Raw genomic sequence first — 264,234 nt, forward strand, 5'->3', positions numbered from 1 at the left:
TATGGGTGCAAGTCCCAAACAGTTTAATTTTCCCATGAAATCAGAAGAACTGAGGGAGAGAGGGTGGGACTTGTCTGTGCAGTTCGATGAGATATCTGTATCTTACAGTGGGAGAATTCACCCAGGTTAGCCCTGATTCCAGGACTTCAGGAGGAATGGACTCTGGTCTGATTTGATTTTTCCCCAATGACAGAGATCTAAGGAAGAAATCAGTCAGAGAGCTGAATTTGAAATGTCTCATGTATTTACCTTAAGATGGATGGATGGATGTTTGCCTGTTATGCCCTCCGGCATGTATTGGCAGCGACATCCTGTTGCTGTTTCCGTAACATTATGAGACAGGGTGGTCAGCCTTGTGCCCAACCTCCAACATGGAGGACCTGGCGCACGTGTGGGACACGACCCCACTACCCCAAGATTATGTTACCTTAAGATACTAATTTTTAAAAGTAGTATTAGAAATTTGATAAATAATGCAAACAAATATTTTTTCAGTAAGGACTGCAAACTACAAACCTAGTAAAGGTTAAAAGAATCTATTACAGTACAGTATAATTACTGTATGTACCCAGTGAACACCTGTATCTACAGTACTTGGTTTTCTGCTTGTGATGTATTTTAAAATCTGCCTTTAATTTTTAAAAAGTCAAAAGGAATTTATGATTGGATGAACCTGCACAAAATTATGACTTTCAAAACTGCACGCATCCCAGGTTGTTGCCTTAAATGTAACTAATTGGATCTAATGGAGAAGGAAAATGAGCTATTAAGGACTGTTCAGACAGAATTCATGAAGGAAGACGTTTTTTGTGTTGTTTGTAGAGGGGTCAGCTTCATGGAACCGGAGAGATTGCATATACTAAGAAGAACTCAGTGCAGGCCAGAGAAAGAAAGTCTAAAAGAGCAAGCCTATCAGCTAAAGATATTAATTAAGAACTAGCACACATTCAGGACTGGAATGGGAGGTTGTGATGTAATCAAAATCACTCTCCTCTAAATGAGATTTATAAACCACATTCCATTTTAAACTTTCAGGAATATGTTTCTAACAACCAAACATTCACAATGTGTCAAATGGCCTTCTCTGGCTTCTAACCTTATGTTTTTAGATGACCACCCCCAGTGTAAAAAGTTTTTTAAAAATGTTCAGTATTAATCAGGCATTGTCATAAAAAGGTTTTAAAATGATACTTTGTAGAACATATGGGCCATTTTTATAATCTCCTTAGACTTAGATCACTGGGATTCCCTGTTGAGAGTACTTTCTGTTTGTTTTTAGACAGGCAGGATGCAATTATAATGATGGGACCAAACAGCAAAGTTGCTGGAGCCCTATTGTTATTGTTTGGTATATTTTGTTTTCTTCTGCCATTATTTTCACTGCCCAAGAAATTCCAATTACAGTCTTAACATAACCATTTTGTACCCCACCACACTGTCGTTCTCATTTTTTTAAACAATAAAATAAAAATAAGTAACTAAGAAGTACAGATGGTCAGAAGAGTCCGATCCTATAGTTAAGAGCCCCTCTCTGAAATGTGCTTTTAGGGGACAGTTTGTACCCCTTGTTCATTCACTGTGCTTAGCCTTTGCTTTGCTGTACTTGCCATATTAAACACCTAATACTGATCCAAACTTTAACCTTAATCCTAAAGTTGCAAAATTATAATAAAACAAAAAACTACTAAACTGTTTTTAAAATAGAATACTAATATACATATTTATAGCTGTATTGCATGCTGTATTCAGATAAACACATTTTACAATACTGTTTCTAGATCTATTAATTTTGCATTACTCTAAACCTTATCCTCATCATTACTCTGAATCTAGATCCACTTACAACCTTAACCCCAACCCAGCCTTCACCTACTGTAGCATTGCTAAAGCTGGGTCATCTTTCTTCTGTTTCTACACGACTGGTTTCGCCTCCATCCTCAGTCTAATATCCTGACTTTCCTTTTGCACTTTATGACCACCAGTTTAATGCTCAGTCAGCTCCAGCTTCATTTGCTCTTTATGTACACAAAGAACAGTCTGGAACATTCACATCTAAAAATGGATCTTATGTTTTTATCTCTTGAGCACGGTAAATTCCTGATGGCAGAGCATAACTGGGTAAACAGAAATGTTTTAATTGCATTACTGATGCTGCAGTTATTAATCCCATTTTGTTACTCTTGGGGGAGTTTTCAGGCATGTTAGAGAACTTTTTAGTCTGAGCTGAACCATTCACAATGTTTACTCATTCAATGTTTAACTTTTGGAAACCAATAAAAGCTACAATAAACAACACTGTGGCTAACCTATTATAAGACATGAGTAGAAAACATAGTAAATGTTAGTATTAAAATGCTTTTATGTGTACTTGCCCAATTATGCATTGGCTCATATGTAATTTGGCTCAGTCAAAACCAGATGCGCTAGATGTACAGTCGATGTAAAGTGGAAACATGACAGGATAGAAAATATTGCTGGTGACAGACGCATGAGGATATATTCTTCCGTCATTCTTCTTAAGCTTGAACTTTATTTAAAAATAAAATGGTTTAAACCATTTATCTAATTCAATATCTTAAAAAATCTCTTTTTTAAAAACTACAGTTATCAATAAGGTCAAATAGAATGTCTTAAAACATGACTTGTCTTGTGTTCTCATGAATGATATTTTAATTTGTGAGTGCTGATATTAAACTAGGCAAAGAAATTGTGAATGTAATATAATAAATTCTATTTCTATATCAGTTGTTTCAGCTGAGCAATGTTGACGTATTTTCAGACTGTAATAAATGAATGTTAAAATAACTTGTCAAATCAACCAGTTGAAAGAGGATGTAACACAACTGAAATCTGTAATAGTGAAAATGCAGCAAAGGAATTACAAAGATTTCAGGCTGTTGCACATTCAAAGCAGGGCTGCAAAGACATAGTAATCAAATATTGGAGATATTTCTGGAGAGCTGCATAAAGACCTACATGGAAACACACAGAGGATCAACAGTAACACTCAAAAACAATTATGAATATAATGCTTATAGTATAGCATTTAAATAAATGGTACATAGGTACACATGTAAACCTGTTCTTCATAGTTCAATATGTAATGTATATATAACAAACAGTAAGTGTAATACATTGTGTAATATATATAGAACAGCAAAAACATTTGGCACAAATTCATGTAAGCACAAAGGATGCATAAGGCAGGAAAGTGTGAAAAGAAAGCATGACTTTTTCAGGGCAAATAGTTGTATAAAAAGAACTAATACAATTAAATTTAAAAAATCTAGATGAAGGCTAATGGGCAAGAGACAAATCAACTAGAATTCATATTAAGGTTATCCTTAGTAAGCTTCGTTGAGAGCTGTAAACAAAAGTTAAAAAATAAAACCAATTTGGAATTATTAATGAATACAAATACATCCACACATCAAATACAAAATTAAATCTGTTGAAACAAAAACTATTATTAATTATTGAATAATTATTAGTCAGAAGTAAACAAATCAGGCAAAATGGGCATTAAATGATTTTGCTTTGTCTGCTGAACTGAAACTATTTCTACGGGAGGTTTTTCAGAGCACATAGTGTGACCCAGTGGCCAGATATTGTCATTGCAGTTTCTTTAACACGTTTTGACTACTTTATTCTTATTAAATTCCTGGATTCACTTTCCCGGCCCACTTTTCGTAAAATTTGATTCTCTTCTGTTTTATAAGTTACAATGGCAAAAGGACTCTAGTACATCATGAGATTCAGGTAAAGTTCTAACAGTTATATCTGAGCACCACGGTTGGAAGCTTGTGGTTCCTTTCTTATGAAGGTTGTACAGTATAAATATACAGCACATACACCATCGCCTAGTATAAGCATAGCACACAACGTATCTGTTGATGAAGTAACTTGACACACATCAGCCTGACCTGCAGGGTTTCCTTTTATTTGATATGATAATGAAAAAAATATACAGAGAGGAACAACAGGATTAACATGCACTGACACAACTAACAATGTGTTCCTTACATGGACTTCAAATGAAAAAACAGCCAGAGGCTTCCAGCAATTAGGCTTCTAACGTCTGTGAAGGGTTTGATTTCAGCACCATCAACAACTTCCTAAAGCTGGTGGTAAGAGCCTGTCAAGGTAACCTCAATCTTCTCTTAGTTTAGGTTAAGAACGTTCTACTGCATCTGTATCTCAGTATCAGACAGGTATATTGAATGGTTCTGAAAATATACCTGCCATTAAGAGAGCATTGAGACTGACCTGCTTAATAGCAAAGGTCCCAGTATGGAACCCTGTGGCACACCCTGAGTAAGTATAACAATATCAGATTTAAATCAGCCAAGATTGATAAATCAGCTGCTGGCAAAGAAATAGAAGCTAAACCAACAAAGGGAAGTACAAGTAATCACTGGGTAATTATCTACGCACTCCATTAGGATGCTGTAATAATATCTCTGAGTTACCACAGTCGTTACTAGGAATAAGCTGCTTTCTGATAAAGACAGATATTAAATTAAATGCAAGCACATATACTGTAAAATAATGTCTTTGTTGAAAGAATCATTTGAAAATGTAATGCCTCTCAAACAAGGAAATTTTAGGGGAAGCAATTAAAAGGCAAACAAAATGTGAATATATGGTATAGTTACAAGTGTGTAATTAAAATCAAGGAATCTTATGATACGTTTATACAAAGTATGAGTAAGACCTCAATCAGAATATTATACACAATTTTGATTACATTACAAAAAATATATTTCTCATCTGAATTCAGTTGAGAAAAGTGCAACCAAATACATTCCCTGGTTTAAATAAATCTATTTAAATTCTACACTATTCTAAGTATCTATCCAGAATATGTTTGCATTTCTGTTGCTTCCTTATATTGTGCAAAAAATGAAAATTATGTCAGCCTAAATGTTTTCACAAATAGCTTCATCAAGCTCAGCATCTACAGTGAATGTTATTTGGCAGTCATTTGCCCAAGCCAGAATTTCATCTACATATTTTGGGATTTACATTGCAGATCATTGGTAACAATTAAGGGAGAGTAGTCATAATGTAGACCCATATGCTATATTTCTGTTTGTACCACTCTGATTTGAGCATTCACCATTTATATGTAATCTCCTACTAGTTTTACCTATCCATTTACCACTTCTCCAGCCATATACATGCATTACTTTGAATGCCTTCAGTCTGCAATTCAGAAACTAATCTTTCAGTCCGAATTTCATCCTTTTGTGACTGTCTAAATATTCTCTATTACCATTTCATATGTTCCATTTGTATTTGTTGCTTTCTTGTATAAATCTTACTGGCTGAACAAGAAATGTCTTTCATTAAGCCTTGTTGCATATCCTGTAGTACCATATCTCTGGGGATTCTTTTTAGAATAGTCTTCTGCTCTTGTCCATAGCAATAGCAATATACTGATTTCATTATGTGTTTTTTAATTAGATTAATTCTCAGGGAGAAAGGTTCACCATATTAATATCCACCACACTGTAAGATGTATGCAGAATACAAAATGATACTAATGAGGAAAATGTCTTGACAATTTTTTTTATTTCTTGGCTAATGACTTATCCTGTTATGGGCCTGATATTTTGACTTAAGCACCTTGCGAAAGGGAGCAACAGCATCGGTCTGCCTGGGAGTTGATCCTGTCTGCCTGGGAGTTGACAGTCTTGGTTGCAGTGCAAATACAAGCTCAGAGCATTAACCTCTCCTCCAAACGTCTTGAGAGCAAGACAAGTGTTGCTAAAAATGACTTCAAGCAAGTCCCAGTGCATTTTCATGCAATAAAATTTGTAATAACAAAAAATCTAATCTTTTATAAAAAAATAAATATATAAATATAGATGTTTTTCTTGCAATTATATATTGTGTTCAGACCAACACATTCACAATTATAAATATGTAATGTGCTGTGTCTTTAAAAGTCTTAACGATCTGCCTGTGAATCTGATACTTGTTCTACTTGTTCTAGCAAGAATACAAGTTCTCAATTTAAATTAAGTGTAGGACAATTTGAGCAAATGTTCAATATTTTGAAAACAAATGTTATGCAGAACAGCTAAAGTTTAAAAAATAATAAAAAGAAAACAAGAGTAACAATAGCTAGACAGTGTCCGTTCATCATCATAACCATGCTTAGGAACAAGTAATAGGTTTATTCCATGCTGAAAACAGAAGAGAGAACGTTTCGCACAACGTTTCGGCTGTGAAGCCTTTTTCAGGTGTGAGAAAGACAGGGCAAACAGCAAAGATTAAATAGCATAGTAGAACAAAAGTTGGGAGAGGGGAGAGACAGAGAGGCCACTCAGGAAGTGTGTCACGTTCGTAAACCCCTCCTCTTAAGGACACTCCAGCCCTTCCTTGTTTTCCACTCATCTCCCTCACCTGCTCCCTGTTCCAACCCCCTTTTCAGTTCTCCTTAAAAGCCAGGCGCTCACTCTATTCTGGGCTCTGGTCTGGTTTCCGCACCAGGCGAGTCCGGGACCTGGAAGCGCCTGGTCCCGTTAAGGTTTTATTTCCTGTTCCTGTTCCTGTTCCTGTTCCTGTTCCTGTTCCTGTTCCTGTTCCTGTTCCTGTTCCCCACTGGTTCCAATCCGGTTCCCGTTTTTAAATCTTGTTTGTCTTGGATGGACCGCCCGGTTTTGGACTTTTGCCTTCGTTTGGATTCCCCCTTGGATTTTCTCCTGGATTGTTTGCCTCGGCCACACCTCCCCCGAACACCAGCGCACCAAGGACACGTCCCCTGTTTCATCCCCGTTTCCTGCATGACTTTTCCCCCGTGATTCTTCACTTTTCCCTGGATCGTGTCATCCACATAGGGTCCGGAAAGAACTGTTCGTTACAAATGCAAAGTGGAGAGGGGTGAAGAGATGTGTGAAGTCAAAACCTGCATGAGAATAGAGAAGATTACACAAAAATAAGTCAGTCATTAAGAGAAGGGTTTAGTTTCTGTTGTCTTTCTGCTGTGAGAGTTGAGAACCCCTTCTTTGAGAACAGAGACAGAGAGATCAGTGTGATCATGGCCGTCTGAGGTGAAATGAGAAACTATGGGCTTGGAGAAATCTTTAATCTTCACAGTCCTAGCATGTTCTCTGGTCTCCTAGTCTCCTTCCAGTTTACCCAACGTGGATAGCTGGGCATTTTTTGCAAGAGATGCAGTAAATGAGGTTTCTGGAGATACAGGATGTCATCTGGGTGATCCGGAATTGACCTGAGGGGCCCTGAATGAGTGTGTTGTTAGCTATGTATTTGCAGGTGATGCAGCGAGGTCTGTTAAAGGGGAAGGTGCCTGGTGGGGATGATTGCTGAGTGCAGAAAAAAGGGAACTGATGGAGGGATCGTCCTGTAAAATGGAGTAGTTGTTAATAATGGTTCTGGGGGTAGAAAGTGTGTTAGAGTGGTAGGGAAGCACCAAAGGAATGCGGTTGTGAGACCTAGGGTTCCTAATCGAGTTCCTGATCGATGATCTGGGGGCTGTTTTTGGCCTGAGTGAGAGCCCTACCGATAACATGGGTGGGGTATCCTCTGTTGATGGAAAAATTAATACATTTTGAGTGCTTGATTCTGGAAATCCATGTCGTCACTGCATTTGATGCAGCCTGGAGAACTGTGAAAAGGGGAGAGAGTTTTTGGTGTGAGTGGGGTGAAAAAAAATATTTTTCAGAACCTTTCTTATCCTTACGAGGGTCACAGCAAGATGGGAGTCTGTCCTGGAAGCCCAGGACAGCACTCAGAGCACACAGGGAAAACCGGGCAACCTCCAGCGACAGAGGAGAGTAGCCCATCAAACTCAGACACCATGTCTCTGGGACATACAGTAGGTGGGAGGAGCACCTAGTGAAAATGGTGCAAACTCACAGAAAGACTGTCACAATTGCGAACCCCTCCTCTTAAGGGCGCACCAGTCCATCCTTGTTTTCTCCCATTGTCTGCACCTGTTCCCTATTCCCACTCCCCCTTAAAAACCAGACACAGACTTCACTTCGCGTACCTCATTTGAGTGTCTGGCTCCATTATAGTTTTAACCTTCTGTTCCTGATTCCCTGCCCTGCCGGTCCCGACCCATGGATGGATCTCCTGGCCAGACTCTACTCTTCCGTTTGGATTCTCCATTTGGACTTTGGCTTTGTTTGTTCGCCCGGACTCACTTCCCCAGGACACCTGCTCACCTCGGACATGCCCCCCTGTATCCTGCATGACTTTCTCCCTAGTGTATCTTCACAATTCCGGATTGCGTTGTCTGCATAGGGCCCGGAAAGAGCTGCTTCATGACAAAGACACCCAGGCATGATATTCAAACCACAATCCTGCAGTGCCAACCAGCACACCACCATGCTGCTCAAGGAGGGCCCATATAAACCCTAAAGCTTTGCAATACCTCATGAAGGACACAAGATTCCCAGAAAGTCATTACTGTGTTGGTCTAGGACCCATGTCATACCTGTAAAATTCCAGCAGAATAAAAATCTAAATGGAAAATACAGGTGATGCAGTTTGCATTGTTAGGAATCGCGTTATATTGTGGCACAAGAACAAAGAATATAAGGAAGGGTACAAATGAGAGGAGCCATTTGACCCACCTGGCCCATTTGGTAGTTAGTAGTTAATTGATCCAAGGATCTCATCCAGATGTTTTTTTTTAAAGAATCCAGGGTATCAGCTTCAACAACATGGCTGGGTTGTCTGTTGCATTCTCCCATTACCCCTTTACCCCTTAGGTAAAAAAGTTCCTCTTCTTCTCAGTTTTAGAAACACTTCCATGTAATTTCCCCTTGTGCCTCCTGGTTCCTGTTTCCCTGTTCATTCTGAAGAAGTAAGCTGGCTTGACCTTGTCATTGCATTTGAGAGTTTCGAATATAATACTTACATCAGCTCCTGTCGTAGTCTTCTCTGTTCAAACATCTTCCATTTTCCAAAATCAAATAATAAGCTATTTTATTGTTTAATGCACAAAGAGGATGAAAGGCAGACAGATGAGTAAATCGTTCATTCAAAAATAATAACACAAGGAATTCTGGAGCCATAACAATGTCCCTTTTGATATGTTTGAGTGATGTCACAACACAAAAAACTTAAACTAATCACTGATTCTAGACTCTGAAGGAGCAGGTGAGGATAGCAGAGAAGAAACAAAAACGATGGTGTTATTGAGGAATGCATTTGTAAAGGAGCATAAATGTGGTGTGAAGCACTCTGTCTGTCCCTGCCAGCTGCAGTTGTCTTAGGCACAAAAGCAGCAATGAAGGCCTTGTTGAATGCTGACATATGCATGAAGGTCAAGGCTTACAACTCTAAAAACTATTTTAAAGAATAACTCTGAAGTATTATTTTCCAGTAATGTTCTCTCTTACATTGTTTGAAAGGCCCATTGACTCACACTCTCATGGACTGAAAAGCTTCCATCCAGTGCTGTTGACACAGCATATTGATGGGGACGCAGTCATGGCTGCCAGAGGCTTTTGTGCGACTCCGGTGCTTGCAGAGAAAGGATTTGTGATGAACATAACGTGTGGAGACATGCCTGCTTTACACAGCCTGCCCTTATGCCAGTGTACACAGGTATCCCAATTTTACTTTGCATTCAATCTATAAAACAATTCCCCATTGTAGTTTGGATGTGCATTGTCTCGCTTAATCAACCAGTCAATCAGCACAAAAATGCTTAAACTATTTTAAGTATTATATTTCAACTATAAGATATTTATTTTTAGCAAGAGAGTAAAAAGTATGAGCTGTGGGTAGAGAGCAGAAAAAATGAGTCTACATACAGTAGGAAAACCTTCATGCTCTTACTGTGCTGAGGCTGGAGTCAGCACTTTTCCCAGTGCCTGAGTCTCTGCTGGAGTGATGTGCAGCAACATGCCTGGCTAGGGCTGGAAGGCTGTCAGTTCATTATCTGTTTATCTTTCACCAGTGACAGCTTTTCTTTTTAACAAAGAACAATTTTAAATAAACAAAGGCATTCCAGAAGCAGAATGACAATGGAGCAGAGAAAATCTGTGCAGTTTTTGAATTTAGGTTGTAGTTTCAAAAAACAATAGATGCAAGATAGGTAGCAGACAGATAATAAGTGAAGTAGGCACTGACGTGCCAAGCCATGTAGAACCTTATAAGTGAGCACAAAGTCGACTTGAAAATTGATAGGAAGAAAGTGCAAGGACTCCAGGACAGAAGTAATGTGATCGCTTGCATGTGACCTGGTCAGGACTCCGGCTGCTGAATTCTGGACATGCCTAAGTTTGTTCAGTGTGGATTTCGATACCCCCGCAAGAAGGGTGTTGTGGTAATAAATTCTAGAGAAGACAAATGTGTTGACCAGCTTTTCAACAACAGTCAGAGCCAACATAGGATGTAGTCTGGCAATTTTTCTGAGATGGAAGAATGATGTTTTTACAGTGTTCTGCTCATGAGGGTCAAAAGTGATGCCAGGATCAAATATCACCTCTAAAGTATTTATTTTGATTGACATTCAAGTACAGTGCCGTCCACAGACAGCATTCCTGCATTGGTGTTATGTAGGTGATGAGAGATGCCATGCTGTGAAGCATGACCTTATCCTTGTTGCAGTTTAAATGAAGGAAGTTTTGAGTCATCTAGGTTTTTATATCAGAGATACAATTAGAAAGTGCAGAAAAATCTATTTCAGGTTTCAGGTGTCAGGTTTAGTATGGACATAGATTTGAGTATCATTAGCATAGAAATGATCATTCAGATCAAGTAATTTTTCTGACGAAGTGGGAACATGTAGATGCTGAAAGGCAGGGAACCCAGTATCGAGCCCTGAGGAACACCAGATTCAATGAGGCCAAAACCCCAAAAGAAACAAAGTGTCGGTGATCAGTAAAATAAGAGTTGAACCATTTAAAATCAACTTGAGAAACGCCAAACTCATTCTCAAGATGGGACAGTGTGTCTTTATCGATCCTACACTGTACTCACTTCTGAACTTGCCTTACTTCAAATGATATTAAATGAATAAGTAATTAATTACTACTTGCACTTTCGCAGCTGCTTTCAAGCAGACATATATTAGTTTGGCAAAAATACAAACATTGTATTATTTACATTATACCCATATTTTATTGACAGAATACATCTTATATCTGCCTGACACCCTTAGTTTTGCTTTATTACCACTTTCACCATTTCTCTTTTTTACTCAATTCACTGGAGAGTGAGGGGTGTCAGTGCCTGGTTATGTTCCACTCTGGGCCTTTGCAGTCTGGCTGACACAAGGGTTCCCCTGGTTTGAGCTGGTAAGGTACCTTTTCACCTGCTGTGTGGGGGCTCCAGTGGTGAGAGTGGATACTGTGGGGCTTCAGAGGTGAATCCTATCCCATGTGTAAAGTTAAAGTGATAAACACAGTGAATTGCTGTGTTAATGATCTTAACAGGAGCTCTCCTTCTCCTGCTCTGTGTACCGAGGAGCTAATAGAGTAGTGTGAAACAGGTTTGCTGAAATACCCCAGTGTCACTGGTCTTTGAAGGAGAGCCCCTGGATCACACAGGAGCACTGTGGACCAACTGGCAGAGAGGTCTGGGTATGAATTAATACGACATGAGCAGAAGCTTCTACTCTTCTGCACAGATCGCTGTTCAACATGTATGTTTCATGCATTTCTAAATATATGATTATGTTTTTTTTTAGCATTTTCTAATTGCTTGGGCGTGTTTATTTTAACTACTGTAAAACAGACTTAAAAAAGTTAACTTGCTTTGTTTTTCAATTTTTAATTTTAAATAAATGTAACATCATGATGACTCAGATGTTTGGTTATGATGCTTGCCTCCTTGAAATGAGTGCCTGATTCATGCATTTACAGTATCATGGCTTCAGTTCTTCAACTCTTTACTCTGTGGGCTCCCTAACTCTCTTATCAAACAAGTTGTAAAATTTTCAAAACTCTGCTGCAAGACTACTTACTCACACCAGACACTGGCAGCATATCACTCCTATAGTTACGTCTCTACAATGGTTGCCTATAAAGTCACATATTCAATATAAGATCTTGATACTGACTTTCAAGCCTCTAAACAATCTGGCTCCATCATACATGGCTGAACTCCTCCGTGTTTACACTCCGACCATAGGCTCTGGTAAGCTGGGGCCGGTCCTCTGCTCACAGTCCCCAGGACTAAACCACGGACTCTGGGTGACCGAGCCCTCTCCGCCACTGCTCCAGTGTTGTGGAATGAGCTTCCTCAGACTTTACGAGAGACAACTTTTTAAACTCTCTTTAAATCTAAACTTAAAATATGTTTCTACAAAGGTCTATTCTGACTGCCTACAGTCAATCTGTAAAAACCTGTATGCTCTGTTTCTTCTTCACTTAATTTTATTGTAATTTATTGTTAAAGTTTTTAACTTTATTGTTGATTATTTATGAAGTTAAAAATTATTATTCTTACTACTGCAGTACTTGGACATAATATATTGCATACGCCATGGACACATAGCAGCTCTATTCATATTGAGTTGTATTCAATTTCTATTACATTACTATCTATTATCATGTAACCTTATTTTTGTAACCTTAATTTTGTGATTTTTGTGATCTTTGTGAGCTCACAGAAAAGACATTTCATTGGCAGCAACTACTGCTGCACGCTGTACTGTTATGCATTTGATAAATAAACTTTGATTTGATATTATTATTATTATTATTATTATTATTATTATTATTATTATTATTATTATTAACACAATCCAGTGGTAGCTCGGGTTTAGCGGGTGTTACAGTCTTATACCAGGAAGGAAGTATCGAGTATAGACGATGCATGTAGATATGTATTGTTTACACACGTGTTGGAAGTACTTTGTGACTATGATTTGAAAAGATAACGTGTTTGTAGAACCGGCGGCACTTGCAGTTGTAGACGTCCAAGAGCGGTTTATTTCTTTCATACTGAATTTTGTTTCTGGCGAACACTTAGAAGCCGCTACGGGGTGAAACAGACCAGGATGTGGCAGTGCCGAGAGGAAGACGGCCCTTTAACGGAACAGAGCAGTGCCCGAGTGAGGAGGGGGGAGAGGGGGGCAGTGTTGTGGGGGCGCTGCAACAGGTAAGCATGACGTCACCCGCCGCCCTGCTGCTGTGGTCCCTCCCCCGCCAGCCGCCGCCTCCTCTTCCCCGCCCGCCGCCGCTCCAGCTGCCGCCGCCGCTGCCTGGCTGCCGGTGCCTGCCCCTTCCCCGCCGCCCGGGCTGAGCCGCACTCCATGTAACACCATGACAGGCATCGCCGCCGCCTCCTTCTTCTCCAACACCTGCAGGTTCGGGGGCTGCGGACTCCACTTCTCCACCCTGGCCGAGCTCATCGAGCACATCGAGGACAACCACATCGGTAAGCGGCGCCCAGGCGCGTTTCCGAGGCGCCTCAGCCGCCGCTGCTGTCGGGGCAATGGCAGCCATGCTCTTCCTGCGTCCTGTCAGCGCGGTTGCTAGGTGTGGTGGTGATGGGGGCACCGGGCTTCCCCACTTTTATATTTTCAAGCCGCCGCGTTCGAGTTTGGGGGGATTTCGCGTTTGCACTGTCGAGAAGAGCCCCGGGCGGGTGTCGGGCTGCCGGCGATGCAATGCATGTCGGCGCTTTGCAGGGGGAGACGTCCTGCGAGCCCGAGTGATTGTCATGTGCAGTGTTTACAGTTAGGCCCAGCTGCGGCGCCGGGCTCTCGCGGAGCGGGGTGCAGCTAGCAGGCGCAATGGCAGGGGCAGAAAGCGACACGACGCGCATAACGTGTTGTCCGTGTGCGCAAGGAAAGGCGTCAGGGAAAGACGTTTTACCGAGTGGAGCTACGCATTTCTGCAGCGCCCGTGCTCAGTTAACGCGGAACAGCTGGATTTGGGCTGCAAAGGCACTGCCCTGCGCAGAGTAACGGGAGTCGGTCTGCACGATTCCCCCGAGTTACAGCGGCTCTCGGGCTGAGCTAGATGCATTAATGCGAGTCCTTCACTGCTGTACGTCATCGTGCTTGGCTCGTTTTGTTACGTGGGTGTCGCCAGCTGTGCTTGCATGTGTTTTAACCATTGAGCCGATTCCGTTGTATACTCGCACCGGAAGCCGGTAGTCACGGACAGTGTTGCAGCAGCTTCTGAGTTCTCAGTTCAAGGGTTTGTGCTCTTGTGCTGAGCTTTGTCATCGCCCAGGACAGGTCCACATACCCGTGAGCCGCCGCCTGCAAGCAGGCCGAGATGCAGATGTCCTCCGCCTGTAGCCTGTATTCGTGTAGAGACCTTTCGCATTGCTCGAATATGACTGTTTCTTGAAAATATATGTATATATTTACATTTACAACATACGTTCGTGCGATACAATAAAAAAGACAATCTCGTATTTACGTGTTCGGAGATTGCTTAAGGTTATCATCGTTTGAACAGTTTGTGAATTTTAAGCCCTGTTTGGCATAGACTCTAATATTAAATATCAGGCTTTCATAGAAAGGTGAACTTACTTTGAAAGTAACTGAGGGTGCATGCTTCACATGTTTTTAGTGCGTACCGGCTAACGTGTGACCCCGGTGCTTGAGAACTCTTACATGAGTGTTTTTAGATGCTGTTCCTCTCCTCAGCTCAACAGAGGTAGTGGGACTCCTGTGTCAACAGCCCTTTGAACACTTCTTACCGCGATGGTGGTCTTGTACTTAAGGTCAGGGTTGTCTTGTACTTAAGGTTGACAGCAGCAAATCGGAGGAGCAGACTTGTCACTCTGTGATTTAGTGCTTCCTGTTTGTCTTTTTATAAGCTTTTTCTAAGCTTTCAGTTATTATTTGCATGAAGGCCGGCGATGCATCAGACCAGACTTAATAATCGCTACTAAAAACAAGATTGTCTGTTAAAAGTCACTTTTCTGACTGCCGGCATTGATATATTTATATATTGGTTGATAAGAGAGAGTAAGATTTGTATTAGTGGAACATGCTTTTAACTGTCAGGAAGTAATTAGGCTAGACATTGCCTGAGCAATACGTGTGAAACAGTGTTTTCTAGTTCTAATCAGTTTGTGGTATGTTCCACACCTTCAGTGTATTGTGAAGGAAGTGTAACACACAGTACCGTGTGGCCCTTGGTGTGTTTCTTCTGTCCCAGGTCTGAGCCTCCTGTTCTGTCCCCCGCTGGTCTGATAAAGAAATCTGTATGGTACAGACCCAGACTTGCAAGCAGAGCCCTTTGTTATCCTGGAGTTTGTTGCTGGAAGTCCTTTTGTAAAAGGCTCAATTGAATGAAGACTTGTATGGTCTTACTGTGTGTAAATAACATTTATTTTGTCTCTTAGGCACTAGGCTGTACAGCGTGGGTGTCTGCTCATTGTTTCAGGTTGCAAAGCCTATACAAATACTTCACTTTAGCTTTTTGTTATGTTTTTGTCTGGTGTTGTAGACACCTGTTTATTTTGGCTTGTTTTAGATGCTTTGCACTGCCTCAGAGCAGAATGGGGTTTTATGGGCACGCTTAAAAAGGTCTTCCCCAGAGGCAGAGTGCTCTTTTAACATAACCCTTCCTTAACCAGTGGTGCTGTGTATTTACAGGCCATGGCCATTAAAGTGGCCCAGCTCTGCAGACTGTGTAAAAGATATCTTGTCATTCACAAGTGCAGCTCAGTATGCTCAACTGTCGAGACTTCTGGTTAACAAGCCAAGACTACCCAAGATAAAAGAAAGTCTCTTCCCCCGTTTTGTCAAACATTCTATTTCAAGTAATCTTAATAAAATTAATGCTTTAAATTCAATGTGTATATGATATGGGGAATATGAGTATTTTAAAGTGGTAAAAATAGGTCGGCATTCCTTTAATGACGACTTTGTGTTAGACTGAGTTTTAGATTGGACTAGTCTGTGCCTTTATTTATGACATTGTGTGGTTGATGCTCCCACAACTGTCAAAATTATTATTAAAATAATAATAATAATAATAATTGCGTACACTTATATAGCGCTTTTCTGGACACTCCACTCAAAGCGCTTTACAGGTAATGGGGATCCCCTCCACCACCACCAATGTGCAGCATCCACCAAAATTGTCTCCAGGTTTGTTAATGTTAAAGTAACACAGATACTCAGATAATCACCGGTGAACAAAACTGAGCCTGTGGCTCAGGTCTGGTCTGTGCTTCACTAAACTGAGGAATCGGGACTTAAAAATCATGTTAGCTACCGTATCTATTAAGGCAAGGTGTCTGCAGTCAGTTGAGAATATTGCAAATCTATTGACTCCTTACACACTGCACCACAGTGATTGTTGAAGTCTAGGGGGGCTACAGGGATAAACAGAACCTAAATATAGTTTACACACATACTGTATAGTTTACAGTGCCTATAGAAAGTCTACACACACTTTCCAAAGTAACACGTTTTGTGGTCTAACAGCCTGAAATCAACACACAATAAATCACATTGTAACACACAACGTCCAGGTGAAAAACAAATGTTCAAATATTCTGAAAAGAAATTACAAATGAAAACCTAGAGAAATGGGTTGGATAATTGCATAAGTGCACACACCCTTTGTAATAGCAATTGTAAATTAGCTCCGTTGTAACCAATTGCCTTCCAAATCATATGACAAGACAATTAGTTTCCACCTGTGATCAATTTAGTGATTCCTGTATTTGCTCTCTATTGGGTAGCACATCTCAAAGTAAAGAGTGTACTCTGGGCAAAAACAAGCTATGAGATGACCTCTGAGATAAAGCTTTGGAAAGGCACAGAGCAGGTGACGGATATGAAAGGATTTCAAAGGCTTTTCCTATCCACTGGAACACGGAAGGACACCATTAAGAAGTGGAAGGTGAACGGCACCACCTAGTCCTTGCCTGGATCAGGTCATCCCTCGAAAATGGATGACCAAGCTTGAAGAAGGCTGACCGGAGAGGGTACCAAGAGCACAAAGGCAACTTGGAGAGAGCTACAGTCTTTTATTGACAAGTGTGGGCTATATGGGAGGGTTGCAAGAAGAAAGCCACAACTCAGAAAAGCCTCTGACATTGAGACATTGAGTCTCACCTGAGGCATTCAGAACTACAGAGGAGATTCTGAAGCCATGTGGGGGGAAATGTGGGGTCTGATGAATCCAGGATAGAACATTTTGGTGTAAATGCAAAAAGTTATGTTTGGCAAAAACCCATTACAGCACATCACTCACAGAACACCATCTCTACTGTAAAGCATGGTGGAGGCAGCATTCGGTTATGGGGGTGTTTCTCTGCAGCAGGGACAGGGGCACTGTTCAGAATTGATAAAGACAGGTTGTTGAAGAAAACCTGCTGCCCTCTGCCAGGAAACTGAAATTGTGAAGGAAGTTTACCTTTCAATGTGACAATGACCCTAGGCACACACTCACAGCAACAGTGGAGCTGCTAAAGAACAGAAAGGTAAATGTCCTTGAGTGGCCCAGTCAGAGCCCTGACCGCAATCCACCTGGAAATCTGTGGAGGGACTTGAAGGCTGCAGTCCGTCTACAGACTCCTTGTAATCTGACTGTTTGAACAGATCTATTAGGCGGGATGGGCAAATATTGCCCCATCTCGGTGTGCTGCATTGGTATATACCCATCATACCTATCCAGACCGAGTCATGCCTGTAATTCCAGCAAAAGGTGCTTCTACCAGGTAACACCACTGGGGAGTGTTGTTCATTTATCCAAACCTTTTTTCTAGACTTTCATTGCTAATCCCTTTTCAGGATGTCTCAGAATTTGTTTTCACTTGGAGGTTTGTGTGTTACAATATTTAAAGAACAGTAACAGCTTCCTTGTGTTCTTGTGTCAAGCGGGTGGAAGGTATTGTCCCAGCTGAAGTGTAGGGTTGACTTCTGATGTCTTTCTGCTGTAACACTTCTGGATTCTGTGTGAGTTTGCGAGTGTGAACGTGGCTGGGAGAGATGACCGTATTGTCAGTGCAGATGGCAGGGCACTTCCTGCAAGATCTGTAGTATGGTAGAGAGCTGGACAAACACGATGGCCTTCCTTTTTCTTTCCTGCACACCTGAAAGATGGTATTATTCTTACAGCCTGGCATTATTCTCTGCTTGGAATGCTGGGTCTGCCCCCCACTCCTCTAAGCCACTCACTTAGGATAGATCTTGTATTGGAATGGTGATGAAAACACCATTGTTTTGTGTACACACAAAACGCACAGTATTGTGATTTCATCACCATTCCAATACAAGATCTGTGGCCTTAGAAAGAGTTCAAAGAAGAATAACAAAACCGGTTCCTGGTCTCAGGGTGCAGTCATATACAGACAGATTAAGGGAACTAAATCTTTTCAGTCTGGAACAAACGAGATTGAGAGGAGACTTGATTTGAGCATGTAAAACTCTAAAGGGTATTGATAGGATTAAACCAGGGGCTTATTTCACACTCTGTTGTGAAACAAGGTCATGGGGCACAGTTGCAAAACTAAAAGGTTATCCATTTAGGATAGAGGCAAGGAGATACTTCTTCCCCAAAGACTTGTGGGAATCTGGAACATTCTCCACTGCCAGGTGCTTGGGTCTCCAACATCTGACCTTTTAGAAAAGGCAGTAATTTTTTCTTTATTTACCTGGTAAACTACCAAATGGAAATAAGGTTGGCCTCGTTTTCATCTGCAGGCTTTTTAGGTTCATGTTGACATTGGATTAAGTATTCAAGACATGTACCTTGAAGATTTATGACATTTCTCTGTAGACCAGCAGTCGAGCTGTTTGCACTCTTTGGTATTGCGTCTTGTTGCCTCAGGTCCAGGCCATTTTATACCCGTTCCTTGTTGTGTTGTGAATGAAATGTTTTAAATGTGGGACTTGCATGTGCTGTATATGTTATTGAACAAGTAAAGGTTTGTTCCATGCTGAAAAGAGGAAGAAAAGGAAAGCAACGTTTTCGGCTGCGGAGCCTTTTTCAGGTGAATGTTATATGTTATACCACACTTGAAAACTAACACAGTGGGTTTCATAAGCTAGAACAATCTGAACTGATCTACAGTATAAGGACAGAACCTCATGTATTACTGGGAACGTTTAGATAGATGAGTAACTCGTTTTCGTTACTGAAATTTTGGAGTTGTTTGACCTCAGACTCCCTATTTGCTGTGTTGTGTGCATGGGGAAAATCCCAAATTAATACCCTATAAAATAATTACAGATACCTGAATGAGAAGAAATATAGATGGCACTGGGATGGAGGGCTGTGACTGCATTTGGGCCGCGAAGGAAGATTAATTTCGACTTTTGCATTTCGTCATGGAATTGCCCTCTATTTATTCTGCATGCTAGCTGTGGCTGAAGGTGAAGGCCCAAGCTGATCACGTACCTAAAAGAATTGTTGACAGTGTGCAGGCACACACTTCGCCACAGTCGTCATACACCCAGACATGGCCAGCATGCCACCTTAGTGTTGTGTGTTTCAAACTCTTCCACGTTGTTCCTCTATCAGGGGAGACTGACCAATCTCTTTCTGTACTCTGGAGCCTTTCTTCCTAACTGGTCCTAATTATCCCGGAGGAGTGGCTAACTCCACAACCGAGTCTATCTTGACAACTGCTTTCCCCCACGTGAAGTCTCACTCCCTCCGAATGTCAAAGACTGATTCAGACCAGCTGTGCTTCAGCCTGCAGCTTTCCTTAAGTTCTATGTGCCATCTTGGCTCAAGGCCACACCAATGGTTCTGTATTTGGAGCCAAGATGGCCCCCTCTAACTACATCACACAGTGCTTAAAAGTCTGTTGTATATTTAACAATATCTGGATAGTAATGTCAATACCTACCAAAATAAAAACATCATAAAATATAAGTTTAGTTATATCTAGACCTTTACTTTCCCCATAATCAGAGAACATGGAGAAAATCTTTAAAATGCAATGCAAGGAATGCTTGAATGTGTGTGGTGTGCTCTATAATAATATTTAGCCTAAGATTCAGATTTTTAAGCAGTTGTTTATCCATGTGTACACTTTGCCTTGGATACTTTTGATGCTGGTTAAAAATGGGTTGAGAAAAGCCCAGAAGGAGCTGCTTCGTCGTGCTTTGACAGGAACTCTAGTGCAGAAGTCTTCTACAGGGTGCCCAGTGCTGCAGCTTTCAGCATCAGTGTCATCCAGATAAGTGTGATGATGGGTGAATCATTCAGATTAATTCAACAGTTTGAGATGCATTGCAGTGGTCGTGGAAGGTGCTTCAGTTTCCTTTTACTGTCCTCAAACTGTTCATTTAACAAATTGTTACAGTACACGGGTGCATTGCATGAAATGATGCTAAAGTAAATGAAGGATATTACCATATTTTTCCAGAGTGACACAGCGTCTCAAAGTGAAGAGTGTAGTATAAATTGATTTAATTAAAAGGCCAGGCAGTTTGTATAATTTAGCAAGGCTACTTTTTGCTTTTCTGTTGCTATTCTGTAAAAATGAGAATAAGTCATGGAAAAGACAGTTTTTTAGGCAGTTTTTACATTTTCAGCTCTGTGAATTCTGAAGAGAAAGAAACTCTTTTTCTGCCTTTCCATTTGTCTTCCCCAGTTAAGATATAACATCTGTAAGATCTGTAGTCTGATTGTATGTGGGTTGACTGGACGCGTTCTTATGCAGAGCTGTATAATGTACTTGATTGTTTTTTTAGCTTGTTACATAAAGACTAATTTTCCATCACGCCCAGTGACTAAATGGATGTATAGTACAGTAATTTATTATGTAACTTAGTTATTCAGAGTTTTTTTTCACATTATAATCTGAAGCAAATGGAACATTTAGAGTTTTTTCTGGTATATATCTAGTACATAAATGGTGAGAAACAACTGAGATTCTGATGCAAAAACTATTACAGATCATTTATATGATTGGTCTTTGTGTGAGAAGGCGATATCTGGAGAAAAATGTATTTTTAAACACTGAAGATATTTTCAGTCTCGTTTAAAATGTTTTGAAACTATGGATTTTCATTCTTCACTCCTTTTTAAATTTGAGTAAATGAACTCTGCTCTTGTCAGGATTAGGGGCTGATTTACACAGATTTGATTTGAGTCCATTTTCCAGCATCCCAAGCTTGTTGGTGGATTGGGTTTCACTCACTTATGTACTTAAGAGCAGCAAAGAATTCTTTAGCAGCTGTAACTTGAACTTAAATGCTGAATGCAAAGCATAACCTCTTTGGTGTTTGAAGCGGTTTTCACAGTGCACTGATGTAGATCTGTCTTCCTTGGCTGTCTTTTACCATTTGCTGTTCCCCATACTTCAGTTATAATGTACTATATAAAGTTTGCCAAGTTACTGACTTTTTAATGAGGCACCCACAGTTCTGTAAATAGAAGAACAGTCTGCTTTGTAGCCTGGAAGACTATATTTCTGAACTGATTTTTGCATGTCTCATGTTCAGCCGCAGTGTTAATTATGTTGTTAAAGGCATTGATCTTCTGTTGTTACTTTCATTTGATTCAGAATTCTTCAGGAGGGTTTCTTCTAGCCTATATGCTGTTCTTCTTTTATATACATAGTACCTTGCAGTACCGAGAAATGAGTGACAATATTGTCATTTTAATAGGGAATGAACTATTTTGCTAAGGATAACTATTTTATTCAACATAATTATCTGAGGAAGCTAGTTCGTTTTTTAAACCCAGGTTTTTACTGCAATAGCTATACGTTGTAAAGAGTTTTCCTGAATGCGCATTGCTCTGCACTGAACATTTCTCTGTGTAATATTTTGTGTGCTTTATTCTTCTTGTGGATGTCAGAAAATGGCAGCATATGGCAGCTGTGAAGTGAGATACTACTTAATTGGAGGGTCTTCTTCAACAGTTTTTAGATTTTCCAATAAAGGTGCTCTCATGTTCTGCATAACCACAAAAAGCTTCTTGGCTGCAACCCAATCTGCCACTCTGCCCCAGAACGAAGTAAAACCCATCAGAGTATTCTTTGCAAACGTCCCAGGCATGCATAGACATACCTGCACTGATAATCTGCTCCCTATTCTGGTTTACAGATGGTCTGAGCTCATTTTTAATTATTCCAGTCATCTCCGCTGAAATCACATAGACCTAGGATAATGATATCCAGCCATGTGTGTACTGTGGATATGTCATTGCGGTGATTGTGTAGCAGAGCTGGTTGCAGCGCAGTGACGTCACCAGCCTCCCTGCGTATAACGGGGACCTCAGCCACCTGGGCTGGGGGAGGTCTCCTTTAGCTCAGCCGGCGGGTTTTCTGTTGCGTGACGCCGGAGACCCGGGTTCTCCAGGTGGGGCGGCAAGGGCACGAGCCCGCGCAGAACCGCGACGGTCACGGTTGCTGTAGATTTGAACTATCCAGAGACGTTTTTAGAAAATCATTTGTTAGTATTCAGTATATAGTTTCCAACAATTTCAGATACGTTCATTGTACCTGAACTGTCCCTCCTGGTTGCCTTACTGTGTGGGCACTTCCAATGGCTTCACAGTATGTTTATATTTTTAGCTTTCAGGTTTACATACACTTAGAATAAAAGCACATGGGACGATATCATAACTTTTAAGTCATGGAATAAAAGTAGGGCTGCAGCACAGCCGGTAGTGAGTGTGAGCTGTCACGGTCTCCACACCGGCACTTCTCGGTCTTTTCAGAGAACACTAACTTGATTGATACTTTATGTAGGAGGACCAGAAGCGTGTTGAGCTTCAAATTTTAAAACTACCTACTTTTTATGGCAGATTGTATTTCATTCTTCAAGGTCCAGATGGCTTTCTAGTTCTGATTCCACCACAGGTCCTGGTTATTTATGTCAAATAGTTTTTCACTGAGTCGAAGTCAGTTCCCTGGTCTAAATTCAGTGATGATTTATAGGGACCTCTTACGCTTGGCTGAGCCCACGAGTGGATGTGCAGAAAGCTGTTACAGATGAAATTCAGTGTTGCAGGCCAGGGCGGAAAATGGTTGGTGTCAGCGATGTGTTGTCATGGCAGTGCACATAGCTGATATGCAAAATGTGTGAATTACTGTGCAAAGCCAGATATACCATCTCTTCCAACAATTCATTTTTTTACTTGATAGTGTTGGTTTATTGTTGGGTTTTTTCCTCATGGAGAGCACATAAGTTTAGAAATTGAATGAGTATATAATACATTATTCATCAGTATTAGGAACATGAAATTACAGTTTCCAGCTGCCTTGGAAATCTGCTTTAATAACCTTTCACGTCTGGATTACCTGTGCAGCACATTTGACAAAAACTGGAAATTTAGCTAAAAATTTCAGAACTGTGGCAAGATAAAATCATTTTATAATGGGCTCTGTCACCTTTTAAATTGTATTCCTCTGACGTAGCACCGACTTGCAGTTATTACAGAAAATAAAAACTTGCATCACTAAATGGCTAACATGGAGAGGTCAGTTTTCTTCTATTGCAAAGTCTTGCTTCACCTATCAGAATCCAGTTCTATTTCACTAGCGACTGTGGAAGCCTCTGTCTGAAGGCCTTTTTACATTTAACTCAGAACAGTAACTGACTTAGCCTGAGTCTGCTCTCCATCCAAGCAGTGAGCTCACTGGCATATTGTATAACTGGTGCAAGAGAGAAGGAGAATTGAAACCTTAGATGAAAATGGATTAGATTGTGGGTTCAGCCTTTGCGATTGCCTACTCTTCACTGCGGATCACTTTTGCTAGGCCAGTTAGCTACAATTTTTTTGTTAAGAAAATGAACAAACTCAGCTCATTTTTGGCTTGACGGTGAAGCATAATGTAAGCTTGTGCGATAAATTATGTCCAGCTGCAGGCCTGGTAATAATCTGAGTTCACCCAGATTTAATGCTTACAAATTGTCCGAGGCTTAAATGATAGGTTTGTATTAAGTCAATATTGGGCATGTGCCCCTCACCATTGACAGTCTTGCCTTCCTATTGGAAGAAAGCTGCGCTCATATTTGGTTAGAGTTATGATTCAGTTTCGTCCGCCAGCTCTTTTTGGGGAGAAGAGCTCCATGCACTGTTGGCACTATATCTACTGTGGAGTTTCTGGGATGTGTGTTCTGAAGTTGCTTTTATTGCAGTTAGAATTTTGTTGACCACTTCAATGTGCTTTCTTTCAAGACTGCAAAGGATAATGAGTTCTTTGTATCTTGAGCAAAAAGTGAATCCTGAGAGTCTGGTCTCTGCTCTCTTTGTTACGTTTTCCTCAGTGCTTTAGTAAAGAGCTGTATCCATTTTAAATTTCCCGCACAGCGATGGTTGCCCACGTGTGGACTGCTCTGGGCGGATAAGGCACTGCCGTTCTGCAGAGAAAGAGCACGTTGAAGCTGGGTGCAGCTGATGAAGTGCCGATAAAGGACTCTGGAGGCAGTGCTTAGCACCTTTACGACCAGACGCATGCAGAAGCATCAGCACGTCGGTGTTAGATCCTCAACAGAAAGCTCTGTCAGTTGACTGAGGATGCCACAGCAGTTGCGGTAAATTGCCGAACTGCTTTCTGGTCCAGAAAAGTGCACTGATGGCGATTACAAAATGTGTTCTCACAAGCACTGGGTTCCCCTGTTGGGTGAGGGAAACTATACAGAGGCCACCCGATGCGCACGCTGGCAGGCAGGAGAGGGAATGAAAGTCACTCCAGAACACAAGTATGTATCAGAAAGGCCTGTGTGTGTCCCAGCTGCATCTCTACCAGCAGAGGGCTTGTCTTCAGGTGCAGGATCTGTAGTTGACAGATGCACAATTACTGCTAACATGTCGGCATCCTGATGTTTTTAAATAAGGAGTTATGAACAGTGTGTATATTGACAAGACTTTTACATCAACAGCCTCTTGTTCTCCTCCGGGGTAGTATTCTGCGTAGTGGTCAGCACTGCTGTCTCGCAGCCCTTCTGCACTGGGTTCAAATCTGGATTGGGGAGCCTTCTGCGTGGACTTTGTGATGTTATCCTCTTATTTCCTTTGGCCTCCCAAAGACATGCAGGCTTGGCAGCCCAGCGTGTATGCCAGCCCAGTGATTGGCTGTTTTTTTTTAAGGAATACATGAATACCTAATTATTTGAAGTTACCAACCCATCCTGATCTGGTGGAAATCTAGAAACCTTTTAAGATTTTGAACACTTGAATAAAGTCCTTTTGTGATCTTCTCATGTTTGTGACTAAAGAGATTTAGTCCGTTTAGTCTCACTGTGTGTGACAGTTCTTTCAGACCAGATATTTAAACAACATTTGCCAGAAGACACAAGAGGAAACTACGAGGAAGTGCAAATGGGAGTGTGGGACAAGCAACCTATCTGGGCTGTTGAAACTCATAACCCGATGTCCTTCAAGAATCAGATCCATGGTTCAGTTAGCTGCTTACAGTCCACGGGGCTAGACCAGATGAATGGCCTCCCTTTGTTTGTAATTATGTTATGTTCTTAATCAGGGCCCTGTTCTCTGAGAATGGTTGGGAAACAGCAGCAAGAAACAGAATAAGTTTTTTTCTGAAATGCACTTTTGTGACTTTGATTAGACGCAGAAAATTCTGAAGTGTTTCATTTCCCCCATGTAGATTTAACTAATGTTTACGGTGTGTAACTGGGCAAAAATCAATGTATTGCAGTAGCTAGTGTTGATGGTATAATTTGCTTAAGCAACAGTGACCTCTAGTGGTTCACTGCAACAGGAGGTACAGGACAGCAGGGGTTCCCAGTCCTGGAGGACAACCTACCTGCAGGTTTGTGTTCCAGCCAGGCTCACAGTAGAACTAACTGGCTTAATGAAAGAATTGATTTGAACTTCTTCTCAGCTTTCAGCTCTTAAACGTGCTGGAGGTTGCCTTTTTATCTATTGCATTTCATAAGTGAAATAAGAGCACAAACATTTGATTAGAAAACAAGTTGAAAATAATCCAATCAAGCCGCATGTGAGTTCAGCTAAGTGTCCGTTTAGGCTCTTCAGCTCAGAAGGTGGGGGGGCAGGACATACTGGGAATCCAACCTCTGAGCCAGTATTCCCAGTTTGGTTATGGGGTCATCTGTCCTGTAATGTTTCCAGGTCTGATTAACAAGCGGAGGGGGGTAAACTGGTCTGCTTGTGGATTAAAGACCAATAGACACAGAGCTGGGAATCTTGGCTGTACAGTCTGCGGTCTCCCTCTTCTGGTTTTCTGCCTGCGTTTGTACTCCAGGCTCTGTACTTAGACCAGTGTCAGGTCTTTCTTAATGAAGATAGTCCAGTGGCAGATTGCTGACTTGTATAACAGAACAGAACAGCAGTCCTGGCCCTGTCGTTACTCAGTGAAGCACTTCTCTGCTTTCACTGTAGAGCCAGCCTCGTTATTTCTAATACAGATATGGATACTTTTGTTTTCCGAGCAACACACACGGAGTGCACAGGAAACGTGCTGTGATGTGACAACCAGCCTTTCATTTCAATTTTGCACTCAGAGCCAAACACGGGGTTTGGTCAAAATACGCTGTCTTGCCAGCGTAACATCACGGGGTGGAGGGTTATAAGAAAGTACGATTGTAACAAGCATGAAATGAGACTTAACAGTTTTCAAAAGAAGTCAATTATAGCCTTTAATGATTTGGGTTTACCACTGTAAGCCTGCCAGCTTTTCACATTGCACGCGTCTTGTTTTGGTGAACTTGCCACTTTCTGAAGTGACACAGCATCTTCTAAGTTTCCATTTGAGCCAGTGGCTGTACATGCAGATGTGTTGTATGTACATATGGGCTCTTAATAAACAATAAAAGCTGAGTTCATGAAGCATGTCCACAGCAGAGATTAATTTTATTCTGTGAATTAAATCAAATCCATTCCTTTTTGCACAGTACATTTTGCTCATTTATGAGATGTTTTTGCTCAGATTGTCACAGGTAGTATTTTTTAGTTCCAAAGCTTCCATTTCTGACTAAAAGAGTGAACAAACTCTGCAGGAGCCCTTTATTCCTGTGTCACACAGGAATAAAGGGCATGCTATATGATGCCCTGAGTGAAAGACATGAGTGTGAGAATGTGAGTGCTTTGGTGCAGTTGTTTCCCTAACAGAATCCATGATAATCCACCTGCGGGCCCGACATCCTGCAGCTTTCTCACACTCGCCCTCTGTGAGTTTCTTTCAGGTTACTGCTGTGAAGCCACTGTGTTGTTGGCTACAGCGCTGAGACTACTTTCCCTGCTCCTTCTTCATTAGTTACTAAAATCATTGACTAGTTATTGAAATCTGTTCTTGTACCTTCTACCAGTTTAAATTCTAATGCTATCCCACCTGTATTAAAAAACACAGGTAAGCCTAAACTGTAACTTCTTTCCTGTTTCCATTCTTGCAAAAACATCTAGAAAAGGTGCATCTCGTGATCTATGTGCACATTTCCAGTGTGAGGGGGTGGGGATTAGGCAAATACACCACACTGAAAAAGACTGTAAGGTAGTTGATTAGGGATTCTGACTCACTGATTCACTTAATATTCTTCAGTTTCTCGACTTTAATGCAACTTTCAGTGCTGTCACCTCTAACATTTTGCCAGATTGTATAGAAAATTATTTAGGGATCACTTCCTTTCATAGTCTGGGCTCCTGTTTGGCTGGCAGGAGCCAGTTCGTTAATCCTGGCTGTTGGAAGCCGGGACATGTGGAGATACCCAGGGTGTGCCTCAGGGTTCTGCGCGGGGAGTTTGCCCAATATGACTTCAGTTCTGTTTCATAATCAGCTGTCAGAATGTCAGAATGGCCACCGTTATGTCCTCTTGTACTTGGAAGGCAAGGTGTGAGGCCCAGTGAGGCTACTTCACTTACGTGCTTCTGGTTTGACCCAAAAGTCATTCTGGACTTTATTCATAGTTTTCCACACATTTTGTAAAAGGAAAATCATAATATTCTCTAGAACAAGTTGATTTCATAAACATTTTTTTAAATTCTGGGAGTAAACAAGAATCTCTCTAATGATGCCTACTGTACCTTTTTTTCTTGTTTAGAACAGTTGAACTGAGGGTTTGGTTTTCCATGTGTCAGGAATGGACATTTAGTCTAACCGCTTCTTCCAGTTCAGCGTTGTGGGGAAGCCGGAGCCAATCCCAGCAAGCATCGGGAGCGAGGTGGGATACACCCTGGACAGGACATCAGTCCATCACCATGCACACATGCTCACACCAAGACCAGTTTTTCCACAAGCCACTTAGCCTACCAGTATGATTTAGACTTTGGGAGAAAACCTGGGCACCCAGAAGAAAGATTCTGCAACACAGAAATGTATCTCCCGCCAAGTGACTGTGTTTGTCAGATGGTGCTGCATTTGTGTCTTTTACAGGACAGACTAATTCAGCTACACTCAATATGCACTTCATTAAAATAGTAGTGTTATCCAAGATACATGTTAGAATTTTACCATATATTTATATTTAATACAGATTTTAAAAAGATTTGTGTTGCTGCTAAAATGCCCTCTAACTTAAGAAATGTCCTAAACTTTTGACAGCATCCAGAAATCTTTCTTCATATGCAAATGCTCAATGACCAGAAGTGCTTGATTCAGAGAAAAGTTCTTCTCACTGCACATAAATCTATTTAAAGGATACATTACCGTGACAGTGTAGTAATGAGGAGTTGAGCTGCATTTCTTGTGCTTGCCAGCAGAGGGCAGAGCAGCTTTCAATTCACCAAGTCTCTAAAAAAACACGTGTATTTGTGATCATTGTAATTATGTGTAATGCATGGAAGGCTAAAAAAAATAGATTTTACATTATGCTTTCAAAAAAGCCTTCTTCAATGTAAGTAATTTTTTAACTTTATATTTTTTTCTCAAATGATTTGGGGATTATTTAACTAATCAACTTAATCACAAGTAAATTGTTTTTGAAATATTTAGAAATTGATTATAAACCTGCATATTTGGGGCTCTCTAGGAGTAGGGCTGGAGCTCTTAACAGTTTTAGATGACATTTCTTTAATTTAAAATTGTGCCATCTTTGTGTTGCAGTTGTCGGTTAATCCACTGAGAAATGATAATTAGAGATCAAGGTTTGTAATGCTGAACTTCCACAGCTGAGTGTGTGGGATACCTGCAGATTAGGAATCATACAGTGATACTGAATATTGTATTGATACACCGACTCTCCTCTTGGAGGTTGATGATGTATCTGAGAAATGATCTTCAACAAGAACCATCTGTAAGTGTTCTGCAACTGCCTGGCCAGTCACTGGTCACACAGTATGTATAGAAATTGCTGCAGGCTAGATTCTCTCACTGTAACTATAACCTTACCCCCTGGAAACAAAGTATATACACACAACTGGTTTCTGTGCCAGTTTTTGGCTGAATACCTCTTGTATGAGTTAACTTATGGCTCTGTATGTGTGTATGTATGTTGTGGATATGTGGGTGTATATCTGAATGTATGTTCACACACAAATTGGTTATGATCTTCCAATCCTCATTCAGACTTCTTGAAATTCACATGGCGCACAATTGAGGTGTTGGGCAGTGCATGTGATAAATCACTGCTGCGAGAGAGTTGATGGATTTGTTCTTCTCAGTGGTGATTCCAAGATATTAGAGTCATCCTGCTTATATATATTATTGTACATTATATGCAGTCCCATCCACTTATTCCACTTTTTTCAGATTTTGCCTATGCATAAAATGAATGTTTGAAATAACTTATTGGAGGTAATGAGAAGTCTTGTATTGTGAACAGGGAAAATATATATACAGTGCCTTGCGAAAGTATTCGGCCCCCTTGAACTTTTCAACCTTTTGCCACATTTCAGGCTTCAAACATAAAGATATAATTTTTTTATTTTATGTGAAGAATCACCAACAAGTGGGACACAATTGTGAAGTGGAACGAAATCTATTGGATTTTTGAAACTTTTTTAACTAATAAAAAAATGAAAAGTGGGGCGTGCAAAATTATTCGGCCCCCTTGCGTTAATACTTTGTAGAGCCACCTTTTGCTGCGATTACAGCTGCAAGTCGCTTGGGGTATGTCTCTATCAGTTTTGCACATCGAGAGACTGAAATTCTTGCCCATTCTTCCTTGCAAAAGAGCTCGAGCTCAGTGAGGTTGGATGGAGAGCGTTTGTGAACAGCAGTTTTCAGCTCTTTCCACAGATTCTCGATTGGATTCAGGTCTGGACTTTGACTTGGCCATTCAAACACCTGGATACGTTTATTTGTGAACCATTCCTTTGTAGATTTTGCTGTATGTTTGGGATCATTGTCTTGTTGGAAGATAAATCTCCGTCCCAGTTTCAGGTCTTTTGCAGACTCCAACAGGTTTTCATCCAGAATGGTCCTGTATTTGGCTGCATCCATCTTCCCCTCAATTTTAACCATCTTCCCTGTCCCTGCTGAAGAAAAGCAGGCCCAAACCATGATGCTGCCACCACCATGTTTGACAGTGGGGATGGTGTGTTGAGGGTGATGAGCTGTGTTGCTTTTACGCCAAACATATCGTTTTGCATTGTGGGCAAAAAGTTCGATTTTGGTTTCATCTGACCAGAGCACCTTCTTCCACATGTTTGGGGTGTCTCCCAGGTGGCTTGTGGCAAACTTTAGACGAGACTTTTTATGGATATCTTTGAGAAATGGCTTTCTTCTTGCCACTCTTCCATAAAGGCCAGATTTGTGCAGTGTAAGACTGATTGTTGTCCTATGGACAGACTCTCCCACCTCAGCTGTAGTTCTCTGCAGTTCATCCAGAGTGATCATGGGCCTCTTGGCTGCATCTCTGATCAGTCTTCTCCTTGTCTGAGCTGAAAGTTTAGAGGGACGGCCAGGTCTTGGTAGATTTGCAGTGGTCTGATACTCCTTCCATTTCAAGATGATCGCTTGCACAGTGCTCCTTGGGATGTTTGAAGCTTGGGAAATCTTTTTGTATCCAAATCCGGCTTTAAACTTCTCCACAACAGTATTACGGACCTGCCTGGTGTGTTCCTTGGTCTTCATGATGCTCTCTGCGCTTTCAACAGAACCTTGAGACTATCACAGAGCAGGTGCATTTATACAGAGACTTGATTACACACAGGTGGATTCTATTTATCACCATCAGTCATTTAGGACAACATTGGATCATTCAGAGATCCTCGCTGAACTTCTGGAGTGAGTTTGCTGCACTGAAAGTAAAGGGGCCGAATAATTTTGCACGCCCCACTTTTCATTTTTTTATTAGTTAAAAAAGTTTCAAAAATCCAATAGATTTCGTTCCACTTCACAATTGTGTCCCACTTGTTGGTGATTCTTCACATAAAATAAAAAATTTATACCTTTATGTTTGAAGCCTGAAATGTGGCAAAAGGTTGAAAAGTTCAAGGGGGCCGAATACTTTCGCAAGGCACTGTATATTTGATTCAAAGCTCTGACCCTCAAATGTGAGAAATCTATCACTTACTGGAATAAGAATTGTAATTAGAATAAGTGTTGCTTGGTTTGAGTTTTTCCCTCAAGAGGTGGCTTGCTGGTAAAAACAGATTTTACAGTTTAATTAGAAAGTGGAACACAAGGCATACATTCTTTGAGTTGTGCTGTTTTCATTGCTGTGGGTCATTCTGGCCAGCAGGGGCTGCTGGTGGACTTCAGTAAACTTACATGTTGAAGTTGATACCAAAGTCTAAGGGCTTTGATTTTAAGGGAGCACTCATCTGTCCCTTCATGGGTTAGTTAATTTGAAACATATTGAAAAAGAAATCTGCTATTAATGTGCGTTATGACAGTGTGGGGAGCAAGTAGCAAAAAAACGTTTAAAAAATGATGGTATTTAACTTGTCAGAGGTTCTGAGACTTGAGCAAAATCATTTTAATTTTGCAGGTGTGCTGTGATTCCTGCGCTGAAATGCAAATACCTATAGTAATTAGCAATGAAGAAACAGACTTTCCTAGTGCATAGAATATATTATGTATATTATGTTATATATGTATATTTTCTATTGACTGTTCAGTTCTGAGCAGTAACTTTGTGCCCAGGAAGGACAGTTCAGATGTTCTCTGCAGTATATGTGCAGCAGTATTAATAAGATTAATAAGATTAATAAGAATGACAGAGGGTAAGCATAGCATTAGCCATGATCAAAATGCTAGAAATTGAGTTGAAAATGTCACTCGGCAGCAGTTTCGAGATGAAAGATTTTGATCTTCTGTTGTCATCTGATGGAAAAGCTGCCCTCTCTTGCGGTTGGCGGCATGTTTTTCTAGGAGCCGTGAGGTCCTGGTGAGACATGTGAAGGAAAGAGAATGTTGGGCTTAATGGCAGAACAGTCATTTCTGCGTGGCAGCTGAAAACATGGAAGCAATTTCCTCTCTAATTTGGGACGATTGGTATGTGCCCCCAAATCAGAGCGGAAATAATAAAATTTAGGAACATTTATTAGCACCCAGCCCAAGCGCACCTGGCTGGCCTAATTGCACTCACTCTGGCCACTACTCAAACGGGCGAGGTCCAGCCACCAGCAACACTTATTAATGTATAATAAGATTGGGCTCGTAAAACAGGCCTGTGTAGATTGTGCCTTATCATAAAGTGTTAGGTGTTGACATTTTGGATTGCGTAGTATTGGGGTTTCTATCTGATTTAATGGCTGTATATTCTGTGGCCAGTCAATCAATATAGTGACCACTAGTTGTGTAGGAGTGTAGCCTTCACTCCCTGTCCTGTTTGTCATCCGGCTGCTCCACACTGGAGCAGACAGCAGTGCAGAGGAGTTCAGGCGGTGGTGAATATGAATTACATTTGCTACATTAAGTCCGGTAACACACTTAGACATTATGCGAATATACTGTATAGTACAAGATGTAAAGGTTCTGAAAAATAGCAATCAAAACTTTTTTTGCCAATTACTGTCCAGTGGTAATCATTGCAAAGGCATTTATTTTAAACACTATCTTAAATGCTTTAGTATTTTTAGTACTTTGTTTTAGATTTAGTCCAGATCAGTTAATTAAAGTGATCTGTATTTTTTCCAGAGAAGTGATTTTCTCGGCGTTTGGCTTCTGTGCTCTGCGAGCTCTCTCAGGACCCAGATGTCTGTTGGAGACGCTCAGTGAGCCGGATAGAAATACACACCTCTTGTCTTTTCAGTGACAATCAGACTTCTTGTGGGTTGATCAGGAGTTAAAAATACTAGTCTGACAAATAGAAACAATGTTATGTATGTACTGCATCAGTGCTCTCTTTCTTGAGAAGGCAAAATAAAAGTGATTTTATTTTCCAAATGGCCATAAAGTGTTTGAGCAGCCATGTGATAAGCAGCCCTTGTTTGCTCAGAGAGTGCTATAAAACCTGCTGTTCAGAGCCGGGTTTGCTGCCTTCTCAGTGGGCCTGTGCAGAAACAGCCTTTGACTTTGTGTGCACACCCTAAAGGCAGCAGTAACAGGCAATAAAATGGCCCCTCTGCAATGCGCTGGATTTAAGCTGTTGGCTCTGCGGGTGTCCCTCCCCCTCCTCCTCTTTCCTGTAATGTAGTTAAATTCCCAAACAAACATTTATAGCAAACTTGCTGGCATGTCCAGCTTTTGCAAGTTGAAATGTGTCATACAGTGTGCAGTGATTCAAAATCAGCTTAAGGCATGTATTATTCCTTATTACTGTTTTCATTCCACGTTTTTTCTGTGCTTTTCTGCTTTTTACCAGCAGAATGTGAGATTCGAAGTGACTGCTTAGTGCGTACCTCTCCAGGGCGTCTCAGGAGCTGTCCAGCTAGGTGTTTTGTGGTCCTGGCTGTTCGGTGAGATGCAAGAGATACATTCTTCAGATAAAAGCTTTTTTCTTCTCCCATGCTTTACAGAAGTGGATCTCGGGGGGGTAATTTTTTAAGGCAAAGAATTCCCCCCCAAAAATGACAAAACTCTTGGAATTTATTACGGCTTTGGCAATAGAGACCGCTTTTTGGGTGGCTCAGTAAAAGGTTTGATGTTCACGTATCACCTTTTAAATGCATTCATTCCTCTTTCATATGTGTGCAACTGTTTAGATACATCATAAAAATGTCACCATTGAGGTTCCCCATTAGGCATCTACCCGTTTTCCTCCAGGCCATGGAGATAAATTTGGACCAGGTGATCCCCTCCTAGAAGAGCCCTTGATGTCTTCTGGTAATGAGTTGAAAGCGGAAGCTGTCAGCCTTCAGCAGGCATGAAGATGCAATTAGAGCTGCGTTCAAAGTGCCCAGGCAGTCTCATCAGGAGCACTAGCCTTGGTGTAAGCTGCTAATTCACAGATCAGTTATGTAAGGGTACAGCAAAGAGGCAAGACACTCGATTTTTGAATGACACAGCAAAGTCGGTGCTTTCTCCGAGTTTGATAAACTAGCCCAATTTTTATTGTTTTCTGTAAACTATTTTGCTTCCTAAAAATGAAGTTCATTTTTTTTATCAAGCATTCTGTTCATGAGGAACTATTAGAAATTAATCAGTGTCAATAAATGTGACTGATTAAAATGTTGGCAGAACAGACTTAATTTTGCTTTTCAAGAGAAAGAAAAACAGCTTTCTGAAAATAATAGTGCATTATTTAAGGATGATTCTTCTATTTTATGATGTTCAAATTGTTGCACTCTCTTGTCCGCAGTGTTAAACATGTCTTTTCCTCTCCCTGGGTGTTAACTTGATTGATTCCCTCGTAGGAGGAATGTGGACCTGAGCATGCTGTACAAGGAGCCCTGGAATATTTAAATATCTGTCCTCAAACCTAATATTTCTGTTTTACTTTGGGGTCGTTTTTCACTGTTGTATTAAACTGACAGTTTTGCTCTGTTTGAGAATATATATATTTTCAATGTGTTTGTTGTATCTGTTTTTCATCTTGAGGTAATTTTTTACAATACTGTTGGCAGTATTACGTCTCTTGTTTTGTGACCAGTTCAGGTGTGGAGAGTGCTTATAAACCCTGGACACAATTCTCTCCATTTCTGAATGTGGAGCTGACAGGTACAGCTCTTGGCTTTTATTCTGTGTACTTCCACTTCAGTTTAACAGGAGCTCATTTGGGGTCTTTTTGTCCTCCATGAATCATCCTGAGCTGTTTGTCCTCTGTTATGAAGAATATAGGTGGAGTGACCTTTTTAAATGGAATTGGTTAGCACACGGGAGGCACACATTTTCATTCTGTGCGGGGGCTGACTTTGTTTATTGATTTTTGCTTTAGTGCATTTTTGGCTTATTTTAGTGATTTTGACTTGGTATGTTGGCTAGATCTTTTAAGAGATTTAATGTAGGTCCTAATGCACAAATGTAATCTACAGGGTTTTGTTAAATTGCAACCTTATACTACCACAATGTCTGAAATACTTTATTGTATTTAAACAAAAGATATCTGAATTGCTTATTATCTTTAAACCTATAGCATGTTTCTTACAAATGCGATCACAATCAGAATGCTTGGGAACCTCCTGTAAATCAGGCTGCTGAAACTCAGTCACAAGAGCATTGCTGTTCTTGATGTTTTGAGATATAGCTCATAAAGTTTTTAATCCAATTTTTATGCACTGAAGTCAGATTGGAAGTTTGCTGGCATACAGCCCAATATTCAGAGAACCGAAAACAAGGATACTGAAGGACAGCAATAGGTGAAAATTCTGTTGAGGGACCGTCTAGGGATTTTTTTTGTCAAAAGAGAAGCTGAATCTTGCAGTTTAGCTGTAGTGGAAGCCTCTGCAGTTTCGAGCTGGCACCGTCCCCACAGAATCCAGTCAGTGAGATTAAAGGGCTCTGATGCAGCACATGGTGGCTCTCGAACTTCCCTTTCAGCCACGGTTGTGTTTACAACCCTCTTCCTCCCACGTCTGGCTCAGACAGATGGTCTGTGTGACCCCATCACTGCTCTATGCATCACTCATCTAGGGCTTTTATTGCCTTGTGCTTAAAACACTGCAGGAAAAGGTGAGCTCTGACCAACTCCGGCTTTGCTGACTTTTTAGAATGTGCTTTATCTCATTCAAGTACTCCAGCGAACATTTTTGTTGAGCACATTTTGTTGAGGGACTGGAAAAAAAATGAGTATATTAAAAGAAATTTATTATGTGGGGCCTTTCTGAATGATACTCTAGAAGGCTAAATAGATGTGATGCTAGTCAGACACAGAACAGAAAATTAAAGTTGAGTGCACTAATTAATGAAGGTAATATAAATCTGTACAGAAATGTACAAATGTGCTTCAGACTTCAAAGACCTGTTGTCCTCCTTTTGAACCCATTTGTCTTGGAACCAGCACTGTGTCTTAAAAAAAAGTCAGAGCATTATTTTTTTAGCAGATTGGTAACCTACACCAGACTGCACTGTCTGTTGTTAAATACCAAAATGTTTTGATGTGTGTCTACATCACTGAAAAAAAATTGCCATGTTCTGCATGCCATTTACTGTTCTTTTAATGGGGAGGATTTAATTACTTACAATATAAACGTCCCTGGAGCAAGGAAAGAATTATTTGTTGGCATCTTTCTTCGTCGGGGTGGTCAGCTTCACCTTCCTCCATTGTGCTAGTGGCTGTACATGCTGTGGCACCTCTGGAATTCCTGACATTAATACACATGCGTACAGTAGGGTCAGAAATGCTTTGCAAGCTCTGTAAGCTTTAGGTTTAAGTTTGATTAGTCAGTAAGCAGCTCAGGAAATCCAGGTGAGTAATTTTATTGAATCTTATGTGTCACTCAGTTTTTATGGTTGGTTTTATCTGTTTTCAGATCTGCAACTAAGCAAACGACATAAGTGGAAATGTTTCCCATATTTTTATACCTAGTCTTCTTACACATTTTAAAACCGGAGATTTGTAGATATTAGTTCATGAATGGGGGTTGCCTTTGATTCTGCTCTGTTTGTATGACCTGGGACTTGCAGGGCTCCCTCTTCACATTTTCTCGTCTCGTTCTGGCTGAGTGCTGTGGCCACATGGAGCCTATCCTGGAGGCGCAGGGCAGGACAGGGTCCTGAATGGGACGCCAGAGCCTTTGCATGCAGCCTGCCGAATTAATCTCACCCTGCTCCCTGCTGGTGGAGCTGTCAAACTGCGTTGTGCATAAAATATCTGGAAGCCTGCATTGGTAATTTACTGAATAAAATGCAATAAAATCCAAATTAAGGACCACCGCAGTGGAGGGCCCACCTGTCCACACTGTGACAACCTTTCTTAGCGCCAGACATTTGGACTTTAATGTGAAACAGCCAGAAATCCAGAGGCCACATGTTGGAGTGGACCACTTGTTCCCACTCTCCGGGGTGGCCTTGCGGGCCCTGTCCTTCCCCTGGGAAGTCTTAACACGGAGTGCGCTGATTTACAGGGTGCCAGACCATATTGATCAATATGTAATTGACCAGGCAATAAAAAAATTCTGTGCTTTCCTGTGCCTTTTGTTGGCCTCTGTTTTTTTATATGTCTGCTCTTTTTGCTTCATGCCTGACAGCCATAATACCTTTAAACATGATAATTGTATCATCTTAATTGCATCTTAACTTCTTTTTATCCTTTGGGAAATGGTTCTAAAACATGCTTAATTGCCTTCATGTGACCGTAAAATCAGTGTAGCATTTCTAGATTTGTGTGCGCAGGCTGCAGTCTCCTTAAAGAGGGAGTATATACAAACATGTCATATTATTGTAAGACATATTTTATAGCACCTTCAAGCATGGCTGTACTGTAGCTGAGAAGTGGTTGTGTAGAGTGTTTTACATAGCAATAATGTGAAGAAAAAAAATAGTCAAAACTTTTTTTTTAAGTGAGGGTCTTTCCTGTTTGGTTGCAAATTAAGGCCAGAAGCAGTCTGAATTCTTTCCTAATTATAAGGTGTTAAAGTTTTAATTTACAGCACAAAGCTGGCCAAAGAGAAACTGCAAATACACAAGTCTAGTGATGTGTGGTTTTAATATAAGTTAATATGGTTCAAGTTAAACTGCGCTAAAAAATTTGTTTACTTACAGAATACACATAAAGTTAAGCATCTAAACTTGCAGCGATGAAGACTCATTAAATGTGAGATGGCAGCGCAAAGTGCTTCTTTGTGCTGTTTTTAATGATTTAAATAATACCCTAAGAATACTGCATCTGCAAGCCATTACACAGGCAGACTTTAATTATGTGCACAGAACAAACCGCGGATGACGCGAGGAGCAGCTCTTAATGACACCATCATGCTTCCCCACTGCTGAGCTAAAATAATACTTTCTAATATATTCTTCAAGGCGCTTTGATTGGGTTTAACGGGTAGAGGTCTGTGGAAAAACCCAGGCCCTCCTTTTCGGGATTCAGCTTTTGTAACGTTTTCATCAATAACGATGGGCATTAAAAAAACGTGATGTCTGTATGGTGAGGTGTTTTAAAATCTCTCCATTCACTTGTAGCGCGCTTGGTATGAGCATTATAAAGTAAGATGTCACCGGTCTGCGGAAGCTTTGTTAGGTATTGTTTGCAATGTAAAAAGTAGATGCAATATACACGTATAGTTTATTCCATACTGTATCATTGCAGCAGCAAAACTAGAAAGCCTGGAAGATTCTGTTGATTATTGATGTTTTGATAATTATATTTTCTCCGATTGCCAATTTCCTTTTCAGTCTTCCAAACACGGAGCAGACTCTGTTTTTTAAATCGTGAGGATAATAAGAGACGTGAGAGGAGTCATTCTCGATGACATCACAGATCTTTCCTTTAGAACCTCCAGACCGATGGCAGCAGTGTTTTTTTAAGTGCTGCATGATAGAAATATATTATCTCACAATTGTGCTTTTGTAACAGTAGAGTATGGACCTTTCCTTTGCTTTTCAGAAATAATTGTGTGAGCTCTGTATCTTTGCTTCCTTACAAAAACTGCAGATGTGTCCAATAAGTGAGTTTAAACATCACATTTCCATTGACTTTACAGTATGGCTTGTTTAAGTATCTTGCTGGGCATTCAAATGTGAAATTTGCAGAGTTTACCACAAGGGGGCAGTATTGCAGCATTGCTCATTAGCAGCCCGAGGCAACAGTCACAGGCCCTGTTTTATGGTTAATTCTGTTTCGCTCACACATGAATGTCAGTGGGCAGATTTTTTTGAAGTTGAAGTGGTTCACCTCAGGGTGTGGAAGCTGCCTATTGTAGCATTACAAAGCAGAATGTCTGGGAAAAGACAGACCTATGTATAATGTGGTCTAATCCATATGGGAGAAATTGGAAACAATAATATATGTGAAAACTGTAAATGAGTGAGTGAAAATTAAAGGGGGATCGACTACAGCATATAACCTTCATTTCTATATGACTTAATAACAAAATACTGCTTGCTGGTTGTTTTAAGGCTAATGAAACTGACATTTAGCCATTAATATAAATTATTTTTTTTTTTCTCGGGGGGGAAAAAGTTATAATAAGCTTCTTGTACTTGAATATATTCTATTTCTATAAAGATTACTTTACATTTAAATACCCCATTCAGGAACACAGAGATCAGAGATATAAAAAGTTCTTCCTTTGTGACTAAAAAGCTGTCCTTTAGTGCAACGTTTGAAAATCCCATTTCACTATAGATAGAAGGGGAATGTTCTAAGGGCTCTGGGCTCATATCTGTAAGGGATCACTGTTTGGGCTGAACAAGGTGCTTTACTCAGACTGTTCTAGTAAAATACCCAGCTTAACAAATGTGAGACTTTGAGATAAAAGCTTCAGCCAAATCAAGCCAAATTAATATTTACTGTTTTTAGTAAATATTCATCTTTATGGCTTTAAAGTATTCAGGTACAGTATGTTAATCTTTCAGGAGAACATATAGCAAGTCTTTTAACTGGCAGCCCAAATATAGGCATTTTAAAGAGACTTTTAGTAATAAAACCTATATTCCAGTGGTACAGTAATTATACTGCTGGACCTGGTGGAACATGAAGTAGAAAAGTGCTTTTCCTATGAAACCTGGGTGATATGCAGCAGACATTGATCATCAGTATCCCCACTCCACAGCCGGGGAAGTGAGAAATCACTTCAGTTACTGTACAGGAAGGCCAGATAGTAAGGTAGTTATAACCCAGAGTGGGGATCTAGCCAGGATCCCAGCTTTAACAATGCTACCCTTGCAAGCAATGCCATGGGATCTTCTGGACCTTGGTTTAGCATCTGATATGAAGGACAGGAACTCCTATTTCAAACAGTCCTCAGTCGCATAACTGGAGCATTGGTTTAGAAATCCTTGACCAGAGTGGAAAGTGGCCCCTACCGATCCACCAGCTGCACTTGTAGCAGGAGCCTGGTTATTATTTGGTTGCGTCTCATCACAGTACTGACCAGGTATTGCTGGCTTAGCTTCTAAGATCTAACAAGATCAAGCTAGAACGCAGTGATGCCCTCTGGTCATTCAGTTACCGACAAAAACTTTGTCTTATAAAAACAGGTTGAATTCTCATGTTTACAGGTGGGGAAAAATGCTATTTATGGAAGTATCTAGCGAAACAAAAGATCCCCAGTAGTCCTGAAGACTTTCTAGGGTCTCATTTTAACATTCTAGCTCTAACACAGTGCACTTATGAGATTGTTACACGTATGAAATGATTTGAGCTGCCCTGTCAGAGGTACCAATGACAAAGTGAACCTATTAGCAATATTTCTCAATGCGTGGGTGCTTATTATTTTATATTTCAAGATGTTTCAGTTAGGGAGGATTTCTTTTTTGTGATTGCTGTCATTAAGAATAATTGAGGTTTTCGTCTAAGCACTGCTAGTGTCTCAAGGCTGGGATAGGCTAAATTTCACTGCCCACTAATATTATGCTGTATGTACTTAGATACATCATCTTTCTTAGTAAACAGCTTGTACTTTCAACATCAAATGTGTCGCCTGTGCATGTTGGGATACACCTGTTCATTCACATTTCCTGGGTTTCAGTTTATCTCGAAATATTGTCTGATTCTTTTCACCTAACTAAAATGTGAGGTTTGGGGGCATCCTTTTTTTTTCCCCTGTAGGTACAAAAATGACATTTCATAAACCATTCCTTGGTGAATTCCATACAAAAATAAAATCCCATCTGGCTTTTTTTTATTGTTTCCCGAGGCTGCTCTGGTTGTGAAGATGCTTCTTCTCCCATGTTGCAGACATGCCGGTGCAGGAGTGCAGGGCCCGGACTTCCTAAACCGTCCCAACCAGACGAGCTGTTGTGCCATTGGCTCCACTAGGCATATTACAATTATAAACAGCCATTTGTTTCAGTGAACTGAAAATCCCCTCCAGTTTTTTTTTCTGGGTATTAATCTGTATGAGTTACTCCATTCAGATATTCTAGTGGGGTGCTGAGTAGCAGCTGACTCATTATCTTTTCATTTACTGCAAACGGTTGACATTTCTGCCTCACATGCTTGGCGTGAGTTGTTCTGTTGGTACTTCACGCTAACCAACACTGTAAATCTTGTTCTCACAGAATGTTTTTCATGTATAGTATTTTGTTGCAACTCAGGCCGTCCGGGCTGCATTTTCCTTGTCGGATCATTGCTCTATAAATAATTTGTGTACGTCATTATGACTACAATTTAGTCTCAAGTGTAGTTGATTTTCTAAACAGTCAATCCTTAGATAGTACTTTCAGAAATTTCAATGAAGTAGGGAGAGAACCGTATAAACGTTTGTTACCTTTAGTGCTACCAAGCTTGGAGCCATTAAGAGTGGATTGATGCATCACCACTGTATACCTGTCTTCAGACTCTGTACATTATTATTTAACTATATGTCCTTCAGTAGCTCAGTAACTAAATCAGATTTAAGTCAAACAAACTGAAATACTACCTATTTCAAAATGCTCAGTAATTAATACCACATTCTCTGGTAACGGTTACACAGAAATTCTGAGCCATGACTTGAAAGTTGCTGTCCATCAATGATCCCCATTAAGTTGTCAGAGCTTGAGCCAGGTTGCAAACAAGAATGGGCCAAAATCTCACTTTCCCAGTGTGCAAAGTTGGTAGTGATTTGGCCAAAATGTCTTGCAGCTATAATAGCTGTCTAAGCTACTTACAGTAAATATTGACTCCAGGGGGTGAATACAAGCAACAGGGTTATTGCTGACATCCAACATCGTTCACCCAATATGGATTCAGTTTGAACTTTCAATTTTTTATTCAAAATATTTGTGTAAAAATGTGTATGGGTCATTCGCAATTAATCAAAGGCGAAATCAGCAGAAGGAGTCCAGTAATATCCCAATTTGATGATTTGTTCTTTTGAAATTTTTACTTTTTTATTTTCGTGATACTTTTGAGAGACACTGTGTATGTAAATATTCATATGCACAGTACTTATCATGCTGCAGACCCTGAATAGTGTGCACTGTTGGGTGAGCTAGTTTACAAAAAAGTAATCCTCTGCCTGGTCTGCTGTGTAGGTGGGCTGCTGGTCATCACCCAGGTGGGGCAGCTCCAAGCTGGGGCAAGACGTTTGCCCCTTCCTGTAAGAAAAATGCTTTGGGATCCTTTGGAATGAAATAGAGCAAGCCTAGATGGGACTGGTCACTGGTGTATTTTATGCTTGAGTTTTTGCTGCTTTGGAGATCACTTTTGTCTATCTCTGCTGTAAAAAAAGTATGTATTTCTGCTTTCTCTTGTGTCGATTGTGCTTTTCATGAAGTCATCTGGCTCTTCGGCATGGTACTGATCTTGGTTTGGTACAGACCTGTGGTTCACTACTGCTGCTCCAGAATCTCCCTCTGGGCAGTGGAGTCCTGGCCAAGAGGGCCTCCACAGCAGCAGAACCACATCAGTAGAACAGAATTTAATGATGCTCCTCCTTTAAGACAGCTGAGATTTACAAGCTCTGTGGCTTCCCCTCGGCCAGCAAGATCACCACATACACAGAGATGTGGACCTCTGTGCCATAGCGGTGCAGTTCGTGCGAGTCCAAATGCAGACAAGCTTGTGTTCCTTTATCATCTTCTTCAGGCCACCGACCTGCTTACGTGCGCCCTGACAGCGGTCATCCTGGGCAGCTCTGGTCTAAAGATTTCAGACTGATCTGTTCGGTTGTGCTGCTGTACATTACAGTCGTTTAGGTCTATAGGGAAGACCCCAATTTAGCAGCAGTTTCCTCTGGATTAAAATGACATCAATTACTGCTCTTTTCACATCCCTCCTGTTGTAGTGTTTACATAGAACAAGGAGTGATGGGAAAAATGTTTTCTTACCTGTCATACAGCTCCAATTACTACAGCAGTTGGAGTGGTTGGGTTTCTTTTTTACCTAGAAAGTACACAAATTATAGGTATCCAGGGAGCCGCCTGCCCGTCCTGCTTCAGGCCTGGTTAGTGTTAAGGCTGTTACAGGTCTGCAGTGATGAACAGTCTGAAGGCTGGACAGGCTCTTCTCTACATCTGTTGTGCTTTAATGGAAAGTCTCTTCAGAACATGTCCAGGAATTAAATTTGGTTCCTTGATTCACGCATAGGAGACAACATTTATATTTTGTATATTTTTTCAAAATACTGAACAATGAAATCATTATGGTGTATTAAAAATACCAAAATAGGGCTTTTGAGCTCTAATAGCTGGAGCTTTTGAAGACTTGATCATAGGTTTGTGCTGAAAACATGAACCATTTCACTGTTTTACTTTTGTTTCACCTGTAGTTTTAACTTCAGCTTCTTTTTTTTATCCACAGTAACCACTGTCCAAATCAAGTAAAATCAGTGGTAGATGGGAAACTTATGAAATTACACTTTGTGAATGATAATTTGTGTGTGAAATGATCTGTACCTATATTACTTGTTCCTTTGCAGACTACACATTCTGACGCAGCTACCCACCAGAACTACTCTAAATATGAGGCTTACTGAGGTCTTAAGATGTTATATTTGTCTTAATCATGTATGTTGTGTAACACAAATAGTGACAAGAAAATGAACAAGTGGTCATCTGTTTCAAGTTCTTTAGACAAGCTCCGTTTTTGCAACTTATCTGTTGAATTTATATCAGTTCAGTTTATCTGTCTTATGCAATGAAAGTGCAATGAAATGCATATTTGCAAGTATGCTCCAATACAAAGACATTAAACACAGAACAGCAGCAGCAACAACAACAAAGTTACATAACAAATGTCTGCACAAACTGTGTGCAAAAAATATGGTTTTGCCCTAACAGAGAAAACTCTTATTATTTATCTGAGTCATTTGTTTTCATAGTATGGCATCTTTAATTCTGAAAACTCTTTATGTTCCTTATTTCCTTTACATGAGCTGCACTATAATCTTACATGTAGGGAGACCAATTAAAAAAGCCTCATTGTAACCTTAATAAAACCGCAATTAAAACGATACTTCATGTATTATACCATCCTTCCATTTTCTTTATTTACTATACATATAATAAATAAAAATAATACATATCATCCATCCATTTTCTAGCCACTTCTTCCAATTCAGGGTCATAGAGAAGACAGAGTCTATCCCAGCAAGCACTGGGCACAAGGCAGTGTACACCCTGGATGGGACGCCAGTCCATCACAGTCCATCACACACAGACGCAAACACATTCACACCAGGGGCAATTTTCCCAGAAGTCAATTAACCTACCAGTGTGGACTGTGGGAGGGAACCCATGCGGACCCAGGGAGAACATGCAGACTCCACACAGACGGCACCCAGGGCCCCACTGCTGTGAAATAGCAATGCTCACCACTGCACCACCTTGCCTCCTCTCAACACACGAGTGTTGTATCAAATACTTTTTGCACAATACGATTGTGACAGCAAGACCATGATTTTTTATTGGTTTTGAATAGGGATACTCTTTTTAATGAAAACCGTCAACTTGTAAAAGATATTTTTTCAGCCTTATCATTCTTAGAAAATATTGATTTACTGTATGCATAGTCTGAATTGTGCCATCAAACACACGTTCATTTTTTTTGGTTAAAGTAAAGAGCTTATTTGGTTTACTTACTGTACTTAGAGAACAGTAAGATCTTTGCGTTGTGCAGTTATTTAACAATTCTCAAACTGTGTTTGAATGACAGCAATTTACTGTTTCAAGAAAGAAAATGTTCTGAAAATGCTTCAGCTGTATGTTTGTTATTCATTCTGACTTTAATTTGTTTCCCTTTTTTAGATACTGATCCTCGAGTATTAGAAAAACAGGAGTTGCAGCAGCCAACATATATCGCCCTTAGTTACATTAACAGGTGAGCAGTTTTCATTATTCTAATGTCCTGCTTTGTTCCTTCATCACACACTGGCAAGAGCGCTGTAGAATTAACATTTCCAGGTTTGTTTCTGTTGTCATAACACATAGCCATTCAAGTCTCCTGGTGTTAAACATTCAGACAGTTTAACACACTGTGAAGAAACGTGTGTATAATTTACCATCACACTCAGATCTGCTTTCCTGGAGTGTTTCAGTCTTGGAAATGGCAATAATAACTGAATGTGAATCTGTTTGTATTTTAAGAGGCATACATTTACATGTAGCATTTTGTCTAGATAGCAGTTTCCACAATATTAAAGCAAAAACAATTTTCAGAGACTATTTGCTGGTTAAGATTTTCCTCTTTACAACGAACCATCGATTTATTCAGCATTCAGCACAAGAATGTCCCTGTTTAGGAGATAATCAAAACGCTGAGAGAAAATCGAAAAAACCTTTTTCTTCTTCTGGGTCGGTTTTGCTGTGCGGATGGATTTGCGTTCGCTATGAAGAAGTCAGCAGGCCCTGAGGCCTTTGTCCGCTGTTTCCACACAGTGATGGTGTTTGGGGGTGGAGCACATGTGCAGACCACACTCGCACACAGTCCGCCTCGCATTGTGTGTGTGTTTGTAACCAGATGCTGGGCTGAAGCCATGGAGACCTAGCAGCACTGTGTGGTACGATAACACTGTCATTTTTAAAAGGTGATTGGTAACTGTTATTTGTGTAGTTTAAATGAAACTTAAAGGTGTAAAGGAAAACTTCACCACTCTGAATTATATGGGCTTCTACACTGCGGTGAAAGGCATTATGTTCCTAAGCACCTGGAGCCCAAGAACACCATAAAACATCTGCATGGAGCTGCCACAGGTTCACAGGGAAGCCTTTTAACGCAAACCTCTAATTATAACTTTTACTGTATGGGATAATTTTTACAGCATGTTATTAATGCGTGGCTTGATTTTAAAAGTAACATCTAAGGGTCTTTTACAGGACGGGTAAGGTGTTATTGTTCTTTGCTGTTGATGTTGGGGGACGGGAGCAAGCGTATCAGCGTTAACGTCAAACACGAGGCAGTTTTCTACGTTGATCCTGTTGACGTGTTTTGTCATTCCTTTCCCCACAACTGAGCCCTTCCAGACCACTTCCAGGGCTGCAGATATTTTAAGAGTGTCATTAAGTGAAATGTAACATGAAAAATTATACATCTTTCTATTTGGTCTAGGGCCGATTTCAGTATGAAACCGTTAGCCATAGGAAGCTTTTTGTATGAAAATGTTTTACTTTGGCAAAGCAAGAGTGTTTGTAGTATGGCACAAACTACATTTTTCTGCCTTGAAGCAATAATGTTTGAGCTCCTTTAAAAAGATATGTGCCAAAACATTACCAAAAGATGCCAAGTATTAGATTTCATGAAAAAATAATTGGAGGTTCTCACTGAAGTTTGAGAATGAAGGCTAACTGCAGACGAGTGTAGATCCGGGAAGTGAACCCTCTTCCCCAGGACTCCACCCTAGTCTCCCCAAGGGTGGTCTGTCTTCACACAAGAGATGTTTATGGTTGAATTTGCCTCCTTGGCTCTTTCCACCCACTGGTGGGGGGTTTATAGCCTTTACAGCCAGGCTGTCGCTGGAAAGCCAAGACATTCTCTCAAAGTGCTCACCTGCTGAGCTGCTCTAAGATTAGTGCACAGTTAGTGCATTGAAATGCTCACTGTACTGAGGCAAAGCTCGGGCTGACCAGGATGTCCTTCCCTCTGTAGTGACTGCAGCAGAGGAGCCAAGGAGCTCAAGCCAGAGCCTGCATGAAGTAGGGGTGCGGTGTTAGTTGGAGGCTACCAAGAATGGGGTCTGACAGTGCACTCATGTTAGTTTGAACTGCTAGAAGAAAATAAAGCTTTGAGTGAATAGTTTTTTTTCCCCCCTGTGTTTGATGTTGTTCTGTCGTGGTTGTGACCAGTAGAGTTAATTGTTTTATTCACGTCATTCACACTTTGACATCTGAGCTCGCATGGAAATGTGTGTTTCTGGGTTACTGAGAGGGGTAATTTAGGAGAGTAGCACACTTACAGTACTTGTAAAACTTACAATATGTTTGTAATTTTAAGGGGGTTTATGGAATATATAAAATTTGAAGCGTTTAATTCCCTGCTCTTGCTTGTCAGTAGAAGTAGTTTTGAGAAAGTGTTCCGATTAAAACAACTACTTTTAGAGTTGTTGTACTGTATTAATGGGGAAGCAGATGTTCAGCACTTATGTTTGAAACTAGAAGGCTGTGTAGCTGTGGCTTTTTTTACCACACACAAGTTACATGTGCAGCATTCGGTTACTGAGCCAGGGGCTGCAGAAGAGCATGTAAGGACACTTTTTAGAATGGAAATAGACTTGCAAGCCAGCCCTTAATGAGCTGTTTCTGCTGTGCACACCTTGAAGTGTGGCAAGTGAGGAGGTGCAGAATTCAGTTTGGTGTAAATCTGTCCCTCTTCCTGATCGAAAATAAGACCCTAAAACATTTTCAGATTTCAGAATTGCCTTCATTTAGGGGCACAGGTATAACGTATTCTCACTGGGTAATAAAAGACAGCCACATTGGATTTGTTTATACCTGATGAAGATGAGTCTGGAAACTGTTAATTCAATAAATTGTGAATTTAGGGAGTAAAGGGTATGCTATAGTATGTGCCCTGTTTTTTTTATGTCATGCAATACTGTAATTTTTTGTTATTATGTTTTTTCAGAATATTCATTATTCAGTAGTATTGCTACTGTTGAAAACTGAGCCCTACTTATGATATCTGTGACACACAGATTGACTTGGCATGTATATCAAAACCTTGTCAGCAAACTGGCCATGTCTTTCAGGCCAGATGGGCCATTGTGTTGTTTAAATACCACTCAGATGAGTCTTAACTTCAGCAGAAGTGACGCAGGACAGAAGGCTTGGAAGAGGACAACATACCTGTACTCACAGGAAAAATAAAAGTCGGAATTAACTATCAATAAGGTGTTCTGCATTTTGAATGAAAAGGCTATCACTGAAATAAAATGTGTCTTGCAGTTATTTAATTATATTTACACTTAAATCACATTTCAGTGAAGGCGTCGGGTATTCCTCCGGCAATCAGAGAGGGTGCATTACTTATTTATGAGTAATGTCATGTTGACTTATGTGCCTACCCTTTTAAAAATGTCTTGGGCTGTCAGGCCTGCTTGAGATTAGCATTCCTCCAGCGTATGGGCTGTATGTGCAGTAAAATCTGAAACCATCACTGGTGGCTATGAAACACAAGTGCACAAGCTGTATAACACACATGATTTTTTCAATTTGAATGTTAATCCATTTAAAAAAAATATTTTGTGTTCATTTTCTTGTAATACTCTGACAAAGCTGCCCGTTGACTCTAATATCCAGTGATAGTTCTGCTCCCTTTTAATTGCTTTAAATATCCTGGAATATGTAACACTTTGAATAACAATTCAGGAGCCTTTGTGGTTTTTTTAAAATGCTTTAGGGGGAGCCTGTGCTTGTATCCACTTCTCTAAAACAAAATCTACAATTTTAAATGAAAGAAAGAAGAATCCTGAGGTCCTTTGTGTCTTTGTGTCCTTTGACAAGGGCAGAAGCACTTGTCCAGAGCTATTGGTAAAATCATTACACTTGTGTACCTTCTTCTATCAATTTACAGGATGTCATGTGTCCATAGATGGTAGTATCCCACACTGATTAAAGCTGTTATAGCTTATAGCTATGCACTAAATTCAAAAAACATTTAAGGTTACAGATTAGAGCAGGCCTCATGTGGCCCTTATGCTCAGTAGATTGGTAGTAGCTTGCAGATGTGGCTCTCTGGTTTGTAAAAAAATATTTCAGTCTTCCATTCTGAATCAGCCAAATCAGACACTTCTGTAAAGAGCCAGAATGGTGCCAGATGCAGATTGGCAGGACCTTTTTAATTAGATCAGATGTCACCGTGCTACAAACAGGCTACTTCCAGAGGAACGGCTGAGCCTTTCTGTATTATATACCTGTTAACGCACAGTTTTATGTGACAGTACATCTGTAGCACACAGGCCACAGCCCCTCCTCCACCCCGGACAGCCTGGGTCTCTTCACAAACGGCACGGCCTGCCGGTTTCCATTGAATTTTTATTTGCTTTTTCCCAATGGACAAAGGAAGACTAAGATGAGACTGGTGGGTGCGCAGGTGTGAAGTGTTTGCCTCACCATTGGCCCAATTTCTTGGACATTCGTGTAAGATGTCTTCAAGAAATCTGTTTGCATTTGTTGCTTATATTTTGTTCCCTGACCAGTATTAGGACTATTTTTAAGGGGTCAAATTTAGACCCGGACTAGTTCTTGGGGACTGTGATTTAAGTCCGTTGAAGTACCACGGTAGCCGTTTCATCGGGTAGGCTCTCCTCTCTCATCATCAAGGGTGTCCTTCCTGCAGAGCAGGACAGCCTGGTGACCCGTCAGTGGGCTTAATGTCAAACGATGGTGCCGCAGTTGCAAAAACAAGCATGTAGGCGTGCGATCAGTGGTTTTTGAGCTTTCTAAAACCCTTTTTCAAGGAACAGGATTCAGACATATTTCAGGAATTAAGAGCTGTACACCAACAGCTCTTTCTAAATATATAGAAAGATCACTGTGACAAAGTGAATGAGAATGTGCTGCCACATGTAATACTCTCACATACATTGGTTTTACTGTCTTAAAGTTTAAATCTTTTAATGCTTGATGTGGAGAGCTCTGAATTTTCGCTGGGCATGATTTTTCTGGCTTAAGATATAATAATTTAGATAACGTGTAACTAAGAGTGAAGGAGGAGCCCTAAATCAAAAGAGTGCTGTAGTTTTCAATAAGAGCTACTGTGAAAGAGTGTGTCTTAGAAGGTTTCTTGAGCTTTGAGAGCTCCTCTGTCAAAACCCCAACACGGCGGAGCGGTGGCTCTGTGGCTAAGGATCTGCGCCTGTGACTGGAAGGTTCAAATCCCGCGGCCGGCAGAGGAATCCTACTCTGTTGGGCCCCTGAGCAAGGCCCTTAACCCTAACTGCTCCAGGGGTGCCGTACAATGGCAGACCCTGCGCTCTGATCCCACGCTTCTCTCCCTGTCTGTGTGTCTGTGTCTCCATGGAGAAAAGCTGGGGTATGTGAAAAGACAAATTCCTAATGCAAGAAATTGTACAGGGCTAATAAAGAAACATTATAACATTATATTATACATTACAATAACTCAAGGCTTTTCTGCATGTGAGAAGGCACGTGGTTTGCTCAGCTATGGGCTGCCATGTTGCGGAAAGTGATTAGCTGTAGATTTGCAGGCAGATTAGCTGTGTTCAGTGTGGTGTCATTGTGCCAGAGGTGCTGCCTTAGAAGAGCAGAGGGAAGTGAGTGTGAGGAATGATGTGGAATGATAGATGGTGCTGTAAATCCAGGGTTTATGAGGTGCAACAGAAAGGTCATGGAAAATAAATATTTCTGATTGCTGGCAGTAATTGTAAGGGGAAAAGGGGGAACCTTTCAGGAATGAACCAACAACCAGCTTTTCAAGGAACAGATATGCAGAGGTGCAGAATTCTGGAAATTGTTACTGTGATACAGACAGCTTCTTGTATTATGAATTGATTTACACTCTAGGGGAGAATAGGCAAACCTGGAATACAGGTCACATGCCGAAAGTTGTTAGTTCGCACACTTGAGAGCAGAATGTGAAGATGTTTTTTCTCTTTCGATGGTAACATAATTACAGCAGAAATTCATTTATGACACCCCTAATTTTATTGTATTTTTATTACTTCCTTTGTTTAGTATTTTGGTTTCGGAGCTACAGGCATTACTCCCTGGGGGTTGATCAGATGCTTTGTAATTGTTTTGGTTTTAGTAAGTGGTGTTAGAGCACAGAGCATTGTGACTGAGCTGCTCTGTTGGTGCTTTGAGCTGCTTGAGCAGAGAGCATTTTCTCAGCCTGTCTTCTGTTGGCAGGAATCTCTTTTTATATTTTGTAAGCATATAGCAAAGAACGAATAAAGACAACAAAGTATATTTTTGTGGGATTCATTCAATGTTTATCCTTATGGGGAAATACAGTTTACATGTTTGTTTAATTTTTATGGTTTTGTTAGTCTTTGAAGGAGGAAAGTGTATTGCACGGCACTAAAACATGGGTTTCTTCTGCAAGTTTATTACATGCATTCTACAAAATGTAGCCATATCAGTTTTAAAATTCACCACTGAGTGGTACTTGTGTTTTCCCCTCAGCATAATCATTAAATGGCATTTTCAGCCATTTCTTTACTTGCCTGTGTGCTTGTGATCAGCAAGCCTGGTGTCTGGGAGAAGACAAGTTCAATCGCACGCAGAATTAGAGAGTCAGACATGATGTGGCGATAATAAAAAAAAACTTTTATTTAAAGAAGAAACTAATTATCAATGCACAGGCTTGGTTATCAATAATTTATAAGTCAGTATATTTCCCCAGGCCTGTTTAATCAAAACTTCCATTTAGAGATAGATTGTTCATTAACATATTGTTGTAAGTCTTCCCTGACTTTGCCTTTTAGCTAACAAATAACAGGATCTAAATTCAAGAGCCGAAACAATGGATTAGTTGGATCATTAATGATTGACAATTGGATATTAATGGATCAAATATTTATTTTTGCGGGGAAAACACAACAAAAACACAAAATGAGCAATGCCTTTGTTTCCTTGTTCCTCATCCCTGAAACCTTCTACAGCAGATAATAATAATAATAATAATAATAATAATAATAATAATAATAATAATAATTGCTTACACTTATATAGCGCTTTTCTGGACACTCCACTCAAAGCGCTTTACAGGTAATGGGGATCCCCTCCACCACCACCAATGTGCAGCATCCACCAGGTAACCCCGACTTTGTGTAGAATATGTGGTAGACACACATGCATACAACCAGTGTATCATATTATATAGACTGCATATTGCAGTATCTGACCCTGCTTTGAATTTAGGAGTCATTTCAAGTGACAGATGAATAGAATGGCTTTAAGGTGGAAAAGGGCAGCTGCACTGAGGCATTGTCCTGTGTGCATTTTGCAATGCCTCAGGAACAGGAGCCTGAAAGTCTGCATGTGTGAAAATCTCAGCAGGAGGTACAGCTCCACCCAGACCAGGTGTGTTAAGACACTGTGAGCTCAAGTGAGTCTCTTTACACTCCCTCGCTTCAAGTGGGAGAGAGCAGGCGTGTTGAATAGCCATCTTGCGCTGTCTCGTGTATGTGGCAAATTAAGCAACCATATCTAACATTGAGTGGCAGAAGGCTGGATTTGTCTCATTTAAGAAAGGCTGCAAATGATGGGGAAAAAAAATAAAATCCCCTTGTATTTGCATAACCCCGGACTTTCAGAAGTTACATAAACTCTATTACATCTCTACTATACTTTTCATTTAATAAGTAAAGCAAGCTATTTGATAGCAGAAAGTGCCATATATTTAATAATAAGAGAACTGGTACACAGTGTCTGCTTTTTCTTATTAAAGAAACATAATAGATCAAGTGCAAAATAACTGATCTGACTTTCTTAAATCTGATTTAAAATGTGGCATTTAATTATATTGCCATATTTAAGTGTCATCTGTTTTGGATTTGTGATAACAGGACAGTAAGTAGTAAGTGCAGGTGGAGTCCTGTGACATTTTATTGCTAAAAATATTAGAGCAAAAAATGACTTTTTTTACTTGCCAGTAAACAGTGTGTCACCATTGATGTATTTTAATAGTACCTATGTTCTAAATTATATTGCCGATTTTTAAAAATAAAAATTTAAATCCTGCTAAATGTTGAAATATTTATTTTTGTTTTGCTGTTGTCTCTGAGATTAGATTTAAAATTTCATCTTGCATCACACCTGTAGGTTTTTCTGAGTTTTCTGTTATTGAAAGGTATTAAGAGTTTTATATCATTTACTGTATAGCTGATAAAGGTGCACTGTAGTGTGTAGTTTTAGCTTATTTGTGTAGCGAGTATGGCAAAGTTTCCTTAATTTTATTGTTTTATTTTATTAATTGTTGCTCGTGTACAATTAATATCTATTTGATAAGTTAATAGCAGAAATAATTTAAATATATCAATAATAATATTTAAAAATAATTTAAATAATACTGAAGGAGAAAGTATCAAGTAGAAACCTCTGGTGATTGGGAAATGTTTGTAAAAAGTAATTATTCTTTGTCACAGCTTTTTTATAATGAGTTGTTTTATTTGAACATTCACTGAAAACAAGACTAAAGTGGCTGAAAGATCTTTTTCTCTTTCCTGTAATAAAAAGGGGAGAAACACTTTCTGCCAGTGAAATTGTCATTTTGGAATCAGCTGCTCCCTGTTGAATAGTTCCACTCTTGAGTCTTCTGAGCAGGAAGTGTTCAGCCTCCCCCAGACGGGAGAGCCGATCATTTGAAAGGAATTCCCCTCAAGACATCTGATGCATAGATGATGTAATATGTGTGTCCTACTGTTTCCTAGGACTTTCTTCAAATTAACTAAATTGTGCATTTTGTTATGCACCCCCTTTGTTTGAAAAACCTCTCTTAGGAAGGACTCTGTGCCTGAGCAGGTATTGAGGTATTGGTCTCCCTGCCCTCTGAAAGCCACCCACATGCCGTCTGGTCTCTGGCTCCTTGCGAAGGCTCCTTGGCAGGCCATTCTGCTGACACAGCTCGGCCACATGCGGACTCAGAATGCCGGGAAATTGTTTCCAAAAAACAAACCAAAATAATGCATCTTACTGCATGCATGTGACAATTTGGGTCTCTTTAAAAGATTTAAGTATTTTCTCATTAAATGGGAAATGTGCCTTAAGAATCATTCTATGCTCCAGTGAAATGCGTTAGACTTTACTTAAAGTAAGTGACACTCAGTGTTTTGTTTTGTAAAAGAAAATCAAAACTTCAGTGAAAATAATACAGAATGTCAAAAGGTAGTTATCAGAGTTATAGAACTTAGACTGTTCCATAAGCACTAAATCACCTAATTATTGAGATGGGTAGCTGCGTCAGCATGCGTAGGCTGCAAAGGAACGAGTAATAGGTTTATTCCATGCTGAAAAAAAGAAGAAAGAGAACACAACGTTTCAGCCGTGGAGCCTTGACACCTGAAGAAGGCTCCACGGCCGAAACGTTGTGTTCTCTTTCTTCTTTTTTTCAGCATGGAATAAACCTATTACTTGTTCCTAATTATTGAGATGATTGGGCACAGCGATGAGTGACGCTGTGATTGAACCTGTTGATAGACACACTTATCCAGGTAGCAGTGCTTCTGTACCATTGGTACAGTATGTTGCAGATAGAACAAGTCAGTGCGCTGTCACTCGCAGTGAAGCCCAATCCAAACCTGCTGACGAATCAAGGCTGCGTCTGCAGCTTCCTGGTGGCTGGTGGAATGATATACCAGTTGCAGTGCAGAACAGAACAAGTGTGATGGCCTGGCCAGCGGTGTCTAGGCTCTGTAGAGCTCCACTTGTAGTGACTGATGAATACCTCTACATTAAGCCCTGTACCTCACTTGTGGCCTTTCTTGTAGGATCTGTCTGACTTGACAAGATTCTGTCATACTGCTTTTGTAACAGACGGTTTTGGTGTGGATGGTCAGCTCACTAGACGTGAGCCGCGCTGATCATGGGTGGCATCTTGGGCTTAGAGACCAGTGAATAAGCACTCGCTTGTCCATGCTCAGCAACAGGAAGGGTGAAGGATCCCACACGACAGTGTCTATATCCTGGTGCAAAGCATGCGTCTCAGGTGTGCAGTTAGCATTGCTTCCAACACTGGCTGCACACTGGACTGTGGCTTTCATAATGCAACCCCAGTCAGTGACGCATGTTCCTCAGCCTGGTGAATTCACTTAGGTCATTAGAAGTCTAAGAGCAGTGCTTGTGTACATCCTGAAGTGCCGAAGGTACGAGGTACGAAAATCGGAGCAAAGCACTTTCAGACCATTGATGTCGACAATATATTACAGTTATCTACCACCCCAAAATGGGAAGGAAAGAAGAAAACATGCAGACAGCTCAGATGCTAGTTAGCAAACCAAATGCCTTGTTTACCAGCCAAAAAATTCACATGTTGTTGGCATGTTTTCTTTTTTTTTATCTTCCCCTTCTCCTAAGTGCAGAAAAAGACAAGTGCATCGGACGGCTTTTGACCCAAAGATTATCCAGACACTGGATGAGATTTCAGAACGTCTCCAATGAGCAGTAGCAGAGGAACAGGCTGTGTTTGTGTAGAAGACACAAGGGAAGCTGTCAGGTGTTTTGCTGCAGGTTAAAGAAATTGTCTGTTTCCCCTGTAAAACACATTGTTTTTCTCTGCTACAGTTGGGTTTGAAGCCATGACCTCCAGCAAGTACAGGTTTTGTTTCAGTTTGAGGGAAATGTGATGCAATGTGGTCGATGGTTGGGATTGTTTTATGTGATGCACTTCATAAAATGACTCCGTTAATAAATACTTTGTAAGTATTATTTGTATTTTCACAACCTTTAACATGACTTTTACAGTATGTGTTGCTGCTTTAACCTCTCTTTAACGAGTCTAATGCAGTAATGAGAACAGGATGTGCTGTTTTGCTGTTTCATAGTTGCTGGTGCAAAAAATAAATCAATGCAGTTTATGCCATTGTATGAAAAAAAGAATAAAAGCCCATAAATATTTTTATTTTATTTTATTAAACACTTTTTATTTATTCTTTTCTTCCATGGTTAAAACAGTCGTTAGTGATTATACAGTGATCATTGTTAAATTCCTCAGAGAACAGTTAAAAATATCTGATGGCAAAGGATTGGGTTTAAACTAGATGAAAACGTGCACTTACAGTTTGCAGTTTTACTGTGAAAGAAATATATGTTGTTCAGTGTGGGAGATATGTTAAAAGGTTTAACGCATCTGTTTAAAGTTTTGCTTTTTTTAGCAAACATAAGAAGGGTCACAGATTAGATCAGCCCATCTAACCCGTCTGGATAGACGATCTCATCCAGTCGTGTCCTGACAGAAGTCAGGGTATCGGCTTCAGCAGCATGGCTGGACAGCTTGTTCTGCGCTCCCACAACCTTTTGTGCAATACTATCCAAGCCTTAAGAATTTAAATTTAAAATGTTTCAAAATGCACTTCAAAGCATACCATATTCAGATCGCAGTCCCCTAATGGCTTTCTCACAGATTCCTACTTCTTAAACTCGCTGTCCTGCGACTCCACAGGGGGGCATCTTTACATGAGGGGAACAGGAAGCTGCAGCGGCCAGAAGCAGCTCCTTCTGTGCTTAATAGCCTGTGCTGTTCTTCATCCTCATTCAGGTCTGATAATGGCCAGTTTTGCAAATGTAAAGAATCTCATTAAGAACAGTCTGCAGAGTTTAAGCAGTTTGGTTTCATGTACAGATTAGTTCTGCTTTTGTCACTTTCTATCAGCTGTTCTAGAGTATTTAGTATGTAAAAGCTGATTCAAGGTTGAGTTCTGTTTTTTATCCATCACAATCTAATTTTACCACCCATAATCTTTTCTTGCATCTTTGTTCCATTTGCCGGTAGTGTTGTAACAGCGCTAACAAGCTGGAATCTTGCCATTATGTATTTGGGACCCACACAGTAAGTATTAAATGTGCATTACCTTTTGCATGTTCGGAAAGATTGTATACAGGTTGATAATAGACAGAGAATATTGTCCCTTCTTGATCTCTAGACTAATGTCTTTCCATGGCGGAACATGTATGTTGTGCTGCTTTTGTAGTATACTATAAATATTGAGCTCTAAGTTTGATTGCCTCCCTGTACATTCTAATTTTCAATAACTGGTAGATATATACGTTGTCAACATGTATATAAACACCAAGTGAAATTTAAAAATCTTCACTTAGAAGAGTTACTTTCCAACTGACCACCTTGCATTAAAAATCAAAGTGAAACAGTCCTTGCATTTTCAGCTGTAAGAAAATGATTCCTTCAAAGAGGTCAATAGTGCATCATAAAATCTGACAGGCTCGTTTACATGAGCTTGAACTGTTCTATTAACTGAATCGCTTTAGTATAGACTTGTGTGTGTTTTCATTGCAATACTTGCACGCAGCTGTTGTCAGAGCTGTTGCTCAGTCCAAAAGAGCCCATCACAGTGTGACTGGAGTACGTCAAACAGGGATGAGCTGTCCTGGTCCTAGCCCTCTTATGTGTCTTGAGGTTTTCATTCTAACCCGGCTCTCAATGGACTGAATCTGCTCATTGCGGGCTTGGTGACAGATGAGACAAATTTAACAGCGTGTCCCTGGCTTTGAAGAGAGGAAGGAAACCTGCTGACTCGCTGGCCTTCCAGGACCAAGATTGTCCATCTCTGGTCTAAAGGGCTTGTGAGTATGGTCATGTAAGGAGAAACCACTCGCTGTACTGTACTTAGTTTTTATTAAGGTCCTCCTGCACCGCCAAAGTTATTATTTAAAAAAAAAAAGGAAAATGTGTCCCACGACCATGCTGTTCAGGTGACATTACAGGGGTTATTATCACCGATTGTCAATTAGAAATGTTCCACTAATAGCTGTGTCTTGTTGATCTCCTACTGGCACAAGCTGCACAGCTTGTTTGTCTGGTGGTGGGAGTTTTGCTGTGGCTAGCTTTATCATTCTGTCAGCTTGCTAATAAAAGGTCACTGCAGGTGCAGGCATACTGGAATTTACATATGGTGTGTAAGAGAGCATTCTGGGAAGCCGTCCTCAAAGGTGGGTTTGAGTATTTGTTACAAATGACACCCATGCTGCGACGCCATAATTGACAAGAATCTGCTTTATTAAGTTGGTCTGTTGAGATAATTAGCTCTCAAGGTTGCACTTTTTAATCGGACTTGAGTCAGATAATTTATCACAGTGGTGCAGGTTGGCAGGGTCATGGAATAAATACTCATTAATGATGAATAGAGATGAAGCACAGATGTAAATCGGAATTCAGACCATGCAGTGCTTATTAAAAGGTCTGATTTGAATGTTTATGGTGCTAATTTAGGATGATTTAGCCATATAAATGAAGTGACTTTGCTTAGACCTCTGAAGAAAATCAAGTTGCTAAATACGATTTTAAATTATTGTGGTTTGAGGACATTGAAGCTGGAGATCTGTGGCAGTTTTTCACCTATATAAAGGCATATACTGTATACATATAACCAGCAGCATTATTTTCTTGTAGCCTAATTCTGTGAAATCTCAGAAACCCAGCAAGAGTGGAGCTGATCTCTCATGGGACAGACATGGTCTTTAAGGAAAACCAGGCAGCTGCTGGAAGTGGTGTTGGTGGACCAGTAGGTGGTGCTCTTCTACAAGTGTATGGAGGTTAACCCAGCATTGGGCGGAGCTAGAACTATCTGGCCTCCCTACATTTTGCCCTAAATTCTGTTCCCGAAGCAATTTCTCAGTTCTTCTCCTGATCCTTTGTATAGGGTGATCATATAGAGGCGGAGTGGTGGCTCTGTGGCTGGAAGGTTGTCGTTTCGAATCCCGTGGCCAGCAGAGGAATCCTACTCCATTGGGCCCCTGAGCAAGGCCCTTAACCCCAGCTGCTCCAGGGGCGCCGTATAAATGGCTGACCCTGCTCTCTGACCCCAAGCATCTCTCTCCCCGTCTGTGTGCCTGAGTGTCTCATGGAGAGCAAGCTGGAGTATGCGAAAAAACAAATTCTTAATGCAAGAAATTGTATATGGCTAATAAAGTGATCTTAGGTGGGCTGCTGACTTGGAATGAATGCCTAGGTGGGGCTGCACTGAAAAGTGCTTTGCAATCCTTTGGGGCTTCAGTAGATGAAGCCGAAATGGTAGATATTGCTGTAGCTGTAGAGTTGTTCAGGGAACCTACTAGAAGGAATGTCTGTATTGATCTAGTCTTCCCAAATAAATAAAATGCAATGAGAAATGTGTCCATAGAAGATATGTTAGAAGAAGTGCAGAGTTACAATTCTGGGGAAATGCATTATGAATAAATGAGACAGTACTTAGAAAGAAATAAAATGGGATAAAATGGAAAAGGAATCAGTAGAGAATACATTACAGCATTTTAAAGGTATTGTTTGAATCACAGAACATAATGAAAAAGCAAGAAAATTAAACTTTGGAATCTGACAACTGATTTAGAGAGCTGTTGTCAAAGAGCAACAGCAATAATTGTAGAAGTACATTTATTGCTATTTTTATATTGCTGATGTCTAGCAAATAAAATGCTTCACAATTTCTGTGTTTTATTTTTTTTGTCACACAGTGACTCTTTAACCTTGCCTTTTGCCAATTCGGTTTCCCAGATAAAAACAAAACTGCTAACAAAACAAGATGAGCTGCTTTCCAGATCACAACCACTGAGTGTTAGTCTTTTTAGCTTGTGTAGGTCACTCTTCAGTGCTGCAGTTTACCAACATTAGGCATACCCATCCCTTGGTTCGTGATGGAAATTAGTTGCTTAAAACTGTAATGAATGTAATATATTTAGCATAATGAAAATTTAAATACCATTTTACATGAAAGAGGCTTATGACACTTTTACTAGGTGTAGAAAATCACCCAGTATTGCTCACTGTAACTTGATAATATGGAATTGTCAAAATGAGAACACTTTTTTAAAATTTCCCCATTTAACATAGTACAGTAGTTAACAAGATAAGATTAGCTTGAACATATAGGCACAAATAGGCTGGGCGATCTAAATGTCATTTGACTCACCTTTTTCAGTTGTTTCTTTCACTTCAGATCTTACAGCCAGAGAAAGAAAGCAAGTTCCTTGTTGTTTTTGCAACAGCTGAAGCACTGCTTAGCAATAACCATCACTAAGTCAGCAAGATCAGAAGGGAAACACCTTCACTGGAGTGACATTGGCTTCATGTATTAAAATATACACTTCACTGTAGCAAATATGAATAAATTTAATATTTTGTACATTCAGATGTGGATCAAGATAGATGTACTTTTATTTTCACTGGTTATTCAATTAGATGTCTTGACAACTTTTTATGAATATGAAAAGAATGCAGTAATCACAAATGTGATGTTTTAAATAACTATAGCTAATTATAATAAAAATATCCCATTCATTGTTATCAGGGATGATTCAATGACTGCTGATTGCATTTTAAAGGGAGGTATGAAGTTAAACACCACAAGTTAGAAATACTACAGATAATGCTATGTAATGATGTGCTTAGTATCTTATCATTTATGGTACTGTATGCATTGGCTGCTTGAAGCCTTTTAACATATTATGCTAAGATTGTGCAATGCACTAGTAAGAGTACATTTAGAATATTTGTGACTTCACAATCAACAGTGAATCAGTGTAAACTATAGAGAAGTGCTCTATAGGGAAACTGAAAACAGGAGGAACTGCCTCTTTATGTAAAGGATTGTGGGAGTCTGGAACAAGCTGCCCAACTATATTGAGATCAGTTAGCTACTAGCAGCCACATGGGCTTGATGTGCCACATGGTCTTGTATTAGATGGGTGAAATCTCAGTGTAACTGGAGAAAGCCTGTTCCATTGTTAGCACCAAAGCTGTGAGCAGCTTGAGTAACCATTATAGCTTGGAAGCCCAGATTTTAGACAGTGGGGACACTATCAGAAAGCCTATTTCTTTAAGAAAACCATTATAAGGTACTTGGGTACCTTCTTATACCTCTTATGTTCTTTGTCTAAAGTTTGGCATGACATGTCTGTTGATTATCAGATCAGTTACTGTGCTGAAAGTCTTAAAATGATCTTTAGCAATGTAGTTCTTTTGAAGTCTGAAGGTTTCTCCATTAACAGTCTTAAGAAGGCTGAAGAAGGCTCCACAGCCGAAACGTTTCTTTTCTTCCCTTTTCAGCATGGAATAAACCTTGACTTGTTCCTTTTCAAAAAGACTTTCATGTTAGCCTGTAAAACAGCAGACATACCTGAGATATGAAACCAGTGAATGTTAAATCAGGAGTGATGTAACTTGGTTATGTGGGCATTCTGCCTTAAGAAAAGTGTACTTGAGGCACAGGGTGGTTTGGAGCGGGTGGGACTCTTCCAGTGGTCTTGCAGGTCACACGAGGACAGGGCTCCCTCTTATGCAGGCTGTGGTCTCGCCTAATACAGGAGGGGCTGGGAAGTGTGAAGGAGCACAGCTCCAGCTTGAGTTTATTTTCAGCCAGGGTCACAGCGGGAAGATGCTCTGTTAGGCTCACGTGTTGAACATATGAATTTTAATCTAGTAGAAAAATTGATATACAGGGATCTCTGTGAAAATATTAGTTTTATATAATATTATAATATTGATAATATATTATTTTTCTAAAAGTTATTTAGCAATAAAGGTTTTTTTATCCGACGCAATGGTTGAAGGCAGATGTAACCAAAAATAATAGAAATGGTCAAGTTTCTGGTTTATGGCTTTCTATTGTCTTAGCAATCACCTCAAAATTAAATGGGCCAGCCTAAATATATTAATCATGCTCACACACCGAGAGACATGGCAGTGGAGACAAAGAAAAAGTCCAAATTAAACCGTACATGTGGAATTAATGACAATGTTAGCACACCATGCTTTAAACTGCCATATGGCTAATTAAATGGAATAAAACTTTTAAGTGGTTGAAATGGAAGGGGGAAAAAAGCAAATGTCATATTGGCAGCTCTTGCAATTGCCTCCCCAGATACGAGACTCGCAAATCTTGCATCCAATTTCCTGGCCTTATCTTCCGAGTGCCAGCTCACTGTGGGGGGTATTTTGGAATGGTTTGCGTTCAACTTCTGTTGTTAAAAAAAGGAGAAAAAAATGTCTCCACTCCAGACACTACCCATTATGGAGCAGAGACTGCCTGCATTGCCAGAGCTCAGCAGGTATCCTGAACGGTGCGTATATCTCTGTGAGAGCCCTCTCCTGATGGGGACAAGATGTGGGATGTGAACCAAACTCCGGTGCAGGAATGTGCGAGCCGTCCTCGGGCACAGCATTGTGGCGGATTCGCAGAGACCACCTGTGTCAAGAGCAGATTGTTGTGCTTCCTCACAGCTGTTGAAAACTGCATGCTGTCACACTCAGAAGTGTTCCAGGAGAGAAGGCACTTAAGTTAATATTGTGTGTGTGTGTGTTACATTTTCAGGATCAAGAGCAAATTTTACTCTTGCGGCATTGGTGCAGTGAACATTCACAAAGTGAGAATTTTATATTGCATTTTGTTCATGGTGTGAAGGTCACTTTGGTGTATATGTTTAGCTTGAAGCACCGAACGTTGGCACCTGTCATTTGAAGTATTTTATGACAAATAACAAGTGGTCGGTTCAAGGTACAGCATGGTCTCGACATTTACCAGGGTTCGGTGTAGAGAACAATCATGAGTGTTTTTCCCAAGTCCACCCCATACCATTGCGTAATGCACTTATATATTTAAGTGTTAATGGACATAAGTAGCCCTCCCTTATTCGGTCATTTCAATACTAATGCATTGGATTTAAGAAATCAAAATAATATTAATCAAAACAACCATAATCAAAAACTAGTAATTAGCTCAAACAAAAAAACATGAATCCCTCCTCTGTTCAGCGGATGCCTGCACTTTCTCTCTCTGCCTGTGATTCACACACAGCCCTGTAGTCAAAATATAAAGTCGTCTCCAGTCTGTCATTCTCCACACTGCCAGCACAGAACAGGGAGTGTTCGATACAATATAAAAACAGGACCATGCCGAGATGTGCGTGCTGGGTAGTGGGTACTTGGGCAGAAGGCAGAGGCTCACTTACTCACAGTAACTCGTCTCGCAAGCCTAGTGGGCTCGGTTTCATCCCGCTCTGCTCTTCTTCCATTTAAGACGTCATGGGCCAGACCGAATTGCAAATAAATGAATTTACAAATGTTAAACCCTAACCCCACTGTATTGTAATTGAGAAACATTCTGACCACTGTAGCCAGCCAAAAATTCGATTGGATAACGTGCCTGAGGAGGGCGCTGTCTTCGGTAATTATTAACAAAATTCTAGGAACCATCAGCTCAGGCTTACATCATTACATTGTTTGCCTGTCAAGCTGTTATAACATTTCAAATTTCATGACTTAGTAAACAAAGACTTGTTTATGCAGAAAAAAATACCCCCAAAATAGCCAAACAATTTTTAGGATTGATTACTAACAGCATTCCTTTTAAACTAATTTATTTCTCTATAGAGGAATGCATTTTATATGATTTATACTGCTCTAAACATATCTGGATGGACTATAACATTACTCTGAATCTCACAGTTTCAGTGGGGTCTCAGCAGTAAAACATGGCAAAACATAAACCTGAGTGACCCAACACCTGGACAGCAGGTGAGGACGCCCATCCCTGTGTATCCCTGCGCCTCAGCTGCGGACTGCGACCCTGGGGGAGAGACAGCTCCCTGCACATGGTCAAGACCCCATCAGCCGGGCGGGTTTGTCCTGTCTCTCCTCTGGGTGCTGCTGCGTGGTGCTGCTTGCCCACAGAGTCCTGCAGCGGCCATGCCCCCCTGCACCTGTCTGCAGGCCTGGAGCCGTCTTCAGGCCTCCATAGCTGTTGCCATTATGTGCATTTAGTGTCTTTACCATATCTCTGCAACACGTTACTCTTGAATCTGTTTGTGTGCATGAAAGATGGGCAAACACGTGGCTTAGTGAAAGAGACAGGGAATGTGTCTTGGGAATTGATCCTGACAGGACTGCAGAAACATGAAGCCTGCAGGACATAGTGGCAGTGCTATGTCAGGGGCAGGGGACTGAAACACCTCCAGCCTGTGCACGGGGCCCGGACACAAAGGGGTGGTTTTTCTGGCTGAATCCCATTATTGCTTCCCATGGCAGAGACCCTGCTTATAGGAGAAACAGTGAAAAGTTTGCTGAGGTTTGTAGGTAACATGATGGAGTTTAGTACGATTAATGTCAGACTCAGAAGTTTGTTGTTCTCAGCAGTAGTGTTCCACGTTATTATAGAAAAGTTAGTATCCTCATTGGACCTTTACAAACACCAACATCCGACATTGCCAAATAACATACTGTAATAGATGCAATTGGCAGTTGCTATCCAGGGAGAATAATGGAGGCCATTCAGTGCATCTCTGCCGGTCTGTGCTCAGAATCAGTTGTGCATGTGCACTTGAGCTGAAGGTGAATACAGCTTGAATAACATGATTAAAGGTATCTGGCCTCAGACCATCATTTAATTTCTGTTGACTATGCCCCTGTGTGATGGCACTGCAGTTATGAGCTGTGCCATTATTTGAAGAAAACAGCGGAGAGAATGCAGACAGCTGACACTGCAGCGGTGCAGCCAGCTGCCTGCTGACACAACCCTGCGTTCTCATACTCTGACTGACAGAGCTCTGAAAGCTGCTCACACCAGGGGTGCTGAAGGGGACACAGTTAATGAACTGCAGCCAGGAGGAGGATGGAAGAGCTGTAGGCCAATTAATAATGAGAACATACTGCGTGCATGAGTATTGATGTGGAGGACTACACTTAAACTCATCCTGTTGTGAGGAATTCTTTGGCATTTACAAGAATGACCTTATGTTTTTGAACAGTGACTAGAAAAAATTCAGATTATTCTAGTCAGATGTTTTTTTACCTTTTCCTCCTGAAGTCGGTGGGTAAAGAGTGTGCAGTGCGTCCAACAGGCCTGCAGAGGGCAGTGTTGCACCATGTTTTGTAATTGGTGAGGCAGAGAGGCTGGCCTGTGCGTGGGGGAAGGGAAGCTGTTATTGTTCCCTGCAGTGCTGTCTTACATAAACCTGCAAAGGCTGGGCAGCTGTATTTTTCAGGGCATTGCATCATTCAGGGACTACTGGAATCATTGCATGCTTACTTATCATAATATCTACCCATTGGGAGATGCACCATCCCTCCGCAGGATGAATAGTTTTCATCCAAGCAAAGCAGTAAATGTTTTTTAGCCACAGTGGTCTTCCTGTGGTTTAACAGTGATTTCTTATCAGTGATTTTTCAATTTAAAATATACATAAATGTTTAAAGGGCTTCATATGTGTTAACACACAAAAAAATTGGTAACTACACTGAATGAAAAGAAACTTTTTGTTACATTCATTTCTGACATTGATCTACACATTATTCAGCTCAGCCATGTGCTTTCGGTTCTTAATGAAAAACTGTGCTGTAACAGCACTAAAACGGATCAAACACTGAGAAAGGAACTTCCTGCTGCACTCTGCCTTGCAGGCAATGTACTCTACTTCTTGCAGATGCCAATCTGTTTTCATCATAGCAGGGTTTCACTTTATGTTCAACAGGACAATTGCCTTACTGTACACTGACTAATTGGTGGGCCCTGCTTTCCTGCGGTGTCCTTAATGAGAGTATCACTTAGCTGTTGAGTATAAATGTAATCAATGATGTTACATGATGGGTATGTTGACCATGTACTACAGAGAAGTTGAGCTGGTTGATTTCATACCCAAGGATAGATGTTTAATAGACATTCAAGTTTTAAACTGTAGTACTTATGTGGTTATAGTATAGCAAATCTTGCTTTTAAGAAAGTGCCACAAGTAAGAAGCTTGTTTTATTTGACTGCAGCAAACCTCCTGTTGTTTTTCGGATTTTTGTAAGCTTTTTAAAAAAACAACTACAGCACTTGTGACCGTAAAATTTTATTGTAGTCCAGCATACAAAAGGGCTGTGCTAGTGTTCCCTGAACAACCCTGAGGACAGCACACTTTCTGTGCTCCTTCCAATCTTAGTGTTATTTAATGCTAAAGAAAATAAAAGCTCAAGTGTCTAATTTCTGTCTGTAAGTGTAGATTCTTTGAGTCCGATGTTGATATGAATGAGCTGATAATTGCTGATAATTAGGCGTGGGATGTTTTAATCCACACAAGCGGTGATTATGTAGAATTCAGTTGGCCCATCCGGCCCGTTTGGTAGTTTGTAGCTAACAGGTCGATTCAAGTATCATCCAGCCAGGGTAGCAGCTTCAGTAACATGGCTGAGGAGCTTGTTCCACACTCTCACCATCCTTGAGGTAAATGTTTTTGAAGCTGATATCCTGACTTCTTTCATGAAATGGCTGCGTGATCCCTGGATCAGTTAGCTACTAATTCCCACGGGACTAGAGGGGCTGGAAGGCTTCTCTCGGTTGGAAGCTTTTAGGGTTTAAAAGCACTTCCTCACGGTTCACACTTGGGTCCGCCGGTTCATGCTTCACTGTTCATTCTGAGGAAAGCCTTCTGTGTTGACTAAAACTGGACACAATATTGTAAATGAGACCTTAGTAATGCTTAGTAATGCATTACAAATATAATGTAACATCTCTTTATTTACATTCTGTGTTTTTAACTGTTATTTGCCTTTATAGTTTGATCCACATATTGTCCATTTTGTATTTATAGTTTATCTTTGTGTTTCCTGCATGCAAAATTCTGTACTTTTATATATATATGTTTTCCCAGTCTAATTTTTATCTTAATCTTTTTCTGTTTCATTTTTTGCATCTAAAGTGGTTTCTAATTCTCCTATTCTAGTCTGAGCCCTTATTGTACAGCTTATCTGTACTTTCTGTTTTCTACCTAATAACCAAATCTCAATCTAAACATCAGCTTTCTCTGAAGGCCTATAATTTGACACTTTAATCTTTTATGAAGCCTTCTAAAATCTAAATACACCATATTCTGTGTTTTGTGAGTATCCATAACTATTGTTGCTTGTTAGAATGTTGTTAAAAGATGATCCGTCTGTCTTTGTAACACAGTATCATGTAATGCATGTCTAAAGAATTGCATTATCTCATCTTGTTTGAGTGTGGCAACTGGCGACTGTGTTTCATCATAGCTGAATATACAGTAACATTTTAATTCACAAAAGAGTACTGTAATGTGTACTGTATGATCTTTTTTTCTTTAGAGACTTCTGATTAGAGATTATTATCTGGTCATCATTCTAGGGTCAATATCTCTTTACAATGTGAAATACTTGAAAGGTGTTTATTCTCCTACCAGTAAAGTTGTTCCTCATCACTTGAGGATCTATCCTTTTGTGCCACAGTGCTTATAAGCAGTATTTATCTTAAAGTCTACATTAAGAGACATAACTTCTCCAAGGAGAGCAGCCATTATAGAAATATTTCCTTGTAAGTAGCCAGGACAACCATGAATCAGGGAGCTGTTCTATTTTGATCTGTATTGCATCTGACACCGAGCACTTTGTACAGTGCTGACCGCTGTTTTAAAGGGTGTAGTCTGATTTGTATGTATTGTTGTGGGCACACAGCGTGAGGCACTGTACTACATTTCTTTGCCACATTGACATTTAAATGGGATCTTCTGAACAACCAAAAAGGAAACAGCAGCCCAAAATTGTTATTAGATTGTCTGTTTCCAAAGAAAACTGTTAATTATGTCATGTCTTGTCTAATGCTTTATTCCAACATCTGTCTCTTTTCAATTCTCTGTGGTAAGCCAGACTTCAAACATTCCAGATGACAGTATAGGCAGTGCTTCGCCATACTATGAAATGAATGTTAGATTTTATAGAAACCAATGAATAGATTGACCTAATGTGTGTAAATCAGCCCAGCACTAATACACTCAGGGTCTGTACTTCTTTCATGGGATGTTCCAGATGTATAGAAGGAAGTTTTTGGGGGTCTTGCTATTTGTTGCATTGCTATCGAAGACCCAGTGCAAGGCTGAGTCCACAGAACAGAAGCAGGTCTCTTAAGTTGCTAGAGGGCAGAAATATTACATACAGTTCAGTGTAATCTTAGGCTCTCCATTGTTTATTGTTAAACACTTAGTGCAGGTACTTAGGGGAAAGGTATAAATCTGTTTAATCTTAAGTAGGATAGATTAATCCAATAAATGTAGGCAGGTAATTCAGATTTGCAACATTTTTGTTGGCTCATATGAACATAGGTTTCAAACATGATTAGGCCGTTTGTCCCATCTAACCTGTCTGGATTTTAGGAGCTAATTGACTGGAGGGTCTCATCCAGCTGTTGCAGATGTGCCTCCTGTTCGCAGTTTTAAAATTACTGTATGTCTGCGTATTTTTCACTTGTGTCCTCTAGGTCATGTTTTGCTGTTGATTCTGATGAGTTGATTTAGTTAATTTGACTTGACTTTTTGAATTTGAAGGGTTTTTTTTATTAAAACTTTTGAGAAGCGATGAGTTTTTTTTGTCTGTAGATATGTCTTAAACATGTCTATATTGTTCCATCACTAGTGTAGTTGTGGAAATTGTTTGGACAGCTGACATAATAACCCCAGTTGCGTGATGGGTTCAGGAAGGGCCAGAGCAGAGGAAAGGGAGTTCTAGATCTACGGCCCATTTTCATCTTCATCACTGGGTTATTCTTTGTTGACCCTATCAGGTGTTGGGACTTCAGACGGTTCTAAAGGGAAAAACACTGGTATGTATTTCACTTGCTGAAAAGAGAAGACACCTGAAGAAGGCTCCACGGCCAAAATGTTGTGTTTTCTTTCTTCTCTTTCAGCAGGGAATAAACCCATTACTTGTTCCTTTGCAGCCTACGCCTGCTGACGCAGCTCCCCACCTGAACTAGGCAGAGCTTGTCCCTCTTGTTTATTTGGATGCAGTTTTGTTAGGATCGAAGTTTGTTTTTTTCTTCACATTAGTTTAGAGGGAAGTTCACCGGTGGAGAATTAGCTATTTTCTGAAATCTAAAAGAGGTTTCCGTCCAGGTACTTTGGGATATTATTTGGGAAGGCAGGATATAATGTACTGGACTCTAAAACGGAACAGTAAATAGGCTCTCAGTTTTAATTTAGCATATTTCAGTTTATAATTGAGAAGCAATACGGAAAACAGAAGATTGGCCTGTAATCATGAAATCTTTTTTCAAAACTGTTTTGCATAAAGAAAATATAATATAGCATCTTCGTACAACTGCACAAATAGTGCAGTTTTTTGTAAGGAAATTAATTTGGCAGATTTGGCCTTTGAAAGAAAACTTCAGGAAGTGAAGAAATGAAGCGAGTAGTGTCCATGGCTTGAGGATCTCGGTGTTTGTTGTCCTGCAGGTTCATGACCGATGCTGCACGCCGGGAGCAGGAATCCCTCAAGAAGAAGATTCAGCCCAAGCTGGCTCTGACTCTCTCCAGTGGCGTGTCCCGTGGAAGCGTGTCCACTCCCCCTCGGCACAGCAGCGGCAGCCTGACCCCTCCCGTCACGCCCCCCATCACCCCCTCCTCCTCCTTCCGCAGCAGCACCCCCACAGGTGAGCCGGGCCGGGCCGGGCCGAGCCGAGGGCAGCAGCAGCGCACCGGACCCATTGATTCGGCGCTGTTCCCCTTGCGGTTCTCCCGCCAGGAAGGGAGCAGATTTAGGGCAGCTCTCTGCTTGTCTAAGAGAATGGTCAACAGCCTGGGGAAATTCCAGCCATGGTTTACTCCTGGACTCTCATTTACACTTTGTTTCTCATTTTCTTTCCCTTGTCTTTAAGACTTTTTAACCTGTTGTAATAGTTTTCTCATAACTCCAGCAGTTTGGTTCATCCGCAGACGCAAGTGTTGGTGTAAAAAAAAGTCCAGGGTACAGAGCCTTGCAAAAGTATGACGTTTCATTTAATTGAATTACAAATGATGGATACAGGTCCTTAAAGGGGATATTTTTAATAAAGCTTAAACTCTCAAACTAAACAGTTTTACGGGGAAAGATGTTAAATGTCAGCAAAGAAAACTCCAAACCTAAAATTTGATGGGTGCATAAGTATTCAGTACTTGTAAATATTGGCTGAAGCTCTGTCTAGTTGGTTTGGGGTCATTGCTGGACAGCAGTTTTCAAATCCTGCCAAAGATTTTCTGTTGGATTCGAGTCTGTGCCACTTCTTATTAAGACACTCCAGTGTAGTTTTGGCACTGTGCCTTCTGACAGTGTCCTTCTGAAATTAAAATGTTTATTCCAGTTTTTGAAGCTGAACCAGGTCTTCTATAAGTTAGTTAGTTGTTTGTCGTTTGATCCATCCATTTTTCCCTCAGCCTCCCAGGACCCGCAGTGAAACCCAGCCCCATAACATAGTGATGCCACCACTGTGCCTGACAGTATGGATTGTATTGTGTCAGACAGCGCTTTACACAAGTTCCAATTTTATCTAGTCTGACCACAAAATCCCTTTCCACAAGTTTGTAGTATCCCTTATATGTGGGATTTCTGATTATTTTCAGTAATGGCATTCTTCTCACCACCCTGCCATACTGGCTAGCTTTATGGTGTTACTGGGATATTGTCGGCTCCTAAACTCTCCCATCGCAGTTACTGAAGTCCGTAGCTCTTTCAATGACATTGTTGGCTTCATGATGGCATTCCGAGCCAGTCTCCTGTTTCCCCCAATGCTCATCTTTGAGGGACAGCCTGATCTAGGCAGCATCTTTGCGATACAAACGGCCCTCCACCTCTTGATGCTTGCCTTCTCTGTACTCCAGGGATATTCAAGTCTATGAGATTAATTCTACACATACCCAGATCTGTGCTTTTCTACAATTTTATCATTTAATTGTTTTGAAAGCTGCTTGGTCATCATGGTGAAATTCTCTCCGAGAGTGAGGGATCTTATAGAGACAATTGTACTGTGTATATTCTTAAATCATATAAACTGTTATTATAACATTATTGTACACAGACAGAGGCCTCTCAAATCGTGTTCACCTGAATTAATTAAGGTTTCCCATAGTAAAAGGTCTGAATACTTATGCAATCCTCCTATTTTAAGTTTGTTGTGATAAAAAATAACAGGTTAGAACAATGTGTGTACATCACAGTAATTTAACATAATTATTGGGGCATCACAGGGGCCTTGTACATGTGGTGAAGGCCCTGTATACAGTATGTGGGAGCAGCAGTGCTATTGTCTGACACAGTCCTACACCTTATCACCTCTCTTCAGAATGTGAGCGATCATAAGAGGGCTCTGTGTGCAAACTGCTGCTGCTAGATTTTGTGCTCACTTCCAGTAACATGTAACACTGTTGCCACAACCGTAACTCCCTCAGGTCATAGATTTGAGCTGGTGATTTATACTCAGCCTCACTGTGAGTGAGTGTGTGAGAAAGATACGGATTCATCCTGTGAGGGCTCTGCATTTTCCTGAGATCCGCTCATGAAAGGCCTGAATATGCAATGTAAGATGCATATTCACCTCTGGCCTTTCCACTGCTATGGAAACTTCAGCTCCACTAACTACTGAGTCCTGCTGGCTATTTTTATAATACAGTTCAGCTCCATATATGTGAGTGCTCTGTCTTGTGCGGAGTAGGATAACTCACTGCCTGCTTCTCTAGCCACGGGAGAGAAATATATGTATTTTATTTTTTAATCCATGATTTTATTTTAATTTATTTTTTTCTACCCTAGAGCTAAGATGAAGTCATTCATAAATCACACACCTTGGAAGTGACATACCCCGTGATATAACCTGCCTGCAAGGAGTTCAGAAAAAAGACAAGCGTTTGACTCTGATGTGCAGCTGCTGAACTGCTGGCAGGCTAGAATTTCACAGGAATTCATTGTTGTGGTCTGTGCTTTGTATATAATTATGTAGATATAAAACAAAGTTAGATATGTGACCTCAAAGCTAGTGTGGAACAATAAAACATAATCAAAGTATTTATGCAGGATAAAAATCAAATGCTGTATTGTTAGGATCTATTCCTACATCCATTATCAGAAAGTGCTGCTGTGGCGGGGGCCACAGAAACGTCCCAGGAGGGGACACACCCTGGCCCAGACCCCTGTCTGTCTCGGGGCGCCCGCACCCCACTCACTCACACACACACGCCTGCAGGGACAGTTAACCTCACCAGTGAGGAGGGAGCTGAAGCGCTTGGGAAGACTCCCTACAAACAGGGTGAACGTGCAAGTTCCACACAGAAGGCATCCCAGGCTGCCACAGTGCTTCCCAGTTTTACCGCGGTGTGTTTTTCCTTCCTATCCGTGTGGGACATGCAATAGGATGTTGCTATGAGCTATAGCTATAGCTATGTTGCTATAAAAAGCCCAGAGTTTCTTACCCAGTAGGCTGCACTATTCTCGGACTTCTGCTCCTGAGAAACTGGAGCAGATTGTTTTCTACTTGTTAATTTAATGTCTCTTGCAAATACAATTATTTCGCTAATTGCTGTGGCAGGAGACTAAAAAGCTTATTGCTGGTGAGTTTAATGTTACACTTTAAAGTGTTACTTAACTGGAAGTACAAGGGAGTTTTATAGCTATAAAGAATAAGCAAAGGGGGCCATAAATTGTGCCTGTGTGATATTAAATTGAATGCACCTTTCTCCCCAATTTACTTGGCTTGTAAACCCGGTTATTTCAACCACTGAACAATCATAAGAATGAATGAATTTTCCATTGGGGAAGGAACAAGCAATTGTATATCACTCTCCACTTTTTATGTTTTGCTTCTTGCACTCCACTAAACATTGAGCATGTTTTATGCCTTTATCATCAAACAGATTATTGGGTATTTTATTGGTAGAATCAAGCCGTGCAGGGCACTGTTAAAAGCTATATATAGAGTGCGCAGAGGCTGTATCAGACACTGTTTTTAATTGGAAACAATTGAAGCCCATTATGTAAGAATGGCTGATATTAACATAAATTGATGCGACAAACATCAGCATAAATTGAAGATAGAACTGCAAGCTGAAAATTAGAATTAATAGATAGTTAATAGATATGTATTCTGTGACCTTTTAGTTTTTATTGTGGGTTCTTTTGATGCCCTGGCAGGAGGTTAAGCGATGAGGGGCGAGTGGAGGTCTGAGCTCAGGAAAGAAGCTGGAGCTGGCTAGGCAGGTTTGAACAGGAATCGTATGTTAGTTAGTCAGCCTGTGGGCCCAAAGGTAGCAATCACTGGGAGGTCCCAATTACAATCCTGACAATTTTATGTAAAATGTATTAAATAAAGAATAGGCCAGATCACATAAGACTTCATACATATTTCTTAATCCTGTTGAGGAGAGTTTGTAATTTTGTGAGTCATAAATGTGTCACTAGGGGCCCTGTAAAAAGTACCCACATGAAGAGATCCCCACACTTTGCAGTTAAAGCAGTTAAAAAAATCAATTAGTTCAAGAAATGGGGGAGAGTTGAGACTTCCATTGGTGCCGGATCTCAAAAATGTTTTCTGGGACCGTTTGGCTGCCAAATGTTTTAAGAAGCTGGTTTCCCAAATCAAGCAAAAGAAAATCCAAACTTGAATTCTTGAAGGCTATCACAGCCTTGTGTTCCGTTTGGTTAATTTGTGTGAATCTGTTTTCTAAAGATTGCCATATTTAGCCTGCCTGTGAGATTTGTTGTTCTTTCTCTCCAAATTAGTGTTTCTGGTGTATTTCTTGTGGTTATTAACTCAGGGGTGGATATTAACCTCAGGACCTCTTCCTGAAGTGAATTCTTTCCCACATAGTTCTATTCCTAAGCTTCACTTCCTAACAGCTCTGGTATTTTGCAACTATAAAGGCAACAACAGGACATGGGAACTGTCCTAAAATCTCAGCTCTTCAGTTTGGTGTCAGCTGTGATCACATGTTGAACAGCATACAGTACTTAACATACCTGTGTAGTTCTGGTGGATCTCATTGGTCAGTCTTTCAGGCAGCTCTGAAATGGTAAGTCAGTCTGACCATTGAATAGGTTCCATTCACTTTTCCTTAGACGTTTGCATGCCTCCCAGAAAATCCAGTTTCCTTGGACAACCATGTAATGTGACGCTTGTGCGTCAGGGCTTTGTGAAGACTTGTTCTTTGGCTTTGGGTCTTCCTCTAAAAGGAAGAAGCAAAGACATAACAAGCAAAAAATGAAAGAAAAGACCTTCTGGTAGTCTAATGCACTTTTCCAGACTGACCTTGAAATGTAATTACATTCTGTCCCAAAACATTGCTGGGGCTGGAAAAAATGTTGTCTTGTCATGTTGAGGTTCAACAAAATGATAGAATCAGCCAAGGTTGAAACATTCATGAAACAATGTGCACTCCTCTGTCTCCCACGTTCTACATGTTGGTCCCCACAGCTTCACTTGGTCTTGTAAGAGGACATGAAACATCACACGTGACCGACATTAGCACTGCAAGGAGCCTGTGTCTCCTAGAAGCTGGTCCAGCTGTTGTCACCAGCGCCCACATTAATTAACCAATCGTCATTCCACACGCTCTTCCCTACTTACACCCTCTCACTCCACTCAGTCCCCACTCACTAGTGGGAATTACCCTTCAGCTATCTCTGGTGCACGCTTCAACACCCACCTGACGTTCAGCTACACAACCTTGTTTCCTCCTGCTTTGACTTCGTCTCGCTTCCCGTCTTGGAGTTAGATTCACTCGACCTGACTCTTTTGGCTTCGTGACCTCATTCTCTTTTTCGACTCCGACTTTGGCCTTTTGCTTTTGGGATTTGGATGCTAATTGGTTGCAATCGCCTTCAGTCTTGGCGCCGCATAGGGTCCAACCTGGTGCTCCTCACGCCCTCGCTGACAGCTGCCTTCTGAAGGCGATTGCGAAGCCACTGATCCTTCAGCCAGTACCCTTGGGCTTCCTGGACGTGCCCTGCCATTGACATGCTGACTAAACCTGCAAACCACCACAGAAATATACTCTATGGAGTGGTTTGCCATCAGCTTCCTGGTTCAAACCTTCCTCAGCTTCCTGGTTGATCATAGTCCTAACTGGATAATCATGGCTGTATGTACATTTTGGACAGATTTCTTAGGAAGGGATGGTAAACCAGTTAAAAATAATGGATTCTGGGCCTAGACTTTGCATGTGCACTATGAATGCTTTCCTTAACAGTGAAAAGTGTTTGGTTTCAGCACATACAGTACAATGTGTGAATCATAAAACAAAAAAATATATAACATGCTTATATAGTAGCTGTACTTTTATTATACAGAGTTTCTTTTCAGGGTGTTACTTTCTGTTTAAGAAATTTGACTGGAGTAAAGCATGTCTGTTTTTTTGTCCGTGTTAAATGGTATAAAGGCCTTTCTCAGGGATTCGATGCAGAACTTCACATCGAAAGTATGTTCAGAACTGTTCTCATGTTCATGCTAATTACAGTCAGCTTCTTTATACGCACTCATCCATTAGCCCTAAGCTGCTTATCCTGGCAAGCCCAGGGTGTAAGGAGGGCCTGGGAGCACAGAGCTGCTCAAGTCCTTGAGATTTCCAGGTTTTTAAGTGCACAGCAGATGTTCATTTTTTGCAGCACAAATGTTTTTAATTCTTGCTTGAACTTTGTTAAAATGGGCTTTAAACATGTGCCAGGGTTCAATTAGTATCCTGTGACTTAAGGTGGAAAATTTCCTGCTTTGCAGGGGAGTAGGAATTGCAAACCCCCTCCTCTCTCAAATATGTGCTGAGCCCACTTAAAGATTTAAGTGTTTTAAAGCACATTGTGTTTTGTAGCAATTACGACTGCTGTAGGTTCTTCGGGTGTAACTAGAGTGTTTGCCTAAGAAGGAGCAGTGAGCCAGTGTGTCCACAAGGGGCAGGTGTGTCTTGCGTGGTCAGAACACAGCAGTGCCGGCAGCAGGCATCACTCCCCACACATACGCACAGGACCCTTGAGTCCAGATCTCAAGGGACTGACAGCTTTACCCAAAGCTTCAATAACATAGCCCTGTTCCATACTCCCACATCCCATTGTGTAAAGAAGTCACTCTTGTTCTCAGTTTTAAACTCCCATGTAGTTTCTACGTGTGTCCCCTGATTTCGATTCCATCGTTGATTCTGACAAAATCCAGACTATGTTAATGTCCTGAGGATTTTGATTCCTTGTATTAGGTGTCCTCGTTGTCTTCGCTGTTAAAGACAATAAAGGTCCCGTTCCTTCTGCCTGCCTATGCAGGAAGCTCCTTTAAACCACACATTGGTCTTATCTAAACTGATTTCTATAACTATTTCTATTGTGGTGACCAAAATTGTACCAAACATTCTGAGACCTTACTAGTGCATTATACAATTTTAATGTAACTTTTTGTAATTGAAATTCTGCACTTTTAACTATATACTCTAGCATTTTGTTTGCCTTTTTAATTGCTTTCCCACTTTGTTAAGAAGTGAATGATGTGTCAACATAAATGCCTCAGTCTTTTTCATAAGTACTGTAGCTCCTTCAAGGTCAGTGTTTTCAATTTTGTATTTAGATTAATCATTTGACTACCAGCATGCAAAACCCTAAGATTGCTTGCATATAGATTTTTTCTGTATCTTTTTGAATTACCCTTGCTTCTCATACAATGTTTGCTAATTTCTCCTAAAAATTGGCAAATTGATATTGATAATTGATTATGAAAAGCGGTGGTCCTCGTACAGATTCTTGTAGTACTCCACTAATTACATCACCCCAAACTGAGCACTCACACCTTAACTGTAACCCCTCTGTTTCTATTTATTAACCACATCTCAATCGAAATTAACTCTCTTCACAGCCTTTAATTTGATAATTGCACTTTTATGAGGAACTCTATCAAAAGTCTCCTGAATATCTAAATACACCCTTTTGTATGATCTTTTGTGACAGTTATTGCTGCTGTTTTTTCAAAGAACTCAAGTTAGTTAAGCAAGACTTGCAGTACTTTTTCAATATCAATGACTGTTTTCTAGGTAATCATTTTCATATATGTGATATATGTATAGTTTGCTACTTATAATGATTTCTATAACCTTGCATAACTTTCCATAACATATTGGTCTCTTATTTATTGGTTGGGTCATGTCATCTTTTTTATTGATGGGGGCTACATCAGTCTTGGTGTGCCAACAGATGTTTAAGCCAGTGCTGCATGGTTTGGCCTGTTGCTGTTATCCTTTCCAAGGCTGAAGACCCACTCTCTGGGTTTTTGCTCGCTGTTCTTTGTGTGCTGCTATGTGTCTCAATCTGGCTCAAGGGGGATATTTAACTACTTCCTGACATCCCCTGCAGGGGGACATGAGCTGCCCCTGTCGAGCTCTGCCATGGAGTTGAAAGGTTGCAGCTCTTTGCTGTCATTGCCTTGTTGCTGTGCTCCTGCAAAACCTTTAACTGGAAGGCGTTCATTGGGTCCCAGGATCAATCCTGTCGTTGATGAAGATGGAAGGGGAAGAGAGGTCCGACTGACGCAGGGGTGAGAGATGTTCACTCGTCAGAAGCAGAGGGAGCTATCCAGCCTGACACTGACTAACCGCAGTGTAGCGGTTCAGCTGTCCTAGGTGCCACCCAGCCTTCCCTTCACCCTGGAAGTGCCTTGATGCATGCTGGCCTCAGAAGCCAGAGTCAATCAAGTCACACTGCCTTCAGCCAGGGAACTGCAGTCTGCTTGCAGAGCGGACCTGCTGATCTGCTCGAGACACCCCTGCCCACAGGAGGGCAGCTGTGGTGTCACGGAGCAGAGGGGAGAGCCGTGCTCTGGAAGTGGCCCGTCTGTCCACAGAGCCAGCATTGCGATCACTGGGGTTGCTCTCTTGCTGGAGTTTCCAGTCACTGCTGAGGAAGCGCGGTAGGTTGAGGCATCTCTCTCATCTCTCTTTGCGTCTGTCTGCAGAAAGACGTTCTTGAGAGACTGTTGATGGCTCTTGGTGGCCAAATAAACTGTTTTTTTCTGCCCTTACACTGGTTACCAAGTGTGGTCTTACATTTATCAATGAATTAACTTGAAAAACTGCTTCAGTTCTGTGTATTTAGTATGAATAAATCTAGTTGGAAATAAATTTAATAAGAAATAAAGTTATTTTTAAGATGGTTGTATTTTTATATCTAATAGAAGAACCTTTCCCATTTCAGCAGATTTTTTTAAATCATTCTTTTGAGTGTTTCAAAAATATACATTAGGAAGTCATAAAAAATATGGGGGTAATGTATTTGCCCTTCATTAATGTACAAAAGGCTTTTTTCACATTCTGACACCTCTGTCTCTCTCACACACACACTGTCAGCAGTGCTTTAGCAGGCCAGTGTAAATCACTAGGGCCTATTCCAGCTACAGCAGGGCTTTGTGCAGTGAACTCCTTCTGGGCCTCCACACCTCAGCAGGAGGGGGACAAACTGCATACCTGCAGTATTAATTGGTTCTGCTTGTCTTGCTTAATGGATTATTCTCCGCTTTTTTTAAAATAAAACTATTAAAAGGAAATACCCATTCAGAGCAACAGGGTTACTATATCTGCTAACATAGATCTCAGCAATTTATTACTTTACTGTGGTCATGTTTAATTTCACATTAAAAAAGCAATTTCCTGGCAGTGACTCCTTCTGTTCTTCTGTATGGGCAATTCCTCACCAGCACTCTTGTGTTTTCTGTGGCAGGCCGCGTTGACAGCCCAGTCTGTCTTTATTCCTTAGAGGCTGATTGAGTGCGGCTCACGGTGCCTCATCAAGGAAGACGCTCTCTTTTCAAGGAGCAATAATTTAACATTTAAAGGAAATGCATAAATGTTAAATACTTTCACTGTTTTTTCTGCCCTTGCACTGGTTACCAAGTGTGGTCTTACATTTATCAATGAATTACCTCTTATTTTTCTATCCTGAAATTGAAAAACTGACTTTGTTCTGTGTATTTAATATGAATAAATCTAGCAACATAAGTTTTGGAACCAACAACATTTATTGCCATTGTTGTGCCTCTTGGTATATACATTTGAAAATTACATGTCCTTTAATTACAGCAACAATGAAATCAAATTCTGAATGAGGATACTGGAATGCAGCTTTGAAGATGTGTGTACAAGCCCAGGGACCTTTAAAGAAAGTTGTCATAATACTCCCAATTGGACCTAAACATCAGTAGTAATCTATACTGATCAAAACCTCCACCCATTCACAGTTTCAGGAATCAGGGCCTGATCCTCTACTTTCCAGGATCCAGGGCTCGGAAAGCACTGCCTTCGCTACCTGCCTGTGGTCTCTGTAAACGAACAAGTCACTGCTGCAAAAATATCTTTGAAAATATGTGATTCATCAGCTATTGAAACCTAGGTAGCCATCCAGGTGTCCCTAATGCAGTTATTGAAATACGGCTTTTAAATTAAAGGAATGTATTAGTAAGCTGGTGAGTAGCTGGGATCTGGATTTCCTTGGTTGAGCTTCACATCCAGCCAGTTGAGGTTCCTTACAAGGTTGAGGTCCAGCATTTCATTTTGATTACAGATATTGAAAGTCAAGGAGCCTCAGGTAAAATGCTTAATTGAGGTATTGCAATGCCACAGTTGTTGGAGGAGGAGCGAAATTAATTTGCTTGATTCAAGTCGCTTTGTGGTAAGGAGGGCTCCAACTGAGGTGGTACTGAGGGCCCCCTGTTCCAAGATCTGTCCTGGCAGCTGAGCATTGAAATCCGAGTCACGACAGCAGTGGCTCAAATAGTCAAACAAATCACACGAGTCAGTCAAGAAGATCATAAGGAGAGGAAACTACTCCAGCCAATATCCAATGAAATAGTGTATAATGAAAAGCAAGCATATGTTATGAAGTATATTTTAAAGATCAAGAAAGGAAGAGAAAAGAATGTTGCAGTGGAGGCTGTAAGAAACAATCAAACTTCTTAAGCATAACGGTAGCAAACACTAAAGGATGAAAGAAAATGTCCAGGAAATAAAGAGGAAAACCTGTAAATGATGACATGGAACAGGCCGATATATTGAATTCATATTTCACTCAGGTATTCACCAAGGAAGGAACAAACAACATTCCTCATAAAAAAGGCAAAGTTTCATAGTAAGTTTTCATAGAAGAAGCAGAACTGGTATGTATAATAGAAGCACCTAAGATAAACACATTTCCAGAGCCTGAAGCTGTTAATTATACTTAAGGAAACGGGAGATGCAATTCATTGGCTCTCAAGATGACAAAACCAAACACAGTAATTACAGACCAATAAGTCTATTTGACGGAAGGCTAAGGAAAGAATAATTAGAACTAATCTGTTCAGCACTAGCTCTCTAATGAATGGTGAGCATGGTTTCTCTTAACTTCTTGGAGTGTTTTGAACAAGCTACAGCAGTGAGAATACCCACAGCATGCGAAACTGTTTAGATTTTCAGAAGACGTTTGATAAAGTACCTCATGAAAGATTAATTGTTTAAAACTGCTGGCAGCAGGTCTTCAAGGTAATGCATGGACTTGGTTTATGAACTTGTTAATGGACAGGAAGCACTGGTACAGGTAAGGACTAAATGCTCAGATTTCTGGGGGAGGTGTAATTAGTGGAGTACCTCAGGGTTCAGTGTTAGGACTACTGTCTTTCTTAATCTGTATCAATTTCTGTGTCGGTTCTTGCATAGTTAACGTAGTGAAGCAGATCATTTTCATCATCCAGGCAATGTGGAAAAGTATAAAATGTGAGGGGTAATTGTACAGTGCATTTTGAAAACTATACAATTTGCTCATCGTGATACTGTAATTCCAGAGAAGAGTAGAGCTAAACATTTTAGTGTTGATCAGAGAAGACTATAGGGGATCCGATTAAAGTGTTTAATATTCCCAAAGACCCTGACATACTCAGCCCTGCGGATTTCTCCAGAATGAACAATGAAGCACGAAGAAGTGGAAAATCCATGGAATATTCCACATGCCAAAGAACGCTCCCAGGACGTTGCAGGACCAGTGCCAGGATAGTTCAAAGACTCCCACACGTGGGGCAGCTCTCCCAGGAATATTGGCCTGGCGACTCATTCGTGCACGATCGTGGATAGTTCCAGCTAAGAGCTGTTAGAACACTTTTTCTCAGAAACGCAAACCTCAGCGTCACAGAATCCTTGCCTGTGGTCTCCCTGGATTTAAATCCCATCAAGCAGCTCTATGTCATGACTAGGTTGTGAGGTCTGAAGAGTCTCCAGACCCCTGTGGGATGTGTGCGGGGTCCGAGACCTCGCCGTGCCACTCCCCAGCTCAGTGAGCTGGAGGAGGTGCCAGGGCAAAGCTGTCTTTGCTGTGTGAACTGATCGTACGCAGTGCCTCCATTTATTCACCAGATCTCAGCCAGGAAAGAGAGATAACGCAAGCAGCAGTGGCAATGAGTTTGTAACAAAGTGTGAAGGAAACTGCTGGTAAATGTTTAAATATTTGGGTTGTTGTAAAATCTTAATATCTATCCAAACCTTATAGCTTTCCTAGTGGCGGCTGATGTTTTTGTTTTTTCTCTGCATCTCTCAGTGGGGCTATAGTCTCTTGGCCTTCTCTCTGGCTCAGCCCTTGTGGTTTCTGTCGTTGTCCCTGAGGAATGGGATAATTCCACTTTGATGTGCTCACTGCTAGGGATGTTCCCGTCTTTACTGGTTTCTTTCTTTTAATTTGCCGGAAGTCACTGTCTTTGTAAGCTACATAAGATTGCTAGGCTGAGCTAAAGCATCGTCCTACAGCACCAATGAGATGATTAGATATTTTTAAGTGAGAATCGTTTCATTTTGCTGTGCTGACTTTTGAATTTTGATAAAAAACCAAACCATTTTAATAAGCCTGTTCTGTACATATTTAAATGAAAAGCATAATAAAAATTAATTCAGAGGCCCATTCTAAAATAGAATTTTAGAATAAATGCTTTTAATGCATGCAGAAATGAAATTCTGATAAATGGTGCTCTTTAAAAATGGAAACGTAATAATCTGTGCCAGAGTACCACAGGGATCCACACTCGGTTCACAGCTCTTTCTCATTTAGATAACTGATCTGATTCTGGAGTAGCTGGCAAATTACTCAAGTTTGCAGTAGATACCAAATTAGGAAGATTAGGGAACACTGCAGAATGAGCAAAATAAATTAAAAAGATTTTGATAAAATTCACAACTGAGCAAACAGGTGACATTTAATGCTGACAGATGCCAGATTTTTCATGCACTTACTAAAAATGTAAACTATAAATCACTTAACTTCTAACTACTTAAACACCCTAGAGGCTGGAATGGCCTCCTCTCATAAGTAACCTTTCTTATGTTTTTATGTCTGCAGTCTTTAATGTTTTTATTCTCTATACTGCTAATGTAGAGGAGTTTCATGCACAGATTTTGAAAACATGGTTTAGCTTCTGTTTGTTCCAACATTAACCAAGGAGCACAGTCCAGGTTCATTTATACAGACTAACTCCACTACATGGTATAAAGTGCACTTACCTTTTCTGGATCATAATATTGATTAACCTTTTATTTCGTAGCAGATATTTATAAATAAAATGTATAATACCCAGCCCAGTGATACCGATTGTGGCACTGTAAATATGTCATGAATTGTCTTGAATGTCAGAGCATGGCTGTTGTTAACAGATTGGAACACATGAATTATACGAACAATCCATGTTATTTTGAGATGTTAAATTCTTAAATGGCATTGACAGTTCCTCCACAAGCACCCAAAAGCTGTAGGCAATGTAAAACGTTTTTCTGCTTTTTAAATATTTTTCTCCTCAAGTTACTGGCAAAACAGAAACAGCAAAAGCTTTGCATTGTTTTCAGACTGAGGAAGGCCTGGGTTTATACCAGTAGCACCAACATTTCGATTTAATGGGCTTGGCTTGTACTCTGAATAAAAGACCCCTGGTCTTGGGAGACACCAAGTGAATGACAAAACACGGGCAACGTGAGCAAACGCCTTTATTCTTTTCTCAGGATGACCACCTTGTCATAGACCTGTGTCCAGTAAAAATGTGGCCAGTGTTTGTTTTTTTGGGGGAGGGGCACTTATCTCTCCACAAGCCTCAACTCTGATGTGTCTGTCCTGGTTTCATAGGCAGTGAATACGACGAAGAAGAGGTAGACTATGAAGAATCGGACAGTGACGAGTCCTGGACCACAGAAAGTGCAATTAGTTCGGAGTCCATCCTGAGCTCCATGTGTATGAATGGAGGAGATGAAAAGCCTTTTGCCTGCCCTGTCCCTGGATGTAAAAAGAGATACAAGGTGAGTTTAGTCTTTTGCTTTGTGTGATCGCCGTGTTCTTGCCACGGAAAGCAGTAGATGTTTTGGGCCAGCACGCCTGAGCACACTGAAACCACACATACAGTGTGGCCCTGGTTACAGAGCTATCTGATCCATGAGCTTTCATTATAATGGTCTTTATCTGGTCCTAATTTATTTTTCATCTTTGTCTTCACAGTAGTTACAATACACTAAACAGCTGGGAACGTTGAACAGTTTTGTGTTGCTCAAGCAAATTTTCCCTTTCCTTAGAAAATAGTTTCTTTGCACTGTTGGAGAAGCACTGTTTGCAAGATGGAGAAGTTTCTTTTGATAATTAAAGATACGTTTCTTTTTTTTAGAAATAAGTATATTTGAGGAAAACGTGGAATGTGGAATCCATAGTGTTGTGTAGAGGATATATAATTCCATAATTCATATTAATATGTGGGCTGCATGGTGTTGTTCGCGGTTGTTCGCATTGCTGCCTCACAGCACTGGGGCCCTGGGTTCAGTTCCACACATGCTGTCTGTGTGGGGTTTGTGTGTTCTCCCTGAGTTTGCTTGGGGTTCCCCTGGGTGCTCAAATTTTCTTCCACAGACTAAAGACATACAAGTAGATGAATTGGCTTTTGGAAAGACTGGTGCTGGTGTTAGTGTGTGTTGTGTCTGTCTGTGTGTGCCCTTCGATGGGCTAGAATCCCAACCAGGGTGTGCCCTGCTTTGCACCCACTGCTTCCTTGGATATGCTCCAGGCAGCTGTGAGCCTGAATTGGATAAGCTGTTAGTGATGATGTGAGAATAGTGTAAACCATGTCATATATAATTTTTTATTTCCACAAACATGTGGTTTGCAGTCTGTCCTGCTTAAGTACTTTAAAAGGCAGGTGTAAGTTTCAATAATTTACTCCAGTAGAAAAAAAAACAGCAAATGTTCGCTCATAACAGACCCAATGAAAATCTCAGGGTTTCCAGACAGGTGCTTCATTTGTTTAAGGAACGTCTTTCAATAAATATTACGGTGAAAAAGTGATTTATAGTTACTTGAAGAGATCTAGAGACGTGATCAATTTAAGATATTCTAGGAGAATAAAACCCATCGTGTTTTTCCCTTTAGAATTAAACATGATAAAGAGAAGAATAATACTGAAATTATGCATCATATGAGTTTCTCTCATTTTTCAAGTTTCAGATGTTGTGGGTGTTGGTACACTGCATTAGTTGGTCAGACCTCTCTGAGTTTGCCTGGGCGTTTCTCACAAGCTTTGCTGGAGTGCTTCAGCAGTATTGGGTCGGGGGGGAGGGGGATAGTATTGGGTGGGGGGAGATGGGAGGTAAAACTGCATGTGTCTCAGGGCACCCAGCCATTTCAATGAGAATCTCAGGGTAAAAAGGATGGAAGATTCGCTCTGTAATTTGTCACATCCTGACTGTACTCTGCTTGACTCCAGGGCTTATTCTTTATTTCCTGCGTTCCTCCCAGCTCTGTCTACCTAGCTGCTATATTCTTAAATGCATGAGGGTTCTCCTGCACGTCTTACATGCTTCAGCAGTCAGACAGGACAGCCTAACGATCCATGCAACACAGGGCCGTACAGCCAGCACAGAGATGGCAGTAAGTGCCAGCAGTACGAGGGCATAGAGCCCTAGCGAGCAGCGCGACAGTGACTGTCTCCTTGAGACTGCTGAGGGGAATCAGGGCAGGGTGGCAGACAAACAGTTAGCATAAAAATGGGACAACATCTATGAGGCATTTGGCCATTCATTTAGGGTGTTAATAGCCCAATTATCTGATGGTCTTATCCAGCTGTTTCTTAAACATCCAGGGTATCAGCTTCATAAAAATGGCTGGGTAGCCTGTTCCATGCTACCACGATCCACATGTAGAGTAAAGAAGTGCCTCTCATACTTAGTTTTAAATGCACTTTCACATAGTTTACACTTTCTCTGGTTTGTGTCTCGCTGTGGATTCAAGTTTGTTTTATCTGTTGATGAGGTTGACTATGTGTCTCCACATACCGACTTCTTACGGGGTCAAAATAGAAACACATATCAGGTTTAGACTGCATAGAACTGCTTGTAAAACTCAAAACGTTTTTACACAACGTGCTGTAAGAGTCTGGAAAAGCTTTTTTCAAGAAGTGGCTGGATGAGATCATTCTACCAGATAATGTTGATGTGCGTAAAGGCCTCCTCCTGTTTGTTAAGGCCTGTTATGTTCTTGTGATGTTATATATCGTATTCAAAGGAACAAGTAATAGTTTTAGTCCATGCTGAAAAAAAGAAGAAAGAAAACACAACGTTTCGGCCCTGGAGCCTTCTTCAGATGTGAGCTCCTTTATATATATCGTATTGTTCTGTTTCCCTTTCATATTGCTTTCCCGCATTGTGTACGTGTAGTGTAAATGATGTATAAAGCAAAAAACCTATGTTATTTTCATAAATACCAAAAGTATCATCTTTTTGTAGAGTTATAGCTTGTTTTTTACCTACATGAGAAAACTCTGCACTTCTCTAAATTAAAAGGTGTTTGCCTTGTCTTTTTATTAAGTCTTTTCCTTCCTATCTAAATTTTCTTTGCATCTTTTACATTGTTTGCTAATCTTTTTATTTTGGGATCATCTGTATCAGAATCTACATCATCAGTATAAATTAGGAAGGGCAGTGGTCCTCAAACGGGCCCCTGAGGCACTCAACTAATTGTGTTAACCCCTGATAAGGCTGTTTTCTATTAACTAATTATAAATACAAAAGCATGCCAGTTCTTCAGCACCTACTGCCTGCTGTTTGACAGTTAATCTCTGAGGACAAGCATTCTGAAAAACCTTAATATATAAACTTTTAACCTTATTCTCCCATTTATACTACTTTTAGCTTAACACATAATGTATTGTATGTTCCCGTTTCCATTATATATAACTGCATTGTAATTGATATTTAAATGTAGTGGTCTATAGGATTGCTCCTAATACAAGACCTTTTGAATGCTTGTTGATGCATCACATTCGTACAAAATTTGAGACCCTTGTTTCTGTCAGCTCATGAGCCTCCCCCTGAATGCTCTTCATTGTACAGCATCTGTTATCTTTCTGTGATTCACCATCATCGCCTACTAAGGCAGTACCTTCGCACACTTTTTTTTCTCACATACATTGCTGTTAAATGCATTTTCTTACAATATGTTCCCAAGACTCTGGCATTTAAGTAAATGGGCTTATTACCTGGTTCTTTGATGTTTATTTTTCCCTTCTCTTTTTGACTCAGTCCACTTTGTACCTACTTTGCAGATTTTCTTTAGATTCTTCTCTGTTCTGTTCCAATTTAGTGTTTTTAAATTTCTCTGTAAACTCCCTGGTCAACTGGTGCTTGCCGTCTCCGGATTATTCCTCCATGTATAAGCTGCTTTCCCAATTGTAGCCAATTGTATGGATTATAGCCACCTCAGCTCCAAGGAGTCAATAGTGTCCACCTTTTCTCTTTCTCTAGTAGTCTTAATGTCACTGGAACTGGTTAAAAGAGTGCGACTGCTATCTGGATTTGATGGTAGCATCCCATCAAGTCTTTGCTCTTGCTCTTGTTATTGGCCCTGGATGGGTGATGGTGATGTGAACTTGTGTGTACAGGCCTCAGTTTTACATTCTTTGACAAACTGCGCCCTTCTCTCTCACCCTCTCTGTTTCGGCACTGAGTGACAATTTTGGGTGCCTTCATCCTTGAATTTGGGATTTGCCTGTTGGTCCTTGTCATCGGGCTCTGACAGTTCCTGCATCTCCTTCTGCAGAGTACTCATTCTTTCCAGAATGAGCTGCATTTGTTTGTCAGTTTTCATTTGCTTACTTGAGTCTTCCAGGATGCACCACATGTTGAACACATTATAAATCACAGGTCTGAGGACCACATGACAGGAGTCTCTTTAAATTGTGAGGGAGGTAAATATTTGCAAGCCTGCACTATAAATAGTACTTAGTTCAATTTTCACAAGTTAATATGAACAGAAAGCATAAAATGAACAAGTTTCCTAAAGCCATACATATTTTAAATCACACAAACAGTGGCAGTAGCAATATCACTTTTTTTAAAAAAAGTTTTCAATAGATATGTAAGGGCTGTGTTGTGTTGAAATAATGATTACCAAATTGGTTGCAGGTTACTCTTAGATTTAGATGTTCTTAAATGCACATATCCAGTCCACATCAGAAGGCTTGTAAATTTTACAAGATTTTCCACTCATATATGGTATGTATGGCAAAGATAAATCTCAGTCACTGCCTGACATAATTATACAGCCGATCAATCTAAAAATTATAAAACCCACTTATCATTACAGGATCTGTCAAACACAAATTGAGCCCAGATGTTTGTCTTGTGGGGCTTTCTGATGGGCCTCTTGCGATATCGTGACAGTCATGAGCAGAAACAGGACTGACCCAGCTGGCAGATCCAGTTACAGTGATCAGGCCGGCCGGCAGGCAATGATAATTGCTTGCTGGTTGGGTGTATGTGGAAGACCAGGACAGAGTTTAGCTTTTCTGGAAGAAATCAATCACTCAATAAATTTCCTGCTAGGGCATCTTTGAAGGAGCGCTGCGCGTTTAAACATTTCAGCCGTGTCGCAGCCTGACTTGGACTTGGCACGGTCTAATGAGCCTCCGCAGCCGGCGAGGGGTCTCCCTGTCCGGGCTGCGTGCTCAGGCTCTGCGCCAGGCCGGCACACTGATGTGGGAAACTCTGCAGCCATGACTGCCAGGAGTCTGCTCCCCTTCGAGCTGCAATCTGCATTAGAACTGCCGCAGCTAAACAAGCTGAAGAAGAGAAAAAAAATGGTTATTTTGTTTTTCTGAGACAGGTTTGGATTTAATTAAAACTTCTCCTCGCCCGCCAATCACAAATTATAAAAAGCCCTTTCCTGATGGCAGCTTTCTATTTGGCTGAGGCCTCTTGCTTCTTCTCAGTGAGAAACAGCTATCAAGCACAGGGTTTATAAAGTACGATTAGCAGGTGGGTCAAGGTTCATATTTAATCCAGGCTTTGAAGTGTCTAGTTGTCTTCCTGTGTATTGGAAGTTCGCTGGGTTAGATGGAATTCATGATGTCCTATCTGCTCTGGAGGAGCACTTTATTAATTGTGACCAGGCAGTTTAGATAGACTTCCACTTAAAATGTACATTATTTACCTGCTCATCAAAGACACTGGCAGCTGAGAAAGAGTTTAAAGAACAGTCTGCGAACTGCTAATGTGCAACAGGTGTGGAGTGTCTGAAATTGTGTCTTGAACTAGTTTGTGTGGCCCAGGCTAAGGCCTGCGAGCCTAGAGCTCAGCCTTTTTATTTTAATTCTCAAAAAGGAAAAAGGAGGAATCATATTCTGGGTGGTATAATGGATCAAGGGGACTAAAGTGAAACATGTATGTTTCGTTTAATTTAAATACCACGATGCAAACACATTCTCAGTCCATTTCCTTGGCTATTTAAATCCACACAATCCATTGACCTGAGAGGGCAAAGGAGAAAAGCCCGATGAGTATAGCCAGTGAAATCAGGGAACGAATCGTCTTTCCCAGTAAACCTCTGGAGCATAAAGGTCATTAATAATGACCAAACTAAATTAATTTCATATTTTCGTATTAAAGCTGAGCAAGCTCGATAAGTGCATGAATCGTGATTCATGCAGTAGCAGCACTGACCCACCCTGCTCTGAGTGCAGCGAGCATCTTAGTTTTAGTAATGTCAAGTGTGGCAAATTGTGGTCACATACAGGTACATACATTCTCCTCCTGCTTTCTGACAGGGTGGCTACTACACAAGTAGCCTCAAACTTCTCAGTAAAGCACACTGCAGTTCTAAGTGTTCTTGTGTGCATGCCCCTAACTTGTCAAGTCCAAGATGCCGGCAGTCATATCACCTGCAAGCTCAACAGGTGTGAGCCTGGTCAGTACCTGGATGGGAGATCTCCTGAGAAACCTGAGACTGCTGCTGGAAGAGGTGTTAGTGGGGGCAGTAGGGGGCGCTCACCCTCCGGTCTGTGTGGGTCCTAATGCCCCAGTATAGTGACAGGGACACTACACTGTAAACAGGCGCTGTCCTTCGGATTAAACGTAAAACCGAGGTCCTGACTCTCTGTGGTCATTACAAAAAACCCAAGGCATTTCTCGAAAAGAGTAGGGGTGTAACCCCGGCATCCTGGCTAAATTTCCCATCGGCCCTTACCAATCATGGCCTCCTAATAATCCCCACTGTCTTCATCACACTGTTCTCCTCCCCACTGAGAGCTGGTGTGTGGGGAGTGTACTGGTGAACTCAGGCTACTGTCATGTCATCCAAGTGGGCCTACACATTGGTGGTGGTGGAGGGGAGTCCTCATTACCTGTAAAGAGCTTTGAGGGGTGTCCAGAAAAGCGCTGTATAAGTTTAAGGAATTATTATTAAGTTTTTCTCCCTGAAGTCTGTCTGTTCATACTGAGTGTGTAGCACGTTTCCTCCTTATAAAACTCCAGTACATAGGGACACCTTCAAGAAGTTGTTGAGATTTCTATGGTGCTTCGAAAGAGCAGAACATTAGTGTAGGTTTGTTTTTGTCAATTCAAATAAATCCATTTAAATTAAGTGATTTCAGAAGCTTTGAAGTGTTGTAAGGCGTGGATCTGGTGACTACAGTCACAAAGACACAGCTAGACTAAGCTCTCGGCCTTGAACAGGATATACGCCCATCTCGAGCTGTCATTGGGAACTAAGGCAAGAATGTTAGACCCATTTCACATATGATAAAAACTGTGATTCAGTCATTCGAGTTTCAGTGATCTGGAGAGCACTGGTAATGTGTTAGGAAAAAATGATTTTAATTAGGTGGATATTCAGTGTCATGTTTCTTGTTTCACAGAATGTGAATGGCATCAAGTACCATGCCAAGAATGGTCACAGAACGCAGATTCGTGTCCGCAAGCCGTTCAAGTGCCGCTGTGGAAAGAGCTACAAGGCTGCTCAGGGTCTGCGGCACCACACCATCAACTTCCACCCGCCGGTGTCTGCCGAGATCATCAGGAAGATGCAGCAGTGAAGACGCTGGTCCCAGCTGTGCCAAGAACCTTCACCAGCAGTTGCTGATGTTCCTTTTATTTGTTTTAGATCAGCCACCTTTTTGGACAGGAAATTGTTTTCAGCCCTTTAAAAGTACACTAAAGTTTTATTGCATGCTTTGATATTTTTTCTTCTGTATTTTGGAATGATATATCTTTGTAGAGTTCGTTTTTGTACATTTGCACATTCAGCTATCATACCTATTTTTCATTACTTTTGACACACGGTGCTAAATATTAAAAGAAGAAAAAGTGACAAATCGTCTGGGACAGTTTTGACAACAGCTTGTTGGGAGTAACCGGGCAGAGAAAGGCAGAGCAAAGGAGAGCTGGTGGAGGGAGTGAAGGGGCTTCTGTGTAGTTTAGGAGAAACAAAGGATGTTTGATCTTGTGTGAACAAACATCCTTAGAACTGACACTCATTCCAACAAAGTGCATTGAGTGCCGAGATGAACAATGCAGTTTTAGTAAAAAAAAATGGAAAAAAAATATTGAATGTTTGTAATATAACATGGCTTATTACCTGGTATATTATATATATACTTCTATAACCTGACAAAGTTAGATTTATCCAAAATCCAAGTTGTATTTTATACCGTATTCATGTGTAAAATTCCTCTATATGTTTCAAAGATTTTTCAAACAAGGCTGTTTGAATCTTTCATTATCATGGCCCCTGAAAAGCTGTAGTAATTTCTGTATACGCCACAACCAGATCTCAAGTCAGGATCAGCTGGGTTTCGAGAGCCACAGTACTGCCCAAGGAACCACACAGTATTTAGCATTACCTGTACCCACCAAAATGGCTCATAGAACTGACATTCTTCCTCTTGTCACAAATTCCAATGCCGTCTTACAGGAAACGCACCATCTTCATCAGGAAAGGTGAAGTTTTTTTAAGCACTTTGTAGTTAAATCAATTGCCAATAGCGTTTCAATGTTTTATGTTGCCAAAACATGTAACTGCTGGACAAGCCTGTACCTGTGGTTGCAAAGCTAAAAATTAAAACAAAAAAGGAGGCAGTATTTTTTTGTCAGGGGAATTCGTTTTTCCACCAAGCCTCCTGTGTTTTTTTTTGTAGTTTATATGCACACAATTGTAATGGTCTTCTAATGGCCTTGTATTCTAGTTCACAGCATTCCAGTCTTATTGGTCTGTGGAGATTTACAGTGAAACTGTACTGGAGAGTATAGTTTGAGCCTTATCATTCATTACTGTTACAGTGTTGTGTAGTGCAAGGAGTCATTTCAGGTCATACCGCTGACCCCTGTCTGCTCCATCCCTGCAGAATACCTGCAGCACAAAGGCATCGTGTTTTACAGTAATTCTGAGATCTTCACAGGACATACAGAAAGTATTAAGATTTCTTCTTCGTTTGCACAGACTCCACAGGTATTGATAATTCACTGCAGGACAGCCATTTCAGAAACCAGTCCACTACAGTAATTGTAAGGGGGTGGGGGGGTGGGGTTAGAGATTGTGGCAATGTGGACACGTGGCAGCCGGCTAAGATGTAAAGAAACATTGTACTTCCTGTGAATTTGGCTTTATTTGGTCATTTCCATCCCATTGCAGTTTGGCCCAAGCTCAAAAAGGAAAGTAACACATACAGTCCCGTCTCTGGGTTATATAAGAGAATGAAAACAGAGTGCTGGGCGGGTCTGCTAAACAGTCATAAAAATGTCACCACTGCATGTAAATGAATATTGTAATGGAATTACAGTTTATATTTAGTTTAACATTGTGACAGTATTATAAAACAGGTAAGGAGGGGACTATTTTGATATACTGTGTATAGTGAATGTATTGTACTGTGTCTGTGTAAGTGCTTTAAATTATATTTTCGTATGTTTTGTGGAGAACAAATGTTCCTTTGTGTATGAAGGCAACAGAGGTTATGTTTTGGAACCGAAGGTGATTTACTAAGTCAAACTTTCTTTAAAAAGCTGCTTTATAAATGTAAATCTGATTACATTTAAGAATTAAAAAAAAAACCTCTAACAGAAGTGTCATTTGAGACTTTTTGTTTCACTTTTCATGCATTGACATTCTGGGAGTTAAACTGCAACTTGTTTCCTCTTGTTGCACTTTGTTTTGCATTCTTTAAAAAGGATTGATTTACTATCCATATAATACTGGGAACACAATTATAGTAACAACTGCACATGTCAGTTCTTACCATTAATGCTGGCACATGTGATTTGAAAAAGAGAAGGTAGAGGATTGGGAAACAGAATTAAAAGTGACTAGGGAAACACAGCTACTCAAAAATGCTCAAATACATTAAATTGTTTACATGCCCAAAATATCCTACAATATTCTTCTATGTGAATGCAATGCATTGTTGGTATTTAAATAATCAAGAGCTTTTGAGAATAAGCATATGTTTCTTATTCTTCCAGAACTCCTGTGAGGCTCACTCTTCCTGACACACAGTGACACGCGTTATCACAAGCAGAAACACTCCCATGAAGCCAAATATATTTTATTTGGAAATAGCAGTTACAGAGGGAACAAAATCCAGGACTCCCAATAATAACAATAACCAATAGTTGAAATCTCACTACACACAAACATTTGAATAACTAAAGAAAAAAAATTCAAAGGACAAGTAGAACATATAAATCAAAGTTCATACATGCTTGTAAACCACATAAAACTACATGCCCAAGAATGCAGATGTTCCTATATTAGGGCTAGTGCCAGAAATAACTTAAGTGAGCAGAAACAAACAATACTAAAAGATCAAAAGCAGCTTATTGTATTCGTATTTTTTAAGTACTGATCTGGATTTCTCAAATTATTTTCCTCTAAAATATTGATTTAATGGCCATCGGTAGCCAGTTTACTTATTGAAGTGAACATTACTATGACATTTTTCAGAAACCACAGAGTAACCCTAAAGTAAATTTCTATGAGAAGCGACTGTATTCCTTACATAGAGCAATCTACCTAGGAGAATGCAGAAAACAGGAAATAAAAAGACTTTGTCCTTCACAGTGTTCAGTCTGGTTCAGTGCAGACTTCAGTAAAGAAATTTCTCTCTTCAAATATGCCAAAGTCATAGAAGGGTAAACCACATCAAGTACTTTTATATTTAACACAGGCTGTGGGCCAGTCACATTTGAGCTAGACAAATGAGAATTGTATGATTGGTAAGGTTCAGCAATCACTAAGGAAAGCCAAGACTACATCTCCGTCAAAGTCATATAGTTCGCTATATCAAGCACACTGATAAAGACATTGAGACATTCTTGTTCTGACCTCAGTACTGCCTTAGAACTGAACAGATCCTAAATATGGGATATCCTGCATTTATAGAAAATAATCTCATGTTCCTAAAAATGTGAACCTAACATCTTGCATGCAGTTGTGAGTTATATTTTCACTGTAATGACAACACAAGCTTGATAGAGTATGCAATTTACCTCTTTTTGTGATTATTTATTTTAGAGTGTCAATGTGTATTGCTAGTACTCACAGTAAATCTGTAAAACAATATGTCATATGAACTAAAAACAACCGAACAATTACTGTAAGTTCACGTTTCCATCAAAGTGAGTCATCACATGCCTCTCAAACACCTGCTGGTTACAATCCAGGGGGAACTGTTCATTGCACATAGGACACACTTTCCAATGGCTCTCAACGTGCTCCTCAAACTTGCTCTGGTCATAATTTGGAGGAAATATGACTTCGCACAGGGGGCATCTCTTTTGGACATCAATGCTACAGAATAAAAGGAAAAGTAATGGAGAACCCATTAAATTTTACTGCTAAAACGCCACATTTACAAGCAAAAGTGAACCTATTTTAGAATCTGACTCGTCCAGCTCAATTGACTGCCAAATGCAGTAAGGACCAGTCGCTCTGTACTGGGAATCTGAGTGCTCTTAGACCTGGAGGGTAATAGTCTCTTACTTAGATATTTGGTGGCAAGGAAATTAGTTCCTGGTACGTGTGTGAAGTATGCTCTCTCTATGAACTCTCTCAGCTTAACCAGGCCTTAAATTATGAAAATAACAATGAACCTATTAAAAAAGGAACTGACCCATACAGTAAAATTCAAACATAGTGGGTATCTGCTTAACTTAAATGTCAATAGCCTTGGCAACAGATACATGTGAATCTTGATTATTTTCCTCCAAACACAGCTTTAGCACTGGAGCACAGTTTCCCAGTAGTGTACATCCTTAGAGGTTTATTAGCAGTTGGGGCTGCTGACAGCTAGAAGAGAACACATCTGCACTCTAAATCAGCCAAGCTGTCAAATATGGTCAGAAGTAACATAACACACGAAGAAGAGCATCAAGTGGAAAAGACTCAGTTACCTGGAATCGAAACAGAAGCGAGCCCTGCTGTCGCGGAGCAGGGAGCTGTGAGAGTCGTGGGGAGTCGACTGCATGTTCTCTGCAACATCCTCGCTCTGCGGAACAACACACACGAAGTCTCAGGAACACGACAGGGCTGCAAAATGCTAAGCTCATCACTGATTACCACACAAACAGCCCCAATAACAGCAGATCGGACCATTTTTACAGCCAATCTTCATCTCACAGGAGTGGCTGACTCTAGGTTTCATCCTGACCAAAATCAGCACCACAACTGCGATGTGTATGGGCAGGACACAAGTGTATGCTTCAATGCAAAGGGCACTTGATTCAGACAGCACCTTGAAACCAGGATGTGTGTACTCTAGTACTGACAACTACAGTGCCTTGCGAAAGTATTCGGCCCCCTTGAACTTTTCAACCTTTTGCCACATTTCAGGCTTCAAACATAAAGATATAAATTTTTTATTTTATGTGAAGAATCACCAACAAGTGGGACACAATTGTGAAGTGGAACGAAATCTATTGGATTTTTGAAACTTTTTTAACTAATAAAAAAATGAAAAGTGGGGCGTGCAAAATTATTCGGCCCCCTTGCGTTAATACTTTGTAGAGCCACCTTTTGCTACGATTACAGCTGCAAGTCGCTTGGGGTATGTCTCTATCAGTTTTGCACATCGAGAGACTGAAATTCTTGCCCATTCTTCCTTGCAAAACAGCTCGAGCTCAGTGAGGTTGGATGGAGAGCGTTTGTGAACAGCAGTTTTCAGCTCTTTCCACAGATTCTCGATTGGATTCAGGTCTGGACTTTGACTTGGCCATTCAAACACCTGGATACGTTTATTTGTGAACCATTCCTTTGTAGATTTTGCTGTATGTTTGGGATCATTGTCTTGTTGGAAGATAAATCTCCGTCCCAGTTTCAGGTCTTTTGCAGACTCCAACAGGTTTTCATCCAGAATGGTCCTGTATTTGGCTGCATCCATCTTCCCCTCAATTTTAACCATCTTCCCTGTCCCTGCTGAAGAAAAGCAGGCCCAAACCATGATGCTGCCACCACCATGTTTGACAGTGGGGATGGTGTGTTGAGGGTGATGAGCTGTGTTGCTTTTACGCCAAACATATCGTTTTGCATTGTGGCCAAAAAGTTCGATTTTGGTTTCATCTGACCAGAGCACCTTCTTCCACATGTTTGGGGTGTCTCCCAGGTGGCTTGTGGCAAACTTTAGACGAGACTTTTTATGGATATCTTTGAGAAATGGCTTTCTTCTTGCCACTCTTCCATAAAGGCCAGATTTGTGCAGTGTAAGACTGATTGTTGTCCTATGGACAGACTCTCCCACCTCAGCTGTAGTTCTCTGCAGTTCATCCAGAGTGATCATGGGCCTCTTGGCTGCATCTCTGATCAGTCTTCTCCTTGTCTGAGCTGAAAGTTTAGAGGGACGGCCAGGTCTTGGTAGATTTGCAGTGGTCTGATACTCCTTCCATTTCAAGATGATCGCTTGCACAGTGCTCCTTGGGATGTTTGAAGCTTGGGAAATCTTTTTGTATCCAAATCCGGCTTTAAACTTCTCCACAACAGTATTACGGACCTGCCTGGTGTGTTCCTTGGTCTTCATGATGCTCTCTGCGCTTTCAACAGAACCTTGAGACTATCACAGAGCAGGTGCATTTATACAGAGACTTGATTACACACAGGTGGATTCTATTTATCACCATCAGTCATTTAGGACAACATTGGATCATTCAGAGATCCTCGCTGAACTTCTGGAGTGAGTTTGCTGCACTGAAAGTAAAGGGGCCGAATAATTTTGCACGCCCCACTTTTCATTTTTTTATTAGTTAAAAAAGTTTCAAAAATCCAATAGATTTCGTTCCACTTCACAATTGTGTCCCACTTGTTGGTGATTCTTCACATAAAATAAAAAAAATATATCTTTATGTTTGAAGCCTGAAATGTGGCAAAAGGTTGAAAAGTTCAAGGGGGCCGAATACTTTCGCAAGGCACTGTATAAGCACGGTCCTTTCAGAAGCACAAATTAGCAATCAGGTCTCTCACTTTGCCAAAAGGAAAAGAAAATCGTACAAGAAATATTTGCTGAGGAAAGAACACTACTTAATTCAAACGCTTTCTGCATAGTTCAGATAAAGAACATTATGTTATAGTTGTATAATTTCTAATTATCTTATTGAAGTCCTATGTCTGAATTATAGTATAGATTAAGCAACCGACAAGTTGCAGAGCACAGTTTCACTATGACATTTCATTTAAGTACAAAGCACCAATAAAATAACTAGGAAACTCCTATACTGTAGATCTCTTCATAATCTTCAATATGAGGCTCCCACCTTGCAGATTCTGGATCTGTCCTATTCTAACGTTCAACAAAATTAAAGTCTAGTTAAGAGTCTGTTCTTTCCTCAAGCAGAATAAATAAATCAAAGTCTGAAAAGCAGGGGACAAACGGTAAAATTGATCAGCCAAGATTAAAAAAATAACGATAAAAAACAGAACAGCATCCAGTTTAAGGAAATGAGCACAATTAAATTAGAGAGGTCAAGAGACATAAAAGAATATTGCAATGGAAGCTAATATAGTAATTTTTTCAAGTTTTTCAGCACTGGTGAACTGATGCTGCTGATTTAGTTTATACCTCTTGTTCCTAAATCAAAGGACATCATGTAAAAATTGCATAATACACTGGTAAGACCTCATACAGAACATTGTGTACAATTTCTATCACTATGATAATATATCGACCAGGTCTGAACTTAAATAACTGATTGACACAGAAATACACAACTGAAGGCAAAGAATAACAAATCTTTTATCTTGTGGAGATTATGTTATTATGTTTATTGTTTCTGTTCTTGTGGTTCATCCAATTAATTTAATTAAATTAAAACTGTTAAGAAAAAGGAAGACTACTCTTTTTAAAAACAGAAAAAATGTATAATTTAAGAGTCTACCCACCGCATAAGATGGGGAACAGATGCAGTGTCAGACCTATGTGAATGGCACTAATTAAAATTCTCTAAATGAAAGTTTGATGTGTTAATTAAAAATCACTTCTAAAATAACGGAGACTGAAATTGAATTTGCTTATTAAAACGTACACAACAGTGAATTACAGAAATAAAAAATAATTTATTTGTTTAATTTTAGAGGAAAGTGAATTTGACTATTTCAAAAATTAATGAAAATGTTCTGTTGCATGACACACATGGGACGCAGGGCCTTCAGTACAGTTGTTGAAACATTACTGTTGTATACTGTGCTGCTTTAATCATAAAACAAAAATGACAGGCTTTTAGATAGATTAACAAAAAGAAAAAATAAATAAAACTGCAGTAATGAAAGCAAAACTATAATCTGAACTTTTGATATGTTTTAACATGGTTTCTCTATTTATGGTAAACAAACCTGTCCTACATAACATAATTGTCCTCATCAAAATATTCTTTCTCCAGCTACAACAGCCTTGTCTGGGAGACCACTGAGCCTTCTAAAAGCTATTGTAACATCATCATTTAAAAAAAAAATATATACAACTTAACATGCATTCCCCTGCAATTTTATATAAAAATTTAATAAGATTAGCCAGAAATGTTACGCTGCCAAACCTTAACTGGTTAAAAAGTGATTTGTGATACCATGCATGGTACAATACTTTCATAACCTTTCCACAGCAGAATCTTCAATGGGTGTTCTTGGGTTATTTATCAATTCCTTTTTTAGAGGAAAGGCACTGATCCAGTCCTGCAAGCCTGCTTTCGAGTGGGCAGTCCTGAGTGATCTATAGATGCAGTTATCACCAGCCAAGCATGTCACACCTGTCAACCTGCACTCAGGCACGTCAGCTAAATTGCCAACTCAGACTGCTTCCTCTCATAAGCACTGTCAGCTGTGCTCTCGTTTCATGAACACAGACTGCACGCAAACAGTTGCAGAGGGCCCTGATGAGGATCATCAGAGAAATCAGCTTTACCTTCAACCTTCTGGCACGATGCAAGCGCATAACTCCTACTCGTCTCTTTAGCAGTGATGAATATAAAACATGTCTATGTGGTCATTTTAAAAGAGTCAATAATTTGATATCTGGTTCAACAAATTATAGTCATCCCAAGAGAAAATAAAGTTAAGATGATCCACTACAATTCAGAGCTATTCGACACTACTGTCTTCTCTCCACTGATGTGCTCTTAGTGCTCATCGCGGGTCAGTCACTTCCAACAGCTGGCCATGCCGATCCAGCTCACTACACTGTTGTCTCTTGAATTACAAATTGCAAATCTTCCTGATTTAAATAGTTCTCAGCCCCATTATAATCTGCTTCCAAACAATAAATGGCTACTGCAACCTCAACCATCTTGCTCTTCCACAGAGCAGCTTGAGGCGCTTACTCTCCAGAACGCCAGATATATTTAGGCTCATCTGACAAGTACACATCCAAATCCAGTGGGAGGAAAAGAGTGGTACTGATGGTCAGCCAGTACTGGATCTGAAGTCCTAAATCTCATTATCTTATGCCTTTGATTTTGTACACTTCACTAAAAGAAAAATATTAGCAACAAGAAAACCACTCAAGGTTCAAAGAGGAGATGTCTACAGTTTCTCTGCATTACCTTCTTAACGTGTGTAAAATACTTTAAAAGACATTTTAAAAAGCTAGTAGTAGCTAGTAGGGAAAAAACACAGAGGATGATCCAAATAACCTGACAGAAACAACAACTCGTGTTCACAGACTGTCTTACATGTTTAAACAAACATGCAATTAGTTCACACCACAGCAAAACTAAATAATACTGTAAGAAAGCAATATATAATTAAGATAACCACAAAAAATACTAATTAGTCACACACTACAGGCACAATTATAAACTAAGACATCTAGCTGGGATTAAGTTTGAAATATTTTAATTTAACAGTATTGTTTTACTAAAACAACATTTTTAAAGTCACGGCAAAAAAATAATGCTAATTTAACTGCATAATACTTGTACTTTGGCATGTTCGATTTTCACATTGTTCCTCCTATTGTCTTTGTGGTTTCCATGTCTGCATGTGTTGTTTAGCAGTCTGCAAATAAGCACACAGTTCTCCAAGTGCACAAGATGACAAAGCAAGTCAGAAGCACACAGATCAGGATGAATACGCTGCTAATTAAACTGCAACAAATGACTTCAATAAGAAGAGCTTGTCATGTGTAATGTGCATATGAGAAATGGTCAAACTCTACATGCACAATGAGCTGCAAGGTGCTGAACACTGCTAAGCACACATCATGGATTTCAAACAAGCTTTGCAACTTCTGACAGTTCTCCTAATTACTCTGCTGAGTTGACAGCCAAAGTCGGAAGTCAGGAAGGCGAGATTCATTTCTCATTGTTAGGGATCTCAGGCAGTGAGGCTAAAACCACGCCTGTCTGAACACTGATGGGCTTCAGCAAAGGTTAATAACAATTAAATGCAGCAAACTAGACTAAATGAGAAACAGGTCATGATACTACTGTACTAGCAAAGAGCAGAGGACTGTAATGATAAGCTTTCCAAGAGCTGATCTTCTAACTTCTCAGAGCAATTAGCCTCTGTTTTAGTAGTGTAATAGATAGTAACAGTATCCCAATTATTTCTATTCTTGTCAACTAATGAGCTCTCAGAAATCCATTTTAATTAAACCTTTATGTAAATTCTTTTCACTAGCCATGTCTGTGTTGCTCACCCTAAGCCTGCAGCCTGTGCCTGAATGCTGAAACTGACAGGTGCTCCCGTTTTTCACAAAGCAGAAAAATGAATTCCATGTGGGAACTGAGAGGTTTATGTATTTACATTGCTAAGCTCCTCTGGGTCTTCTAGTCCATCAGGCCTGCTCAGGTTGCGTGCGGGCTGGATGCAAACCACGTTGCTGTCCCAGGAGGGAGGTCCTAGTGGGGGTCTGTGGATCTTGTCAGGAGAAAATTCACCATCTGCTCCATCTATGCATGAAAGACACAATGTCAGAAGGAGCAGATAACAGTAATGAACCGCGCCCTGGCCAAGAATCGACTGATTTCTCTAACTGTACACCTGCTTTTTGAAATAATTACACAGAAAACACAGCGGACTGGGCCTGAACGATTACACACAGCTCAATGTGAAACGGATATTAACAGTCACCACAGAGACATGTACTAGCAGGGTCTAGTTTACCGTATGACTTATTCCAAACCTCTCTTTAATTTAGAGGCCCCTGCATGTTCACTAGTGTTATAAGGAATGTTAGTCATCAAGGCAGGCCAGGAAAAGTTCCAGTCATTTACATGTGACAAATCAGTCATTTATGACAAAAACATTACATTCTTACCTCAAACTATTTTGACACATGTATAAATCGGTCTATCACACTGGAACTTCTAAATCACAATACCAAAACCCTCTTAATGGTAGTTAAAATCAAAACTGTGACATTAATTTCATTCAGCGTCATAACTAAGAAATTTATTAGAACTTGTTTTTAATGACTAAAGTATACCTCACATGGAAAGATTGTTTTTTCTTAAAACATTTTTACACGTACACGTTACTGTTATCCTACGTAGTCAGCTCGTCTGTATTTCATTAATAGCGTTTTTGGCTCTGGCTGGAAACAGACGAGAACCAATTCACAGGACTCAAACACCTGAGCTTTCAGCCTTTCCTGTATCTCCGAGTGCACTTCAGACAAGGGCTAGGGAGGCCATTTCCAGGACGAGCTCACACACAGCAAACAGCAGCAGCATGCTCCCTCGCTCTACTGGGCCCGTACCGGCGCTTCAGTAATGAGAAACATCACCACTCCCCATTTTACTGTTTATACAGTAACAGCCAAAAACACATTTTCAATGGAAACACAAGTATGAGGCTCTGTAATAGGGCCACACACACGCTCATTACCCGGCTTCACTCCACGGCCCCCCTGCTGTGTAACTCACCTCGGGGCGCCTGCGCGGCGTAAGGGTTTCCATACTGCAGCTCGGGGGGCCGGACGGGCACAAGTGGGGCTGGGCCGGGCTCCTGCGGGTAGGGGATGGGGTACTGCAGGAACACCTGCTGCTCCTCGCCGGGCTGCGCCGGCTCCGAGCTCGGGCTCCCAGTGGCTGCGTCTGCCCGGCACTCCTGCCTCTTCTGGAGCTCCTTCATAAAGCAGCAGGGAGGCCGCACGTCAGCACAACACAAGAAGAGACAATCTGCTAGGATGGGCTCTTTAAACACAGTGGACTAAGAGCTGTGCCTGCACCATGCACACAAACACACGTGCTGACTAGAATAATCGGCGCTTTCAGCACTGTTTGGGTCCGCTGATGGATGAAGGCCACCCCAGGGTTCATTCATATAAGTGTCATATAGCGGTGTTGTAAGTCATTCGTTTTTGTCTCTGCCAATACAATAGAATGGCAAAAAAATAAACCGTGCATCAAGCACTGACAACAATCTTAAATGTGGAAAGTGCAAGAAAAACCCGCATGAAGGAATTTTAGCCTGGAAAAGAAATTAACAGGAAATCTATACATTGAAAATTAATATCCCGAATATCTAAAAAGCTGTACAACAACAGAAACACTCAGATTATGGTCTGTACTGTCCATAGAATCATTACAATATTCAGACTACAGCTAGAGTAGCTTGCAGTGCATTTCAATTCAAATGGAATAGTTGAATAGTTAACAATTCTTAAAATCTAACCAATGTCAAATCTACCAAATTGTTGTTACTACAGCGACACCCGACATGAAAGCTGCATCCTTGATAACATTATCTAAAGATCTCGTATAATTTATCCAAACAAATCTCAACATTATTCACCACAACATGATGTGTATTGACACTTGACACAAGATTTATAGAACTGTTGAATATGCAGAAAAGAAACAGTGAAAAACCTACTTAAATCATGAAGAGAGCTTTCACACACACAGTTTTAATTAGCTTCTTCATTAAGAACTTGTCTTGTTTTCAAAGGAAATCTCAGTCACGCTTTTTATTGATGTTTTTAACAGGCGCCAATATCATTTATTGAGTCTGAACCTCAAATTGTACCATTTTTTCCTATACCCAACTATTACATTACCTTTCAATTCCATTCAAGACAGCTTTAACAGCAATAACTCTGTGTTGTAAGCAGTGGTTAAGAATATTTAATGGAAAATAAGTTATTTACTTTCATACTCTAATTATACAGTGTGAAGGAACCCAAGTAAAACATTCAGCCAAAATAAAAACATGCTAAACTATAAACAGCATTTGTTTTAAATTCCAGATTCTTTCAAAGAATAATTTGTACCTATTGTCAAGATTTCTTATCAAGTGTAATAGTTTCTCAGTCTCCTAGGTAATGTAAAAATCATAAACTACATATAAGGCAAAGGATCTAAGACATTCAAATTCACTTTCCATAATCTGCGCATCTGTTCGCAATATTCAGGAACACAAATCACTTGGACTAGATAGAACACTTAAGACTAACAGATCTTTCTTTTAGCAGTACATTTTCTTATTTGTTTTTCCATTCTGTAATGCCAAGTTCATACAATCGCTGGTACAGCCCTGTAGGAGGGAGACGACAAGCCCCTAGCTAGCAGTGTTTTATGAGTTTCTTGAGTCTACACTGTGGAAACCCCGCCATGGAACTCTGGCTGCACGAGTGTTTACTTAATCGGGGTCTTTATCTACAAGTGTCAGGCACATACCTCCACGAGCTTCATCTTCTCGGAGAGAGCCAGGGCCAGACTGTCCTTCAGCTCCTTCAGCTCGCGCCTCTTTTCAGCCACTTGGCTCTACGAAGAAGAGCTGAATCAAAGCTGCTGTCCCATATGACAGTCCACGTATGGATGTTAGACAATATCAAAGTTTAACTGCTTAAACTCAATTAGTGGTAAAATAACTTTTTTTAAAGAACTGTTTTAAACATATGCTTTAACAAGACAATTTGAATTACATAAGCTTTCATACTACAGCAGCACATAAATGTCATCTCCATCCGGTAACAACTAACAACACTTGGTTTCAGATTAAACATCTCGCCAGCCAGCGATTGCATTAAGAAGTCAGATGTCAGAGCTCTTTTAATGCCTGAGCATCACAGGCTGATGTCTTGAAATGAACAAAGATAAATTACAATGTGAAAGAACTTTGTGAACTACAACGTTAAAGTATTTATTTTTATCCAAAGACGGCATAAAATGCTAAGTCATTTTAACTACTTTAATATGCAGATATTGAAAAAAAACACATTACAAACGGCCTTCTAGCTGACAAATACAAATGATTAAACCACAGCATTTGGGTTTCAGTAAAGCAGCAACAAACGCGGCCAACCTGGTAACGATCTTCTTCTGCTGCCAGCTGCAGTCTCAAGGTTTCGTTAAGCTTCAGCTGCTCCTTTAGCTTCATCTCCACTTTAGCCAGTTCATCAGCATACATACTGCTTCTGTCCTTCTCCTCCTGCACAACACATTGATGGCCATGTCACGGCTAGCTGACCTATTTTATCACATTATTATACATATACATATTCATATTTCTCTTGAAGAATATGCCTTGTAGAAAATATTTTCTAAGGAAACATCCCTGTTCAGGGGGATTTAATAATTCAAGTGAAATTGACAGTAGCTAATTTACAGTCATGCACATACAAGAAGCTAAAAAACAAGGCTAGCACAGGAAAGCTGATAGATCACAGGTGCTCTCTGAGCAGGTAAAACTTGAACAGGCTCTGGAAGTGGAAGAACAGACAGAGGTGAGTAAGAAGAGGAATGGAGAGAGCAGAAGAAGGTGTGAAGCATAGAGACCAAGGTAGTAATAAAGAAGGAATTCATAAGTCCGCATGTGGCAAAAGAGAGCCAGTGGAGGACAGAATAGCATGAGAAAAATAACAGAAAACACAAGACAAGCAGCAGAACTATAGATGCCTTGGAGTGTACAGATATGGGAGGGAGACGGGCCAAGAGGGAGCCACATGAGTTTGGCCTGCACAGTAGCAGGGCTTGTGGAATAATAGTGAAACCTGCAGCATCAGGAGCACGCCATGTCACCCTGCAACTCACAACTGGCAACCCACTGAAGCTAAGCAGGTGTGAGCCTGGTCAGTACCTGGATGGGACACCTCCTGGGAAAAACTAAGGTTGCTGCTGGCAGAGGTGTTAGTGGGGCCAGCAGGGGGCGCTCACCCTGTGGTCCACGTGGGTCCTAATGCCCCAGTATAGTGATGGGGACACTATACTGTAAACAGGTGCCGTCCTTCGGATGAGACGTAAAACCGAGGTCCTGACTCTCTGTGGTCATTAAAAATCCCAGGGCGTTTCTCGAAAAGAGTAGGGGTGTAACCCCGGTGTCCTGGCCAAATTTCCCATTGGCCTTAACCAATCATGGCCTCCTAATAATCCCCATCTATGAATTGGCTTCATTACTCTCTGCTCTCCTCCCCACTAATAGCTGATGTGTGGTGAGAGTTCTGGCGCACTATGGCTGCCGTCGCATCATCCAGGTGGGGCTGCACATTGGTGGTGGTGGAGGGGAGACCCCATTACCTGTAAAGCGCTTTGAGTGGAGTGTCCAGAAAAGCGCTATATAAGTGTAAGCAATTATTATTATTATTATGAAAGAAATGAGCTCAGAACAGGAGACGGAGAGGACAGGAGTGAGAGGTCTTTGGCAGAGAAAGAGGAGGAAAGTGTGGTAGATTCAAGAGAAAAAGAGACAGAGAACTACAATTATAAGGAGAGAAGTAAAGAAGGCCAGACTATCAGAGACTGACTTCGAGATGGTAGAAGAGCGCCTAGTAATTGATGGCTGTGAGACAGGTGGAACAGATTTGGAAGAAGATTTGAGCATCCAAGAGGGGAAAGGACAGGAAAATCTTAATATCATATATATCTTTATATCATCAGCATAAAGGAGATGATGGAGGTATGGGGAGGAAACTAGAGGATCAAGGACAGACCCCTGGGGGACACCCACCCAAAGCAGCAAAGATATCAAGAAGGATCAAAACTGAGGAGAGGGAGGCAGCTTGAGCCGAGTGCAGAGAACCAGTAACAGAGAGAACAGTCCCAGTCCCAGAATGGACAGTGACAAGCAGCAAGTCCTGCAATAGCAACAGAGGGTGAACTGGCACAGTACCAGCTCCAGAAGGATTTTAGTGAGCATTGGAAGAAGTTCTGTCAAGAGCTTTTTTTTTTTTAAGACGTAATGGAGGCCTGCTTAAAACAGAAGGAAAACAGCGTAAGAACCGAGACGTTTTGAACGTGATATGCAGGTAAGGAGATGAGGGGCAGCAGTCTAGAAGAGATGAGGCGCCACAGTTAAAGAGGGAAGCAAGAAAAAACAGTGGGGTGGCAGCAGGAAGGGAAAGGCAGCTTTTAGAATTTTAGTCCAACTTTCATGATTTTTCTTTTTGGTATGCTTAGGATGACACAATACATACAGTACATCTAGTACATTGTGCCCGGTCCAATGCACAACTCCACTACACAACTAACAGTGGAAGCCTTTTGCAAACATTACCAAAGGGCAGGGAGCAAGCACACTGAAAGCAGAGTTTACATTGTTCCTGCAGCCACCACTGTGTGATCACAGTTTTACACCAGCATACTTCCGTGCTATGTAATTCTGCTTTTAGTTATACTTCGACAGTATTATAACTTTTGATTTTTTTCTTACTTTTGCACATAATACAGGTGTAATATCTAAATATTTTTACTTCTTACACCTACATACTTACAGTCAGCATCTGTTTGCATTTTTTGTATTTGTCGCTTTTTTCACTTATTTCTTTATTCATTCCTTTGAGCTTCTCTTGAACCATCACGTCAAGAGCAACTTCAGATGACGCTGGACTGGCTGAAATTAAAAATGAGATTTTCAAAGTGTTATTCACTGCAGTAGTACAAGACTTTGATTGCCTAAACAAACGTTTTCAGACAGGAAAGTTCGATAATGCCATTGCAGGAACTGGAGCCCAGCAGCATCAGAGCAGGTAACACAAGAATTGTGAAATATACCTGGAGGTGTGTTTTCTGCAGCAGCTGCTTCCATTTGCTGTGTGCCAAACACCACTGTAGGCTTCTTTGACTCCTTAAGCATGAAACAATAAAATGGAAAAAATCATAAAGCACGCAAGATTTTATTCACACTACACATAACAAATAGAGATATGTATCCAAAATTGCAGGAAAGAAACTAAGGGAAAGCTGCAGCATTTCTGAAACTCAGCTCATGACTTGAAAGCAAATTAAAATTATGGCTCTCTAGAAAAATCACAATCTTAAGAAAGAAGCCATAAACAAGATGCAGCACTTGAAGTAGGTCCTGGCCTACCTAAAACTGAAACTTGGTTTAAACACAGATACACCAGATACAGTATCCCCTATCCATCCACCCTCTGTCCCTTACAGGGAAATGTCCTTCACTACTACAGGCTACTGCAGAACAGTCCTAGCCAATGTAAACAGATTGATTAGCTTCCTTAGATTGGTTCAAATGACTATGGAGGAGATGCTAAGGAGGTTTAATAAATGGGGGCGGCGAGCTCTCGAGTCATGGCGTTGCCACTGCCTGAAACAGATGATCTTGGACAGACTCACCCCTTGCTCAGTGAGTCTTGCCACTTGCTTCTGGAGCTTCTGGCACTCCTTGTACTTCTCTTTATAATGCTCTGCAGCCATCTGGAGCCTCAGCTTCAGATCCTCTACCTCCCTGAGCAGCTCCTGCTCAGCCACGCTGCTGACCTTTGCACCTCCCTATAAAAAGAAGGGCAAATGTTAACCACAGCACAGCTTATAATAATATTAATAAAAGCTTAATAACTCTTTAATAATATTAATAATAACAATAAAGAGTTTGTACTAAGAATTACACACAATCTTCTGTCTTATGCTGTTTTCATGACTCAGTGTATTGTATGCTCCCGTTTGTTTACATGCACAGAGCATGGCAGCAATAGTCTATTACATCCTCCTGAAAATGCTCTTCTCAGAACTCCAAACCCAGGACACGTTCCGAAAGCACGGGCAAGGCCGCCAGAGCACTAAAGGCTGGAGGGTCAGAATGAGCCATTCACCTGCTCCGGCTGCCCAGCAGCAGAGGGGGCCCTGAGCCTCTGCAGCTGCTCCTCCTTCAGCTGGCGCTCCGCCTCGGCGCCTGCCAAGCTCTTCTTCAGAGAGTCCATCTCCAGCCGGGCCCTGTACAGCTCAGACATGGTTTTATCCCGAACACTCGACACGTCCCTCAGCTCGGCCGCCAGCATAGACGCCTCCTGCTTGGTTGCCTGAAGCTGCTCCTCGGTCCTGCGGAGCTGCTCCCGCAGCGACACCGCCTCCTCCTGAGAGGGACAGGGGAAATGACACGAAGCTTGTGAGCCCAGGGGGACGCGGCTGTATTTTACCACTGCAACACCAGATTTAAGTGATACCAGACGTGTATAACAATGGTGAAATTGTTAGGTGAGGAGGAACTACTGTTACTGCTCAATTATAAAATTGATCAAGATTTTACACCTAATATCTTAGCTACAGTCCCAAATACCTGTAACCTGTAAATCATACTTCCTCTCTAAGTACAGACAAATCTTGCCTTGTAATCACATATACTCTAATAATAAAATCTATATATTTAGAAAAGAAGGCTAAACAGATAAACCAATATGTTAATCATGTAAATGACAAAATGTAAATATTCACAATTATATAATTTTAAACAAGATTCTAATTAAAAGATCTTTTGCACCTTGGGTGATGTGTTTGTGAGAATTTCTCTCTGCAACTTTTCTTTCTCTGTGAAGCAAATCTTCAGCTGACCGAGCTCCTCCTTTAGCTGAGTGAGCATGTTCTCCTTGTTCACATCCACAGACTTTAGTGTTTGCAGTTCTGCGCTGAGCTTTGTGTTTTCTAGCTCAGTATTCTTCAAGTGGACCTACAAAATCCCCAGAGAACAGTGGCAGGCATGAGCCCATTTCTTTTTCATTCAATCTCCTAACAATGGTTACATGGGCGATCCATGCAAACTCATCACTTAGGCAATCATGGATTTTGATTAAAATACTTCAAAGTAGTAGTTGTCATGGGCCAAAAATATTTCTTATTCCAATTTTCTTAAACAAAGGTAAGACAAAAAACTTGAAATCACTAATAAATCAAGAGTGTTTACATGGCTAAACAAAATCAAGTGGGAAATGAATAGACAGCACTACTGGTTAAAAATGAAAAGTACTGCAATATATCAATACATAGCATAGAAATGGTTTCCTAGCTAAAATTAAGTAAAAGCAATTAAATAAATTCTTAATCAGGGGATTATCTATTAATTGGGCTTTACACTGTTAAATTCCAGTAGATTGTATCAGCAGGTGTGAAGAGCACTGAATTCTGATTTAGTAATGCAACATTAATATAAGAGGCAGGTCCTGTAATATGAACTGTAATTATAATCACAGTCTATTGTGGGAGATTTCGACTGGCAATTCACAAACACTCTGCGTAAACAAAAATGGATAAGATCGTGCCATTATCGTTAACTGTTAAACTACACAAACTACCCATTATGTGAATAGCAGACGGACAATACCTTGTACAATTCTTTCTCATCCTTTTCGTTTTTCAGCTGTGACTCCAAATTTTCTTTCTCTAGTGTTAACTTTTTAACTCTGTCCCGAATACTGAAATTGAATGCAAGTCAGAACAAAACATAACATTTTTAAATGATTTCATGCATTTTTCCTGATTATACTTTTTAAATCCCCCCCCACTACTTTCTAATAAGCAATGGTACATGAATTCCTTGAAGAAAAAGATAAGTGGACAAGCAGACAAAACCAAAAGGGGCCCCTAGCTACGCGTACACACCTGTCTAGTTCAGTCACTTTTTCAATCCCTCTCTGAGTCACACCGATGAGGTCTTCTTCCAGCTGGATAATTCTGGATGTGGCTTCCTCATACTTCTTCTTCATTTCCTCCTTCTCATCTCTAAGTGTTTGCGAGGTAAGATGTAGCTCCTAAAACAAAGCAAGAGACCACCAATAAAACCGAGGGTTTGCATTCTCTGTGCATCAGTCTGAATAAAGAGTCTTTCACATTGCTTCATTTTAAAGAGAAAATCAAATGAGGAATAAAAATCTAATTTAACTGTACCAAACTGCTGTGCATAACATATTATATCACTGCATGATAATTTTAGGTTCCAAAATATCTCTGTAATGCCACACTACCAAACTCAAAAATCCATCTTTAGCCCTATGTCATTCCCTACCCAGAGTGGTTTCAAACAGATAATTTAGTGTGTCTACAGCACTGCAGTAGCTGTGATGCATCAGACGGCCTCAGTACATGGTCCCCAGCTTTTGTTGAAAAGGAAGGCATCATCTGTGGTTCGGCAGGCTACACCGAATCGACTCATGGTTGACACTCAAGTGGCAGTATACAAAGGCTTTGGAGCACATACACAATATCAATGCAATGACATTATATGATCTCGACTGCAATTTGATAGAAATTGATTTTTCCGACTTGACTTCCCCTTTAAAATTAACAACTTAAAACACCGAAGATCCATTTTTAAGTACCTCTACGAGGTCTTGCCTGTCCTCTGTCCATATTAAAGGAAAACAAAGGATATTAATGTAAAATGGCAATAGCTTGAAAAATAAACATCCACAAACAGAATGATCAAAAATTTATATATTTTTGATCATTAAACCATTAAAGCATTAAACCTAAAAATATATACAGGCACACAGAAAGCCGTTAGAATCACAACATAAATCAACAGGATTTTTTTTCTTATACTCTTCGTCTTACACCTTTCTTTTACAAGTATGCCAATTAGTAGCAGCAAACAGGCACAGCCAGGAGAATCACAGAGCCACCACTTAGAAAGGTGTCACGTCAGTGGAAGCAGACAGCCCCTTGCTCTGTTCTTTACATGTTGGGAATACTGGCGTGGAGACAAATTGGGTGTTTTCAATACTTCCCATTTTTTGCTGCTAAAAAACAGTGGATTTAGAAAAAATCATTTTAGAGTTTGACAAACTATATTTCAAAATGAAAGAATTGGACTATATAATGTTACTATTATTTTATTAGTGGTCCAAAATTAATCTACAGTAGAACAAACAGAAGTAGGGAAAAGCAGCCAAAACTCACAACGGGAAAAGGCTGCATGAAGAAATACTAAATCCACCCCAAAAATATTTGTTAAAGATTCATGATGGTCCCCCTCGTGGTACTGGTGCAGCCAAAGAAGGAGGTCTCAGCAAACAGCACATGTCAGCTAAAATGTCTTACTTTTCTTTTGCATGGTCATTAAAAAAAAACAGCCAAATTATTCACTTCATCGCAATAAACAGGAAGAAAATCAGGATCTGTGTGCCGGACCGTGTTTTTTTTTTTTTTACACCAGAGTGGCGAAAACTGACAACTCCGCTGGTTACCAAGATGAAATGTACACTGCTGTTACATGACAGCTCGGTTACCTAATGGGGAAATCCAATGTGAAACTTCAGCAAGCTGCTCCGAATCATGAGTCAAAATAGCTCTGCACTGCCACACTGCTACTCTCAAAAATATCAGTCCTCTCAGTGCAGCCTCCTCTGGTGCAAACAGGAGAGGGACGTGTACTGATGAACTCCCAGGCATCACACTCATCACAGAGAGCGCAGACGCAAACAATCCGGGCACCACAGGGTAAAGCAGGTGACGTTACATCAGTAGACATCAATAGTCCAAACTCAGGCCCTCTGTCCTCACTGGTACTGTTTATAGCCATCTTTAACGAGGGGGTAGATACAGTTTACTTGATTTAAAATACACAATGAACAGTTTCTAATGGTGTGCAAGTGACAGCTACAAACATTGTTACTTTAATTTTTTTTGTTTGCTTTGTAAATGCAGGCTCAATGTAGCCTTGAGATACATAGTTTTTAATTTCTTGCACAGCATTTAAAATCTGAAATCTCATCCCTTGACTATGGCACAGCAGCAAATTACTAGGAGTGAAGGACAATTTACTTTCAAAAGTCCTTGAAGGACTCACTCTGTCACCGAAGAGAAGGTGTTAAAGACTGGCACAGAGATGGGTTGTCTCAGGATATCTCTACATGCTCTGAAGCTGCTCTAGCCAAGAGTGGTGTATGCCAGCAGCTCTGTAAAAGAAGCCTTGAGGAAAAAGTCTACCCCAGTGACACAAAGATCCCTTCATGGTAAATAGATTAAATACTAATATAAAAATAGTAAAGGATTTTTTTTTCAGACATCTGGAGTGTTTCCTGAAAGCTTCTTGGTTTCAGCAGAAATGGAGAAATAAGATGAGCTATGTTATCAAGCCTTCTCATCACATTTTGTCAAACACTGCTCTTTAACATTATTTCATGAGCCGTAAAGAACACCCCCTTTAATTTTTCCTAGACATAAAACACACGATTTTACATAATTTATATAGATAATTTCTTATTCAAATAATCTTTACAAAAGGCAGCCCTATTCTGTGCTTTAAAACCAACAGCCACAGATGCCAAGAATCCATGTAGGACATATTTTACCTTGTTGGAACTTGTTAACGTTTTTTTCCTAAATTAATCATACAGAAAATCTAAGAAATTGGCAAGGTCTGCTGCCCCACTGAGGGTGAAACATACTTGGCAGCAGAACATATACCTACAATGAGAAAAAGCAGCACAACTGAGGGTCAGGAAATCTCAAGGCGCTTCAAATAAAAAGTTTGGAGCTTTCAAATCAAAAGACTAAAACACAGGACTAAAGATCAGCATCATAACTTCATAAATTATATGTAAATAAATGTATAACTGTATAATACACTTGGATCAATCAGCTACAAAAAAACAAAAGCTGTTAAACGGCCTCCTCTCATCTGTGAGCTGTTTTATTTGCGTCTTCATCACTACTAAGAAAACTAAATTCAGGCTCTGAGTATCATTATGTCTGCAACACCACACATTCATAATGGAGTGAATTTACCTCCATTCCTTGCTATTGCTCAGTAAGTTAAATCAGTGCTCAATGTGTTAACTAAACCTCCATTAAATGTAGTAGTGAACAAAACGTCTTCAAAAAGAAAAAAGAAGGTGCCAATATCCTCACCTGTCTCCCTTTCATATACTGTACACTCCAGCAAACTGAGGTAAATTATAAAGGCAGTGTGTAATTACCTTCGAGCACTGAAACATATTTACAATGCAGCCTTATTAAGCTAGACAGTTTTTTAAATGTACAGTTCCATTTAAGGCCTAAGTAAGCTATAAGATATTAGACGCATTCATATTAAAATCATTTTAAGACATCAGCAGAAGTGCTTTCTCTAAATAGATACTTTTATTTACTTAACTGGTTCCATTCTTTATCCCTCTGTTCCTACTATACTTGGTACCACCACCCACAGTCTCCCCTGTGTACTGTAATTGTGTTTTATCTTGTGTTTTCTTCTCATTTATTGTTGTTGTCATTCTGTAAAGCGCTTTGAGAAGCCACCTTTAAAGGCGCTATATAAAATAAAGTTTATATATATTTTATATGAGACCTGTATTTTTATTATCAAATATTTGAAGTGTTTTCAAAATAAAAACCTTTTTTCTGTTCAATTTAGCATTTAGAAAAGGTTCACTCATATATACATTTTGAGTTATCAACAGAATGAGCCATGCAACCATTTTCATAATATGCAAAATCAGCCTTGAACTTTCAGGTCACAAAATGAAATGAAAACGGATCATCCACTAGGGGGGGCTAAAGGACTACTTAGCACTGAGCAATCACACAAGCTCCGCACGCATTTCCAACAAAAATAGAAAAAAACTACTGTGAATACATACACTTAAAAATAAATTAAGTATATTACATAGATGAATATTATAAAACAAAAAAGTATTGTATGCACTACTTACTAGTAAATAATCTGAAGTAGTTTGTTCCAGAAAGCAGACTAAGAAAATAACAACACCCACAAAGTCTCAAAATGTTGCCTAGCAAGTTTTCAAAACTTCAAAAATTATTTTGATAATATTTATAGGTATACTGTCTGCTGTGTGAATTGTATGCCAATTAAACCACAAATTAAGATCATGGTGAATATATCTGAATCCTTCATCTAACAGCACAATAATCCTAAAAACATAAAAAGTAAAGGCAATGAATACTTGCCAGGTATCTAAAAATGCTTAGTCATGGACATGGTCTTGCATAGCTTTTCCAGTGTTCAACAACAATGATGTCAGCCATTAACTACTTGGGTCATATAGTTCCCAGAAATGAGCAACCGAGTTCTCATCAATTGTGAGCAAACCCAAAGCAGACTCTTTGGTGGAGGTCTGTCAGTAATCCAGACTTGTTAATATGTCTGTTTCAGGCTCTATTTGTTTTTCACGTACTTGATGTCGGGGCTGTTTTGTGGAACCTATTGCTTATTTCCTTTCTTGACTGGTCATGCGAGTTTTGAAACTGCATTTATTGCACTGTGCAGTGCACGCTGAAAGGGCATGACTGCTGCACTGTGGGAGTGTGGGATCTTAATGCTCTGCACAGAGCTATAACTGCTAATTGCACCAAGCCATTCACATGACTCACAGAACCCTCTGGACAGTTTAAAAACAGCTACTGGTAGGTATTCACAGTATTTACAGCCAAACTGGTTTTGAAGTTTTGAGATTTGTGAGTTACCAGTTGAACGAGCACGCTGACAGACTATGAGCACACTCTGGCTCATAGAATTACCGGAAGGCAACAAAGACTGACGGACAGGACTCAGGGGCCAATAAAACGTTAAGTGCCCCACACAGCCCAGCACTTTGTCATTAAATGACATCACCTATTACAGCTGGCCAGTAAGTTAAATGCTTTTGTATTCGGTTGTGTACTGGAAAAGTAGCAAAGAACATCGGGAATAAAATGTAGGCCTAAAAAGCGACAATTCATCAGTCAAAAACAATTCACATACTGATTTTGAAAATGTCACTTTGTAACATCTGAAAAATATATTCCGAGATATTATTTCAATTACACTATAATCCCTAGAGCAGGAAAGGGTTCAAATGAGAGAGTCCCATTTCAACCATCTAGCTTGTCCTGTTTGGAAGTTAGTAGTTAATTGATCCAAGAATCTCACCCAGCTTTTTCCTGAGGGTATCTGCTTCAACAACAGGTCTGGGAGGCTTGTTGTTTATTTCCACAATCCTTTGCATAAAGAACTGACACCTGTGCTAAGATTTAAATGCATTTTCATGGAGCTTCAGGTTGTGCCCTCTTAAATGTTATCAAAATAAAATGGACTTAAATTACAGCATAAAACACCCCATGGCCAAAGAGACTATAAATTAAAAAGGGCTTCAGCTTTCCCTCCCCACTTATATCTATGAAAAAGGCTATGTATTCAGATATGATGGATTATACCAGAGTGAGATGGGATGCTATCATCCTGGGGAAAGGAACTTCAGAAGAAATGAAAAATATTTAAACTGGAAAACTAGAATGAAGGGGGGAAGGATCCAAAAAAAAATCTAAGGCAGAAAATCAGGGAGCTCTTATAAAAGAGAACACCAGGGAGAAACAAAATATCAAAGGACCAGTAATTAAGTGCTTATATTTAAATGCCAAGGGTATTTGGGAACAAAATTCAAAAACACAAGAGCTAGAAGCTACTAAATTAGTATGCAATTAAGAGATAATTAGAATCAAAGAAAGACGGCTAACAGAAAGCGATAGTGAAGAGTATGACATGGTTGTCTGGAACAAGCTATCCAACCATCATGCTGAAGCCGATACCCAGTCTCTATTCAACAAATGATTGAAGGAAATCCTCCAAGCAATTTTCTGCCCTGTAAGCTTTCTTATGTTCTTATGAAATGACCCACATTTAAGGTTAAAGAGGCAAACCAACAAACTTTAAATATCAAGTCAGCAAGACAAAATAAAGCTCAGATATTTGCAGTATATTTACATAAGAAAAGATGACCAGTTAGGTCAGCTATGTACTGTAGCACCACTGGCTCTTAGTGCTGCACATTACTGGATTTATACGAATGCTACTATAAATCATGGAGGTCTTTCTATAATAAATCCATTAGTCTGGTTTACACTAGAGTCGATATCAAACATAGCTCTGAACTGACTAAATCATCTTTCTGAGAATGAAAACCCATATCAAAAAACCTCCGCTATTTCCTCCGTTAGTTTGTTTGGCCAGCAGCTCTCTGCCACGCAGGTTCCCGTGTGAAATCTGCCCCTCTTACCTGGCACTCCTTGCTCAGCTGGGCGAAGGACTCCCGCGCCTGGTCACACAGCCTCTCCAGCTGCTCCGCCTGCTCCTGAAGTTGCTCTTTCTCTTTCCGAGTCACAGACAGCACCTTCAGCAGCTCCTCTTTCTCTTTCGTTGCTTCTTCAATTTTTTGCTGCACGCACATTAAATCACAAAAGTAAACCAGGAGGATTCCCAGTCTAGTGTAAAAAAGGCCAAGCAACCTCTGACGACTGTGGATGTCAAGAGTTTTGTAGTCAAGTCTCGAGTTCTCACCTATGCCCACCACGCCATATTGCCCACTACAGCATCACCCTAAAGGTTAAAATCCACTTCAGGAGAATTAATGCAAGAAGAAAACCTATTGTTCTACTCAGCTGACTTTACCATGTCACCCTCCCAGAAGAGCTGCTTCAGCAGGGTGCTAGGCAGCCCAGCCTGTGGCACTTGCCACAGAACACAGAACACAGGCAGCATCTAAACATAGCCTGAAGCCTCAGGACAGCGGATTAACAAAAAAAAAAACTACATGAAAAGAACATCAGGTCAAAAAAGGATTATTTAAAACACCACACCAGTAAAGTAATATGCAACTGCACAAGAACGTTTACATCTTACTTTGCATCTTATTACTGTTCTTGTTTCCTGTATGTACTGCACCAGAAAGAGCACATAACAACAAACCTACAGGAGGGTTTGAAGTGCATACGGCACCTAGTACACAACAAACACTAGTTAACAGTTTCGTAGATGGTATTTACCTAATTTAAAATGTTCCAGACAGAATTTAATTAACTGGAAATCATGATGACATTTTAAATAAGCAAAATATTTGATTAAGTAATTAATGCTAAGAATTTTGCATGAACATGAAAAAGGCAAGAGTGTTTTCCATTGGCAAGAGTCCAATTTAAATTGATAAAAATCAAGTGTCAATTCTACATTACATCATCCAAGGATGCCACCTGCTTACTGTACCCAGTTTCCCTAGAGTCACCTGGGTCGAAAGCTCAGAGTTGCATTTAAAAAAAAAACATAATTCAGAAGAGCACACCTCTAGGAAGCCCGCCTTTGTGGTGACTACCAGTATGTCAGAATTGTTCTCATCTTCCACGGTCAGCAGGTCATCAGTAGGGGAACTGGCTCTGAACTGGAATGGGGTGCTAGCACCTCGAATTTCACCCTTATGAGTGACATAGCAGAACTGGTAAAACTCTCCGTCATCATTGGGAACGTAGTACCCTGCAAATAAAAACAACAGATTTTTGTTGCGATACTCCATCCAGAACTATTTTAGTCTAACACCCTTAACTAGCATTACAGTCACTGTCTCCTGTACGATTTATTTATTGTTTTCAATATAATCCTTAAAAGGAATATAGGTTTTCAAAGTTGTATAAGGGCTTGCTTGTAGAGGAGACTTGAAATGATATAATTACAACTTACCTTGAAATACCACCACACGGTTAACCGAGGTTCCTTCTACATAGTTTTCAGGAAGAGGTGACCACAAGAAAGTATAGTAATCTCGAGCTGTACTCCAGCCAACCTAGAGAAAAGAAAACAACACCATTACCGGCCTTAATTACACAGGCGCTGATCTCCTTGTGTCAGCTATAAAAAACTTAGAGGCACATGTTCACATCTTTCAGAAAAAAGGACATATTCAATGCAAAAATAAATCTGTACAGCAATAGATTTATCATAATAAAATGTATACAGTTCAAACCCAAAGGGAACCATAAAAACACAATACAGGTTTGTAACAAATATGTCTCAACATCAAATCAGATCAGTTAAGTGACAATGGTACCATAGGTAGTATTATTTTTTGTAAATATAAAAAATATATAGATTATTTATATAATAATCACAATAACATCTATCTTACAGTTTTTTAAAACTTTGAAAAGAGATATTTACTTCATAAAGTGGAAAACAACCTAGGTGCAATCATAAAAATACAAAAATAATTAATGTCTCTGTAAGAGAAAGTGTATATGTTCCCAAAATGTGTTCCAGTGAGGTTTGGGGCTGGTTTCTTGAAGCAGAGTTAAAAGAGGAGGAAAAAAATAGGTGAAAATTTTACATGTACTTCAAAACAGAAACAAAGATGTAATTATATAAATTTTATGTGTTGTTAACTGATGCCTGATGAGGGGAAGCACAAAAAATACATCCATAATTTAAACCCTCAATCATAAAGCTGTCAGCTTCACTTAAAGGCATAAGGGCACAGATTTATAATGATCTTCACACCCAAGTAAAAACTGGACTTTTTTGGCTTAAGCAAAGTCTAATAGCATTTTCAAACTTAGCAAAATCTACTGAAAAGACTTAATACACCCAGCATTTCTATACTGCAAAATAACCTCACAAAGCAGAGAGATTTTTTTAACAGGAAGCTAAAAAGAACACACAGTAAGGCAAGCAGACAAGGGAAAAATATTAATTTGTTCCAGATACAGACCGATATTGAATTGGAATTGGAGAAATAATACTGAAGGAAATGTATTTTTGGTAACACTGCTGTGTGGTATAATAAATTACAAATGCATACTAACAATATTCACCTAACTAGTGTAGCATTGTTTAATTTTATGATGTTTCACTTTCAGGCAGCTTGAAAACAATAAAACAGATATAAGCAAAGTTATTTTAGGTTTTTCACAACTCCACATTCTTACTAATTCTTCAAAACATTAGAACATGTCTGAAAGAGTACCACACCTACACAAGCTATTTGTGAATCTTAACTAACTTCACACCTGAATAAGGCTCCACAGCTGAAACGCTGTGTTTCCTTTCTTCTCTTTTCAGCACAGAATAAACCTTTACTTGTTCCTTTGTAGCCTACGCATGCTAAAGCAGCTCCCTAGTTTAATAATTTCAGTGGCTACTTATTAACTTAAAAATACTTAAGGGTATTTAAGAGTAATAATAAGACTATGATATGTTAGAGGTAACATCAATACAGTAACTCATTGTAAGTGTTATTCAACTTTAAAATTTTACCTGAAAATATTTTAATTATTAAATGTTGCATATGAAAATCATAGCAACTGTTCAAATGCAAAGAAATGTTAAAATATGACTAATACACAATGATTTTTTAACTATAGTAATGGTATAATTTAAAGAATAATTGATTAAGCATAATGTTTAATAACCCATACTCATTTATATACTGTATGACATCATTCTGTCATTAATTTAACACATTTATCCTATTCCAGGAGAATTACACGAGTTCAGATGGGGCTCCAATACTTCCTTTGCAGCTTCATAGGGTGTTATCGCATTGTATCAAAAATATTTCCTTTGTATATAATTATAAATTCAAAGAAAGATATTATTAACATGCAATAGTCCTTGAGCAACATGTATTTACAAGATATAAGGAAAAAAACTCTCAACTCCACATGAGTCATTCTGTACTGAGTGGTTCTGCAGCACTGTGACAGCTTAATTATAAATTACATGTTTGCTTTCTCCAGCCCTCCCAGGCAACACTCCCAGCTCTCCTTCAGAACTCTCATGATGTCGCTTTTAACTTTTCCTATTGCACGACATCAAAGAGCTAACTGATGTAGCTTCTGCACGTTCAGACGGGAACAGGCCAGACACAGTATATCCAGACACACAGAAAGGAGGGAAAAATCAGTCTCTGAATACTTTTTGGAATCCTACACACACTTCTAACTTAGTTGGTAAAAGAGGTCCTGTATGGTAGCAGAGATCTAAATAGAAACGTATTTTATGTACAGACATTTTACAACATAACATCAACGTATTGGTACAGAAGTACACCGCTCAAGGTGAAAAGAAACCTTCTGGTAGTCAAGAAGGTTAACTTTAGAAAAACAAATTTTGAATACTAAGTCACAAAAAAATATTGAAAAAGCTTTAAAAAAAAAAACTGGCAAAGAGGTTGCACAAAGCTGACCAAACGACATGAATCTTCCTTTACAGTGTAACTATTAGAGGGGGAAAAAATTTAACCAAAGTTTAAAATAATCATTTTTCTCCCGTGCCAGCACCAGAAAAACACACTGGGGTCCATGGACACTAGAACAGTCTGAAAAATACTCCAATTCCAACTGGAACATTCAGTCCTGAATACCACAGTAGGGTCCGCGTCACCCTAGAGCATCTTTAGTCACTAGGGGGCAGTGTGAACTTACAAACTACAAGCACTGCAGCTTTCTTTGGCAAAACCTCCCTTCAGGCCAGTGACTCACAGCACAGGTATCCTTGATAACTGTGATACAACTGCATTGCATACAGCACACATCTTTCAGCATGTTCTCTTCCGAGATTTATTGTTATAAGTGCAGGCTCTCCGAACATTACTGAACTGTATACTTATTTTATCAGTTGGCAGCACATACTCTGGCTGTTCTCCCATTTCTCTGCTAGAAACAGAAGAGCCTCCTCAAACAGAGGAGCTTTGTTTGGAGGGTGAGTTTTATTTTAATAAAGAGAGTCGGCAAACTATTTCCTAACCTTGACAACTCTCAAATGCCAACTTAATGTTAAAAATAAAAGACAGCATTTTATTTTTAAAGAAAGAAGATTGTGCTAGCTGATTTTGTATGCAATATTCCTTATACACATTACCACCCATCATGGTACCTGATGCAAGTATCTAACCTCCTGCCTTCAGCTATTCTAACAAATACACTACACTCCTCCAGTGTGACAAGCCTCTTGAATCTACAGAATGACCTTCTCATAGCATGTTTGCTCTTCTTACACACTTCCTGGCACTGAGCTTTGAAACTTCTGAAATTATTCCATTTTCAAACCTCTTCATCCAGTACAGGGCTTGGGGAAGGGGGAGGGGGGGGCGGGAGCCTATCCAGGCAGGATACACCCTGGGATGCCAGTTCTTCACAGGGGACACACACACACAAGCTCACTCACACCAGGGCCAACTCTTCCAGACGCCAACTCACCTTCCGGTATGTCCTTGGACTGTGGGAGGAAACCGGAGCACCCTGAGGAAGCCCACGTGAACACAGAGAGAACATACACACTCCACACAGACAGCACCCTACAAACTTTACCCAAGGTCCCAGTTCTGTGATCCTCCCACTGCGCCACCCTGTTTTATAATTATTATTATCTGCTATAACCACGCAACGTTCTCTGCCACTGTAAGAGGAAGTGTAACCAATATTAAGTACACTATACTCTCATCTTTTATCATCAAAGCAAATTTCTTGTATAATTAAACAGAAATATTTCCTGGATGCGTGTGTGACATTAGACCAGAGAATACATAATTTCTTTAATTTAGTCTTCTAGAACTGATGCAGGTTATTTCATCAATTATTGCACTCATAACAGTCTGTAAAACTTCAAACAGGAAAGTAAGGCCAAAACCGTCAACCTCTTTGCCAACCTTCATATTTTATATTAAAATATTTACCAATGAGTCTAGTGCACCAGAAATAGGTCATATGTTATCATTTATTAATGTAATGATGCTGGATGCACATTCATCATAACTAGCACCTAATCTAGAATTCAGCAGTTTTCTGGCTATTTCAAAGGAGACGTTTTCCATGATGATCATGATTAATTTTCTTGACTTTCTGACTTTCCACAACTATTACTTTATCTCTGTGCTCCCACTTCATTCAGACATATGAAAACACACAGACAACAACCATTATTTTGAAAATGATAAACTCTACAGTTACTTAACGTTCAAAAGACTTTAAAAAAGCAATTCGAATTTACAACGCAGAACCCCTTCGCTATGCTGTGCAACCTGAGGAGGAAGCAGTAATTGTTGTTTTGGACGGTAACGCAGTGGCTGGTAGACTGGACATGGAATGAGGTGTAAAACTACTGTAAGTCTTGCTCCATCTCTACTGAGTAGAGCTTTCTCAACGCAATTCTATTGAGCATTATACAGGGGAACTGATCTGACCAATCAGAAAGCTCTGGGATGTTTTTAAGTTATTTCTAAAGCACTCCCAAAATATTTGTAGCAGATGTTAACCTATTAGCACTAAAATTGACCACAGTCTCACGTTAAATTAAATACACATTAGTATTTATAGATTTATATCTATGTGTGAAAAATGTCCTTATTAAGATAGCAACCCCTAAAAAAAAATGGTGGAGATATCTCTGGAATACAAACAACTTTTTTTATCGTTCAGGTGACACATCCTATTTTAAAGTGCCAAAAGTATTTGTTCTAGGTCCTGTTTCTCCCAGATGAAGCATGATTTCAGTGGAACACAGAAGAGTACATCAATATGACAAGCATCCACAAATACAGAAACGCAGGTGTGTATAGAAACAACCACCGTGCCAGATTTGAAGACTGGACTGCTGGAAAAAGTAGTCTTTTCATGTTTTTCTTCTGCAAACAGTAATTTACTCGTGCACGTGAGCGCATGTTAGTACCAGCATAATTGCAAAGACCAAGGCTGAGGAACAAAAGGCATTGTGGGGTCTGGTGGGAACGTCCTCAAAGGGAGGTTTATCCCTTTTCAATCATCCAAACAATGTTTTGAATGTAAAAGTGCCAAAAACTGTCCGCTGCTGGTCTGTTTTTCTCCCTGAGCACCGTCATCTTGGTGGAGTACAGAAAACGGGAGGAAAGACGTAAATCTGTGGCCCTGTCTGAATCTGTGCGCTGTGGAGGGGCAGCACAGCAGCCATGAGCTGGAAGGACAGTCCTGGGCTCTGAAAGCCAGGGATGCTTTATGCATCAGTTCCTCCGAGGGTGTGGAGCCATCAGATACCACAGACAGGGGAGGAAGTAACCGCCCTCATATCTACAGTAATAAGAGTCCCTATTCCACAGCTCTGGGGGAAAATATATGGGACTTCGCGGAGGGGTCAGGGAGTTGAGCTGGCTGCACTTTGAGGGGTGTGCTCAAGCTTTCTCGTGCTTGAGCCGCCCCCTGCGGTGAAATAACGAGCGAAGCCATGTTTCCTTTATCCTCTTTCGGAAGTCCAACAGAGCCTGAACACCGCTGTAGCCCTGTTTGAAGCAGCTGGCAGGTCTGTGGAGAGGCAAGGCACAACGAGGCACTGCGGCAGGAGCTTCAGGGAGGCAGAACGGTGGACATGCACAGCAAAGATGTCTGCTGCTCCCACGGCAGGTCAGAACTCCTGTCATACATTGTCAAAGAACATCACTACACCTAGTCACCATTCCACTGCCTACAGGCTGCCAGGCTTTCAGTCTAGACTACTGTAGATTACAGAGAAGGAAAGGGCATCTTTTTCCTTTCACTGTCTTTAAAAAAGGCAGTGCTCTAAATAAGCATTTTCAAATGCATCTTTTAGCAAAGTTCAGAGGGAGCAAGACCAGAGCCCAGAGAGCTTATCACTCATGTCATAAAACTCTGAGTAAAACAAGCTTTTAATGCTTCACTCTATCCTATGACAACTTAAACATACATTTAAACCTACATACATTTTTGGCATGAACTTACAAATGAGGCAAGCGGACGAATAACGCTTCGCTGGCACAAGTGACGTGATCAAACACGCAGCAGCATGTGTTATAAACAGACATAGCCATGCATACTGAGATCGAGAGCAAGACAAAGCAAAAGCATCCTTACCTTAAAGATGCCAACCCAGTCCTTCTGGTGAGGCTTAATGTACTGGGTGAGAGTATAATGGCACTCGAGAGCAGCGTGGGGTAGGTAGCCCTTCGCCACGGTTTGGAAGATCACATGGGCAAAGTTGGACGTTTCCATAGCGCTACTGGATGACGGACTTTCAAGGAAATGTGCCATTCCGAAACGTAATATTTCTGTTTAAAAAATAATAAAGGAACAATATTATTCACTGGGAATTTATTTTACTTTTGCAACAACTGTCTGTTGAAATAAAAATCGTTCTTGATCCAGGGAATCAAATGATACTTTGTGAATTACCTGTGAGATAAATCTGCTCAGAATTAAAGTGGCTCAGAATGGTTTGCATACACGACCCAGACTGGCCAAAAAGCCTCCGATTCCTTCTTAAATAAAACAAATCTTCACAGGCTGCAGCTCATCCCAGTTGCCACAGTGGGGAGCCAGCTGGTGGGACTGGAGGCCTGTCCATTGTAGCACTAGCCCCAGCAAAGCCGGGTCCAATTCAGAGAACTGGGGGGACTAGAGCAACTGGGCTAAAGCACCTTGCTCAAAGCTACAACAGCTGCTTACTGTGGGAATTCGAACCCCCAACTGTCCAGCTATGAGGCATAACGACTATTTTACACTGCCCCATTATGACACAGTATGAACAAATACAACCTTCACAATTAAACAGAACCCCACAGAGATAAGAGGCTAATTTTTGTATTCAAAAACATCTTTAAGCCACCTGCTTAATTTATTAGATTACTAACAATAACGCTTTCCATGTTGCCATCATGTTGTAACCCTACCCGGCCAGTCAGTTGCATTTTCTATAAACAATTTTAACAATAAAGCCACAAACTATAAAGGAACCTGTGAACAAGAAAACTCCAAATTGATTATGAATCAAATTAGATGTTTTATAAAATATAACTAATCATGTGTAACTAAACATAACTAACTGATCAACACAAGAAAAAATAAATCCCACAGACTGGTAACTTTTTTAATAACTCAGTAATTCAGCAGTGGTTCAGCTCCAGTCTGGAGAACGTTTTGCATCAGTTTGTCTCCTTGCTTAGATCTTCACCATGTGGTGCCAGTCTGCCTCTGGTCACCTGCAGTTTCACTTTCAAATTGTATGCAAAACGGCAACATCAGGATCACAATAAAATACCAGCAAACTGTGGTATCTTCAGGATTAGAGGGAATTTTATGCATGTATTACCACACGTATGTGCAATCATTGCTGGTTATGCTCTAGTATATGGGCAAAACAACTGGTTAAACATTGGGGATTTCAATAACATGCCTTATGATGCAAAAACTCACTTCTGTTATTAACAACTCTTTCAAAAAAAGCTGTCATTAGTAACACATTGTTAAACAGAATCTGTACCCTCAAAAGTGTACAGTAAGTCAATAAGCATTTGTAAATTGAGTGAATTCAAGCTTTGAAGAGAAGACGTTTTATACTATTCAGACCACTTCCCAGAAGGGATGCTTTAAATTCCTATTCCTGTGATGGATTTCTACCTAAAGGCCTCTATCTCTACTCCTTCAGACACACGCAGGTTCAATTAGAAAGCATTCAGGCCCAAGGCTGCTCCCTCTGTTCCTAGAGTTGCCCTAAGGAAAAGTTATGATTCTCTCAGGTAACATGCTGAACCTTTATACATAAATAGATAATGTTGTTAGCTGGTGATTACATTGTGAAACATGTTGGAAGAGGCACAACATTTGTGGTTAAATGTTACACAGGGGCTCTAGTTAATGATATTACATGTCAAATAAACAAGCTAAATCAGCAGCATGAAAATTCTCCATAGTGGATGTGCATGCTGGTACACATGATATATAGCTGGCACAATCAAAAATCCAAACAGAAGATTTAAAAATACTTCAAAATAAGCTAAAAACAAAAAACAAAGAAATTACCATCTCAGGGCCCATTCCTGTATTGGGTAGAGCCTGTGAGGCTTTTAGTAGATTGTATTCCAGACTAAGAAATTGGTTCAAAGTTCTGAATTTATTATTTATTCCCAACTTTATGCCTTATTTAGTATGGTAAGCCCCCCTCCAATGCAGGGATTATCTCATAAGATCCCTAGGCCTCAGATCTCTAGTCATCATCTGTAGTTGTCATTAAAGTTTCTGATCATTTCTGTACTTTAATTGTTATTCAAGATTTTTATGTGCTACCTTAAGTAACTGGTGGGAGATGTGACAATTTGATAAACGGGGATGTCTACAGTCCTGTATCTCTTTGAACTGTGTAAATGCGTCAAACCTATGCTAATACCCTTGCTTCCTTCAAGAAACAGCTGGATGAGATCCTTGGATCAATAAGGTATACCAAACAGGCTAGATGGGCTGACTGGCCTCCTCCTGTTTATAATCATTTTACTGTTCTCATGTCTGCCGTGGACACTGTGCTTTTTGCGTTTCACACAAATTATTCATGTTGTCATTTGCAGAAAAAAAAAATTAATCACCACCTCTTACACAGCAAGACTAAGCTATATTCTTCATCATGTCAGTGAAATAAAAAATAAAAATGTGTTTCAAGCCAAGTCATAAAGAGTCCAGGACATCAGCATCATATTTCATAAAGCAGAAGAAACCACACCTCAAACTGTTAACAACATGGAAACCTGCATGCTTGCTACTGCCATCCGCACATTGTTCACAAGAAGCCGATAATTCCTTTCTGGAGTTTATTCTATGCTGAAAGGAAAAGAAATGAAACAACGTTTTGGCTGTGAAGACTTCAATTGACACCTGCAGAAGGCTCCACAGCTGAAACATTTTGTCTCTTTTCTTTTCCTTTCAGCATGGAAGAAACTTTACATGTTCCTTTGCAGCCTATGCATGCTGACCCAGCTCCCTACCTGAACTGCTTTCAGGAGTTTGTCTTACTGTAACAGATCGGATACTTACAGAACAGAATGTGTGTCTTCTCTTATGCAAAGCCCTTTAAAAAACTGATTAATACTGCATTATCAAATCAAGTAAACTGACATGGAATAATGGCTAAAGGAGAAGAGCAAAACGCATCAACATGTGTGACTGTATGACATCACCTAAATCAACCTGAACCTGCACTGCACTGAGTTTATTTTTACTTCTTTTCAATGTTCCTTTTTGACCAGAAGAGATCATCTTGGTTTTAAAAAAATGCTCATGTGTGTTTATTAACTTACCCTGCGTAATTCCCCTACAAACAAATATTCAGTTCAAGCCACCTTTCATCCTCACTTGGTTTTTAATTTAATTGGATGTCCTAAAATAAAATAAAATGGCAAACAAACATGGTTTTAGAATACCAGAAAAGAGCATTTGGAAATGTTACCACAAGAGTTCTAAAAGGAAGAAAAAAGCTTAGAAAAAAAGCAACAATAAATGTGTGATCCACATCACAGAGAGGTGCCGGTAAAGTGTAAGACTCAGGCTCTGCTCGGGTGACAGCACTGCCTTGACGCCAAGTCAGGCTTGTCTTATACCCCACTAAGGGTCAATAATTCAACCGGAAAAAACACAGGTAACTCCAAATAAGTCCGAAAAAATATATTACAAGTTTATAAACAAGGTCAAAAGTTTTTTAAATATTTAGAAATTATAGTACCAACTTATAAATCAGGGCAGTTTGCCTGAAAGACCAGGATATATGTTTGTTGTTCTCATGTCTGATGTAGCCTGCTTCATCTTGTAATCATTGGAATTGCTTATGGTGCAGCTCGTGATTTACAATCATAGCTATTTTGTTGTTTCTATTAAGCTAAGTACTGCAGTTCTAAGCCTGAATTAATAGGACACACAAGACTGCCAAGAGCACAGTAAACGTCAGCAATTACAGTAAGATCTGAAGTGATGAAGCAGTATATCATGGCTAAGGGGGGTATTGTGTAGGAATTCCCTCGTGCTTCATTACTTGAAGTTCGAGTTCCAGTCCAGCTTAAGTTATACTAGTTTCCCATCTAGTAAAAAGTTCTGTTCCAACTCCAGGATGAGTCTTAAAACCTGTCGGCTGCTGTGTCGAACCCACGAGGAAGGGCTCCTGGGTTCGGCTCTCATCCTTCAGATGCTGTTAACGCACACAGGAGGGGTGTGGACACACAGCACGTCCAGCAAATGGAAAGCAGTGGAAATTACTTCACCATCTCTGCTACTAGTTACTAGTATTCTTTCACCTGTTACCATTGTACTCAAGGCTCTGAATATTCACAACCTCCATTTAATTCTTACCAAAAAAAATAACGACAGTTTATATTTTTTCAGATACCTCAGATACTAATGGTATGAGAAACAGATGGCAAGTACAATACAGCCCTGCAGATCTCTGCTAATTAGCTGTACAGTTCAGTGACATAAAGGAACTGTTCCATGTCAAAAGGAAAGACTGGATATGCAGGAAGAGCCTTTTTATTCCCAGACTTTCTTTCTTTAGATGAGAGTTAAAAGAGCTCCTTACATAGTAAGCGAAATCAGTTTCATGATCACACCTAATTCAGTCAGAATCAATTTGATGGAATCAAGTCCTGCCACCACTGTTAAATGTCCATGTGAATAGTCATTCATGAGAGATTTCATGAGCAAAGAACTTTTTTTTAATTTTGCTTTTTTAAAGGGCTGACTAGATTTTCAAAGGAAGAGATCTGTGTGACCTCGATCCTGAAGGTTATGTGTGTTCTGATCTATTGCAATTTGATGACAGTTTATCTTTGTCATCAAAGCAGAGTCCTGCATGCAGTTATGTTGTCTAGTTACAAAGCAGCTCAGAACAGAAATCTGATTCTCTCCTGATGTTCTTCATTGGTTAGTACTTATCTTTAGAGGCCAGTCGCATGAGTTTCATTTTTGTAAACTAGGTGTACTTTACCCATGTAGAACTACAGAACTCATTTCCCAAAGAATCTACTTTGTCATCTCCAAGCAATTAACAGTTTAGCATTCCATGAAAAACATCCCCATCTAACACATAGCTTTCATGATCTTTTTTGTAAAAAGAGCTCACAGATATTAGATATCAGAGCAGAACCCTTCACTGTCTAATTGTACCCTAAAATTAATAACAGAATTAATATACAAACTCATAAAAGGTAAGCCTTGCATTGTACCAAATGAGAATCATGTCATTTAAGAAATTTACTCATTCTGCAACCTGCAGTCACATTCATCCAGCAAGGTCTCACTTCCTCAATTAGGATAAAGCACAGAGCTGTCCTCAATGTTTAATCACGTGACAACTCATCAGACTATCATATCACACAACTGCAGATCGCACACCAGTATCATTCCACAGACTGTACTTCGCAAAACAGAGTGATTAGAAACTGAATTCAAAGAACCCATAAAGAGAAGTGGTGGTTTTGAAGACTCCCCTATCTGCTACTCTGCAACTCAGATTTCCAACACAGACCATGACACAACACATTGTGGTGTGCTTGGAGATGAGATCGTTCAGAGTCGACAGGCTCCTAGCTGGGACTGGCAACAACTCGGTTGTCATTGGCCACGTTGGCACAAGTAGGGCCCGATTAAACAGCACAATTTCCATCCAGGATCAATTTAAAACAACTCAGCCAGAAACCGTACAGGACTAGATCAGCTTTTTTCCCAGGAATCCTACCAGCACCGGGCAAAGGTGAACAATCACAAATATGAATCCGTCTGACAAGTCAATAAGTGCCGAGACGTCAGTGCTGGGAACATCAGAAACCAATTACAAAAAATAAAACTGCCTACATAAAACATCTTTGCCTACGTAAAACTCAAGACTTTTAGTAACTACTAAAAATAACCGTTTGGTTTTTTTTATGTGCATGAAAGGCTTTAACGCTTAAGGTGTGATTCAAAACGAAAGATCAGTTGAAAAGCATCATCGTTCACAACGTCCACTATTAAACCACGTTCATTTTACAGTACAATGGCACGCAGACAGAAACGAGTGATTGGGGGGGTGAGGTGGGTTTCAAAGGTTTTGTGTAACCTTCGCCGACAGAGCTGCCGAAATTCCCCAGTCGTGCAGATCATGACAGCTCATCACCAACAGAATTTCCCAGACGCTCATGAGCAACACCAGCCTGACTCGCTCAGACTCGACGGACCCGCCCCCCGGACCCCCCTATTGGTCCGGGGCCACTGTTGACATTCCCGTTAGGTAAACACCACTGAAGGCCCTGGCCTGCGATTGGCCAGTGCAGCCGCCAACACAGTGTCGTCACGACCCGCAGACGCTCACGAGTTAATAATAATAATAATTATTCGTAATTCGAGTTGTTGGGGTTTCGTACTTTTCGTTTCTACCGAACATCAACAACAGCAGGGGCCCACGGCGACCGAGGCTGTTAAAGCAACGCATCCTGAAGAGATATTAAACATCTCACTAATTTAGGAGTCCAGTCTCCTCCTGAAAAAAGCTTGTTAACTGACAAGCCAGCATGCTCGGATCGCTTATCGATGGATGTAAACAAAACAAAATTAAACTCAAAGGTCAAAACAAATATCGAAACCAAACGGTCCAAGGACAAACAACAACCGACTTTAGTTTCTTTTTCAATACAAATGGTGGGCAGAAATAAAAAGTTTATTTCATGTTACTAAGGGCCTTACGGCCGAATCCATAGTCCATAGTCCGATAGTTGAAACATTAATACTGACTTTCAACATCAAAATCCCTTCACAACCCAAGCAGATTTACAATCAAAGTTTGAGCTCCAAAACGTTTATCTTCAATTTCTTCCCCTTCTGCTTGTTATTTAAACACGGCTAAGCCTGTGGTTCGTCACTGCTGGACTGGGAATGATAACGTAACCCCAATCCCACACAATTTTTACATTGCCACGTAAAAGGACTAACACTAATAATCGTTACAGAACACAACTACATTAACGAATAACCACACAACAACCGTTCGCCATGTGAAATCGAAGTAAAACCCCAGTTACCTTGGTAAACCGTCACTGACGCAGCTCCACGGTCGCCGCTGCCCTTCTTCCTGGAACAGGGGCGATGCGTCACTTCCGGGATCGGTGCCCTTGCCCACTGCGCAGGCGCAAAGTTATTGACTGTGCATCTGTGCCTTTATTTCAAAAGCACATAATAATAATAATAATTGCTTACACTTATATAGCGCTTTTCTGGACACTCCACTCAAAGCGCTTTACAGGTAATGGGGACTCCCCTTCACCACCACCAATGTGTAGCATCCACCTGGATGATGCGACGGCAGCCATAGTGCGCCAGAACACTCACCACACATCAGCTATCAGTGGGGAGGAGAGCAGAGTAATGTAGCCAATTCATAGAGGGGGAGTATTAGGAGGCCATGATTGGTAAGGGCCAATTGGAAATTTGGCCAGGACACCGGGGTTACACCCCTACTCTTTTCGAGAAGCGCCCTGGGATTTTTAATGACCACAGAGAGTCAGGACCTCGGTTTTACATCTCATCCGAAGGATGGCGCCTGTTTACAGTATAGTGTCCCCATCACTATACTGGGGCATTAGGACCCACATGGACCACAGGGTGAGCGCCCCCTGCTGGCCCCACTAACACCTCTTCCAGCAGCAACCTTAGTTTTTCCCAGGAGGTCTCCCATCCAGGTACTGACCAGGCTCACACCTGCTTAGCTTCAAGGGGTTGCCAGTTGTGAGTTGCAGGGTGATATGGCTGCTGGTATAAGAGCTGGTATAAAAATATGGCTGCTGGTACATAAGAGAGGTGACAAACGAGAGGAGGCCATTCACCCTCCAACCCCCTTATTTGCAAGAACTTGTTTGATCCAAAGACTTCGCCTGGCACCGTCTTCAGTGTGGAACATGGGTAGCATGTTCCACACTCCCACCACTCTAAAAACGTAAAAGAAATTTAAAGCTAAGGATTTATTCTGTTCTGCTGTGAGAAACAGATCCTGGGTTTCTCTCATCATCCTGAATCCCAGATAATGAATCCTTCAATTTACCTCTATATTTCCTCAAATCCTCCAAAATATCCACGTAAAAACAAAGGTTTTGACAATCCTACCCAAACTACAGAGAAAGAATATCTCTGCAGTACAGCAAATGTCAAATCACAATCTTAAAAAAACTCCTATAAAAACAATTTCATGCCATCATCACATCACTCAATAACTGTGGTGGCATGGAGACTTACAGAAACATTTTAATAAAGCTGTTTTACAAAAACTGTTTTCATTGCACATAGACAAAACCATTCATTTGCTCTTTATTAGTTAACAACAAAAGGCACTGTCCACATGTCCTGTGCTAAATCTGGACTCATACTTAAGTATAAAGCACTACTGGTCTAATGTCACCTTGACCTTCAGAGGATGATGAATAAGGAATAAAGGCAGCGTCAGGCGTCATACCCACACTTGGGTATGGCCATGGCCATGAGTGACAGGTGAGTGAAGAAGAGTACCTGGTCTAACCAGTTTAGCTTTGGAGCAATGTGCAATAAACTGAATTAGACCAGTTCTGCAACATACTGGAAATGGTATCCGGGATGGTATGGATGAGATGTACTGAGATGATATTTCATTTATCTGAGATGATATTATAATAATAATAATTGCTTATATAGCGCTTTTTCTGGACACTCCACTCAAAGCACTTTACAGGTAATGGGGACTCCCCTCCACCACCACCAATGTGCAGTATCCACCTGGATGATGCAACAGCAGCCATAGTGCGCCAGAACGCTCACCACACACCAGCTATCAGTGGGGAGGAGAGCAGAGTAATGAAGCCAGTTCATAGATGGGGATTATTAGGGCCAATGGGAAATTTGGCCAGGACGCCAAGGTTACACCCCTACTCTTTTTGAGAAACGCCCGAGGATTTTTAATGACCACAGAGAGTCAGGACCTCAGTTTTAAGTCTCATCCGAAGGATGGCACCTGTTTACAGTACAGTGTCCCCGTCACTATACTGGGGCATTAGGACCAACATGGACCTAGCAGGGTGAGCATTCCCTGCTGGCCCCACTAACACCTCTTCCAGCAGTAACCTTAGTTTTTCCCAGGAGGTCTCCCATCCAGGTACTGACCAGGCTCACACCTGCTTAGCTTCAGTGGGTTGCTAGTTGTGAGCTGCAGGGTGATATGGCTGCTGGCTATTGTACTTGTAACCTGCAAGTCCCTGATAATAATATCCTGTTGCTGGCTTTCTTCAATCCCATGCAACCCCAATAACACCAGAACTCCGTATTCTGCCTGCAAAAAAAAACAGATATAAAAAAAATTGGTGTAAATTGCTGTACCAGCCAGAGACAGGACACAACAACTTTACAGTCCAAGTAAGACCTCTCCGAAAGGTGACCTCGAAAATTAATTTAATATTGGTGATATTTTTGTATTATTTATTAAACCGCTTCTCTTTGAATCCATCTAATTGTCTTTTCTAAATTGGCTTTGAACCTGAATGTGTAAACTCTACAGACATGCAGCTCCCGCAAAGACGCACAGCTCCAAAGAGAAGCTATAGGATATCCCGCCCCTCCCGGGTTCTGGTTGGCTATAGTGGGCAACCCTGCCTCTGATTGGGCAGAAGGCGGTGTCACTCTCGTCCACCCCCGTGGTCACTTCCTGACTCGAGCGTTGACACCGCGACGCTGAGGTCAAGGGGAAGGAAACATGGCCGCTTTGGTTCTAGGGTCTCGGAACTTGTTGCGAAGCTTTGGTCAGCATGTGGGCCTGGCACTGGGTAACGTATTGTTTGCGTTTGCATATATTCAATTTTCGCCCTAGTATTGCTCTTGAGGGGGAAAAAACGCTTATCCGAGGCTATTGTGGGTCGGGGGAGGGGTGGGATCTGTAGCTTATGCATTGCAGCACCTTTAAGCTAAATGATATAGATAGTAACATCTGTTTCTGTCCGGTATCGCTTAGCAATCGCTGATGCGGATGTCAGTAGTAGTATCGATAAGCGGGATCGATGTTGGCATGCTATTCAGAGCCAAATACTCTCGCAAGGCAAGCATACAGCAAAAATACTTTTGCCTTGGTCCTTTAGTCCTTAACTAAAGGTCCTTGGTCCTTTAGTTAAGATGCTTTCACAGGCTTGAGGTAAATTTAAATTAAAACATTTTAAGTGTATTTTTTTATAGTTTTGGAAAGCACCTGTTAAGAGCAGAATGTTACAGGATGTTTTTTTTTCCCCCACTACCAGTTTGCTCTGTCTCGGAAGATATGGGATTTTCTGTAGATTTTAGAATCGTGTTTTTACAAAACTCCCTGTCACTAGGAAAACGTTTTACTCTAAAGACAAGCTTACAACTTCACAAGCCTAAGTTAACACCTAAAGAAAAAGTTGGAATCAAAGTGTTCGATTCATTGTTTAAAATATCCTGTTTTAGTGTTATATTTGCTGTAATTGCACATGTAACTGAGATAAATATTATTCTCAGCTCTGTAATTTGTATCACTAGGATGATTCTGTTAATTAGAGTTAATTAGTGTGCAAACAAACATGTTAGTGCTGTATATAAATCACTTCCTACAGTACATTTTAAGATTAGAGATCTTATTTGAAAAAGTATTTGCATCAAGAATAGTTTTAGATTGAGATAAATTTAGACTGCTTTATGAATGTGGAAGGAATAAAGCATGTATACATGCACAGTACGTTAGGGAAAAGCATGAATACTTTGCCACGGTGCTCAGCAAAAGGACATTCCTTTACATACCAAGCCTATGCTGATGTCATGGCTATGTGCCATCTGCATTTCTGCTGGGGTTTCTAGAAAAAAGGCAGCAAGTGATGTTGGGACGTGTTATAAGTACAAGGAGTGTCAGCAGCTGGCTTGCGTATCAGATGTTCAAGGTTAGGTCAATATGCACAACAGGCTGCAAATACAAGACAGCCCTTCTTGCCAGTTCAGAGAGTCTAGAATTTGTTCACTTGCTTCTTGAAGGAGAGCAGGGTTTCTGAATCACCTGAGCAGAAAGTCTGTTCTGTCCTCCCCTCCCCCGTTCGTGTGAAGAAACATTTCCTTTTCTAATTCCATCAACACAATTCATGTTTAAAAAGGAGTGAGTCCCACTAATATGCTTTTATGTAGAATACATTCAAGTCTTTATGCAAGCTCCTGTGTGCTTCAAATGGTTTAAAAATAGCATGAGGGCCAGGGGTATTTCTCCCTGAGTAAGCAGTTGATGGTGACATTAGAAATGCTCTTTTGATTTGGAGAATGGCCGAGTATGAGCCTTAGACTGAGCCAGAAAGGTGAAAGATGTTTATTTCAGACAGGTCCTAAAGAGTCTTGGGGGGTATCAGCTCTACATTCTCTGCAGGCCTATAGTTTAAGTGTAATTTGAAGTCAAAAGGCATATCATTTTGTCTTTATTTCAGTGCTTTTTAATAATGCTATAAGGTACTGTGGAATTAATTATGTTGGTATCAAATAAGTTGTTCATTGTGCACTAGTCTTCCACTCAGAACTGTAAAGGAGAGCCAGTGGGATTTTGTGCGATTATATTATTCATCGACATAATATTAAAATGCAACTCCAGACAGATTTTAGTTATACAAGTTTTGAGTGAGACAAATTGAAGCTTTTCAAGTCTTTGTACATAAGCTGGTTTGTAGACCATTATTTTCTGTTAAGTACAGTGTAACGTCCCAGCTGACGCAGAGTGCTGGAACTCTCCCAGGCAGGGTAACTGGACTGCCTCTCCACATGACTACACTATATTTATAATGACATTTGGCTCGGACTTCTCTGTAATTTCATACTCTTACAGTATGTCTGTCCTGAATACTATGAGCAGAACACTATATTGCATTAAGCAGTGGATTATATTATATATATATAGTTATGAGGTAAGAACATGAGAGAAGTCACAAACTGGGGGAAAGGCTGTTCAGCTGAACATCATCCAGCGTTTCTGGAAAGAAACCAAGGTATCAACTCCAGACTCCACCAGCTCCTAGTTTCATTTTGAGAGGATCCTTCCCTGAAGGGCCAAGCCAGTGTCAGAGCTCTGATCTACCTTCCATCCCTCAGAAGAGTCACCTTCTGCTTTTGTCTGTCTGTTTTAGTGTCATCGAGGGCCCTGGCCTCTAAAACCCCAGTTGGTTTCATTGGGCTGGGGAACATGGGGGATCCCATGGCAAAAAACCTTCTTAAACACGGCTATCCGGTCATCGCTTCTGACATTTTCCCAGAGTCCTGCAAAGAAATACAGGACATGGGGGCACAGGTGAGACAAGCGGTTTTGTTGAATGCATCACAAAATTTTAAAATCTGAAGCCTGGATTTAACATGTGTTGCCTTTTTGTCCCCCTTCAGATCCTCGATTCTCCAGCTGAAGTAGCTGACAAAGCAGACAGAATAATCACAATGCTGCCCTCCAGCCCCAATGTGATAGAAGTATATACAGGGCCAAATGGCATTTTAAAGTAGGTACCTTCAGAATTAATCTCTCTATCATTAGGTGCCATGATAAGTAAAAATTCTCAGATATTTAGCAGTTTTGTGTTTAGTAAAAATCAAAGCATTGCTATTTTATTAAGAATTGATGGAGACCCTTGTTTAAGATAATAAGAAAGCTCAGAGGAAAGATCAGCCCTTTAGTCCATCAAGCCCCTTTGCTTTGGTCGGTTGTGGGTAACTGATCCTATGGCTTCAAGCGTATTCCATACTCCTCAAAATAATTGCCCTGTGCATAGGGTGTACGTCAGGGGCATAAACATTTAAAAAGGAACTTCTTTCACCAAACAAAATTGAAAATTCAGAATGGGGCTCTTTATGGGAATTTTAAGACCTGAATATTTTGGATGTACAGTGAGAAAATCATCCCTGTTGGTGAGAGAGCTGCTAAGCTCAGGCTGGTTCTCTTGAGTTCAGTGACCCCTGACCCAGGATGTTCCAGTCAGGGAATAAAGTTGCTTGCTGAAAGAAGCAGGGGAAGTTGTTTGAGTTGGTCACGTTTAGAATAGAAATTTAATTGCAGTAATTTGTCTTGTGAAATTTGGTTATCAGACATATAAGTAAAAACAGCTTCCGCATAATGCTCAGCTCTGTGTTTCTGTTTGTCTTTCTTTACTGAATACCGTTGATATTTGCACTCTGATGAAAGCAGTAGGGTTTTGATAATGGTGCAAATGAAGTGGAAGGGTTTCAGGTTGTATAAGTTGCCTTGATAATTAATCGACTTGGTATTTTTTTTATCAGCTAAGACGTACTCTATTTTTTGAATATATGTTATCTGCCAGAAGGAGCTAATTTTTCATCAGTGCTGACCACTGGATATAACCTTTGACTCAGTTAAGTCACAGAACCAGTTGGCCTTTAGTGATGCAGTGAAATCAGATTCAAGCAGGGCAGGTTTGCTCTGTCCTTTTTCTTCCTCGTGGCACCTGGGCACCTGCTTCCTGCTACACCCAACGCGAAGCCCCAGGTTTGCAGCAGGTGTCTGGCCTGGCTGGTCACTCTTCCATTGCTTCTTCACAGAGCTTAATGCAGCTCTTCTGTCTGCGTGCGTGTACATACTGAAACCTACTTGCGTTACTTGACAGTTACACAGTTCACCTGCAGGTGCTAGTGTCCTTTACTGTGTGTGGCAGGCTGAACAGATTTCTGTACTTGTGATCTTCAGCAACATAGCTGCAGGCCTTGTTCTGCTTGTCTGGAGCCCCTGCTGCAACTGTAGGTCTGGGTGATGCATCACCTTGCTCTGGATTGAAAGGCAATCCTTTCCCCGTGCCAGGGTTATGAAGCTCAGGGTACTTTGCCTTGAAGCACTGAAGTAAAGGTAGCTGCGTGAGTGAGAGTGACTAACAGGCCTTTCACAGGGAGGTGCAGCCCCAGATCAGACTTGCACTGAGCCCCCCCACCCAGCTCTGCTCACCGTGTCCTCGCTATACCAGATACAGGGCAACATGCGTCCGGCCATCCTGGATTAAATCAGTGTGTACACGCATATCCAAGTGTATGCATGTTCATCCTCTCCATGGACGTGTTGGTGTCTGACTGTTGGGTTTGTTTTGCAAACGAAGGCTGGATTAGTACGGTCTGCCATCTCGGCCACTTCTCTAATGGAGAAGGGTGAAAAGCGCCCGTTGCAAAGCTGTCGTTTGCTGAATGTTCAGCTGGGGGCGAAATGAACCCTGTTCCAATGCAATCCCAGTTTCCTAACTGAGGTGCATGTTGTACCCCATGTTGAAAATTTACAGCCCTGTAATTTTGCAGGGTGCAGGGGTGAGTGTTACCTGGGTTGAGAGCCTCTCTCACGCTACAGATGCAATGCAGCGTGCACATGGTTTCCCTTTTGACCTTGGGGCGACCCCGAGTCTGAAAGCACATAACATTTGCTAACAAGAGGAGGCCATTCATCTTATCTAGCTCGTGTGTTTTTTAGTAGCTGATTGATCTGAGGATATCATCCTACTGTCAAGATATGTGTGAAAAGACCTTAAGAGGATATACCAAGTCAGTGACTGAAATCACTTGAAATTGTTTGCATTCTTCATGGAAAACAACAAACAAACTTGGACAACAGAGGAGAACGCTTTACTTCAAGACCTGCAAGAGTCCCATTTTACTGTATGAAGAGCCTCCAGCAGGACGCTGGGTTATATTTGTGAATATTTATCTCTCCTACAGAAAGCGTATTCATATCAGAGCCTCTGAATGGAGAATAATGTCTATGCAGATGCCATTCCGCAGACCGAGGCAATTTGATCTGAGCATCTACTCCCCCCCACCCCCCTGCACCGTAGTCGCTCAGCCATATGTATTGTAGAGCCTGAGAAACTTCTAAATAAACCTGTTCATAACGCGTCATGACTTGGGCATAACTCTCTTGCAGGAAAGTGAAAAAGGGCTCGCTGCTAATAGACTCCAGCACTATTGATCCTGCAGTTTCCAAGGAAATGGCCCTAGCAGCTGAAAAAATGGGAGCCGTGTTTATGGATGCCCCCGTGTCTGGAGGTAAGAAGCCATGAAGGGTTCTAAAATGATGCTTTCGATTAGCGCAGTTATCACTCACCTTTCGTCCTCCTCGCCCACAATTCACATAAACTAGATGTGTGGCCTCGCGCGAAAAGTGGTGGTAGATAATTAAAGAAGTAATATCTGTCTGGGCAGCACTGGAGTTTTAAAGCCAATACCAGGTTTCTATAGCATAGTATGGTAACAATTTTGTTTTTAAATTAAAATTAAAAGGCGTTGAAGGAATGTGAAGAATTATTAGAAAATTAAATAAAGGGGATTCATGTTTAGAAAAACACTAAATGTTCTTGTAAACCTCTTTTAGTCCCTTTTAACATTGATACTTTGTAAACTTTGTGAAGAGACCCACATACCTTTGATGAGCAAATATCACATCAAACTAAACGGCATCAAAATAATTAGAATCCCCAGCTTTTTGTGGGGGGTGCAGTATTCTTTTAATATATAAATCAAACACAATAAATGAATTATTCTCCTCTCCTCACTTCTTTGAGAGAATCACTGAATAAATTGGTGTTAATTACTGTTTACCAAAGCAAAATGAGGTATTTGAAAGGCTTCAAGAAGTTGTCCAAACAGTCAACCTACTGCGAACGAATGCCTTGTAGTTAATTTAATTTGACATACTACAGCTCTGTTTACTTTAACTGTAAGACATATCTAAAAAAGCAGACGTATTAACTCATAAAAATGAAAGATGAAAAGATCACCCAGACTTTATATCTATTCTCTGTATGATAACCTTTAGAAAAAGGTCAGAGAGATCCTGGTATCAGAATATCTGGAGCAATCAGTGTGTTTAGCAGATTTGGTTTCTTATTGGTCAAGATTTTGCCATTTCAAAAAAGTCATTTTAGTCTGGTATAAACAAATGCATAAGCTTAAATAATTTATTGTTGATTTTGTAGAAACTGGACACACTGTTTAAATGAGCATGTTGTGTTTTTACTGCTATGTGTATGTTAAGTGTGGTGCCATCCTAGTTTTTTTTCCTTTCTTAGTCAAACCATATCAGCATTACTTTTAGTCCAGTTGTAATGTATGTCTCTGAAGTGGTTGAATCTTGTCATGGAGTACACAGCCTCAGACTGCAAGTGACCATGAGTAGATTAATTCATGATTCACTGCTGTAGACCTAAGTTTTCCATCTGTCTGCATCTGTCGTCTGTCCCCCTATTACCATAGTACAAACAAACACTGTAGCCAGTGTGTCTTAAAACCTTTTTTTATAATAAAGACTTTGAGACCAAACTAAAATTATGTACTTACTCTGTGCAGTTCAGAGTGAGCATTAAGATTCTCCTGCACACGTGTATTGAACTGGGTGGTCTAGCCCTAGATAATGTTAAAGATCTTATTTGATGAATACGGTCTGGGTCTGGCATTATCTGAAATCCGCTGATTCTGGCTGTCTTGCCCTTCTGAAGACCAGACCCAGCCTGTGAAGGAGCCTTTACACGTGTAACCCTACACCTGTGGAAGGTACTGCCCATATCCAGCTGAGAATCTATTCTAACCGCAGACATGTGTAAATCTCTCCTGAAGAACAATGTTTTCACTCAATGATACAGTTGTTTAAAAAATTATGGTTAACGTTAGGCACCCCTGGTCAAATTGTATGTAACGCCACCCAACGTGCACACACTCGCACACAGCGCATGGCACGCCACTCCACACACACACTCGCACACAGTGCACAGCATGTTACTTCACACACACACTCGGACACAGAGCACGGCACGCCACTCCACACACACATGTACGCACACAGCACACCACTTCATGCATACACACTCGCACACAGTGTGCAGAACGCCAGTCCACGCACACACACTCGCAGATGGCACAACACTCCACACAAACACACTCTACAGAATGCCAGTCCATGCACAGTCGCACACTCTCGCACCGCACACAGAACACCAGTCCGCGCACACACACTAGCACAGCGCACACAGAACACCAATCCACGCACACACTAGCACAGTGCACACAGAACACCAGTCCGCGCACACACACTAGCACAGCGCACACAGAACACCAATCCACGCACACACTAGCACAGCGCACACAGAACACCAATCCACGCACACACTAGCACAGTGCACACAGAACACCAGTCCGTGCACACACACTAGCACAGCGCACACAGAACACCAATCCACGCACACACTAGCACAGCGCACACAGAACACCAATCCACGCACACACTAGCACAGTGCACACAGAACACCAGTCCGTGCACACACACTAGCACAGTGCACACGGGACGCCAGTCCACACACGCGCTCGTGATTTTTTTTTCTCACTTAATCTGCATCTATAGTAGCATAACATGGTTTTCAATGTCGGAGTTCAATGACTGTTTGATCCATGTGTGTTGCATAAAGTACTTTTTCTGTTAAGTAGTTTTGGTCAGTTCCTGGATCTCCATTTGTGTGAGGAAGTTTTTTTATTCTTTTCCACCTACTGTGGTTATCTCTCCCTGACCAACATGACAAATCTCCCCCATGAAACTATAATGACATGTGTAGACAGGGTTCTCATTTGTATTTCTCCTGCTTGCTGAGTAATATCCTATCTCAAAGCCTGGTTCTTGAAAGTTCTTCAGTGTTGAACATATTGGAAATATAACTTGGCAGGGTCAGCATCCTTTGCTCTTTTCCAGCATGTTGGTCAAAAGGGAAAATTAATTGTATAGAGGTATTTACTGTATATGTTTCTGAAACAATGAAGCATCTTCTGTGGAATTATAATGGTCTACTTTGGGTCCACCTTCATCGTGGTGCTTGACTATTTTGAAGTGTAGTTCATTGACAACAACTCCTGATTAACAGGGAAGACTTGAGGCTTGGAGTTCTTAATCTTTGTGCAAGTGGTTTAAGTCAAAATGTGGTGTTCAAGGAACCAGTGGATGAGTATTCAGCATCGTTGCCTTTTATGCTGATAAAGGGCCATAAAGTTTGAATTGGAGGGAATACCTTTGTAACTTTACTGTTCTGAAATTGACATTGAATCTAGGAGTGACTTGAGATAATGACGACTGGGCCTGTGAGAAAGAAACCAGGGCAATAAAGTACTCTCGCCAAAGCCATTAAGAGAAGGATATGGGGATTCTCGAGCCCTTGACATATATTGTTTGTTTATTAGTTGGCGCCTAGTCTGGAGTCAGGAACCAGTTGATTTCTATCTTGGCGTAGTCTTTGAAATGTCTGCAGGATACTTTCATTCAAAGCTAAAGTAAGCCAATTTTATTGCCTAGCTTTAAAGATTAATAATGATTTACTCGTTTCCTAACCATTTAACAGAGTGGACCTTCTCTGGGGCTCGGGTCTTTATCTGCACAGGAGACGGTGTCTGTGGTGGGATTAAAGGGAGCCCACCGGCACTGTGAACCCGGGGAGCAGGGGTCACGAGAGTGCGCCTCTAAGGGCCGCCCGATGGCCAAACACATTAAACTCTGTTCGCTGGGTCATGCCAGGAGAAGGATGGAAATGCTTGACAGGGGATGGAGAAAAGTGCTGCTTGCTTTTCTGCTCAGCCCTCGTTTGTTTCCTGTGGCCAGTGTTCTGGACGGCCGTGGATTTCACTTCACTGGACTGGAAGGGTTAAGATCAAGCATGCACTTATGCTCTTCTATGTTTTTTTTTATCGGCAATATGAATTTATTTAGAATTAAACGCTTAAACCAAAGACGAAACTGGTCACTACTTACAAGTAAAAATGCACGTACTGACAAAGAAGCTCAGTGCAATCTTGTTCCCTTTTTGTTTTTTCCCTTCAGGTTATATATATTTAAGTAAATTGTAAGTAAATTATGTAAGTACATTCACATTTAATGTTTTGTGGCAGGCATTTAGATGAATATAAATAATCTGGAAAGTATTGAAAGTCCATTGAAAAATCATTTGAAATGATTTTGTCAGACAGGGAGTGACCTCAGTGTAGTATCAGCTTAAGGGCGTTTTTAAACCAGCAGGTGGCGCTGCAGCCAAGCGTGCCCTTCATAGGGTCTTCAGCAGTAGCCAAGTCGGTCTAACATCGCTGTTCTGTTGCATCTCACTGACCTGGTCATGTAACATATAACTACACATACTGCACTACAACTGACATTCTTAATCAGTTTTGTATTATTAATGTTACATGACTGTTCTGGTAAATATATCAGAAGTCCCACTATGTAAAGGGAAACACCTGCTGTCTGTGGCTGCCTGTTCCCAGTCTCCCCACCGGTTGTTAAACACGGCAGACAGGAACGAGGCCTGCTGAGGCTGCTGTCCGCTTGGAGCTCTGCAACCTGAGAGGAAAGGCTGTAAAACAGGCCGGGTGCAGTTTAATGAGGAAGAGCACCTTTCAAGCAAGATGCATTATGAAAGGAACCTTTTATTGTCATCTGCTTCATTGTTTTTGTAGTCTGCCGCTGGCCTAGATGGCGGCAAGAAAGCAGGTGAGGCAGCCCTGCTTTTAATCTGGTCCGTTTACAGTGCTTTCATTCCCCCTGTTGTGGGCGGTTACTGTTTGCAGTGTAGTTTTCAATTTATGAGTTGTTTGTTCTTAAACCCTTTCAATCAGGTGATTCTTCAAACAGAAACTTACTGCAAAAAGCTTTCTTAAACTGAAGTTTTTTTTTTTGCACAGTGAGGGATGGTTTGATAGTGATCCCAGTATGTCTTCATATTACATTTAATACTTTATGCTTTCTTGACCTGGGTTTCATAGCAACTAAACTGTCCTAGAGGAGATTGTTAAGGAAACTTCTGCTGGATCTGATTATTCAAAATTGCCCATTACAATGTTTGTAAAACACCTCCAGCTCATCAGTAGACTTGGTAGAATATTCAGTTGCTGTTAACTAGAACGAATGAATAGATCTTCTTAATTTTCACTTAGCTGCAATATCTGAAAGTTAAAATGCGTTAATGTCTCTTGAAGATATCTCCTTTGAGTATTGAAAATTTATCGTAAAGTAAATCTGCTTGATTTCAGAATACATTTCTTAGATTTAGTCTGTTGAGTATGCAAATCACTGGTTTGACACAATGGATACCCAGATCACTTGTGCCTGAGTAAAGGATGGAGCAAGGAGAGTTTACAGGAGAATTATGTTACAGTATCTGTTTCCATAAGCAATGGATAACATACATACTAGGATACTGAACCAGTATTGCTGACTAAACACTTTCTCATGTCTGAGTACTGAGTGTATATGGATTGCCTTCCCTTTACTTGTTTAAAAGGCACTAAAAGTAAAATAGCATTTTTTAATCCTGTTTCAGGAAACATAACCTAGAGAAGGAGTAGAAATGCTATGTTAAATTGTTATAAAATTATATTCTTTTTCCCATGGCAATGTAAATAAAAATACAATTAACCGCAAACTGTGTAATGTTAAAATCTTCAAACTGTTCAGTGTTTTGTTGGGATTTCAATTTCAATGGTGTCAATATCATTATGATGGCTATCAAAAATAACATTGTCACATTAAGATGGTGATGCATTTAAGAGGACATTTAGAAATGCCTTGTGAACTTTGAACTTTCTGTAAACTGTACAGAAATTGTATTTCTAACAATTGTACTGTAATTTCTAAAGTGTTACAAAGGAAAGTCATTATTTTGAGTAAAATATTTTGGATTATTAGTGTGAAAGTGGAAACTCAATATCTCTTAAAGCATAACTAATAAGCATACTATCAATGAAATAGCCAGGCTAGGAGAAAACTGAGTGAGGCCACAGTGAGGCCGGTGGCGACTCTTTAAGTGTTACAGGTTTCAGTGGCTGGGATAGGCAGAAATATCCAGTGGATAACCGTATCGCTGCACAAAGGAGGCTTTTATGTAACTGAAAAAAAACATCTCAATTCCTGCAAGGGACTGACCAAAAAGCACCGGAGTGATACTGCAAACACGTGGCTGAAGGCTTTGAGGTCAGTCAAACTGGAATGTTTTATTCTAAATCATGAGCGCTGTATCTGATATAGTGCTTCGCTCAAACAACACCATCCCCACTGTCAAGCATGGTGGTGGCAGCAGCAGTCCAGCAGAGTTGCAGTTCTGCTTTTAAGCAGGGACTGGGAGGCTTGTCAGGACTGATGGGAAGATAGATGGAGTAAAGCACTTGCAAATCTTACAGGAAAACCTGTAGGTGGACCAAAAACTTGCCTTTCAGCAAGACAGCGATCCAAAAAGTGAGGCCAGAGCTACACGGAAGTGGCTTAAGAATTAAAATCGTTAATATCCATAATGTAATTGAATCAAAATCCTGATTTGAATACTGCTGAGAATCTGTGCAAAACTGTCCATAAAGCAATTCCCAAGCCACCTGAAACTTTTGAGCAAATCTGCCAGGAAAAATGGCCAAAAAACTGCACAGCGAGTTTAGAATCCCAGAAAGACTTGTGACTGTAAGTTCTTCTCATTATTCAGTTCACAGATTTTTCAGGTTTTATATTTCAGGTATTTCTTTCAGGTTTTTGCTGAAATTTGCTGTAATTCATCTTGCCATGGGATGTCTACAGTTCGAGCACTCATGTTTTGAATAATATATGAAAGTTTAAAAAATGTGTATACATCACTATGTAATTTTAGAAATTGAGACACCATAACAAGAAAGTTTTTTATTATTTTAAGAACCTTTGAAAGACAGTTTTTTTTTATTTTAAGAACACTTCACAATTATAAACAAACCTTTTACCAGTTTAACTGCAAGATTACATCTGCTACAGTTTGTACTTGGTTAAAATGTGATTTTCAGTGGATGTTTGGGAAAAATCAGAAATGGTAAATATTTCAGTCAGGTTTTTTTAAGGAAAAATCTAGTTTAATTTACCTTAGGATAAATGCTGAAGTCTCTTTGTTGTCTTTGTAATCATTAAAAATGTAGAGTGGACGTAATTGATATATATTTAGCTGATTTCAATTTGTCAGAAGCTGTATGTGAATTACATTTCAGCTCATTATTTTTTATCACACGTTTTCTTTGGACTGTTTCCAAGTATGTCATATTCTTCTTGGCACTTTATCAGCTGCTTTCTTAGGTTTATCAATCAGTTTTCTGAAAAGCAAGATGTTATCATTTTGTCTCGCTTCTTATAGTCTTCTGATGGAAGATTAGATTATTCTTCTAAAATCCTGTCATTTTAGTATTTTCGGAACTTTTTAATAAAAATGGGGCTACTGGATTATTTAGCATAATGAGAAACAAGATCTCACAAGCAATGTAAATAAACCATCTACATTCCCTTTATGCTGTAAGGGTTAATGTGCCATATCTACAGTAAAATTAAGTTGCATTTAATTAGATTAATTGTAGTCCTGTGGGTAATACAGCTCAGCATGTTACCTAACTGCTGCATAATTTATGTTCTCAGATATGAGAACCAAACATTGCTGCTGTCTGCTTCACGCTGAATGGCATTAACATCATTTATTCTGAATGGCTGTAGAGGTAATCACATCCTCGGTGCTAATATATACAGTAAATTGGATGTTGCCTGTTCACTCCCGTCCTTCTGACTTAAAAGTTCTTGCACACATTTCTGTTTTTATTCGTAGAAAATCTGAAATGTGTGATTTTTTTATTTTTTGTATTTATTGGTGAAATTTCCACGCTATATTTTGGAGAATACAATTATATTATATTCTGACATTATCTGTGTGGCAAATTCAGTTCGCTCAAATTTTTTGCCAGCTTTAATCTAGCTTTTGAGAAGCGCTGGTGTGTTATAATCTTTTTTTTATTATTATTCTTCTGTGAAAATAAGTGAAATCCAGTTAAAACTGACCAGCAATCTGGGAGAATGACTTATGTTATGCATTATTCATAAAATTCCTCCGTCTGCATCATTAAAACTGTCCACATGCAAACTGTGCCACAATAAAACACTGCTGACGTCATACTCCTGGGCGTTGGCTTGTCTGTTTAAGAACAGAACAAAAATAAACTGGTGTCCGCGTCATGAGCAACGATTACACTACATTCCAGATGTACCAGGATCATCTGTGCACTGCTTTGCTTGAAATAGATGGGGTTTTTTCATTGTTTTATTGGAAATTACACCTTTTATGTTTTATTATTTGAACTGGCCACAAACTTGAGTTGTTGCACTTAAAACTGTGAATAAGAATAATGAGTTGCTTTCTTATTGCTACATGTATCTCATCTCTAGGATTATACTGTGTACTATGAGATGTCCCTACATCTTATCCATAAGATGTCTACGCTGTCCAGAGTTTCTGAATTTAAAACAATCGTCATATGTTAGTGGAATTCAAAACCAGAACACGAACAGAAACGGAACATAAAAGTGTTTATAACAGGGCTGCATCACTTCATTCGTTATACTAGAGCAAATTCACATGTATTTCGTTATGTAGAAGAGGCCTGAATCCCTGCAGGCCAACAGGTAGATCAGATAGCTGTGAGAAGTGATGTGTAGAAGAAAATATTGCCAAACAGAGAAGATGTCAGAGTTTTATTGGCTTCTACTGGAATCAGAATCTGCAACTTTTGGAGATGTCTTTGACACGCGTCATGTGTACTATATGTACCCTTCTTTATGTACCCTGAGGCACATTGAAAATGCAGCATTCTGAGCTTCACATTAGTGCCTCACTGGGTACATAAATATTTACTTTTTAAATAGTGAGCAGGTAGGTTTGTTGAATTAAGTCCAAATCAACCTATAACAATGAAACATTTCACTCTAGTCATGCGATTTCATAAAGCAGTAGGTGCTCGGTGTCGGATATCTGAAGTTTAAAATTGCCGTAAAGCTTGCATTAAGAGGTTGCATAACTAGCAATTAAAAAACGTTTTTTTAATTTACGTTTAATTTTTAATTAACACAAGAGCAGGAAAAATAGCCTAGCTGCCAATACTGTCCCGAGTAATGATGTTAACTTTTTTAGCTATCAGCATGACTGTTAGTGGCCAGTCTGTGAGAGCTGAAGCCCAGAGATTAAGATGTTTCATTTCAACAGTCAGCAGACTGGTCCAGAGAAACCAGGAAACCAGCTCTTTTAGTCATTGGCCTTGTCCTGTTATTAGTAATAATATATTTGGCTAATGCTTTTCATCCAAAGTGACTTAGCATTTGTTCCCATGTACACAGGTGGGCACAAATACTGTAAGTGCTTTTCTGAAGGCGACAACAGCAGAGCCACAGCTAGGATCTGAGCCTACCGCTCTCAAGTTACTTAAACATAAAGCTTGCTGACGAGAAGAGCCCATGTAGTTTGTTTGGTTGCTAGTAGCTAGTTGATTTGGGGATGTCTTCTAATCGGTTCATGAGAACTCTGGTTTTAAATGCACTGGGATCAGCACACCCACCTGAGGCAGTTTCCTGCAGTAACTGTTTACAGCCTGCAGTAGCTACAGCACGTGAGGTTCCAGGAAGAAGTAACCTGGGCATCGGCAGAATGACCGTAGCGTAGAAAATGTCCATGTCCAGAGGCTGTGCAGGGGCCCTGTGTACAGCAGAGAGACAGGCTCGCTGGCGTCAGCGGTCGCCGCAGGGCGGTGAGGTGTGGCGTTTGCTCAGGAGTGGGAGTGAGCTGCTGTGGAGAGCAGCCTCCTTTAACACAAGAACACCGCTGTGCAGAAGGAGGGTAACCTTACTGCTCAAACATACATGGATGAAATCCTTAAGCCAGCAGTTTTTACCCTCCTACTAGCCTATGTGGAAGTGTTTATCTTCTAGTACAACAATGCAAGACCACACAGTGCAAGATTACAATGGCATGACTTCAGGAAAACACTGTCTAGGTTTACCTTCTGACCTTGAGACCAACAGAAAAGCTGTGGCATCAGCTCAACAGGACAGGACCATGACCAGCCAGCCAGCTGGGAGAGAGGTGGAACAGCCCAAAGCTCTGTCCAGTGGCTGATAGGTCATACCCTTTACTATCATTGTGCTGTTGTAATTTTGACTGTCTCTAAATTATAGTTCGCATCTTGTTTTGATGTCTTTTTAAAATATTTAATAAAATCCGTTAGAGCTTAGTGTTGAATATATATTGTGTGAGTACATTACTGTTTGGGTTTCCGTGTACCGTGTATGTACAAAAGTGCATTTGTGCTCACAAATTCAAGGTGCAATATGTAGGAAATACTGCATTTAACTTTGCAAATTAACAGCTGAAAGATAATTTCTGACCAGTTTACCAAATGAACGTCCCAGGATAGTACAAATGTGGTGATACTTTTTAACTAAATGACAAGAAGGTTAAAGGTACTTTGATGAGTAAAAATGGTGAGCTGCCTGTCAGGACAAAGATGGGTTTGAGGAGCAGTTAGCCAGCAGTGAAAGGGCACACTTGAGTAATTGAATTTGCATAACAAGCCTGGTGGAAGAGAGCTGACAGGCGTAGAGATTTGTCTGGCTGGAGATCTCCAGATGGACACGACCACACAGCAGCTGGGCGGCTCTATGCACAGCATGGTCAGTAACGCCCAGAGTGTCAGCTGGTCTGTGGGGCTGCACAGGTCTGGCTGTCCAGCTGGTGACTCCTGACTGGCAGCATCTCTGCCTTCTTCTGTCTGTCAAACTGCAGGGACAGCCCCGATTGGTCTGAGGAGTCATTACATGAGCTCCTTAGAGGGCTTTTAGTTGTGCTTACTGAAGGATTTGAGAGGTAATCCCAAAGATTATTCTGTCTTTACTCACAAGTCAAGGTGAGGCTTCAGTCAGTTACTACAGGTTTTGCTTATTGACCAAATAAACAACATTCATGTTATGTTTAACAGCATAGTGTTGTTAGTGTAATATCTACTTTTCTATATGTTAGAAACAACATTAATCCTTACGTATTATGTATGTATTATGTATTATCAGCATTTAAAAATCTTATTGCACAGTGAGCCATCAAAATCTCTGATCTTGATTTGTCCTCATTTTAATATCAGTCCTCAATTAATTTGACCTTTTTAAAATACAGATAAACATAACTTTTATAAACCTCTGTTCTCCTTATATCAATCCAAACATGACTAATTAGCTTTTTTTCTGTGCAGTTGATGAATTTAGTAAATTCAGTGAATCTAAAGGTGTTCAGTACTTAGATACTGCCTACATTTATTTTTATCCACCCTTTGAAACTAAGAGAAGTACAGACTTGATCATTTTGTGTGTGCTGTTCTCTTATAATCCAAGTACTGCAGCGCCTTTGGTCTTTTTTTGTGTTAAGATGTGCTTTTTAATCTCTTTGTGCTCTGCCTACCTATGTTTTGTTTGTTGGGCTGATTAAAAGATGTTGTAACTGAACTGAGCCTTAATCTGTTGGAGTCCTTGGGGCTTCCTACTGGCAGCCTTGTCCCTCCTCTGAGGTCAGAGCTGATCGGATTGATCACAATGACATTTCATGCTGCTTGGGTCATGAACTGCTGATAATAGCATTAAATGGTGATTCACTTTCTGCGGGAGGCACAACTTGTTATCCAGTAGCCAGTGAATCATTGTAGTGAATAGCAAATTTTTACAGCTTACTAGCAGGAGAGTTCTGATTATCTTCTTTAAACATGGTAATAATTGATTTGTGGATCTTTTTTTTTCTTTTCTCCTCTAGAATTATACTTCAAAGTTAAATAGCACTTTCCATTACTGGGATTTTAAACAATGCATCATTCAGGACTGTACAAGTAACCAGCTGTATTACTAGGATGGTAGGCACCTGAAAATGGATTTTGAAACATTGAATTGTTTACATTTTCATGCATAAGTGCTCAGGCGTCATTTTTACATGGATGGAAGTTCCTAAGAGCCTTCTTAAACTGTTTAAAATATTAGACATTATTCTGTGCTGTGTCAGTTTTAGTATATTTCAGAATATTGTGACCACAATCTTAAAGTTCAGTATTGTATGTGTCTCCTTACTCCAAGGTTTATAGTGCAGGGCTGAAATTAGATTCTGCAGTGAGAATATCAGGACTGTGTTAACACTACTTAATTTGTTTACATAGCAGACTGGTCTTGGACTCTTAATTTGAAAAATAATAACTAATTGTTTGTCAAATAAACATCAGATTTTTCAACAGTACTGTCACTTTTATTTAACCGTACTTATCAATGATCTTTTTAACCCCAGTTGAAGGGTAGTACAGAATCCAATTGAAATTCACAAAGGGTATGCTATGTAAGGTAATGTCTGCTCTTGTCAGACATCTGTGGTGAATCATTAAGATGAATGAAATACAGTTTAGATCTCTTAATGATGCATTAAAATGTATTTTTTATAATTATGGGCACCAATTAGAACTGTACTTTGTATTTTATGTTTTCTTTTTAGTGAGAAATAATAGTAAATAGATAAGTAGTGTTAGTATTTTTTTACATGCCAAGTAAAATCCAACAAGAGTTTTGACTAAAGTGTACTTCTATAAGAGCAATTTACATGAATCAACTAAATCAGATGTTAGAAAGTTGTGTGTGTTTAGGTACTGCAAAGCCCTACTCTCTGGGGTATCTAAATCCACACTGAAGGAACTCCAATATAGTCAAAATGTAGCAGCCAGCATTCTGACCAGGTCAATACACAAGCAATTACATTACTCCTGTCCTGGAGTCCTTGCAAGTCCTCATGCTCACCTATAAGGCTTTATCTGTTTGTCTAACCCTTGTTTGTCTGACTCTGGTCTCCTGTTTGTCCCTCAAACTCATTTACATTCTGTGGGTGACAGGGGATCCTTATGCTGCACCCCTAAACTTATTTTATTATTCAGAAGTGAATGCAATCATAAATCTCGCTCTAGTTCGATGAACACTTGCCAGCTCCTATTTTGAAGAACGTGACTCATTGCTAAAAACCAGCCTCTCAGTCTGAAAAGTGGAAGAGCAAAGAATTAAATAACTAAGTCTTTTTCAGGATCCCAATAACCAAGATAATTGGCCCCGCTGTCTGCATCTATTAACTCAGCTCTGAGGACTTAACGAGGGGAGAATGAGAACTTATCATTCTAGAACATAAAAGTGGCTATTGACAGTCGCTAATTCCAAGAGACTCTCCTGCATGAGCCCAGCCTATAGAGAATGCAAGTCCAAAAAAATCCATATAATAGACTGCTGGTACTATTTGAAACACTTCTCAGCCATTTACCCCTGTCTGCTTGACTACTAAAATTGCAAATTTTGCTGGCAAACAGGTCACCTGTCTCTATTGCTGTGAGAGTGGGCAAGCTGATCACTGTGAACATCTGGAAGCTGCCTGTCAAGAGATGGCTAACCATCACCCTACCAATCGCCTTTTGTATCAGCAGCTACATCAGTAACCACTGCTCCCTACACTAACTACACCAAGTAAAGGAACAACTGGAATGCTGGGTCTTGGCTTTTTATATCGTCTCGTTGTACATGTCAGACAACCAGGCAACTTTTTTCCTCTCCCTTTGGCGGCAGGAATATTTACTAGACCTTTGTGTCCTCTTCTCAGATGGCAAAGGACGGGTGCTTAACTATTGCCTAAAAATTTGTGAAGAATCTTCAGTCACCTCAGTCCTGAAACCAAGTTGGAACTTCTGTAAAACTTCACAATGACAACTACTGTTGAGGCCACGGTCCAGAGCAGACTGCTTTTCACACGCCAGCTATGACTGTTTTGCTCAGCCACCATAGGCTAAATTCCCAGGAGAATGAGAGACACCTGGTGGATTTTAATGACAACTATTACCCAGAAACAGAAACTGCACTCATGGACTCTCTAGATTTCTCATTCCAGCAGGGAAGTCTGGGAAGAGAAGTGGGGTCTGTGTAGAGTTCCTCACAAACCCCAGACCCAGTGATTGGATATGGCTTATCATACTTGCCTCCAACATCTTTAACTTTGGGAAGATCCCAAAAACTTGGCCTTTCCAACTTTATTGTCATCCTAAAGCTGGAAAACCAAGCAGCAATCCTAAAACCTGCCACCACATTATCCCTCTTCCAGGCTGGTCAAGCAGATCATCCATATGTGGATAGAACCTGCCAGATACTTTACAGGTTCATAGGTTCACCATCAGCATGACGGCGTGTTCCCAAGGCAGATGAAGAGTTCTGTGCAAAGGAAAGGCCTGTTAGCGATGCTTTTGAAGAGTCATACATCATGATCTCTCAGACCTGTAAGCACTCTGATGAGCAACTGGCAGATCCTCTTTCATCTTGGGGAGGTGATTGGCTGAATGTCCTACACCAAATCAAGCATCAAGACTAGAGCAAGTCAGTAGGATAGTCTCAAGCAACCTGGATCTATTGGAATTCTACTTCCGGCTGGTGCCTTCACTACACACCAGAGACAACAGTTGTGTTAGCATTTCCTTTGAAGACACAGTGTTCTTCACGGTTCATGGTTTTCTACAGCTGAATATTCCTTGCCCATAATCACCATCTAAAACATCTGTGCATGACTTTGCTTTGAGCTCTATAGGGTCCATCTCTTGTTAACTACAAAATACCACAACTGGAGTGAAGCTGGCTGCTTCTCATCACAGCATTGGCTCTGATCTCTTCTGACGCAGTGTATTGCTACAACTAATGGTCCTCCAGCTGCTACAGAGAGATCATCTGCAGTTTAAATGCCATGTCACCATGAGGACACTGACAATAGTGCTTAGCTGCAGTCCAACTGACTGACTTCAGGAACTGTCTCGTATGACACTGCCTTGTTTTTACTGTATTCCCATTGTGCTGCTTGAGTCCTGCCCTTCCCACTAATAAACATGAAAATTCCAACCTTCTAACAAGGTGGGCACATGGAGCATAAAGAACAAACACTTCCTGACTGTCTGAAGTCATCTGGTTTGTAACGGATGGCTGTTGGGGTGTAAGCCTGTTCTCTTCGATGTGAATGAAGCCAGTGAATGCACCAGAACTGTCGGAAGGTGTGTGGACTTATGTTGTTGCAAAAGATGGCTGGACAGCGAGGCTGGAAAGGAAAAGGAAAGGCGCTGTCACTTACTTTAATGGTTTAGTTTCACCCAGGAGATGCAGAAGAATAACGAGAGATTCCCAGAAAACTCAAAACCAGAGTTGCCTGTCTTTAATGAATCCTAATTTAATTGTCAACTGTTGTTTTTATTACTGGTCTCTGCCAGTCTGAGGTCAGGCTAGTGGCAGTCTTGCATGGTGCAGGAAAGATATTTATATTCCCTCCTTTCTTAATTTGTGGTCTGCCTGGCTCCTGGAGCTGCGTATTGTTGCCATTGCGTGCACGGTCTAGGCAGGGCTCACTCCACTCAAAGTGCCCTGTTTTGAAAGTATACTTATTAACTTGGCTGCAAAGATAAAGAGGCTGTGTTTAAAATTAAGAGATGCATTTATAATTTTGGCAAACAAATCCTTGAAAAGTGCCTTTTTTGCTTTTGATTTTTCAAACTTGTTTTTTAACCCATAGAACTTTTATTAGACTTGCTTAGGTTTTTTTCATGTGAGAAAATATATTTTTTTCACTTAATTACAGTGCTACTTTAAACCACACTTCATGGAGCTTCATTAAGCTGTAAATGTTACCCTCTTCTGTGCTTTCTGTCAGACTTCTCTCTCCTGAGAAATGTGTTAGTTCTGCTTCATTATAGCATGTAGTTGATAGTACTACAAAATATTCTTATTGACAGTATAGCATTGAATGTACAATATATTAAGCTTATACTACTATATTTTTTTAAAGTAAAATATAATACATTTCCACCCGCCAGTTCTTACTACATTTCCACTTCTTTATGCTTAAGTGCCTCCATATGTGTGGGGTTAGATGTAATTTGTCCAAATGCAGTGCATTCAACAGGTGAAAAGAAGGTGAAAATGATCAGTGCTCACGAACAGGAGTTCACGGGCAGTGGGTGAATTACAGCCTTTATTGGATTTTACAAGTCTTTCGGAATCAAAGGAGTACGCTTTGCAACAGTAAATCTTTAAATCCTCACATGTGTGGTTCTGTTTCGTTTGCAATCTGTTCAGCTTTTTTGCCCAGTATGCCAGGAGACAGACCAAGCAGTCACAACAGGTTCCAAAGAGCAGTGAGGAGCCAATTCTGCATCTTGCTTACTGACACCTCCTAGATTCTCTATCTCATACGTTTCTAGAGTAAATGATCAGGACTGAAGAGTGTGAGCCTTGTACTTTTAGTCTGATTTTTTTCTGTTCAACTCAGACTTGAGTTGGGGGTACTTCTGTGTGAAACTGAAATATTCCCATGCTTCCAGGATGGGCTGAGTGGCCTGTCTTGTTTGTAGCCTGTCTTATGTCCCTGTGTTGAAGTGCTGCTGTTGTGCGTGTGGTGTGTTGAGAGAAAGAAACAGGCTGTTGATAGAAGAGCAGCTTGAGCTCTTTTCCAGCCTGGAGCTGGCGGGCACTGAAGGAAGAGACGCCTCTCGTCACCGCCAGACAAATAGTAGACACATGTGTGATTGACAGGCATACAAATGCATTATATAGCTGCTGTGATTGTGATGACCGGAGATAAAAGTGTTCAGGCTGATATTTTAGACTGTGTCCTGTGTTGTGTCAAAGAGTTGCAGAGGATACAGCAGCGATCTCAAACGAGAGGCCGCGAGAGATTGAGACAAGATAAGATACCTCTGTAATGGCAATTAATTCTGAGGCCAAGAGAGGAAAAAGTTTAAAAGGCAATGAATAAGCTTTATAAAATATTGATGTAACAATAAGAGATAATGGTCCCAGAGTGAAGAGTTTGAATTTGGTTGGTCCTGTGTGTATCGCTCGGCACATCGTAACAATAGGAATCTGTCAGAGGACAGCACAGTAATTAACAAGACGGGAATGTTGGAATAAAGAAAGAAGGATTATAAGGTTTGTGTCCGCTGACTCAGTTGGAGCTTGAAAGCATAAAAGACAGCCACACAAGCTCTGCCACCTTCCACAGCAGCTCTCAGTCTCAGTTACCAGCATTCAGGGATTACGGTGTCCTTTGCATGCAAACAGAATGCATGTCGCACTAAGGTTTGAAACGCAGAGTTGAATTTCAAATCCTGCAAATGGTTTGATTCCAAAATTGAAACGTGTACTTTGGCCCCAAGCTGGCTGAGCAGTAAACTCTGTTGAAATATTAATTTGACACTTATGTGAGAAAAGTTAGATACACTTTCTCCCAAATTCTGTCTAATTCCTCACCATGAAATAAGAAAAGATTGATAACTTGTGGTTTGAAATGTGTGGCTTTATTCCTTCAAAAAATTCCTTTAAAAGTGCAAATGAGAAATCCTTCGTTACAGTCTAGTTTTCCTAAGACATGAGATGCTTCTGCTGCTGTAGAGTAGAAATCTGCTCTGTCAGTGGGCTTTTTTTCATACAGCAGATTTTGTTGTCCAGTATAAATTTTCAAGAGGCCTGGGGGCGCAAACAGAAAGTTGTCAAATGGCAGATCTACTGTTTGAAATGTTAATAAGTCATTAATATTCCACGGAAATGTGAAGCCACTTTGAGGCTAACAGGAAAGCAGCAATGTTACACAGAGTATTTCATTTGTGCTGTTAGTGTATTTGGTTCTGGTCTGAATGGTTCTTTTAGACCAGCCACTATAGCCACTCCTATCCTAGTCTGTTGCATCAGTGTTTCAGCAGACACTGACTAATTCTTCACTTCTCTGACGCACAGATGGAAATGTTTGGCCTCTGGCACTAACTGTGCAAACTAAGGAACATGCAACATAGCAAAGACAGGAATCGCAACATTGCAATAGAGCAACACGTCTGCATTGCGGGATTTGATCCCTTGCTTCAGAAAAAGTGTCCTAGTTATCTTTTGGTTGCCCTCCTTCAGCCAGGCAGTTGCCAGCAGGGATTTGGGGGTGGAGATAATACTTACACACAACAAACTGGTGTGGAGAGTTAGGAAATATTTCCTGGGGCTTAGAGATGTTTTATCAGTTGAGCAATCAAATAGTGATAGTCGCACTTTTCCGTCCCTGATGGCCTCCGGTCCTCAGGTGATTGGAATCGTTGGGTTTCCAGACAGCCAGACCGCTGCTGCCTGTTGTGACAGAAAGCAGAGTGTTGCTCTCCAGAACTCTGCGACTGACAGCAGGAACAACCTGACTTACTTGTCACTTCTGTATGAAGGTGACATGGAAAGTGGTTTGTGTCAGTCATTTCTTGCACGTTATATAACTGTTGTTTGTACAGGCAAGCTATCTAGTGCTGCAGTCTCCTATCTGCCCAAAATTCACACTGTTTCTGGAGTATGTGTAGCTCTGAATTGCGGTATTTTTCTTTCTGTGTTAAATTTAATAGTGATTCTTGCCTTTACGGCTCTGTGGGGCCTTTGTTTTGCACTGTGTTCTTCTGCACTGCTGCCCTGGTGTGGGCTTTCTGTGAGGCTGTACTCCAGGCTGCTGCAGCGGTAGTGCAGCTACACTCCTGAGGCAAACACTACAGCTTTGTGCACACCAGCCCTTTGATATTAATTCAAATAGACGCAGTTAGCTTTTTTGCTCATGCTTCAGATACTTTATCTTCCACCCTCCCCCTATTTATTACACATGCCATTATCTTCTGTCAGAGGCTGATTGTTTTGTCATGCAACAGGACAATAGGAATGAGCCTTTCACCATCTGCCTTCGATACCATGGTATCGTACAGCTCAGTAGCCGTATTGTACCGCAGGGGCGTTAGAGTCTCTCCCTTGTTTTTAAAATGGCCTTCAGGCTCGTACTCATCCCTGGGAAGCAGCGGTTCTACCAGCCCTCCAGTGAAGGGACTGGGCCTGGGTCTGTCCCCAGTCTGTGCTGCTGTGAAGCCACTTGCCTGCTCAGGCCTGCTGAACAGAGAGCCGAGGACCACTAGAGGTCACTGTTCTGTAATGGGCTCCTAATGAACCAGAACTGTCAGCAAGACCAATGAATTGCACTGCAGCTCTGCCTAATTATGAATTCCTGCTTAATCAGTCAATGACAGCAGAGCCGTCGCAACATTTTTTATATTCTTTGCATACTCATTTATGCTAATGTGCTATTATATTTCTGTAGATGTGGGTCCTCCATCATTAGAGCAGTTCGTTATTGAAAGCTCCTTTACAAAATCATAATTACTGATTATGGGTGATTAAACTTTTTTTCTTTCCCCCCTTAGCCTTCTGATTTGGTCAGGAAGGTTAGTTTGTTTTTATTATTTTGCTTCTCGTGTTTGTAATCAAATGTTGATTCTTAACACCTTATTTAATTAATTGCATCCATTTAACATTTGGACAGAGTCCAGAGTTCACTCTTAATACTTATTGTCGTGTTTTATGTTGTGTACTGTTACCTAGATGTGTGCAAAAAGTGTGTGTTGAAAGAGCTAGAGACTTGTTTCTAGTCCTTGTCAAACAAACTAAGCTCACAGTTTTTCTGCTTTCGGCAGTGAACCATTTTGACAAAATTCATACAAGAGTACTGCAGTTTATCTTTAAAGGGGATTAATCTCCTACGTGTTTTTAGAGAAATTTATAGACCAAAGCAAAGCCGTCATTTATGTAAGGCAAATAATATTAAAATGTTCCTTTCGATTAACAAAAAATATTTGTTTCGGGCAGCATAGTGGAAGGCACAGAACAGTCTGGATGGTGTTTTTATTATCCGCGTGCCCTGTGGAAGGACTGCTGTGCAATATTGGTAAACATATTGCCAGGCAGTGTGCGCGCTGCCATCCGCCTCACAGCTCCGCACTGCACTCTCAGCAGAAGCTGAGCCATTGTGATATTTATCTGAATTCAAACGAGGCTAATTAAAAGAGCTGCTGACAGTTGTTGTGATCCGACTTTGACTGGTGCTTGATGGTCATTATGGGTAAATAATGAACCGGGGCCACAAATACAGCAGCTGCCAGCCCAGCACCGTGGAGCAGCTACTGCAACCAATTTAAAGATCTATCGACCGCCTCTGCGCTCCCTGCAGATCTCTGGCTGAAAACTAATGTTTCTCCTATGGCTGGTTATTGTGGTTTCAGCTGTTTTAAATGCAGCCTTTAATTCCTGCCTTTAATATTTAACACAGCACATTATTAGCCCTTCAGAATTAACAACTTCTTCATTACAAAGAAGTTTTATGCTCCTTGCAACTGCAGTTATTGGCAGGATTTTCATTGCAGAAATTAGTATCTAGTTGCAGGATTCAGTATTTGTATCCAGCGCAGCGAGTCAGAGTGATGAGTTAATTGTCCATAGAAAGTTAGAAGTTTCGCTTTTTAATTTAATCTAAGAAGGAGAGGTGCAATATTGAAATGTTTGCCAGTGCATGAAAATCACTAATCATTTCTTTTTAATATGAAAGAAAATTAACAAAATGCTCTTGGTGTATATGGATATAGTTATTATTGTCTTTATTTAAAATTAAACTCTGGCATCCGTAGGAAACTGTGGTTTTAATTTCAGGTTTCAGGTGGCATTTGAAGTTAACTATATGTAATGTATTAGTGGTATACAACTTGGATTTGTTTTTTTTTATATTTTGCAAAAAATGTTCTGAAAATATCAAACGTGATTTGACTTAAAACAGGCACTCAGCAGGGTTTTGTGAATTGGCTTGTAGGATTTTAATGCTGAGAAGAATTCTTTTGGGACCAATTGATATTATGTTTAAGCAGGATTCAAGCTTTAGAAGATAAGCTGTACAAAATGAGAAGAGAATAGCCTTAAGAAGAAGAGAAGACAGGCTTGTTAGCAAAGAACAAAAATCCTGCTTGCTTTTTACACATCAGGAATTGTCCAGTTCATTAATATTTGTAGCTCCTGAATGTTGGCTCATGAATTTTGGACACTGAAGTATAATGAAAGAGAATTTTTCAGGGAGCTAATTCAATGATGCATTAAAGGCTGGCCATATCAAATGAGATTAAAAAAACAGGTTCCGCCCCAGTTTATTTTAAACCAGCCGCAGCCTAACAAGGCATGTTCCCAGCCATATATCTGTGTCACCAGGACCCCAGAGACCATCTGACACCGGCCGCGGAGTGGCAACAGTGCTCGCTTACAAATAAAACATGGCACGCTCCTAAACTGATTGTGCACGGCAATCTCTTCCCGAAAAGACACCTAATTGAACATGATAAAGTGTAAAGTTAATTAACACCCTTAAGTTTGTTGATTACTTTCTCAGGATTATATTGTTCGTTTTGGTAGCAGCTTTCAGTCCCAGCTGTCGCCTTTTTAGCGAGTGTCACCGGTAAACAATAGAGACACCATCACCAGTTGTAAATGGTGCCTGTGACAGCCGCCCCTTGTGAGGCTGCATCTGTAGAAAATGATTAGAACAATTGCATTTTAAACACGCTCTCCCTGCACCCCGCTCCCACCGGCCCTCTTCTCTCTCTCCTTCTCCATGCCAGAGTGGTTAAAACATTTAACGTCTTCTAAAGCAAATTAACTGATTTACCGAGTATCACAGAGGGACACGTTTCTTTTTGTTGTATGAAAGGGGGGAAAAATGATTTTTTGTGTATACTCCTCACCAGCCTTTGATCATTTTTTCTCCAGGATGCGGCTGCCGCAGAATTAATCCGTGCTGTAATAAGGAGGTGCTGATTTACATTGGAAAGAAAAATAAATTATTTGAGGGGATGTATTGTGTTGTTTTTTTGTGGCACAAATTCAGATTTTATTCCACTAGATAACCTCTTATGTTGTAAGTGATACTGTGAAAAGCAAGTTCACGTAAGTAGCAAGGGAAGCCTTCTCTGATGTAGATATTTTCATCACTTCATTGACCTTCATTGTATTGAAACTGAATGTGTGTCTGACAGAATTCACTGCAGACTCTTCTGACCGTTGTTTGAAGAAACAGCGCCATTGATGATAAAAATGCAGAAGATCTGTTCCTTGCATCAACATTAACAGATGGAATATGTTGCAGTCAGTGAAGCAAAAAGCATCAACGTGTCCAAGAAAAAGCCCGCTGTACCCACAGTTTTGGAGGCTGTGTGGTATGGGAGACAAGTTCAGCATGTTCAGTCAAGATTATTATTTCAGGTCACCAGTAAATATCAAGACGAATAGCAGCTCTGCACTAAAGCAGATACCAGGAAACAATCGGTTGTTCCAGAAGAGGCCTCATAGTGCCACATTTTCTTTTCCCCTTCACTCCTAAGTAGATAGTCTGTGTGTAAAGACACAATGTCTAATAGGAGATCATTTTTAATATCCTGTTACCTTTTGGGTTTGCAAAGTTAGTTTTCCTATGGTTGAGCAGAAAGAGAAGCTTCTTTCTGGCAGTGAGGATGAGCAAGCGGGACAGAGCACTGACCTGCTCTTACGGAGCCCCTGTGTGCTGCAGGAAATGTGTGTTTGTGTGCAGGAGGCTTCTTCTCAGTAGGAACTGCCTCTTCTGCCTGCCGAGCGACCAAAGGTCTTGCAGTAAGTCAGATTACTGAAAGGTGTCTAAGATGAACTATTCATTACTACAAATGCATTTTCTGTTTCTTAAATAATTTAAAGGAATAAGGCTCATTTTAAAGGACTTTGCCCCGAGCCTTTTAGATTCTGCTAAATGTAACGCAGACCGTGCTTTGAAAAGACAGATTCTAGCCTGTTACCCTGTTGCTCGTTATAAATTTGTGTCAGATAACCTCTTATGAACAAAAGACGAGGGGTAGTGGAGGGACTGAGAGATCACCATTGACTACAGCACTATATGCGATATGAAAAGGGCACAGTAGCCCTTTTAGTGTACCCAGTAGTGTACAGCTGAACAGGCAGTGACACACTCAGGCCTGCAGAGGAGCACCAATAAGCTTTTTTTTCTGTTGGTTCTTTTTTTCCTCCCTTAGCACAGGCCAGTGCTGTTGGGGAAACTGTATCAAAAGCATCAGAATGTAAAATAACACCTGAAACAAAACCAGAGTAAATTAGTTTTTATCAGGCCACGCTTTAAAGAGATTAATCGGCAGTTTTTTTTAAATCCTGTTTTGCTAAGCCAATTTATTTCTACTTGAAACATAAGTGTTTGAACAAGTGAGAAAGTGCAGCTGTCAGAAGATTAACCAGCTGAGAACCACTGTCAGCATTAATTCTGTTCTAATAGATGACTCTCTGAAGCTATTTAGCAGCCTCTAATCTAGACACAAAGCTATTGACCTATGATGGATAGTAGTAGATTCTGTTTGTAAGCTTTAACTCAGATTTGTCTACTTAATTTAAAGAGGTCGTATAACAGGATTAATCTGATCGGCAGACTTAAGATTTGAGTGATGAAACAAAAATGGCTTCAATATAGTTTGTCTAAGATAATAAAGCATCATTAAGCAAACAGAAAGTTGCAGTTCTCCTGTGTTTACCTTCAGTTTATTTGCAGTATGTAAAGCATAATAGGTTGAATACCAATCATAAAATGTGAATCAAAAAGCTAAGTTGTCTGCATGCGATTTTAATTGTCCATCCTACTGTATTTATATGCCCCTAACACAAAGGCGCTTCAGATGTGGTAAGAGCTCACTGAGGGATACTGGTGCTTCTGACATGTGGACAATCTAAAAAACGTGCATTATTCATGTCAAATTAAATAAGGAATAAGAGAAACTGCGAGAGGTGATCTTCTGTGGGAAGTGAAAAGAGCCTAGATTCCCATGAGGTTGTGGATGTGTGCAGTACTGACAGTAGAGCTTGGCTTTGTTTTGTAGGTGTTGGAGCTGCGAGTTCGGGAAAACTCACTTTCATGGTCGGTGGAGCCGAAGAGGAGTTCAATGCAGCGAAAGAGCTGTTGACCTGCATGGGCGCCAATGTGGTTTACTGTGGCGCAGTGGGCACTGGGCAGGTAGGTGCCACAGCCTACAGGGCTGCAGCTTAGAGCCTTGAACGTGCTTCTGATCGAGAAATTAATTTTTTATTAAAAAAAACCCTCCAGTCTCCATCTTCCTCTCTCTAACACTCTGCATGGCTTGTTTCTAGAAAGGCCTTTTTGGGCTTCAGGAACGTTTTCTGATATAGTGGGGTTTGAAATGCATAGCAATGCACACAGAGTCCGTGTAGAAATATGTACTTTTTTAATGTGGTGAGTACTTACCTGTTAGCCAAGCAGCCAGGGATTGTAGCATGAGACTTCGTGAACTGCTGGTGTGGTACCAGGGAGAGCACACAGCTCCTCTTTATCATTTCAGGCGGCCAAGATCTGTAACAATATGTTGCTGGCTATTGGTATGATCGGGACAGCTGAGACCATGAACCTTGGAATCAGGTGGGATCTTTAAATCTTACTTTTTCAAGCGGGATGACTATTTTATGTATTTATTATTGTGCATTAACAAAATCCACAATGATTTGTTTGTTTGGGGAAAAATGTGACTGTAAAATGATATTTTTTCTAAACTGAATATAAAATAGAAGTCATAAGGAAGTCAAATATTTTTTTGAGTTATACAATTTTTAGCCAAGACAATTAATCTTTTGGGATTAACCTTGTTAAGACTTTGGAAAGTATTTGTTTTCTTTTACTTGATTTACTTTTTTGTTTTTTCCCCTTCTGTGTTTTGATCACACAAAAAGCTCCAGATTTCAAATGTCCCAGGACACTATTCAGTTATTTTATGATATTATATAAATATCACTATTCAGTTATACTATTACAAACCTGTGCTTCTCAGATGTTACTTCATCCCTCACAGATTGGACTGTCAAATCCAATCCTTGCTACCTCAGACCCATCAGACCCCCCTCTGTAAGAAAAACTATCCTAGTGAACCAGTTGACTGTCATATAGTGTACGGTGCAGTTTTTTTACCATTGCTTATAGAAACCTCAGTATTTTCATTAATAAGTAAGAAATGTGGAACAAATGCCTGCCCTTGTTTCCTTTGCTCTACGCCTGTGATAGGTCTGTACTGGAAGCACTATAGCAGAGGGTCATTTGTGTTTAACTACCATGAAGGAAATGGTTGTTGTGTTGCTTTAGCGTGTCTCAGATGTTAAGGCCACACTGACCTCTTAAGCTGTCAGGCTGTAATTGAGATAGAAGAGGAATTTGCTTGGCAGCTTTCCCAACTAGTTTATCGATATCATTTACATTTTTAAATTGAGCGCAGAATTGAACCAAATCAAAACCTTGGTATTATCTAAGCCATTAACATTGTAAATGTATAGATTATGTTCAAGGAGGCAAATCAGAGGTCTCTTAGTTACATAGGTCAAACCTCCCACCAATAAAGTACCTCTGTGGAGAAAGTAAATTATGAGCAATTTGATGTTTGGTCTGGAATTGCGTAACCTATTCTCAGATACATTTATCGAAAGATAGTTCTTTCTGAGTTTTGGACTGAAGCTGATCAAATCATTTGCAGCTGAAAATATATTCACCTTTTTTCCTTCTACTGAAAGGCTTTACTGTAAAATATTGCAGTAAATGCAGAAGTTTCTTTCATCCTGTTACATTTTAAAAATGGATCTTGAGGACATTAACAGCATAATAAAAAGGCTTGCTTCCCATTTTTGACTTCACAGCTGTCTAGTCTCCTATCTGCTTGTGTATCTTCACTCCAGAAAGAATACTTTTATGGATTGCTTGGCCTGGCTTCATTTATCTGTTCTTTGCTGTTGGTCATTCCTTCATATTCAGCTTCTTGTGGTCACTGGCTCTTGGTTGAATTTATTTAGTTATTTTCCACTTACAGTTTTTTGGGAGGAAATTTTGCTTGACAGGTGAAATTTCCATTCTTAACTGTACAGTTGCTTGTCACATCTTCTGTCACAGGTTTCTAGACTCTTGGTTTGTATGGTCTTCCCAGAGGTTGCTGTGTAACCCCCTAACAACCACTTTTATCATCTTCCAATTGGGGCCCAATTTTGCACTTTTTTCTCACTAGTGAATGAGAAACCCTTTAGCAATAGATCTTGTGTATAAACTGACGCGTTCTTGTTTTTGAAAAAAGTGTTTTCCCCACTGCTGTTGGGTTCAGCCAGTTCACTCTCACAACATGCAGGCTCTAGCTGTTATGTTTAGTTATATTTAACCACTTGGAAAGTTAATGACAAGACCGAAGCTGAACTGTTTTTCCTATGGATGGTTTGAGATGTATGAGGGTTAGGTTTTGAGAAATCTGAAGCAGAATCCGTCGTTCACAAGACTCGCAACTCTTGTAAAACTCGTGTGGCGGCAGGGCACTGTTGACCTCAGTCCAGCCTGTGAAATTCTTGAAACCAATTCAGATTTCTATAATGCTAGTCTAAGATTGCCCATATGACATACCAACATATTTTCAACACCATGGATGGTGTCAGTGAGGTGTGTATGCAAGCTCATGCAATAATCTGTTCAAGGTGAAACAGAAACATCACTCACTAAAATCATTTCATATTCCACACATTAGCCAAGGATGCCATTGCATCACAAGAATGTGATTTTCTTATAAATTATTGACTGAGCACAACACATTTAGAGGTGTTTTTAAAATCAAGTCTGTGTCATGTGTTGTCAGGCACATATTTCAGATTTTAGAATCTAATTGTATTCTTTAATTATTTTCTTAACACACAAAATTAACAGATTTCCTCAGATCTTAATGAATTGCCAGACATCCCTAATCACTTGCAGGACTAAAGCCCACAAGGGCTAGACTTGGTCTTGTAGTTATATGAATTAGACCACCTTTGTTGCTCATTTAGTCTCATTAAGACTAAATTAAAACAGTCTAAAGCTCCTGTTCTCTTTTCTAGCATGCATGATCTAGCAATTATTAATTGCTTGGGGATCAGAATTTACACCAGTTAGAGCCACATCTCAAAGGTTTTCAGCAAGGAAAGGCTGTACAAGTTTGGCAAATTCATTGCTGTGGCCAGCAGATACGTCTTCAGGTTTTCTCTTTTATCTCCTCTCTTTCTTCTGTGCAGACCTGCCTGTGAGCCCCTGTCTTCTGAGTGCTGGCTGTCTTCCCAGAAAGTGTGTTGCTGGCTGTCAGGGGTATTTTTGACTTTTACCTGCCACAGCAATTTTATGGACCAGATGGGATTGTTTCTGTCAGTCAGACTCTGACATGAGATTTTAATTGTTTTCCCAAAGCATAGTTTATTGAAAAAAATCTGAGCCTAAATTGCTTCTTTTTGTCTTTAGTGTTTAATTAAATGCTTCTTGTGGAGTTACACATGATGCAAGTATGGACAGTGGTCAATCGCCCAGTGCAGGCCATGGGTTTTCAGTGTAACACAGATTTGCAAGTGTCTAAATTGTCATCAAACATTTGGTTTAAATAACATGTTTATTGAAGTTGTTTTTGGTCATATTAGTTGAAGTGATATGGTGCTGAGTGCAGAGTAAACACTGAAATGTGAACCAGAGAGCACCAGTAGAAACTATGTGGAAGTGCTTTTAAAACTGAGAACTGGAGGCACTTCTTTGTGCAAAGGGTGGTGGAAGTCTGCCACAAGCAACCCAGCCTTGTTGCAGAAGCTGATATCCTGATATTCTTACAAGAAGCACCTGGATGAGATCTGGGATCAGTCAACTTCTAACTTCTTAAAAACTCAAGAATCCTGAATAACATTCCTATGTTATGGTGGGTAGCTGCGTCAGCATGCGTAGGCTGCAAAGGAACAAGTAATAGGTTTATTCCATGCTGGAAAAAAAGAAGAAAGAGAACACAACGTTTCGGCCGTGGAGCCTTCTTCAGGTGTGGTTCTTCAGCCTTCTTCAGGTGTTGTTCCTTTGATTCCTATGTTATTACGTCACTTCAGAGGATTTTCTTTACTTGCTCCTGAAAACCTTAAGCAGTAATAGCTGTCTTCTTCATCAGCACAGTAAAGATTTAAGGTCTTTGAGATCACTATTGGCTATTGAGCATTTTCATTGTTTTGAGAACAGGAGCTATTTATGAACTAGAATACAAGCTTTTAATTGGCTTCCCTGGTTTCCTGGATCTCTAACCACATTAGCTTTCAGGTTTTAGCAATGCAGCATTTCATACCGTAATTATGCACTCAGACTCAACAGAAGACAACCGTCATTATAGTTCACACAGGTCGTTTAAAATAACATTTGCTTGACCTTCATATGTAATCATTTCAAGGCCCCTTAACAGGTCATTTGGAAAGGGCTTCCCATACGGCACACCGTGTCTTGAATGTGCTGCTGTATATTGTCATACACTGCTTTACATCTTTGCTCTTGTAAGCATTATGAGGAATTTAAAAAGGCTAAAGTCTAATCTGCACCCTGCTTTTTTTCTCTGCTTGAGTTCCTAATCTTCTCCATTTCAGAGCTCTGCTACATTATAGAGTGTGGAAGGCACCTACTGATTTATTGGGCTTTATAAGTTTGGAAGAAAATTGGCATCAGCAAACATAAATTCCCCAGCAGTAAATTCTCAGTGAAATATGGTTGCATTAGGGAGTCTTGCTGAGATTCATATTTCACTATGTTTTCACTGCAACAGATTTTCACAGTGTTCAAGACAGGTGGATGAGAGGATACGTGTAGGTTTTCTTTTTTATTCTCCACATGTAAATATAGCTGCCTTAATAAACTGAGCAATTACAGCATATCAGATTGTAGATTAAGAATGTGATTAAGTATACAGTTCACAATTAAATTAGAAATGCCCTAGAACTTGGAACAAAAATTGTTTATGACCGTAGAGCTGTGAAGTTTGCAGTTTATCTCTGTATGAAAATAAGGCTGTTGATTACAATATGGTGTGGATTCCTTTTCTGTGATGAACAGCAATACTCAGAATCATTCAGTGGACTTTGTTGATGAGAGCAGCATCATTGTGTGTAATTGTGCTGCCTTTTTGTTTTTATTTAGTGATTCCTCTACAAATCCTAACTTGAGTGCTATTTCTTTAGTTCAGCTTTAGTTATTGTGTTGCGTTTCGTACAATTGCAGCTTGTTTCCTCCCATTGATCTGAAGCATGAGTTTCCAGTTATTTCCTCGTCAAGGTACTGTGTATTCAAGGTCCAGATTCTAGAGGAACGTTTTGTCACCACAAGTACATTGTCCAACAAACGTACCCCTTACATTCCCTTTGTTCTGTTTCAAAAAGATGCACCGGAATAAATTACATAAGAGACTTGGAAAAAGTATAAAATGTCAACTAGATATTAGAAATGTCAACTAGAACAGAATTATATTTTCCAGGTTTTTGTGTCCTTTTTTAAGTTAATATCAGACTTTGAAAGTAAATAATCCTAAAAATGTATTTTTTTAGCTTTTGAAGTTTTTCCTATAGTAAGTACGCACACAGTTTAATCAAAAGCATCATGAGTCATTTCTGAAGACGTGCTTGTTAAACCTGTATTTTACTACAAGAAATTTAATTTAATCCTGCAGAACATGAAGTTAACATGAATCATGAGGACTTACAATACTCATTACCAATGGCAACAGTGAGAGACCCTAAGCTTGGCAATGGCCTTGAGTACAGTATGTCCAGCCAAAGCAAGGGGAGATTCTCCTTCAAGTTTTAGATGCAGTTTTAATGTTTCACATCTTTAGCATCTGAACCATCTGAACTTCTTCAGTAGTTGGTAAAGATGCTCTTGTTTTATCACACTAAGTGATTTTTGTTTGTACAACAGAACAGTCACTTATAAACGAGGGGTTCCGTTTAGCAGCTGTGTTGGAGGTTTTGAAGAAGTCTGTCCAAAGATCACGCAATGTTCACGCAGGGTTGAAAAGTGCAGAAACTCCTTAGTTTCCAAATCACTTCTGAAGAGAGGGTTTGTTTTTAAATGAAATGATGCTGCCAAATGCACTGTGATTTCATTCGAGTTGCTTGAAGTTTGAATAAGTTAAATGACCAATCAAATCACCTGGGAAGGCCATAATGCCCCTCATCCTTCCATCCATCCTTCCATTCACTGAGCTGTTCACAGACGCCAGGCCGTTGCAGTGCAGAATGCGTTTGGTAGGTGGGAAGACACCGGAGCACCCGGAGAAATCCCCCACGACTGTGCCAGAACGTGCAGACTCCACCCAGACATCTCCTCATTCTGGGATCAGAGCCAGGACCCCAGCCGTGAGGCCGCAGTCCCACTTTCCCTGCCACCAAGCTGCCCAGCTGCTCTTTTTCCCTGGATCTTTACACAGCATTGCCTTCATATAAACTCCAGCCTCCTGTAATGGTCTTAGGGCTTGTTCTCTGTCTAGCTAGCAAATTTCATTGTGAACTAACAGGTCACCCCCATTGGCAGACACCTGGAAGAAGGGTTTTCATCTGTTTGTGACGCAGTGTTGACTCTAGCCTGACGAGACTGATAGGTTTCATTGCCATTGACAGTGCATTAGCCTGCTCAAGGCTAATTCCAGTCTGGACTTACACAGACCTCCGTAAGCATGCCCTCAATTCAAGCGGTGAAGCAGAGAGATTAATACGGAGAAATGGAAACGGTGCAGAGAGAGTAATGGCTGCTGTGCACCTGGTCTTGCTCACCTGGGTGGGAGCTGAGCAACAGTAGTGAGTGGAAGTGGGTCTCCCACTTAGCCTAAGCATCTGAGTGCCTTTGTAATTAAAAAAGCCGTATATTTCCAAGGAGTTCCAAGGAGCATCTGGTCTCAGAATATGTGTGCATTGCTGCACTAATGCTTCAGAACATAAGAGAAGTGACAAATGAGAGGAGGCCTTTTGGCCCATCTAGCCCATTTGGTAGTTAGTAGCTAATTGATAGAAAGGTCTATCCAGTTGATCCAGTTGATTCTGGAGAAACCAGAGTATCGGCTTCAATGACATGGCATGGTAGCATCGTTGCAGACTGCCACACCACTTATGCTATTTGATGTTCACACGTTTATCAGCGGCCACAGCCTCTGTACACAATGGTGCATTTAGACGTCGTGGCACAATGAGACTGTAAGTGTGGTAGACCTCATTTGGCACTGAGGCTGTGACGGGAATCCTGTTCTTCTGGCTCAGGTAGATGCTCTGCTGTCTCGGCACTGGAGGACAGTGAGTGGAGTGGAGTGGAGGACAGAGAGGCCTGTTAGGGCATGAGGTCCACTCATCACAAGAACGCTGGTCTTTACATGAATGATTCTGTGCATATTTCTGTGATTTTGTTGTCATGTTTAAATGTAGTGTGGTTGACAATCGAAAGTGCCATAGATGTGACTTCGCTTCCAAGAGTTTAAAGGAGCCTAAATGTACAATAGAAAATATTTTCTTTAAAAATGGTTTACATATTTTTAAATGGACGAAAACAATGATAGCTCAGTTAATCAGTGTACTTGAGATCTCTTTGTGATTACATTGTGATAGAATGAGATGTTTAAAATAGTAGAATAAGATTTTGTGGTCCTTTCAAAGATGTGTAGTGGTCTAAATTTGATGCATACTGTCTTTTGATTACCTCTGGTCTAAACAGAATGTGCATTATGATACAGACCTCCTTGACTTCAGTTACAGTACATGGTAATGTTAAACACTTACTCTGAAGCTCTCTTCTGAAATCTGTGTGGAGCCGTGCAAAGAAGCAAAACGGGTCATGTGCTTTAGCTTTTGTTAAGATCGGAGCACCTGAGTTCTGAATATATTGTGTCTTAAACACACACAGAATCACCAGTGACACATGAAGCAAGGAAACTCTGTGGAAGTGCATAGTGCTGCAGTATGATAATGAGGTCTGGAGAAGACAGAACCAGGCGTTCCCTTGTCTCCATCAGGCTGGTGTGGGCACGGAAAGATAGGAGGAATGTTGAACAAAGATCCTATCGAAAATGAAAAACACACACTGATAATGTTACTAACATGAGCTTCAAATGCAAGACTTTGGTTCAAAGGTAACAGCGAGATATAGGTGCAGTGTACCTGGTTTGTGGTAAAGGCTTTACCCAGTTAAATGCTGACCTTTCCAATCTGTGAATGTTTCTCTACAGCAGACGCTTCGGTACATAATCAAGTCCGTATTCAGTGACATAATTTATATCAACAATTACTGTGAGCCAGATGCTGAGGATTAGCTTCATAGAGAGTTTTACAGTGGCCAGTTGGGCAAACTGCACAGCTAGAATTTATAATAGGCAGGACCATGGGAGTTAGAATATGGCATCTATTATGCAGCTCTAGCATCTATCATGTTGTCCTAGAATTTTCTTCATAAACTCCCCTGTTGTTTATTTGTAGTTAATATTTTAAATGCTTTGTTGGCTTTTTTATTAAACTGTATCTGTTGCACTAAAAATCTACAGTTCTGAAATGCAAAAATTAGCTTTGTACTACATACATGTACTGTAGCCTGTGCCAGCTGTGGAAACTGGGAAGACCAACCAAAAACACAGTGACAGAAATCTCCTTCTGTCCAGGAGTCACGCTGCGGGAAAACTGTTGCTGTTCGGAACTGTTAATATGAAACCCTGAGCAATAAACAGAGTTTTGTGCTTGAAAAAAATGAACTAAAAGAAAATCAATATTGCACATCATTATTCCATTCAAAATTCGAATAATTGTATTGTAATCAGGATTTCATGGAAACAATATTAAAATTAATGGACCTATCAGCATTATTGAATGTGTTCTTTTGTTACAGTGTACGGTTTCTTTTTGTTGCTAAAGCGAGATAATGGCAGAAAATGTGTGTGCACTCCTTCAGTTTCTGAATTTAAAGTTATTTTAGTGTTTGTACGAACAGCCAGGCATGTCTATTGGCAAGTTATTATGGGGATTGACAAAGACTGTCATCATTTTGATAGCGAGAGCAGTATATCTTTCAGATAGCAATGGGTCTCTTATGCAGAAAGAATCACATGTTCTCAGCCAATTTACAGGGAAACAGCAATAACATTTTATCATGGTTGAGAGCCCAGTAGCTGCTTCCTATTAAACTTGCCCTTTCAGATACCTGTCTCGGATTAATTTGTTGATTTCAAATGGAAACTCAGTCTTCTCCAGTGAAGCATGACTTTCTAGGAAAGACTGTTTCTGAATGACAATTATATTCTATCTGCTTTCAGACTATTACAAGCCAAGGCCCAGAGGAAGACAGAAGACTTCACTTACTGATTTTAATACCATGTCCAATTCTAACTGTCAGTTATTTATGCACTAGTGGAATAGTCTTCTGAAAGATGAAATGCAAAAGACTCTTCTAACTTGGTCTTTTAATGATGCACTTGATGTATAAAAAAAGCCTCCAAGAACATGCGCTTTCCCAAAGAGATTTGTAAGTGTGGCTCAAGCACCAAGTTTAAAGCACCATGCTCAAAACTGAGAAATCCCCAAAGGGTTTTGTTTTTTCCTTGACTGAGCACTTGTTTGCATATGTTACATTAAACACAGGGACACTCCGTAATAAAACCTGCTTGTTAACAATTTAATGTACTGCATGCTGAAAGTATGAGAAAGAGAGTATGCTTTTGTTAGTTTAAAATAAAAATAGTAATTGCAGTGCAGGCAGTCCCAGTTCTTAAAATTAACTCCTGCTGCAAGCTATTAGAGAAACTGGTTATATGTAAAACACATCAAATCATAGGGCATTTATTGGTCCTTTATAATAATTGGGAAATAGGCAAGTACAGTGAGAGGCTTTAAATAACAACAAATTAGTTTATTAGATATATTTAGTTATGTTTTATGCTTCCATATATAGTATTTGAATATTTCCATTGTGCTTCTGTATTTTTCATAGCTTTGAAGCTTGCTTACAGTTTTTAATTCTTGTGCTTTATGCAGGTGTTTTGTAATGAAGTGCCTAAAATCTGAGTCTTTTCAGTCCCAAATTTAGGTTGCGCTTGAAATCACAACCACTATAGTTCATAACAAGAAATGATTTATGGTTAAACTTAAGAACAACAACTCATGTCACCACCGTTGCAATATAACAAATGATTTCTCTGCTTGGACAAGCTTTATTATATCAGAAGCAGTAACCTTTTCAACAGCTGAACCAGAACTATGATACATGGCGGTGAGGAGGTGCTGAGCATGTGTCACAGAACTTCCTGCGTATTGGGGGTTGGAGGGGGGCGCGTTAACTGTCTTCTGAATTTAGAGAGATTGCCCACAGACATTAACTGAAAGGCAATAATGACCAAGACTTTAAAAAAAAAAACAGTGTAGTTATCCCAGATTTCCAAAACAGTCTGTAAAAATACTCTCACTGAGCTGGTTCTCAGTGTTTAAATTAGTGCTTAGACAGCTTGTAAAACTCATATTAACAATAAAAAAATTAAAGGCAGGTGGAGCTTTGGCGTACTAAGTGGCCTTAAAGACCAATAATGATTTAATAGTCATATTCAGTACAAAATATACTTTACAGCTAAGTGGCAAGAGCCAATTTGTGTTTCAATGCTGCTTGATGTGGTGGTGTTTATTCTGTAATGAAAAAGAAGGCAGTGAGACTGTCTAGTGGATTTTAACCCTTGTGTTTCTGAAAAAAAACTGCTTTTCTAAAACATCGGTGGGAATGTATATCTCTGGAATGCGCACATCTTTGTATTGTCGAGCTGTTTACTCTTTTGTGATTCTGTTTAGCCCAAACCGGTGCGTCTGACAGATGTGTGCTCTGCTCAGGAGCGTCGAAGATAACTTGCCACAAGAGCGAACCTCTCTCTCCCTTGATAAACCTTAAACCACACACAGACAGCAAAGCTCAGCTGAGGGAGGCAGTGGGATTGTAGACAGACAGTGAAATTGTCCATACTGCCTGCTTGTTTGTGTTTTACGGTTCTTAGTCTCATCGCAAGAGGTTGCGGTGCAAAAATGTGAGGGTGCTGAGCCTCTGCAAGGAACGTCTGCTGCTCAGTCTGGAATCTTACTGCTTTGCGTATGTGCAGTGACTCTGGGTCTCCCAATGTCTGACCTTCTCGTGAATTTCTGATGAGACTGCGGCCTTTTTTCTGCCGGAAGGGATGCAGTCGTCAGTGAATGGCCGTGCGTCTTTCAACCTGGGTGCAGCTCTCTCACAGATATATTCCTGACACGACTCGGTGCAGTCTGACATACTGTAGATCGTCTTTCACACACCCAAATCCCCAGAGGAAGACATTATGGGGCATCCAGCTATGTGAGCACAGTAACCACAGTGCGCGCCTTAATGTTCATAGTTGACTGTCTATACTGCAGGCTCTGCCCTTTTTGGAGTACAGTTGGGTACCAGCCTTTGTATTTGTTGAGAAAAGCATCATTCTATTCTTGTTCGGTTTAATTTGATATATATTACATTGTCAGTAAGCAGTGATAATTGGAGTATTCATGAATATTCCTATTCATATTTTTTGTACAGAGGTTTTACAGTCCTCATCTGTTCAGTGAGCAGAAGGAGGTGCAGAGCCTCTGGCCCACCCAGGAATGAACAGAGCCCTGCTCTGTGTATTTCAGAGGGAGACTATGAATCACAGTAACCTGTGCCGACAGAAGGGCTATCCTGGACACGGGTCCCTGAGTTTGGATGTTTGTCTTTCGTATTATTCTGCATTTATTTCTTTCAAGGACAGGGGGTCTGGGTGAGGGGAGTCTGTTGATAGGGTCTTGCTCCTTGCTGCTGAGGTTATTGGTCACCTCCTTCTTTAAAAATTGATGTACCCTGTAAATGAGTCTGATGATGAAGAACGTTCCTGATAAATATCAATACTATATTATCTGCAGGGACAGCTATTAAAGCAAGAAGGATGGCTGAGGACAGCAGAAGCCGCCTATCAAGTCACCCCTGCCCTTTGCGTTTAGATGCTGACACTGTTCATCTTTGACCTTTGACAGGCTGGGTCTCGACCCCAAGCTGCTGGCGCAGATCCTGAACATGAGCTCTGGCCGCTGCTGGTCCAGTGATGCTTACAATCCTGTTCCCGGAGTGATGGAGGGGGTGCCCTCTGCTAACAGCTACCAGGGAGGGTTTGGGACCACACTAATGGCAAAGGTGGGCAGAGCTACAGGAGCATCATTCTTCATCCTGATCTGCTGGCAATCTGGGGAGCCACCTGCTCGGCTTCGGCCTCATCATCCCCTCTGTCTGTTGCTCTCTATTAGTCGGACTGTCTACTCCATACCTGTGTGCATGAAGTCAGCACCGGGGCAGGTCTGGAAATGGACACGCAGAAAAACTAAAGTCATGCTCATACCGGTCTTCTGAAGGAAACTGCAATAAATGGCATTGAAATACAAGAGGTCCAATGTTAAGTGTATTTAGATCAATTCATGTCAGAAAAGAAGAGGACAGAAAAATCAAAAATGATTCTTCTGAAGAATCGTGTGTTTCTAAGTGGGAAAATGTCTTGAAGGGAAGAGAAGAGGCCACAGTAAAAGAACTGAGTAGGATCATGACAGAGTACTTCCATTCCTTGATTTCTGAGTGAAATTAATTCCTTGAAAACTTCACTAGGTGAAATTTCATAAACCAAGAGTGAAAATCCCAAGGTTTCGAAAATCCCCAAGAATTACTGATTTTTACACTATCGGAGCCCTGAATCGTCAAAGTAAAATGGCTTGTTTATGATAATTACCCTCTATCCCCTAGTACAGTCGTCAATAAGATGATGAGATAAAATGTGAAGAAGGTGCAAGACTTTCAGACTTTTTTATAGTGGCAATCAGGAAGCAGGGTGTTTGTACTATTTTTCCTGTATGTTCTTGTTTTGTTCTTTTACTTTTTAGTGTATTTATTGTCTTTTTCTTTCTTTATCACTGTGTTTTATAGATGAAAGTTATTGTAAGTAGTAGTGTACGATTCCTGGCTTGGGAATGGAAAAGCTCGGTTCCAGTCAGAGACCTGTGAGTTAAGTTCTGTGAAGAGTTTAGCAAGAACAAACCAGCTGGTGTGGGCTCCCAGGACAGGGCTGGCTTCAGAAAATAAAACTGAACAATCACTTTCCTTCACATGCTGTGAATTCGTGAAGAATTGTGAGATACAGCACATTATGGCACACTTGCAGAAACAAGGCCTTAACATAATGCTAATTGGTAGCCTTTTTATTTTAATCTCCAGTTCTGTCAGGAGGCACTAAAGTTCAGTCTGCATATGTATTTGACACAGTTTTGGCAAAGAGAGCTAGAACTCTGGAGAGGGATTTTAATGGGGGGGGGGTTTTCTGAGCTCAGGATTACACATAAAAATGTAGCTCAGCATCTTCTACTTCTGTTGTGAATTTCTCATTGAAACCAATTACCTTTCTCTTTTTAAACTTTATTTTTAGGATCTGGGATTAGCACAGAACTCGGCTACAAACACTAAAACAGCTGTCCCGCTGGGATCGCTCGCCCATCAGATCTACAGGATGATGTGTGCACGGGGCTATGCAAAAAAAGACTTCTCATCTGTGTTCCAGTTTCTCCGAGAGGAGGAGAGCCAGTGAGGAGAGATGTGGACGATGTGCCTGATGCACTTGTATGCAGGACAGATGTTCTGGTAGTTTATAGTCAGGTAGCGGGAGGGGCGGGTGTATTTTGAAAGCCGTAAACTTTGATTGCATACGGAGTCCGTAGGGAAATAAGTGTTTTGACAGATTGTGTACGTCTCGTACTTTCCTTTTTGGAACTGTCTGTGTGTTGCCTCTGTAATCCTGCATTTTAAAGCAGCACTCTTGTGCTCTAGATTCAGTGAATGGTAACACGCCTGATTTCCCTCATACAGAAAGCTTATGGTTTATTATAAAGTCATGTCAAGATGAGTCTCTGTCAGCTAAAAGTGCAGGAACAAAAATTGGAGATTTTTTCTCCTGTGAAAAATGGTTCAGGTGGGATTAGCTATGCAAGGGACAGATAACAGAAGCTCTTCAATGTGCAAAGATTAACCATTTTTACTCTTACATACACTGTGTCCTGTTTTTTCTTTTGGAAAAAAAAACATTATTTTCACACCCACTCCACTGTATTGTTAGTTTTTATTTCCTGATATACCTTTGTCGTGGTTTATGTTTTCTGTTCATTAACCAAGTAGACACTGGTTATTCCCAACAGTGAATAAATGCTACAACTCACCATTCTGTCATGTTATTGTGTATTTGAAATGCCTTAAATAAAAAAAAACACAAACATTTCTTGTTTTAGTTAAGCAAGCTCCGATATTTTCTTATTTTAGATTTATTAACAAATCCTATAAATAAAAAATGGAAGTTGATTTTATTCGTAGTGGTTCAGTATTTTCTTCTGTTTAGCAGTGTGGTATCATTTTATGTAAATTAAGCACCACAGTTTTATACTTGGCTTTTCAGAGCAGGCTGGTCATTTTGTTATCAGGTCTTGTGATGACAAGTTAAGCCAGCCTGACCTGCTCACTGTTTATGTTCTAGTTGTTTTTATTTAACACTCTTATTTTCCTTAGATCATGGTAAAGCATCCCTCCACATTAAAGAAAGATGGTCTTATGTTCTTATGTAAAATATCACGTTGCTGTTTTGAGAGAAAGAAAACAAACCGCTGCTGTTTGTAGAACTGGCACTGTGTGCTGCTGTTCTGAGTTGTGGACCTGAAACAGGACCTGTGTTGCTTGAAGACTGAAGTGCTCAGCATTACCCTGGAGCCCATGCAGGGCTGACTACCAGCAGGGGTCCATACAGGTATTTCACCAAGGTGATTGATCGTTCCACTGCTTTTTGACCAGGAGAGCTACAACACCGTGACATTTCGCAGTTGTACAGTATCATTGTCGAAAAGGGGCTGTATTTTAGGATGCAAAACCACAGTAAGACATAATGAGTTCCTGTGGCCTTTTTCATCTTCTGTTAATGCACCGTGCACTGATGCACCCCCCTGCTTTGACTTCTTTTGATAGAGGTGTACTCTTAACAGACAGATGTGGCAAGTTTAACAGAACAGGCTTGTCCATAATACAGACTGATCAGGTATGTTCTTTACTAGCAATATGCAGCAATATTATAACAGCATCCCCAAACATTCAGCTGTTTAACTCATTGACTGAAGGTTTTGTATAATCATAGCTTAATGATTAATAATGGCATATAATGCCAAATCTTTGGAAAAAAAACTGTCTTTTCCATTCATGCTGTTTTCTGGAGATTGGAAATGCATGTTTATTGTAATACCATGGTCTTATCTGTAGGTCTTGGATCCTGCACAAGCTTCAGCTGGCATTGTTCAGTGTGTCTCTGGACAGCCACAGGCTCTTCCTTCTTTCATCTTAGTTGGTTTAATGTTTATTCAATTAAGCAAACCAATTTTAGGGTAATTAAGACCACAGAAGAGAGGAGGCCTTAAGAAACACCTTGCATGTTTGATTGGTGGGAATGGGATAATTATTTCAAGAGAAATACAGTGTTACGTTATGTATCGGGCTTCTATTTTTTCCATTTTTAAGTGTTTCGGTGGGTTGATTTAGTTTTTAACTGTAACTAAGCATTAATTGAGTTATTTTTTCCAATGTAGCATTCAGGCACTAGTCAATTATTTTAACTGTATTTCTCCTGGACTGGTATATTTAATAAATTAAAACTATGACAGTTACCATAAAGCATTCTCCTTTATGCTTCTTTTATTCTAATCTCCCATCACAGTGTAGTCAAATTATGTATAGTTGGTGAATATTGAAGTGTGAACTGTCCACATAGAAGGTTTTTAAATCCATATGTATGTTAACCTGAAAGTACTTGTGTGCCAATACCTTACCATAGTTTATCCACAAAGATTTGTGGTCACAAGCATGATCTTCTTGGGGGGGGGGGGGGGGTGTACCTAAACCTTTTTTCTTTCTGCGGTTAGCATTTCAACATCTATAGTGCATATGCAGTTCTTCCAGTCTAAGTGTAATGTTTTAGATCAGCTAAGCTTGTACTGAGCTGTTCAAGTTTAATGTCCTCAGAAATTCATTTAGGCGTCAATATAAGCAGTTCAAGTAGGGAGCTGCGTCAGCATGTGTAGGCTGCAAAGGAACAAGTAAAGGTTTATTCCATGCTGAAAAGAGGAGGAAAACACAACGTTTCACACCCAAAGAAGGCTCCACAGCCGAAACGCATTTAATTTCTTGTTTATTCCATGCTAAAAGGAGAAGAAAGGAAACGCGTTTCGGCTGTGGAGCCTTCTTTGGGTGTGAAACGTTTTTTCCCTTTTCCTCTTTTCAGCATGGAATAAACCTTTACTTGTCAGCATAAGCATGTCAGCAACAAAGATGAACAACTGCCTTTAAAACAGCTTTAGGAGAGGGGTGAAGTCAGACTGACTACATGCAAACCGAATACCTCTTTCTTGTGGTGTTTTTTCTGGTGCATATTGGATGAACACAAATATAGTTTTTTCACATTGGGGGTGTACTGGTCGTTGAAAATGGAAACCAGAAGCCCTCTTCCTGTTCTGTGTGGACTGGATGTGAAGAACAAAGCTGGGGTGGAGTAGCCTTTCAGTTGGCTTTGCTAACTTGCTTACACGGCTTCCTGCTGCACGATCTACAGTATGTCTGGGTCAGCCTTACCCTCCATTTATCCTCCTGCATTTAATTTCTTAGCATAATTCTTCACAAGCTTTCTGCAGCACACCTAATCTTGCTACCATAATCACTGCCGCCTACTCCTGCACAGTTCTACTGAGGTGAAGGAACCTAGACTCTCCCTTAAACATGAAGGACAGCCCCTTCTCAGTATATTCCCGTCAATAAAGATGGCTCTAGTCATCTGTGGCTGCAGATCCAAACGGCTACCCAAAACCAAACTTCCAACGGAGTGAAGTTTGTTTTCTCACGTGCGTCGATGTGGAGCAGCACGTCTTGTCAGTCCCCTCGCCGGGCCCAGCAGCAGGCAGGGAGAAGGGAGTGCAGGGGGGGCCTGCTGACACCCCCAGAGCCGCCCAGGGGAGCCCACAGTTGTACAGAATGGTCCAGCTCCAGGTCACCCACTCTGGACCAGGCATCTCAATTCTGCACTGCAATTGCTGGCAGAGTGAGTCTCAGACTATCCCCCCTTCGTGTCTGGAAGCCTTTTCGGTTGTGTCATTAAATCTTTCTTGCCTCACTTTCCAATTCAGCCCTGCCTGTCCTGTTCTTATTGTTGTCTACACTGTACCAGAGGTATAATGTCTTGGCCAAATTGTTATCATAAATAATAATTTGTTCTCAGTTGGTTTACCTAATGACATTATTGTTTATTTCAAAGTATGTTTGGTTTTATTTGATCAACTTACTGCACATTTTTTGTTATGTGTTTTATGGTTTTCCTGCATCTTATTGTGCAATGCTTTGAGTTTATTTTAAATTTAGAGATGTACTTTATTAGTAGTACTAATCTGCTTGAGAGTACAGTTCACACTCTGTAGTGAGTTCCATGTGTGACCATATAGAAATTTATTTTGTGTGGTATTCAGTTAAATCATTATGAAGATTATACATTTTAAGAAAGATGAGGCTGTAGAACAAAAGTTGAATGGCTTTGATGCATTTTAACATCTGCCTCATGAGCTGTTGACACGCCATAAAACTTTCACATGCTTGCAAGGGCCTTTGACGTTTTAAGGGCAGCTAAATATCACTCAGCAGACGTGAGCACTGGGTGCAGTACAGAGCACGACTGCAGAAATGGCCTGGTTGTGTCCTGACAGCCTTATGCCTACCTGTACATCCCTGCAGGAATGGAGAGAAAAATTATTTTCTCTCATTTCACTGTGGTCTGAAAACCTCACAATATACAATTAAATTAAGTCAGATGTCTCCATCTTTTCAGTATGTTGGCAGAAATCGACATCAAGAAAGAAGCATTTATCTCTTAAACCTGTAGCATTCATTGGGGTTACAGGAACGCTAATTCAAAGTTATCTGTGTTGACAGTGGTTGGCTGTTAAGTACTGTTTTTAAGTTAGACTTTTTATGTTATTCATTTTAAATGGTTAAATTGTCACAATTTTGTAATTATAAATTCCTCTTGCACTTCACCAGGGAAGCACGGCAATCTTCCAGATCATGAAAGCATCTTATTTCTTAAAGTATTTCTGGTGCAGCTTTTTAAAATAAATTGTTCATTCCATCCCACCTCTTATAACGTGGCAATAGTTCTCGACAAAATTGGCCAAAATCTTGTTTGATATTCTATTGCCCGTAAGGTTAAAGGAAGAAACAGACAAAATATTCCAGTTGAAATACAAAATCTTTGAAATAAGAGAGAGTGTTTCTTGAATTTCCTGATAAAATGTTTATGAGAATAGTTTTGATAAAACGTATCCAAAAGCTATGTAATGTATCACTGTGCTTCTACGGAAGTACTGGAAATATTAGTCTTCTGGTCTTTCAAAGACAGTAATGGAAATTAAACCTTGCCAATATCATGTCCATAAATTCTTCTGAATTCGTTAAGATTGATTATTTTTGATAATTCTTATTTTCTCAGTTTTACATGTGCTGTGAATTCTAACCACATTGTTTTTTACAATGCTGTTGAATTGGTTTGGAAATAAGAATATAGTCAGTGATGACCAACTTTCCAAAAGTTTGTCGTCTGATTTAGAGACGAGCTTGTGACCCATAGATAGGGTTTCGTAACTTTGCTGCATTTTTGTGTTCAGGATATGAAACCTGAAGGAACGACTGAAATGTGAGACCTTTCTGCGTGCAGGAAACTCTGTAAACAGTGTAATGACACCCAGACCGTTCTGTGATGAAAACACCGGTGTTGGACTTTAGGAGAACAATAAATGAACATGCCAAAAGGAAGAAAAAATAGATGTGTTAAATTTTCTTTATTACAATGGAATGAAAAATTACATTATTTTAAAAAACTTTTTATGTAAATATTTTATGGCTTTAACATAGCTGCCATAATACATCAAACTCATGAACTCATTAAATGTACAATATTAAAGGCAGAAGAATTCAGATAACCACCTAGATGTGACTGCCACCAAAAAAATATTGATGAAAAGGGAATATTTTATATAACATAAATCCCACGACCTGGACAATAGATTATTTATTGTATCTCTAATTGTCCCTTTACATTATACATATAGTCTACATTAATCTTTAAAGATTAATTTAAGTTTCATCATATTAAAATGTTTGGCAACATAAAGTACACTCAGATTCATTTAGGGGGGTTACAGTCTGTTTCATAACCACGCTGTTGGTGAATGTCAAATGACACAAAGGATTTTCATGCTTTAATCAGAAGGCTAATGACTAAATCAATGTTTAGCTGTGATCATTTTTTAAACAGAGCCAGGTCCGAGTGCAGGTGTTGCCCAGTAAGTCGTTCCTGGTTTCCTTGTTTCAGCCTTTTCCTTCAGGAGTAACTGAAGAGAGGAGATGTTGGCAAAGGTCTCAGCTACAGTCATTTCACCCTTCATTCTTTTCCCAGCACAGTAGTGTTGCATGACTAGATGTGTTTCTTAGCTCTTTGACATGCACAAGTGACTGTAAGTTAAAAACATATTGGAATCACTCTGGGCCCCATTCATTCTGAGGGCAAATTGCCCATCTATTTAATTTACTGCAGAGTGGGTTAATTTGTCAATGGTCTGCAATCAGCAAGAATGAGCACCTGTGTTTACACAGAATATCCAGTATTTTATTGTCTTTTTATACATGTTGAAGAGTTTACTGGTACATACAGTACATACAGTATAATCTTGTTCTGTTGATCCTGCACCCAACAGAGCAACAAGCAGAATCCATCTGGCAATGACATTATTTCAGATGTGACATGCATTGCATATACACACTTCTAATAAGCCCTGCAGCACGCCAGGCAGCAGGTAGGTAGTAGTGTCCTCTAATCAGCTTGAAGGTTCTGTTTCCCTTTTGTGTACCTTTGTGCTCAAGGCATCCTGACATGCTCATTCTGTGACGTGTCCTGTGTCCCCAATGTGTCACACATTAGAAGGCCACTCTAAGAATCTTATGCAGACTCCTGCAAATAACCACCCAGAAATGACTCTGCGCTCTACAGCCAGGACTTCAGAGAAAGACGGTAAAAACAAAGTTAAGGCATTCCGTTCAAGTTAAATTATCCCAAAATACTAAAAAAGATTACTTGGCCTGGTTTCTAACAGTTTTCTGGTTGTTGTTAGCAGACAGAATGAGTAAACACCACTTTCTTTAATTATAAAAATTGATTATTTTTTGTTTATAGAATGTTGCTAAAATAAACCTACAATATAAATTAGAGCTCTAGATTAAAGATGTTTTGCAGGAAACCGTACTGTAAATGTTCACGAGGTAGTGTTTCAAAAGAGCTGGTCTTTTGTCATTTTTATTTTATAGGTAACGTTTGCTATGAAATTCCCTGACACCTTTATAATAGATTTGCTGGCACTATCTCCTTTTTATGCCCAATATCCTTTAAAAAACACAGTCATATAGTGGAATATTTTATAAATCAGAAAAAGATCCATCCATGTTTTCAGATTTCACAGCAGCTCAGATCTGTTACTTTTAATTTAAAAAATAAAAGAGCAGCTCTCAACTTGGTGTAAATAGTGATTTCATGGCTGTTTTCACTTTCCAAAAGCAGTGTGGTTGCTTGTGAGATATAGTTTAATCAGTGGGAATGATATCCAAGCTCATAACTGGTGCAATAAACTTTTCATACTGTTTTCACATTATCAGACCACAAAAAATGTTGCTGGACAGTGGAAAAATATTACAGTTCAAAGGGTGTTTTTGTGTTTGTTTCGTATTCATATTTTTACATCTTTATTTAATTTTTAGCATGTTTATAGTGTAGCTATTACTGTGTTTGGCACGACCAACAGTTTCCTTATTAACAGTGACTTGAAAGTTCTCTATAAAATGGTCAGTTGTTAGTTTGCAGTGTTGACGTCTGTAAAACCATGAAACTGTCTTCGGCAGCAGTTTACACTCTTTGTGGACGATGATGACAGAAAGCCCTTGTCTGGCCATACTTGAAAATCAGAGCTCCAGGCCAGTTCTCCAGGGAAAAATAACAGAGAGCTTCAGAAGTCATTTAGTGATCGTCAAAAGAGCAGAGAGACAATAACCTGTCTCAATTTTCATTACGGCTCCACTGAAAGACAAAAAACACCAGGGCTGAGAGGTTTTCAGGTAAAGTTAGGATCTGTGTCCTAGTAGAGCAAGAAATTGTGCTTTGTGTTCATGGTTGTTGTCACCAGTATGTTTATGGTGATGGGAAATACCAAATTAAACCGGTAGTTTTAAACCTGGGACATAAAAAGTGCATAATGTTGAAGGTGACACCCAGATCTGGCTGAGCTCACAGCAAAAGCAAATGGCCATGTGTTACTTATTATGTATGTATTTGCTCATTTAAAACATAGCAGCTGGAGTCTTGTTGGGCTTGAGTCCTTGCTGCTGTGATCTGGAGCCAGGCTCTGAACCCCAGTGGCTCCAGGCCACTCCAGTGTCTAAGGGGACATCAGCAGTAGTGTGTAATCTCACCATGGACTGGCATCCTAGCCCCAGGAGGGGGGCACACTGAGACTCCAGGAGCCAGTGTGGACTTTAAAGAATAAAACGGCCCTCAGGACTGCTGCTCCCTTCACTCTGCTCATCCAACAGCTGCTTTTTTCAAGACAGATTCATCTCAGTGAATGAGATGGAAGTGTGACCACTCCTGCTCCGGTTATTGTATTGTACTTGTTCATGTATTTTTAGTGTTAACTTTCTCAGCTGTAAGTTGTTTTTTGGCAAAAGCTAAGGCCTTTGCTACATAATAATAATGGAAAAAGAGTTTAATCATCTAAAAGATCCAAACAAACTTAATTATTTTTCTAATAATTTTAACTCTTCCTTTAAAAGGGAACCTTTGTGTATTATTATTAATTTGCTTTAATTTGTCAATATGTTAATACAACATCCATCTGTTTTGTAACTGCCAGTATGTGTTTTGACTGTGGAAGGAAACCCACACAAACACAGGGAGAACATGCAAAATCCATGCAGACAGCACCCCAGGTCTATAATGGACCCAGGTCCCTAATGGCACAGGACAGCAGCCATATCACTCTGCAATTCACAGCTGGCAGCCCACTGAAGCTAAGCAGGTGTGAGCCTGGTCAGTACCTGGGTGGGAACCTCCAGTTTATTTTCCTGGGAAAAAGTAAGGTTGCTGCTGGAAGAGGCGTTAGTGGGGCCAGTAGGGGGCACTCACCCTGTGGTCCACGTGGGTCCTAATGCCCCAGTATAGTGACGGGGACACTATACTGTAAAAAGGGCGCCGTCCTTCGGATGAGACATAAAACTGAGGTCCTGAATCTCTGTGGTCATTAAAAATCCCAGTCCATTTCTCGAAAAGAGTAGGGGTGTAACCCTGGTGTCCTGGCCAAATTTCCCATTGGCCCTTACCAATCGTGGCCTCCTAATAATCCCCCTCTATGAACTGGCTTCATTACTCTCTGCTCTCCTCCCCACTAATAGCTGATGTGTGGTGAGCGTTCTGGCGCACTATGGCTGCCGTCGCATCATCCAGGTGGGGCTGCACACTGGTGGTGGTGGAGGGGATCCCCATGACCTGTAAAGCGCTTTGAGTGGAGTGTCCAGAAAAGCGCTATATAAGTGTAAGCAATTATTTATTATTATTATTATTATTATTATTATTATTATTATTATTATTATTATTATTATTAACCACTGCCCCACTGTGCCACCGCATGACTGAAATGTATCTTAAAAATAAACCTTAACAACTCACAACTTTACTCAGCATATCTTTTTTTCCTGAGCATCATTTAGGTGTTTACTCATTATGTTGCAGTAATACCGTTTTGGTGAGCTAAATAAAATCGAAAAGTTAATTTGATTGAGGGAGATAGAGCTTGAACTGTTAGACCATACTGTAGTAATTTGTGTTGATTGCACTGAGGGAACACATGTATTTTAGAAAGCACAAATAAAAAAACACAGGCTCTGAGGTAATATAAGGTTTTTTATTGCATTGAAATGCAACATTTAACATTCTATTTCACATTACGGCAAATGATTCTCTGCTAAATTGACCTGGATGGGACACGAAATATCTCACACGATTTAGTGCTCAGGTCAGAAGTGGATGCACACTAAAGCAGACGCCACTGCTGTTGGGTGTAAAACCAGTGAAGCGTGAGCTAGAAGACACCAGCAGCAGCAGGAGAAACAATAACAGCCACCACTGCTTACCCCTGTTAACTGCCTGAATCCGTGTGTAATCTAATCACTGGAAGGGCATCAGGAGGCAGTGGGGTGGAAGTATCTGACAGGGGCAGGGCAGGCTAGTCTGCTGGAGAGGGACCAAGCACACCCAACAATACAGCAGGGCACACAACAAAGTGTCCAGTTCCACGCATGCAGAGGAGAGGCAATTAGCCCTAATTATCCACACCAACAGCAACAGATCTGCCTGAAGACTCACTTCCTCAGCAGGAGAGTCACCGGCCCAGGGAGAGACCTTCGAACAAGCCTGTGTATTAAGACACAGACATCCAGCTTCTGGAGCATGAGTTCAGGGTAATAAAGGAAATAGAAGGGGGTTGAAAAATGACTGCAGGACTGGTGTCTGCTTTTGTATCTCCCCCTATAAATTACCCTCATCTCCAGATAACCACTTTACTCCCCTTTATTGTTGAGGACAAGACTCTCTCGCTTGTTGGCTCTGCAGAGGGAAGACAGTGTTAATATTCCAGGGACTTGATATTTTCCATTTTTTTTGTGTTGACTTAAGATTGAAGATGTTTTCCTTTTTATTTCTGTTGAGTATATTTCTGGAAGCTAACAATTAGACAAAATTCATCTGAAAAAAGACATTTCTTGTGTGTTTAAAATTGTGCTCAACTCGCATGAATAGTTCTCTTTATTTCTAATACGACTTCACACTGTTAACCCTGATAATTACACTGTCATTCTCTCCCTTTAAAATAAAGCTACCTTAAGTTTAGCTGAATATACCATTTCAATTTAATGGGTTTTCCTCTGTGCAGCAATGATTATAATACAAGGTTTTGCAAAATTCACTGTTAAAGTTGCAAAATATAAATTTTTATTTAATATTATACAATATAAATATTTTATAAAATATTACAAAATATAAACATTTTTATAAAATATTTTATAAAAACTTCCCACCATTTATCACTGACAGTTTGTAGGGGAAAAAAACTGCTAACAGCTAACAATGGAACAAACATTTGCATAACTCTTACCTCAGAGTCCATAACCCTCTGGTAATTGCTTTGCGGTGATTAAAATGATTAAGTGAGTGTAATTTATATGATTAACCAATTAATCCATTCTCAAGCGATTGGACCAAAATAAGTCTTAACATGTGCTCATGTCAACCAGCGTGAGAGGAACTAGGTCTGTATGAAATTGTTAATTACCCTGCATGCTGGTGATTGCCATGAACAGAAAAGCACAAGCTCTTTTTGCTGTAATAAGTACTGGTCTGATGCTGGAATATGCCTAGTTCACAATAGAATCTCACAGTCTGTAGGCTCATTATTTAGGATTGTTTAAATGTATACATTCCTGCTCTTCCAGAAGGATCATTTTCAGGCAATAGCTTTTGCTTAAATCTACACCTCTTGCTTCTTTTCAAGTATCACCTGACTTGCGGTAAAATTAGTAACAGGCAAATTATAGGAGTAAAAGCTCTTTTTCTATAGTATGGTCTCTCATCTCTCTTTTTAGCCCTTTTGAAAATGACATTTTCTCATTTGTATAACAGAAAAGATTCATGATTATTTGAACTATGTGAGTTTACAGTACTGTTGCTTTTTTTGGACTCCTGCTCCATTCTTATTCCAAACTGCATGAACACTTTTTTCCTCTTCCTGTAGTGCACATTGATCAGTTCCTGAGAAGACACCCACTAACCTTTGAAATACAGTATGTTTTTCCAGGTTTTCCCACCACTGATAGCTTTTCAGCTGATGGTTTTTGAATAAAGCTTAATTGAAACTGAAACACACTTTAGATAAGAGAGCGCTAAATTATTTTGATTTTAGCTAGTCACGTGTCTGAATTTAGCCTGCCTGATATCAGATAACATAGTTTGAAGATCAAATGCACAGAGCATGAGTTGTTAAATTTAGTCAATAATTATTAATAATTGTAATGATAAATAATTCTACACTTCTATAGCACTTCTCTGGACACTCCACTCAAAGTGCTTTACAGGTAATGGGGATCCCCTCCACCCCACCAGTGTGTAGCCCCACCTGGATGATGCGATGGCAGCCAGAGTGCACCAGTAGACTCCCCACACACCAGCTCTCGGTGGGGAGGAGGTCATGAAGTTCTAAGCATGAAGGAGTAATGAAGCTAACTCAAAAATAGGGATTATCAGGAAGCCTTGACTGATAAAGGCCAGGGGGAAATTTGGCCAGGACACCAGAGTAATAAGGTTGCAGTCCAAATTCGGTAAGTTTCCCCATCAGCTAAATAATGAGCTGTTTTCTGTACATTCTAACTTGGGAGGGGAACCTGTTTGTATTGTGGGACGCCTGTGGAAGAACAGGCTGTGAATGTGCATGTAAGTCAGTATGCCTAGTTGTAAACTGGGATTTGTGGGGATCTAAGCTATTGTTGATCACTGTAAACTGTGCGTGCGCTGATCCTTCTGTTTCCTGTGTCTGTGGGCAGGGGCGTCCACTATTCTGAGTCTCCATGATTGTATGGCTCTAAGGATTTTCAAACCTCACTGTCAATGAGTGCTTTAGTCTTGATCTTATTTTTGAACATTGATGGCTTTGGTGTTGAATCTCAAACCTTATATAGCTTTGAAATTGTAGATTCTCTCTATAGGCACATGACAATGACAAAATTAGCTTAGCTGGCTTAAGTTTTATTTATTGATTCCTTATTGATGGAAACTGTGTCCGGATCAATGATACAGAATGTTTAACATGCATTTATTCACAGTTGTATACCATGGCCAGCAAATTTCCAGGAGAATTTGTAAAAGCATTATGACCATTAATTAATTTATTGCCTCTTCTTGTAAAACATGTGGATCCTCCATATATGACACCCCATTTGACCTGTGCCTTAATTAAAACCTGCAGTCTGCAGGTGACATGTTACAAGCATCCTGTTTCCTCTGGCTGCAGGCTTTCATTGATTAATAATGAGTAGTGGGGAAACGGCCCCGCTGTGTTAATTGTGATCGGAGACGGACATCCTCTGATATAACCTGCGGCTTGTGAATTATCGCCAGCCCACTGGGTGGCTTGCAGATCAGGAGCCACTCGCTGTGCTCCTGTGTATGAACAAGCCCTGGGTCTCACTTTAAAGAAAAATGAGCTGCCATTACAGCCCAGCAGATGGGTCATGTAGCACTGGCTACCTGGAAGGAGAGAGGCAGGCTGGGCCGGGCCTCCCTGCAGGCCCTCTGTGACCTCTGGCAGCCCAGGACAGCTGGTGGCGACTGGGGGCCTCGGTGAAGCTGTCAGAGTCCTGTAGGTAAGGAGTCAGGGCTGCAGGATCCCCAGAGCAGCCCCTCACACGTGTCCCCTTCGCGTGTCTCACAGGCACATCGAGATGTTTCTCCCATGTTTGCTCTGTGCTGCAACTGGCCCTATCAACAACTGTTTGGTGAAAACACACCGTGCTTCGGCCCAGCTCTCCAGCTGCGTCACTTTTGAATTATGAGAGCTTGGTGTGCTGGTGACTTCTTTTGTGCCTCTTATACATTATCCTGCCTATGCAACAACCAAATTGGGTGCAACAGTACTTCATTATTATAATTAAGCTTATTGCAAGAGTAATCATCATTGCCATCAGTATCAATCATGGGCAATTTTTCCGATGACGCCTGGAAGTGATGAGGCCCTGGGCTGACAATAAATGATAACGCTGCTCCTGCCAGCTGACACTTCATTGGACTTTGCAGGGCTGCTCTAAATACTCCTGGGCTCACCATGCTGAAAACTATTTATCTATGACAAAACATAGGTCTACAGCATATTTGTTTTTGCTTCCCAAATGGATGGATACTTAATATTTGTAAAATCCATCCTTTAGCTGTTGTCATACAGTCCATCTGACACCTCTGTAATGCAGAAATCACTGGTGTAAGCAGAGTGTATTTACAGCACTCACCGGACATGTCAGTCAGACTCACAACAGCCACTGCTGCTAAGCCTGGGCTCTAAAACTAGAGCTGAGAGCTGTAACCCAAACTGCATGTACAGTTATTTGTTCAAATTAAGGCAAACTTTATTTTTATGGTCTTTTATATTCCATATTAAAATCTAAACTTGCTATAGATTATTTTTATATTATCGCCTTTTTTATATTTTTTATCATGAGGAATCTCAGTAAGGATTTGTTCTCAGATGCCGTTTATATTAATCATTCTAGTCACCCCCGTTTCTTTTTAAGAGATTGATATAACATGTTTTTTAAATGTAATGTATTATTCAACGTGAGCGGTTCTGCCCGTTACCTGTTTGTCACCTGTTCCCTCCACGGTGTTCGTGTGGCTCCGAGCTCTGTGGAAGTGAGGTTCGGTGAGCCAGTATAACGAAGAATCAGGTTAGAATCTTCCTGAAGCACAGCTGGCTTGGCATGAGGGTGGAAACTGTTCTGTAATATATAGTGAGACATAAAATCATTTCCCCTTGTATTTAACTATAAATGATTCCGCCTTTTATCCTAGTGTTTCAGATTCCTGAGGTCCTGCTTGTTCTACAAGACCTCACAGCCCGTTTTACCAGCTCTTTAAAACAGCAGGCTTCCCCAGGAAAGAAAATAAATTCAATGGCTCTATTGTTGATTTATTTGCTCTGGATCCAATACTCCTTTCTTGTGGACAGTGTCTTAATAAGCAATCAGTACAGTGGGAATGGGTTATTAGGCAGGAGTGAATCGAAAAGAGTCCTCCCTGGAGGTTCTTACAGTCTAATGTCTCAGGATTGATAGCTGCACTGCTTAATTGGGGAGAAGAGGAGACTTGAGCAGGTGTTTATCAATACTGAGATTCTCCCATTTACTCACTACATAACACAGATGTGTGATCTTCGGTGAGCACAGTGCATTGAGGAAAAGGCAGGTAAGGGAAGAGAATGTCATGCTGCCTATTTCTGTTACGAACTAGGGCTCTCCTCGAGGACCATGGCTACTGTAGACTTTCCAAAGATCAAGCTTGTGCTGTATATCTTGGAAGCAGACAGATGCAAAGTGTGTGTCTATGAAAGCACTGTGTAGCAACTCTTCTTTCTATTAATCACAACACCATGCTGAATCAACAGCAAACCCCCCTGCCCTCATGGGGACCTGCCACCTCCCAGTCGCACTGCTGTGCCCCCTTATCCCCTTAACCCGCCAGCTCTGTGACAGCGAGTACAGGGGCTGCACGAGGACCAGCCAGGCTCTTAGACAAGCCGGGAATCTTAAAAGAAGCAACACCCGTGATGGACCCAAACAGCACGAAGGATTTATTTAGATTTTCAGCTTTTGAAAAATTTCCTTATAAATGATTAATTTTCAAATTGCGGGCAATAGGCGTTCAGGGAAATTTAGACAGAGAGTTGCCAAATAAATGGAAAAACAGGGGTGAATACCCGCATTGGAGAGATGTAATCAATGGAGTACTATACTGTAGTTACAGTTACAGTAGTTATATAGTTCTTAATTTATATCAACAATCTAAATTTTGGTATAGCTAGTAAAATATTTGAGCAGGGAGTAGGTCAAATATTGACCTACAAGTAAAGGCTAATTCTTGTGCTGAAAAATAAAAAAATAGAAAGATGAAATGCTACATTTTTGGCAATTGAGGTGACACTTCAAGTGTTACCTGAAGTGCACTTAAAACTGAGACAGGAAGCGCTGTTTAACATGAAAGGTTGTGGGAGTGTGGAACAAGCTACCCAGTCATGTTGTTGAAGCTGATGTCCTGGTTTCTTCTGGATCAATTGACTGATCAGTTGACTAAGTATCAGACGGGCAGGAAGGAGTGAATGGCCTTGTTCTGTTGGAATCTGCTCTTATGTTCCTCTGCCCACATGTGTCACTACAGTGTCCTGCCTTCACCCCCAGGCGAGCAGGTTATTCGATTCTTATTGTCTCCTTCCAGGAGGGGGAGTCAAGGGAATAACTAGAATAAATGTCCATCAGAACTGTATATTTCTGTTGGGCACCCGTTACTCCTGCTAATTACTCCAGCCTGCATAGCTTGTCTTTCAACTTCAAGACACAGATATTGCAACTGATTAAGATGTTGTCACACCTCCTATCAGATGAGAATTAGAGGTAGATTTAGAGAATGTTGTTCCTCCATTGTTTTAGGCATGCTACCTTTCAAGCTCAGAAATCAACTAAATGTTTTTTTGTAAAACCACTATCTTCCTGAATGATACTCTTCTCATTCGGTACAAGAACATTTCCAAAAGAGGGACTCAGCACTGGAATATAATGGGCTTCAGTCTGTGGATGTTTTAATTGGTGAAGTAGAGATAGGTTTTTCAGTATCTTTTAGTTTTCTTCTAAATGGTTAAATTGCCATAGTGCTTGAATGAAACAAAAGGACATGAATAAGTGTTTTTCTGTCATTCCTCAACACTGCCGTTCACCAAACAACATCACACATGGCTGTGTGGTATGCAAAATATGTAAGTAAATCTGAATTCAATTCCCCTGTTTATTGGATGACTGAGCTTTTTAGTTCATTATTTCAAAGAAACATGTTCAGTGCGATATATATGCATAATGTGCATAAAATAAGCTACCTAGTAAAAGAGTAGCATTAAATTAAAATCAGTGTGAAAGAGGGCAGCTGGTTGATGGTCATACGAGTATAGAAACATAAAATGCGTGTGCCTCAGAAACAACAGAACTGTAATTTGCAGCCTGTAGATGTGAGGTGTTCTCATACCAGTTTGTAATCCCTCTCCTTCTACAAGAGTCCATCAGTTCTCCCTGGAGGGGGCTTCAGGATACTAATCTTCACATGTTCAGCTTTAATCTCTTTAACAGCGGCTGTACAATTAATTATGTAAGATGTGTTTGATGTTTCTTTGAGGTGTATTGATTGCATGAAGCATCTGAGAATTCCTCAGTCAAAGCACCCAATAGGATTATTTTTTTCAGTCCTGATCAATATTGATTATTAACTTCTAATTGCTCACAATACACCACATGTGAATCCTTTAGGGTTGGAATTTGTGTAAAGTCAGCAATAGTCCCATTGACCTGATGGGTTAAACAAACACTTTCACACCTCTGCCCTCCCCACACCCAGGCGTGCTTTAGTAGAGCCCATCTAGGAGCTCCGTGACAGTATTCTTTTCCCTTGGTGATTTACAGACACTTTTCTGGAAATGTAGTCTTTTCTTTTCAGGAATAAAACCATCTAAGATTTAGAGCCAAAGGCAAAGAATAATGAGGGGATCATGTTCAGTGAACTGCATGGCGATGCTATAAGTTTGCTGAAAACAGCAGAGATTCTATGTGCTTTCCACATCTGGAGCAGTGAGAGCTCATCGGGGAAAGAATGCACAGGATGTGCACAGACCTCTCTGCTGGAGCTGTTCATCTTCAAACTCCTCCTGTTCACAGGTACTGTATGTAGCTCCTGTGGAAAGAAAGCAGGCGATTAGTTCTCATCTGCCCACTCAGACGGGGGATATGTTCAATGCTTTTGTGGGACTGCACTGCAGCCACTGCCCAGAAGAGATCATGGAGGGAGGCTGGTGTCCGATCTTTTCGTATGGGCCTGGTGCCTCAGGTCTTCTGTGTTGCAGCATTGGGAAAATAGATTTTTTTGACTTGTATTTGTGTGGAGAGTTTTTGCACCTATGGTGACATCTAACTTTGCATTTTGTCTAATGACTGTTGAGGGTCATGAGTGCTGTGGGATTGGAAGAGTTGTGGAAGATATCTGTTGCCTGAGGGTCGGGCTGGTAGGAAACATTGGTGCTGTGGTTTTGAATCAGGACCGCACTGGTGTCACAGGTCCTGGAGGGGAAGGTTGGGGTGCAAAGTGCTCCCAGTGGGGGTTCCCTCTTTTCCCAGGTTTGTTTTCTCCGGGTGAAGAAGTGCCTCCTACTCCTGCTCCTCCTCCTGTTGAACTGCACTTGCAAAAGTCTCCTCTTGTAACCTCTGGTTTGAGTTTCACTGTTCATTCTGAAGAAACCTGCTGGCTTGAGTGCCTTTTAAGGTGATGAGGTCTTCTGTCAGGTCTTCTCTGATCAAGAAGAAGAATGTTGGTGCATTAAGTGCCAGAATGCAGCTCGTTGCTCTTCTTTGCACTGAATCCAGAACAGCAGTATTGTTTCTTTGACGTGGGCCAAAACTGTCCTCCACATTCTAAACAAAGCCTTGCTAGTGCATTCTACAATGTAAACATAACATCCCTCAGTTTTAATTCTACACTTTTAACTCTATACCCTGCTTCTTTTGTGCCTTTTCAGTTGATTCCCCACACTGTCTAGAAGATGTAAATGATACAGCAACACAAACAACTCAGACATTTTCATAAGTCGTTTCTTATATGTAAGCATTCCTTTATCTTGCATTTATTGGTTTAAGGGTGATAGGAGCATCAGAGAGATCAGCCTGTCCAGGAGTTAGCTGAGGCACTTCCAGAGGATTGCAAACTGCTTTAATGCTGGCTTATAAGTGTGCTGGCTTCAATATGCCCGTGCGTGAAGTCCTGAGTCTTCACTGACCTGTACAGGACTGGGAGCACAATGTCGTTGTTGTCTTTGATTGCGTCAGTAGAAGCTAAGCGCTCATTTTGCTTTAGTCTTAGGCTGCACAATTCTGCTTTCAGTGCAAACGGATGTCTGGTCTTATTCTCCTGGATATGACATTTTTGTTCTTCTTCTTCTTCTTCAGGATTATAGTTTCTAACAAGGAAGTTCGCTCATTACTATTTGGGTTCAGACAAGAAAAGGCTGTACAAGATTTTAATGAAGCTTTCAGTAACCTCCCATAACCCCATAAAGAGTGAGGGTTAATTTCAGGAGTGCTGTTAATCTCTAAAAAAATTGTTAAACCTTCAATGAGGTGTTTAAAGAAGCCCTCATTCTGAAACAAATGAGTGGAAAATTGGGGCACGATCAGGTGTAAGGATGGACAAGTTACACACTGAAAATGGGGCAAAGGAAGAGAATCAATTCGGGAATATGGTGAGAATGTGGTATATACTGTACCTGCAAGAAAAAAAAACCTGTGACTCAGAATCACTGTGTGCATAAATTGATTCCACACATAGCTTAATACAGTTAAGTGTCACCTCCACTGAACAGAAACAGAAAGACCATTAACAGTCTAGTCATCCGTCTGTCCATCACCATAAAAATCTTCTTTCTCTTATTTAGAGAACAAGAATATGTTAAAATTCTGTGATGTTTATTTTAATAACTTTGAATGCCAGCAGATATGTCACGGATCTCCTGAGGACAAAACACTTTGTCACTTTATTACAGTGCATTTATCTGTTTTGGTGAGTGCATCCGGGATGTGCGTGTTCCAAGATAAAACAATCTAAATTGTCTTTAAATATTTACCAGCACAGCAGGGGAAGAAGCAGTGAAGAATGTTATGAACCCTGGAAGTTGGACATGTGTAATAGGGAAATACTGAAAAAGTTGTAAGTATTCCAATAAAAATGTTGGAGCAGCTGTGATAATAATTATGTATTTATAAAGGATCCACAGCATTTAACATACAGGAGGGGACCCAACTCACCAGCCACTCTACTCCTCCCCCAGCTGGGTGACACACAGCAGCTCCAGGGGGAGAAGAGAGAAAGTCGGGAGGCCAGACTGCACAAGCCAAGCAACCAGGGTAGCACCTCTGCTCTAATGGACAGGGCCCTGGGGTCTTTAGTAACTCAGCTGCTAGCAACCAAATGATCTAAAAAGGCCAAATGGTCTCTTCCTGTTTGTAGCCTTTCTGACCTACAACTACGCCCTCTTCCCATCACTACTATGAAATCAACCAGATATTTTTGCTGCTTAGCAGGTAGTAAACGCCAGTCTGCAAAAACCATTGTTAGTGAGGACCGTGCTGGTCTGAAAATATTGTCTTTGTCTGGCTGGGAGGCCAGTCTCCGACTCTCAGATCCTACAGGAAGACTGAGAGAAGGCAGTAGTGGCTTCCTACCTCACTAATGACTGTGAACACTTACCAGAGCATCTTTAACAATGATTTGCCATCACCCGACGTAGTGCCCCAGGAAATATCAAGTAACTGTGATTTGCTGAGCTGCATTCAGGTCACTCTGTTGCCAGTGCTTATTCCGATTTTCAAAATTCTGTGAGATTCTGTGAAAACCTTCAATTGAGAGCAATAAAATAACAATTAAGTGTGACAAAGCCATTGTCACCACAATGAATTAAGACTACACCTTGAAATCTTAATTAACCCTTCACAGCCCTTCAGGGCTGTCCTCTTGGTTTGTAATCTCCGTCACGTAGCGACTCATTTATGAGTGCTTTCTGCACAAAGCACTGTGGAATCACACACAGCAAACACATCTAAAAGAAGACAAAAGAAAGAAAAACTTCTTCAGCAAATCCACTAAAACCAAGAGTAAAACTAAATTATATAAAGAGCTTCATTATGGTATCATGTCTTGTTAGCCTGTCCATGTGTTGACAACTACAGGATAGTGAAGAATGTAAGATGTAGAGATATGTAGAGATAGTAAGTGAAGTCCTGTCATTCAGATTGTGCTTTAGACATGTTTTTGAAACATTAAAATACAATTCTGAAAAAGTACACCTCTCATTTCTTTAAAAAAAATAACCAGAAACTGTAGAAGCATTACCAGAGTAGACAAGAATATATTTGGGTGTTTTTTTCCTGTTGGATTGCAAATTGCAAGAAGCTGCTCTCCTTGGGTGTGTCTTCCATTGCTCGTCTGAGACAAATGACTTTGTTTGAAGGATGTCTTGGTTTTTTTTCCACATAATTCATTCAAACACCTAAGTGAGCGGTATGTCTTTCCATGCTTATTTTTGCTCTCATACTGTTGGAAAAGCTAACCTAGGGGAAGACTCTCAGTGAGGCCCGCTGGCCTGTCTCCCAAGCCCTCATCAGTATAAAGAATCTGTTAGAGATCTCCCTTTTCACCTCTGCTCCTCTGAAGAGAGTATTTTCGCTCCTCCAAACTACCTATCCTCTTTCTTTTTAGCTCTCACTCTTTCTTCATAGGGCCTGAATCACCCATGTCTGGTGACCTGGGTCACAAAGGAAAGCAACCTACAAAAAAATATTAATTGAAATTTGTCTGACATCCCTTGGCTTCTGATAATAAAACTGCATGTCAGGGCAGCACTGACTGAGATGCTCCTCTCAGAAGAGAAGGGCTTGTCATAAACAGGTCTCTCAATCACTGAAATCTAATAAGGCTATAATCATCATTGACACTATAATGATTAAAATGAATAAAGCCCATTAAGGAAAGTCATTTTGAGTTATTAAAAGTTTCGCTCTGCGTGAGACATAATCTTTCATCTTTTTTATGCTGAAATCTACAGCCATTTATCCAGCAAAGACCATTAATTTGGTGTTCGCTGGATGTTACTCTACTCTGTATTTTAACGGCCCATCATTGATTTCTGGAGGTTTTATATTTGGAGAGGCACAAAAGGAAAGAGGCCAGAGTGGCACTGTAAATTCAGTTCTGACACAATGATCAAAGTGAAATCGAGAGGACTGGGAGAGGGAAGAGGGGGCTTAAATCCTTTTGGTCTCCTTTTTCTTCCTCTACCTGAGGTAAATGGCCACATGCAGCTTATCTGGACTTGAAAGATAGAAATAAAGACAGAGGAAGAAGGTCATGTGCTCTGTAGGACAAAGCTATAAAATTTCCATTAGCCTCTGGTGAGCTAAGTGGTGTATTGTTGTCCATTAGGAAGGAATTGCAAACAAAACATGTTCATAAAACTCCTCCCCTTCACTTGACTCATTTCACCATCCTCACAGAGAAAAGACGGTTTTCTGATCTGATGTCAGTCTCAGAGCCGCACTGGCAGTTCCAAATCGGTGACTCCAGGCTTAAGAGACAGCTCACACTCACAGGCAGCCACAGCACTGCTCAGCAGGCTGTCCTGCCCTCCCTCTTCTCAGCACAGATTTATGGAGTTTGATTTAGAGATAAAAAGCCATAAATGAACTTTGAAAGAGCCCACTAAGAGGTAAACAAAACAGATCACAGTGTCGTAATATCTGTGGAAACGTTTTCACCTCCCATCAGACAAACTTTTCAGACTTAACTTTTCCTGTTTGGCAAATGCCCACCTAAATGCTGGCCTTTGGAACAAATTCACACCTGTTTCCCCAGTCCTGCAGACTGTCTGTTTGTTGAGTGCTGGGTGCTCACCCTGCAGCAGTCTGGATAACGGACCTGGATCTGTCTGCTTTCCTCTCCCGGCTGCCTGGTGGAACCAATGTGATACATGTGGCTCGTCAGGCCCTGTTCATCTCTTTCATGTTCTCCAAAATCCCCCTCATTTACGCAGTATACAATACAAGCTGGGTCGTATCCATGTGGAATCATTGAGCCTGAAACTCTGTCCACTCTCCTAATTGGATCAGACACAAAAGCAAAATTAATCCTGCATGGTACACTGTTCAACTGGATGTGGATCTTGCAGACAGTTAAATGTATCAACAGCACATATTTATTGTGTAAAAGAAAATCTGAAGCTTTTCCATGCTCATGTGTCCACAGGAAACATTCTATGTAATGAGCCGCTTGACTCTTTTATTCCAAAGATGCAGGGTTTGTTTGAAGGACAGTATTTCTGCTGGTGTGCAGGACAAATTTTTAAATTGTGAATTCTGCATGGGTCCCATTCTTTTGTCAATAACTACACCTAAAACACTACTGGATGCTGGACTGTTCTTTAATACTATTTGCACATCTGACAAAATAAACTTGAAAATAATGAAGAAATGTGACATTGGCTGTACAGACATGTAGTACAGGTTATTACAGAGTCTGTTATAGTTACAAATGTGAACAAATTTGAAAGTTAAATAATAGCCATACGGTTTTTTGATAGATTAAATAAAACACTCATAAAATACTTCACTTTCTATTTTATTATCCATTCCTGACAAAGAGATTAAGTCCAATCAAAGCTATACATTAAGATCATTAATGTATGTTTTATACATTTGTTTTAGGTCATTGTCAATATATAAAATAGATCAGTTTATTGTGTCCTTCTTAAGGGAAAAAATAAAATGTATGTCATCTACACTTTTTAGTCACTTTGCCAAGAAGCAATGTAAAAACAGTGAAATTCCTTAATATGCTTAGGTTTCAATTTCCAAGTTACAAAAATTCTCTCTTGAGCTCTCAGTTTGAAAGTTACATGCAATATGTAAACAAGATGGATCTCCATATTTTAAAGGTATTGATTCATTTCAGTGTTCATAAAAAATAATACACTAATCATAATTGGAAAAGATTTAGATAATCTAGGGACTGATTTGGAAGAGGTCACAGGAACAGGAAGCTGGGGGTGGAGTGGTGGCTCTGCGGCTCAGGATCTGTGCCTGTGGCTGGAAGGTTGCCAGTTCAAATCCTGCAGCCAGCTGAGGAATCCTACTCTGTTGGGCCCCTGAGCAAGGCCCTGAACCCCAACTGCTCCAGGGGTGCCGTATAAATGGCTGACCCTGTGATCAGACCCCAAGCTTCTCTCCCTGTCTCTGTGTCTCATGGAGAGCAAGCTGGGGTCTGCGAAAAGACCAATTCCCAATGCAAGAAATTGTATATGGCTAACGTGATCTTATCTTATCTTATTTTGTGAGCAGTGGAATATTAATGTACGTTGCTGTCCCAACAGGCTAACATCACAGCAACACCAGGGCCTGCTAACAGACAGTCCAGGCTCAAAGCCCAGGGCAGCAGCTCCCTGGTCGCTGACGTCGAAGTCGACACTAATCGCAGCACTTTCAGACACTACCAGGGACACAGAAACCACAGGAGAAGCAGAAGTGGTGGTCAAAGACAGGAAAGCGGTGGGTTTGCAAAATATTCAAAAAAGATTTGCAGGACTGAATGAACAGAATGGAATTAATTGCAAGCACAAATAAAGATATTAGAAAGGCAATGAGACAGAAAGGAAGACTAATATTATAACATTTTATTTTCATTATCACAGCAGGAAAAGGGAAAGTAAATGGTGAGGTAAAGTGTTTCAGAGATGATGATGAAAGACATCTAGGTGATGAAAGAGAAATGGCTGATATCCACTTATTTTCTAACGGCTTTATCCTATACTGGGGAGTTTTGTTTATTGAGGAAGAAATAGAACAACAAAGTTGAATATTAATTAGAACTCGAATATGTCATCTGTACTGCACTAATGGTCTGAGAGAGAGCCATCATGGATTTAGAAAAGTTAGGTCTTGATTCGAAACCTTTCTAGGTTCTTTTGAACAAGCAGTAGCTGTAACAGATACAAACATATTACACGATACAGCACAATTAAAATTTTCAGGAAGATTTTGTTAAAGACACTCATAAATCCTACCGAAAGGTGGTAAACATTGAAGGTAATGAACGTGTTTGGACTGATAGCTGCTGGATGGTTAGCAGGCAGTGCAGACAGAGCTCAAATTGCGACGATGCAAGCACTGGAGTACTACGTGGATCTGTACTGGGACTGTTTATCTTGCTGATTTATATGAATGGTCTAGACTCTGATATAATTTGCGAGGATTCAGAAACAGGAGGATGAGCAAATACTGTAGAAGCTGTAAAGGAATTCAAGAAGACTTTAATCCAGACCAGTGAGGTTCATAGTAGTTGAAGGTTCATATTTGATTCCACGGTACACCCTTTCATTTGTAGATCACATGAGCTCATTCCTCCATATACTGTTCACTTTGGACAAATGGCAGGTTGCCACAGATATAAGTGTAGTACTGAAGTATCTGTTTTCCAAGCATTGACTGTGACCACATCATATCTCACACTAAACAGAGACAGTCCGGGAGGCCTGGTCACCATTCAGTAAGAGATTTCTTATCTTCTAATACAGCATAAGGTGAAAATTAAACATGATTTGATGCAGAGTTTGAGTGCTTTGACACCAGATCTGACTGTTCAGAAACTTGGCATTCATCACTAACAAAGTTAAAATTGTCTCTGACAGCTCCCAAGTGACCTGTTAAGCTAATCGTTCCTCATTGCGGGTTATGAGTATAAGTAAAATTGAAAAGTTACACAGCTCCCTGCAAAATCTTACTTGACACAATATTTTTATAGAAAATACTGTTGTTGTTATTAAGGCGGTATGCTGGCACAACGGTTCTCCTTGCCCCCCTTGCAGCACTGGAGCCCTGGGTTCAATTCTGGGCTTGGGGTGCTGTCTGCATGGAGTCTGCATGTTCTTCCTGCGTTCATGTGGGTTTATACCAGGTGCTCTGGTTTCCGCCCACAGTCCAGAGACATGCTGGTAGGCTGATTGGCTTCTGGGAAAATTGCCCCTGGTGTGAGTGTGTGTGTGTCTGTGTTTGTGTCTGTGAGAGCCTTGTGACACAGGGCAACCCATTGCTTGCTGGGATGGGCTCTGGCTCCCCTGTGACACTGAAGTTGAAGAACTGGCTAGAAAATGGATGGATTATTATTAAACCAATCCTTGAAGTGTCTTGAAAATTCCTGCATATTGCATGTAAGGGTGTGTGTCTGCAAAAATCATTTGAGATTTTAAATGAGGACATTTTCATTGGTATGGCTAATTTACAGCAAATTCAATCCTAAATTAAGGACAGTATCAATAGTTAAAGTAAATCCAGCTCTTGGTCGAGACGTTAATGCATTATAATATATAACAAAGCAATAAAAGAGCTTCCACTTAATGGTACAATGATCAGTGAAGTATTTCTATGCACATATTTCATTGATGTTGATCTGTGAATTTAATTAGTTATGGCCTTTGGGGTTAAAAACATTTTACTGCAGAAAAGGTTACATAGTCATCATCATAAAGTACTGAGTCATTTGCAAACTCCAGTTAAATTACCACTTACAAGCGCTAAGTCCCAGGGTGATGATTCAGCGTTTCGTATGTCTCAGGTGCAGATGGGTGCAGCAGTGGGTCTTGGACAGGCAGTGCCACTGGAATGTCCCTTTCTTCCTCCTTGTCACAGTGTGCTTTCACATGGTGCCACGACCTCTTCCGGGAACAACAAGCTTTCTGATCATGAATGGGTGGAGCCAACTGACTCAGAGGCTCCGTTCAATGTGCAATTAATGGCTTGGAGGCAGAGCTCACTCTGGGTTAACACCTCCAGACATCAGCCCTGTGGTTAAAAGAGGGCAAGATGAAATTGTTGCCTTTTGTTTCATCCTCTCCCTTGTCCACAATGACCTGCGGACGTATATTGTCATAAGGAGGAATAGCACAGAATGTAAAACAGTCAAGGAGTTTAAAACTGTGCTCAACATCTGTGTTTTAATTTTAAGGCTTTTATTTTTGTCAGTCTGAACACCTGCCGGCATGTGCATTTTTTTTTACACAAAGAGTTGTCAGAGTTTGTAACAAATCCACGTGCAAGGCGTTTAAGCAACAGCTTGATGAGATTGTTGGATCAGTTCGCTGCCAGCTGAAGCTGGAAGGACCAGGTGGCCTCCACATGCTTGAAACCGTTCTCGTGTTCGGCAGTGAAAACCCTCTTCATAACAAGGAGGCCTGTTATTACATATCAAAGTGTGAATGAGTATTTAAACACTCAACAGGATAATGCTATACTGTATGTCAGAATTTACATTTGTTCCAGTGGAATGGTCTCAATCAATACAAGGTGGCACGATTCCACCAACTGATCCTGCAACTATTTTAAAAATGGGCCTGTAGGGTGTCATTCCAAATCCAGCTCAGTGGTTCATGTTGCTTCAAGCTCTGGATTTTAATTCTGGAAGTAGGTTGCAGTGGAGTGCTCTTGAAGTTATTGCCTACACTCTGACTTAACTTGAAGCTGTCAGAAGAGCTGGTGTTCTCAAGCCTTCATGTGCTGGTGTGGATGCAGCACTGAACACAGGCCTACTAACAGCCCACACGCCTGAAGACTTAAAGGTTTTAAAGGATTTTCTTTCTGGGGAGAGAAATTTTATAGAGGGACTTACCTGATAAAATTTTGATTCCTATTAATTTGTTCAATTAATTGATGTGTTCCTCTACAGCTCAAACACTCTTGAAAATCCCTTACTGTGACCCAAATCAGACTAAAAGCTTTTTCATAATTTCTTTCCTGGAAAGGTATCTAGTGATAACACTTTATCGTTGCTAATATTTGTTAATTTTATATAGTTCTAAAATAATGATATATGAAATATAACATACAATACTCTCATTTTCATTATTACTACTAGAACTTTAGTTTTCTGCATTAAGGAAAGGCAACATTTTTTCTTCTGTTGCTGGAAAGTCGTTAGAACACAATAAAGTAAAATGAAATGCAGAATGAATTGGCAGTGACTGAAAATGGCTGGAGAGAAAAGATCGTAAAATATTAAAGCTTTGGCATAAAAAAAGTTCTTTTTGAAATTAATTTAAACATCATTGACCTTACTCACTGTGTATTTATATTTGTACTCTCTCAGTCAGCATTAGTATTCCTCTACCAGTCTGTATTCTTTGTAATATTTTGGATGGAAATTAGAGAAAACACACTTTATATAGGAATATATTTATTGGGAGCTAAAACAAAATGTAATATTTTGTTGGACTCCTGTCTGCATAAAAACCAAAAGCTGTTTGGTGGTGAGTCTTTCAATCTTGTTTCTTTAATTGGTCAATATTTGTTCAGTTCTGCATGTGAAAAAAATCTTTCTGCCTTTTTTAGACTTCTTACAGAATTTCCACTGGGTACTGGCTAAGTTAATTAGTGTCTCTGAATTCTGTGTGTGACTTTGTGTGTCCTAAACTGTGCTGGTGTGCCCACGCCTTACACCCTTTACTTCCAGGACAGTTTTCAGGCAGCCAGCGGTGTTCCGATCTTGGGTGGATAACCGAGGGGTTTTGGAGAACAGCTTGAGAAAAGAAACAAGATGTTTTTAGAATGGGGCACACAGCTGCAGACCATTGTGTTGACTGTCAGAGCTGGGCAATTAGGATTCAGGGCCTCAGCGTCTTTCCTTTGAAAGGCACCCCAGAAATAAAAAAAAACCTTCCACGATGGAGTAAGGATTCAGTTGTGTGAGGGATTGATATAAGATTTTTTGCAACTATTTGTGGAATACAGACATCAGTAATCCTCATCTGAAGGCTTCAAGCACTAACTCCATGAGTGTTTCACTTTGACCACTGTTTTATGTACAATTATCGTCATCATCTTACAAAAGGACTTAAACAAATATCCCACTCTGGATAACATTGAAAGAGCTGAATCTAAGTTTTGATTAGAGAAGAAAAGTTGTGGCTGCTTTGCCACCAATCCAGTAAAGAGCAGCTATGTTACATACTCTGGGGTTTAAGGGAATTAACTAAACCGAGAGGCTGAAGGAGCTTAACCCTTCTAGTCCTGAACAGTGAAGATGATGGGGGACCTGACCCAAGTATCCAAAATCCTCAAAGGCATCAACAAAGTCAACTTGATTGATTTTTCCAGCATCAACAGTGAACCACGAACAAGGACACACACATGGAAACTGTAAAACGTCCTTATTCAAAGGGCCATGGGCATCTGGAACAAGAGACTCAGCTGTGTTTCTGAAGCCGATACTCTGGCTTATTTGCAGAAGAAGCTCGAAGAGAAACGCCTGAAGCCCTTTTTCTTCCTTTGCAGTTTTCAAAGCGGCAGGGCAGGGCAGCTTCCTGTTCTGGTGTTCTAAGAGAGACATTTGAATTGTTTTGTCCATCTCCGTTGTTTAGATCCCAGTAATGCCTTAAAGTGTGGAGTTTGTTCTCCTTATCCCCAGAGAGCAATCTGGACCATGACCACGGAGCTTTTCTCGTGCATTGCTGTTGCATCTTAGAGGACCCTCAGTGTGGAGAGGAGCTGTATTTAAGCTGTTTCTTAATTTTGTTTTTAGAAAAAGACATGCCACCTCTTTTTGTTACCCCCAGCCAGTGTGAAACAGCCGGGCGAGTTTCTCACATCCCAGCTCTGAGCTCCTTGAATCCTCCCACCTGCCACCTCTGAACTGCTTGGAATTGAACTTTTTCAACAGAGCCCTGTGCTCTGATTGGAAGAGAAGTCTCCCCTCCCTTTTCACAATAACAGAAATATACGGGACATCAGCATTTACCACTGTTAAAAAAAATGAACTTATTAGGACATTACTAATAACGGAGTTCTTGTGTTTTACCTGGACTTTCCAACAGCACACAAAGCTGGTTTCCTCAGTACAGCATAGGAACCACTTTGTTACTCATTCTTTAACAGATGTTTCATTTAGGATATAACAAAGGAGGAGTGAGGGACTAACTAGATTCAGCTACACATCTCAGAATCCACAGGTGAACTTAATCATAATGTAAAACATCACTTCGTTTACAGCTTCTTCAGCTCTTCATGAAGTGCTGCTTATTTTTAGATTTTCAAACTCTAAGGCTCAGTCATCTTTCATGCAAAATGTATTAGAGGTTGAAACCAAGCGCAGCTTTTATTGTAAATTAATTATCTATAGCAGTGTACAGTACATATGATTAAAAGGCAATGATTATCATTACAGGGAGTCTGTGATGTGAGTGTGATGTTTGTATATCAGGCAGGGCCACTGTGAAGAACAAGGCTTTCCAGTCCTGGTGATGAGCTTCAGGCAAAGTCTGGTTTGTATTCTAGCTGAGCTGTCAGCTCCTGCACCCAGAGAGGAACTAAGACAGTTCTGATCAGACATTTTTAACACTGTTTAAGCCTAATGATGTTGCAGATTTCAGGTTTCTTATTTAAAGAACTACAAGTTCCTTGAAATTATAACTTTCTAGGAGCTGCAAACAATTAAAAAGTCATATCAAGCAACTTCATTGTTTTAGCGCAGCAATTTAGATCTCTAAAAACCCGGGATTAAAACCAGACAATACTGGAATGGTATAGGGGCAGAAATGGGAGAACTCCGCTCTGGAGGGCCAGGAGAGGCTGCAAAAATAATTAAACTTGAAAATGACACATAAAAATGCTATAATGACTTTCTAATCAGGAGCAAGAGTACATGCTGTGACAGATGTACTCATGTCGGGTTATATTACAGAGCCACAGTTGTCCCCTTTAGTAAAACTCTAGCCCTTAACTGTACAAAACAGTTCGTTTTTATTCTTTGATCTTAAATTCTGTCTCTAACATGATCACCACAGATTGTGGTTGGTCTTTCTGCTTTTGAACACAATTGACATTTTCATGGTGTACCTCTGAAAGTCATTTGTTTTATTGTGTACAGTCTGTGTGAGGGGCAACAGGGAACTTTCAGTAAAAGTAGAAGAAAGACAGCTTGTAAATGATGTTTTACTACATAAACAAAGACAAAGCATAAAGACCTTCGTAAAATACTCCATTAAGACCTCTTAAGCCAAGCATGTCTGAATTGGTGCACAAGACAAAAGAGCAAGTTTTAAGAAAAGCTTTCGTTCAATATTCTTCTGATCTGGAAAGTATATCAGTTGATTGTTCTCTTTTTCACCTAAGAATTGTATTGTGAAACGCTGTAAAAGAAACTCTCTCTGCATGAAGTATCTGAATGGAAACTGCTCAGCCTCATGGTTTAGGATTCAAGCTCTTATTTAAATGAAGGCTGAGACACACTGTGATCCAAGCAACAGCTCTTCATCTTCAGGCAGGAGAATCTGAGTGGAAAATTTCAGAAGATACTGTACATAGAAGACTCTTGGGCAATATTTTAATTATATGGGTTTGTGTCAATGAGTTCAAATTTCACATTTCAAAACATCTTTCTTCCTTCGCTACTCTTCTGTCTGCTCAATAAAATAATAGCAGAAAGTTCGCAAAACCTTGAAATTGCAAAGAATGTCCCTTATTGGGAAAAGGTTGTGCCATTAACACTGCAGTGGCTGTTCTGACAAGTCATCTGAAAAGACAAGGATCCTTGTTTCACAGCCACTCTGTCCAAAGTCTTCTTTATTCCATGTAACTCAGAGTTTTCCAATTTTTTCATGTGGGAAAATCTGTTTTATTGATCCTTTGGCTTCTAGTTTCTGAAGCTCTCAGTGGTACCAATAGAAGGCTATAACATATGACCATTATCACTGGAGTGGAGACTTCATATAGATTTTTTTTCTGAGGGAAAAGAAAGTAAAAAAGGTGATGGCCATAAGATAATAATGTTCAATACATGGTCAGAGGCAGTGTTTTCCAGACAAAACAGACCAAGAACAAAGCGCAAAAGCACCACACTGGTTAATGTGTTTGTGTTTGTCCAAGCTGCTGGGTAGTTATATATTTAAATGAGATCAAACTGCTGTAACATTAATTTGATATTACAGTGGTAAATGCACGAATGCTTATTTTTTTAAAGAATAGCTAATATCACTTAACAAGATACAGTAAATAACATCAGTAAGATGTAGACATAACTGATTGTTTTCTTCTCCTCGTTTTTCCTGAAATGCCTGCTGGTGTAATTTATTAACAGCCTCTGGTCTGGGCAAGATCATTGCTGAGGAGTAACGTAGAAATTATCCCCAATCCTAATTATTTCTTACATTTCATCCACATCCTCCTATTTTTAATAGAATTTTAATTCCAACACCTGGTGTTGTTTTAGCCTCTTGAGAATCTATGTTCTTTAAAGAGAAACAGAAAGAGTTTCTAAAAGTGTCCAGAATTGCATATGTATCTCAATGTGTATGTCAGACGTGAAATATGACTTTTTTCTCTCATTTGCATTTTTGTTTAAAAAACAATACCAATGATACAACAGTTAACAGATTATAATTAAAGCATTAATTATATTAACAGAGAAAGGTTCAAATAATTATGCATGCAGCTGACTGTCCAATGGAATTATACAGGGAAGTAAATAGTTTGTTATGGTATGTATCAAACTCTCAGAGCAGCTGCATGTTTATTCAAAGTCTGGGAGTAATTTTAGAAAATACATAGTTTAAAGCACTTTGAAGAACATGCGGACAGCAGCTATGCACAGACTCATACTTTAAAATAGGACTATATGTGGTTATTATTTGTAACTTTAGAAATAAAAGTAATCCGTTAATAAGTAACAAGAAAATATACTAAAAACTATTTATGACTCAACAATATAGCTTTATTACTGTGGATAATATTACAGCCTGTCCTTTAATAACTAGGTCTGGATTTAATCAAAACGATAAGCTAAACGCAAATCAGAACGTACATGTGTGATGTGTGAAGGGGGTTTCCAATAAGCACAACCAAGAAGTCCGTGTGGAAACAATAGCTGAAGTCAAGCACTGGGAGTGTAACTGGGAGTAGAGGTCTGCATGAGATGCTCTCTTATTCTGATCTCTATTTTACATGATGCAGATTTCTAGAGCTGAAAATATCTTGGAATCATATACCTCTCAAAAGTCAGTATTGTTTTTGATACCATGGTCCTACTGTTAAAACTGCAGTTTTACTTGTAATGCTAAAAGTATACTGTTAGTGCAACAGTTCTACTGTTAATACCCCAGAACGGCTGAAATATCTTGGTTGTGCTTCTAATAGTAAAGTTCAGCTGTTAGCATTAGATACAGATCCAGTCTTTTAAGGAAGTATAAGGAATGTTATTATGTATCTGGTATTTATATATTTGTTTCCACACTTTTCCTTAAGACTTGATATGGTCAGAGGCTTGTCCATGCTGTTGCACCTGCATGCTGTTATGAAAACCAGTACTTTCAATCAACTTACTGCTCAGTGCAGGAAAGGGCACCTTGGCTGTCTGGGTCTCCTGTACCTGGCCAGGGGTTATGCAGGCCAAGGAACTCTCTCTTCCTTCTTTAGGGAAATGAAAGACACATGTCTTTGCTGGCCCTGAGCCAAGTCGGGTGGTGAGACTGCCTGCGCCTGTGTTCTCTCCACCACCTGCCTTTTCCATGCTTTAACTCTCTGTGTTCAGTGATTCAAATCCCTCAGGCCCCAAATAAGGTCAGCGTGGCCTCAGACATTGCTATCTTCAAAGACAATAAGTTTAATTTCTCTGAATATTGCAGGTGGTGAGAATAAATCTCATTTTGATCCCCCCATCACAGATTGCACAGCCAGTATTCGGTAGAAGCACTTAATTTGCCAAGTTTTGTCTTCCCAGCGGAAACCTGCTGTCAAGCTTGTAATTAGAAATATAAAAGAGTTTAATGCTGTATAATCTCATCTTTCCAGAAAAACTGTGTTATGCAATGTCTCAGTTATAACATACTGCTCCGCTGGCCCTCACCTCTGCTTGCTTGTGACACCATTCAAACAAACACCCTCTTCCTGTAGCAGGAGGGTGTTGTGTGATATTATATCCAGTGTTGAAACATGAAAATAATGCAGTGGATAGAAGGACATTCTGTAGTGCCTGAAAGATTAAATATTTCAGACTCTGAGTTGCGAGAAAAGAAATTATAATTCTGTTTCTTGACAGCTATTCCTATTATTGGTGGATGTTGCTGATGATACTTATGTATATGATTAGCCAAAATATGTATGCATATCAAAATAGAAAATTGTATATTTTCCTTTACATCCTTTTATTTCAAAAAGTTTTCTTGTGGAGCAAAATACCCTCTGCTCCTGTTTGGCATATTCAAGGGGCTTATGCCAAGGTGCGTATAGTTACAGTATAGGTTATTTAACAGCAGCTTTGCATTGTCAAGCTTTATCTGTGAAATAAATGCAGGCACCTTGGATCTAAAAATGTCATTGCTCTACAGAGAGCAGAAATTTGCATCTCCCAAGGGAGTTTCCCGTTGTTGACTTCTCCCTTTTTAAACATTTGTGATTATCATTATAACCATTACAACATAGCTCCTATGGGTAGTTTAAGTATAAATGATCTCTTGAATAATTCCGAAGGCCCTCACTTTCACAAGGAAAGACATGATAAATCACTCTAATTCATGTGAAGTAGCAGCTCTGTTTTACTATATGTTACACATACTGTGTAATAGTGTAAAGCTTAGTGATCTCTATCTCTCTATCTGGGTTAGTGCTCTTGTGTGATTGTGTTCACTGTCCCCAAGCAACACCAGGCAGCTTTCAGTCCGTTACATTTGCAACATTGCAGAAGAATTCTGTGTACCACCTACTGGGCACACAAGATCCCTTTCTTCTGCATCACCTCCACTCTGCTCTCTGCCCATTCCTTGCCTCAAACCATTCTCAAGACTTGCTCCCTGATGTTGTCCTACACTCAGGTCACCAGACAAGGGTAAAACAAGCCTGGCTTTTGGGTTCTCTAAGCAGATTGTTTCAGATTGTTTGTCCCTAGCCTGTTGTTCCTGTTAAGGAGATTGCAGTCGACACGATACACTGTCAACACTTTCTTGAGCTCCTTTTCTTCCACTCAACCTGCCTTGTTTCGTACAAGTGTGAGTAGACGTCCATTTATTCCAGTCGCAAGACAGCTTGACAGTTTCTAGTACTGGCTTCAATCCTGGCATTACACCAGTTGGTCTTCTTGTCCATGACACTCATGTGTTTGACCTCATTTTGTGGCAGGGAGCAGGGAGACACCCAGTGTATGACAACATCAGGCTGCTTTTCTACATAAACAACACATTTTGGAGTCAGATGGGACTGTGATCTGTAGCTACAAAGATGATCTTGTAGGTATCGTCATCCTTGCACTTAGATGACTTTCCACATGTTGTCTGTGGTGAGGCTGGCCTTCCTAGACTTAAATTTATTTTTGTGGTCAACGTCTGTAATGTCACACCAGACGTTAGAGTGTAATGTTTTTGTAGCTTTTTGTACTACTTCTGCTTGCAAACCAACCAACATGAGTTTGCTTCTGGGTTGTCTATCTATCTAATGGCTTAGCGCTTTTGTGCAACAGTCTTGACTGTCTAGAGGACTTAAAGGAATCAGTTAAAAAAGGAGGAGAATGCATGCACAGTATATCCATGTTTCTGCAGTTTCTGCAGTTTAAATAAGCCATTGTTTTTCATATTGTTTATGGACTGTAGCTTTTGTAGAGATTCTGTGGTTATTACTACCTGGGTCTTGGAACAACTGAAGGTAACATTTTTGTTTTTGTGATACTCGACTATTGAAGGCTCATAGTTTTCCCACTGATTTTACTATCATACATGCATTTTTGCTGTGTGCTTATAAATCTCCTTTTAGGTATCCTTTCACTAAAGGTCATCAGTTATCAGTTATATTCCAGGTAACTGTCCATGGTGCTGAATTTTCTCTATTTTCTGATCCCACAGGACATCGGAAATGGTTAATAACCCCCTGGTCTAAATTATAAGATAAGATCACTTTTTGGCCATATACAAGTTCTTGTATTAAAAATGTGTCTTTTCATATACCCCAACTTGTTCTCCATGAGACATGCAGAGAAACTTGGGGTCAGAACACAGGTTCCGCCATTTATACGGCACCCCTGGAGCAGTTGGGGTTAAGGGGCCTTGCTCAGGGTCCCCAACGGAGTAGGATTCTTCTGCCAGCAGCAGGATATGAACCAGCAGCCTTCCAGCCACAGGCACAGATCCTTAGCCACAGAGCCACTGCTCCACTTAGGGTTTTTGTGCTAGAAGTAATATAAACTATATTATTCTATTTAACTGGTGAGGGTTAAACAGAATACCATACAAAATTAAATTGTGTAGCATTTAACATCATACCATACACAATTAAAAGTGATGTGACTCTTAACATGCAGTACATGCACAACAATTCCAAAGAGAATTACTGGGAAAGCCAGTGATCAAATGTATGTTCTATTTATGTAATTTTATTCACAGAAATTAAATGATCTAGCTGTCACTTGGTCACCCCAGAGGGTCAGAACGGCAGGCTGATATTTACAGGCTGGGTGTATACGCAGTGAAAAATATTGTGAAATCTAAACAGGTGCAGCTGAATCTGACAGAAGAATCAATTCATTACCACCCCTTTTTAGCACTAAGAATTATTGCTTCAGAGTTTAGTGACTGCAATACAGAAGCAGTTCAACAGTGAAGACACGGCAGTTAGTGCATGGCGAATAATGCCCATGAACAAGTGCTGAAGCGTCTGAAACACAAAGCTTGAGACAATATTCTCAATATTTTTAAGATGGCAGGAGGCAGATTCTGCCGCTGATCTGACAGGCCCTGAAATAAAAGACTGAGCACAATTATATTAGCACCATTTAGTTTCCCTGCTCCCTGTGGAAGACATATTCAGCTCTTCCTGACAGCATCTCCATGTGTAGACAATCATGACCTTGAAGGCCTGGTCTCAAACTATATTTCCTCTTTTACATCTGTGAAGAGTGGGAAATTAGCCATGTTTAATGACTGTTGTAAATGACTGGCAAAAGACTTGCAGTTTGGGGATGGATAAAGTTTTACAAAATATTATAATAAATGGAAGTAACTAAGTAGAACAAATTATCCAAAATGATCTATTAATTGAATAATTAAGTGACAGAAACTATGACATTCTATTAAATTATGCATAACAGCTTTCATATCCTATAGTGGGTGAGTCTATGTTCCTGGCCTCTTGTCACAGCAAATTAAAAAACATTTTTTTCTAATGAAGATGGAATAATTAAATAAATATTGCTTTCACTTATTTAAGAATTTCTTTGTAGTTAACATTTTGTAAATATAAACTAAACAAGTCTGCTAACACTTCAGTTTTACTGTGTGTGTAATGTTTTTATCAGTTCTGCAGTAACTGTACAGATAATATAGCCTACAATACAGTACTTATATAGAATGAGGTTTTACAGGATTACTTTATAAAGAACAGCCTTGCACATCACAATGTTTGTACAGTATATAGGGTATATACTATAGGGTATAAGAGAATACATTATTCTTGACGTTTTGATAATATCGTGTCTTCAATCTATAATGAATCATCTTGAAAGAATCTGCTGTAACGTTCTCTGCCCCTTCTCTCGCACAGCACTGCGTTAAAATACGTTAATTTGGACAGTAAGCCATCAAAAGACCTGACGAAAGAAGCTACTTTGAATTTAAAGCTACAGTATCTTACACAATTTCTCATTAGATGGTTTGTTGATTGTAATAAAGCTTAAACGGTATTGTATAGCCGTTTGTATTTCTTAACTATAGTGACCTGTTTCTCAGAGGTTACAGTCTGTTTTTCTCCCTGTTTTATTAAGATGTACAGTTAAAAGAACATATCCGATACGTAAATCGTTTGGTGGAGTGTTCTTGAATCATGTGGAAAAAAAATGTACAGGCTGCCTTATAAATAATAGTACTCAAATACCGGACTACACAGCGTCAAAGGTTTTAACGAAACGCTCTCTTCTTAACCTGCCTACTACAGTACATTAATCGAATTTCATCAATTAATACAGAGCTCACATACCACTGTTAAATATGCAGAATAGGGGAATACACTGGGGGAGGGTTCTGAGGACATAAATCCCCCACAGTAAAAATAGTTACATGTGTCTATCGAACCTTTTACCAAAATGTATTTATCGTGCGACACAACCGCACTTAACGCCTGTGATCACGATTCATTGTGAGACTTAAACTCCTAATCCCCTCATTCTCTTGCTTTAATTAAATATATTTCTTACAGTCATGTTTTTTTAAGGAAGTTAACTCGAACTGATTTGTATAATCCGTATGTAACTGTGTTTATAGGTCAAATTGATAAATGTTTGATAACCTGTTGTAGGTTGTAGCTTAAATGATGATACGATGATTTTCTCAGTGTAGCTTTATCAGAGTAAAAAACGAATATAAAAACTTTCGCAAAATGAGAATTGCGATATAAACTGGCATTTACAATTTAATCAGATACTGTTTCATATTGTATTGCAGACCGCCTGTGTCTTTCCATAGAGAAACCCTGCCCTGCCGGCCGTGACCGGTGGTATCGGTGCACCGAGAACCCTGTCGCTTCGCACCGGCTGCACAGCCTCCGGCGCTGTGGCGAATTAACTTCGTGTAACTTCGTAAACTTGCTTTCGGTTTCAGTCAGTAAACAAACGAATCGAGCTCTGGATTGAAATTAAGAACGAGCCTTTTCCTAATGTTACGTCCAAAACGATCAATCAGAGTCGAGATTTCACGAAACGACTCAAATAATATAGTGATTTACGTGACCACTAGAATTAATTATATAAATTATATATAAACCTGAGTGGAGTATCTGTATTGTTCAAGAGTGAATAGTTTATATTCAATAGAACACAATTATAAACTAAACATCAGATTAGACCGTACACGTCGAAAGAGAGCAATCTTTCAATATGTTTAGTGCATGAAAGTTTGCCGGGTGAAGCGCCGCACAATACGATGCCAGTGGATGTTTGACATTTGTCTTTGTTTTTTTAACTGAGTCGAGCTATGTTATAAGGCATTTTGGGTGATGTCAATCGTGTTTTAAATATTTAACTTTAAAGTTAGAAAAATAAGTGTTTTATTAACAATGTATGCAAATACGTTAAAAAATCTAATGACAATATTTAGTTTTCTGCGATTAGATTCTCAAAGATCCGTGTACCCTGTTTGTCCACAGTTGTGTTCGGATCGCGATTGCTTTATTTCTGTTTGAATGTAACACAGAAACGTGCTTCTGTTAACGACAGACTGGAAAAGTCATAACAGCAATTACATCCTTTACTATATCAAACTTTAAAAACTTGAAATATTGATCGAAAGTTCTCCTGTCGCATGTGTGTTGTATCGGTCAGTGCGTACTCGTTAAGGTTATTTCCTTTCAGATATGTGTCCAACGCAGAGGCAAGCATCAACAATCTGTCATACGATTTAATCTTCATTCGAAAGCAGCAGACTATCAGTAGTACTGTAAGAAAAATATGATATTTCGGTCCTGTATTGATGCTCTTCCTATCTTCCATTTGACATCACAATGCAATATCACAACGCAATGCAATACCTGCATCTTTTATCTTAACAATTTAAAATAATACACTAAACGAGAAATATAGTGTATATATAGCCTATATGTTTATTCTTCTAACTGGAGTACGGAGGCGGTGGGTCTGGAAGACAGGCTGGTAATGCATCATTTAAGATATTCTCTGAAAAGAAGGTAAATTCAGAGATATTTATACAATCCTGCTGGTTGTCAGAAGCAGTTCCCTTTAAACTGAGTTCCCAAACCAGCACTGCTGTCTCCAGTGCGCTATAAATAATGTTGATAAAGATGCTATAGGATATGACTTTCACAAGCCTGGCCGATTGATTGAATCTGTGACCTCCAATTCCAAATTATATTGGAAGGCTATTTAAACAGATGAAGGCCTAAATTGTCTTGCTTGTATCTGAATTAATTTCCCATTCATCATCATTAAGGTGTGATTGGTCTATTCACGCTCCTCAGTCTGTCGGAACGAGACTGGCTCTAAATTAGAATGTAACACGATTTAAACACCGCAGCTTTAACAGGGCCAATCGAACAGCTGCAATACAAGCAAGTATTTCTCTGCAGACCTTTCGTTTTCTCTTTGTTAACCAGCAATTGGTGGATTGGGAGGTTTCTATCAACCGCAGCTATTAGCCCGCTCTTACATTATACCGCTAAAACATTATACCGCATATAAATTAGTAGAGGTGATTGTCTTGATGTGTGTGGTTTACAGCTACACATCACGAATATCAAAGCGTTCTTATGAATGTTTAAGAGGTGAAATACAGTTATATTTTTTTGTACAACGTTCAAAAGCAAAGGGTTTAATAGTTTATCTTGTCTTAAATACGTGAATATAATCCGTAGGCCCAGGAAACTTCAAAATTTGCAGCTGCGGAAGATTGTTTCTGACAAACAGAAAATGATCTATTTCCTGCTAATGGTGTATTCTTAATATGAAGTGAAAAAGATTAAAATTGATGTTTACTATCTAGAATTACTCCAATTAAGTCCGAATTCTCTTGAATGATGTGATTGTTTAGTACGTGGCATTCAACACACGATTTACGAAAGCGAAGTGTCACACATCTAGCGTTAAAGTTGAAATCGCAAGTCTTTCCCAAGCAGCCCTCATAATGCAGGAAATAACTTCAAGATAAATCTTTACCTTTCAGTTCATTTTTAATTTTTGTTTTGAAAAAGGTTGTTAAAATATGAACAATCGATTTTATGTTAGGTTGAAGTAATAGTAAAAGATAAGAAATAAAATAACAGTTTTAAGGATTCGAGTAATTCAAATCCTCAGGACACGTTTCTCAACCAGAATAACAAGTAGTAATTAAAAAAGATCAAACACTAAGTAAAAACTCACTAGTCTGGGTTCATTGATGATAGGCTGTGCTTTGAAAAACTCAAGTTGAAAGCGACAGCATGTTGTAAGCTGTTCTTTCTGATTAGAGCCTTTTTAGTAATGTGCCTAAGGTTCAACAAGGAGTCAGAGAAATGATCATAGTGTAACAAAGAAGCATGCTGATGTATCAGGCAGATATTAAGACGAACTTGGCAATAGCAATTGAAACACCAACGATATCCTACGGACTACAATGAGATAATTACACTTCAACACACGCGTTAATTATCAGATTATTGTTACTTGCTTTAGTATTTTCTCCTTTTCAACATAGTGTTTTTGTAGCATCACTGATTCTAATTACCTGGTTTAACAAGTTATGTATTACTAATCCTATTTTACTTAGTTGCTTAAACGGAACATTGTTCCAAACATACGAATTTTAATCAGCTTGGTCACACTTACAAGAACACGAGTTAATAAGGCAATCAATCAAAATCTAACAGGGATATTTTCTCTGACCGATGTTTGGCTGGTGAAAGAAGAATCGTTGCATCATTACAATGACACGTAATGATCAGATAGACAATAGGAGTTACTGTATGGACGAAATTTATCGTTCACATCCACAAACCTTACAAACACTTGCTAATAGAACCTTCGAAGTTCTGTAAGAGGTACTTTTTTTAGTAAAGGATCATAACTAGGTAGAAAATAGATTACATTTCATAATAAAAAAAATGTTTTTTCAGAAAGCTTCAATTTGCAGAGAGAGTGGTTCAATTACCCAGAAAATACGGCCAATTAAAGACTGCTGATTGCGGGAGGACGGATCATCGATCTTTTACATTCCAATATCTCTTCAAGACATCTAATTTTGCTTTCCCTATTAACTGCTAACGCCAAGAAAATATAGCTTTATTACGGCAGCGGCGGAGCCATTTAACTGTCACAAACAATTTCTTGATATGATCAATGAGCGGTGTTGTACAATATAATTTTAAGACAGGCGATCTGGATCAGTTGGGAAAAGGGTTTTTACTTCGCCAGAATGTACAGATATTCTGAATGGTAAGAACTTTTGTAGAAATTCAAACAATGGCACATAATATATATATATAACATGCATTACTGTGAATTCTCGGGTCTAGCAAAGCAGCGCTGCAATTTTAATTTAATATGGTTTGTCGGAAACAAATGCTTACAAATCACACTGTTTCGATGCTCAAAAGTAGATTATAACTACCGGAAACTGTTCAGGAGCGATCATTCCAAAAAATAAATAGCTCTTCATCGTTCATTTTCATCACAAATTGTAAAGTGTTTAATATAGTTTAACATATCACACCATTAGATTATCATAGTGTTTTGATCAACGCAATTTACAAATATAAAGAAATGAATTGAAATAATTTGTAAGGGAGTAGGAGTAGAAATACTAATAATAACCTGTTCTACTGAGTTTGAGAAATTAGAAATGATTTTCTAAACATTCAATCGATGTGTTCATTTATAATGCCGTTTATTGCAAAATGATAACAGATTAAAACAATTTTATGACAATATTAAATTCAGTGAACATTGCTCCGAAGCGGAAATTAAATATCCTAGTGACCATGAGTCTAGCATTCCTTCACCCCATATGAATAACCGAGTCAGTTACAGGCATAACAAAATGATGTTTCAACAGTGCAAAACGCCCAAAGGAAAAAAAATAAAATCAAGGGACATATACCACATGATAAAAAAAAACTTCAGAATTGAAGAAATAATAAATATCAGGCAAAAAAAAAACTTAATAAATTATTCCACAAAAACAATGCAATAAACCCTCTGCAGAGGTGTAAAGAAATGACGGAGAGGAGTCTGACGTGGAGGCGAGATGAGACAGGCAGATAGCATTTGCCCTAATTTGCAGGATGTGATTGTCCAATGGAGCTCTCGCGCTTCCGACCTAATCCTTTCCCATGGCGGCTTGTTAACGTTTGGCAGCAAGTCTCTGCGCTCACAGTATTATCATTAATTCAACATTCAAAATTCCTCCTTACATATATATCACTTGCTAATTTTATCAGCATCTGCACATTTCTGCTTCGTATACCAGGACACAGGCTTTAGAGGACAAATAATTAGATTCCACAGTCTGTTAACAAATTCCCTTGTTAAAGAAGAAAAGGGGGAAGGAGAGGTCATTTTATCAGAACCCAGAAAGCCTATTGAACACCGTGTGACACAGAATGAAAGACAAACAACAATAATAAAGCTTTGACCACGGTTTTCCTGATTCTCCGTCCCTCCCTCTGTAATGGTTTGTAGGTCCGTCACTCCTCTTACTTCAGCGTTTCCTCTTAAAAAAGAATGGCAATGTGATGGCATTTATTATTCAGTTTATTTCCCCCCTTATGAACTTTCATAACCTCGCGTATTGTCATTGATAGTGGTACTCGGTGTGTTGACACTAACTGCTGATGGACGTGTTTTTTTTTTCACAAGCAATTGCGATTCCTTCCTTTGCAGGTGCAACCCAGTTTACAAGCCTGAGATTTACGTGTTGTTATTATTGTTATTTCTTACATTCCTCTGGGCAGCAAGTGTACGTAACAGGGCTTCTCCGATAAACATGATCATTATTATTTCTGTTACGGTGTCATTTTCGTCCTAGCAAGCGTCCCATCTTGGCGTCGGGCCACAAACCGATAAGTCATTTCTCGTCAGGGAGCTTGCTGCAGTCTCACGAGCACCCTTAGCCGGCGCGTTACATGAAAGGACCTGAGTTTTATCTGGTTAAAGGAACTTCTTCTCTCTGATCCAGAGAGACTGATGAGGATTTACTCAACACGGAAGGTGTAAAGGTCAGGAAGCTATCAGTCCTACTAGTGGATGAACAGGTGAAGTCTGCTCCCGAAGACCTTTGAGACAGGCCGTTGGGCTGAGCGCTGTGGCAGGCGAGGCAGGAACACGGGCTGCCCCCTGCGCCGCCAAGTCCGTGGCCGGGGGTGGGGTACAGAGACGGGTGTCGAAAAGCACAGAGCAGCTCAGGCCTCGGATAGGGGTGAGACAGGACTCTGAACGTGTCCAGAGGCCTCAGAGGGGAGCTGAAAGGCGCCGCCGAGGTCGAGCCGGCCCCCACTCCCATGTGCGAGTAATAGGGCAGAGGCAGGTGCGACGGGAAGGGATAGGGCAGGTTGCCGGTGGCCGCAGCGTGGCTCATCATGTAGGTGTAGAAGGCGGGGTCCGCAGGGTGGGGCCAAGTCATGGCCAGGCGCTGCCGCTTGTCCTTCATTCTCCGGTTCTGGAACCACACCTACGACAGACAGAGCGGGTCTGCGGTCAGCAGCGCAGGGTCTGTACAGCCGCCGGACCGGACCTTGGGCCCGGCTCGGATAAGAGCGCAGGCGCTGCACTGCCGAGTGCCCCTTCTGGTCTCCGACATGGCCATATTGCGGGTAAACAGGTCCGTTTAGAGTTACACGGTTACATTTCAGATCCTGACCTACAAGCATTCGCTTCACTGTCGTTTTTTTATTATTTATTCAATCGTATTCATGAAAACAGAGCTTTCATTTCAATTTTTTTTTTTTGAAAATCATATAGATAGATTTTTTTTGTTCTTCGGGAGCCGTTTTCATGAGTATGATCTGCAGATCGTTCTGTACTGGGATTAAAAATTGTGACCGAGCAGAACTGACAGAAAGTCGAACAACGCAACGTTTGCAACAGAACCTCCGTATCGAAGTGATTTTATTGTTGGCGAAATGAAAAGTGCATTGTGGGATAAAATGGATTATAAATCCAAAAGATTTTTTAAAAATGTAAACTCGTTGTTTCCTCAAGTTATTGTTATATGAAAGTCTCCTTTTTTAATTTGATCATGGTAAGCCCACACTGCCTTACTTACCTTTACATTTGATGTTATGGTTATTTCTTATATCATTGGACATATCGCTTTATTTACCTTTATGGTTGTTTCGGGTAAATTTAAAGCAGCTGCCAGTTCGCATCTTCTGGGTCTGGAAACATAATTTTCCCGGTAAAATTCCTTTTCCAAGCGAGCAATTTGCTCCCGAGTGAAGGCCGTCCGGTAGCGCCGCATCTGATCCGCTCCGCAGGCCATAGCCGCCTGCGATGCGCTGCCCTTCCCCGCCTCGCTGTTCCCAGTGCTGTTACTGGAAGAGTCGCCGGACTGACCTGGAATGACCAAGCCAGCGTTGGAAAGACCGTTTCGTATCAGAATTTACTTTTTCTACTTAAAAAAAACATCATTTTCTCGGTCATTCGTTTTGGTTTTGTTCAAAACTGTCATTTTACCTGCCTTATTTTGTAATTGTTACAAAAAAAAATTTCTAACTATTACTATTCTAAGTCACAGCTTGGAAAAAGGCATCGAATTAGAATATAACTGGTGTAAAAAGTGCCGGGAGGCAGAAAACGCTACGCTTGGAATAATAATAGATCAGAATCACCTTTTATAATTTATCGATTACCTGGTTAAACAGATTTTAAAACTTAAGGAGTGATTTTAAGGGCTAGAAATGTCGCTGTATAAACTGTTTACCTATTAAAATACTTTAATAGTGGATTACCTTTAAGTTTTTTTTAAGGTAGAATTATTTACATTAAGAATTGTTTGCACCACAATGCATGTCGAGGAAATTATATCTCGTTATTTCAATTCTAACGATTCATAACTATTTCAGTTTAGTGCATACGTTTTACGACCTGATACCCGTTTACAAAAATCATGATAAGCTATATCTGAACTGCATCTTAATTAACCACAGACTGTATAGTTTACCTCGTAAAATAGATTTGGGGCGGAAGAATGCATCATTTATTTTTCAAATGAAGCTAGGTCTTTTTATCTGTGGTTTAGGTACTTCCGAAGCGGCGCCGTGAAGACGCTTTTAAAAGTGACAGAGTAATTGGGAGAAACGACAAGGTGTCAATACTATCTGCTCTGTCTCCTTCGAGTCCTGGAGTCAACAATAATTTTATGGTCATTAAGAGTTTCCGTAACTCGTTGCATCGAATTAGAAAGAGATGTATAAACAAGCTCCAGAAAAAAAAAACAGTTATCCTAAAGACAACGGCAAAAAAAATAATTCACTGAACAGAAGCACTCAAGCAGCCCACAACAGAGAAAAATGCATCACACATTTTGGAAATTTCTGTGGAAAGCGAAACTTGTAAAGCTCTGACATTTAAAATAATTACTTTATAAGATTTTAAGAGATAATAGCATGAAGAGAGAAAGTACATATTGCAGCGTTAGCATTACATACGTCTTGTCTAAAACGAATAGCGATCTTGCTCTGTAAAATTGAAACGCGTTTCTTTTTACCTTTGCTGTTTGAATAATCCATGCTTCCTGACGTGCAGTCCGGCGTGCAGCTCACATCTATCTCTTCATAGAAATCGGACTCCGTGTCAGAGCTGCTGTGATGCCCTTTGTTGGAGAGGAGGTCTGTCTGAGGTTTACCCGGGGAAGAGACAACTCCTCCCGGCCTTATATCGCTGCACACGCCGCTCCTCACATCCTCCACCTCCTCATCCCCTCTTTCTCGTGATAAAGGCACAGACCTGGGGCTCAAACAGTTCCTGTGGACCATCTTTTCCTGCGGTTCTTGAACTGGGCTTCCAACTGCTTCTGACAAATTGGACCCTATCTTGCCAACTAGCGTGCCAAGTTGACCTCCCTCCATGAACATCACCACCTCCTTTCTGTTTTCCATTATGGATGTGGTGTGAACGCCAAGACGCAAAGAAAACAAGCTTTGAACAGGAACACACAAGCAGCGAGGGGGATGTGCTGACCCTGCGATGCGGAGACTCCACTGTGCAGCGCAGGCTCTGGGAGGGATCACCATTGCCCCGTTCTTTCTAGCCGTCATTCTTAATGGTGCCGTCGTCATAATAGGACCACTTGTGACGGCACCCATTGATTTTAAGCGGATAAATAGAAACAGCTTCTGCTGCGAAGATGAAAGGGACTCGGGCTAATGGCTATTGGAAAAACACACCAGGTATAAAGTTGCTCTGTAAAGTGAGGCGTGAAGGTACAACAGTACCATCTAGAAACCTATAAAATAAAGATCCGAAATCCCCAGAGCTAAATTTAAAGACTATATCCCTGTTCCTAATTTCGTTTTATTAATAGATGAAAAGAGTGTACATATATTGTGTATGGTAACAGCAAGGTTGGCGTTTGAGTACTGATTCTCATGAGGGTGATCAGAAAATACCGACATATCCTGGATTAAGATAAAATTAGATTTAAAACAGAATATTTAATTTACCTGTGAATTGTTATTCACCTGTGAATCATTATAGGACAAAGAAGAATACCACACGAAAATAGACATTTACAGGTTGTGCCCCGAAGAAAATGTGTTCCAATCTAGAAAACACCGTTTTCATTGCAATATGAATAAGATTTCGGATGAGATATATCATTCATTGTTCCAGACGTAGACTACAGAATAAGTATAACAACATTCCATATGGATAAATTGTGATTATTGTTATGAAGTGTAACCCAGGTATCTGCAGGTATGCTCAGTGCATTTATCTGGGCAGTGGGCTCGCCATGTAAATTATAATCAAACGCTGTTCTCTAGAAATAAAAACAAAATATGTGGATAAGAGGGATATATATTTCAGATTCTCTTGCGTTTGAGAGTGTTTAGACTTCTTTCCTGGATGATGGTATTGACAGAGAAATAGGAAAAAGCAAGAAGCGGCTTTAATATATATATCCATAACATGTATAGGCCTATGTACAGTATATGAATATATCTGCGTGACAGACATGTACTAATCTGTCAGATGCCGACAGAGAGTGTATTGGAAGTTGTTTGCAAGCAGTATATGTGGCGGTGTTAGGGACTATTCAGCTAATAGACAGTAATCATCTTGTGAGCCGTTTCCTTGGGAATCGAAAATATTCGATGGGAGAGACAGAAATAAACTGATTGGAGTCTTTTGGAAAGCATAAACCCCAGTTTTGCAATTATCGTAGAACAATACTAAAAAAAAAATATATCAGTAATGGTGTTGTTTGGAGAACACTGGTGTGGCATTACCATTGTGTAGTGTGTAGTGTGAAATGACATTGCTAATATACAGCCGTAGTAATACCGCTTATCAAGTCAATCAACCAGACGGACGGTTGAAGACTTAAAGCTGTTACTCTTCACAGGACCCGTCATATTTAGACCACATGGAGGCTCCAGGTCTTAAATCTTCTGTTTGATAACCCTCATATTTCCAATACATCTGAAGCGTATTGTTACATAAGAGATCTCTCTCTCTCCCCTACCCCCCCTCACCCCTCCTCACCCCTCCTTTTCTGGGTTAAATTCTCACGTCTGCTTGCCAGCGAAGAGCTCTACAGCACCACTTAAGGACGGCACACACACTGCACACCCATTGCGGAGGAACTGTTTCCCAAGCAAGCGGTAGAGCCGCGAGCCGTGTCCTGTGGCCCTATACCATACTACAGCACACACTGTACTGGGAGGGCATCGTGGAAAAGGACGTAGTTCAGTTCGCCCAGGCGAGCGTTGCTGCGTGTGAGATATGGCTAACGAGTGGAAGGTGTGGGTGACTGTAGGTCAAACCGACACCCGAAGTGGTGTCAAAGGTCGGATCCTAGCAGCCAGAAGTCAAAATGGAATATTAGACAGTTCATTGGTTTTAAATGAGCCCAACCAACAACACGCTGGAAAGAAAATTGTAATATAGAACTGATTTTCCTCGTAGACCAGAAGGTACTCTGGAGTAAGCTCTTCATGGTAGTCCAGTACCCTCTGCCACCCGGTTTAGCTACGCAGCGTTTAACAAAATACCAAGTACGGGCAAAAAAAAGTGTTTTTTTTAATCTGACATCTTTCTGAAACAAAGCTAAGGAATTGTCATAATTCATGTTATGGCTGGATATTTATAAGATACAATATATATAAAATTCGATATTTTACTTATTATACCTAGGGAGTTTGTGCAAATAATTGATGAAACATTCTAATTTCACATATATATATTTACATTTTAATCGACTTCTAACTTAGTCGTACTGAACAGCATCCTTATCAATGTATGTTACACTGCATTACAAATGGTCTGTAAACAACAAAACCTTGAACATGGATAATATGACGTAATATTACTTTAAAAAATAACTTCATGTTTACAGTTATGAAGCCTGCGTAACAGACTGCAGGCAATGTACAAGAGATGTTATCTGTTCTTTTAATTAAGAGGTTTCTCAAAAACAAAAATGGAAAGCACAACATTGTCCTAATTTAGTGGGAAGTGAATCACCTGATTGTTTAGTGGAAAATAGTGACACACGGTCTTACATAAGCAGATTTCTTCAGTGGATTCGGCCAGAAGCACATTGCCTTTACTGAATTAAGATATCGTATACGCAAGATTTAACGCAAAATACTAGTGAATAGCTTTAGCGTCTGCAGTTCAGTATTTTTACCCACAGATACATGATTATAACTTATTTTAAAAAGCAACATCGCCGAAAGCGAACCAGAACAAGCCATGCGGAACACAAATGAGAAACGGTTTCGTTGAAAGACTCTGTCACGGAGTTGCGTATATTCGTTGTTTGTTTTGTTTCAGCTTTAGGGGCATTATTCTATATTTTTAGAAGTACCGAATGCAATATGTTGGTATTGAAGGTGCTGCTAGAGTGCATTGTAAATCACTTTCTATAATAAAACGGACGGAGGAGCACTATGGATTTAATTATTATTTTTAATTATTGTTCATCGCGAGCTGAATTGTATATTTTTTCCCCACCAACAAATAGTTTATATAAACATTTTTCATGTCATAAACTCCATCAGGACATTTAGAACAAACTTTATCAAAAAGTGTCAAAAACTTTAGATTAATGTAAAGAAATACTATTTTCATGTACATACAAACAGCTTTCGGTGTACTTAGCGCTTCTAATAATAATCTTCAACATAATTTAATGTAAACGGGGGGCAGGTTGGTTCTGTCACTCTGACACTGGGGCCGTTACAGTGAGGATACAGCTGCACAGCGCACGATCGGTTTGATTTACCGTAGTATATAACAGAAGTTTGTAATGTTGGGTGAACGTCTTTAATATATCTTTATAACATACATTACGGTAATTTGAGATTGACGTTTCATTTCGATGCATACCAAAAATAAGCAACGAAAAAATAAATGTTGCTTTAATCGCTTTTTGGAATATATAGCTTGCACATACTTTTTTTTTTTACCATTTTAGCAGCTCGTTCAGTTCAGAAGGAGATGGCAACACGTTTTTTTTCAGAGATGAACAGCAGTGGTTTCAGACCAACCTGTGCACATTCACAGTCTGAAATAACAATTTCTTTGCTGTTTCCGAAGGTTGATGATTCTAAAAAAGTAATCATTATATCGCCAAAACACACAGATCTTCCCTTTTGACAATCACATGAAAACGACAATATTTGGACAAACTAAGCCAAACGTATAACAAAATAACTATTCCCAAGTATGTTCAAGGAGTCAGCGTGTCTGGAATACGAAAGCAACATTGTACCGCACTCAGGTCAAGAGCACAGGTAAAACACTTGTGACACAACCGAATCCGAATTATTTTCAAGGAAAATCAAATAACCAACATTTTAAAGTGCAGAAGAACAAGTCGTGACCTTTAACGTACTGTAAGCACAGGTCACGTCGGCAAGTTTCGCTGCCGCGTACCTCCCTGTCGGTTGCTGTCGGAATGATCCCCGTGTCCTCACTGTACCCGGGATCCCAGTCTAATACTGTAAGACTGTATCATCACACACGGGCGTCAAATTCCTCGGCCACTGTACTCCTCGCTGCTTGGTTTCTCGCTACGTTTGTTGGATTTTCTGGGTTTTAAATAACGTTTGATGTTCTGTGAAGAAGACTGGGGAACGGGTATTGCTTGGAAAAATACGGGTTATTATGTAATGTGTAATTAAAAAAAAAACAAGCAAACACAAAAACTTTCGGGACTGATCTTCACCTCGAATGTGCTGGCGGACTGGGCGCTAGCTGTGCAGGTTCAATGAAGCCTCCTGTGGAAATCTCACGATGCCTTCAGAGCACAACGCGAATTACTAAACACGGGTGCGTATTAAAATCAAAATCAAAGACTATTTTAATGCATAAGCCTAAAACGTTATTATCTGTTTAGTGTGTTTACTCTGGAGACATTGAACCAGCTCAATAAAAATGATGTCTTGTTCGTATACAGGACACGTCATGGGACGTAAAACATTTTTCTCCCGACTGTAAAAAAGACTGAAGCTGCTGTAAAGTATCCAGTCAGGGCGCTGAACCGGTGCCACTCAGGGACTCCGTGGCTGGTAGCCCCCACTGTGGGAAGCTGCGTGGGTTCTAACCTGCAGCTTGTCGGAGACCACAAATCGCAAAGGCAGACTGGGAACAGAAGGGAGTTACACACGTGGTAAGACACACCTTGCCCACACACCCACACCGGAAGCCAATGAACCTCGGGAGGAAACCGGAGCACCCAGGCTAAACCAGGACTAAACCCCGGGCTGCTGCACTGTGAGACATTGACCACCCGTATTACCGCGTTGTGCAATATGGAATTTCAGACCTTATTGTATTGTATTGATATTTTAAATGGCCTAAAGAGGGACAGTATATCTGCATGCATTAAGTAGATTATCAAGATGTGAACAAACTTTCCTATTTTGCGTTATTTTACGGAAACAGATAAAAACGAAATGAACGCTGAGTGATTTTGGACTCAAACAGGGGGGTCGGGGAAAACGTCGGTGGTTTCGGGAGGTATGTGAACAACATATATGCACCACAGTCATGTCGTACAGCGAGGCAAAGGCAAGGTCGTCAAATTCAGATGAAGGGCGACCAATGGCGTACAGATGGCTATTGAGAACTGCTGGGAGAAATGGAATAGAAAATGAGATCACCACACCTTATTGCTACAAAGTGTTTACTGTTACCGAGTCACTAATATCAAGAACAATAGGCTCGTAATAATATTTGTTATAGTGTTTGTGGAAAAATTGTATGTATTTGAACGCCAGGGAATATGCAGCACCACGGACAACAGTAGAAAGTTGCTATGATTTCAAATGCGGCTCAACGTTTTTCTTCTTAGGTCGATACAATTTTGAAAGCCCATCTCCAGGCCTGGAGAGCGGCTGCACAGCCGGATTCACTGCTCCCTGCAGCTCTGCATCACCTTGAGACCGGAAAACAGTTCAGTTACTGGCCTTCGGCAAATGCCGAGTTGGCTCGATAAGAGTTTCGCTGGAAGTAAACTCGCGGTTTCGCCAGGTTCTCCACGGCTCCTCTCCACTGCAGCCGAAGGTTAGGGATATAAATCAGTTCGCTAACACCCATCTGACTCAATTTAACACCTCTCTGTCTGTCATTAAGAAAGGCCTCTCGATTCCAGACCCCGTGGACGGGCTCTGGTACCTGCACGGCGTTAGCCGGCTTGTCTAGAAATACAGGCTGTCGCAGCAAATAAAACACTGCTCGACATAAATGATAAACAAAAAACGCAGCAAGCCGAGAAGAGAACGATACTTTAACGACACAAAATCTGCAGAACAAAAAATGACCCATTTGACTGCGTCTTTGTCTAAGGAGGTAACTTCAACCCGCTTTGTCCCGGGTAGTCTACAGTCGAACAAAACTTTAAATGGTGTGGAGTGCGGGCAAAGTCTGCCCTTAGATCAGTGGCCGATGATCACACGGCCCTTGACAGATCAAGCAATTGATTTGCTGGGATAATAATTGAGATCAGAGTAGGACGGAAACCCGCGCGGACCCTGTGGGTCTCCTGCCTCGGCGCTAAAAGCAGGTTTCAGCTCAGGAGCAACACGGATCTGATCCAGAGAGCTGCACGTCACGGTGGTTTAAGACAACTACTGAGAAACAGGGGGAGGGTGTCAATGTCGGTCCGTTTGAACTGAAAATGACAGTAAATTATAATAACTTAGAGCTCAGGTGAAATGCAGACCCACAGAAACCGTGGCTCTAGGGACTTTACAATAGAAGAGCACCACCGCTTTAATCCATCGACCTCCGCAGACTTTCGAGATGATACGCGTGCCATTTTACTAAACACATAGTCAAGTCACTGTAAACCACGAGACAAACAGAAAGAAAACCAACAAGAAATGAGTAGCTCTCGAGTTGAATTTTCGCTACCGCTCCTATTGATAAGCCACCTTTAAAGGCGCTATATAAAATAAAGTTTATTATTATTGCGACTTCCATTCCTCATTAGTCGTGAATCATAAATTTGCTGTTCCAATTTCCTTCATTAGGGATACCTGGAATGGATTTTAATAACTGCAAGAAAGTTCCTGTCCAACTATTAACGGAGTACTGTAGGTCAGTCTGGACTCCTGCAGAGAGTGAATGAGTGCTGTCCTCCTTTTACACGCTTGCGAAAAGAAGCAATAATCAAGAACAGTCAGAACTTCATATATGAATCATAGTAATTTTAGGAGCTCGTTACTCATACAATTCCAAGCTGAAGTATACAATGGTTCAGCATACAAATATCCTAATGCATATAAGTATTAATAATTGTTTCCTTACACCAATGACAGAGTTCAAGAAACTGATTTAACCTTGATCTTGACTAATAAACAGTTAACACCCAAGCGTGGTTAATGGGTATAATAAAACAAGATGTTTAAGTGTCGATTTTATTTCATATTAAAATCTGTGGATTCCCCAAAAAATAAAGAGCTCTGAAGTGCGATGAACACAACACTTTCCATTAAAAGCTCAGGTGAGCAAAGCGCTGCTACTAACACAGTTTCTGATACTGCTGTCGTTATTGTTGGCTTTGTTTTCACGCGTTTGTATGAACGTGTGGTAAGCAGAAGGTTGTGTTTAGTGTGGGATCCGAAGCGAGGTGAAATGAGAAAGGATGCATCAAACACGATGAAACGAGTCTTCTGAGTCTGTCCTCCCTGCCTGGGCGTCCCGGGGCGCACTGAGACGCGAGTGTCACCACCAGCCTCTGCTCTCTCCGCTGCTGTGCTTGCTATTGGCTCTGGGGGAATCGCTGTCTTTTTGCGCCCTCGCCTGTTAAGAAAGAGGAAGTTGCTGGTTTCCAGAAACAGCAGCGTCTTACACTGATGAGGAATTCTTGTTTTTAAGACTGTAAGGACGGCAGCATGTCGGAGAGGGGCTGTTTGTTACCAGACAGGTCCGTCTCTTATCGTGGCGAAATACCGTTTGGTTTTGGTATTGAAAGTTTTTAACTACTTACTTTCATTTTAACTTCAGGACATCAGTGAACATGTTGTGTCGAGGTAGATATGATCTATTAAAGTATTTGCAATTGGCAAGACCCGCCTGCAAGACATACCGGCTTTTGAAAGAGCAGCAGAAGAACAACACTGTAATGGTCAATAAAACCTGAGGAAACTGGCTGCTTTCAGGAACTTTCTCACTCAAGGTCAAACAGAATATTGGCTACTTGGGAAGTTTACTAGATAGTTTTCTCGGCCTTTTTGAAATCCGATAATCACACTAAGATCTTCCTTAAACTCGGAAAATATTTTCTCCTGATAATCTAAAGATTGCAAACGTTAATTGTGTACCTTGTATACACTGTCGAAACTCGGAGTGCTGAGGACCAGATCTTTATCTAACCTCGCGTCTTAACTGTACACGCCAAATGTATTAAACACTTCATTGTCTAGCTCGGTCAGTGACTGGTAACACGGAAATTCCTGTTCTCTGTGGGCGTTGCCTCAGTAGCATCATTGTGCTGGAGTTCTGCCGGAAGCGGACCGCCCTGCAGTTACTGTACCCCCTGAAGGAGCTGCCAGTTCGACCTGGTCTTCTCTTCTGACTGGGGCTTCAGCTCGAAAACACACGAGTCCCGCGGCTACTAGGAGTCGGTCAGTAGTACTTCCGGGGTACTGGACCTGTTCGTAGTAATATTGAGTATAAACAAGACATGAGTCAGAGATCGTGGGTTCGAGGAATCGAATCTAGCCGGGACTCGGGAGTCTGCAAACGTTATACACGTTTAATGATATTGTTAAGTGCATCTCCACCGTCACACTAAAAGGGACTGATGAATAATGCATTACAAAGTGAGGGTTGTTAAACCATAACGTCTTGCTGAACTTCTTACATAAATGTGGCTTAGGTTCTTCACCTATTAATATTTTGACGTTCATATCTAAGGAGTGACAGAAACTGCACAGACATTTTTATCAGTTTTCAGAAATCATTTAACTCATCTGAAAGTTAAAGTTACTCACATTAGGAGGAAACAATGTTTAGTTTAGTATAACTCCCTAAATATGTCACAGGTAAATATATACACTTTAATAAACAATAGTCATGAAACCAAATATGCATTTTTGAATAAGGGCTGTCCTTACTTGATACCTGGACCCGAGGACACTAATAAATTCATTTAGAGGTTATCAAGAGCCTTCATAATGTGATGACAGTGCATTAAGGATACATTCTGTCAGTGGGCCATTGAGCAATTAATTTGAGCCTCTTAATTCTTAATGGTTGGTTCTTAATTAATTGGTGGTTCTTAATTAGCTTTTGAAGAGATGGAAATGAGATCAACAGCACAGTAAACATCATACTGTATGAGGGCCCATAGATCTGCCGGATGAACATGTGATGCTGGATAGCCATGCTGCCATCTGTGCTGGGGCCCCGGGTTCAATTCCTGGGCTGCTGTCTGTGTGGAGTCTGTATGTTCCCCTTGCGTTGGTGTGTGTTTCCTCCAGGTGCTCTCGTTTCCCCAAAGACATACTGGTATAACTGGCTTCTGGAAGAACAGGCCCTGGTGTGTGTGTGCCCTGAAATGGACTGGCATCCAGTCCAAGGTGTATCCTGCCTTGTGCCCCCTGCTGGCTGGGACAGGCTGCGAGTCCGCCACCCTGAACTGGGACTCAGAAAATGAATGAATGAACTCGATCTGCAGCTCTCAGCCACTTCATCAGTATAGTTTAGTGAGTTTCCCATCAGTGCACCTCAATCACGTGTCTTTATATTGTACTTCAGAAAGAACTCATCAGCACAGGTTGTCCAATCAATGTGTGGAGGATGAGATATAGTTTCCATGACAATGTCATCCTGTCTTTAAATATTGTTGATTAAAATTCATTTTTATCACAATATGTCTGTGATTGATTTGAAATATAATTTTCAACTTTTCGAAGGTTGGTTAAGAACCACAGTCTACTGTAGAATCCCGTCGTACAGAAATTAGTTACTACCACATTAGCAGGCAATTATGATATAACTGAGATCACAAAACCACAGTAACATTAGTAATTAGTAGAGACACTACTCCAGAGTGATAGGAAAGACAGAAGAGAGGGAAGTGTAGAAATACATATCACAAAGAGTATCCAGGCTCAGGAATTAAAGTTAGAGGAATAGATAACTTCCAAATATACAGTATTTGGTTCAGGCTGGTGTAAAACTGCTGTGAAGGTATAGTGATAGCAGTATGTTATAGACAACAAAATGCAGGTGTTGATTATAAACACGATACAATGAAATTGAGAATTTCTGCAAAAATACTTTTTATGGGAGAATTTAACTTTCCCAACATAGCCTTGGAAAACTCTAGGAGCATCAGCAAGAGAAACCAAAATGGTAGTCATGGTGAATGCATAATGCATGGTTTGAATTGAGCTGAGGGGACAGTGGTAAACATCTAGATGATTTAAAAGAGAAATGGCAGATGCTAATTGCTATGTGAGAACATCACTCAGGAGCTCACTAGGGAAGAAACAGACAGCAGGTCTCAGGCAGTAGGAAGGTCTTTATTAAACACTAGCAGCACAGAAGAAATGGAAGTGTTTCAGGTGCTAGAAGCACTGGAGATGAATAGATCCCCAGGGTCCGGTGACACTGCACCTACCTTCTGTATTCAAGGATACCAGAGATGTCAATCTGAAGCCACTGACACAGCTCTTCCCACTGTCCTCAAGACAGGAGAGACCAGGAACAGCTCTTCCCACTGTCCTCAAGACGGGAGAGACCGGGGACAGCTCTTTCCACTGTCCTCAAGATAGTGTCTCACCCCAGACAGCTCTTCCTACTGTTCTCAAGACAGGAGAGACCAGGGACAGCTCTTCCCACTGTCCTCAAGACAAGGACAGGATTCAGGGAAACGTGTGCATTTTGATTGAGAATGATTAATAAAAAGGAAGCCAAGAGTACAGATAAGCAGTGATTTTCAGAATAGAGTGATGTAATTAGTAGTTTTTTCTGGTATAGTAAGCATCCAGTTGAGGTCAGCTGGGTGATGAAAAAATCTGTTGATTGAGCATATCTGGTAAACTAGGAGGGTGTGTTCACATCAGTGTTATATAAGGAGCAGTGTGTTCTGGTCAAGCAACTTCAAAGGTTTGTGTTCAGAAATACCAAATATGCTGGTGGGGATTTTGTCAATGAAAATGCTAACTGAATCATCTCTCATTACATGCTAGCTTAAAAGGATATCCATTCAAGTGCAACTGTTTTAAAATGTCCTTCTCAGAAGCAAGGCTAAAGTGCATAGACCCATTTGAAATTTGCAGCAGACCTGCAATTTATGTCAAATTACCTTTCAATTGAACTATGAATCTTTAACTTTAATAATTTAAGTAAAACAAAAAAGTCAACAGTAATAGAAGTTTCTTGTGTATTACAGTAGATCTCAGTAATGTCTTTGAAATACTTAAGACACAGGGTGAAGGAGTTTGACGTAAATTTAAAATGGACACTTCACAATGGTAGGGCATTTAAAAATAAAAAAGGATTAACTCTTATTCCTACAATTAAAACCTACCCGTGTATCTTACTATATACTGTGATTATCTTTTTTTTTTTCAAAAAAAGGGTGGAGCAGTGGCTCTGTGGCTCAGGATCTGCGCCTGTGGCTGGAAGGTTGCTGGTTCAAATCCCACAGCTGGCAGAGAAATCCTACTGTGTTGGGCCCCTGAGGAAGGCCCTTAACCCCAACTGCTCCAGTGGTGCTGTACAATGGCTGACCCTGTACTTCTCCATTGTACTTCTCTCCCTGTCTGTGTGTCTCATGGAGAGTGAGCTGGGGTATGTGAAAAGACAAATTCCTGATGCAAGAAATTGTATATGGCCAATGAAGTGATGTTATTATTGTTATGTTATCACTTTTACTACTTCAAGATGTAATGCTCATTGTTTTTGTCTCAGTTATCTGTAAATTGCAAGTTTGTTCTTAATTACTAAAGTACTTGCTTTTACCTGCAGGGAGATCCCCTTCAAGTGTTCCTCCAGTGATATTTAATGGCAGCAGCTTTCTCACCATGCCACCATGTAGTCTGACAGTGACCAAGGCTGCATCTGCTCACTACGGGGAGACATCTGAGGAACTAAAACAGGCTCTAAAATGGCTTTGGGGGTCCAGCAGGGGGCTTTCTTCCATCTGGACCCAAAGTCCCAAACCAATTCCCCAATGTGGTGACACTGTGATGTTGGAGTTGCTACCCTTTGGATGAGACATTAAACCAAGGTCTTGACTACTTGGGAATTAAAAATGCCAGTTGGCAATTTTTGTACGATCAGGGTGTGTTAACCATGGCGTCCTGGTTAAATTGCTGTTCTGACACAAGCAATTATATTGCTCCTCTTACTGAAAGATCTGACAGTCTCTCTAGACCAAAATAACTAAGAAACATCATAATGTTCCTTGCCACTTAGACCTCAAAGCAGCAGTGACAGCAGGAGTCAAATCAGAAGGCAAATGGATATGGAAACACCAAAAACAGATAATTTGATTTACAGTGAAACTGAGAGAATTTCTTGAGTCAGTTAAGTAAAATAAAAATTGACCTAGTATTGCTGGAAGGCCCAGAGAAATGACTTGTTTGTTTAAAAAGACTGTTCTTTGAGTTAAAAGAAACAATCTAATATAATAATTGCAGTAATTCTGGTGACACGGTATATTTTCAGCCTCAAATACATGTTCTACAAGAAATCACATACACACAATGCTGGACTGGTATGATGTTATGTGTTGGGTTTGGTTGGAATAAGAGTAAGTGTTGGCAGACAATCTCCAGTATTACAGCTGTTTGCTGTGAAGACGTGACTTTTATTTAAGGGAAAGTGGAGTATTTTCAGAAAATTACCAGTGTTGATTGATATCTGTGTTTTTGGAGCAGGATTTTTCACCTGTATGGAAACCACAAGACCTTTCAGTTTTACATAGATATTTCCACTTTTAAATTTTGTGATCTTTCCATGAGTACCAAGCACCTGTAGCCTGCTAATTCAGTGACCCACAATCACTTGTATACAGATTTATTTCATGTAACAAAAACACCTCTAGTAATATAAAAACAAATATATAATTATATACAAATTATATAATATAATAATAAACAGCTGAAGAAAAAGCACACTACTGTTTATGAGTTGGCATAAGTGTCTGTGTTTGCTGAGTGATTCCTGTAAATACAGTTAGGGTTAAAATTGTGCCTAATGCTTTAAATCTCTTTTACTTTGATGGGATGTTTTCTTTAATTATAGTGGGAGAAACAATTAATGACTTGTTTTATTATTTAGCGTAACATGGCATGAAGTTATAAACAACCAGACATGCTGGAGTGACAGTCAGGAACAATGATGTTGAAAATATACAGTACACTGCAGCTCAGACTCCCCCTACATGATAATGGCAGCAGATCACAGGTAAAACTCGCTTGTACTCCAAAACCACATCATCAGAAGCACTAAGATGAAGCCAGTATAAAGCAGGATTGACTTTTTAATGCTTTGTACTAAAGTGCAGACATGAGCTTCCTGCATGCTTCCTTCTGCTCCTGGCACTCAGTGTCACATTGCTTCGACTATCAGGTGCTGTCCTGTCCTTATCGTCACGAGCTGAGGTTCAAGCTTAGGCTTTGGGACAGCCACCAAATTCTGCCAGGGTTATTTTCCAGGAAGTTCTGCCTACCAAGCACAGAAACATGTAAAATTGTTTCAGTTGGCCTTAAATATACAGGAGCCCTTCTCATGCACGTCCATTCCTTCTCAGCTGCAGAGGCATGTGGATTGGTTGACTCTATAATGAAGAGCGAAAAGAAGGAGAAAAAAATAATTTCAGCCATTTTAGCCTGTAGAACTGTGACAGAAACCCAGATACCCATTTAGTTTCTTATAGTTTTTTAGCATATGGCACAGTTTAACACAGCTTAAATATATTTAATTCAAAAATAATATTTAATTCATGCACAAATGGCTTTAATTGTGTCAATTTAAAAAATGTTATAATTGAATCCTCTTTATATTTCATGACTCCTGCGTTCACAAAAGAGGTAGACTTCAGGGCAGAGTTCCGTACCCCAGACCAGCTCAGCTGAGCCTGAACTGATTCAATTACAGAAATAATTTGAACTGTTTGACTGTTTTTAGTTCTTAAACATGCCGAAGGTTGTCTATTAACTATTTACTTTCAAGTAAACTAAAATGTAAAGTATATAATAATACTTTATATTTACTTTATTATATAAAGTGAACTTGAAATGCACTTCCACACAGTTTCCACTTGTACCTTGTGGTGTGTGTTTCACTGGGCTTGCCAATGGCTTTGAGGGTTTTGAATACTTGTACCAGGTCCCCTCGTCGTCTTCACTGCTCAGGTTCAGCTCCTTAAGCCTGTCTCTGTAGTTATTTCCCTTAAGCCCCAAAGTGTACGCAGTTGCTCTTTTCCAGATGGCTTCCAGAGTTGGAATATCTTTTCTATAACATGGTAAACAGAATTGTACACCATATTCTAAATGAGGCCTTACTGGTGTTTTATACAGTTTTTACATAACATCCCTTGATTTACGTTCTACACTTTTAGTTATACCTGTATACCTTTTGTTTGACTTTTTAATTGCTCCTCCACATTGTCTAGAAAATGTAGACGATGTGTCAATGTCAACACCTAAATCTTTCTCATAAGTAGCCTCTTCTAGCTCAGTGTTTCCCATTTTGGATTTATGGTTTATATTCTCACTAGCTGCTTGTGATAGTGTGCACTTGTCTACAAAAAAAACAATTGGCCAGGTGTTTTTGCAGTCCTGAGTTTTATATTAATCTATTTCACATGCAGCTTCTAATTATAACTATATCATAATCTAGTTAGCTGAGACAAATCAGGAAGTGCAATGGTCTTAGTACATATCCTTGTGGTACGCCACTGATTACATCACCTCAGTCTGACCGCTTACACTTTATTTGATATCTCTGTTTCCTAATAACCCGTTTAATTACAAACATATGCATTTCCCTGAATTATTGTCACCTGTAATTTAACATTAATTTTTATGAACTATCAATACCCTTCTGAAACTCCACAGTATATACACCATACAGTGTATGAGTATACTAATGTTTAGTGTAATCTTTTAAACCTTCTATTAATAATTTTAAACCTTTAATGAAAATCAAATTTGTATTTTTTTCTTCTGAACATAATGTACAAAAAGTAAAGATCCCTCTCATTTGTAGACATTCTTATGTTAATGAATGATCCCGATCTGCAGTTTTACCTAAACCACAAAAAGACAAAACATTATTATAAAATAAGGGTTATTATTAGCTTATTTTAAGATTTGATTTTATGGTAAAAGTTTTAAACTTTGAAACATGTCAATAGATTATTTTTTAAAAGTTATTCCAGGACTGATGTATAATCCCTGTGTACCAGGGAGGAATGTGAGCTGCAGTTGGAAAGATACTGAATAAAGTGATGAGTGAGCCTTTTAACTCACACAGTAACCTACTGGGGCTTCACAACCCCACTGCAGACACTGCTGTTGTGCTTTATGTGAATTATTTCACTCCAGTTGCTCCAGTCCACCCAGCTGTATAAATGCGGAGCAGTATTCTACTTTTCCTGTTGGACTATAGCACTAAGAGTGTTTGTGCAACCTGCTTTTATTACTGGAGACTTCACATCTGTTCAGAAGACTGATATACAGTGTGCTCCATTGCAAGATAAGAATGGTTCCAAATGAGAGGAAGACATTCTGCCATCTTGCTAATTTAAAGAAAGGAGCTAAGTGAATCCAAAATACTTATTGACGTAGCCTAGAGTTTTCAACCTCAAAAACCTGCAGCTGCAACTCCTTGTGTTAAAAAGTATAATTTAATGCTTTTTAGCCCCCAGTAGTGACCCTTCTACTGGACTAACCCTACTTACAGTATAACACTTAAGATCGTATATACTCGGATCGTTTCTTCTCTCAATCTCTTTCATTCTGACAAGATGGAGCTCCTTAGATCTGTCTGCATACGACAGGGCCCATGAACCACTCTTGTTGCTCTTTTTTAAAATATCTTTCTAAAGTTAAAATATACTTTCTAGTATTATTTTGAGACAGTATTGTAAATGAGGTCATTCTAGTCACTGTAAAGCTTAAACTGAATTTTCCCAGATTTGAACTCCACACATTTAGCTGTGTACTGAGGTACATTCTGTTTGCCTTTTTTATTGCTTCCCCATACTGTTTTAATGAGGATATAGAAGAATCTACAGGAACACACGGACCTCTTTCATGTGTGGTTCCTGCTGCTCAGAATCAGACATGCAGTTGGAATATTTCATGCACGCTTAGTGGACGGCTGTAATTACCACTCAGTATGATTTGCCAAGTGTCTGCCCAATCTATGGCCTTTTTTATAATTTCCTTGTCACCCTTTCTATGTTTACCATGCTCTCTGTTTTTTGTATCATAACTAGCTTTTCTCTGGGCAAGAAGCTAAATAGTGAGCTACACTAGAAGAAGATTATCAATAAAACCCAAACATATCAATATGGTAGCTGAATATGTGTCACATATTAAACAATCATTTACCCTGGGTAACCAACTTTGCCCTTTCTTAGTCTCTTCCTTAAACAGAACTAACTCCCAATACACTAAAGGTTTTTGAGAACACAGACTTCTTGCTGATGCGAAGTCTACATCACCTCAGGAGCAGGTTTACTGCAGTTTGTGCCATTTCCTTTGTTCAGAGAGGAAGGAGAGATGTGCTATTTGCAGCAATTCACTGGATATGAACTCGGTACATTTGGAGCCCAGTCCTGGGATGTTGTAACAAAGCGGGTTTGTTATGGAATGTGTGGGGGAAACACTTTTACCGTAAAATAGGACACAATATCTCTGATAACTGTTGAATCGGGAGGACTGGAGTCGGTTATGGAAATCAATTACTAACCGTCTGGGTTTTGATTTCTCGAAACAGAGTGAGATATCTTTAAAATGCAACTCAAAGGCAGGTTGGACTGTAGAGGAACAAAACATTAAACATCAGATTATTCTCAGAGTCACCATTATATACAGTTTTAAAAAGTAATTAAAACGAGCTTAAAAAATTGACCAATTTTCATGCCCTTTAAAAAACTTCCCTTAATAAATCGTTTAAGGCTTATGTTAAAATTGCTTAAGACTAATATTTCTTGCTCAACAACAGTACTCTTTTCATGTGAAGGGTTTTACCGAATGTGTCCGTGAATCTCTATCAACAAACAAAGCATTTGTAAAAAGCCAGACATTTTCTTGCATTCTATATATATAAATTAATAGATCTGGAAAAATATTTTGCTTATGGAAATATATATATATCTATCCGAACAATTCGTTTTCGAACAAATCACATCAGACACAAACACATCAAACACAACATTAATGAGGTTCATATTCATTTAGATCATATTATTATTACTTTACAATCAAATAACCTAACATGATAACAGAGCGTTTTCAATTTTTCCCGTTTCTTTTTTATTTTTTTAATTATTTTGACGTCGGGGAAACATTTTGCAAATTTGGAAAGATTTTGATACTTTTTTACTGAATGACACGTCGACAGTTAGGTTTCATAAAGGACAGTAAATAAGATGAAAAACACACGATCACTGAGCGTTTAAATAAAAATACTTGCTATAGTAAATATGTTTTTTCCTGTGGGTGGCTCCGTATAGATTTGTCAACGTTCTTGCGATTCGTAAAACCGTTTTTGATCATTTTATTCACATCCTTATTCAGACACTGGGAGGGCAGACTGTGTTTCACCCAGCCTGTGTCTGTGATAAAGAAGATATCTGGGCTTGTGGACTTCATTTCCATGGTTTACAAAAATACAATGGTTACGTTTTTACGCTTCAGAAATAATTTTGCTGTTTGAAGGTTGATCGTAAAAACATGGGATTACAAATAAATATTTACAAAGCAGAATACTGTGCGGATTAAAGGACGATCCGAGTCGTGAGATATACAGTAGTACTTATGTCGACGCGTCAACTTGAACTTGACCATGGTTTTGAAGCTGGAACCCTCTCGGACACCAAAGTATGGCGTCGTAAAAAGGGGCAATGGTCCTTCAGCTAATTAATGTTAGCCTACGCGTACGTTTTGTCTAATTCCTATACTCCTTCAAAGGCTTATGTCTTTAAAATAAAACAGGATGTGAAGAGCCGTTATGTTTACGATAAATAGTGACACAACTATTAACTTGCATCAGGTTAATTACACTTATTTTCAAGAAAACACTGAACATAAATCTGTTGCATTACATATATTGCTCAACAGCTCATCCCTGGAGTAATAAACTTTGTAATTCACTACATTCTTTGTTCTGTGGCGATAATGTATAAAGGTTAAGGAGTAGGCCTACAAAAAAGTGAAACAACTCGTAATATAATATTTTTGTTTTGGATTTAATTTAATCTCAGAAGACGTGAACACGAAGGTATAACCCTGAAATCTGTTCCTCTTAAAAATGCATTGGCGCTTTTTCTGTCATTGAGGTAAAGTACCAGGAGCTACAGTAGATCTGCATTGTCGCTGAACTGCCGGCATTAATTTAAACTGACAATTATTTGTAACCGAGATTTTTCCAAAGATTAGGAAGAAAATATAGGCACTATGCCAGAAGCTTCTTCTGAGTTGTAACCTGTTGAATGTGCCATATGTTTTCTAATGCAAACATTTTTTTCTTGTTAAATACCAAAAAAGTACGCAAAATGTGTATTCCGAACAAAACAAGTTCAAATCAAACGGTTTTGTGTTATTGACGTCTGGCCTGGCAGCTTGTTTACACAGCGCGCTTTGGAGACCTGCGGAGCTGCGGACGCAGAGGAGATCTCGGCACGCCTGTCCGCCTCTGTGTCGCGGTGTGTCGGCCCCTGTCTTTCATATCTCACGGCGGCTTCGCCTCCGACAACAGCACTGACCCCGGAACACATTAAGACGTGCGGCGCAGAAAAAAAAACACGCATGTGACCTCCTCTATGTCCTTGACATTGACTGGTTTGATGAGACTTTTTGTTTATTGTTTATGATTGTTTATTGTTCTACCATCCTAATGAAGCAGGACGTGTAATAAAGATTCGATTTATTGGCGTGTCCAGAATCATCATAGCTGATTTGACTGCTGTCGGTGTCGGGAAGAAAAGATGTTCGCTTAATCTGGAGAGAAAGTTCGATTGGATCTGGAATATACCGCATTCTTAAAAGGGATCTCTTTATCATTATTTAGTAACACTGAAGACATCTAGCGGAAACTTGCAGACATTGCACACAGGGGCGATTTCTGAGATGCCCACAATACATCATACAGATCTTTGTACCTGCTATTTCGCAATTGTATGGAATGGTTCTGCGTTGTCTGTATTTTACGATATGCGTTTATCTCATTGTCCTGCAAACCTCAGACTGGTCCTCAGAGTGCAGAATGCCCACGCGTGGCCCTGTCTTCACCGCTTTACCCAAGTGTGTGTCACTAGTGCAGTGAAGTATGGATCACGTTTAGATCTTCTTTCCGTCCTGCTGTGACCATCCTTCGTTTACCAGGCTCCCCAGACCGGGCATTGAAACCGAAATGTACCTAGATCATATCTCAAACACGAGGAACCAATATCATAGTGTCGGAAAAATAGCACATTACCACAAATTAAAATTGGCACTATATCACATTGTAAAATATAGCCTTTTAGATAACTGCATTAATACATCACCAAATAATCGATTTGTATGGAAACCTGTGACGCCCTGTTAGTTTTAATATTTTATTTTTCACCATCGCTTTGTGGACAACGCAGTGATTCAGTTCATTCACATTTCACTGTAGCTAAAAAGACTCAAACGACATTTCTTCCTTTCGGCAATGATAACCCTTTCTTCGTTTCCCCTTTAGGAGGACAGTGAAGTACACAAAACTGGGCATTAGAGTGTGGTTTTCATAGTGACGTTTTGCGCAATCCGTGGAATTCAAGACAAACGAACAAAAATGTAAAACAAACATGAAAATATCTGAAGGAGACTGAAAAGTCGAAAGGTTGTGTTTCTTTCTCCTACTTTAATTACGGAATTAACCTTTCTTCTTACCATAACCCAACCCCGACCCCCGGACCTGAAGTGGTTTTGTTGCCTATTGCCGGTTGATTTTGACAACTGCGCACCGTCGTGCTGTCCGCTTTCTGACCTCCAAGATTTGGGTGCCTGGAGTGGTGGGAGCCGGTAAATTCTAAATCTAGTTGCATAACACAGATCTAGCACAATATACCAACTTGTTACCGTCACCGATGTGATTCAACAGCTCTGGCGCGGTTGTGGGATCATTTAAATAGGATCTTATCAATTTCCTTCTCGTTTCCATTCCTGGAAATGAGCTGCATGATGATTTATAATAATTAATATACAGCTGAGCACATTGTGTGATTGTTCAATCTGCGTATAATGAAAGAATGATTTTATTCACGATTGGAGTAGTTTTTGCAAACTGTAAATTGATACGTTATTTAAATCTTCTGTTTTATATTTTTACATGAATCTTAAGTGATCAAATTGAGCGTCCTTTACACATTTCTGAGAATCTCGCTCTGTAAACAAAGTGGAAGCGCACATTTCTGAAATGTTTAATGACGAGGATCGACTTGAACACATCATGGACCGTTAGTTTTAACACTTTGTGTAGTTAAAACATCGTATTTCACAGTGACACTGTATGGTAAAAGTCACATACCCTGGGATTTCTGTTTTAAAGTAACGATGCCTTCAGTAGGGTTCTTTTCCAAACATTGATATCAGACGTGCGTATTGCCTTTTTCTCAGTGTGACATACAGTCTAAGATTCACACAATGCTATTAGCGTTAAAATTAAGTTGAATCGCTAAGAATTGTGGGATGAGGATGATTACAAAGACAAAATGGGGTCCATTCGTTATCTACAGACGGAATCAGCAGAAATATGTTATTTCCACGGCATCGGAATATTTTTCCTGCCATGTGATACCTGGGATCTGGGATATGATCAAAGTAAATTAAATTAATCTTAATTTGGTTCACATGTGTTTTTATTCTGGAGTGGTACGTAAAGTGTATTTTGTAACAGGATAGTAGAATTTTACTGTTTTCTCGACAGATGAGTGAATTATTTTTAGATATTTTATAAATCGTAAGGTACTGGTTGTAAAATGTTCAGAACAATTTCTTATTTCTTTCTTGATTTTGGTGATGATGAGATTACAAAAACCTGTTTCGTATGTTGCAGTTCTTTCAAAATATCGTGTCTGTGTTTCTGATCTGGAAAATGTATTGTAAAGATGTACTGATATTTTGCTAATGTCAATATATAATTTAATTATTTATCCAACCAGATAAATCACCTAAGAACTAATTCTCATTCACGAGGCCAAAACAAGAATGTAAAAGAACAATCAATAAAATGTAATTAACACAGCAGGACGTGGTAATATTTACAAGGACATGTATCTGACAGAAGTTATTTGACCATTTCTCAAGAAACAAGCCGTTTCTTGAGAAATGGTCTACGCAACAATGGTCTTCAGACACGTCTACGCAATACTACCTCGCCTATTTGTTGTTTAGGCGAGGTAAACTGAAATTACTTCTCTGTTCCCCCAAACAGTAGCTGCTGTTGAAAGGTTTAGTTTAAATATGCACGTCTTAAATTGTAATATGGCACAGAGAACTGCAAGAAACTTGATGACTTGTTGTTGTTTTCCCAGTTAAATGTCTTCAAAATGACTTAAACCAGTGAAGTATTTGCACATTGCATAGGGAGGTGTATTTCCAGATAAATATATTTATATTAATTTCAACGAGCAAAATCTTGTCTAGTTTAAAACTTCAATCCCACATATCGCAAATTGCCTTTAGGTTAGCCATACTTGATTAGCTAAAACTAAATTTAAATAGGGAAATTAGAATTAATATTGACATTCAGCGCGAGCAATCTGACCTTGCTTTCTAATAAAAGTGGACTGTTTCGAGCCCGATAACAACAGTTTCTTAAGTTATAGTTTTAAAGTATGCTGTCTTATTTCAGTAGAAGAGTACAAATTAGAGTATTTTATTACTTCATCGAAATCGATTTGCACATTCACATTATAATATATATATATACTTATAAAGAGATACATTTCAATGTAATGTAAGCTGTAATTCAATGCCTAAGGATTTGTACCTCGTCTGATTGACACCGAGTCTGAAACCAACTCATAGGCAACAGCGTGTGCAAAGCACATTCATGTAGAAATGCAGCAATGCAGAGATGTTCAATCAGTCTCAATTCCAGATAAGGTCCAGTTGGGAGAGATGACGCCCTGGGTTAAAAAAAATATTCAGGAATTGTCTGGGGGTTACTGATATATGAATAGGGACTATTATTAACCTGCATTGTCAAACATAAAAGTTACTATCTTCCACATGAATTGGTTCATTTTGAAGGAACAGTAATATGTCACTTCAATTTTTACCAAAATAATATAATGTTTAAACGAAGATCTTATTTGCAATCATAGGATAAAAAAGTCCAACAGAACGCCGTAACGAGACGGTATTACTGCAGTTTATGGCGGAATAAACAGCTACTGTCTCAAGTGACTTTAGCCCTGTTTAAAACAGTGCCGTACCCAAACAGACACTACACTAATGGTTTTGAAAAAGTTATTATCAGCGTGTATTTAAAATGGTATATTCAACCTTTTACACTTAGAGCAAGATGTCTGGTCACTTAGAAAAGCGTTTGCTGTCTTATTATCTGCCCGTTTATTTCTTGGTTTCCAATTTTCTAACCACATCTGATCCTTCAGTTCTTATGTTCATAAAAACACGTTCATCGTAAATCATTCTCACCTTCTTGCAGGTATAGACAGTGACCGCACCTATTCCCTTCAAGTGATGCACTGAGACCTGTCGCAGACCCGATGGCAGACTGGCATCAATAAAGTAATGACATGATTCAGTGGGACTGAGTTAGCGGCCGGCCCTAGTTTGTTACCTTGCGCATCTTCTATGGTCACAGAATGAAGAATTGAGGATAAATAGGAACTTTTCTGCGAGCATGAAAGGACGCAGAAAGCGTCTGAATCACGAAAAAGAAACAGACAAAAGCTTCCTGTTTCCTTGTTTGTTAAAGTGATTCTTCAGAAGAAACGGTAAGAGTACAAAGGAGTAGTTCAGTTGTTAATGTCGTGTAAATATTTCGGGGCGAAGGCCTTGTTAGCACTACTGTTTCAATAAAAGGAATCGAACATTGCTGAAGTGTCCTCAGACAGAGATGAGGTGAAAGTAAAGCCCCCAAGAGTTTAAAACAAGGCCTGCGCGTTCTCAGAAGAACCCATGTGTTAAAATTAAGGTCCAGTTTGTAGGCTTGTTCAGCAGAGTCCAGCTATTCGAGGAACATCAGTCTTTTAAGACAACCAAAGTGGAACATCGTTAAAGAACAGAGCTCAGGGAACTGATGAAAAAATCTAAAAAGCACCCTATTCCACTAATTTCTAGCTTCAGTTTAGGCTTTTAAATGTCGGAGAGCGCATTGCCAGAAGAATGACCATAAAACCGCAATAATAAAAGATTAGATGCTTCATTTTTATTTTTTAGACCACGTTAAACCACGAAATGCCCCCGTTTATGTGGAGGTCGTTTCACTTGTATAAATCTGTCATAAACGATTCTCAAAGCTGAAAATTTCGGTGGAGCCAGCGGAAATAAATGGACGTGCGGACTGGACTTCAGGGACTCACATGTCCTTCGGTAGCAAGGGTGGGGAGTCGATTAAAAATAAACAGCAACCACGTCATGACGATGTCGGATAGTTAATATCGTGACAGTCACGGAATGAGTCGCATGGCAATCTTGATTTAAACGAAATAATCCCAATGTCAGCAGGCAAAATATCCAGAAGGAATAATATGAATGATAGATGTCGGACTATATTTATTCCAATATTGTTAAAATCAGTACTTTTCCCAGATGTACTTATACTGCTAGTATTTGATAAAATATTCTGTCAGCTTTTCTTTCTGATCACACTACACCACGAACCCAACATTGTAGCAGGGTGCACTGATACCACCGCTTCAGATCAGCTAAACGCCCTTTAAGAGCCTTGGTTCATACTATTCAGAATTAAAGTATTTCAGGAAACATAAGAACCGAGCAACTTGCTCGCAGACTGTCGCTATTTTCTTATTTTCATTACCTTAAAACTAGCGAACTGAGGGCATCACTTGACGAACAAAGTAAGATATGCCAGTACTGTGCACAGTATCTAACGTTACAGCACACCAGTTCACTTCAGTAATAACGATTTTCATTTAGCACAAAAGTCCGATTTGAAAAAAATAGGTAACTTTTTTTTTTATCCGTGCCTTAAGAACACAACGACACTAAAACAATGTCGGGATGTAATTTGTAGTCTTTTTTAATTTCTGGGCCTAGTCATCTTCGTCTCCTAAGGTATTAAACTGTGCTCCTTTTCTCGCCCCCAAAATACTAAGGAGACGCAACATATGTCTGTGTTCTGAAGGGATGTGTTGTTCGCCTCTTGTGTTGTGAAGAAAGAAAAGCGATAGTGCTTCAGGAACTGTGAGAAAGATCGCTCAAGTCAAAATACAAACAGCCACGTCTTTTCCCTTTAATTATAGGTGCTATTATCGTATTTACTGCAGCCTTGTTACAGCTGTGAGGAAACCATCCCTATAGCACAGGTCTCCTGAAACAGGCGACAGCTTCTCCCTTTGAACCTGCTTTTTCTTTTCCATGTTATAACCCCATTGCAATGGGTGTGTAGCAATTAAAAAACAATTTAAGAACATGAATTCCATACCTTTATGAACCGAAAGTGTCTTTGAACTAAAGTTCAGGTATACATGATTATGATTATGATTATTGTAAAATGAAAACTATTCTATTTAATCGGTTTAGAAAATATCGTTTTACTGATGCAATGTATCTGCTCGCAGAGACTTCTTCACCTGCAGTTTCGCCCTTCTGTTTACTGGACTTCAGCTTCTCCTTCGGTTCGCTGCTCTTACCCTGCCTGATACCGCCAGCACGAGGAGCAGCCCCGCTCCGGCCTGTCGCTTCCGCACAAACAGGACCTATTTGCAGGGATGCTACCATAAGGCTTGCAGGCGCGGATGTTTTTTTTTCTAATTTGTACGTTTCTTATGGCATTAAATTATTTTTTTAATTTTTATTCCGGAATCACAATGTAGAGGCACACTGTCTTCTTCGTGGCACTGTCGAAATTCAGAGGGTCTTAACATTTATTTCCTCAAGTAATTCCCGTTGTCTTCGGAATTTCTGTATGTAATGGTTCATATTAATCTGTTTTTGACAATAATCTCGCATAATGACAGATTTTCACTCATACATATACACATAAGCGTGTCTTTTCTCACTGCTATTGCTCCTAAAGATATTTTATATAACCTGTTTGTTTTGTGCACTTGGCTCATTTTATTGAAATAATTCACATTTTCTATTAATATAATACACATACCAATGGATAAACAGATAAAAACGCAGACTGTGCATCGAAACAGAAACCGTATTAATTACGGAAGCTAAAACAACTATTTTCTATTTTGAAATATGCAACAAAAGACGGTAATGATTTTTAAAAATAATACACAATTAGGACAGTCGGAGGTGTGTACTTGGCCCTCCAAACAAATGTCGTTTAAATATGGTTTGGGTGCCGTCTGTATGAATTACAGATCCAAATATGAATAATTAAGTTTGCAATTTGTTTGCAGTTTTTCATATTTTGTGTATTCTAATTCAAGCCATTGTACCAATAGAGCACATTATTCTTCTTAAATACCTCATTTGATATCTTAGAAAAAAAATACATATGAATACATAATACAAAATCAGTTTGCACTATGTTTATTATTTTTCTTTGGAAATAAATGCATATAGCTACACTGTTTTTTTAATTATTTCCGATTTTTAACTTTGCTAAGGTTTTGTGGGCATTTGATACTGGCGGTTCTGCGTTAAATGAACAAATATGTGGATCAAATTTCTATTGAGAGCACATATTTCATAATCGTATTTATTTTCTCATAAACGTCTAATTATATATATCTTTAATACGCAAATTTAACTACAGCTTTCATAAACACTTTATGTAAACAATTTGATATAGTCCGAAATATGTAAAGCACCCTTTAAGATATTCACACTTAAGAGCTACTGTATATATGAAGTCCATGCATAAAACATTATTCTTAAGCTCTCCACACATATTTTATGGCAATATAGTGTTATGAAACACTATATTTATCCTAATTAATAATAATCTGTATATATCATATCTCCCTGAATTTTCAATATGTGATGTACTGTGTTAATAGGCAAACTGATCCCTTGAAAAGCCGCTCCGCGTTAAGATATTTTAAAAATATGATTATGTGTCATTTTTTCAATGAAAACGTCCAATTCAATTTAGACTCAAATTATGCCACATGTGAAAAACGTATGAAGATAGCTGCAGTGAATTCGAGATGTTTAAAAAGTCTTTAAAAGGCCGCTCTAAATAATAGAGGAGATAACTGTTTAAATGGAATATAACGAGCAAGCGTTTCAAGCAAAACCCAAAACATTATTTTACAATTTCGCCATTGTTGACAAGAAAGAGTATTTATTCGTTCGCGAAAACTAGTTGAAAGATTTCGCAGGAAACATACCTGCAAAGAACTTCATTACAAGTACTTGTCCTTTTTTTTCCTAGGCACAGTTTTATTCTACGCTGAAACTAGATATCAATCTAAATGTATGTCAAATCGTGAAAACTGCTTGTACAAATATATTTATTTATAGATCATAATCTTTCATGGTGGTAAGAGCTACATGTATTTAATACAACAGAATCTGAATTGAGAATTGAGAATTTTTTAATATAATTTCACTTAATCGAGAAGGCGGATAAACGGAGCTGCTTCGCAAGTCTCGGTTCGCAGACTTTGCTTGTTGTAAAAGAGCCAAACACACTAATCCGGTGGCAGCACTTTTGTTTGAGAGGCCCTTTTTACGTAATTAAATCGTCTTCACACCTTTTTCTGAAAAATGAAAAAAAAACGAAGAATATAACTAGATCCCAATTCATTTTAACGAGAATAACTTACTTTTACAAAACCACAACTTTGCACAGAACCCAGTTCATTCTTTTTCTCACGACTGTGTCCATGCAGGAATTCAGACGAGCTCGTCAAAGCTTGAATGACAACAGTTACTCTGGCTAGACTGCAACTTTCAACTTGACCTTGGCCCCTGGCCGCGTCTAACCCGTATGTAAAACAGCTCGGCCACATTGCTGGCTGCGTTGGCTTTGCATATTGTAAACACACCGGAAGCTACCGTGGTAGGAATGGTTTAAGTAAATCTTTTTTGTCCATTTTTACAATTGCAGTTTTGCGTGGAGAGTTATTTGCGCCTCCAGCGTCCAGTGGGGTCGTATTTTCTATAGCTGAAAAGGTGCAGACATTTCCTCTTTGAGCAAAGGCGTCAAAGGAGCAGAAAGAAACGCCTAGTTTAGGAGTAATCTTAAGGACATGGAAGACATTTCTCAGTGCAGTGTATCAAAAGTTTTATTTCCAGTTACATTTTAAATAGAGGATAATATTACTTTATACCAAGTATCACTTTTTTGTGTAGTCCTTTCTATAATGCATATATTATTGTACTATATAGAGAAGTTGAAATATTCTTATCAGCAAAACATAGTTAAAATTTGCAGGTCAGTCCTACACTAAATAATTATACTGCATATTATGTAATAATATACATTCAACAGATCCATAATTATTTAAATTTGATTTATTTAAAGAAATGTTTAATCATTTTTCGATAAAGCAATAAAGATTTGACAGGAAAAAACAATTAATTTTACTTTACACCTCAGCAATTTTACTTTTGTCTGCAGTAGTTTTATTTTAATATTGATGAACTGCGTACGTTTAATTACACTTGTAAATATATTTCCGTGTACCATCTTCTTTCACATTTTTAGACGAATCGGAACGTCAGTGGAGATCTGAGTTGTAAGTCAAGATACTGTGTTGGTAGGCTGCCGACAGACAGAGCAGGGTTCGTGACTTCATTATTTACTCCCAGGTTCTCTTTGCTTTGTCTTAAATGCATACTGTCTGTATATAAAAGCTTTAAATTAACCTGGATGTTTAGAAAAAGAACCAGAGTGCATAAATGAGTTGTTTATATTTGTAAATACTTTTCACAAATAGATTTACACGCACATTTCGGGTTACATTAAGAGTTAGGATCAAGTCCTAGTCGTTCATGACACACCAGACTCTCCCCGCTTCTTATTCGATTCCTAGAAGTCCTTGCCGGTCTAAAGGGGTAAAAAGTATTTTGAGAAACTCGATTATCATGTAAACCAAAGAGGTAAAATAGTGTAATCCACTTATCTTGCAACAGATCCACATATAAGCAGATGCTTCATTCTCAGATTTACGCGCGAGTCCACAGCTTTTGGGAAGTATTACACAAGCCAGGAACTTTGATTGCTACGGACAACTTACAACACACCGCATCTTGTACATTTAATTATCTGTGTTTGAGATGTTTATCGCCCTCTTTGCATATCACGTGGCTGGGCTCAGCCAATAGCCGCGCGGGCTTGGTGTACACAGGCGCGTCAGTGCTGGTTACTCTCTCAGATTCACTATCTCTTTTTTCAGTCTTGGGGCTTTTTAAAAAGAGCCAGTAGTCTCAATGTTGGACGTGCTATGACAGCGTCATTACTTCTCCATCCCCGCTGGATTGACCCGGTGATGTTCCTGTACGACAACGGTTTAGATGAAGTGAACAAAAACATGGAAGGATTTGCAGGAGGCAACTTTGCCGCGAATCAGTGCAGGAATCTGCTGGCCCATCCTGCGTCCCTGGCTCCCAGCACTGCTTACACGTCGAGTGAGGTGCCAGTTTCTGGCATGGCCGAACCTGTCAAACAGTGCAGCCCCTGTTCTGCAGCCCAGAGCTCTTCTAGCGCTTCTTTGCCCTATGGATATTTTGGCAGCGGCTACTACCCCTGTAGGATGACACATCATAGCGGCATTAAGTCCTGCGCACAGCCCTCCACCTATGCAGAGAAGTACATGGACACATCGGTTTCTGGCGAAGAATTCACGTCCAGAGCGAAGGAATTCGCGTTTTATCAGGGCTACGCTGCTGGCCCCTATCAGCCCGTTCCCAGCTATCTAGATGTTCCGGTAGTGCCGACGATTAGCGCTCCGGGGGAGCCCCGGCACGAACCGCTGTTACCCGTGGAAAGTTACCAGCCGTGGGCGATCACCAACGGGTGGAACGGCCAAGTTTACTGCTCCAAGGAGCAAGCCCAGCCGGCTCACCTTTGGAAATCATCGATCCAAGGTATGTGGCACAAAGCTTGTTTGATAGCGCTCAAACTAGAGAGAATAGGCAGCAGCTACTCACAAGAATACGTAAAGAACGCGAAGGTACACTTAGAAATCCGAGAAGACTGACCTTTTTTTCCACCCCCCAAAAAAACGTGCCTTTTACTTTTGGAAAGCGCAATTATTTTTTTCCGCCGGTGACATTTTAACGTGTCGGGGTTTTTTTTTTCTTTCAATTTAATTTTAAGCATCTGTGATTTGTAAAGCCAGCGCGCTTGCTTGTAACGTATCAGGTATTTGCTAACGAGTTTGGGGGGGAAAAAACAACCACTTGTCAGTGAGAAGCAGCTATTTTTTTGATAAGTTCTGCTGTCGGCTGTCCTTATGTAGGTGAGAGGGAGATTCCGGGAGAGTAATGTTGCGCTCTGTTCTCGTGCAGATGTGGTCTCGCACCCGGGGGACGGCAGCACCTTTCGGCGCGGGAGGAAGAAGCGCGTGCCCTACACAAAGGTGCAGCTGAAAGAGCTCGAGAGGGAGTACGCTACTAATAAATTCATCACGAAGGACAAGCGGAGACGGATATCTGCGCAAACAAACTTGTCCGAAAGGCAGGTCACAATCTGGTTCCAGAACAGGAGAGTAAAGGAGAAGAAAGTGGTGAATAAACTGAAGAGCACCAGCTAGTTGTGAGGGGACTGTAAGGGGATCTCTTCCCTCTCCGAGGTGCGAACTACAGGTTGTGCGGACGTGTGTATGTCATTCCTATACACACACCTCGAGGCTTTGGATTTAAGACTTCGAAATTCACAGGTAAATATGAAGAAGACTTTTTTTCTGAAAGAATTTAACATTGCGTGCCACGGCGCCACCCCCAGCCTTTCTCTGTGGCAGGAGCGAATGTTGGAGAAGTTCGGAACCTCCGTATTTGATGTAAAAGATATTGTGTTGCTACAAGCATCAGTGGTTGGACTGTACTAGTGCTGTGTCTTATTCCACAAGGCGTGTAGGAAGACGGGGATTTATTCATGTACAGTGTATTGCGAATTAACTGCATGCTTCATTTCTGCTCAGGAAATCCTAGAAAACGTGTAATAAATATGTTTACGCTCTATTTTTTTTTCATTTGAAAGATCTGAAAAAAGAGGCAGTCTGGGATACCTAAATTAAAACCAGCATGTTTTAGAATTATACATAATGAAAATTAATAAAATAAAATGTGCACACAATTCACTTGTTTAATGGAAAATATGTATACCGTGGCTTTTAAAGATATCTCAAGTCTTATAGAATTGTTTCTCGACTACTTACATCGTGATTTCTAATGTTTCCCTGATCTACACGTCCTTTTATTAAGGAAACTGCCAAGGCAATCTTACTGTTTCATGATGTCCTTTGGTGAAAGCAAAGCTTTTCATATGTGTCAATTGTAAAATAGCTTTCCTATAATATTTGCGTTATTGTTGTTGTATAGCCTATGCCAGCGCCGTATGCTTGAAGTGTTGAATATTTGCATTGTTCATTTATATCTATGTCTGCAAAATATCCGTGTACTTTGTTAATTACCAAACAAATTCCGTCCCAATAAAATCAGGACATGTAATATGAGTTATAGAGAGTGATATCTTTGTTTTAAAATGACACCGAAATCACTGCACCCTCGTGATAAGGGAAGGGTGAAGATCTAGGCATAGTCCATTCGAGTTGTTTCAAATTCAATCTTACCCTACAAACGAAATACTCCAACTTGATTTATACGACTTCAAAGAAACAGGGTGACAAACGGCTTGTTAATTTAATTTTCTTCCACTTCCCGAATGTCTGCTGAAAATCAGAGGCATTGAGCATTATTGCAGATTTAATTTAATCAATAAATAGTCTAATTCTCATTTTTCACGAACATTAAATGCAACGTTAGTGTTCCTTTAATAGTACTTACCATATACAGCAGCATGTCTTATTTTAAGCCTTGTAGTCATTAAAATCTGTGTTCATAAGACATGTTTCTGGGTATCGTATGTTCTGTGTATCGGTGGTTCAGAACACGCTCGCCTGATTTGCTGTTTTGTTTGGGACGCGAGTGTTTATGTTGGGGTTTCGGGGGATCAAACCTTGACCTCAAGGAAAATGGCCCGTTCTTGACCTTGGCTTCCGACAGCAAATGAATGAACGAGTGAAATTACTGGAACAATGGCGCCACCTGGCGAGACTTCTGTGTGGCTACACAGAGCTTTGCAAACCTTTTTTTTCAGTTTTCTATTTCGAAATTTCAATGGTTGCATATATTTATTGATAATGTCGCATGTAGACTAACATATTTCGATTTTCCACTTTCTAAACCTCTATTAAATATGAGAAATAGGAACAATTTGAACCGAATATAAATTATGCTGAATGTTTATGTCTGTTTTTTATGCATTTCATGAAGGCGATGGAAAAAACTGTTTATTTTTGCTAAACCCCACTTAATTCACACGTTAAGGAGAAATCTCAATTTCTCGTATTCCCCTGAAAGGGCATTCATTATTCACTATCCATACCAGCAGGCCAACACAGACATATCTGAAAATATTCACGCAGGCAATTTAAAGAATATTTAAAAAGGCTTTGTTTTTTCTTCTCCATCGATTCAGGAATATGTCATGGTTAAAAAATCTGTAGCCTAGGTGCACGGCATCTACCTGGAGAACTTGTTACACTAACATTACTCCTAAATCTTGTTATTCGTGTGGCAAAATTGTTGCCACAATATGAATGTTAACGTTTTTTATTTGTCTATTTATACTAAAATGTCCTCAGCTGTTTTAAAATACAGTGGATCAAACCTCAGAAAGTTCACGGCTGGAATAAATCACCGTTTTTAAAGGTATTTTAATGTAATAAAATATTAATCCGGACACTGGAACACGTGTCACTGTAATAATCCAGTGCTCCCTCTCTGCGGCGTTTTTATCCTCTGCTTTTAAGTCACCGGGCTTTGAAAGAAAATTACAAGCACAATTTATAAATTCAAAAATTATTTTTAATCAATATTTGAAACAATTTTCTACAATCTCTCCTAAAACAGGAAAACTGACAAAACAGGTAACAGCACAATTGTTTGACGTAACAATCTCTCCAGTACAACTGTTTATTTTTCACATCCTCCTATACGAAGAAATAATTTCCGTTTTAGAAACCGCGTCAGTTAATGCAGGTGTACATGTGTGGCAGTTTTCCGCAATAACCCAGTCACCATTCACGTTAGAAACTCACCCACTTTCGCTTTTCATTTATCCTTTCCAATTAATCCCGACAATAGCCCATTTACAACTCGAGGATTCACATATACTCTTGAAGAGATACATAGAAAGGTTAGTTTAAAACTGGTTCATTCGGTGTACATATGGATACAAGTTCATCAAATATTTTTATTAACGAAATTGTGAATAGTTCTATGCGCAAGACAAAGCCAACAAAGAAAAAAACAATGTATAATTCAGGCAACATTATCCTTGTACACACCTTTCATGTAAGACCCTCGTAGTTGTTTAAATTATTTTTGGGCACTACCCGTCATTGCGTGTTGATGTAACAATGACTATGTGTTTCTATATGTGGGGCCAGATACATGGCATAAATGAATGTACTTATCAAAGAATAGTACATTCTACATGGTATATAAATATTACATTGGTTTTCGTCTATTTTGTCTGTTAGAATGCAGAGAGTTTGTGAGACATAGATAATACTGAAATAATGCGCAGCTGTTGTGTGTTCAATTTGTCTTGTAATACATTACAACCACAGTATTCAGCTTTTCACTGAAAGAATGTTAGAAGCCGCCAGTCAGTCGAGCATATAATGGACATTGATGTCAACAGTTTTCCATGCGTGCGATTGTCGAGCTGTGCAAGAGCAATGGAGATCTTTTTCTCTTCAGATGGTCGTATTAATTAATAAATCATTAATTATTGATCGCACAACGGAAATGAGTAGCTCAAGTTTCTTCTCAGAGCAGCTTTGATATGAAATATAAGCTCTGCGATCTTCTTAACCTCTTATATAAAATCTGATCTAATTAGTCGTTTTAAACTATAAATTAATTTATAGTGATTTATAGTGTAATTTCTGTGTACACTATACTGAACTTGTAGTTAATTTATAGTGAATAATAGCTAATAGGATTCGGATAAATTATAAATGAATTTATAATCACTGTATATTATGTACATGTTTATTTTATGTTTAAGTTATGCAAACTTTGAAAATTATTACATAAATACAATATTAACTTAATCTGTTCGTTACTTTGAAATATAATGTTTGTGTTTCAATCAAAATTCTAGTAAATTCTTATACTTTTCTAAAGTCGTTTTATAATCTGTACTTCATTGGAATACACATTTTAAGTAGGTCGACGTGAGTGCACAGTCACAGCAAAAATGTGTATATTATGTAGATCGAGAGAAATGTTCACCGACACTGTTTTCTCCATTGCCAGCTAATGAAACCTGTGAGTACTTTGGTACTGAATGAGGTTCGAGCGGGTTGGATGTTCCCGTTATAGTCGAAAAAGAGTATCTGGAAACCCATTTTCATCTGTAGGAGATAACGACAGAGAAAATACGATTTAATTGACAAAATCTATTATTGAGATACTGCATAATGCACTCTCTAATAAATGTCTGGGTGTGTTTTCGTTTGTGAACGCCGGAGTACAGCACGAAGGACGTGTAAAAATGTTGAGGCTCGGAGGCCGAAGATGCTCGCGTGGGACTGCGAACTCCACCGCGGACACAGATGTGTCGAAGCGAGAAATGTTCTATATAATATAATTCTAAAAAGGGAACAAGCCACCGGTTGCTTCTCGCAGACCCGTTGCTTCATACTTCTGTTGAATGAACCTTTATGTCCAAACAGATCATGCAATCAATGCGGCGTCTGGGCGACAGGGAGTGTAAAAATCAACAGAGAATGAGGTGTAGCACAGGCACGCTGGAGGACGCCTGGAGGATCCGCTCTGAGTGGGACTAGTGTTCCAGTCGCCTCGCTGTCTGCTGCGCCCCACGGAGACACGGGCAGCCGGCTCAAGACGCGCGGACGCGTTCGGAAGAGCAGCAACAACATGTTCCGCCCCCAGAAACCGACCATCAGGCATACCTTTTTCAAAGGCCATGAAAATATATTGCAAGGAAAATATGCTGCATGAGCGTGGCTCAGGTTTTTCTCACGTAATAGGATGCAGAAGAACGGCTTGAAGGCTTTCACTCGCCGCACGCGGGTTTATAACAAAAGTCAATGTTGCAATGAAGTGTCTATGTTTTCTAATTAGTTCTCGGAATTCTCAAAAGCTTAAATAAATATAACTGTCGGTAGTTTCGATGTTGGGTTTTAGAATGATTTAAGAAAGTTTCTGTATCAAACATTGGACTGTCAAGCACTTGAAACACAGTCAAACGCAGAACCTTCATTTCTCTGCATATGGACTAAATATCCAAAGAAAGGACGTGGTATAATTTGATAAATCTGTTAACGCTGTTTTCCTAATTTCCCTTTTAATTTAACAGAAATTAGTCAATGCATAGCATTATTATTATTGTGTAAAATCACATTATCTTTTTAAAGCAACTTGACTGTAGGCAATGAGCTTTAAAAATGTATCACAAATGTCCGTGTCTTGGAACTGAGCTGTGTTGTTAGACAGGTCGATACGTTCCCTATTACAGGACTTTCACGAAGAGCTGGAAGTACACAATGCAGCCTGAACGTGCTCACCAGTACCTGGCCAAAAGCAAACTCTGGGGTGGGACCGCAGGACGGGAATTAAAGTCTGGAGCTGTCTTCTGTGATTGCCTCGTGACTGACTGACGTGCTGCCACCTAAAGACAAGACAGGTAACAGCAGGATTGTTCGATGTAAAGAGTTATCCTAAATTTGGAACTGTACAACTTTTTATTCTTCACGTCCCTCCAAAATAAGAAATTACATACAAGTAGATGAGAGAAGTGCAGGAGGCTGAAGATACAGTAGATAGTCGAACACTAATCAACATGCGCAAGAAAAAAGAAGAAACTGGCTGTGTTTTTGTTTTTCAGCAGAGCCCTGAAGTGTATGACGTTTTACTTTTTATACCCATCAGAATGCAGACTTCTGCCTTCATTCATTGTAACCGCTTGCACACATTGAATGTTTCCTGAGGTGAATCACATGAGAACTTGAGAAAGAATGGCAACAATACGATTGTGGGGGTTGAGAGGACACGCTACTAGCGCGAAACACACAAGGCAGTTATTTTCCCCAGCTGGCCGGTCGATGGCTCCAGGTGACCAAGAGGCAGCGCCAAATCGCTTCGAGACGTGTAACCCAAGCCTCCGACACCATGAAACACCAAAATACTCTGTGCTTACTGAAGCTGTATGACATTGCAGGCTAAATGAGTTCGCTTGACAAAGTGGAATTTCACATTTTTTGACAAAATAGCCAGATGGTTTGAGAATAATTTATAGAAAAAACAACAGGACAACCACATACTAAGAATTAAACCTACATTCGGATGAGTGTTAACTTACAGGCCTTGGCGTGAAGGAGTGTCTTAATCATATCTCACACGTCTGCAAAAGGCCAGTGAGCGAAACATTTGGTTATGTCGGCTCTTTTATGTTTTTATTGTGTTGCACCTTTATATTTTCTGTTAATGTAGCAGTCAGGACTGGAGTGTATATGCTCGAGTTCTTTTAAAAAACCGATCAGCGTCAAAACGTCAGTTTAGTCCCCATATGATGGGCAGTGAATCCCTAAACACGACTGATTATCTCTTATAGATGGAAAATGTACAGACTTTATCTACCAATAGGAAAGGAACACATGTCTAAAAACAAACTCCCGAGTACGCAAAAACTAACTATGTTATAATATAGGCAGGCATAAAACAACGGTCAGCTAGGAACGACTAAACTGAATGGGAAAAATAAATAAAAATGCCTTTCTTGACAAATATACTTCATTAGAAAATGGTGTTGTGTTTATTTGTGTAGGGCGTCTAGCTCATTTTATTAGAGTGACGTAGATGCCTTTAACGTTTGATGTTCAGCTCTTGAGTTATTTCCTAAACCTTCTATGTGCTCAGCTGCGCGATTGAGTCACGTTCACCGCATGTTGTCATAATTATGTATGGAGAAAATATAAATTCCTTTCTCAGCCTCTGATGACTGAAGCGTCAGCAGAGGATCTCTGCAGGTTTTTCTTGTCTAAATTCTGTTTCCATGAGTGACAGTTTAAGGAGTAATTACAAAATAGTTAAGAGTGTAGTATTCAGGAAATAAAGCGATATGACTAGACATATTTCCTAAATCTGCGGTTTCTAATCTTAGTATCCTGCAGAGCCATAAAGGAGGATTGTCCTTGTTCTGTAAGAACATGATTGATTTTACACTCATTTTTGGTTTGGAAAAAAAACTGAAACTGAAAAACACAACTAGTGGACCCGAATACCGTTCGACATGATTAATTTTAAACAAAACTGGTATTAAACAGGAGAAAAAAAACATTTGGTGATATATTTCAAGAAGAATAAAATTTTCTAATTTAAGTCGTGCGATTTTCAGCCAAATAGAGGTTTTTCATTTAGGCCTTAATAATTAGAAAAGTTAATTTTATTAAAATGAATTATATCATCCGACCTTATCCACGTTATTTAACTCTAACCATAAAGAACCAGGCCTAGAAAATTAGTTGTTGATAATAGTGAAATTCAAGAATACATTCATGTACTAACGAAGTGAATATGTAATTATAACGGTAATAAAGAACTGGAACCGTCACACAAGTTCATATCAACGCAGCTGTTATTTCTTGGGATGTGAAGAAATAAAGGAGCAAAGACGACAATACGTTTTTATATTAAAGAATCTTTGCCCATAAGACGCATCACAACAATTCGTATGTGCAAAAGGAACCTTCTAAGAATAATATTTTCGGATAAGAGATTTTGTAGTGTCTGTCCTCGTCTGTTCTGTATTTTCTCTTACAGATTCGCAGCTCTCTCGTTGCGCGCCGGCCGTCACCGTCAAGACACACAAGCCAACAGCACAGCAGTCCTTTCTATTAGAAAGGCAGTCAAATCCCAGCCCTGCGGCTCCTCTATTTTCTTCTGGTAGCTCAATCAGCATCGAAAGGCTGAAAAAATACAAACAAAATATAGACAGCCGTATACACTATGTAATCATCCGAAACAAATAACAAAATAATACTGACTGCGTTTGTTATAGTTTCTTGGAACACGGGATTTATGATATTCGATTTTTCTCATTTATTTAGAACGATACGAAGAAATTATTTTAAAAAAACATTATAACTCGTAATAAAATAACGGCATTCTGTTGAAACGCCTACAATGAAAAAGGCAGAATCCAGACTTCAGCGAATAGCTTGGTTTTGGAAAATCAATAGGTCTTTGGAGTACAGGATTGAAAACAGTTGTTTATTCTGAAGCCTAACTAAATATCACTTGTCTGTTAAAAACCATATAAATACTGTGAAAAACGCGAATCCACATTACTGCAGATATGGTAAATATTTAGGTTACGAAGACCAAACAATATCAGTCTCAAGAAAAACAAAGCTTGATCTGACCAATAAAACGTTTCGCAGATTTCTGTTGTTGATATACAATTAAGTGAAACTCAGTGTGATCAGATATTTATATTATTGTTCTTGCCGCTACACTTTTTTGTCCCACAGTATTTATCTAATACATGATGTGCATTTTTCTTGACTCCGAAAACAACATTCAAAAAATCATTTCAAATGACCACGGAAGCAACGTTTCAATGTTGAAGTGTATATATATTCTTAAAGCTGGTTTATCACATTTACGATAAAATCCTGGAACATTTATCAAAAATTGGCATTCTTTATTCTGTTTTATAAAAAATGGTTGTGTAAGGAAATGCGTTTATATGACAATCAAAAATAAAAGCAACAAGTATTACTTTTAATTACTCATCCAGATTTGGTCAGACATAATTCATATCTCTTCCAATAAAAGACTATTTAAAGCAAAATTCAAATTTATCCCGATATACTGAGAAAAGACTTCTGAACATGCTATTTGTAAAGGGCAAGTTACCAACAAACAGATTTCGGTTTGGAGGTTTTGCATATCCTGTAATATACCCGATTACGTGCTTTTGGAAGATAGATGTGTGCTTTTTTAATTGAACGTTTTGATCTAGAAGAAGTGCAAATAGCAGTGATAACAAAATCCAAATTTAGAAATGCCACGAGTCTTTTCTGAACGGTTTTTCCCTCGTGTTAATACAAGGATATACTTTATTCTTGGAGACGAGTATCCCTCCGAAATTGAGAAAAAAACAAGGATTTTGATGTGAAGTCAAGCTCCTCGGCAGTGAAAATGAAAGCTTGTTTTTAAGATCTCAGATGCTGAGAGTCGGGTGGTTTTCTCGCCGCAGTCCCCCGTTGCCTCGCAGCCTTTCTTTGTCGAGCCTGCGGAAGATATTTGAAAACCAGTGTTATGAAGCTGTAAAGGTATGAACACGGTAGCTCGGGCCTGCTCGGGCAGGGCGGCGAGGTGGACTGAAACAAGTGCAAAGGTTGGGGTCAGTCTGGCGCCGCGGCAGCCGGCCGCACGCGCTGCTCCCGCTCCCGTCCGGCTCGAGCAGCGTCTGGCGCTGCGCAGCAGAGGAGCAAAATCATTCAAGTTCAAAAACACCGCGCCGAAATTCGCGATTCCTGCCCACTTCGGGACGGGGTCTCGCCGGCTGCTGCAAGCGAAGAAAGGGGAAACGTGTGAGTTGAAAACGACTGGGTTCAACGATCTCAGGAAAATAAAAGTCCGTGAAACACGCGCTTTTAGCTTTATGAAGCATTTTCATTATGTTGTAATTCTACAGACGTAACGCGCGATTGGTCTTTTCTTGATATTCACAGGGCATTAACACAGCCACAGAATCAGACACAAAATGAATAATTATATTTAAGACAGTAAATAACATTTGATTTAAATTTTGATCAGTGTGTAGGACCATTTTCGTTTGCAGATTATTGCTCGTACTGCTCATATCCGTATCTTTTTTTGTTTACATTTAAAATGTCCATTGGTACGTGCTCAGTAAATAAGCTTATTTAAATTTCCAAACTTTTGGCTAGAAGTTATCGTCATAATAAGTGAAATCTTGAACTTTCGATAGCATATAATACGTAATGTGGTTCCTAATCTGAGCAGACCTCCGTCTAGGTACATTTCATTATAAAAATGAAGAATAACTAAAACAATCCCTGTGCATCTCCCCACCAGGTTCAAATATTAATTCAGACGATGGTTTGCTGATTTGACAAATACCACAGAAGATTTTTAATAACTATATACATTTTTAGGAACATATATCAATAGACCAATTCTTTCCCTTCATCGACTGGTGGACATATTTCACCAGCACAAAATAATGTATTTTTTCTCAATATCATTTATAGATTTTTTAAACAGTATGTATTATTGCATATCAAAGGTAAGGTTAAGGGTATATATATTATTTAGTTTTACACTAGATCATTCTTGGTTACTAACATTCCTGTTTACTGTATTACGTGTGTACTGCTGTACAGGATTTTAAAATTAATGAAAATTGCTCATATAATTTACAGTACTATAGTGAAAACGAGCTAAATTTAGCAGGGAATGACAGAACCTGGCACTAATACCGATGAATAATGGACGATTTTAAAGTACTGTGGAGCGAAATTGGGCTTATTTGGTGTTACTTTGTGAAGTTGTTTAAGCTTGGATTTGATCTCTTAAAACTGAAGACATTGTTGCATTTCCAAATCTGACTACTTTAAAACAACATCCTTATTTTGCGTGCGGAATATCTGACGATTTCTTTAAGGTGAAGTTCATTTAAGTTTTGCGGTTTAGCGCACAGATCAGCTGAGACAGAAGCGCAGTTTGAGCACTGTCGGAGGACGTAGAAGTGAAAAAGCCTCGTGCTATTACTTATTCTAGTCATTAAAGTCCTATCTGGGGTTTAATGAATAAGCTAATCAGTAACTCCATCCGGGGCATGTGGTGTTCTAAATGGCGTCTGCAGGCGCATTCTATACCCTTCAGGTCTAAATGACCCCTTATCTACGAACTTGAAGTCTAGCACAAGAGCTGTCTTGACTGAGGCAAGTCGGAGAAGAGACCCGTGCAGACCGAGAGAGAAATTCACCACCTTTGTTCTGTTCTCATTTTTATTGTAATATCAAATATGTAATCTATACTATATAGATATATAGTATAGTACAGATAGTATAGCTCACACCTGAAGAAGGCTCCACGGCCGAAACGTTGTTTTCTCTCTCTTTTTTCTCTCTTCTTTTTTTCAGCATGGAATAAACCTGTTACTTGTTCATCTATACTATATGTCATGATATGTTATGGCGCCTGTGAATCAAACTACAGTAGATTGAAATGTCAATCCTCATAAAGAGGCAAAATCAGGACTAAGTCGCAAAGGAGATTTAAAAATTCGGGTTGACTCTAATTGCATTGTCTACTAAAATACATACAATTTGTCTTTACTAACTTGTTGAACCATACTGTAGGTAAATAATGGAATTTTGCTAAAAACTATTTAGTACTACATCATACTAAACTAATTTTACCGGCTTCTTCTCAGTTTGGCTTATTGTGTACAAAATTAGTTTTTATTTTACACATCACGACATAAATTTCTAACGCACTTTTTTTAGTCTGAGACATCTTATTCACTCAATACTTTGCAATATTTTTCTAAGTCCTGCAAGTTCTAAAGTGAGTAAAATGTGTAATAACTGCAAAACGCCGCCTTTGTTCAATTCATCTAATCGCACCGACCTGAGTAAGTTCTTTGTATCCTCCACTTCTGATGTTTGTCTCGTTTCATCTGAGGGTATAGCGAATTCCATGTAGGTGGCGTCTGTATATCGCCCTTGGTCAGCTCTGTCGTGTCTGCTCTGACAAAAGCTGAAGTTGACTGCCAAAAGCACTATAAAACCGCAGGTCAGTCTTGAGCTGTTTCTGGTTTTCGCAGGCGCCCTGTATTCAATTATAGCTTAAAAGCCGTAATACAAGTGCAGAATTTGTCTGCATTCACACAGAGGCGGAGCGAGGCCCCGGGAGGAGAGAGACCGAGTTCTGCTGTTACAATTCTTTAAATATGCAACGTCCTATAAGACGATGATTAATGGTAATATTTTACTTTTTTCCTTAGTAATTAACATTTGAGCCCCATTTAATTTTCCTATTTACTGGACTTTTAAGCTCACTACTGCATTAAGTCGATTTCATCCGCCTTGTGTTTGTCAATGGTGTGCAGGCCTAAAGGTTTAACACAAAGCGCAAAGGCAGCGCGGAGATACAGTACTCTAAATCCGTGTAAGTCTCTAATTTACACTTCGCAGAATCAAGGAACCGGGATATTTTTTAAACAGCTCGTCCCCCATGCTGCCACAGAACAGCACGGCGTGCAACCCCGGTGATGTGTTTAAAGAAAAATAAGGATAGGGACAGAAAAGAGAAACACGTGGCAAATGTGCTTTTCACAGATTTTTATCCCTTCAAATCACGGCTTCAATGATATGAGCATAACACTAATATCAGAAGATACCTTTCTCCTATTCAACAAGTAGTGCTAAATAAATAAAATCCGAATAATTTTACAGTTTAAAACAATATTATGCAGATACGTGTAAAAGAATAAAACATGGAACTTGTTTATTTGCTTAGCAGTCTCTTTTTTTCCCAGCGTAATGTAAAACACACACATTACAAAAGTGCAGGAAACAATCCTGCGAGTACAGCATGAGGAAATGCGATGTAGTTGTTGTCATTTTAAAAACGGATAATAATGTACTTTTAACCTCGAGACATCTATGTTGAGGTAGGTGGCTAAAAACTTGACTGTAATTGCAAAGAGTCGGGTTTGTAATAAATGAAAAGACCAATTAAACGAGTTTTCTTGGTGTGGGCCTGCTATTAACTTGATTTCCGAGATTGTATCCTTTATCTTTTCGGAAAATCTAAATATGAAGAACAGGAAAATTAAATGAAACACTTGTACTGCAGACTACGGTTTCCAAGAGTTCTTTTTTGCCTTATTTGGGTACATAGCTACTTTATTCTCTTCAAAAATGACATTTTTGATTGAAATTTATATTTGATTGAAATTTAGAAATTTCCAACAGCAAAGAAGTAAGGAAATATTCTGTTAAAATGGAACAGTTCTGTGTTCCCCTTCTCGCTTTCACTAAAATGTATTTAAATGTATCCTATTTTAATCAAATTTATTATGTATTTCCCATTTGCTTCTATATTGCCTGGCTAGAGTCCTGCACGCTCTGACAGCGCCTACATAAAAAAGCTAAATGTTTCTCTTGGCAAACACATTACTTTCCTAAGTAGTTCAGCTTTATTATTAAAATTTCATCTTTAGACGTATTAAATCAAACCCTCATCATAATTTAACGTGTAAAGGTACATTTCCGAGTATCACACACAGACTTATAAACCTATTTGTACTTTGGCTTATATCTCACTCTGCATATTTCCTTATATATTGAACATACATGTGGAGCGAATAGCATTCTTGTGATTGCATTGTATTCCACAAATAACTGAGAATTCATTTCAAATGAACCGACGTTCATTTGAAATACAATCCGATTTAGTCACAAATGTAGAAATAAAAGGACACATTAGGAAAAGAAAACACGGTGGTGTGTCATGTTCCTCTAACCTACACAGCAGTGTTTGGAATTATTGGTGTGCGACATTAGCATAAACTGGGACATTTCCATATCTCTCCAGATACCGAAAACAACGCTCGGATGCTACAGTGCCGCATGGAAAAGGACTGATTAGTTTTCCCGGTGTTACATTCGTGCAATTGAAACACGGCTCTTTGGAAAGTATATTCTGGAAATGAGACGTTTTTCAATTCACTTTGCATTTTTATGCTCATGTAATATCTGGGCTATCTCAAATTGAGCATGAACGTGCTCTATTTCCCCGCGCGCGTTTCGTGTAAAGATAAGGAAATTCTGGATATATTGGCTTGAATTGGAAATAGGGCATCATGTGCGCTTAGCGGAAGGGACTATATAATACTTCAGTTTGGACCAGATGTGTGGCTTGAGGCGTAACTGCTATATTCTAACTACATGTTAACTCGCTTTAGCAATTGGGATATAATTCACAAACCACTCTTAATGTGGAAAATGATGGGAGTTCACAGGAAGGTATGTTTTTAAAGATGAACATGATTAAGAGAAATAGACCTACATATGTTTTTGATGGTCGTATACTTCTCATGGATTAATATGTCAGGCAAATGGCAACGTAGCTATAAAATATTTGTTACACTCCGGGTAGTACTGTAGAAGATGCAGCGAAGTTGCAGAAACGCGTTACAGAAAACATGCAAAGACACATCTTTTTG

The 264,234-nt window shown here is 40.0% G+C and overlaps 5 protein-coding genes and 2 long non-coding RNA genes across 7 annotated transcripts; 4 read left to right on the forward strand and 3 right to left on the reverse strand.

The window, feature by feature from the left end:
- Window positions 1-12,978: 12,978 nt before the first annotated feature.
- On the forward strand, window positions 12,979-91,941 carry LOC148650771 (juxtaposed with another zinc finger protein 1). Its single transcript, XM_088600302.1, has 5 exons — window positions 12,979-13,368; window positions 44,950-45,022; window positions 69,040-69,236; window positions 82,697-82,866; window positions 89,739-91,941. Exons 1-5 carry the CDS (start codon window positions 13,254-13,256, stop codon window positions 89,913-89,915), a joined length of 732 nt encoding a protein of 243 aa, XP_088456428.1. The 5' UTR covers window positions 12,979-13,253; the 3' UTR covers window positions 89,916-91,941.
- Window positions 91,942-92,404: 463 nt separating this feature from the next.
- Window positions 92,405-130,180, reverse strand: LOC148650772 (tax1-binding protein 1 homolog B-like). The gene is made up of 18 exons (XM_088600301.1): window positions 130,068-130,180; window positions 123,115-123,308; window positions 116,963-117,065; window positions 116,571-116,758; window positions 115,512-115,670; window positions 109,123-109,271; window positions 108,845-108,935; window positions 108,008-108,193; window positions 107,343-107,603; window positions 106,867-107,022; window positions 106,285-106,357; window positions 106,005-106,123; window positions 103,601-103,726; window positions 102,973-103,059; window positions 101,218-101,419; window positions 100,097-100,242; window positions 94,267-94,361; window positions 92,405-93,664 (listed from the first exon to the last, which is right to left on the reverse strand). Exons 2-18 carry the CDS (start codon window positions 123,289-123,291, stop codon window positions 93,466-93,468), a joined length of 2,517 nt encoding a protein of 838 aa, XP_088456427.1. The 5' UTR covers window positions 123,292-123,308; window positions 130,068-130,180; the 3' UTR covers window positions 92,405-93,465.
- Window positions 130,181-132,684: 2,504 nt separating this feature from the next.
- LOC148650773 (3-hydroxyisobutyrate dehydrogenase, mitochondrial-like) lies at window positions 132,685-175,928 on the forward strand. The gene is made up of 8 exons (XM_088600303.1): window positions 132,685-132,827; window positions 135,165-135,325; window positions 135,415-135,524; window positions 137,936-138,057; window positions 161,650-161,783; window positions 162,127-162,203; window positions 173,642-173,798; window positions 175,072-175,928. Exons 1-8 carry the CDS (start codon window positions 132,758-132,760, stop codon window positions 175,228-175,230), a joined length of 990 nt encoding a protein of 329 aa, XP_088456429.1. The 5' UTR covers window positions 132,685-132,757; the 3' UTR covers window positions 175,231-175,928.
- A 41,500-nt stretch (window positions 175,929-217,428) lies between these two features.
- On the reverse strand, window positions 217,429-221,156 carry evx1 (even-skipped homeobox 1). The gene is made up of 3 exons (XM_088600304.1): window positions 220,400-221,156; window positions 219,014-219,246; window positions 217,429-218,362 (listed from the first exon to the last, which is right to left on the reverse strand). The coding sequence occupies exons 1-3, from the start codon at window positions 220,995-220,997 to the stop codon at window positions 217,835-217,837; spliced, it is 1,359 nt and encodes a 452-aa protein (XP_088456430.1). The 5' UTR covers window positions 220,998-221,156; the 3' UTR covers window positions 217,429-217,834.
- Window positions 221,157-231,960: 10,804 nt separating this feature from the next.
- LOC148650775 (uncharacterized) lies at window positions 231,961-233,021 on the forward strand. The gene is made up of 2 exons (XR_015925515.1): window positions 231,961-232,167; window positions 232,345-233,021. It is a non-coding gene; the product is annotated as an uncharacterized LOC148650775 (long non-coding RNA).
- Window positions 233,022-248,274: 15,253 nt separating this feature from the next.
- On the forward strand, window positions 248,275-251,383 carry LOC148650776 (homeobox protein Hox-A13b-like). Its single transcript, XM_088600305.1, has 2 exons — window positions 248,275-249,794; window positions 250,218-251,383. The coding sequence occupies exons 1-2, from the start codon at window positions 249,152-249,154 to the stop codon at window positions 250,460-250,462; spliced, it is 888 nt and encodes a 295-aa protein (XP_088456431.1). The 5' UTR covers window positions 248,275-249,151; the 3' UTR covers window positions 250,463-251,383.
- Window positions 251,384-252,775: 1,392 nt separating this feature from the next.
- On the reverse strand, window positions 252,776-261,974 carry LOC148650777 (uncharacterized). Its single transcript, XR_015925538.1, has 2 exons — window positions 261,633-261,974; window positions 252,776-259,261 (listed from the first exon to the last, which is right to left on the reverse strand). It is a non-coding gene; the product is annotated as an uncharacterized LOC148650777 (long non-coding RNA).
- Between the last annotated feature and the right edge of the window lie 2,260 nt (window positions 261,975-264,234).

The sequence above is a fragment of the Lepisosteus platostomus genome, chromosome 12, assembly GCF_059453375.1.
Source record: "Lepisosteus platostomus isolate fLepPlt1 chromosome 12, fLepPlt1.hap1, whole genome shotgun sequence".
NCBI lineage: Eukaryota > Metazoa > Chordata > Actinopteri > Semionotiformes > Lepisosteidae > Lepisosteus > Lepisosteus platostomus.

Bases quoted from the DNA above. Each gene is read 5' to 3' on its own strand.
- LOC148650771 (XM_088600302.1), top strand. From the start codon at position 13,254: ATGACAGGCATCGCCGCCGCCTCCTTCTTCTCCAACACCTGCAGGTTC. The intron at 45,023-69,039 runs GTGAGCAGTTTT...GTTGTCCTGCAG, and splicing joins GCCCTTAGTTACATTAACAG to GTTCATGACCGATGCTGCAC. The intron at 69,237-82,696 runs GTGAGCCGGGCC...CTGGTTTCATAG, and splicing joins CCGCAGCAGCACCCCCACAG to GCAGTGAATACGACGAAGAA.
- LOC148650772 (XM_088600301.1), bottom strand. From the start codon at position 123,291: ATGGCACATTTCCTTGAAAGTCCGTCATCCAGTAGCGCTATGGAAACG. The intron at 107,604-108,007 runs GTGCAAAAGATC...TGTCCCTCTCAG, and splicing joins TCACAAACACATCACCCAAG to GAGGAGGCGGTGTCGCTGCG. The intron at 106,124-106,284 runs GTATATTTCACA...TTTTAATTTCAG, and splicing joins TGCAGAAAACACACCTCCAG to CCAGTCCAGCGTCATCTGAA.
- LOC148650773 (XM_088600303.1), top strand. From the start codon at position 132,758: ATGGCCGCTTTGGTTCTAGGGTCTCGGAACTTGTTGCGAAGCTTTGGT. The intron at 135,326-135,414 runs GTGAGACAAGCG...GTCCCCCTTCAG, and splicing joins TACAGGACATGGGGGCACAG to ATCCTCGATTCTCCAGCTGA. The intron at 161,784-162,126 runs GTAGGTGCCACA...TTATCATTTCAG, and splicing joins GCGCAGTGGGCACTGGGCAG to GCGGCCAAGATCTGTAACAA.
- evx1 (XM_088600304.1), bottom strand. From the start codon at position 220,997: ATGGGTGCCGTCACAAGTGGTCCTATTATGACGACGGCACCATTAAGA. The intron at 219,247-220,399 runs GTAAAAAGAAAC...TGGTCATTCCAG, and splicing joins GGATTATTCAAACAGCAAAG to GTCAGTCCGGCGACTCTTCC. The intron at 218,363-219,013 runs GTAAATAAAGCG...TGTCTGTCGTAG, and splicing joins TACCCGAAACAACCATAAAG to GTGTGGTTCCAGAACCGGAG.
- LOC148650776 (XM_088600305.1), top strand. From the start codon at position 249,152: ATGACAGCGTCATTACTTCTCCATCCCCGCTGGATTGACCCGGTGATG. The intron at 249,795-250,217 runs GTATGTGGCACA...GTTCTCGTGCAG, and splicing joins TTGGAAATCATCGATCCAAG to ATGTGGTCTCGCACCCGGGG.